General features: G+C 37.1%; 2 protein-coding genes across 2 annotated transcripts; one reads left to right on the top strand and one right to left on the bottom strand.

The window, feature by feature from the left end:
* The first annotated feature begins 59778 nt into the window (after window positions 1–59778).
* On the top strand, window positions 59779–76539 carry LOC149802797 (uncharacterized). The gene is made up of 4 exons (XM_089951314.1): window positions 59779–60009; window positions 62479–62700; window positions 70280–70438; window positions 75719–76539. Exons 2-4 carry the CDS (start codon window positions 62490–62492, stop codon window positions 75898–75900), a joined length of 552 nt encoding a protein of 183 aa, XP_089807440.1. The 5' UTR covers window positions 59779–60009; window positions 62479–62489; the 3' UTR covers window positions 75901–76539.
* Window positions 76540–137485: 60946 nt separating this feature from the next.
* Window positions 137486–252070, bottom strand: LOC149802796 (voltage-dependent calcium channel gamma-7 subunit-like). The gene is made up of 5 exons (XM_089951313.1): window positions 251938–252070; window positions 150901–151237; window positions 143997–144080; window positions 142973–143107; window positions 137486–142256 (listed from the first exon to the last, which is right to left on the bottom strand). Exons 2-5 carry the CDS (start codon window positions 151130–151132, stop codon window positions 141919–141921), a joined length of 789 nt encoding a protein of 262 aa, XP_089807439.1. The 5' UTR covers window positions 151133–151237; window positions 251938–252070; the 3' UTR covers window positions 137486–141918.
* Between the last annotated feature and the right edge of the window lie 36288 nt (window positions 252071–288358).

The following is a 288358-nucleotide window of genomic DNA, read 5'->3' as shown; positions in this document are numbered from 1 at the left end:
ACAATGGCTACCTCTGCTGTCTCTGCTTCCTCTTCCTCTACTGTCAAAGTCATCGACGAACACTTTGATCGTGCCAGTTGGGAGGTTTTGTATCTTCGCCATCCTTTTAACATGCTCATTGCTGGACCTAGCGGTTCAGGCAAAACCGAATTCGTCAAACGTTTGATCGAACATAAACATCATTTGATCGATCGATCCCCTCAACGGATCGTGTGGTGTTACAAAGAGTGGCAATCGGCGTACAGCCTCTTGTGAGAAAGTCAAGGCGATTCCATCGTGTTTGTGGAAGGCATTCCTAAAGAAGACGACGGCATCGTCTCTGACTCCCGTCAAACCCATTAGGTCATTTTTGACGACATGTTAGGAGAAGACGAAGAAGAAATTAAACTGTGGTTCACGCGCAAAGGGCATCACCGTAATGCCAGTGTCGTTTACATCACCCAAAATTTGTTTCAACAAAGTAAAGCCCATCGCACCATCAGTCTCAATGCGCATTACGTGGTCTTGTTTAAAAGCCCTCGAGATAAATCGCAAGTGCAAGTCTTAGCCAAACAGTTAGGAACGCCTTGACTGACTCAGGCGTACGACGATGCCACTCAAACTCCACACGCCTACTTACTCGTCGATTTGAAACCTAGCACCCCCGAGGATTTGCGATTTCGTACCCACTTGTTTCACCACTGGTGCCAAGACGGAGGGCCTGTCCTGTACACGTCTCCGTCCTCGACTTCATTTCACTCCACATCAAAAAATCTATAAAAACCTCAGACCCTTTTCGTCTGTCTCACACACAGTGTGAACATGACGTCCCTTCAGTCGCATCTTCCCGTGAAATTGATTCGTGCCTTGTATGGCATCAGTCGAGAAAAAAATCCACAAATACGAGCTCGTGTCTTAGAAGCTAGTCTCAAAGAAGTCTTACGATGGTTCACGGTGACGGCACGTCAAATACTCCAAGGAATCATTCAGATTCCTCATCAAACCAAACGCTTTTTCGATCGAAACAAAGTCGCTTTGGTCCAACTGGCCGATCTCCGCATCGACACTCAAACCAAAAAACAAATCATTTTGAAACCTGGAGGGAGTGGTACTCTAGGAGGGGTCATCATTCGCTCACTCTTAAGATGGGATCCTAATGCCCCCAAAGTTGTCCCCAAGAAAAAGTCCAACGATGCCCCAAGAAGAAAAAGAAAAAGACCAGGTCCCCAAGGAGAACTTCTCCAGTGGCAGGACCCTGCTCTGACCAGACACCGCCCCGGAAAAAGAAAAGAAGCCCCCAGAAAAAGAAACAGAGAAAAAGTCCCCAGAAAAAGAAAAGCCCACAGAAGAAAACTAGTCGCAAGAGAGGCACTTCGGCCAGGACGCAACTTTACACTCGCAAACCACGACCTGCCACGGCAGTGACACGGTCACCGGCAGCCTCACGTTCATCCACTTCTCCATTAATGACACCAAGAACTGAAGAGTACTTGGAGACGTTGATCACACCAAGAACATCTCCGTTGATGACCCCAAAAAGAACTTGCCCAGTGGCAGGACCCTCCAATTTAGCTGCAGTGGCTGCTGCACACAAAGTACCTGCTCCCAAAATCAAAGTCCATGAAAGATCGGGCATGTTACAAAGTTTACTGGATTTGTCCAAGCAAGAACTGGATCAATTTAGTCCGTTGCGTACCCCTGCACGACGTGTCATGCCTGTCCTCAAACTGATACGACGTAAAGACAATCAGTGGCGACGCGTTCTAGTATAAAAAAGACCTGTGACCAAGTCGTGGGTATCAGTATTTTTTGGTGCTCCTGAAGACTCAAAGATGTCACCCTCCAGAAAATCCCAAGGAAAGAAAAGAAAAGGACTACCACCATGTTTAGTCAAACATGGGGACATGTTATCTGTCCTGTCCAAAGCTTCTCCACCTCTACGAAAAAAACTCATTCAATCAGCCTCCAAAGAGGTCATCGATACCGTGTGCGAATGTTGTTTGAACGTCTTGAAAGGCACGATCCCTTTGTCCAAAGACCAGAAACAATGCTTAAGCAAACATCGTCACGTTCTTCGCCAAATGGTTCGAAAGAAAATTCCCCTTCGTCAAAAGAAGAAGATGTTAGTGCAACGTGGAGGCATTTTACCCCTCTTGTTAGGCCCCATACTGAAAGGAGTCTTGGGAACAAGGTTGGGAGGACTGGTGGGAGCAAGATGAAAAGGCCTTCGGAAGTCCCAAGATCTCAGAATCGACCCCTGACAACCCCATGGAAGGACGAAAACTAGCTTTAGTACCTTACAAACGATGGATGGAATACCATCGGTGGCAAGAACAACGCACCCCGCATTTACCTCCCAATCCCAATTTGAGCGAGATGTCCCAGTTACAACACGAATTGCAGTCCTTGATGGATCGCCAAGATTTGTCCGAAACAGAAAAATCGCAAAAGTACGGTCAACTTTTGCAACGACTGCAACTCTTTCACCAGAAAGCTTTAGACGAAACAGCTCTACCCACTCTGAAAGATTTTAAGACCTTGATGAAAAGTCCAGCACCATCACCAGTACCAGTACCAGTACCACCAGTACCAGTGACCAAGACAGAAAAAGGAAAAGAAGAAGAAGAAGAAGGGTTTCAAACTCCACCAGAAAAAGTACGCAAGTTAACAACACCACCTACCTCCAGAATTGGATGGATTGAAAAGATGATGTCCACCCCTTCTTCATCACAAGAGAAAAAGAAAGTGAAGACAGAAGTGAAACAAGAACCGATATCCCCCGCTTAGACATCCTCCTCCTCTTCAACACCTATTGCCGGTCGCACACGCAAAGCATTGCAATCCAAGAAAGTACCCCAAGAGAAAAAGAGTAGCCTCTTCCAAGAGTGGGTGCCTTATTAACACACGAACCAACCAACACAAAAAATAAAAGAAAAAAATGGAAACAGTCTTAGCCAGCATTTACTACGATCCCTCGCATCCTGCAGGTTACGCAGGAGTTCAAAAATTGTATCGTGCTGCCAAAACTCGACTGAAAAGTCTCCGTTTTCCTCAAGTGCAACGATGGTTACAAGAACAAGCTACCTACACTTTACACAAACCCATTCGACGCAAGTTTGCCAGAAGTCGCACCCGAGTGGAAGGCATCGATCAGCAATGGCAAGCCGATTTAGCCGATGTCTCTCATTTGGCCAGCTACAATCGTGGCTACAAATATTTGTTTTGTGTCATCGACGTCTTTTCCAAATTTGCCTGGGTTGTGCCTTTGACTTCCAAATCGAGCAGCGAGTTAGTGCGAGCCCTGCAACGAGTGCTGAAACAAAGCGGTCGTCACCCTCTTCGATGGCAAACGGACAAAGGCACCGAATTTCTGAACCAAGCTTTCCAAAAAGAATTAAAGAAACGTAACATTCATTTTTTTACCACCGAGAATCCCGAAACCAAAGTCAGCATCGTGGAACGTTTTCAACGCACTTTGAAAGAACGCATGTGGAAATATTTTACGCATCACCACACTCTGAAGTACATCGACATCTTACCGCACCTGGTGCAAGCGTACAACCAATCTTACCATCGAAGCATCGGACGTGCCCCGCAAGACGTGACTCCCGACAACGAAGTGCTGGTGTTTGAGCGCCTGTTTGGTACGTCCCCGACGACGGCTGTCCCCAAGAAAAGTGGAGACTTGGCCGTAGGAGATTGGGTGCGCATTGGCAAAACCAAACGCACTTTCGACAAAGGTTACTTACCTAACTGGACGACCGAATTGTTTCGCGTCACTGGACGAGTGCATGGCCGTCATCCTACCGTCTATAAATTGGAAGACATGAACGGAGAAGTGCTCAAAGGAACGTTTTATTTGCCCGAGTTACAACGTGTGACCAAAAAAGAAGACGACGTGTACGACATCGAAAGCATTCTCGAACGCAGAACCCGTAAAGTGGGCAAACGACGTGTCAAAGAAGTCAAAGTACGTTGGAAAGGATATCCACCCAGTTTTGATTCTTGGATCGACGCTTCGCAAGTCATCGACTATAAAAAGAAGTGACCATCATGCCCTTTCACACAGACGCAGCTACGTCGACCACTCCTCCTTCACCTAGTTCTTCTGTGCAAGATTTACAAAAACAACCCTTGTGGGTGTGGTGTGGAGAACGTGTGCCTAAAACGCAAATCGTCTTTTTCTGCCAAATCTTCGTGGTGTATTGTGTCATCGGGGCAGCCATCGCCAATTTGAGTTTGCAACAAGGAGACAAACAATTGTGGACCATTTTATTGAGCAGTTGCATCGGTTACCTGCTTCCCAATCCCTCCCTGAAATTCTCCTCGAACGATAACCACGGGAACCTTGTGTCCAGTGCCAGTGCCAGTCACCACTCCAATAACAACAACGACAACCAGAGCCCCATTTTGGGCGGAGACACGCCTCTGACGTCCAGTAACCCCTCGGACAGCCACAGAACTCTGGAATTATGAGTCACGAAAACCAATTTTACTTAACCTTACCCAGTGACAGTTCCATGGAGGTGTTTCCCCACAACACGTTGTGCTGTTACACGGCCAAATTACCTCAAGCCATCCCCTTAGATCACGAAGCCCATTGGGAAAAGGCTTTAGTGGAAATCATTCACCCGACCCAAGTCCTCAATGTTCTTCCCAATCAAAATGTTTTTGATGTGGAAGTTTATGACGAGCAAATGCAACAGTACTTGGATACCCATGTCAAATATGACAAGAAAACCCGAACACAAAATCAAAAGTACACCACCTATCACTTGTTCATTCCCCCAGGCTATTATTTTAGTGGTCAACATTTGGTCAGCACCATTACCTCCAGGTTTAATGTCGTGTTTCTGAAAGCTTTGGAAAGTGCCAAAAAAAGTGTCACCATGGAATACCACAAAACAGCTCGTCGCTTCTTGATGAAATTTGACGGGAGTAAAATCCTGTCCATTTTATTTTGTCCTGAATTGTTTGACATGTTGGGCGGAGACATGGACATGAGAATGGCCATGATGAAGAAAAACGAATTACCCATCGTTTACGATAACGAGTCTTTTAGCAAGTTATTTCGTGCCCCGGTAGAACTGAACCAAGGACTGAATTTGATGTTTGTGTACTCCGATGTGGTGGAGTACAACGTGGTGGGACACACCTCTGTACCGTTACTGCGTGTCGTTCCTTTTAAAGTGGATTCTGCCACGAACGCTGACGAGGAAGGTGGAAACACTTACCACGTTCACCGCGAATTTGTCCATCCTCACTATTTGCCTGTCAGCAAGTAGTATTTGGACACGGTCAACATTGCTATAAAAGGAGATTTGGGACAAAATATTCCATTCACCAAAGGAAAAGTCACGGTGAAACTCCATTTTCTAAAACGGTTCTCTCACGACTCGTAAGTCATGTATCCAGTGTACCGAGGGGTTGCTCGACAGCGAGGACACGGTTTAGGAGACATGTTAAAATCGGCCTTTCGTTCGGTGGCCCCGGTGTTGAAACCGATGGTGACACGCGGATTGCACGCCTTGAAAGATGCGGCACTGACGCAAGGCAAAGAATTTCTCCAAAATGTCATCATCGACAAACAAAACCCTAAAGAAGCCTTCATGAGGGCAGGCAAAAATGTCTTGCTGCAAACTGGCAAAGACATTTTGGGCCGACGAGACACACCTATAAATGCTCTGCACGCTACCGAGTCAGGCATTCAGCAAGGACAAGGCAGAAAGAGACGACGAAGAAAACACCCTTTCACCAGACTTCAAGCTAGAAAGGCCAAGAAAAGAAGAACCGTTCGAGACTTAGATGTTTTCGATTATTGAGAAAGAGAAAAAATGATGCACCGAGAGTCTTGTGCTTGTTCCAAGACGGAACTGGATCTGTTTGCCATGCCCCCCACCATGATGACGATGCAAGAATCCCAGTGGGTGGAATTTCACCCCGTCTCCTCTTTGACAGCCTCAGCTCCCATCGAGTTTGAAATCAAAGGACAGCCCGAAGATTACATCGATCTGAATAGCAGTTACTTGTACTTGAAAGTCAAAGTTGTCGATGAGGACAATTCGCCCCTAGATGGCGATGAGGCAATAGCTCCCGTCAACAATTTCATGCATTCCTTGTTCAGTGGAGTGGACTTGTACTTGAATAACAAACTAGTCAGTAGCAGCATGGATACTTACCCTTATCGTGCCTACCTGGAAAATCTCTTGACGTATGGAATAGATGCCAAGAACACTCATCTCAATGTCTGTGTGGTATGGGAAGCTGACGATGCAGGCCAGTTTGAAGAATTCGAAATTAATACAACCAAAGAATACAATGCGGGATTTGTAGAACGAAGAGACAGAATCAAAGACGGACACAGTTTAGATTTGATGGATCGTTTGCATTTGGACATGTGGTTACAAGAAAAGTATTTGCTGAACGGAGTGAATCTCCGCCTGAGACTGAATCGTAGCAGTGTCACTTTCCATTTGATAGGTACTAGTGCTTGCAAAACTGTCATCGAGGAAGCCAGGCTCTACGTACGACGCGTGGAAATATTACCTAAAGTGGGTAACGACATCAGTCAGACGTTGAGCAGAACGACTGCCAAGTATCCCATACGACGCGTGGAAGTGAAAACCTTCACCATTCCTACGGGGCTGCGATCCATGATCGAAGATCATCTGTTCCAAGGACAGTTACCCAAACGTTTGATCCTTGGTATCGTCGAGAATGCAGCCTTCAACGGAACTTTGGCTAAAAATCCTTTCCACTTTAAACACTTTGACGTGTCCAAGATCGAAGTCAGTCGCGAAGGCAAGACCTTGTGTACCCGACCTTTCGAACCTAACTTTGACAAGAAGAATTACTTGAGGTCGTACTTGTCCCTGTACGAAGCCACTGGTCAGTTAGGAACCAACACCAGTCACGGCATTACGTACGAGGATTACGCAGGAGGCTACGCTTTGTGGGCTTTCGATTTCCCTCCAGACCAAGGCAGCGACGAGGGACATTTCCACCCTATAAAATTTGGCTAGATTCGTGTGGAAATTCAGTTTACTACAAATCTAACAGAGACGGTGAACGTCATCCTGTATGCAGAATTCGATAATACGATAGAAATCAACAGTTTGAGAGAAGTCATTCTAGATTATTAGAAGCCATGGAAGACTGTTATCCCTCTTTACCTAGTGGAGAAACTTTGGAGATGGAATGTGAGGAGATCGTGGAAGGAGAATCTCAAGACAAAGACGAAGAAGTGATCATGATGAAGTCAAGATGGCCAGAACAAGAAGCCCATTTAGTCTCCTGTTTTGCCAAACACCTGGTCGAAAAAATGACGGAATTGATCAAGAAAGAGTGTTACGGATGTCAAAACGCTCATCCCAGTCAAATTCAGCACGACAAATGCCTGATGTTGAGTCAAGAAGAAAAATTGGACGAGTACCTGGACGAAGCTTGGAGTCTCATCTCGGACAAAGACGTGTTACATCAGTGGTATAAAGACTTGCGTGAACATTCCTGTCCACCATTAACCACTCAAGAGATCCATCGTATCGAAGCTCTCCTGAATCAGAGTGAGGAGACGAAACGAAGAAACGGTTATTTGTCAGACATTTTCAAGCAAAAAGTCAGGATCGAATTGACGACGTATTATTACCTGTAAACAAGAAAAAACAACACAAATGGATACCTGGGAACTTTATTACCTTTTGAACCACAGTTCGTATACGTCTTCTTGGAATCCTGTTGTCTGTGCTAAAGATGAACTCCCTCATCGCAAACCTAAAGACCATCTAGCTTACGTGATCAACACGGACGACAGTCATCTCCCAGGAACCCACTGGGTAGCCGTCTACTTTCCTCAAGAAGGATGTGTGGAATATTTCGATTCGTACGGATTGCCTCCTTTGGAAGACGATATCATTGACTTTATGAGAAGAAATGCTCAGACCACCCGATTCAATAATGTGAAATTACAAGGCACAGATTCCTTGGTGTGTGGACAGTACTGTGTGTATTTTCTGCATCATCGCAGCCTAGGTTATTCCTTAGAACATTTAGTGACTCATTTTGATCCTCGTTCTTCTTCTAGAAACGATGTGAAAGTAGATAGATGGTTCTGTGACCATTATGCTTATCTTTTGTCTCAAGCTAGGAAACGTAGTGTCCATCAATGGTCTAATGATTTCCACCAGTGGAAATCACAATTTCATTCACAACGTTGTCAGCCCTGTTTAAAGTAGACTGTATTTGAAGAAAAAATGTTTGATGTTATCATGTTGGATTATTGTTTAAAATATGTTAGAGTTGTTGTTGGTTAGTGTTAAGTGATTTTTGAATAAAAAATGTTGTGTTTTGAAAAAAATGCCTTTGTGGTTTGTTTAGCTATAAGAATGTTGGATTCATGCTCTTTCATTTCTTACTATCCCTCTCATGACACTCACTGAACGTTGCGACTCGAAATCCGTGTGGGGGATGTTTTCCTTCACGTCCGCGCTTTGACTTTAAGAACCTGGGGTTGTTTCCAGTCTAACTATCCATTGTCGACTCATCCTCCTACGAAGATGTGCTCCAAACTAGCTAAGCTCAACGAAGCCTACGTGATTTTGCATAGGGTCAGACACAGTCTGATACCGAAGCCAGAAGAGATAGAAAATGTGAGAATGCTAAAAGTTACTGAAGACCTGATAGAAGAGCTCTTCAGAGAAGAAGTGAACAGGGAGAAAGAAGAATGGACAGAGAAGTACAGACTTCAGAGACAGCAGCAACAGCGGCAACAGCAACAACAACAACAACAACAACAGCAGCAACCTGAAGCTGACAGAGGCTTTGTCGATTGTCGTATCGACACCAAAGAGTTCTTCTTCTCTTTCCGAAGAAGCAGACCTATCGCCAGAAAGTCTATCCTCAGAGGACATCGCATTCTTAGAAACTAAAAAAAGATTGCCATAGCAAACAAAAAAAAAACAGCCCTTTTCAGGGCTACCCCAATACTCTAGAAAACAAATAACAATCCATTTGCCAATGTGTGTAGGTAGAGTAGTGTGAATATAAACACTAACTCTTTTTTAAAAAATGTGAGTGTATGTGTTTGTGTATAGGATTGTGTGTTTGTAAGTGCTCACGTACGTTGGTATGGATAGTAGATTAAATGATATCTTTTTTTGGTGTTTGAGGTGTAGATTTGGGGTTAGATTGGATTGCTTTTGCGTATGTGGATAGTCTATTGAAGTGATTCATGAAAAAATTTTTTAGAATAGGAATGGGTAGTACAAAAAAGTGAGTGAGTGTTTCTTTTAGGTCCGCGCGTTGTTTGGTCATGATCTAGGTAAGATCGATTTTGTTTTTAGGGGGATGTTTTCCTTCACGTCCGCGCTTTCAGTATAAATTGAAACTCGTTCGGCAGTCCAACTACCCTTGTTGATTGATCAACACCAAAAATGAACACGAGACTGGCGAAACTGTTGGAACTTCATGTGCATCTGGAATATGCCAGGCGCCTGTTGAATGAACTGGCCGCGGAAGCCATTGTGGAAGAGGGAAGGATGAGAGAGGAGGAGGAAAGAAGACAGAAAGAAGAGGAGGAGAGAAAATACAAAGAAGAGGAGGAGAGAAAATACAAAGAAGAGGAGGAGGAGAGAAGAAACAAAGAAGAGGAGGAGGAAAAGGAGAGAAGAAGAAGAAGAAATTTCAGAATCCCAGAGAGCGAAAATTGGGATTCTGAAGCCACATATCCTGCCTCTGCTCTCTCCCCCCAAAAGGTAAAAAGTAACTGGGGGACAAGATGTGTATGTGGCGCCAGGCCTGGAAGGTGCCACCATTAACCAGGTGTCCATGAAGTTCCAAAAAAAAAAACAGCCCTTTTCAGGGCTACCCAATACTCTAGAAAAGAAATAACAATCCATTTGCCAATGTGTATAGGTAGAGTAGTGTGAATATAAACACTAACTCTTTATTCATAGTGTAAGGGTGTGTGTTTGTGTTTGTAAGCGCTCACGTCCGCGCGTTGTTCGGTCATGATCTAGGTAAGATCAATTTTACGTTTTTAGGGGATGTTTTCCATCATGTCCGCGCTTTCAGTATAAAACTAACAGTGTTGGCCATTGGAGCCCATTCTACGGAATAAGCAAACAAGAAGATGCCAGCAGCTTCAGCTTTATACAACGATCTTATGGGAAGTTGGTATTGGATGGTGGATGGATTGAGTGTAGCAGAAAGGGTTGAACAGGAATGGAGGTATGCAGTGACAAAAGACTTCGTCTCAAGACAAGTAACCAGCCTCCACTTATCCGTAAATATCGTAAAAGAAATGATAGAGGATGAGGAGAAGAGAATCAGAGGTTTAATTAACCCACCGTATGTGAAAGTGGGTAAGTTAAAAGAAGCGATAGATCATGTGACGAGTGCAAGGTGCTTTCTGGAAGACATTGTAGAATGGACAGATTGGTCCTTTGCGAAGTGGGGGTTAGACAAACTTAAGAAAGCGGAAGAAGTAATGAGGAATGTGCTGACCGAAGAGGTCAAGAAGATCAAAGAAAAGTGGTCAAAGGAAAGAAAAGAAGAAGAAAATAGAAAAAAAAAGGAAGAACTAGAAAAACTAAACGCAAACTGGATGAAAATCCAAGAAAAGTTCCGGGCCATGGGCCACCCGGACTGGATGCCGGAAACAGAAAAGAAGAAGAAGAAAGGAATGATGGACAAAATAAGAGGATGGTGGAAGAAGTTAAGAAGTTAGAAGAAGAAGAAGAAAAACCCAAAGGCCCTTTTCAGGGCCAGCCATATTTCTCGAAAAGAGAATGACTTTTCAATTGCCTACCCCTTTTTTTCAAAATTTAAAAACAAAAAAATCCCATGTTCAATTCCCCTTGTCCCTAAACAAGCCCAAACTCTATTCCCCATGTTAAATTCCCCTTGTACGTAAAGTGGCCCACGATTCATTCCCATGTTAATTCCCCTTGTACGTAGATTTGCCCACGATTTTTCGCTATGTTAAATTTCCATTGTACGTAGATTTGCCCAGAGGTCCCTGTAATGCTAATTTCCATTGTACGTAGGGTGCCCCACCTTACTACTTTTGCAATCAACACAAAATTAATATTGCAAATTTGGAAATACTGGCTGTAGTATTAATTGCGCAAAAGCAATTAAATTTGTGAATGAAGACACAGGCTAATTAATGGAATTTCAATCGATATATGCAGATGGGAAATATTTATGAATTTTTCAAGTTTCGTTGCAACATGTTGCAGATAAAGTAACCCGATCAACATTTTCAAACAATAAAAAAACAAAAAATAACGTTTTAGTATATCCTGACATATGTTGATACTACTTTGGATCAATAATGAATTTTGTTGCTAGATCAAGATAGATAACTCTGTTAGGTAAACGATAGAGCGATGAAAGAGTAACCTCTCTTGTATTTTCAATTGTATTTGCTTATAAATGAATTTTTTAAAATATTTTATTGTCTCATCTGTCGCAAATAACCAGATGGTCATTACAAACAAGGAATACTATTTCAGTATTTCACTCTTTTAGCAAGATAGTAAACACTCCTGTCGTAAGACATAGTAATTCAACGTACAGTGACTTCGTCATCGACAAAATCCCTGATTGCAATCTGAGGAAATAATTCAGGCAGCGACGGTAGAGCGATTATCGAGGTTGCGTCCGGGTATGTAGAAAAAGGGCGCATACAAATTTGAAAACGCAAGCGTCAAAGATAAAATAGCAAATGGGCTAACCCAATTAGAGACCTGGATCGGTTAGAAGTTTCGGTTTGGCGTTATTGATCTTGCATTTTCATTTTTGTAGGAAGCTTTTTTTCGCGAATGGTCATATCTAAAAAGTGCATGATTTAAATACCTAAGATAAAGATCTGTTCACCATCCGCTGCTGTAATATATAAAATGTACATAAAAACGCATCAATCGTACAAAACATAGTTTCGAAAGTGAGACAAATTTGGGCAAAAATAAGTTACCTCAAGAAGCCTTTATCGCGATCCAAACTTAGAATTTCACAAGAATTTCTTCTCACGTTTTAACGAGCGCACAACGTCTACTACTCGGAGTACAGCCTGATGTCACCCAGCTTCTCTATGGTCAAATTCTAGCGACGTTTAACCATGTAATAACTGACAAATGGACTTAGTCCGAACCAAATTGCTTATTGAGACTCCGCGCTAGATTTGAAGCTCTCGGTTTTGATTGGATATGGTCTGATCTTTTTAAAAACTGCACTGTCACTTACCAGTGACTCTCGGGTTTCCGTTTACCAAAACCAGAACTTGCTTCAAGCCGGTCGTGACATCAGTGACTGAGTACAAAACAAACAAAGGCATCTTTACCTTCTCGTAGAATTACCTTTGAATTTAACCTCGAACGTGTCGTTGAATGATGGTGAAACAAGAGACAGGCAGTTTCTTTGTGTGAGGAATCGGCCGCAAGTCGTAATCTTACAAAATACGTATTGACATTATTCCAGGTGCCCTTACTACGAATTAATTAATTATAAGAAAATATGTATATGCATGAAACATGAAGCATCAGCATATTTTCCCCACAACGTGACAATCAGTTTGTCGGACATCCATGCCTAATGTCAGTCACCTACCTGACGGCTACTCTATATCCTGTGCAAATTAAACTGGCATACACTTTAAAATTTCCCAACAAATTTTCATGCACGTTTGATAATGTACTGAAAAATTAAAACCTACTTTTTTCATAGCCATGTATCAAGATAAACTACCAGTATTAAAAATGATTTCCTACGTTAATGAGTAGCTTATAGTTATATGTACCCCTTGTGATAGGTCAGCTGTGAAGGCAAGAAATGTAACATTAACGCCATGTGGGCTACACTAACCCACCCACTTCATGTCATCTGAATTTCTATTGTGTGCTCATTTTTATTTCCGTTTACTTTACATTTTCAGAATCTTTCAATAGTGTATGATATTGCACACCGTAATATTGCACCCACGTGCACGACAGGTGTGTCTCATAGTGTACTAGGAACTACTTTGTAAACAAATCCTGTACACTCATGTAGTAGATGCTTTACGGTTGTGTTGGTTAAATTAGTTTCTGAATGCAAACAATCAGATGTTTCTTGAACTGCCACATACAAGCTGCTTTGTAATATTCCGCGTTAGCATTCTGATACAATTTTTCAGATTTAGGCTAGCAATAGGCGCTAGACAGGTCATACAATCGATCGGTCCCTACAAATAACATACAAGTGACAAGGAATAATCGTGTCTTCTTTAGCTGGTAATAAGAATGGCAACAATATACTTACAGTTTAAAATCCTGCATTTTCTCAAAATGTTCTTTCTTAGTTTTGCAAATCCGAATTACATGAGCTATGGTATGGGTTCTAAAGCTTGAATACACATTTCGAATTTGTACTGTAAATGCGACTATAATCCTAGTGCAGTTAATCATCCTTACTGCACTCAAAATAGCATACACATTATATTATATAGCGTTTTATTTATCACTACGATTGAAAGACTTCAAAGTTTTGGCACATTATGATTCCAAACGTCCAATGACAGAACAGAAACATACTTGCAGAAGTCAACACGCTGCTCTTTCGCTGCTAAAATGAGATCAATCCACTCATTATCACAATATTTAGCAGAATTTACCAAAACTTTATTCATCAAGACTAATTGGAGAAGTTGTTGAAATGCTCATTCGTTCACGATATAACTCTAAATTTGAATTTTAAGTAGACCAAACCGCCATTTTCTTTCGTAAATTATATCTAGCGCACGACTAAGTTCAAATTTGCCTGGGCTGAGTTATGTGTGCATTAATGATGTTGTTTTGTACTGATGAGTCTGTGCTTGTGCATTTAGTCTGGAGCACAGCACAAATTCATTTGCCTTGTTTCTTTAGTATATTTTTTTATATAGTTAAGTCTTAGGTAGAATAAGGAAATGAGAATATAGTAAAAAGGTTCCTGCATTTGTATGGGAAAATACAAACTCGTTAATAATTTCTCTTATGTATGCAGTAACCCATACGTATTATACGGCTGAAAAGCACAGGTGAGATAGATATTGGACAGGAAATGATTTTTCGTCACCAGTTGATTAATCAACATTTATGGCATCGCACAACATATTTCGTCAACATTATTGGTAACAAAGTTGAAAATAAATGTCAATACCTTTATAGCGGACAAAACTTCAAATTAACTAAGCCCCCTCTTGGAAGCTATTCATTGAAAGCAGGCTGGAAAAATAACATAATTGTTAAACACAATTATGAATTGAAAACAAGCTACCGTTATATGATAAGCGTTGAAAAACTAATGTTACAAATTAAAATCTAGGTGCAACCTAAAACGGAGAGACATACTGATAAACAAAGATTAAAAAAAAATAGTGTCAGTGCATGTTGCTTTATCTGTCCTGTTGAATAAGAAAAGACACTTTGTGCAAGCTGCTAGATTAATGCACGGATGAAAAGTACCGAGACATATTGACGCACCTAAGGTAAAATGGTATGTTACTCAATGTGATACATGGATGAAACATCTAAGTTAAATTGGTGTGTCGCTCTAGGTGATACATGGTTAAAACACCTAAGATAAAATGGTGTCTTACTCAATGAAATACATGGATGAAACACCTTACGTAAATTGGGTTTCACTCAATGTGATACATAGATGAAACAACTAATGTAAATTGGTGTGTAGCTCAATGCGATACGTGGATGAAACACCTAACAACTATTTAATAGGTGGTGCACAGCCAAGTAAGTTGATAAAGACTATGTTTACCTCAGACAATTCATATTAATTGAAGAGTTCAAATTAAAGGTTATGTTTCTAAATATTTTCGATCTTGTCAAACTTGTCAAATGGTATGAAAATCTAATCCGAATACAGTAGGGCTCATCTTGAACCTATTTCTTGTATTTGACAAGCCATTTAGTAGAATATTGGTAGATTGTGTCGGCCCATTACCTGAGACAAAATCAGACAACCAATACCTCATTGCAATGTTATAATTGTCTTAGTGGATAATAACATCCGGAAATGGTAAGCTGGTAATAGATTGCATGTGTACATAGAAAGTGAATAGAAAACAACTGAATAAATTCTTTAACCTTAAAATGCAAAGAATTTAGAAAATGTCACTTTTATCAAGATACTGCCAACAAATGGGATTTAAGGTAGTGTAAGTCCATAATTTCATACGGCATCATCTGATTCAAATCAATTATGTAATTATTTGTACAACTGCAGGGAATCCAATTAGCTAGATAAGATAGTGGTCATTTTAAACTATTTCAATTGACAAGTCCCCAGTTTATATCGCTTTATGGAGGTCACCATTTTTTACATCGAGATTAACATATAAATTCTATGAGATTTTGTCGCATACTGAGCAAGAGACAGCTAAACACTGAACCATTCCATCCACAAGTTGAGTCATCAAAAATGGAGAGAATTCAGTATACACATATGCATTCTCTGTGTGTGTGTGTGTGTGTGTGTGTGTGTGTGTGTGTGTGTCAAACATGACGAAAATGAAACCACATTATTGAATTAAGGAAACTTATGTTTCTCTTAATAAAAATTAAAACTAGCAGTAATTATTTGAGTAGAGAAATCAAATTGTAAATATTCCACAATTTTGTAACGAATTTCGTTTCTTTAATATATCTTTTGGAACAATCCCAATAAACGACTATTAAAGTTCTCTGTGAGATGGTCTGTATAACAGATTGTAGTCGCTGGTACATGGTGATTATTTAGATTCCGAAACAATTTCATACGCAGTTCATTATAGCAGTTGCAATTAAATATGTAATGATTGGCATTTGTTACATCATCGCCACAAACACATAAAAAATTGTTCATATGATCAGAGCATAATGCATTATGTAAATGGGCTCGATAATTTCTAATTCTAGCATGCAGAAAGGATACTTTCATGTTGCCTACGAAAAATGGGTAGACACCATTGTTTTCTTTGTCTCTATGTTACTTTTGAAGATATGTTAGGAGCTTTCATTTTTAACGGAATTTGAATGTGATTGAAACTATTTATATTCCTAGGATTCTCTCTGTTTGCATCAGCTACCAGAGTTGGTAGGTAAGTTAGATAACAAGGAGAGACTCCGATACTAGATCATAAAAATAACATATTTTGCGAAACTTTCGTCTATCTGCCGAGGTAGACCAACCAATTTCTTAAAACTTTTATCACTTGAGACACTGATAGAAAGCGAAACTACAATCCTCCCTGCCTCTAGTTGTCAGTTTTATAATTCGATACATTTTTCAGCCAAACAACCATAAGCGTTTCTACTATGGGGTGAATGTATGTAATATATATCATTTCTAAATACTTTCCGCTAATTAATATTTAAGTAAGTGTTTTCATTGCAGTATTCATTTTTGAGGTTGACATAAATATGTTATGAAGATGCTTGATCCAGTTGTCTAGACTACTGAATGTCACGCTTCGATCTTGCTGGAACTCAACCGAAGATGAAGATACGTTTTAAGTGTAACGAGGCACGTTGGGCGTGGGGTGGTGGGGTCGGAGGTACTCAAACACATGGGAGACAACTGTATACAAGCAGTAATTTAGTTTGAGAACGGTTTCTTCCCTTGTTGTTAATTTGATTCACATATATAGGTCATACGCAGAGCACAGATTCATCGTAGCTGTTTTTCTTTCTTATTACTTTGGACAATAGGAGTGTTTCTGACCAGTTAACAAAAGATCTGAACTCTTGGTGTCATTTATGTAGACTTCAAAATTGATTAAATTGATTAATAAACTGTAAAACATTTTTTATTATATCATCTGCCATCTAATTAGAATCGCTAAAGAAAACGAAGAACACACACACACACACACACACACACACACACACACATATATATATATATATATATATATATATATATATATATATATATATATATATATATATATATATATATTATTTATTTATTTATTTATTTATATTTATACCACATCCATTAAAAATAGCATGGCCTTTGAAGTGTTGGTATAAAGCAACTTGATATACCAATAGTACTGGTATATCAAATTGTGATTTGCCCATGGCGTATGAATAAGCATAATGAAGATATTTTTATAGCTATTATACTCTCTAAAATGGATATGAATTTCTTGTAATATTACATTTAAAAAGGAAAACATAACAAAATAATGATTTTCTTGTAAAATATTTTTTATAGAAACTAACATTTTTATACAAAAAAGAACAGCAATACTCAATCCAGGAAGTAAATATTATTGAGCTCCACCCTGTGTCGTCTGCTGTCATCTCTGTCAACACTGCTGTTTCCAGTCTCTCCCTCTTGCAAAAATCAAACACTACAGCTCTGTGGAAAAAAGAAAACAATGACATCAGATAAGGAGCAAGATGATGAAGCAACATTTAATCTACTAAACTGTGAGTTAATTGGAGAGTTTGATAGAGACATGGCTGAGACATTTGTAAATGAAAATGATCGTTGTGTTACGGAAGACAGATTTGTACACCACAAGCCTGATGATATACTGAAATTTATAGAAAGTAAGCAGAATGCGAACACTTTAAAAAAGACACTTTTTGATGTAAGGCTAGTGACAGAATTCTTGCAGTGAAAAAATGATTTCAGAAATTTAGACAAGATACAACCATCTGAGCTGGATCAGCACCTGGCTTGTTTTATACTCAGTGTTAGGAGAAAAGATGGGTCTGAGTTTGAACCGAACAGCTTAAGAAGCATCATCAGCTCCATTGATCGCTTCCTTAAAATCAAGAAATATGCAAGCACAAGATGAGTGGAACAGACACAAATTTTGCATTAACAAGGGAAGCTCTTCGGGCTAAGCAAAAAGATTTAAAATCTAAAGGAAAATAAAATAAACCCAATCGGAGTCAACCGATCACAGATGAAGAAATGAATGTCTTGTATAATAAAAAAAAATCTAATGGGGATGGAAATACCTGAAGCCATTGTTAACACATTGTGGTTTAACAACTCTGTGCATTTTGGTTTGAGGGGAGTGACTGAACATTACAATCTGAAATGGGGGGATGTTACACTAAAGAAAGATATGAATGGCCTAGCGTATCTTGAACTCAATGAAAGACAGACAAAAACAAGAACAGGAGACAATGTCAAGGACATCAGGGATATTAATCATAAGATGTATGAAAACAAAAACAACAAAGAGAGAGAGATCCACTTGCTATCTACAAACGGTATGCTGAGCTAAGACCAGCAGACTTTTGTCAACGTGAAGATCCTTTCTATATTACGTCCAACACTATGCCAGTCTCAGCGACAAACCCAAGATGGTTTAGGAAACAAGTCGTTGAATTAACAAACTTGAATGTATCATGAAAAAAAATGAAAGAGAAGGCAAATATTACAGAAAGAAAGAAATTAACAAACACAAGTAGCCGCAAGTACTTAATTCAAAAGTTAAGAGACAAAAACATTCCCCCAACTGATATAATGCAAATTTCTGGCCACAAAAACGTGCAGTCTATAAACAGCTACTCAAACATTAGTGAAAAACAACAACAGACGTACTCCAATTACCTGAGCAACACCGGCCACCCAAGTAATGATGATGTCAACCCCCACCCCCACAACAAAGAAATTTCCAACTGCACAGCAGCAGACTGCAGTATATCAAGTTCCCAATGTGTAATATTCAGCAGAACAAGATTATCAGCAACCCATTATACGGATCAAACATCACCGAACAAAATATGTTTGTTATGAACCTAACAGAAAACATGAACGAGATCCCTAACTGGGCCAACTTCTTTCAACAGGCGAATTCTCAAACAGGACCCACACAGCGGAAACGTAGGAGAATTATTGAAAGTGACACTGACAGTCAGTAGGAATAGCGAAATATGGACATAAACGATATCAATGAAATGTGGTTACGGTTAAATTGTTTAATTACCTATTGTTCCTTCATTATTTTGATGTTTCGTACGGTTGCTATAGATGCAAATGGCCGCTCTGTTACTGTTCATGACAACGAACGCTGCAAATTCAATGTTTGCATGCACATTATTAAAAATATTTTGAATGTTAACTATCAGCCTTGTGTTTTCATTTCTTTAATATTGCGAAAGGAAGCATATATAAATTAATGCGAATGAAGTGTACAGGAAATTATGAATAACTACAGAACTTCTTTTTTGGGCGTACATTCAAGCGAGAGGTTGTGAAGAGTTCACTCCCCTAAAGTGCGCTGTTTGTGGCCTCAGTTTTATCTCCCATATAAAATGAAAACTTTGATGTGGTCTAAATAAAATATATGTATAGTATTACGCTGTATCAATGATATACCACTCGTTGTATAAATTTTTCATTAAAAGGAAACTCGGGCAAACCTCGTTTCCTTTTAATGAAAACTTTAAACATCTCGTGGTATATCGTTGATACAGCCGTACATACTATACATATAATATATATATATATATATATATATATATATATATATATATATATATATATATATATATATATATATATATATATATATATATATATATATATATATATATATATATATGTAGATGTATATATAAGTGTATGTGTGTGTATATATATATATATATATATATATATATATATATATATATATATATATATATATATATATATATATATATAAAGTAATTGACTGATATGGTGGTGGGATAAAGTATAGTTTAATTTAGGACATATTTTCTGCTAAGAAAAGTAATAATAGTAAGTTCCAAAGCAAATTGTTTTATTTTTAATGATGTTAATTTTTTTTAGACACGAAAATAATTAATTCAATGTAACTAATCAATCCAGCTGTGCACAATATTTGTATAGAATTACATAAGAATACTTTGCACAACCACATCGAACATACATGCTTGGCTATGAATATAAACATTTTCTTTTGCGAACAGCAAAATAAGCTTGGATTAGTTGTACTGAATTTGTTAATTTTTCTTTCTATCTGATAGCTTGCTCAACTAAGCTACCTTCTGAATAATGGCATTGTTTTTAGCTTTAAAGGTAAATGCTTTATGGTTAAACTTAACTTTATTTTGATATACGTATAATAATTATTGGTAAAAATTTTGCCTGCAAACATTGTGGTTTTCAGAAGTTAATGCACTCAACTGAAGGTGTAACTTCGAATGTTGAATAATTAAGGCGTCGGACATGAAGGGTGTGTGTTCGATCCACACAGTGGAATCATCCGAGATTCTGACAGTTATGCACGCATCTATGCTACATCAACATTCATCCGGGAATCGTATGAAGTACAACACTATTTTATCTTAGGTGCGTCCATATGGCTTACTACTTTTCACCTATAGTGATTCATCGATGCGTAGTGTAGAATACAATACCAGTTTACCTTAAATGATTCATCCATGCATTGGATAGAGTACAACATCTTTATATTAGGTGTTTAAATCATGCACTTTATTAAGTACAACACCAATGTACCTTATTTGCGTCCATATAGCTCATTAAATTTCATCTCTGTATTAATCTTGAAACAATGTGTACTTTCTCAGTCAGTAGAAGAGATCATCTGAAACTATTTTTACCGTCTTTGTTTATCGAAAAGTCTCTCTTTTTTGGTTTGTACCATTACATTATGATAGCTTATCAGGAAATAATGTTAGTTTGTATACTGTGTATAATTGCGCTCAGCAATTCCGATATTTTTCTAACATGTTTTCAGTGACTTGGCATCCATGAGGTATCAGTTTTGTAGGGGACTATATGTCCTCTACTTGTGGTTAGTTACTTTGCAGACGCGTCCAGTGTATTATCCTGACATTTATAATCAACTTGTTCCCCATATAATGTTGAATGAATGTGTCGATTTATAAGCTGATGTTGAGAAAACATTTCTAGGGCAATATACATTCCATTTGTATTTTTGACCCGTATAAATACAAATTCAAAGGACACGGGATGGGTGGGTTGGTGAGTTCTACATGGTGTTCCTTTTACATTGCTAGCATATACAGGTGATCTATCTCCAAGGGAATAAAAAGTCATACCCATTCCATATAGTGTTCTTAAAAAATGAAACTGTAAACTTACAGTCAATATAGAGTTATGCACACCCATACTGCAGGCTGTCGTCCAATACGAAGCTCTGAAAACCCATACTGACGGCTGTCATTCAATACAAAGTTCTGAAACCTCGTACTGAAGGCTGTCATTCAACATTGAGTTTTGAAAACTCGTGCTGCAGGCTGTCATTCAAAATTGAGGTTCTTCAGTAGTATATAGGGATACTAGGGCGACAATGGGAATTAGCATTACAGACCACCACCACCCGGGAACATATAGCGACAATGGAAATTTAACATGGAGAAAAATCGTGGGAACATATAGCGACAAGGGAAATTAACATGGAGAAAAATCGTGGGACAATCTGGCGACAATGGGAAATTAATATGGAGAAAAATCGTGGGACTGTTGAGCGTCAAGGGGAATTGAACATGGGAATAGAGTGTGGGTCTGTCTAGGGACTAGGGGAATTTAACATATGGAAATTGAACATGGTGGGTCTGTATAGCGTCAAGGGGAATTGAACATGGTGGGATTGTCTAGGGAGAATGATGGTAGAGGGTCAAACACAACAGAGACAGAAACATACATACACTAGTACAAGCGTGAGATTTATATATAAAGCATTACCAAGACCTGAAATCTTGCTGGGGTGTTCAAAAATTTGCATAATTGTAATGATGCTGTAAATAGCTATAATCAAGGAAATGCTCAACGACAAAATGGATGTGACTAAAAGTAACGCTAAAATGACGAAATTGTCCCAGAATTTAAAGGAAAATAAACATATCCCCGAAAATTAAGTTACAATGGTTTAGACTAAAATGGATAAAATTAGTAACTACTTACAATATCAACTTGTGTGACGATCGTGGATAAATACCTATGTATCTATAATCAGCTGAAATTCCTATGAAATCCCACTATCTATTTATAGCTCCAACTTGTGGGTTATTCCTTTGGAAAATCCCACTATCTTTTTATAGCCTCAGCTTGAGTGACGTTCCTGTTTATGAACTCTAGTATATATGTATAGCTACAAAATGTGGAAATCCCCAAGTCCATATTTATAGTCTCAAAATTTCCAGCTTTAGTGACGTCACTGTACTGAACACTAGGGGATAAATGGCAACAGTGTTGCAAGTGGCTGACCTGAATACGCGCTACTGTAGGTAGGTAGGTAGAGTGTATCTGATAGTGATAAAGTGAGTTTTATAGGGACAAACAGAGACCAAAACACACACACACACAACATACGCGAGCAGACACACGCACACACACACACGCACACACACACACACAGAAGGAAGAGGAAAAAAACAAACCCCAAATATACTATCAACACAGAAGGAAGATAATACAAACCCCAAATATACTATCAACACAGAGGGGAGATAATACAAACCCCAAATAAACTATCCACACAAACGTACGCGAACGCATACAAACCCCAAATATACTATCCATACAAACGTACCCGAACGCATACAAACCCCAAATATACTATCCACACAAACGTACGCACACGCATAAAAACCCCAAATATACTATCCACACTCGGGAGAAGAAGAAAAAAACAACCAAATATACCATCTACACAACGTACGCGAACACACACACACACACACACACACACACACACACACACACACACACACACCACACACACACACACACAGACACACGCACACCACAGAGGGAAGAAGAAAACCATTATACACTATCCACACGGAGTGAAGAAATAACCCTTTATATATACTATCAACAGAGAGTGAAGAAAATAACCCATTACATTCCATCAACACAGAGTGAAGAAGAAAAAGTTTTTTGAAAGCACCTAAGTCCTCACCTGCAATGACCAACTCTGCCAAACACCTACACCCCACCCCCACTCCCAACACTACAAAACCCATTTAACCCGTTATTTTATGGCATCAGTGTGTGATTTAGGAAACATCAAGACACAAAATGATGGATGAATAGACTGACTATTGTTTACGGACTTGCGTGCCTAAAGAGCGTGAGTGAAGGAAAACATCCTTCCATTTCAATTCTAACTAAAACATGATCCAGAGGGATAGAGAGAGGTGAAAGAGCACAATTTCATAAAGTGTGAGTAAAAACAAAACACGCCATCCTTATTATACAATGTCAAGACCAAGAGACACTTACGTTTTTCTTTCTGGTCTATTCTCTTTTAGAAGGTAGTATAAAATTTCACATCAGGGCCAACGCATCGGCTCACATTGTCAATTTTTCCATTTCCATGTCTTTACTGGCACAAGTTCTTCATCATCTTCAATTTCTTCTTCTTCTTCTGAATCCCTCTTCTCTGTTTCGTCTTGTTTCTGTTTCTTCTCTTTTCTCGTAGGGCACTCTGAATTCCAGTGTCCTTTCTCCTGACAACGATATTAGGTATCTTGACTTTTGTCTCTCTTTCTTAGACGAAGCAGGTATTCTGGAGACAAATACCCATTTACCTTTGCAGATATAGCAAACTTCATTAGCACAAACTTTCGTATGACTCTCATCAAATCAACGACCAAAAGAGTAAGTTTTGTTGCCACTTTCGCCATTGAATTATGCTTTCATATGACTTTTAGCAAATATTTGACCAGCAGGTCGATCTGTGCTGACTCTTCCATCTTCTTGATCGTTTGAGAGTGGAATGAACACTCTGACGCTAAGACACTCTCCTTATATACAGGGACCTGCTGCGTATGAAACCTAGTCAAATGTAATTTTGCAATAAGTTGAAACGATTTCATTGAGGAAGTAAAAGGCAATGATGTACCGTATCGCCTCACACAAAACCTGAAGTGTTAGCTCAGATCCGTGTTAGCTATTTCGAAGACGACATAACTGAGCTTTCATCAATGCTCTCCATTTATGCCACAAAACCACGAGTCCTGATTCACACCAAAAGAAATTTCGTTCGGTCCATAAAAAATAGTATCACATCTGAGAAAGGCAAAAACGAACTTCCAGAAAACTGAGAACGACGGCTTACACCTACAAAAAAAACAAAAAAAAACAAAAAAAAAAAAAACGCACAAACCTAAAAGAAACACTCACTTTTTTACAGAACATTACTATTTTTAAAATTTTGATAAGCGACGGAAACGAAGGACTTAGAGTCGCACTTTCTAACCAAGATAAAGAAATCATGTGCTGATAGACTCACTTCTGTATTTTTTCTTCTAACTGACTAACATATCATAGGCAATGGAATGTTATTTCTTTTCGAGAGTATGGGGTAGCCCTGAATTTTTTTTTTTGGAACTTGAAGCTATGGCGATCGCTTAGGTTATAAGATGGCGGCCTCCTCTGAGGACAGGCTTTCTCACAGGATAAGGTCTGCTTCTTCGGAAAAGAGAAGAAGAACTCTTTGGTGTCGATACAACTGTTGACAAAGCCTCTGTCAGGTTCATGCTGCTGATGTTGCTGCTCTCTCTGCTGTTTATGAAGTCTGTACTTCTCCATCCATTCTTCTTTCTCCTTCTTGAATTCCTCCTTGAAGAGCTCTTCTTTCAGGTCGTCAGTGACTTTCAACATTATGATATTATCTATCTCTTCAGGACTCGGTATCAGACTTGTCATGACCCTATGCAAATTCACATAGGCTTCGTTCAACTTGGCTAATCTTGAGCACATCTTCGTAGGAAGATGAGTTAACAATGAATGGGCAGACTGGAGATTGCCCCGTTTTTATGGTCAAAGCGCGGACGTGAAAGAAAACATTACTACACGGTTTTCCAGCCGGAACGTTCAAATAGTGTTATGGGAGGGATAGAGAGAAGTCAAAGAGCATGAATCAAGATTCCTATAGCCAAACAAACCACAAAGGCATTTTTTTCTTTAAAACACAACATTTATTTATTATACTAACAAACAACTCTAACATTTTTTTAACAATAATCCAACACTATCACATCAAACATTTTTTCAAATACCAAACATTTTTTTCAATTCACACTCTACTTTAAACAGGGCTGACAACGTTGTGAATGAAATTGTGATTTCCACTATTGGAAGTCATTAGGCCATTGATAGACACTACGTTTCCTAGTTAGGTACAAAAGATAAGCATACTGGTCACAAAACCATCGATGTACTTTCACGTCGTTTCTAGAAGAATGACGAGGATCAAAAAATGAGTCACTAAATGTTCTAAAGAATAGCCCAGGCTGTAATGATGCAGAAAATACACATAGTACTGTCCACACACCAAGGAATATGTGCCTTGTTATTTCACATTATTGAATCGTGTGGTCTGAGCATTTCTTCTCATAAAGTCAATGAAATCGTCTTCCAAAGGCGGCAGTCCATAGGAATCAAAATATTCCACACATCCTTCTTGAAGAAAGTAGACGGCTACCCAGTGGGTTCCTGGGAGATGACTGTCGTCCGTGTTGATCACATAAGCTTGATGGTTTTGAGATGTGCAATGAGGGAGTTCATCTTTAGCACAGACGACAGGATTCCAAGAAGCAGTGTACAAACTGTGGTTCAAAAGGTAATGAAGTTCTCAGGTATCCATTTTTTGTTTTTTTCTTCTTCACAGGTAACGATAAGTGGTCAATTCGAACCTGACTTTTTGCTTGAAAATGTCTGACAAGTAACCGTTTCTTCGCCTTGTCTCCCAACTCTGATCCAACAGAGCTTCGATGCGATGGATCTCTTGAGTTGTTAATGGTGGACAATAATGTTCACGCAAACCTTTATACCACTGTTGTAACACGTCTTCTTCCGAGATGAGACTCCAAGCTTCGTCCAGATATTCGTCCAATTTTTCTTCTTGAATCAGCATCAGGCATTTATCGTGTTGAATATGACTGGGATGATCTTTACGACATCCATAGCAATCTTTCTTGATCAATTCCTTAATTTTTTTCTGTCAAGACTAAAGCATAACAGGAAACTAAATGTGATTCTTGTTCTGGCCATCTAGACTTCATCATGATGACTTCTTCGTCTTTGTCTTGGGGTTCTCCTTCCTCAGGATCTTCACATTTCATGTCCAAAGAATCCCTACTATACAAACATTGATAAAAGTCTTCCATGACTTCTAATAGTCTAGATTGACTTCTCTCAAACTGTTGGTTTATATCGTATTGTCCAATTCAGCATACAGGATGACGTTCACCGTATTATCTGCGCGTAGATTTTCTGCAAACTGAAATTCCACACGCATCTGGCCGGATTTTATAGGGTGAAAATGTTCCTCCTCGCTGTCTTGACTTACAATTCGTTAGAGAACCGTTTTCGAAAATGGAGTTTCACTGTAACTTTCCCTTTGGAGAATGGAATATTTTGTCCCAGATCTCCTTTTATAGCAATGTTGACAGTGTCTAAATACGACTTACTGACGGGCAAATAGTGAGGATGTACGTGATAGGTGTTTGCACCTTCCTGGTCATTGTTTGTGGTACTATCCACTTTGAAAGGAATGACACGCAGTAACGGAACAGAGGTGTGTCCCACCACGTTGTACTCCACCACATCGGAATAAACAAAGATCAAATTAAATCCTTTGTTCAATTCTACCGGGTTTCCAAAAGCTCTGTAAAAATCCATATTACTTTTGATCTTGGGGCTCATATTGTTTGCGACCATTTCGGCATGTCCACCCAAAATTTCAAACAATCTACCATTGAACCTGAGGGACAATGTGTCCGTATCTTGAAATTTGATCACGAGACGATGAGCCACTTTATGGTACTCAATCTTCAAACTTTCTTTGGCTCTGTTCAGTGCTTTGCCAAAGGCTAAGTTGAACCTGTCCGCAATAGTGTCCACCAAATGTTCACCACTAAAACAATAACCTGAAGGAATTTTCAAGGTGTAGATAATGAAGGCTGGATTGCTGGCTGGTCTTGTGTCCCCTAAAAACCCGATTTTGTTGATTTCTTCCTCCAATTGGGTATTCAGGATTTCCACCTCGAAAGTGTTTTGCTTTTCGGTGATGTTTTTGATTTGTGTTGGGTGAATGATTTCCACTAAAGCCACTTCCCAATGGGCTTCGTGATCTAACTGGATGGTCTGAGGTAATTTGACCGTGTAACAGCACAACGTGTTCTTGGGAAACACCTCCATGGAACTGTCACTGGGTAAGGTTAAGTAAAATTGGTTGTTATTGCTCATAATTCCAGAGTTTTGTGGCTCTCCGAGGCGATACTGGAAGTTAGAGGAGTGTCTCCGCCCAAAATGGGGTTGTTGTTGGAGTGGTGACTGGCACTGACACTGGACACAAGGTTCCCGTTGTTCCCGTTGGAGGAGAATTTCAGGGAGGGATTAGGAAGCAGGTAACCGATGTAACTGCTCAATGCAATGGTCCACAAGTGTTTGTCTCCTTGTTGCAAACTCAAATTGGCAATGGCTGCACCGATGACACAATACACCACGAAGGTTTGGCAGAAAAAGACGATTTGCGTTTTAGGCACACGTTTTCCATACCACACCAACAAGGGTTGTGTTTGTAAATCTTGCAGAGAAGAATTGGGTGAAGGAGTGATCGCAGTAGCTGAATCTGTGTGAAAGGGCATGATGGTCACTTCTTTTTATAGTGCGAAGCCTCGATGCAAGAACACTGTTGCCATTTATCCCCTAGTGTTCAGTACAGTGACGTCACTAAAGCTGGAAATTTTGAGACTATCAATATGGACTTGGGGATTTCCACATTTTGTAGCTATACATATATACTAGAGTTCATAAACAGGAACGTCACTCAAGCTGAGGCTATAAAAAGATAGTGGGATTTTCCAAAGGAATAACCCACAAGTTGGAGCTATAAATAGATAGTGGGATTTCATAGGAATTTCAGCTGATTATAGATACATAGGTATTTGTCCACGATCGTCACACAAGTTGATATTGTAAGTAGTTACTAATTTTATCCATTTTATAGTGTGTGTGTGTGTGTGTGTGTGTGTGTGTTCGCGTACGTTGTGTAGATCGTATATTTGGTTGTTTTTTTCTTCTTCCTCCCGAGTGTGGATAGTATATTTGGGGTTTGCATGCGTTAGCGACCTTGTGTGGATAGTATATTTGGGGTTTGTATGCGTTCGCGTACGTTTGTGTGGATAGTTTATTTGGGGTTTGTATTATCTCCCTTCTATGTTGATAGTATATTTGGGGTTTGTTTTTCCTCTTCCCTCTGTGTGTGTGTGTGTGTGTGTGTGTGTGTGTGTGTGCGTGTGTGTGTGTGAGTGTGTCTGCTCGCGTATGTTGTGTGTGTGTGTGTTTTGGTCTCTGTTTGTCCCTATAAAACTCACTTTATCACTATCAGATACACTCTACCTACCTACCTACAGTAGCGCGTATTCAGGTCAGCCACTTGCAACACTGTTGCCATTTATCCCCTAGTGTTCAGTACAGTGACGTCACTAAAGCTGGAAATTTTGAGACTATAAATATGGACTTGGGGATTTCCACATTTTGTAGCTATACATATATACTAGAGTTCATAAACAGGAACGTCACTCAAGCTGAGGCTATAAAAAGATAGTGGGATTTTCCAAAGGAATAACCCACAAGTTGGAGCTATAAATAGATAGTGGGATTTCATAGGAATTTCAGCTGATTATAGATACATAGGTATTTATCCACGATCGTCACACAAGTTGATATTGTAAGTAGTTACTAATTTTATCCATTTTAGTCTAAACCATTGTAACTTAATTTTCGGGGATATGTTTATTTTCCTTTAAATTCTGGGACAATTTCGTCATTTTAGCGTTACGTTTAGTCACATCCGTTTTGTCGCTGAGCATTTCCTTGATTATAGCTATTTATAGCATCATTACAATTATGCAAATGTTTGAACACCCCAGCAAGATTTCAGGTCTTGGTAATGCTTTATATATAAATCTCACACTTGTACTAGTGTATGCATGTTTCTGTCTCTGTTGTGTTTGATCCTCTACCATCATTGTCCCTAGACAATCCCACCATGTTCAATTCCCCTTGACGCTATACAGACCCACCATGTTCAATTTCCATATGTTAAATTCCCCTAGTCCCTAGACAGACCCACACTCTATTCCCATGTTCAATTCCCCTTGACGCTCAACAGTCCCACGATTTTTCTCCATATTAATTTCCCATTGTCGCCAGATTGTCCCACGATTTTTCTCCATGTTAATTTCCCTTGTCGCTATATGTTCCCACGATTTTTCTCCATGTTAAATTTCCATTGTCGCTATATGTTCCCAGGGGGGATCTGTAATGCTAATTCCCATTGTCGCCCTAGTATCCCTATATACTACTTTCTTCATGTCATTTCGTTTAAAAATTTTGAGTATTAATTAGTAGGTGCATTTTTAAAAAAAAAAACATTCCTGCATTTATTACTTATAAAAATGAATATAATTGAAATGGGATATATCTGTACACCTGTTCTGGGTCTTTCATGTTTGACTACCCCATAGTTCAATGGTCTTGAAACGGGTTTTTACAAAATTGTATCCGTGTTTTTGTGAATTCATATAATATAGTGCTGACATACTTATTGTCAGATTTATATGAATGAAATTTGCAACTTCAAAGTAATATAAAACACACAATTCAGTCTTATACTATTTTAGTTCCAATGGAACTACGGCATGACTATAACGCACATTCAACTACATTGATACCTATGGTAGTTAATATCTGAATAAAATGACTGTGACAAGATGTCAAAGAGCAAGATAAATGTGATGTGTAGCTGTCAATAACCAAATGTATGATGTGTTAAAAGCAAGTAAACATGTTTGGAAAGAATAATAAAAATTTCAGTGCGGTTACACCTCTTGATACCAACTGCATATACAAGGTGCCCTTTTGTTAATGTATTGAAGTTTTATTTATGTAGTCATATGCATATTGAAAAGATTTTAAACTATCGAAGTTAAATATTTCATTTACAACAATATCGTTTCAGTCCATTTTCTTAGAGGCATGGTAGTAAGATTACTCGTTCTCACTGAAAGTTAGAATCACTTTACTTTCTTTGATGCATGCTAATCTTATATAATCTTATTATAAGTGATAAAACAAATATATATATATATATATATATATATATATATATATATATATATATATATATATATATATATATATTAACTGCAATACTGCTATATAACGTAAAAGTACACTTTATTTCCGAAATTAATAGTTTGTGGTACTACAGTTCAAAAAGAAATCGTGCTTCTAAGATAATTTTTTTTACAAATAAAATCAAGGAAGATTCTTTGATGACAGAATATATGGGAACCTGTGTATAATATTTAAAAGTATTTATATATGTATTGTCGTCAGACCAAGTACATGTCTGCTATTAGTGTTAATTCTTAAACAGAAGCACAAATAGTTGCATAATCTTATCCTTAGCTTCAGGAAACCGAACCGATTAATACCGTAGATATTAGGAGACGAAATGGCATGCCTACACCAAGGAAAACTGGGCATGCCAGCCGTCTTTTCTGCCACATGTGACCCGTCTGCTAATGCTTTACTTGTCGGACGGGATCAGTCATCGGCTCTACAGTTGATAGCCGACACTGTCCAAATACCTGCCTCCTGGTTGTTTTCTTTATATGATATACACATATAGTTATACACTTGTCTTGTACGAGATAGTGTCGGCACCTCTGGTGACAAGATTATAATAATAATAATAATAATGAGGACATTGTATAGCGCCTAATCTTTAGAAGCTCTAAGCGCTTTACAACATGAGACAAGACCTATAAACTAAAAAAGTTCTATAATGATATTATTACAAAAAACAAACACCATGAAATTAGAAAGCATAAAACACATGTTGAAAATATTTAAGGTAGGAAACATTTATTTGGTGTTTAAATTTGTTCTTGCAGTCGAAATAAGTGAGTTGTAAGAGCAATCTTGAATGAGATCACTGTGTCCTTGTGTCTAAGTTCAGTGGATATTCATTCCACGCTGCTGGGCCTTGCTATGATAAAGAACGTTGTCCATATGACTTTGTTTTCGTAGTGGGAATAATGAGTATACGATTTTCAGAAGAGGAGCGTAAGTGTCTTGCTGGTGTGTACACATGAGTGAGGTCGGATCGGTATGTTGGACTAGAGTCCAACAGTGAAACGTAGCACAGAGAACAAATTTTGTGTCTGATTCTGGATCGAATGGATAGCCAGTTTAGGGTACAGAGCACCGGGGATGTATGCTCTGATCGTGGTACTCTAAGTATGATCCGAGCCGTTGTGTTTTGAACTTTATGAAGTTTCTGGAGTGGTTAGTGAGATGAACAAGAAAGAATTGAGTTACAATAGTCCAGTCTTGAAAGTATTAATGAACACACAAGTGTTTTAGTGGCATCAACTGAAATATATTTGTGAATGGAGCTGATGCGTCTCAGCTCAAGATATGCAGCCTTGCATATATTCATGACATGTTGGTGCAATGTGAGAATACTGTCCAGAGTGACACCTAGGTTTCCTACTGACTGTGTGAATTTAACTGCTATTTCTATACTAAGGTAATGGAGCATACCAGCATCCTGTTGGTGAAAGAGACGACCAGTACGCCTTGGCCCCAAGAGAGGGCTAACACTGGTCATGCAGCTTCATACCAAATGGCCATCCTAACCACCTACCTCTTCTGTAACTCTTTCCTGTGATTCACATTGGTAAGCACAATCCCCTCTGGAAGGAGAACTGGCGTGGGCCGATCTGGAAAATAGAGGATATCGCTTTTTCCGCGTATCCCGTTTCAACCTAATACACTCTAGGTAGAACTTTATGAATGTATGAGTTAGAAGAGTTCCGTGATCCACTGTCGTCTGCTGGATCAAAGTAATCCTGTGGGTTTACACACTTCACCAGTAGGTCTATAACCTACTCACCGCCACTAAGTCTTTGACTGGGTCGTATTTTATTTCTTAATTGTACACAATTAATGTTTTGAACAAATCCATTCTTTAGTTGACACCTGGAAACATGTTTGAGTACAATGATTATAACAGGCAACAATTGTAGATAGTAAACAAGCACTGAAGTTGTTCATCAGCTTTACATGAATTAAAATTTTAATTTCTTGACTAGTGAAAATTGCTTTACATAGCTAAATAATAAGAACGATTCCTCCTAAAAGTACACGTATCGTTTGAGTACCTTAGGATCAAACAATTAACATGGCTTTGAAGTTATGCTTAATATGAATAAGCAGGAAAATGTATTTTGTGATGGTTATGCACGTGAAGACCTATCAATAAGTATTTCAAGATGCATTGCTTACAGTGACAACGAATGTTATGATAAATGGGCAAATCAAATACTGAAGTAGCCGTCTATAATCACATTAGCAGAGATTTAACAACTAATAAAGTTTTTCTACAAGTGTAAATTTTCCCTTTCAAATTTTGTTAAATCTACTATATGTTTACAGATTTAACTGTTGACCCTTACACTTTCCCTCCACTCTATGGTTATTAAAAGATAATCATTATTTATTGTACACACAATGTATTTATAAAAAGTGAAAATAAAACTTAATGAATGAATTAAACTGTAAGGATTCTGCCGAATTGTGGATAAAATTCTGGTACTTTATTCCTTCTATGCTTGTGACACATATTAAGACTTTATATGATTAACTTAATTTGTAAAATCGCAACTATGTCAAAGAGTTTAAAATATAGTCCGCAGATGACTTCGTAATAAATCAATTATGAAATATCGTGTGTTGTAAAGTTCGTTTATTTAAGAAGTATTTAACTTGATGGCATTTCTGCGCTCGTGAATAATTAATTTTGTAACCGAATATTACTGCTCCATTGATTATGGAATTTTCGAAAATAATATCCCCTATTTTTTACATGCATGCATACATTAGTTGTTACTGTTGTATTGTTGTTTATATAAAACATACTTACTGATGCGTAGCACTACTTATTGTCATTATGGGTTGACTGGTCTCGTAACTTTTAAACATTAGTGAAAATACAAGTCTGATTGATCTTGTAGTTTTAGCGTAGCTGATAAATTAATACTACTTGAAATTATCGAAATCCTAGTTCTATTTATTTATGAATAGATCGTGTTTGTTAATGTCAATGATCCAGCAATTCTTCTAAATTTGTATTTATGCAGGATGATATGATACAAACATATGAGTACTCTAGTAATATTTTTTGTATTAAAACTGATCTCAAGACTTTCTGGCCTCAAACATTTGATCATATATTGTTTCTTCAGTTCAATAGTTTATTCTCATAAGCATGCACATGCTAATGGATTACATATTACACACATCGCACGGTTATACATATTACAGATATCGCACGGTTATACATATTACACATATCGCACGGTTATACATATTACAGATATCGCACGGTTATACATATTACAGATATCGCACGGTTATACATATTACACATATCGCACGGCTATACATATTATACATATCGCACGGTTATAAAATGTTGTACGTGCAACTTTAAACAGCACTCATTAAAGCAAATCGTCAAGAACTCTAAAGGAGAGGATGGACTACTACACACAATCTTCATCATAGATTATTCTTTAGAAATACTCTATCTCTGTATCTTATTTTAAGAGCCTAATAAACAATTTAACCGATTTTTTTTCTTATTACTTGAAGTTCATTATTGAGTGTGCTTATGAATAGACGTTTTATGCCAGAAGTACACTTGAAGTACGTTTGCACGTAAGTCAGTATGTACAAGACCGAGACAAATTAGAAGAAAATGTTATTCGACCTAAATATCATGACTGTCAGATAGCATACGACATTAGCTTTCATTACCGTCAATTATATTGACTCCATATCTCCCAGTTTTAATTCTCAGATTATGAGATGACACTCGGAGTTTTGTCACAGCAGATCGATGTGTATACTTTAACATAATTTTCGAGGTCAGTCTTCATATGTTTATATGGAAACAGTTTGCAAGGATTTTGTAAATTTGTTATTTAATTCTGATAAGAAAACGTATGTAACCCTTTGTTTAATAATTTTAATAAACTAGGACCAATTTATTTAAACGAGAAATATAAACATTTCATCATAATCAAATCAGTGAAGAATAATAATTTATTCATTTCCAATATATAATGGAATTTTTAAACCAATAGGTAAACTAAAATTAATACCCTTGAGTATTTAAATTGGGTTCTCCCACGTTCACCACACACACCTACGTATATATTTTTACAGGGTATATGGAAAAGCATTTAAACAAAATGTTTGAGCGTAAAATTAATAAAAATGCAGAATCCTTTTTAAATCAAAAATTTGAATTTTTTAATAATAGTACGAAGGATAACAAACTCAAATATGAATACAATCTGAAAAATTAAGATGGACTTATTTATGAAGTTGATAACGCTGTTCAGTCAATCTGACTTCCAGAAGATTAATGTAATGCCATTTTGCCATAGACGCTGTTATGTATATTTGATTTATTTATATCTGATTTAATATATACCTTTTTTAATTTAATTCTTTGTCAGTTTTTTTTCGTAACAGGATATTGTAATGTAAGCTCATTCACCAGAGATGACACTTTTTTAAGAAAATAGTTTGATCTTGACTGTTAGTTTATAAACACCAGGCTTTGATTTAAATCAAGATCTTGTTTCAAAATTTGCAGCAACAATTTTTGTCTTAGAGAAAAATGATTGGTTTTCGTCAGGGTCACACTGGGTGTACGTGACCTTTAACAAGTAAGTAATTTCTGTAACCTTCCAGAAGATGATCACGTGAGCCCTTGTTTACGTTTTAGGATAAGACATAACCTATGTTGTTCTCAGTTGCAGCTGATCTTTTTCTTACACTAGAAGTTGTATGTTGTTCTGTTTTGAGTTTTTTTTTCTCAAATTACTTGCATTCAAAGGGATTAATTCTTATATTTTACGGAAAATGCGTGTGCTCATGTAATATTGTGGAACAAAAACAGTTTTTAAAAAAAAATTATTCAGCTATCAGAAACCGGAGTGATAATTATTGTTTCTACAAGGAACTGTAGAGTTCAACACTACAGATTTCACCATACGTCATCGTCTTCCATCTTGGATTCTTCTTCGGGATTCGAACTTGAAATCAGTAGAAGAATTTGTTATTAGGAATACATAAAGAAATCGTGGATTATTCTTGGATTATTTTTGGATTTGATTCTATAAAACTGTACGTTCACATTTTGTTTACAGAATTTTTCTCGAGAAATAAGTTATTGTATTTTTTCACAAACTTGTTGTTTTCACTTTTTCTTGTGCAACTGTTTATTCGAGCCTAAGTACGTGACAAAGCACATTACGTTTCTGAGCTGACGAAAAGAGACAGCTACAAAGTTCACAAAGCCTTGATTTTATTTTATCATCGTTTCCAGATTAGTCACGATCAAAAACAAATCACAAAACGATAATCCGTGACTGAAGTGATCCAGAAAATATTCTCAATATTGTCCACACACACAATATTGATTGGAATCAGTAGATACAGCAATTAGCCGTATCAAGTCAGTTATTCCGTATCAAGAGGAGGTAATCCATCATAATCAAAATATTCCATACTGTGGTCGTTGGAATAATAAATGCTACCCAATGGGTTCCTTGGATGATGACTGTCATCTGTGCTGGTGACATAGGATTGAACATCTTTACATTTCCTACAAGGAAGTGCATCTGTAGCATCGACCAATGGATTCCAATAAGTTGCTTATAAACTGTGAATTAGATGGTAATTAGGTTCCAGGGAATCTATTCATACCTGACCTTGTCCTTGTAATTATATATCAAGTAAATTGATGAACGGGTAGTCTTCGTAGTCTGTCACACGAAACAAGTTTGGACGCGTTTTGTCTCCAGAGAAGTCAATGGAGTCAAGCATTGATCACTCAAGCTTTTTTGAACCATTTTCAAAATCTTCTATTCCGAGATGAAAGTCTAAGCCTCGTCCAGATACTATTAAAACTTTTCGGATGAACTCATCATCAAACGTTTGTCATGTTGTTTCTGGCTAGGATGATTGATTAAACATCAATAATTTTTTTTGATGACTAGGCTCGTAATATCTTTTGCCACTCAAAAGCAAACCAGGAGACAAATATTGCACTCGATCTTGCCATATTGACATGATGACTGTACTTTTGTCTTTTTCTTCTTCTGCTGCTACTGGTGTTGTTGTTTTGGGATAGAAAACATCGCCCTCGCTTATATGCATAGGTTCGTGTTCCATATTTTCCTTTTACTTCAAATATTTCAGGATAACCTATCTCAAACTTTTGATATGCAGAATGTTGTCGAATTCCGAATACCAGAAGATATTCACTATGGACGCCAGTGCTACTGTAAAATGAAGTCACACATAAAGTCGGCCATATTCTGGAGGTATAAATCTCTATCGCCGTTGCCTTTTTATATAGTGATATTAAAATCACATGAAGCATATAATTATAACAGCCACAAGGGCTACTGCGACTGTCTTCAAGGTGGCTATTAGAGATATACCAAGCCCCACAGTGGCCACTATAGGGACTATGTAAATTTAACATGGAGAAAACCCCTGGGCCACTATAGGGACAATGGAATTTAACATGGGAATAGAGTTTGGGCTTGTTTAGGGACAAGGGGAATTTAACATGGGAATAGAGTTTGGGCTTGTTTAGAGACAAGGGGAATTTAACATGGGAATAGAGTTTGGGCTTGTTTAGGGACAAGGGGAATTTAACATGGGAGAAAACAAAACTACGTTAGGGACAAGGGGAATTGAACATGGGATTTTTTTATTTTTTTTTAAAATAAAAATTAAAATAGGGGTAGGCAATGGAAAGTCATTTTCTTTTCGAGACCTATGAGTGGCCCTGGAAAGGGCCTTTGGGTTTCTTCTGCTTCTAATTTCTTCTATTTCTCCACCAACTTCTTACTTTCTGTCCTACACTCTTTCTCTTCTTTTCTTTCTTTTCTTCCTTTTTTTTCTCTTCTTTCTTCAATTTTTTCATTCCATGCTCTTATCCTTATCTTTTCCTCTTCATCCTCCTTCTCCTCCTTTATTTCTTTCATCACAGCACTTATCATTTCCTTTACTTTTCTTAAGTTGTTAATCTCCATCTTCACTCGATGGGGCTGTAAGAATAGTGATCCTCGTTTAACCTCACTAACATTTGCTCCATCATACCCAAATTGTCCAGGACGTCTTGCAATGTTTTCATTTTATCAAGCTGGTTCGAAGCCATCTTCTTTTTTATTCTTTGTAGAATGGTTTGAACGACGAATACTGTGGGTTCTTATAGTGAAAGCGCGGACGTGATGGAAAACATCCCCCTAAAACATAAAATTGATCTTACCTAGATCATAACCGAACAACGCACGGACGTGAAGGAAAACATCCCTACTTTTTTCTCATTTCATATGATCTACTATCCACATACGTGAGGCATCAATAAACTAACCCCTAATCTACTATTCACACACGCAAAGCATTAAAATGAAACCCAAATCTACTATCCACACAAACGTACGTGAGCGCTTACAAACACACACACACACACACACACACACACACACACACACACAAGGAAAAAAAGAGTCAGTGTTTATATTCACACTACTCTACCTACACACATTGGCAAATCGATTACCTTTTCTTTTCTACAGGTTTGGGTAGCCCTGAAAAGGGCTGTTTGTTTTTAACTCCAGATGCACCTATCTAATGCTGGCACCTTCCTGGCCTGGCACCACACACACGTCTTCTTCCCCAGCCTCCTTTTACCTTTTTTCTTGGGAGTGCAGAGGCGGCATAAGTGGCTTCAGAATCCAATTTTCTGTCTCTGGGATTCTGAAATTTCTTCTCTCCTTTTCCTCCTCTTCTTTTTTTCTTCTTTCCTCCTCCTCTTTCATCCTTCCCTCTTCGACAATGGCCTCCGCGGCCAGTTCATTTAGTATGCGCCTGGCATATTCCAGGTGCATCTGGAGTTCTAGAAGCTTTACAATTCTGGTATTCATTGTCTTGTTAACGAATGAACAGGGTAGCTAGACTGCCCAGCGAGTTTCAATTTATACTGAAAGCGCGGACGTGATGGAAAACATCCAACTAAAACAAAATTGATCATACCTAGATCATAACGAAACAACGCGCGGACCTAAAAGAAACACTCACTCACTTTTTTATACTACCCATTACTAATTTAAAAATTTTCATTAATCACTTCAATATACTATCCACATACGCAAAGCAATCAAACCCCAAATTTACTCTCCCCACACGTCAAACAGCAAATAAAACATGATCTTAATCTACTATCCACACAAACGTACTTGAGCACTTGCAAACACACAAACACTAACACATACACTCACATCACAAAAGAGTCAGTGTTTATATTCACACTACTCTACCTACACACATTGGCAAATCGATTGTTATTCCTTTTCTAGAGTTTGGGGTAGTCCTGAAAAGGGCTGTTTGTTTTTTTTTCTGATTTTTTTTTTGTTTGCTATGGCAATCTTTTAGTTTCTAAGAATGCGATGTCCTCTGAGGGTAGACTTTCTGACGATAGGTCTGCTTCTTCGGAAAGAGAAGAAGAACTCTTTGGTGTCGATACGACAATCGACAAAGCCTCTGTTCAGGTTCTGCTGCTGCTGCTGCTGCTGCTGCTGTTGTTGCTGCTGCTGCTATCTCTGAAGTCTGTACTTCTCTGTCCATTCTTCTTTCTCCCTGTTCACTTCTTCTCAGGTCTTCAGTGACTTTTAACATTCTCACATTCTCTATCTCTTCATCTTTCGGTATCAGACTGTGTCTGACCCTATGCAAATTCACGTAGGCTTCGTTTAGCTTAGTTAGTTTGGAGCACATCTTCGTAGGAGGATGAGTCGACAATGGATGGTTAGACTGGAAACTACCCCGGTTCTTAAAGTCAAAGTGCGGACGTGAAGGAAAACATCCCTCTACGGTTTTCGAGCCGCAACGTTCAGTGAGTGTCATGAGAGGGATAGAGAGAAGTCAAAGAGCATGAATCAAAATTCTTATAGCCAAACAAAAGACAAAGGCATTTTTTTCAAAACACAACATTTTTATTCAAAATCGCTTAACACTAACTAACAACTCTAACATTTTTAACAATAATTCAACAATATAACATCAAACATTTTTTTTTTCAAATCACAAACATTTTTTTCAATTCACACTCTACTTTAAACAGGGCTGACAACGTTGTGAATGAAATTGTGATTTCCACTGTTGGAAGTCATTAGGCCATTGATGGACGCTACGTTTCATAGCTTGAGACAAAAGATAAGCATAATGGTCACAAAACCATCGATCTACTTTCACATCGTTTCTTGAAGAAGAACGAGGATCAAAATGAGTCACTAAATTTTCTAAGGAATAGCCCAGGCTGCGATGATGCAGAAAATACACACAGTACTGTCCACGCACTAAGGAATCTGTGCCTTGTAATTTCACATTATTGAATCGGGTGGTCTGAGCATTTCTTCTCATAAAGTCAATGATATCGTCTTCCAAAGGGGGCAATCCGTACGAATCGAAATATTCCACACATCCTTCTTGAGGAAAGTAGACGGCTACCCAGTGGGTTCCTGGGAGATGACTGTCGTCCGTGTTGATCACGTAAGCTAGATGGTCTTGAGGTTTGCGATGAGGGAGTTCATCTTTAGCACAGACAACAGGATTCCAAGAAGCCGTATACGAACTGTGGTTCAAAAGGTACTAAAGTTCCCAAGTATCCATGTTTTGTGTGGGGTTTTTTTCTTCTTCACAGGTAATAATAAGTCATCAATTCGATCCTGACTTTTTGCTTGAAAATGTCTGACGAAGAACCGTTTCTTCGCTTCGTCTCCGCACTCTGATTTAGGAGAGCTTCGATACGATGGATCTCTTGAGTGGTTAATGGTGGACATGAATGTTCACGCAAGTCTTTATACCACTGGTGCAACACGACTTCGTCCGAGATGAAACTCCAAGCTTCATCCAGATACTCGTCCAATTTTTCTTCTTGACTCAGCATCAGGCATTTATCGTGTTGAATTTGACTGGGATGATCGTTTTGACATCCATAGCAATCTTTTTTTGATTAATTCCGTCATTTTTTCGACCAAGTGTTTGGCAAAACAGGAGACTAAATGCGCTTCTTGTTCTGGCCATGTCGACTTCATCATAACTTCGTCGTCTTTGTCTTGAGATTCTTCATCCACGGTCTCCTCACATTCCATCTCCAAAGTTTCTCCACTAGATAAAGAGGGATAACAGTCTTCCATAGCTTCTAATAATCTAGAATGACTTCTCTCAAACTGTTGATTTCTATGGTATTATCGAATTCTGCATACAGGATGACGTTCACTGTCTTCCCCAGTGGTTCTGCAAACTGAAGTTCCACACGAATCTGGCCGGATTTTATAGGGTGGAAATGTCCCCCGTCACTGCCTTGGTCTGGGGTGAAATCAAAAGCCCACAAAGCGTAGCCTCCAGCGTAATCGTCGTACGTAATACCGTGACTGGTGTTGGTTCCTAATTGTCCGGTGGCTTCGTACAAGGACAAGTACGATCTCAAGTAATTCATCTTAGTTAGTCCTTACTAAAGACAGGTTCGAAAGGTCGGGTACACAAGGTTTTGCCATCGCGACTGACTTCGATTTTCTTCACATAAATGTGACCAAAGTTGAAAGGATTTTCATTGAAGTCTCCGTTGAAGGCTGAATTCAGGACCATGCCAAGGATTAAACGTTTGGGTAACTGTCCTTGAAACAGATGATCTTCGATTATGGATTGTTGGTTAACGGGAATGGTGAACGTTTCCACTTCCACGCGTCGAATAGGATACTTGGCGGTCGTTCTGCTCAACGTCTGACTGATGTCGTTTCCCACTTTAGGTAACACTTCCACGCGTCGTACGTAGAGTTTGGTCTCCTCGATTTGGCTTTTGGGATTGCCACCAGTAGTATCAGCCAACAAATGGAAAGCGGCACTGCTGCGATTCAGTCTCAAGCGAACATTTACCCCGTTCAGCAAATATTTCTCTTGCAACCACATGTCCAAATGCAAACGATCCATCTGTTCTAAACTCTTTCCATCTTTGATTTTGCTTCGTCTTTCCTCAAAGCCGTCATTGTCTTTATCTATTGTGTCAAACTTGGTCGCTTCGTCAGGTTCCCATAGCACACAGTCATTGAGATGAGTATTCTTGGCATCTATTCCGTACGTCAAGAGATTTTCCAGGTAGGCACGGTAAGGGTAAGTATCCATGCTGCTGCTGATCAGTTTGTTATTCAAGTACAAGTCCACTGAGCTGAACAAGGAATGCATGAAATTGTTGACGGGGGCTACTTTCTCGTCACCGTCTATAGCACTTCCATTCTTATCTAGTACTTTGACTTTCAAGTACAAGTAACTGCTATTCAGATCTATGTAATCTTCGGGCTGTCCCTTGATTTCAAACTCGATGGGAGCGGAATCTGTTAAAGAGGAGACGGGGTGAAATTCCACCCATTGGGATTCTTGCATCGGCATCATGGTGGGGGGCATGGCAAACAGATCCAGTTCCGACTTGGAACAGGCGCATGACTCTCGGTGCATCATTTTTTTTTCTGTGTCTCAATAATCGAAAACGTCTAAGTCTCGAACAGTTCTTTTTTTCTTTGTCTTTCTAGCTTTAGACCTGTGAAGTCTGGTGAAAGGGTGTTTTCTTCGTCGTCTCTTTCTGCCTTGTTCTTGCTGTGGATTCAAGGAAGTAGGAATGCCTTACTCGATAGCGTGCAGGGCATTTATAGGTGTGTCTCGTCGGCCCAAAAGGTCTTTACCCGTTTGTAGCAAGACATTTTTGCCTGCCCTCATGAAGGCTTCTTTGGGGTTTTGTTTGTCGATGATGACATTTTGGAGAAATTCTTTGCCTTGTGTCAGTGCCGCATCTTTGAAGGCGTGCAATCCGCGTGTCACCATCGGTTTCAACACCGGGGCCACCGAATGAAAGACCGATTTTAACATATCTCCTAAACCGTGTCCTCGCTGTCGAGCAACCCCTCGGTACACTGGATACATGACTTACGAATCGTGAGAGAACCGTTTTCGAAAATGGAGTTTCACCGTGACTTTTCCTTTGGTGAATGGAATATTTTGTCCCAGATCTCCCTTTATAGCAATGTTGACCGTGTCCAAATACGACTTGCTGACAGGCAAATAGTGAGGATGTACAAATTCGCGGTGAATGTGGTAAGTGTTTCCACCTTCCTCGTCACTAGCCGAGGCAGAATTTACTTTGAAAGGAATGACACGCAGTAACGGCCCAGAGGTGTGTCCCACCACGTTGTACTCCACCACATCGGAGTACACGAAGATCAAATTCAGTCCCTGGTTCAGTTCTACCGGGAAACGAAAATACCTTGCAAAATGCCCGTTGTTGTCAATCTCTGCTTTCTCAATTTTTTTGGAGTGCTTATCCGTGACCAAATTCAGATCTCCACCCAAAATGTCATACAGTTCAGGGGAAAATTTAATACTTATACTTTTTTCCTCACTTTCAAATTTGATGAGTAGACGGTGAGACAGTTTGTGGTACTCAATGGTGACACGTTTTTTTACTCCGGTCAGAACTTTGTCAAATGCTGCATAGAATTTGTCAGCGATGGCCTCCACCAGATGTTGACCACTAAAATAATGGCCTGAGTTAATTTTAAAGTGATAAACGTAAAAAGGAGGAGAGGAGTCACTGCTGCTGCGGGGTATTGAGATCTTGGGAAGTGATTTATGTTGAGAAGTGGTCATCATGGTTTTCTTGCACTGTTCGGTCCAGAATTTCGACGTCAAAAGTGTTTTGAGTTTCAGTGATGTTTTTGATTTGTGTTGGGTGAATCATTTCTACCAAAGCCACTTCCCAATGGGCTTCGTGATCTAATGGGATTTCCTGAGGTAATTTGCCCGTGTAACAGCACAACGTGTTGTGGGGAAACACCTCCATGGAACTCTCACTGAGTAAGGTTAAGTAAAATTGGTTTTGGTGACTCATAATTCCAGAGTTCTGTGGCTGTCCGAGGGGTTACTGGACGTCAGAGGCGTGTCTCCGCTCAAAATGGGGTTCTGGTTATGGTTGTTGTTGTAGTGGTGACTGGCACTGGCACTGGACACAAGGTTTCCGTGGTTCCCGTTCGAGGAGAATTTCAGGGAGGGATTGGGAAGCAGGTAACCGATGCAACTGCTTAATAAAATGGTCCACAATTGTTTGTCTCCTTGTTGCAAACTCAAATTGGCAATGGCTGCCCCGATGACACAATACACCACGAAGATTTGGCAGAAAAAGACGATTTGCGTTTTAGGCACACGTTCTCCACACCACACCCACAAGGGTTGTTTTTGTAAATCTTGCAGAGAAGAACTGGGTGAAAGAGTGGTCCACGTAGCTGCGTCTGTGTGAAAGGGCATGATGGTCACTTCCTTTTATAGTCGATGACTTGCGAAGCGTCGATCCAAGAATCAAACTGGGTGGATATCCTTTCCAACGTACTTTGACTTCTTTGACACGTCGTTGGCCCACTTTACGGGTTCTGCGTTCGAAAATGCTTTCGATGTCGTATACGTCGTCTTCTTTTTTGGTGACACGTTGTAACTCGGGCAAATAAAACGTTCCTTTGAGCACTTCTCCGTTCATGTCTTCCAATTTATAGACGGTAGGATGACGGCCATGCACTCGTCCAGTGACACGAAACAATTCGGTCGTCCAGTTAGGTAAGTAACCTTTGTCGAAAGTGCGTTTGGTTTTGCCAATGCGCACCCAATCTCCTACGGTCAACTCTCCACTTTTCTTGGGGACAGCCCTCGTCGGGGACGTACCAAACAGGCTCTCAAACACCAGCACTTCGTTGTCGGGAGTCACTTCTTGCGGGGCACGTCCGATGCGACGATGGTAAGATTGGTTGTACGCTTGCACCAGGTGCGGTAAGATGTCGATGTACTTCAGAGTGTGGTGATGCGTAAAATATTTCCACATGCGTTCTTTCAAAGTGCGTTGAAAAGGTTCACGATGCTGGCTTTGGTTTCGGGATTCTCGGTGGTAAAAAAATGAATGTCACGTTTCTTTAATTCTTTTTGGAAAGCTTGGTTCAGAAATTCGGTACCTTTGTCCGTTTGCCATCGAAGAGGGTGACGACCGCTTTGTTTCAACACCCGTTGCAGGGCTCGCACTAACTCGCTGCTCGATTTGGAAGTCAAAGGCACGACCCAGGCAAATTTGGAAAAGACGTCGATGACACAAAACAAATATTTGTTGCCACGATTGTAGCTGGCCAAATGAGAGACATCGGCTAAATCGGCTTGCCATTGATGATCGATGCCTTCCACTCGGGTGCGACTTCTGGAAAACTTGCGTCGAATGGGTTTGTGTAAAGTGTAGGTAGCTTGTTCTTGTAACCATCGTTGCACTTGAGGTAAACGGAGACTTTTCAGTCGCATTTTGGCAGCACGATACAATTTTTGAACTCCTGCGTAACCTGCAGGATGCGAGGGATCGTAGTAAATGCTGGCTAAGACTTTTTCCATTTTTGTGTTTGTGTGTTAATAAGACACCCACTCTTGGAGGATGCTACTCTTTTTCTCTTGGGGTATTTTCTTGGATTGCAATGCTTTGCGTGTGCGACCGGCAATAGGTGTCGCAGAGGAGGATGTGTGAACAGGGGATATCGGTTCTTGTTTCACTTCTGTCTTCACTTCTGTCTTCACTTTCTTTTTCTCTTGTGATGAAGAAGGGGTGGCCATCATCTTTTTAATCCATCCAATTCTGGAGGTAGGTGGTGTTGTTAACTTGCGAACTTTTTCTGGTGGAGTTTGAAACCCTTCTTCTTCTTCTTCTCCTTTTTCTGTCTTGGTCACTGGCAGTGGTGGTACTGGTACTGGTGATGGTGCTGGACTTTTCATCAAGGTCTTAAAATCTTTCAGAGTGGGTAGAGCTGTTTCGTCTAAAGCTTTCTGGTGAAAGAGTTGCAGTCGTTGCAAGAGTTGACCGTACTTTTGCGATTTTTCTGTTTCGGACAAATCTTGGCGATCCATCAAGGACTGCAATTCGTGTTGTAACTGGGACATCTTGCTCAAATGGGGATTGGGAGGTAAATGCGGGGTGCGTTGTTCTTGCCACCGATGGTATTCCATCCATCGTTTGTAAAGCACTAAAGCTAGTTTTCGTCCTTCCATGAGGTTGTCAGGGGTCGATTCTGAGATCTTGGGACTTCCGAGGGCCTTTTTATTTTGCTCCCACCAGTCCTCCCAACATGGTTCCCAAGACTCCTTTCAGTATGGGGCCTAACAAGAGGGGTAAAATGCCTCCACGTTGGACCAACATCTTCTTCTTTTGACGAATGGGAATTTTCTTTTGAACCATTTAGCGATGAACGTGACGATGTTTGCCTAAGCATTGTTTCTGGTGTTTGGACAAAGGGATCGTGCCTTTCAAGACGTTCAAACAACATTCGCACACGGTATCGATGACCTCTTTGGAGGCTGATTGAATGAGTTTTTTTCGTAGAGGTGGAGAAACTTTGGACAGGACAGATAACATGTCCCCATGTTTGACTAAACGAGGAGGCAGTCCTTTTCTTTTCTTTCCTTGGGGCTGTTTAGAAGAGGGATGTTTTCTGGAGGGTGACATCTTTGAGTCTTCAGCACCAAAAACACTGATACCCCGACTTGGTTACAGACCTTTTTTATACTGGAACGAGTCGCCACTGATTGTCCTTACGTTGTATCAACTTCAGGACAGGCATGACACGTCGTGCAGGGGTACGTAACGGACTAAATCGAGCCAGTTCTTGCTTGGACAAATCCAGTAAACTTTGTAACATGCCCTATCTTTCTCGGACTTTGATCTTGGGAGAAGGTACTTTGTGAGCAGCAGCCACTGTCACAAAATTGGAGGGTCCTGCCACTGGAGAAGTTCCTAGTGTCATCAACGGAGAAGTTCTTGGTGTGATCAACGTCTCCAAGTACTCTTCAGTTCTTGGTGACATCAACGGGGAAGTGGATGAACGTGAGGCTTCCGCAGACGCAGTCACCGGCGTGGCAGGTCGTGGTTTGCGAGTGTAAGGTTGCGTCCTGGCCGAAGTGCCTCTCTTGCGACTAGTTTTTTGTGGACTTTTCTTTTTCTGGGGACTTTTTCTCTGTTTCCTTTTCTAGGGGCTTCTTTTCTTTTTCCGGGGTGGTGTCTGGTAAGAGGAGGGTCCCGCCACTAGAGAAGTTCTCCTTGGGGACCTGGTCTTTTTCTTCTTCTTGGAGCTTCGTTTGACTTTTTTCTTGGGGAGAAGTTTTTGGGCATTAGGATCCCATCTTAAGAGAGAGCGAATGATGACCCCTCCTAAAGTACCGCTCCCTCCAGGTTTCAAAATGATTTGTTATTTGGTTTGAGTGTCGATGCGGGGATCGGCCAGTTGGGTCAAAGCGACTTTGTTTCGATCGAAAAAGCGTATGGTTTGATGAGGAATCTGAATGATTCCTTGGAGTAATTGACGTGCCGTCACCGTGAACCATCGTAAGACTTCTTTGAGACTAGCTTCTAAGACACGAGCTCGTGTTTGTGGATTTTTTCTCGACTGATGCCATACAAGGCACGAATCAATTTGACAGGAAGATGCGACTGAAGGGACGTCATGTTCAAAATGTGTGTGAGACAGACGAAAAGGGTCTGAGGTTTTTATAGATTTTTTATGGGGAGTGAAGTTAAGTCGAGGACGGAAACGTGTACAGGACATGCCCTCCGTCCTGGCACCAGTGGTGAAACAAGTGGGTACAAAATCGGAAATCCTCGGGAGTCGTAGGTTTCAAATCGGCGAGTAAATAGGCGTGTGGAGTTTGAGTGGCATCGTCGTACGCCTGAGTCAGCCAAGGCGTTCCTAACTGTTTGGCTAAGACTTGTACTTGCGATTTATCTCGAGGGCTTTTAAACAAGACCACGTAATGCGCATTGAGACTGATGGTGCGATGGGCTTTACTTTGTTGAAACAAATTTTGGGTGATGTAAACGACACTGGCATTACGGTGATGCCCTTTGCGCGTGAACCACAGTTTAATTTCTTCTTCGTCTTCTCCTAACATGTCGTCAAAAATGACCAAATGGGTTTGACGGGGGTCAGAGACGATGCCGTCGTCTTCTTTAGGAATGCCTTCCACAAACACGATGGAATCGCCTTGACTTTCTCGCAAGAGGCTGTACGCCGATTGCCACTCTTTGTAACACCACACGATCCGCTGAGGTGGTCGATCGATCAAATGACGTTTATGTTCGATCAAACGTTTGACGAATTCGGTTTTGCCTGAACCTCTAGGTCCAGCAATGAGCATGTTAAAGGGATGGCGAAGATACAAAGCCTCCCAACTGGCACGATCTAAGTGTTCGTCGATGACTTTGACAATAGAGGAAGAGAGAGCAGAGACAGCAGAGGTAGCCATAGTGTTAGGAATGTCACTTGTGACACGAAAACAAACAAGACGAGAGTTTATATACTTTTTTCAGGACACGTTTATTGAATGTTTTAAACATGAATACGAAAGACAAAAATACATAAAAGCCAAAGGCTTAAGTACAACGATAAAAGGCACATGATAACCATCAACGTGGAATAAACACAAGTGTCTGTACAACATGTTTCGGGTAATGTTCTGACCAATTCTATAGAGGGTAAGCTCACACAAGTGTCCTCCCAAAAGGGTCTTTCAGGCCTGTCCAAGACAGTTCTGTCCTGGGTGAAGGGTTCTTCTGGCACCGTCACTAACACAGGTTGAAAAGTAACTTTTTTCTTTGGACGTTGAAAGGAAGGATCACAACTCTCGAGCATACTGGGCCACTTCTTGGATCCAAGCCTCAAAATCCCATTTTTTCCAGGCACGGACATCTGTCCAGTGGGGGTGTAAGTCACAAGCTACACACACATCGTCATACACGTCTTGGGTAGCTAAAAGTTGACGAATCTTTTTTCCCGTAGAGGTCGAGAAGTATCCAGATGAAAACGAAAGGCTTTGAGCAAAAGGAGTCTCTCGTGAACATTTAAAGGCACCACTTTCATGTTGAATGGGGTGGTAAATACTGTTCGTAAAGAGTCCACAAGGAATCGGCTGGTAAACGAAATCCCAGAAAGCAAGTCACTAAGACACAAACCACTTGTTGACCCAAATTGAATGGATACAGTTCTTGTAATAATCGATGGTAATGATCCACGGTTTGAATATGATCATTGAGTTCCTTCCACGGATTCTGTTCAATCACTTGTGACATAAGCCGTGTCATGGATTCCTGTTTTTATACTCTCTTTTTTTTGTAAGCAATACACGTACATTCTACCCAGACATCTTCGTTCTCCAGTAGGAAATCTAGATGACTGTAACCTACAGTTCAAACTTCGATTAGAAGTTTTCTCTTCCACTAAGCAGATTCTACGTAACATATGTTGGTAATCCTTTAACTCGTCTTCCTCAATGCGTTGCTCTAGGTGAATCTCGAGGTAAGCAAAATTACAAACATTTCGTTCATTCACTAACTCACTAACAAGGTCTGATCACTGAAACAATTTCTGACGAATCAGGTCTTTTATATCATTCAGGTACCAGTGGTTAAAGATCTGGTGACGTAACGGATGCAATTGTTCTTTACGTTTCACTTGTATTTTCACCAGCTCTCGGTAAATGCGTTCTCTCAACTCCACAGGCAAGCCCAAAATGTTCTCTTGTAAAGTATCCATAAGTATATACACTGTTTTTGGAATCCTTGGGTGGTGGCCAATAGCCTCGTTTACCTTTGTGGCTGATGTAATATCCACTCATAATAAGTCTTCTTATACTTTGGAACAGAGCATAATTTAAAAACGGATGAATAACTTTGCGGTTGCGTTTCACTTGTATTTTGATCAGATCTCGGTAAATGCGTTCTCTCAACTCCACAGGCAAAGCACGAATGTTCTCTAGCAAAGTATCCATGAATAGGTCAGTCCGTACAATTCACAATCTTCTCCTAGAGCAAAAGTAATCCACATAGTGAGTAATTTCTTGCCACTGTCATTCAGGGAAACGTCCAAGAATGTCACTGAACTCTTTTGATGTAAACGGTCTAGAGTAATACAATAGGACGAATGCACCCTTGACCCAAAGAAATCTAACACACTGGTTGACTTTTTTCACTTTCCTCTTGTGAATTTCTCGGCACAAAAGTTCTACAGTCACCCATTGAGATTTCACTCTAGCAAACCCCTGCCAAACTTCCTTGTAAATCTTCTCTTGCAGTTCTTTAGGTAATGATTCAATATCGTTTTTAAAATGAAGTTTAAATACTGGTCTCGGTGATGTTCAACATTTGACTCCTAGCCAAACTGGTTTCTTCTTCGTCAACGACATGGTAAGTTCCTTTAATGTCTCGGTCTCACTAAGGGTAAGTAATGACAATTCGGTGACCATCGAGCATGTTCTACGTAGGCCGAATCTTTTGGTTCCCAATGGTGAAGTGACACACCGCAACTGAAGCACTTGACTTTATCTCCTTCGCCCAAGTAGAACAATCAGGCTCTGGCTAATTCTTCGGGGTCGGGCCTCCCAGATACTTAGGCCATTTTCCTTTGAACGATTGAAGACGATTTTCAAAGTCGCAGTATTCCGACAAACGCACAGGAAACGAATATTCGTCTTTCACAGGTTCGTTTCGATGAGGGTTGGGTGACATCGACAGGAGTTTGCTCAGAGCTGGATGACATCCGTAGGGGCGTAGACGTGAAGGTGAACATCCACCTTTAAAACGAAACCCAGTAAAATGTCCAAGAGGACGAGCGGCATCGCTTTCGCATCCCTCAGGTTTGACACGCACAGCATCACTTTCCATAATAGGGGTAGTGACACTAAAGTTCCCATGATGCTTTACGGCATCGCTAAGGTCACAACGTACAGCATCGTACCCATCGCAAGGCTCACAATACGCATTCCACTTCCGAAGCCCCACACTTAAATTGTGCCTTTCTAAACTTGTTTTGTGTTTCTCTGAAAGTATTCATCTTGTTCGCTTGGTCTTGGTAGTCACAATGAACTATCGATCTTGCCTAGGGTTCCTTTTTATATACAGACCAATACCGACGTGTCCATACGGTAAGGTGAAATGATTGGGAAGTCGCACTCGCTTCTGGTACACGATTTGATAGACTTTTTCCAAGGGTCGACTGACGATATGGTGAGTGGGTAAACGTACAATCTTGTTCGGTTGATAGGTGGTCACTTTAAAGTGTTGATCTTTTCCAGACTGCAAGGCTTCTTTCAGTACCCCAAAGTTGACCACTCGACTGGTACGATAATTCAGAGTCAATCCTTTCACTTTACACTTCGTGTGCACTTCTCCTTGTGGGTCCCGGTATTCGTAGCCGTAATTTTTGGGACCGCCACTGACAAAACTTAGAATCTTGTCGTCGGGATGCTCGTCTGTCCAGGCTCCTAAACGGTCTCCTTCGATGTCAGGGTGCTGTTGACTCGGGTGATAGATGTAAATGCAACTGTCCATGTCAAAGTACAGGACGCGTTCCCCTAACAGTTCTAAAGCTTCGTACAATTTTAAGCGAGCATGGGCTGTCACGTAAGCCGCAATGATGACATTTCCAAAGGGGTCGTCTTGTACAAAGTCCAGATCTTTTTCGTAATTGACCAAGATCAAATCCTCGCGAACGACGTCCACCTGTTTCATGTATTTGGTTTTGTCGTGAATCATTTGGAAGTAGCGGGAAGGTTCTGTCAAATATTCCGTCTTGGGTAAACACGGTCGTTGTGCCATTTTACCCAACAAGCAATTTAACATCACTTTGGCAAACGATCGCCTGCCTTCGTTTTTCTCGATGTGATCTAAAGTGATGCCTTCTTGTTCATAGTATTTCTCTTTGAATGTCTTTTCGTCTTCGGGAGTGTGACACCAGGAAGGATAGCCGCTGGCTTCTTGCTTCAGTTTCAAAAAGACATCCACTTAGTCGGCGAAAATGCCTTTCTGAGTGGGGTCACCCTTGTGGTATTGTTGTGTCTTGGGAAAGTGGCAAATTTCGTACACTTCCAACAGTTGGTATCCCATGTCCAGAGCTTTGAACAATTCCACGCTGACCCAGATTCCCGTCAAGTCACGTTCTTCCTGGGTGTGCTGACAAGGCTGATCTTGGTTGCACGTTTCGGCACAAGTACGGCACAAAGGAAACATCAGTTTGCCTTGGCAATGGTGAGGTAAGACGGGATGGTATAGGTTCGTGGGAGGCAAAACTTTGCACTTGATCAGACCTTCGTATTGTCGAATGTTTTTCAGGTCGATGTGTTCCGTCAGCAATTGCGGGTGCCCTGCAGGAAAGTGACAATATTTGCACACGTAAGGACACAGCGAACACACGTCCAAGTATTTGATTTCTTCTCCTTTCTCTTCGTCGGCTTGGTACAGCAAACAGGTGGCATCGGTCCTTCCTCCGTACAAACTGTCCCTCGGGTTCAGCGGGTCCATGAACTGGTAACTTTCCACGAGGCGTTTAAACTCGGGATCGGTTTTCAAACGGTGATCGTACTCGTGTTCCCACATTTCCACCACTTGGTATCCTTCCTGTTCTAACTTTAGGCGTCGCTGACAAGTGGCCTGGTACAAGTCTTCCATGGTTCGTTGTAAAAACTGATTTTTAGTGCCACGGTCAGGGTAATAGACGGGACATCCGTGAAATAAGCAACCGTTAAACTCGTACACGATCTTGGGGTTTTCTAAGTCCCAGCCATCGACCGAATGCATTCCGATGGTCTTTTCGCCTCCTCCGTTGCGGGCATGCTGAATCCATTTGTCTTCCTTGTCGCACAAGTAATGTGCCCAGCGTAGGGCTTTGACCGAGTACTGACGTTTGACATAGTTGGTCGTTTGAGGACTGATGACAGCCACGGTATTTTCAGGCATGAATCGTTGCCGGTACACTAAGGAACACGCTTTGGCAATGGTGCAAGCTTCTTTCAAAGGATCGACCCCTCCGTGTTCCATGAACAGTTCTCGAAATTTTCCACAGCAACGTCGTAAAATGTCCACGTCGGAACAACAATACTTTAACATTTCTTCCTGAAAGTCGAAAGGGTCAGAGGCGTGAGCCTGGTACCAAGCGTAGAAAGCTTCTAGTTGTTCGGTACGCATGTTGTCAGGGTCGTAATAATGAGCCTCAGGCAAATGGGGTAGAACAACGTGTTGATTGGCTTCCGTATTGAAAAAGTGTGGAAAGTACCCTTTAGCCATTTCTGTCATTCCAAATGTTTTAAGCATTCGACTCAAAGGCATGGCCAAATAGCTCATCGAATCTTTAAACTGTACTTGTCCCACTTGCATGAAAATGATTTTGGCTCCGTTCAAAGTGACTTTAGGACGCTCAGTGCCTTGTTCCGTATAGTATCTCAAAATAAACTGTCCATCGTATCCGGAGAAATTGTGAGCCATCACCGTGGCATGACGATGACAATCTCCGTAACGTTCGATGTCCTCTTGGCTCCACGTCTTGTCGATGGGGTCTAAGACCCACTGGGCGAAATCGTCTAGCGTGTTCGGTCCCCGAAAGATTTTTTCACGTCCTCCAGGAATCTTGCTGCAGTGAGAACAATGACTGAAGATAGGTTCTTGAATGCACTTCTCGCACGCTCGATGAGCCACGCAGAAATTAGGAATGTGAATGCCGGTCTCTTGCATGCATTCGAAATCGAAAAAGATGAAATTGCCTTTCTTCTTGTGTCCATCCTCTTTCTCTGGTGGGGGTTGGTATTTTTGCACGTAGCATTCGTGTTCCAAGTCCACGATGTGGTGACAAATGTGAAATTTTTTCTTTCCTGAACATACGTGTGCCTTGGCATTATTGGTACGTAGGCCTTGTCCACACGTGTTGATGGTAACAGGTAGGACTGACAAACGTGCGCAGACAAGTTGAACAATGCACTGGTCCTTCGCTCAGACAGGGTGGAGGGGCCAAACATCCTGAGCATTTCAATCCGCAATGCTTGTGTTGCTCTCGATTATTATAACCATGGTCACATTTCTCACAGTAATATCTGTATCCCAGGAATCCGGTGATACTGGTAATGGTATCGAAATGGTCATCGTGATAATAGACATGAATGTATTTTCCATCCTTAAAATCTTGACCTCGAAACAACAGAGGTCCGCGCATTTCTTGAGGGTACACTTTCAAGGTGTATCGTGGAGCTAGGACATCTTGCAATTTTTGCATCTCAGGAATGCCACAGGGTGTGTCTTTGGACAGTCCGGCTTGTTGAAACAGGAGTTCTGCTTCATTTCGTTGTTTGGCTCTGTCCGATTTTCGAATATTCTCCCAGGCTCTTTTCCATTCTACCGTGTCGTTTTTGTTGACATAGGTTCGTCCCATCACGATAGCCCTGACTAAACACATCTGGTCTTCAGGGTTGTAAATTTGGACGAGGCTACGCTTAATGCTGCGAAGCTCGTTTACCAATAACATCTTTTTGCGTCCAGTCCCTTGAGGAGGAGAGACGTGGGTCATGTACAGTGTGGCTTTTCCATCGGTGATGTCAAACTGGTCATTAGATTGTTGCACGTGATGAATCTTGTCCATGACTTTGGAAGCAGTCAATTCTACAAGGGTGCTAAACTCGATCCAAACAGGGGATTTCAAACCGTCGTGTTGTATGGAAAGTCTCAAGCGATCGTCTTCTTTGGGTTGACATTGTCGCTTGAGTGTGGTGAGCAAAGAATCCCACACCCCAGTGATGAACCCTTCTGCTTTCTCTAACGGTACTTCAGCCTTGAAATCTTTAAACTTCACTGTGTATTTGTAAGCCGTGGTTCTAAATTTTCTAGAGGAGCGCTTTTCTGTCTCTCGAATGGAATAGTACTTTTCAGGGTTGACTAAGGGTGGTGAACTTTGTTTAGAGGGTTCGGATTCTGGTTCACTCATGTCCTCTTCAAAATCACTGGCATGAATTTGTGCCAAGACTTCAGCCCTGGTACGAGGCTATAGATCACGTTTCTGCCTCTTACTTTCTTCTTCTTTCTTCTCGAATGAATAGAATCGTTTCATCTTGAGTGAAAAACGTCAAATGACTCAAGTTTAAACACCATGGACTAATTTATAGTCATTGCAGACCACCGTATATAAAAGGGTGTGTGTCTTGTCCTTTCACTATTCATTTCACTCTCTAACCGAGCACAACGGTGGAAGAGACTAGCCAAATCGAACGTTTCATCAGAGCTTTGCGAGGGGTCATTAGAAAATTCTCTTCAGACCAGCCCACGGACTACTCTCCATCCTTTCGAGATGAAAGTCAAGATACTTGCTATATCTGTCAGAAGAAGGGGCATTGGTCTTCAGAGTGTCCAGGCCGTCAAAAAAGATAAACAGGGACTAGAAAAGACAAAAGTCAAGATACCTGTTATTATTGTCAAGAAAAAGGACATTGGTCTCCAGATTGCCCAAAAAAGAAACAAGAGGAGTCAGAAGAAGAGAGGGATTCTTCAGAAGAAGAGAGGGATTCTTTAGAGGAAGAAAGCAGACAGGTGAAGAAAAAGAAACAGGAGAAGAAAAGAAGAAGGGAAGAAAGTGAGGAGGAAGAAGAGGAAAAGACTGTGAGGGTGAAGAAATTGAAAAAACAGAGAGAGAGTAAACAATGAGATAGAAGAAGTCTATGAACTTTTTAAAGTGTTCTGTTGTGAATTGTGAATTGTATTGCAACTATTGAGAAAAGAATATATTAATTTTATAAGGTAAGTGTCTTTGAGTTTTGATTTTAAAATAAGAAGCTACACTCACGCACTCATATACACGTACTATAGGGGTAAAATGGGTTTTTTTGAGTTATTGGCAATTGAAAGTGTATCTCTTTTCGAGAGACGTGGGTGGCCCTGAAAAGGGCCTTTTTTTGGTTGTTGGGGTGAGTTTAAGCAATCAACTTTAACTGCCTTAAGCCTTTGCCACGGCCAAGGCCTACTTCTGGACTGCGTACTGTTGATGATGATGATTTGGTTGAAATCACTAAGGGTGGTACGGTAGGCTTAGTCACAGGGTTGACGTGTTTAGCTCGGGGAAGGTCGTATTCTCTTCGGTCGTAAAAAAGAGGTCTGATACATTTGTTTCAGACTTCTTAACTCCGCTAAAATGTCCAACAGTACCGTGACCGTTTGATTTTCACCCTCTTATTTCTTTGCTGCTACTTCTTCTTGTTGTTGTTTTTTTCTTACCTCTTCTTCTTGCTGCTATTGCTGTAGGAGAAAGGCTTGTTCCGCTTCCTTTTGTCGTTGCATAAATTTCTCCAATTCTTCTTTCTGTCTCTGTCTAAAATTCTCCAATTGCGGTAATGAAGGTGACGAAGGTTCCGGAACAAATTCTTGCGAGGTAAGAAAATCCACAAAATCCCAATTTACCTCTTCTGAAAGTAAGTCCGGGTTCCCTTGGGTGGTCTCCACTGCTGGTGCACCCCAATGGATCGTTTTCTGAGTTTCCGTCATGTTGAATCACTGTCACATAGATTGACTGCACACAGGCGCTAAGGAATCTGTATAGACCACGTGACGTCACAGACTGTTCTCTTCGGATTGGATGCGGGCTGACTGAATTTTGTAACGCGTGTTTGGATTGGTCAATGAACTCAATCCGTTTCAATCCTTCCTCTACCTATAAATAAACGCAGTTCACTGCATTGATTCACCTGTTCTCGGTGCCTCAACATGTGGACCGATGTGCAATCTTCTACGCTTGTGTCTTCAATGATGTTCCAGACGGACATATCCATGTATGTCCGATCCAAGTCGACCGTTGTCCACAGGACAGACACCAGTCTGTGGATACGTAGGATCTACGTAGAAAGACAAGGATGCCTCAAAAGAGTGCTGATTTACGGTCCTACAGTGAGGCGCAGCCTAAGGACAAGAAGAAGACCAATGCGGTGCCCCTTATGTTAATGGATACATTAACATAAACCCAAAAGCCCTTTTCAGGGCCACTCATAGGTCTCGAAAAGAGAATGACTTTCCATTGCCTACCCCTTTTTTATTTTTATTTTTAAAAAAAAATAAAATCCCATGTTGAATTCCTCTTGTCCCTAAAGTAGTTTTTTTTTCTCCCATGTTAAATTCCCCTTGTCCCTAAACAAGCCCAAACTCTATTCCCATGTTAAATTCCATTGTCCCTATAGTGGCCCAGGGTTTTTCTCCATGTTAAATTTACATAGTCCCTATAGTGGCCCCGGGGGGGGGGGGGTCTGTAATGCTAATTCCCATTGTCCCTATAGTGGCCCCCTTCACTACTCCTATTTTACAATGCTCCAAAAATATTTAAGGCATTCATTGTTGTCTTTTTTCACCATCTGATTTATTCGTTATAATGTCGCAAGTATCCCCGATGGACACCTTATCCTAGATGCTCCATTTGCTGCGCGAGTATCTGTGGCGATAGTTGCCGACAGCGATGTTGTAAAGAAACTGAGCGTGGAAGTACAAACAAAAATATCGTTCAACATGTGATTTGTCAATTCTTGTTATGGTTATCGCACAAACACTATTCTTGACAACTGCAATGTAACAAATTATAAGAAGGAAACACCTGACACCTATTGAGGCTGTGAACACAACGATGTTAAATCTGCTTCTAGTCTTGTTCCATGCCATCTTCAATGCACCTTAGATAATCACTATTTCATGAGATTTTCGTCTGAGACTATAAGTGGTTTCTTTTAGTGAGATCAAGGAATGGATTTGCTGAAAGAGATAACAAACTGGTTTGCCTATGGAAGGTTAGACGTAGCTCCAAAAGAATATATTCAACTTTACATAATTCAAATGTTACCAGGAAATTTCAACACCATTCCCCGTAATGATTGGCTTTCCGAAGAAAAGTCACATGAATCGTATGCATCGATCTTTCCGATTCTATGTGGTCGAAATGTTGATGGAGAGTTGAAACCAGTGTCTCTCTCTCAGTTGACTTCGATCTCGCAGCCATTTCAGCCTAACAAGAAACATTTTCAGATCCTAAAATTCATGGCTACGTTTCCCGTCTAGGTCAAAACATATTGGAATGTACTGAGGAATCAAATCGTCAGATTCGGTATGGCTCCGATCCAGAATGCGATCCGAAAGCACGTAGTTTGGCTGCCGTCAAATTACTATCACCAGAAGACTTTGTCAGAGGGTTTAAACAACCTACTCACGATGAGAATGTTCCACATTATCTCGTCAATGTCCTGAAATGTTTCTACATGTGATGTGGTCACAGTATCATCCTATCAAGAAAGCTATGCCAAGAACTACTAATTCAATCATTACATAACGCAATTAATATCAATTCAGGAAATATCGACGAAATGCCTCGACCAAATGACTGTCCACAAAAAAAATATCAGCTACATGAATCAGAAGAAATGAACAGGGACCGAAATAATTTTCGACAAAATGAATTCAACGATATGCTTGTCTACGAAATCATCGGTCACCTAATTCTTAAAGTTCACGTGAAACTGATTTCACTTGTGGAAGTACCCTCAGGCTCTGCTCACTCGTAATAAATTTCTGCTGATTTATATCTCGTCTTTGAATTTCATCCTCTGTAAAACATTTTAGTCTCATAGATTATACGCAGTGTTGATATTACTGAAATTTCTCATGTTTAAAAACTTCCTCTATAAGTCATTCTTTGATGCATTTATAACTTAGTACATGTGACAAAGTCTCGAGTATAGATTGCAACATTAATAAATGATGCTGAGTTTCAATTCCTAAGATTTCACAAATAAAAGTTCTGAAAAAATTATGTTCAAAATGTGTATGAGCACACAGTGTGAAAGGTTTTATAAATTTTACTTCATGAGGTTGATGTAAAAGGTATTCCAAAAAATTTATTTTGGTTGACTTTGTCGTAATTCCTTTGTTAGAAAGGGTTGTTTGATTCTTGCAAATGATACGTAATAAAACATTGAAATAAACAACAAAAAATAGAAACCAAACCAACATAAAAAGAGAAAGAAAGAAAGCTATTCATGGTTCCTGTAATATTTGAGACGGCTGTTATACATTTTTTACATAAAATTCAAAAGACGTGTTATTGTACTCACAATGGAATCCATAATTATGCGCATCTCATTACCTTTTAAAATCAAAATCCCATATACAAGCTTGTATCGTTTTATGATATTTTTTATTTCAGTTTTTCATATGTAGTTTGAATAGACTCCATGCTTTCCTTAAAAGACTACTTTTCATAGCTTCCGAGATTTCATTTTCAACCCGCAACGTCATTGTAAATATAGCGGTCACATTACTGTGTGTTACATGTGTGTAATTTCGTTATTAACTATCAATGTTGATCGATGAAGTTGCTTTTTCCCAATTTAATTGTCAGCAACATAAATTCAACTTGCATGTATATTTCGACTCCTCACCTGATATTACAAATCTCTCACGTTCTGACAACTCGTTATCTGTCACAAGATCAAGAGTTTCATTTTCCTTGACAATACTGAGCATGCATTGTACCTTCTCCGTTGCAGAAGTCTACAATAGTACATCACATAAGTACTGAAATTGTTAAGCTCTGTTCACCTTTTAAACGAATCATAATATAATTTTCATTTTGCTCGACAATACTTTCTACTGTTTAATATTTATTTAATTCGAATTATATTCAGGGTTGTATATTACATCTTGTTTATCAAGTAGTGCTGGTATGATTGATTGATTGATTGATAGATTGATTGATTGATTGATTGATTGACTGGTTGAGTGTCTCGTTTTGATTAAAATCATCACATGAACTTCTTTTGTCTCATAAATGTTTTTCTTCAACACAACTAGGTTCGAGAACATTTCCATTAACATCAAATTTGTATTTAAAAAATGCGATTGTATTATATGTTGATACCGACATATCGTTGCTTTCATAATGAACTCGTGAAATATTTATAAAACTTCTCTAAAACAACTATTTGCTTTAGAGAGTAGCATCGACCTTCCGCTCTGCACCAGAACAGTTAGAGGATAATAGTGTTGTCAGAAATTTTTGTGAATCAAGACACTCAGCACTAGGACCCTAGTTGCAAAAAATGATATATTCAAACAATTAAAACAATCACCGTTACGTAAGTCTACTAGTTCGTGTAGACGACTGAAGCGCATTCTACGCCGTTCCTTTTTCCAGTCACTTGCATTAACATTTGATTTTGTTTGTTCATTCACCCAACCATCCAACCATTTTTATATTTATTTTTCAGTCACCTTCCTTTTTTTATTCGCTTTTATATTCCTTTCAGATATATTTATTCGTTCTCGGTGATATTGGTTTCCGTGCGGGAGGTTTTAACGAACGTGACCTAAGTTTATGCAAATGTAATCATACTTTGGCCTTTTACATTCAGTATTCAACATCAATGTTTTTTCAGTGTAATGAATTTTACCATTTGAAACCTCCACACAGTGTACTCATAAATACGTATGAAATGCAAACGTTTATGGCGAGAACTTGTTTCGGACAATAACAGTTTTCTAAACACTTTCCATGTGCCACATCAATACGTTAAATCTGATGAAATTTAACAGGACAGGCGTCAAATGCATAAGTCATTTATTTACTTGCCTAGCTTTATCGATTTCTTGATAATATAAACATTTCCTTTGAATATTGTCCTTTATAACGCGGTCTAAAATTGAATGACAATATTCTTATGAGAAGGCATTCAAATGCACAGATGAAATACGAATAGCGACTATAAATTGCAGGTTAGATACGTTGAATACTACGTTATAGCTGCTCACAAATAAATACAAAGTTCTTAAACGCGTAATATAAATGTGTCTCTCGATGATGTATTTATTAGCAATGCGCAGGTAAAGGTGTATAAAAGAAATAGATCGAAAGAAATTTAACAACTGTAAGTAAACTCGAACAAAGTGTGGAAGAACTGAGAAGTAATTTTCAACGACAAAGGCAAGAGAAAAAGGTATGATAAGATATCAGAGAGAGAGAGAGAGAGAGAGAGAGAGAGAGAGAGAGATTGGGAGAGTTGTAGAGAGAGAGGGATTTGGCGAGTTGTAATTTACTTTGTGCTTTTTGCGTTTGGTTAAAATGACAAACGCGATAATGCAGACAGGATGTGTGATGTCTTGCGATTCTTGATTATTTGTGTTATCTACATCTATCTTGATATATATTTCATTTTCTAGCGTAAGATACCTGTTAATTGATAATTGATTAGTATATTAAATAAAAGCACTCTTTCTTTTATTTTCATTTGTTCACAATTTTAAATTACTCGAACAATCTTTGGTGCAAAATTATAAACCGGATGAACGGTTTGAACCTGTGTCATTAACTTCAAACCATCATAAATACTGCGGGACAACAAGTACGTTATTAAAACATATTTCCAGTCTATTAGCCTTGAATGTTGGTATTCAACTCTCGCAATGAAAGATGTTTAAAGTCATTACCTGTCCTGTACATATCATCAACTATGGAATGTTTGGGTTATCTCTACCATGAGTGATGTGAGCACAAGCCATAAATATTCATTTCATATATTCATTCTCTTCCACAGTTTTTTTTCTGATGTCGCATTCTAGTGCCATCCCAAACATTTTGCTAAGTTAGAATTTCATATATAATTCTCTCTCTCTCTCTCTCTCTCTCTCTCTCTCTCTCTCTCTCTCTCTTACAGTTTAGTATACACGATTTGCTTGAAACGTTTCATATAATGATACAAATAATTATATTTTGCTGATTAGAAACTTGGGTATTAGATATTCCAGATATATTGATACCATTCATGTTACTGCTTTTAACAATATCCATGTGTGCCAAAAAAGTGGCAATTAAGTTATATAAAGTGAATGTAGCATGTGTCCATTGTGTATAAGTTTTTAAAAAATCAGCAGAATATCATCTCTTCGATGCCCACACCAATGTTATTTATGTCGAGAATACCGTCTCCTCGAAGTCCACACTAATATCATTTGATGCCACGAAAACAATATACTATATAGACATAAATCTTGTTTAATGTCGAGAACATCATTTACGTGATACCCACACCAATACCATCTGATGTCGATAATTCCATCCATCATTTCCCATACAGATGTCATTTGATGTAGAGAAAACAATCTGCTCATTACCCACACCAATGTAATTTGATGTCGCGAACACCGACTTAATCAATACCCACACCTACGTAATTGTTATGTCAAGAATACCGTCAACAATGTTATTTGATGTTGAGAATACCAAAACCTATGTTAATCGATGATGAGAATACCCAGACCAATGTCATATGATGTTGAGAATACCAAAACCAATGTTATTTGATGTTGATAATATCCAGACCAATATTATTGGATCTTGAAAATACACAGACGAATGTTATTTGACGAGAATACGCAGACCAATGTCAAATGATGTTGAGAATACCCAGACCAATATCATTTGATCTTGAGAATACACATACCAATGCTATTAGATTTTGAGATTACCCAGAATAATGTTGTTTGATGTCGAGAATACCATATACCCCATACTCGCATCAATGTTATTTGATATTAAGAATATTAGATGCAACACACAGTACTACCTGACCAACAAAATGTAAATAGATGTACAATGAAAGAATTAGAGAACTAATATAGATAAAATATTTCAGATTCTCACAAATTAATTTACTCTAGTATGAACAAAACAAACACGTTTAGATTAAAGGTATCACTCCTGCTGACGACCATATATGTTTGAAAAAATTGTATTTCCTAGTTTAGGTATTCTATGAATACACATAAAATAAAAGCTGAAAACATGATAGAACTGAGATAGGATATTGGAATTAATTACAATTTGTATACATATAGTTTATTTCCTCTCTATTAATTCATATCGGTGTTATCTACTTGCTCACTTGTTACATAATATATGTGGTAATGTACACTCTAAAATATACTTGTACAGAGGAATTGGTATACCGATAACTATGACCCTGTAGGTAATAAAGTTGCTTCGTATTCTGCATTATGTGCCGGATGCCAAAATTACTGAACCAATATTCTTGTTCTTATTTTCTTATAATTAGGTAATCTTACACAGAATAGTTTATTTCATTGAAACAGAGCTCCCGAGACATGTTTTACAGTTTCTCGTTCAAAACAAAAAAATATAAGTTACGGTGATAGCTTTTAAAAAATATTAATTCCGTTCATTTTATAGCTTTCAGATCTCTTGTTCACTATACTGGGAAAGTAAAGACTCTCTCATAAGTAGATTGTCTTACATCAAATAGTTTATTGGGATTTTATTTTTAAAGCAATACGAAATATGCTTTGACTGAAAACACAGCCTCAATGTTGCTTTATTCGTCCGGGAAGTTAGAGTGATCTAACTAACAGTGATAATATTAAAATTTAATTTCGTGTCTTTTATATTTCAGCCTAATTCGCTATGTTTGGAGATAATAAACTACGTCGTGTAAGCAAGCTCTTTCTGGGTGTCGGAACTATTGCATTGTTGATAGGAGCCGTATTAATAGGTGTAGGTGTCGGTCTTCCTTTCTGGTATCAAGATTCCACCATAAACATCGGCCTATTTCAAAGATGTCAAAACGGGGGATGCACGAGCACGTTTCAGGAAAACCCGGGGATATTCAGAAACGGTAATAGTGGTCATGTACCGTTATCAAAGTGTTTTGACCTTAATACCATTTATTCATACTCCCTGTAAACCAATTAAGTCTACTCTGATTTAAGTCAATTTTTCCTATATAATCTACAGTTTCATTTATATTACAACGTGTTATATATCATTCTGATTGTTCCGAATAAGCCCATGAAATTATAGAGCTCTATGCTCTTTACTGATTGGCCACCGATCGTTGAAAACATTTGTAACCAGCCTGTTGGAGTAGTTTGTTTTCAATGAACATTCTGGCGGACATTTTTCGACTCGACTCGCGAAAGAGAAATTGGACAACAAATGGTCGAGTCTGTCTGAAAATGTCCAGTTTACTCCCACAGGGTTTGTTATGTTATGTATAACAATAGCGTCATATAAAAATGGCGTAAAACCCCAAGACATGAATCAAAACAAGAAGTAAAATAATGCGCATTGCTTATTTGAAAGCGGGTATTTGGGATGGGGCGGTATATCTATAACATAGAATCCATCTTTTATGCAAGTGTGGTTTAAATGTTAACTTACAGAAGCAAATAAATTCAGCACTGTTCACATATGAATGTGGTTATAAACTGGTTTCCCAATTCCAAGACCTTGATCCGACCACAGCATATTTACGCGGAAACTATGTGATGCAAATCTGAATCAAAAAGAAGTTTCTTTACGTTTTCTATAAGTCTTTAGTTCCAAATCAAATAGTACAAATATCCGGTCACAAATACATTTAAGTAAAGATGGGAATCTCTGCATCCAGTAATCCTGTGCTATTTGTATTATCGCAACAACGTAATATTTAGTTGTGAAAGTGACATTTACTTTTAAGTTTAACATGCATCGTGTGCTCTACGCCTACTCTAAGCGGTACACGTACGTGTAACGTATCAAACACTGTGACATCACACGCATTGGACAAGATGCGTTGAAAATTGATTTTGTCTTTATAAAATGTTTTGTTTATTGGGATGGACGTTTGTACATTATTGTATTATTTGTAAAATAGTATAATCTACTTCAACTAGTTAAACTTTACTTGTGATTTTTTAAAGCAATTGAATGGTTCAACGCCTGTCAGAATCAATGAAATTATGCACACTTCTTTCTATGTAAATAATTGTCACTGAATCTAAAACATGTTATAAAAGCTAGATATTATACAACTCGTTTAATAAATTCAATATTTAAATCATATTTAAATTTCTACAGATACTCGTAACGACACGCACTTCGTTATAATTATAAATATGTACGTGTGTTAAAAACCTGAATAGATATAATATAACTAGTTCACTCGGTCAAACAACGAGGACTGAATATATCACACCTGTATCCTATTCTTAGTAGGTATAAAACGTGACAGATCATTTTAAACATGGATTAAGGAGGTCAATGTTTCTTTATTTGTATAACCAAGTCATCTCATATTTAACTGATATAACGTTTCCATGATTTAAGTGAGTATGTGTGTTTGTGCGTGTGTGATTTGGATTTATAACATAGTTTTAATAATATTCCAAGTCATATATTTACGATGTTTCCAATGTGGCAGTTTATAGTGATGTATAGCACTGGGGCATCACTCCGCAGGCATTTAACATCATATGCCACCCAGTCACATTATCCTGGCAACAGGTCAACTAATTATTACACTAACCACTTAATGCTGAGCGCCAAACGAGGCAGCCACTAGTAAAATTTAATTAAATGGTTCGAAGCTTAATTTGTATACGCACATATTGATGACTGCATTCATTAGTATGAATGGATAGTTATTCTGACGGTGGAGGCTAAAGGCTTACGACCTGCCTTGTCTAGCATTATGAAACCACAATTCCAGACATGGACGTCATTTCCTGTGTATCTGACATTAACTATAAATCGATATCGGTGCATGACATTTCAAACCATTTTGTGCGTAAGTCATTGCATGCTCAAAGCAATAGGTGCATTTAAGTTTTCGATAGAGTCTCTCCTGGCGCACTAAAATATAACACGTTATAAAATGTTGTACAACAGCATATAATTGAGTTGGTTTGATAGTTTTCCTTCTTCTATTCCAATGGTATTTGCGTAAACGTTTTTAGTTTAGAAATGTTTGATTTCTTGAACCTGCTCGCACGGAACCTCTCTACTTTGTTCAACACGAGTACTCTTCATAAAAACACCTATTAGAAATAGGTATGTAATAATACTCTCGGTTACGAATGTTTCGACAATTTGGGCGAAACATCAAGAGCCGTCTGAACTATGGAAAGGAAATCTATTTTTCAACCAACATTCTGGATAGGGACACATTTTTTTTTTGTTGTGTTTCAGGCATGGATGATACAGTCAATTATTGGTAATAGTACAACTCAAAGCAAATCTAATATATAGAATACACAGAGATAAAGCAATTGGGGTGACCAAAATATGTATGTTTAATTAACAGTTTGTTTTTCATCGTTGCAAGCCGTATAACAATTGCTATTTCGCCTGCAATAAGATTACCCCGCTTAGCAATGATATAAACAGATAAACATTAAAGAGTCAATGAAATATGCTCTTATAGGTAAATAAAAGAGACGCCTTTTCGACAACCTCGCGTGAAAATTTTACTTAAGCTCGCTATGATTAGCTGAGCGTGCCGTACGCAGATTAATGATAAATGAGGAAATCTTATCGTAAAAAGAAACGAGTGAAAACAGCGTAACGGATTTTCACGCGTGGCTAGCCATGAGATTTTTTGCCGTAGCTTGGGACAATATTTAACTAGATTATCACCCGTAGCTTGGGGCGATGTGTGGTTTTAAGCAAAGGTCAGTGCTTGAAGTGTAACCAACTGACTTATCGCCTTTTGTCAATTATACTGATAAATTAACCAATCAACTAGTGTAAATTAGACACACCTCCAAGCATTGGTTACGTCCGCCATTTTCCTCCGACAAGCTCCTTGTGGCAATAATGAATTGCTTATGATAACTGTTTACAATTTTTGCAATGATTTGTTGACGTCTCGATCGATAAGGGTGAAAAGAAGGTAGTGGGACCCTTGTAATTCTGACTGTCGATATCAAGATCGTCTAAATGGTGTAATTATATTTATTCCTTTCCCGAAATATGAGCAAAACTTCGATGCATAAAGACCTTTATGTGATCGTGTATACGATCAGCTGAATATGAAAGCATTTGATGGCAATTACATGTATTATTTTGTTGAATAAAAGTATGTAGAAAAGCATGTCCCGTCGATGACTTGAATAAAAAGAAAAGAACTGAAACTGAAAAATGTGTAAAATTAAATGTTTCTAGAATGTGGATGGAAACCACCCCACCCCCAACTGTCAGGCTTTGATGTGCATTATTTTTCTTGTATATGAAGCACTAAACGTCAGACAACATTATTCAAAAGTTTGAAAATGTACACTTTACAGTTGGATGGTCCCCAAAGTAATGATTTATCGTCTCGATCTTTCAGTCACTTGATGGACTCTATACCGTCTCATTGGGCTGAAGGAGGGGAGGGCATACAAAAAGTAATAATAAAGAAATATAAAAACAATGCTTTCAGTTAATTATAGTCCGTAATGTTGAGCATACATTTATGTGTTTACATTAACATACATCATTGTTCAAAATTCCATCTGACGAACATATTAGAACTTCTAAATTATTATGAACAGCAGTGTACTTCTAAACAGTAATTATTTACGATTTTGTTATTCATTTACTTCGAATGCAGGATAAACATAAACCAGATAAAATTAATAAGGATACAATTATATACTAAATACATTAGCATCATTTGGATCTAAGTTCCTTGTATATGAATAACTTCTCGAGCAGCTGTAAAGTTGATATTTATTTTATTATTTACTGAAATACAACACTTTTATTAATACGATACGAACTTGAACTACAAACATAAATATTGACTATTGCAGCATAATTAATGCAACGTTGAAATTGTACATTTCTAAGAATAATACAAATAGTTTTAATAAACATATCATTAAAGCTGAAACATATCACTTTGCCAAATACTTCATGTTTGTCGGAGGTTAGCAGGGCGTCATGTCACGTGAATTGGTAGGAAGAGCGATCTATCATTTCGCGTAAGGTTAATTTAGGAATATCTGATTCATACCAAGTATGTGTTATGGTAAACTGTTTAAATTGAATTTTAATACTTTCAAACTACCCTTTGATTTAGTAAGAAGAACTTGCGTTTATATCTGTGTTTAATTTAAAATGAACTTTTATTCTTTCATTTTTCCTGCACCGACTTTAGATTTAGATATCTTCCGAGTTGCAATAGCTGTCTTCTAGATATATAAGAGATTGGTTATTAATAGAACTGAATATATATTTAAGTCTGCACTGCATGATATTGTAAGTATTAATGATAAATAGGTGTCAGGCCATACTGTACAGGGGTTTATAAATATTACGTTCTATATCTGCAATATTTCAGGTTTAACAAGACGACTATCTTGTTATCTGTTTAATTTGCAGTGCATTGTTTTTATCAATTGTATGCGTGGTTTTGATATTTTTGCACTAATCGATACTTGGACCCATGATACTAGTGGTTTCACAAGTTATTAAAGTGCCAGAGGTAAAGAACAGATACAAAACGTTATTCTGGTGATATTGCTATATGTATAAAAGAATATATACGACATATCTTCACTATCTAACAGCCTTGTTTAAATTCTCCTCTTGTTTAGAAAACATTCAAGAATACCTAATGTTTGATGCAGTATATATGTCGACTGAACACTAATCAATATATGTAGGGGACTTGTTTACTGTGATAGAAAAGAAAATCAGTATGTATCCAAGACACTAATTTAGTAGCGTTGGAGATTTCAGTGCCTATATCTCCACATAACTCAACCGCGCTATGCATGTTAATAATAATATGAATGATAATAATATTGTCTATTTCGAGGATATATATTTAGGGGGAAGAACAAACATGTTCAGAAAGGAATGAAATCAGTATAGTGGGAATTTACTGAAATTTTGTCCAGTATCTGGAATTAGGATTGCAAAGTATGCAGGCTATCAAGGTATCAGAGATATATAATACCTTGATAGCCTGCACACTTTTGCATCACCCATGTTTTCCTTCTGTATCTACCTTTAGGATTGATAATATACATATATTTGTTCATCAATCAATAATATTTCACCTGTATCTAGCGGATCCCATTACCATCACAACTGAAAATAACGAAAGTATTCGTCCATTAGAGAGCTATACATGCATTGAAACGCACAGAAATATAGTTGTTCATAACGTTAGCGCTGCACTATAGAAAATTCCAATATTATACTCTCACGTAAAGAACAAAATCAACACGATATATTTTTGAATTTTCTCAAAGATAATATTTGTCGATCAGCACAGACAACAAAAGGAGGTCAAAATGATATCAATAAAAGAAGCCATTGAGCTTCAGTCAACAAACAACGTTGGTATGATGCAGACTGCAAAGCAACAAAATATCGCAAACTGGATGCACCAGGAAACTTCAGAAATAATAATACGATAGATAACTTGGTTTGGTATAAGCAACATATAAATATGTACAAAACCGCGACTAGAGACAAGAGCAACCTATACAGAGGAAAGAGAAAAGGAAGGTCTTGAAACAGCACTTTCAGACAAAGACTTGAAACGTTCTGGAAACTTTCAAAGTGTCCAAACACCACGAATGGAAAAATTAACGTCACCGAATGGTACCAGTACTTTTCAGAATTTGTTAATGTACAATATGTGATGAGCCAAAGCGTCTGATCAAATGAAAATTCTAACATTTGCCGTGAAAATAGGGGTTGTAAAAAATTAGTAGAAGCGATACATGATACAAAATATATAAAGTCGCGAAATGAGTTGGAATTGACTACTTTTTCAGTGAACTTTCTGAGGCATATTACGGTACCTAACTTAGTCTCTATTGTTAGAAAATTATTTGATCGTGAATAATTCCAAAACGGTTGAACTATTGCTATTATTACATCCATTTACCAAAAAGTGGTAAAAATATGCCCGAAATTATTGAAGATTATCCTTTTACCAGTCCTCAGAAAAATATTTACCTCAAAGTTATATGAAAAACTTGGCAATTGGATCAAAGAAATTGATATTTGAGGTGACGAAAGAGCTGGCTTTATAAGTGGATATTCCACATTAAAAAATATATTTACCCTAAGCACATTGACATGTAAATGTCTGAGAAAAAAGCACGTTTATGCTCTTTTTGTTGATAATGACAAAGTATTTGAACATATTGACGGGAGTTTACTTTATCATAAATTAGGAAATGAAACTATTAGCAAGTACTAACATGATAACGATACAATACGCCATGTATGTCAGTGTCAAATCTTGTGTGAAAAAGTCAAATGGATTTCACAGAAATCTTTTGTCTAACTGAGGTAAGGAAAAAATGTGTTTTATCATGTATTTTGTTTCATTATTTCTAACTGATTTAAAGACACATTTCTGACCAGAATAATTGTGTACAATTAGAATTTGCCACGTTTGATGCAGAGGACTGGCTAACTTTTTCAAAACTGCTGATCAATTTAAAAAGATTCTAAATAAACTAAAATAATAATGCAACATCTGGAAACAAAATATAAACTGAAACAAGTAGTTTATCAAATAGACGAATCATTGAGAGGATATAACACGTGTTATATTGGTGATTGCGTGATAAAGACAGTGTCTTAATAAAGATATCTTGGTTGTATTTTGCTTCAAAAATATTTTTCAAGAAAAAAAAACTAGCAGCGCAAGCGGAAAAAGCAGTGTATATACTTTTACGACTATACTTAAACGGTTTTGTAAACTTTCTGCAAAAATGTATTCTAAACATTAGATACTAAAATAGCACCAGTTTTGGGTCCTAAGTTTGGAGTTTCTACAAAGAAGCATTGAAGCTGTACAGTGAACTCTTTCAACAGTGTTAGCTTGCTATAAATATTCAGAAATGGAACCTTTCTCATAATGGCAAATATAGGTAGATGTACAAATATCCCATGTGCTTAAAGACTGCGCCCTTTTGGTGCAGATACAGAAGATGAGTAGCACTTCCCTGTTAAATGTGCCACTCACGGTAACCTGAGAAAAGCTTATTTATCTCCATAAGTTAAATGGTAATGCATATCACATCAACTTTACAACTTTCTCCTGAGAATCAAACTTAATATTATTGTCCAACATATTTTCTTTAGAATCCTCGAATCGTTATGTTTCGTGGTTGTACCACATTGTTATACCTACCTGTAATGTTTGGCCTGTCGCTTGTGCTACAAATAAAGATTATTATTATTACTATTATTATTATTATTATTATTATTACTATTACTAGTAGTAGTAATATTAGTAGTAGTGGTAGTAGTAGTAGTAGTAGTAATAGTAGTAGTAGTAGTAAAGAGAGACATTAATTCTTGGATATGGTGTTCAATTATTGTTTCAATAGACTCAAGACAGATTATATAAAATAAATTCTTTATATTAATGGCAATGAAGGAACTTAATTTTTATGTAGTTTTTGTTATCATTTTAGCCGTCTTGGTAACACCACTTTTGGTGGGGCTTGTGATCGGAGGTTGTGCAATGTTATGTTTCGCCAACCTATTCCTGTGCTGCTATCCATGCAAGAGAGTTATTGACCACTGCAAAGTCTGCATCGGTATTAGTCTCTGTGTCTGCATCTTCATGGGAGGTAGGTGATGTAAATTTCACGCAATTATTTCTCTATCTATCAGATACACATAGGCACACACACACGAACACACAGAGAATAATATTTGAGAAAATCGAGAAAGATGTAGAAGAAAATGCATCCTCAGCCATATTTGATTTTAAAGTAAATAAAGTTGTAATCATTTGCATGTAAATAGACGTCTTATTTATCAATCTGAAACAAGGTTTATGAAACAGGAAAAGTTTTGTTCACAAAAGTAAAACATAGCAATCATTCGAATCATTAAAAGCTAACACATATTTATTGTCTTAAATGACAAAATATTCTGATGGGATTTGTACTATAAGGTTTTTGTTCAGTCGTTCGAATTGTGATGCAATCCGATGCCTCAATGAACTTGAAGCGTATACCTTGTTTGGCATCATGAAATTTGGCTTGTCGTTAAGATGTCTGATCCTCTGCTTTCTGTTGAGCATAAAAATATTAAAATACTTTTTTAAATGGTTTGAAGAGAGTGGATATGTTTAAAATAAAGATGATGCATGTTACACATGTGAAAGTGTTAAACATACCTGAATTACGTAGTACACCTATGTGCAATAATTATTTATTCGACACGACATTAATGTGCAAGATTTTGTTGCAAAAGAGTAATTTGAGCTGGATGTTGTATATTAAATCGAACAGTTTGCATATAACACAGTTCATGTAATAAAATTCACAGAATCTTCATAGACTCTTGTTCTTTAAGTAGCCCGTTTAAGACTTAATACAGGACACATAAATAATTGGTTCTTAATTATCAAATATAAACTATGTTTTTATTGTCTTACCAAAGCGACGACTTTCTATTTGTAAACGATATGACAAAATAACATTTTTAAAAATCTTTTTATACGGATTTTTATATAGTTTCCTTACTACATGGAAGATTTTCTGCATAATGTGCACATAATTGTTTTCAATATGTCATTAATTTGGTATCCTTAATGAATTTATAGAGCTACATAATAATTTTCTTTCTAACGGGAAATGTGTTGTGAACGCTTGTTTGGTATTGGGAATGGTTTATTTCCGTATGTAAGGGATGATACGGTCGGCTGCCTTGACAACCATATCCATCAAAGAATTTGGTAAACTAATGATAAAATTACACATTTGAAAATATTAATTTTTATTGAACTTTCTATGCTCTTGACCCACATTTCATGATCTGAATATTCTCAAGTTATTTTTTAGAAAACCTAGAGCTTAGATTGTTCTGGTTGCTCCTAATATGTGCATTAACGTGTTTTGTTTTCGGTGATCTAAAAAGTTTGAGATGTAAATTTTGTGCGTATTTGTTTTCTTGATATACTAAACTGATTTTAAACATATAGAATATAAAAAAATTTTTTTCTTACATAACATTTGTTGAAACGCATGGTTACTGTGGTAGCAGTTTAAAAATGTAGTGATAATAGTAAGGTATTGAAGACGAGTTTATAAAATATATTCAAAGCACAAACCTTTGTTGTATTCATATGAATGCCTAAATTTAAACTGATAGAACTTGAATGAAATCTAAGAATGATAAAATAAACTACCCGTAATAAAATACACAAACAAAGAGAAACTATAATGAATCGAGTGTTAATCTTTTCACATTTAAACATAATCATGAACTTCGTTAATTTTGATCCAGAACTGAGTGGCATATACCACGATGCCTCATGATGAATTATGTTGTTATAACCTAAGATTTGCATTTTATCAAAGACATTGCGGTAATCAGTTTTAACATTCCTTTTAATAATACATGTAAATCTACATGTACACAATATTCATGAAGCAGTGCAATAACACCGATTTTTAAAATCCGTGCAATTCTACTCTAAAAGTAACAAAGTGCTTAGGTGTTTCAGTTGACCATATTTAATGCCATATGAATAAAAAAAAACTCAACGTAAAAAAATATATTTCACATATACGTGCAAAAGTACACTGCTCTCTGGCGACAAGACTTAAAGGTCACCTGCCACCTATATTGTACAAACGTGTGATATTATTATAGTTATAAACAAAACGCATTGGTTATGTAAGCACACCATAAAAATGTTTAATTAGACTTAAAACTCCGCTTTATAAAATGAAAAAATAATTCGGCAATCTCCGTAAACAATCGGTAGTTTCCGCGTGCCAAAACCGGATATGACGTATATTTATCCCTTCTATTCAACCTAGCCGTTCAAGTGCTTAATTTCCCCACGTAAATGTCTATGTGATATAGCGTACGATCGTGCTTTTGTACTGCAAATATGGTGCACTGTGTTGCATACGGATGTAACCAAAATAGTGATGATGGGGAAAAGGCATTCTTTCTTTTTCCGAAAAACCATGTTTACCAGAAAAAAGTGTATTTAATCTGTGGGATCGAATAGGGGAGGGATGGGAAAGTTGTATCATTTATGCCGGATTATAGTGAATTTGGCCCGAGGACAATTCGACCCATCTCGAAATACAATTTGGCCAAACTTAACAATAGTTTATACGTTCATTTTCTGCAACAAAAGAGTGGATTCAATGTAAGATAGGTTTTAGGGGGGAAAAACTAAATTTAAACAAACTATTTTGATATGCTTTGAAAGAAAATAATCATACTTCGTAACGTACATATTTATGAGAGAAAACACAAACTGACATATCTTGCTTGTTCTAATTAAAATATTTATATACATTTTTTATGCTAACAAATATATGCATCTGCACAACGCCGTTCTCAGTTTAAGTCTTCCTGTCAAATTATCAATAATCATTTATAAAACAAAAATACGTAACAGATAATATTCTACATAATGCGTACAGATTTTGCAAAGGGTTGTACAAGAGATATTATAACAAATATACTTAAGTTTAGGCTTCACGTTGTAACACAGCTGCATACAATACATACTAGATTATACATGAGAGAGAGAGAGAGAGAGAGAGAGAGAGAGAGAAGGCGGGAAGAATAATGTTGAGCATTTTGTCAGTATTTAGTTGTTGCAATATGAAGCTCTTACCAGCTAATTTTATTGTTTTCATTTTTCAAGGTGTCTTAGTGTTTGCGCGAGTAAATTGAAAGCTTGTCATTACTTGTCAATATTGTCAATCATATTTCCTCCATTATTCCGTACAAATTAGAAAGGAAACAATTTTGTGTTTAATTTGTGCCCCCCCCCCCCCCACACACACACATACACACTCACGGTACAAAATAAATTGATAAACATAGACTTGTTTGGAAATAAAATGAAAGAAATTAATATTGCATTGTTATCATATATTCCTTCTGTTTTCATTATGCGAAAATTATTTTTTAAAAATATATGTCCACGAACTCCGTATTTGTAGCGGATGCCGGCTTGCGTATTGCATCCTTAGTGTAGTGTGTATCGCTTATGTCAAAAAACAAAATCGCAAATGAGACGAAAGTATCACCCGATTGCTTGAAGGCACCTGCCATTTACGCATGACAAGTTACTTATTGCAAACTGACCTAGATTGTATTCTATCCAGGTTAACTATAAGTCCGTATCTCGCAAACAAACCACCAAAAAAGAATCATTATTTTAAAACACATTCAATGTGAGTGCAAATGATAAAGTATTATTAAAGCAAGTTATTATTGTGTATAATATTTGCCCTGCAAAACATGAATTATGATTACATATGGCAAACAAATAGAAGCGCGGGTGATAAACACAGCTGGCATGGAGCAATAAACTCATTGTTTGAACTTACCGACAGGATATCAAATACATATGTTATTTTATTACAATGCAAACCAACCCCGGAAAATTCACTTTGGTATCTTTTAGTGTGCCAATTTTTTCTTCTGAAGTTGGCCGACAAAAGGAAGACAAATTTGGTTCCTTTGGATCCTTTAAGTGTGCCGATTTCTTTCATCTTTTTTTTTTATAAAGTCTGCCGACACAGGGAAGCCAGGATTGATTCTTTTTACCTGTATTAACAGGAATTTTTGAAATAAATTGAAACATGGAACAGTTTTGAAAGCGACACAATCTAGTGCGTCTTGCACGCATACCAATATAAGGCTGAACAGTAAATTAGTTTTCATTAGTTTCATCTAAAATATTCCCTATCCGTAGTTTATAGTGTTTTATTTTTCAACAACAAGAAGCATGTACTTCGTCTTGTAGGGATAAATGTACGTCATTTCCGGTTGCGTCCTCTATAGGTGGGAAATCGTAACTAAGGGGAAGTAACAGCGTTGTATACTTATATTTCGAGTAATTAAATTATTATTTCTTGTTTACCCTTGATAATGTTTTATTTATTTTTGTGCGAGTATAACTATTTTTAATCATGTAATGAAAATCTGATATAAATAGGAAAATGTTGGAGGATGGCCGGTGACCTTTAAGTATGAATCAGTAGTAGTATAAGTGTTATAGGTATGAATATTTTCAATTCTATACGGGTTGCAGTAGTTGTTCAGTAGCACATGATTTTAATATTTGTCTGCTCATTACATAATCAGACAATACTTAGTCATATACTCATTAGACGCATGAATAAGAAAAACCACTATCATATCACTTAAAGTATATTCCTTGTTGCTAAAAATAGATGAATATTCAAGGACTTTATTTGCCCGCTTTTAACATTAGCAAAATAAATGTCCGTCAAATAGATGGAACCAAACGTTTGAGAAATCCATGAGTCCTGTTCATATTTTCTTCTTGAAATGGCGAATATAAACTTAAGCAGTAAACAAGTTAATATGGGATTGTTTTGCTCATAGCCTCGTTTTAAAGTTCGAAATTGGTTCTAAAATAATTATATTTTGACGAAACCTTGATAATAAATAATTAAACTGGTTCCGATAATGGCATATAATATTACACATTATCAATTTTTTTTTAACTCTTTTATTTGTAATATTAACCTTCCAAATGATATCACGTGGTACCTGCGGGATTCTTTACCCATCTGTAGCAATGGTGGACACACCGTTAAATTAAACTGCCTAGTTGCTTTAATCTATCGATTTGACTAATTCGTTATTATTATAAACTTTTCAATTTCACTCTCACAGATATGCAAAGGATATTTATAAATGTTAAACCTTTACTTTGACCTTACTGAGTATTCGTAATTAAAGGCGTCAATATATTCAATTGTGTAGTAAAGGGGGTGCATCAAATTTCGTCATTGTGCAGGAAAGGGTTATAACGGTTTAAGCTATCTAAACACATCCAAGATATAATCAAAAACATTGGATAGGAATTACAATAAGTCTCTTTTCCATTTCAGTGGCAGCAGTTATCGCAGTGGTTGTGTTATATCCATTCATTCTTCTGGACTCCAATCTATTACCGTATCAGGTGTATCAGAAACTAGGGTACGCATATTATATTACAGGGGCAGGAACACTAGTGACTCTAGCCTCAGGGGTTCTGTTCTTATTTCACCTCTTTTTCACTGTATGTTTCTGATGAGGTGGGGGACCTCATTAATGAATCCTCGACGCAGTTTTCAAATGAATAATGTAAGGAAAATATAATTGCCATTGCGTAACAATGAATGGACTATTTGCTTTAGCGATTAGGACTTTTTGTTTTCTTTTCGGAGAGGGAGATCGATGACGGAGTTTAAATAAGGACAATATGTCAAATCGTAATCATCAACCGTCTAGGCATTGGAAATTCTCTCGTTCATACATGTAACAAAATTCAAAGCATAACATATATTAAACATAAAATGTAATGTCCGCCGTCGAAGGCACACTATATCAATGTAATTCCTATACTAAAAGTAATCATTCTGTGTAAAAACCGAAATATTGAACTTCAGTATCATGTAATATCTTGATAGGTAAATACCTATATCACACATTATATAGTCATCCTTGATGTCTGCTTATGTGTTGAGAAAACCATAGTGGGCGTGGTATCGTTTCAATCCACGTGTGCTTGAAAGTTGAAATAAGTATCATCCATTCCACGTGTTAGAAATAACCCGCAACTTTCATTATATGTTTTCCTAAATGGATAGTACAATTACAGGCAGTACATCAGTAGGGAAAATGTTTTCCATCTCATTTCAAAGAACGTGAGAATAAACAGTGAACAGATGATTTTACTAAGCTTGTTCTTGTCACTATCAACCAATCTTTTCCTCCCAATCCATTATGACTTCTATTATATTCTAACACATTTTCCGACAGACTGTTTCTATTACATAAGTATAAGCATTAGTCCCGATGACCTAGAGAAATGGAAGGTTTGTGTGTGTGTGTGTGTGTGTGTGTGTGTGTGTGTGTGTGTGTGTTTTGTAGCAAACGAACAAGAGAACCATTCAGTGGAATTCAACAAAAGTTGGACTCATTATTCAGAGTGATATAATGAAGCAAGAATCACATTCTGGGGCTTACGTGCTATCTTCTACAATTTTCCATAAACAGGTTTAAACTGGAGAGAGACAGCGACTGACATAGCGCCATGTCAATACCGCTAAACACGCAATTGACGTTTCATATACTCACCCGGAATGATTCACACTGAATGTCAGACACTTTAATTTAGAACTGTTGGTTTAGTTCCTTGCAGCACCGTGTTTCACCTGAGCATTACGCACCTAAATATTCATGTATAGTCTGACTTTGCTACAGGTTTTAATAAATGCTTCCACTGCTTATATAAATAGTATTTCTTGTTGTCCTTTTATTAAAATAATAATAATACAAAACAATAATAATATAAGATAATAATTAGCAAAACTACAAACGTAGCACAAATACAAAATTATCCTGATGTAACTAATTAATTAATCTCCCATAATTGGAGGTAAGTCTTTACCAACTTAACTAATCTAAAATCCCTAAAAACTCAAACATAAAATATTAAGCCACAACGTATTTAAAGTTTATTGTGAGGAAGCATCTAGCCAGCTGGGATGGACTGGGATGTTCCCACAAAAAAAAGGTGAGGTTCCAGTGATTTTTATAATTAAAATTAATAGGAAAGGTAGTTAAATAAAGCACCTCTGACATTGCTCAAAACCCAAGAGCTCTCCTCCTGCTGGATGTTAGGCCGCTGAATGTAACCTATTCATGATGATTCGACATATGTAACCTGTGCAAACATATGTTGAGCTTGAACGAAGATGCTGTTTATCTAATTATATCGACCTACAAATGGATGAGACCTATATCACCATCCTTTTAAGCAAATTGGTGCAACCGCAAGTTTTATCCCGTATATTTCATTGTTGTAATAGTTTCTTTGTGTTTTTTAATATATCTATAACGTAGCTTTAACAGCATGAGTCATATCTCTACGATGTCTTTATTGTAGGAGTTTATAGTGACATATAGTACTGGGGCATCATGCCACAGACATGTAGCATCATGTCCGAAACAGTCACATTATCCTGACACCATTCCGACCAGTCCTAACACTAACCTCTTAACGCTGAGCGCATTACGAGGGAGTTGTTAGTAAGTTATTTTTGCCTTTGGTATGACTCGGCCGGAGCTCGAACCAACGAATTCCTGCATTAGAGGCGGACAATCTGATCACTTAGGCAACGAGAGCAGTTTTGTCGGGATAATATTATTAAAATTACAAACTTTTAGATAAATATTTATATTGGAATCAAAGCTTGACAATAAGTTATGTTTCAGCTTTTCAGTACAGGTACATTTAAATATTGTTCATTGTGCTCATAGTCACTCTCTAACCGGTAATTGCTATCGTTGTTGTAGAAGAAACCTGTTAAATGCACGATCTGGTAATTTCGCATGATAAATATAGCAGGTATGGACGAGTATAGTTCTTTGATTGCATGTAACGTCAACGCGTTTATGTTATGTGTTTAACCGAGAATAAAACGAATATAAAAAAATTTAACACTTGCAGTCTCCGTGAATGAAATATTAATACTAATTTTATATTTCTGTTGAGCCATTAATCACCACCATTATGTAGCTATACACAAAATAGAGGTAAAATAAAACGGGGGGAGGCAATTACATCCACCAGCAACTACGACATCGACGACTACGATAATGACTGAAATACAAGCACGCTGTTCACAAGCAAACATCTTACCAATAAGTATTACACTTCTGAAATTAAAAATTTGCCTTATAAGTCCAACCTGAAACAATTGCTTAGAAAAAGAATCACTGTCAGTATGATGATTTCACATTGAGAGGAGATTGTTTGGTTGAGCAAAATATCAGATTGAGAGAAAAATAGGCAAACTCAATAAAGTTAAGAAAACCTCATTACACTGCTAGCCAGTGTCCATAGCTAAATACGTGCGTGTGTGTATTTTCAAATTGCTTGCTGAAAGGGTTCTAATGTATTTATATCACAATATTGTGCATAGCTGGCATATATTGTATGCACTCATGTCGCTTTATGTCTAAATAAGCAGAATAACATCAATAATAAAACAAATTAACTTGGAATCTGCTAGTGCTACTTTTCTTCGCAGAATTTTTGTCCTCAGTTATAGTTTACCTGTCCACATCACCATCTGAGCAATAGTGTACTATACCGATAAAATATTTATATACATATTGTTACATATATCAGATTTAATTCATATTTAGTTTCTGTTTAATTGTTTGTTTGTCAGCTTTAAAAAAATTATATTTATTATACATTCTATTGTAATATAATCTTGTTTACGTGATTTGGAAAAATTTTCAGAAAATAGTTTGACCATGCCTGATTCATTTGTAAACACCTATGGCGGACCTGGTTCCCGCCCTTAATTCCAAATTAGTAACAGTCACGTTCTTTTTTATTTATTTTTATTATGGGGATAATAAGGCTGAGATCAAGGCTGTGTTGGATACGTGACCCTCGATTTGTAAATAGTTTTTAGTGAAGTAAACAAGTTTTTATTTTGTTATATTTTATTCTCGGAGTAAAATGATTGGTTTTAGTCACGGCCATGCTTTGAGTACGTGATGTAAATTTGATCATGTGACCCTCATACGGGTACCCATTCTGCGCCTTAAAATTACTGTATAATCATTGTTTTAGAGAAAAAAAATCTCAGTCTCGGCTTATAACACCTGATGTCAAAATGACTTTTGTTGTGTCATTTTGGAGTTATTTTAATGTTTATTAGAATTATCTGGATTCAAAAGGATTAATTATTTTTCCCTGAAAATATATGTGTACTCATAGAGAATTCTTGAACAAAGACATTTCTTAAAATTTTATTCGGATTTCTAACACCGGGGTGTTACGTCTTTTGTTTCTACAAGGAACTGTAGATAACAACACTGTACCAGATACATCATACGTAATCGCCTTCCATCTTGGATTCTTCGTCGAGGCGCGAGTTTGAATTCATTAAAACATCTCATTATTAGGACTTCTAAACTTTATTCGTGGATTATTCTTGAATTATTTTTGGATTTGATTCTTAAAACCGTATGTTCTTATTTTTTTATTTTTACGGTATTTTTCCAGGGAAATAAATACTATGTTACATTTTTCAAAGCTTGTTGTTTTCATTCTTTCTTGTGAGACTGTATATTCGAGCCTAAACACGTAACATAAGAATATATATATATATATATATATATATATATATATATATATATATATATATATAAAGTTGGGGGCTTACACTTTGCAGCAAGACAACGTTATACCGGACAAGAATTACATTTTCTAAGATCAAAGTTTATTATGTTATATTAAATTAAATTATAACGTCAGACAAAGGGAAATAATTAAAAGTAACGTACAGTGTATGAATTCCTAGAGTATTATCCTAAATTGTACTATCAATTTCACATTAACCCGGAAATTATCCGAAGGTATTTCAAATAAAGGCTCTAATGTGCTTATGTGCTAACATGCAAATACTAATAGAAAATCAGTTCTCTATCCAAAAGTCTTTACTCCAAGTTAATCCCGTGAATGTAGAACATCTCTAAAGTCCTTGGAAGTTCTGCATAATCAAATTGAATTATTCAAATGGCCGAGTCATACCAAAGACTTATAAGAATAGTACAAACAGCTACCTCACTAGGCGCTCAGCATTAAGAGGTTAGTGTTAGGACTTGTCGGTCTGGTGTCAGGATAATGTGACTGGGTGGGACATCATGCTACATGTCTGCAGCATGATGCCCCAGTGCTAGACATCATTATAAACTGCCACACTTCAGACATTGTAGCGATATGACTGAAATGTTAAAGCTACGTTAAAAATCCAAATCACAGAGAGAGAGAGAGAGAGAGAGAGAGATCCGGCTTATATGATGTGTGATGTTTGCTTGCGTCCTTCTTGTGTAGCATACATGATGTGTGTCTATGTATTTATCTCTTTAATGATTATAATTAAATGGTATTATGAAACACATTAATGCAGTTTTTAATCAGTTTTTAAGTCAAGACGAAAATGACCAAAAGAGTTCCGATCTTTTATCAATTGTTCTGAGATACACCAACTGCCAAAAGTAATATCTCTAAGCAAACCGCTACTAACAATCTGTTCTTTATATTACCTATATATTTGCACAACAAGGGAAGCAACCATTCTCACACAAAATAACTGCATGAACATAATCGTATCCCTTGTGTTTTGGGCCATCAAACTGTGCCATTGTCACATTCGAGTACAATATATCAGATCAACAGTTTAACAAGTTTAATATCTCCCTTTTCTTTTAATGATACTAAACAAATAGAACACAGATTTACAAAAGGTTGACTGTTGGTCCAGCAAATGGCTTGTTGAATTTAATCCAAACAAAATTTAGGCTTTGTTATTCTCGTGTTATTCTCGTGTTCTCTAGATAAGGACTTCCCTGAGCTAAACATTCAGAAACGAAATCATATAATTTGCTGAGTTCCAGAAATAATCTTGGCGTAACATTTAGTAGTCCAGGAAACTGGACCAAACATATTTATAACATATTTGAGTCGACCTAAAAAATAACAGCAACCCTGAAAAACACTTATCTATAAAGTTAGCAGAATGTAGTTAGAAATGATGTTTATCATAGGCATCCACCATTACTACACGCTGATGATGTATATAATGGTAGTTCGGCCTAAAACACTCTCAAATTAGAGCAAGACGCAGGAAGAATTGTAACTTGGCTAACTGGACCTTTTTCGTTTTATACAAATTTAGAAAAAAAATAGTTTACCTACTTTTGCAGAAAGACGAACGTTTTTATAATCAATGTTAATTTCATAAAGTTGTATCCATGTGTATCTTGCCGAGATAAATAGGCATAATCTTAGGAATATAAATAATTACATTAAAGTAAGAATCATCCAGATTCAGCAAAAAGTGAAAGTAACTATTCCATCTTCAGAAGTATAATAAAGTGTTAAAGACAGCACAATTCTCTACCTATGTTTTCGTTTATCAACAGGAAAATATCTATTCTGCATACAAGAATTAGAAATAATTGTAGTGATGACAAAAATGATTATGTTCTAATTATCTAAGAGATATTACATTATGTGCTTGTGGTGATGAATTAAAAAAGCTTACCATTACAGATTGAAAATACTATACTGAACAGCGTAGGAATTGGTTTAAAATCTAAATCACCTGCAAGTACATCAACTACAATTAATGTGTCATCCGGATCATCTGACTGTACAGAGAACGTGAATACTCGTTTATATGACTTGCTCTCTCTCTCTCTCTCTCTCTCTCTCGTATCATAGTATTGCCGCGTTCTATGTAAATTTCATTTCGATTGTAGGGAAGGGCTTGTTAGTAGTGAATGGGGATACCCTAGCGTCAATGGGAATTAGCATGAAAAAACACCCTGGGAAACTCTAGCGTCAATGGAAAATTAACATGGAGAAAAATCCTGGGGCAATCTAGCGTCAAGGGGAATTTAACATGGGAATAAATCGTGGGGCTGTCTAGCGTCAAGGGGAATTGAATATGGAGAAAAAAATCGTGGGACTGTCTAGCGTCAAGGGAAATTGAATATGGGATTTTTTTTTTATTTAAAAAAAATAAATTTTTTTTTAAAAAAAGGGTAGGCAATTGAAAGTCATTCTCTTTTCGAGAAATGTGGGTGGCCCTGAAAAGGGCCTTTGGTTTTTCTTCTTCTTCTGCTTCTAATTTCTTCTTTTTCTCCACCAACTTCTTATTTTCTCTCCTACACTCTTTCTCTTCTTTTTTTCCCCTCCTCTTCTTTCTTCTCGTCCTCTTCTTTCTTCCTCTTCTCATTTTCTTCTTCTTTTTCAATTTTTTCATTCCATTCTCTTATCCTTATCCTTTCCTCTTCATCCTCCTTCTCCTCCTTTATCTCTTTCATGACACCACTTATTATGTCCTTTACTTTTCTTAAGTTATTAATTTCCATCTTTACTCGATGGGGACTATAAGAATAAAGGTCTTCATTGAGTCTTACTAACATCTGCTCCATTATTCCTAAATTGTCCAAAACGTCTTGCAATTTTTTCATTTTGTCAAGGTGGTTCGAAGCCATCTTCTTTTTTATTCTTTGTAGAATGGTGCGAACGACGAACCTTGTGGGTTCTTATATAAAAAGCGCGGACGTGATGGAAAACATCCCCCTAAAAACATAAAATTGATCTTACCTAGATCATGACCAAACAACGCGCGGACGTGAAGGAAAACATCCCCCTACTTTCTCATTTCGTATAATAAAACCCAAACTATACTCTCCACATACGCTAAGAAACAATAAACAAACCCATAATCTACTATTCACACAAACTTACGTGAGCAGTTACAAACACAAACACAAACACACATACACTCACACTATGAAAAAAGAGTCAGTGTTTATATTCACACTACTCTACCTACACACACTGGCAAATTGATGGTTATTTCTTTTCTAGAGTATTGGGTAGCCCTGAAAAGGGCTGTTTTTTTTTTTTTTGGAACTTCATGGACACCTGGTTAATGATGGCACCTTCCAGGCCTGGCGCCACATACACATCTTGTTCCCCAGTTGCTTTTTACTTTTTTGGGGGAGAGAGCAGAGGGAGGATAAATAGCTTCAGAATCCCAAATTTCTGTCTCTGGGATTCTGAAATTTCTTCTTCTCTCCTTTTCCTCCTCTTCTTTGTTTCTTCTCTCCTCCTCCTCTTCTTTGTATCTTCTCTCTGCCTCTTCTTTGTATCTTCTCTCCTCCTCTTCTTTGTTTCTTCTTTCCTCCTCCTCCTCCTCTCTCATCCTTCCCTCTTCGACAATGGCCTCCGCGGCCAGTTCGTTCAACAGGCACCTGGCATATTCCAGATGCACATGAAGTTCCAACAGTTTCGCTAGTCTGGTGTTCATTCTGGTGTTGATCAATCAACAAGGGTAGCTAGAGTGCCCAGCGAGTTTCAATTTATAGTGAAAGCGCGGACGTGAAGGAAAACATCCCCCTAAAAACATAAAACTGATCTTACCTAGATCATGACCAAACAACGTGCGGACCTAAAAGAAACACTCACTTACTTTTTTTTATGCTACCCATCACTATTCTAAACAAATTTTTCATTAATCACTTCAATATACTATCTACATACGCAAAGCAATCCAATCAAACCCCAAATCTACTCTCCCCACACCTCAAACACCAAAAAAAACCAAACATCATCTTAATCTACTATCCACACCAACGTACGTGAGCGGTTACAAACACAAACACACAAACACACACACTCGCACTATTAAAAAAAGAGTTAGTGTTTATATTCACACTACTCTACCTACACTCATTGGCAAATCGATGGTTATTTCTTTTCTAGAGTATTGGGGTAGCTCTGAAAAGGGCTGTTTTTTTTTGTTTTTTTGTTTGCTATGGCAATCTTTTAGTTCCTAAGAATGCGATGTCCTCTGATCATAGACTTTCTGGCGATAGGTCTGCTTCTTCGGAAAGAGAAGAAGAACTCTTTGGTATCAATACGACAATCGACAAAGCCTCTGTCGGGTTCAGGTTGCTGCTGCTGCTGCTGCTGTTGTTGTTGTTGTTGTTGTTGTTGTGTTGCTGTTGCTGCTGTCTCTGAAGTCTGTACTTCTCTGTCCATTCTTCTTTCTCCCTGTTCACTTCTTCTCTGAAGAGCTCTTCTGTCAGGTCTTCAGTGACTCTTAACATTCTCACATTCTCTATCTCTTCTGGCTTCGGTATCAGACTGTGTCTGACCCTATGCAAATTCACGTAGGCTTCGTTTAGCTTAGCTAGTTTGGAGCACATCTTCGTAGGAGGATGAGTCGACAATGGATGGTTAGACTGGAAACTACCCCGGTTCTTAAAGTCAAAGCGCGGACGTGAAGGAAAACATCCCTCCACGGTTTTCGAGCCGCAACGTTCAATGAGTGTCATGAGAGGGATAGTAAGAAGTCAAAGAGCATGAATCAAACATTCTTATAGCCAAACAAACGACAAAGGCATTTGTTTCAAAACACAACATTTTTATTCAAAAAATCACTTAACACTAACCATCAACTCTAACATTTTTAACAATAATCCAACACTATAACATCAAACATTTTTTTCTAATCACAAACATTTTTTCAATTCACACTCTACTTTAAACAGGGTTGACAACGTTGTGAATGAAATTGTGATTTCCACTGTTGGAAGTCATTAGGCCATTGATGCACACTACGTTTCCTAGCTTGAGACAAAAGATAAGCATAATGGTCACAAAACCATCGATCTACTTTGACATCGTTTCTAGAAGAAGAACGAGGATCACAATGAGTCACTAAATGTTCTAAGGAATAGCCCAGGCTGCGATGATGCAGAAAATAGACACAGTACTGTCCACACACCAAGGAATCTGTGCCTTGTAATTTCACATTATTGAATCGGATGGTTTGAGCATTTCTTCTCATAAAGTCAATGATATCGTCTTCCAAAGGGGGCAATCCGTACGAATCGAAATATTCCACACATCCTTCCTGAGGAAAGTGGACGGCTACCCAGTGGGTTCCTGGGAGATGACTGTCGTCCGTGTTGATCACGTAAGCTAGATGGTCTTGAGGTTTGCGATGAGGGAGTTCATCTTTAGCACAGACGACGGGATTCCAAGAAGCCGTATACGAACTGTGGTTCAAAAGGTAATAAAGTTCCCAGGTATCCATTGTTTTGTGTGTTTTCTTCTTCTTCTTCTTCACAGGTAATAATAAGTCGTCAATTCGATCCTGACTTTTTGCTTGAAAATGTCTGACAAATAACCGTTTCTTCGTTTCGTCTCCTCACTCTGATTCAGGAGAGCTTCGATACGATGGATCTCTTGAGTGGTTAATGGTGGACAAGAATGTTCACGCAAGTCTTTATACCACTGGTGCCACATGTCTTCGTCCGAGATGAGACTCCAAGCTTCGTCCAGATACTCGTCCAATTTTTCTTCTTGACCTAACATCAGGCATTTATCGTGTTGAATTTGACTGGGATGATCGTTTTGACATCCATAGCAATTTTTCTTGATCAATTCCGTCATTTTTTCCACCAAGTGTTTGGCAAAACAGGAGACTAAATGGGCTTCTTGTTCTGGCCGTCTTGACTTCATCATGATCACTTCTTCTTTTTCCATGGTCTCCTGACATTCCATCTCCAAAGTTTCTCCACTAGGTAAAGAGGGATAACAGTCTTCCATAGCTTGGTAGAGCATTCGCAAACTGAATTTCCACCCGAATCTGGCCGGATTTTATAGGGTGGAAATGTCCCTCGTCGCTGCCTTGGTCTGGAGTGAAATTGAAAGCCCACAAAGCATAGCCTCCTTCATAATCTTCGTACGTAATGCCGTGACTGGTGTTGGTTCCTAACTGACCAGTGGCTTCGTACAGGGACAAGTACGATCTCAAGTAATTCTTCTGGGCAAAGTTAGGTTCGAAAGGCCGGGTACACAAGGTCTTGCCATCGCGACTGACTTCGATCCTATACACATTGTAGTGTTGAAAGTGGAAAGGATTTTCGTTGTAGGCTCCGTTGAAGGCTACATTGCTTACGATGCCAAGGATTAAACGTTTGGGTAGCTGTCCTTGGAACAGATGATCTTCGATCATAGATCGCTGTCCAGTGGGAATCGTGAACGTTTTCACTTCCACGCGACGTATCGGATACTTGGCGGTCGTTCTGCTCAACGTCTGACTGATGTCGTTTCCCACTTTAGGTAACACTTCTACGCGACGCACGTAGAGCCTGGCTTCTTGAATGATGGTTTTGTAAGTGGCATCAGCAGCAGCCATCAAATGGAAAGTGGCACTGCTGCGATTCAGTCTCAAGCGGATATCCACCCCGTTCAGCAAATACTTTTCTTGTAACCACATGTCCAAATGCAAGCGATCCATCAGTTCTAAACTACGACTTAGATGAATTTTCTTTCGTCGTTCTACAAATCCCGTTATATTTTGAGCATCCCCAGCAAGTGTAATGCCGTTGAACTTATTCGTTTGGTCAGGTTTCCATGCCACGCAGGCATCCAGATGAGTGTTCTTGGCTTCTTTTCCGTACGTCAAGAGATTTTCCAGGTAGGCTCGGTAAGGGTAAGTATCCATGCTGCTGCTGACCAGTTTGTTATTCAAGTACAAGTCCACTTCGCTAAACAAGGAATGCATGAAATTGTTGACGGGAGCTACTGCATCATCATTGTCTAGGTTAGCGTTGGGTGGTTCGATCACTTTCACTTTCAAGTACAGGTAACTGCTATTCAGATCGGTGTAATCTTCGGGCTGTCCTTTGATTTCAAACTCGATGGGAGCGGAATCGGTCAATGAGGAGACGGGATGAAATTCCACCCATTGGGATTCTTGCATCGTCATCATGGTGGGGGGCATGGCAAACATATCCAGTTCCGACTTGGAACAAGCACATGACTCTCGGTGCATCATTTTTTTCTGTGTCTCAATAATCTAAAACGTCTAAGTCTCGAACGGTTCTTCTTTTCTTGGCCTTTCTAGCTTGAAGTCTGGTGAAAGGGTGTTTTCTTCGTCGTCTCTTTCTGCCTTGTCCTTGCTGAATGCCTGACTCGGTAGCGTGCAGGGCATTTATAGGTGTGTCTCGTCCGCCCAAAATGTCTTTGCCCGTTTGCAGCAAGACATTTTTGCCTGCCCTCATGAAGGCTTCTTTAGGGTTTTGTTTGTCGATGATGACATTTTGGAGAAATTCTTTGCCTTGTGTCAGTGCCACATCTTTCAAGGCGTGCAATCCGCGTGTCACCATCGGTTTCAAGACTGGGGCCACCGAACGAAAGGCCAATTTCAGCATATCTCCTAAACCGTGTCCTCGCTGTCGAGCAACCCCTCGGTACACTGGATACATGACTTACGAGTCGTCAGAGAACCGTTTTCGAAAATAGAGTTTCACCGTGACTTTTCCTTTGGTGAATGGAATATTTTGTCCCAGATCTCCTTTTATAGCAATGTTGACCGTGTCCAAATAAGACTTACTGACAGGCAAATAGTGAGGATGGACAAATTCGCGGTGAACGTGGTAAGTGTTTCCACCTTCCTCGTCAGCGTTCGTGGCAGAATCCACTTTGAAAGGAATGACACGCAGTAACGGTACGGAGGTGTGTCCCACCACGTTGTACTCCACCACATCGGAGTACACAAACATCAAATTCAGTCCTTGGTTCAGTTCTACCGGGGCACGAAATAACTTGCTAAAAGACTCGTTGTCGTAAACGATTGGTAATTCGTTTTTCTTCGTCATGACCATTCGCATGTCCATGTCTCCACCCAACATGTCAAACAATTCAGGACAAAATAAAATGGACAGGATTTTACTCCCGTCAAATTACATCGAGAAGCGACGAGCTCCTTTGTGGTATTCCAGGGTGACACTTTTTTGACACTTTCCAAAGCTTTCAGAAACACGACATTAAACCTGGAGGCTATGGTGCTGACGAAATGTTGACCACTAAAATAATAGCCTGGGGGAATGAACAAGTGATAGGTGGTGTACTTTTGATTTCTTGTGCTAGGGGTTTTCTTGTCATATTTGCCATGGGTATCCAAGAACTGTTGCATTTGCTCGTCATAAACTTGCACCTTAAAAAAGTTTTGATTGGGAAGGACATTGAGGACTTGGGTCGGGTGAATGATTTCCACTAAAGCCACTTCCCAATGGGCTTCGTGATCTAAGGGGATGGCCTGAGGTAATTTGGCCGTGTAACAGCACAACGTGTTCTTGGGAAACACCTCCATGGAACTGTCACTGGGTAAGGTTAAGTAAAATTGGTTTTGGTGACTCATAATTCCAGAGTTCTGTGGCTGTCCGAGGGGTTACTGGACGTCAGAGGCGTGTCTCCGCCTAAAATGGGGTTCTGGTTGTGGTTGGAGTGGTTACTGGCACTGGCACTGGACACAAGGTTCCCGTGGTTCCCGTTCGAGGAGAATTTCAGGGAGGGATTAGGAAGCAGGTAACCGATGCAACTGCTCAATAAAATGGTCCACACAATACACCACGAAGATTTGGCAGAAAAAGACGATTTGCGTTTTAGGCACACGTTCTCCACACCACACCCACAAAGGTTGTTTTTGTAAATCTTGCACAGAAGAACTAGGTGAAAGGGTGGTCGACGTAGCTGCGTCTGTGTGAAAGGGCATGATGGTCACTTCTTTTTATAGTCGATGACTTGCGAAGCGTCGATCCAAGAATCAAAACTGGGCGGATATCCTTTCCAACGTAATTTGACTTCTTTGACACGTCGTTTGCCTACTTTACGGGTTCTGCGTTCGAGAATGCTTTCGATGTCGTACACGTCGTCTTCTTTTTTGGTGACACGTTGTAACTCGGGCAAATAAAACGTTCCTTTGAGCACTTCTCCGTTCATGTCTTCCAATTTATAGACGGTAGGATGACGGCCCCATGCACTCGTTCAGTGACGCGAAACAATTCAGTCGTCCAGTTAGGTAAGTAACCTTTGTCGAAAGTGCGTTTGGTTTTACCAATGCGCACCCAATCTCCTACGGCCAAATCTCCACTTTTCTTGGGGACAGCCCTCGTTGGGGACGTACCAAACAGGCGCTCAAACACCAACACTTCGTTCTCGGGAGTCACGTCTTGCGGGGCACGTCCGATGCTTCGATGGTAAGATTGGTTGTACGCTTGCACCAGGTGCGGTAAGATGTCGATGTACTTCAGAGTGTGGTGATGCGTAAAATATTTCCACATGCGTTCTTTCAAAGTGCGTTGAAAACGTTCCACGATGCTGGCTTTGGTTTCGGGATTCTCGGTGGTAAAAAAATGAATGTCACGTTTCTTTAGTTCTTTTTGGAAAACTTGGTTCAGAAATTGGTGCCTTTGTCCGTTTGCCATCGAAGAGGGTGACGACCGCTTTGTTTCAACACCCGTTGCAGGGCTCGCACTAACTCGCTACTCGATTTGGAAGTCAAGGGCACGACCCAGGCAAATTTGGAAAAGACGTCGATGACACAAAACAAATATTTGTAGCCACGATTGTAGCTGGCCAAATGAGAGACATCGGCTAAATCGGCTTGCCATTGATGATCGATGCCTTCCACTCGGGTGCGACTTCTGGAAAACTTTCGTCGAATGGGTTTGTGTAAAGTGTAGGTAGCTTGTTCTTGTAACCTTCGTTGCACTTGAGGTAAACGGAGACTTTTCAGTCGCATTTTGGCAGCACGATACAATTTTTGAACTCCTGCGTAACCTGCAGGATGCGAGGGATCGTAGTAAATGCTGCCTAAGACTTTTTCCATCTTTTTGTGTTGGTTGGAGTGTTAATAAGACACCCACGCTTGGAGGATGCTACTCTTTTTCTCTTGGGGTATTTCCTTGCATTGCAATGCTTTGCGTGTGCGACCAGCAATAGGTGTTGAAGAGGAGGATGTCTGAGCGGGGATATCGGTTCTTGTTTCACTTCTGTCTTCACTTCTGTCTTCACTTTCTTTTTTTCTTGTGATGAAGAAGGGGTGGCCATCATCTTTTTAATCCATCCAATTCTGGAGGTAGGTGGTGTTGTTAACTTGCGTACTTTTTCTGGTGGAGTTTGAAACCCTTCTTCTTCTTCTCCTTTTTCTGTCTTGGTCACTGGTACTGGTACTGGTACTGGTACTGGTGATGGTGCTGGACTTTTCATCAAGGTCTTAAAATCTTTCAGAGTGGGTAGAGCTGTTTCGTCTAAAGCTTTTTGGTGAAAGAGTTGCAGTCGTTGCAAGAGTTGACCGTACTTTTGCGATTTTTCTGTTTCGGACAAATCTTGGCGATCCATCAAGGACTGCAATTCGTGTTGTAACTGGGACATCTCGCTTAAATTGGGATTGGGAGGTAAATGCGGGGTGCGTTGTTCTTGCCACCGATGGTATTCCATCCATCGTTTGTAAGGCACTAAAGCTAATTTTCGTCCTTCCATGGGGTTGTCAGGGGTCGATTCTGAGATTTTGGGACTTCCGAGGGCCTTTTTATCTTGCTCCCACCAGTCCTCCCAACATGGTTCCCAAGACTCCTTTCAGTATGGGGCCTAACAAGAAGGGTAAAATGCCTCCACGTTGGACCAACATCTTCTTCTTTTGACGAATGGGAATTTTCTTTTGAACCATTTCGCGATGAACGTGACGATGTTTGCTTAAGCATTGTTTCTGGTGTTTGGACAAAGGGATCGTGCCTTTCAAGACGTTCAAACAACATTCGCACACGGTATCGATGACCTCTTTGGAGGCCGATTGAATGAGTTTTTTTCGTACGGGTGGAGAAGCTTTGGACAGGACAGATAACATGTCTCCATGTTTGACTAAACGTGGTGGTAGTCCTTTCCTTTTCTTTCCTTGGGGTTTTTTGGAGGGTGACATCTTCAGGAGCACCAAAACACTGATACCCCCGACTTGGTCACAGGCCTTTTTTTTATACTGGAACGCGTCGCCACTGATTGTCTTTACGTCGTATCAGTTTGAGGACAGGCATGACACGTAGTGCAGGGGTACGTAACGGACTAAATCGAGCCAGTTCTTGCTTGGACAAATCCAGTAAACTTTGTAACATGTCCGATCTTTCTTGGACTTTGATTTTGGGAGAAGGTACTTTGTAAGCAGCAGCCACTGCCACTAAATTGGAGGGTCCTGCCACTGGGGAAGTTCTTTTTGGGGTCATCAACGGAGAAGTTCTTGGTGTGATCAACGTCTCCAAGTACTCTTCAGTTCTTGGTGTCATCAACGGAGAAGTGGATGAACGTGAGGCTGCCGGAGACGCAGTCACCGCCGTGGCAGGTCGTGGTTTGCGAGTGTAAAGTTGCGTCCTGGCCGAAGTGCCTCTCTTGCGACTAGTTTTCTTCTGTGGACTTTTCTTTTTCTGGGGACTTTTTCTCTGTTTCTTTTTCTGGGGGCTTCTTTTCTTTTTCCGTGGTGGTGTCTGGTAAGAGGAGGGTCCCGCCACTGGAGAAGTTCTTCTTCTTGGGGACCTGGTCTTTTTCTTCTTCTCGGGGCTTTGTTGGACTTTTTTCTTGGGGAGAAGTTTGGGGGCATTAGGATCCCATCTTAAGAGAGAGCGAATGATGACCCCTCCTAAAGTACCGCTTCCTCCAGGTTTCAAAATGATTTGTTTTTTAGTTTGAGTGTCGATGCGGGGATCGGCCAGTTGGACCAAAGCGACTTTGTTTCGATCGAAAAAGCGTTTGGTTTGATGAGGAATCTGAATGATTCCTTGGAGTGTTCGACGTGCCGTCACCGTGAACCATCGTAAGACTTCTTTGAGACTAGCTTCTAAGACACGAGCTCGTATTTGTGGATTTTTTTCTCGACTGATGCCATACAAGGCACGAATCAATTTGACGGGAAGATGCGACTGAAGGGACGTCATGTTCAAAATGTGTGAGACAGACGAAAAGGGTCTGAGGTTTTTATAGATTTTTTTTGTGGAGTGAAATTAAGTCGAGGACGGAGACGTGTACAGGACAGGCCCTCCGTCTTGGCACCAGTGGTGAAACAAGTGGGTACGAAATCGCAAATCCTCGGGGGTCGTAGGTTTCAAATCGACGAGTAAATAGGCGTGTGGCGTTTGAGTGGCATCGTCGTACGCCTGAGTCAGCCAAGGCGTTCCTAACTGTTTGACTAAGACTTGCACTTGCGTTTTATCTCGAGGGCTTTTAAACAAGACAACGTAATGCGCATTGAGACTGATGGTGCGATGGGCTTTACTTTGTTGAAACAAATTTTGGGTGATGTAAACGACACTGGCATTACGGTGATGCCCTTTGCGCGTGAACCACAGTTTAATTTCTTCTTCGTCTTTTCCTAACATGTCGTCGAAAATGACCAAATGGGTTTGACGGGAGTCAGAGACGATGCCGTCGTCTTCTTTAGGAATGCCTTCCACAAACACGATGGAATCGCCTTGACTTTCTCGCAAGAGGCTGTACGCCGATTGCCACTCTTTGTAACACCACACGATCCGCTGAGGTGGCCGATCGATCAAATGATGTTTATGTTCGATCAAACGTTTGACGAATTCGGTTTTGCCTGAACCGCTAGGTCCAGCAATGAGCATGTTAAAGGGATGGCGAAGATACAAAGCCTCCCAACTGGCACGATCTAAGTGTTCGTCGATGACTTTGACAGTAGAGGAAGAGGGAGCAGAGACAGCAGAGGTAGCCATAGTGTGAGAAATGTCACTTGTGACACGAAAAAAAACAAGACAAGAGTTTATATACTTTTTTCAGAACACGTTTATTGAATGTTTCAAACATGAATACGAAAGACAAAAATACATAAAAGCCAAAGGCTTAAGTACAAGGATGAAAGGCACATGATAACCATTAACGTGGAATAAAAACAAGTGTCTGTACAACATGTTTTGGGTAATGTTCTAACCAGTTCTATAGTAGGGGGTAAGGTCACACAAGTGTCCCCCCGAAAGGGTCTTTCAGGCCTGTCCACGACAGTCCTGTCCTGGGTGACGGGTTCTTCTGGCACCGTCACTAACACGGGTTGAAAAGTAACTTTTCTCCTTGAACAACTCTCGTGCAAACTGGGCCACTTCTTTGGTCCAAGCCTCAAAATCCCATTCTTTCCAGGCACGGACATCTGTCCAATGGGGATGTAAGTCACAAGCTACACACACATCGTCATACACGTCTTGTGTAGCTAAAAGTTGACGAATCTTTTTTTCCCGTTGAGGTCGAGAAGTATCCAGATGAAACCGCAAGGCTTTGAGCAAAAGGAGTTTTTCGTGACCATTTAAGGACATTGAGGTGGTAAGTACTGATCGTAAAGAGTCCACAAAGAATCGGCTGGTAAACGAAATCCCAGAAAACAAGTCGCTAAGACACACACCACTTGTCGACCCAAATTGAATGGATACAGTTCTTGTAATAATCGATGGTAATGATCCACGGTTTGAATATGGTCATTGAGTTCCTTCCACGGAATCTGTTCAATCACTTGTGACATAAGCCGTGGCATGGATTCCTGTTTTTGTACTCTCTTTTTTTCGGAAGCAATACACGTACATTCTACCCAGACATCTTCGTTCTCCAGAAGGAAATCTAGAATACTGTAACCTACAGTTCAAACTTCGATTAGAAGTTTTCTCTTCCACTAAGTAGATTCCATGTAAGATATGTTGGTAATCCTTTAACTCGTCTTCCTCAATGCGTTGCTCTAGGTGAATCTCGAAGTAACCAAAATGATGAACATTTCGTTCATTCACTAACTCACTAACAAGGTCTGACCACTGAAACAATTTCTGACGAATCAGTCCTCTTATACCATTCAGGTACCAGTGGTTAAAGATCTGGTGACGTAACGGATGCAATTGTTCTTTACGTTTGACTTGTATTTTGACCAGCTCTCTGTAAATCCTTTCTCTCAACTCCTCAGGCAAGCCCAAAATGTTCTCTTATAAAGTATCCATAAATATATACACTGTTTTTGGAATCCTTGGGTGGTGGCCAATAGCCTCGTTTACCTTTGTGCCTGATGTAATATCCACTCATAATCAGTCTTCTTATACTTTGGAACAGAGCATAATTTAAAAACGGTTCAATAACTTTGCGGTTGCGTTTCACTTGTATTTTGATCAGTTCTCGGTAAATGCGTTCTCTCAACTCCACAGGCAAAGCACGAATGTTCTCTAGCAAAGTATCCATGAATAGGTCATACTAAATCCTCTTTGGTCTGACACAAGAAATGTACTCTTTGCACAGACATGGTTTTACTTCAGTGTCGAATTTAAATCGTTGAGTCACTAATTTACACATTACAATTCCTAAAGAAGTTTCCTCTTTCACTAAGTTGACATTGTGTTCAAGATGTTGGTAATTCGTTAACTCTTCCTCTGGAATTCGATGCAGTAAGTTTATAATGATGTAGTAGATAGAATCGTCCATAACAAAAGAATCCTTTTTAAAACTAGTGGATCGTTGATCAATGTCTGTCCAATGGAACACTTTCAATTGAATCAGTCCGTGTATAGCCTTCAGGTACCAGTGGTTCAAACACCGGTGACGTAACGGATGCAATTGTTCTTTACGTTTGACTTGTATTTTGACCAGCTCTCGGTAAATGCGTTCTCTCAACTCCACAGCCAAAGCACGAATGTTCTCTTGTAAAGTATCCATGAACAGATTATGGTGAGTTACTTCAATGTCTCGGTCCCACTAAGGGTAAGTAATGACAATTCGGTGACCATCGAGCATGTTCTACGTAGGCCGAATCTTGCGGTTCCCAGTGGTGAAGTGACACACCACAACTGAAGCACTTGACTTTATCTCCTTCGCCCAAGTAGAAAAATCCGGCTCTGGCTAATTCTTCGGGGTCGGGCCTCCCAGATACTTAGGCCATTTTCCTTTGAACGATTGAAGACGATTTTCAAAGTCGCAGTATTCCGACAAACGCACAGGGAACGAATATTCGTCTTTCACAGGTTCGTTTCGATGACGGTTGAGTGACATGGGCAGGAGTTTGCTCAGGGCTGGATGACATCCGTAGGGGGGTAGACTTGAAGGTGAACATCCCCCTTTAAAATGAAACCCAGTAAAATGTCCAAGAGGACGAGTGTCATCGCTTTCGCATCCCTCAGGTTTGACACGCACAGCATCACTTTCCATGATGGGGTAGTGAGAACAAAGTTCCCATGATGCTTTACGGCATCGCTAAGGTCACAGTGTACAGCATCGTTCCCATCGCAAGGCTCACAATCGCACTCGTCTGCAAACTCCGTTACGCAATAACAATGGCAACCACATGGACAATCGCAGTTTCCCTCCGGACATTTTCCGTCGCAATGCATGGGTCTTATCCATCCAATATTAGTCACACTAGAGGAAGATACAACTTTTTTACAATCCCCAAACTGGAACGATGTCTCTTTCAAAGTATTCATCTTGTTCGCTTGGTCTTGGTAGTCACAATGAACTATCGATCTTGCCTAGGGTTCCTTTTTTATATACAGACCAATACCGACGTGTCCATACGGTAAGGTGAAATGACTGGTAAGTCTAACTCGCTTCTGGTACACGATTTGATAGACTTTTTCCAAGGGCCGACTAATGATGTGGTGAGTGGGTAAACGTACAATCTTGTTCGGTTGATAGGTGGTCACTTTAAAGTATTCATCCTCTCCCGATTGCAAGGCTTCTTTCAATACCCCAAAGTTCACCACACGACTGGTACGATAATTCAGAGTCAGTCCTTTCACTTTGCACGTCGTGTGCACTTCTCCTTGTGGGTCACGGTATTCGTAACCGTAATTTTTGGGACCGCCACTGACGAAACTTAGAATCTTGTCGTCGGGATGCTCGTCTGTCCAGGCTCCTAAACGGTCTCCTCCGATGTCAGGGTGCTGTTGACTCGGGTGATGGATGTAAATGCAACTGTCCGTGTCAAAGTACAGGACGCGTTCCCCTTACAGTTCTAAAGCTTCGTACAATTTTAAGCGAGCATGAGCTGTCACGTAAGCCGCAATGATGACATTTCCAAAAGGGTCATCTTGTACAAAGTCCAGATCTTCTTCGTAATTGACCAAGATCAAATTCTCGCGAACGACGTCCACGTGTTTCATGTATTTGGTTTTGTCGTGAATCATCTAGAAGTAGCGGGAAGGTTCTGTCAAATATTCCGTCTTGGGTAAACACGGTCGTTGTGCCATTTTACCCCACAAGCAATTTAACATCACTTTGGCAAACGATCGCCTGCCTTCGTTTTTCTCGATGTGGTCTAAAGAGATGCCTTCTTGTTCATAGTATTTCTCTTTGAATTGTATTTGGTCTTCGGGAGTGTGACACCAGGAAGGATAGCCGCTGGCTTCTTGTTTCAGTTTCAAAAAGGCATCACGTAGTCAGCGAAAATGCCTTTCTGACTGGGATCACCCTTATGGTATTGTTGTGTCTTGGGAAAGTGGCAAATTTCGTACACTTCTAACAGTTGGTATCCCATGTCCAGAGCTTTGAACAATTCTACGCTGACCCAGGTTCCCGTCAAGGCCCGTTCTTCCTGGGTGTGCTGACAAGGTTGGTCTTGGTTGCGCGTTTCGGCACAAGTACGGCACAATGGAAACATCAGTTTGCCTTGACAATGGTGAGGTAAGACGGGATGGTAGAGGTTCGTGGGAGGCAAAACTTTACACTTGATCAAGCCTTCGTATTGTCGAATGTTTTTCAGGTCGATGTGTTCCGTTAACAATTGCGGGTGCCCTACAGGAAAGCGACAATATTTGCACACGTAGGGATACAGCGAACACACGTCCAAGTATTTGATTTCTTCTCCTTTCTCTTCGTCGGCTTGGTACAGCAAACAGGTGGTATTGGTCCTTCCTCCGTACAAACTATCCCTCGGGTTCAGTGGGTCCATGAATTGGTAACTTTCCACGAGGCGTTTAAACTCGGGATCGGTTTTCATACGGTGATCGTACTCGTGTTCCCACATTTCCACCACTTGGTATCCTTCCCGTTCTAACTTTAGGCGTCGCTGACAAGTGTCCTGGTACAAGTCTTCCATGGTTCGTTGGCAAAAACTGATTTTTAGTGCCACGGTCAGGGTAACAGACGGGACATCCGTGAAATAAGCAACCGTTAAACTCGTACACGATCTTGGGGTTTTCTAAGTCCCAGCCATCGACCGAATACGTTCCGATGGTCTTTTCACCTCCTCCGTTGCGAGCATGCTGAATCCACTTGTCTTCCTTGTCGCACAAGTAATGTAACCAGCGTAGGGCTTTGACCGAGTATTGACGTTTGACATAGTGGGTCGTTTGAGGTCTGATGACAGCCACGGTGCTTTCAGGCATGAATCGTTGTCGATACACTAAGGAACACGCTTTGGCAATGGTGCAAGCTTCTTTCAAAGGATCGACTCCTCCGTGTTCCATGAACAGTTCTCGAAATTTTCCACAGCAACGTCGTAAAATGTCCACGTCGGAACGACAATACTTTAGCATTTCTTCCTGAAAGTCGAAAGGGTCCGAGGCGTGAGCCTGGTACCAAGCGTAGAAAGCTTCTCGTTGTTCGGTACGCATGTTGTCGGGGTCGTAATAGTGAGCCTCAGGTAAATGGGGTAGAACTGCGTGTTGATTGGCTTCCGTATTGAAAAAGTGTGGAAAGTACCCTTTAGCCATTTCTGTCATTCCAAACGTTTTAGGCATTCAACTCAAAGGCATGGCCAAATAGCTCATCGAATCTTTAAACTGTACTTGTCCCACTTGCATGAAAATGATTTTGGCTCCGTTCAAAGTCACTTTAGGACGTTCGGTGCCATGTTCCGTATAGTATCTCAAAAGAAACTGTCCATCGTATCCGGAGAAATTGTGAGCCATCACCGTGGCATGACGATGACAATCTCCGTAACGTTCGATGTCCTCTTGGCTCCACGTCTTGTCGATGGGGTCTAAAACCCATTGGGCAAAATCGGCTAACGTGTTCGGTCCTCGAAAGATTTTTTCACGTCCTCCAGGAATCTTGCTGCAGTGAGGGTAATGACTGAAGATAGGTTCTTGAATGCACTTCTCGCACGCTCGATGCGCCACGCAGAAATTAGGAATGTGAATACCGGTCTCTTGCATGCATTCGAAATCGAAAATGATGAAATTGCCTTTCTTCTTTTGACCGTCCTCTTTCTCTGGTGGGGGTTGGTATTTTTGCATGTAGCATTGGTGTTCCAAGTCCACGATGTGGTGACAAATGTGACATTTTTTCTTTCCTCGACATATGTGTGCCTTATTACTTTTGGTACGTAGGCCTTGTCCACACGTAGGGCACAATCTCAGCAGTTGACAAGCACATTTCTTCTGTGAACCTTGCGTCTTCAAATGTTGTTGGTAACAGGTAGGGCTGACAAACGTGCGCAGACAAGTTGAACAAGGCACTGGTTCTTCGCTCAGACAGGGTGGAGAGGCCAAACATCCTGAGCATTTCCATCCACAATGCTTGTGTTGCTCTCGATTATTATAACCATAATCACATTTCTCACAGTAATATCCCAGGAATGCAGTGATACTGGTAATAGTATCGAAATGGTCATCGTGATAATAAACATGAATGTATTTTCCGTCCTTAAAATCTTGGCCTCGAAACAACAGAGGCCCGCGCATTTATTGAGGGTGTACATTCAAGGTGTATCGTGGAGCTAGGGCATCTTGCAATTTTTGCATCTCAGGAATGCCACAGGGTATGTTTTTGGACAGTCCGCCTTGTTGTAACAGGAGTTCTGCTTCGTTTCGTTGTTTGGCTCGGTCGGATTGTTGAATAGTTCTCCAGGTTCTTTTCCATTCTACCGTGTCGTTCTTGTTGGCATAGGTTCGTCCCACCAAGATGGCACGGGCTAAACACATCTGGTCATGAGGGTTGTGAATTCGGACGAGACTTGTTTTGGTGTTGCGAAGGTCGTCCACCAATAACATCTTTTTGCGTCCAGTCCCTTGAGGAGGAGAGACATGGGTCATATCCAGTGTGGCTTTTCCATCGGTGATGTCAAACTGGTCATTAGATTGTTGTACGTGTTGAATCTTGTCCATGACTTTGGAAGAGGTCAATTCTGCAGGGGTGCTAAACTCGATCCAAACAGGGGATTTCAAACCGTCGTGTTGTATGGAAAGTCTCAAGCGATCGTCTTCTTTGGGTTGACATTGTCGCTTGAGTGTGGTCAGCAAAGAATCCCACACCCCAGTGATAAACACTTCTGCTTTCTCTAACGGCACTTCAGCCTTGAAATCTTTAAACTTCACTGTGTATTTGTAAGCCGTGGTTCTAAATTTTCTAGAGGAGCGCTTTTCCGTCTCTCGAATGGAATAGTACTTTTCAGGGTTGACTAAGGGTGGTGAACTTCGTTTAGAGGGTTCGGATTCTGGTTCACTCATGTCCTCTTCAAAATCACTGGCATGAATTTGTGCCATGATTTCAGCCCTGGTACGAGGCGATAGATCACGTTTCTGCCTCTTACTTTCTTCTTCTTTCTTCTCGAATGAATAGGATCGTTTCATCTTGAGTGAAAAACGTCAAATGACTCAAGTTTAAACACCATAGACTAATTTATAGTCATGGCAGACCAGCGTATATAAAAGGTGTGTGTCTTGTCCTGTCACTATTCATTTCACTCTCAAGCCGAGCACAACGGTGGAAGAGACTAGCCAAATCGAACGTTTCGTCAGAGCTTTGCGAGGGGTCATTAGAAAATTCTCTTCAGACCAGCCGACGGACTACTCTCCTTCCTTTCGAGATAAAAGTCAAGATACTTGCTATATCTGTCAGAAAAAAGGGCATTGGTCTTCAGAGTGTCCAGACCGTCAAAAAAGAATAAAAGGGCTAAGAAAGACAAAAGTCAAGATACCTGTTATTATTGTCAAGAAAAAGGACATTGGTCTCCAGATTGCCCAAAAAAGAAACAAGAGGAGTCAGAAGAAAAGAGGAATTCTTCAGAAAAAGAGAGGGATTCTTCAGAAGAAGAGAGGGATTCTTCAGAGGAAGAAGAGGAAGAAAGAAGACAATTCTATTTACAAGAGGCAAAGAAACAGGAGAAGAAAAGAAGAAGGGAAGAAAATGAGGAGAAAGAAGAGGAAAAGACGGTGAAGAAATTAAAAAAACAGAGAGACTAAACAAGGAGAAAGAAGAAGTCAATGAACTTTTAATTAAAGTGTTCTGTTGTGAATTGTGAATTGGATTGTAACAATGGATAAAAGAATAAATTAATTATATAAGGTAAGTGTCTTTGAGTTATGATTTTAAAATAAGAACGTACACTCACGCACTCATACAAAGACACGTACTATAGGGGTAAAATTGGTTGGTTTTTTTTTTTGAGTTATTGGCAAATTGAAAGGCTATCTCTTTTCGAGAAATGTGGGTGGCCCTGAAAAGGGCCTTTTTTGGTGTAGGGGTGGGTTTAAGCAATCAACTTTAACTGCCTTAAGCCTTTGCCACGGCCAAGGCCTACTTCTGGACTGTGTAATGTTGATGATGATTGGGTTGAAATCAGTAAGGGTGGTATGGTAGGCTTAGTCACAGGGTTAACGTGTTTAGCTCGGGAAGGTTGTATTCTCTTCGGTCGTAATAAAGAAGTCTGATACATTTGTGTCAGACTTCTTAACTCCGCTAAAATGTCCAACAGTACCGTGACCGTTTGATTTTCACCCTCTTGTTTCTTTGCTGCTACTTCTTCTTGCTGTTGTTGCTGTTGTTTTTTTCTTACCTCTTCTTCTTGCTGCTGCTGCTGCTGTAGGCGAAAAGCTTGTTCCGCTTCCTTTTGTCGTTGTATAAATTTCTCTAATTCTTCTTTCTGTCTCTGTCTAAAATTCTCCACTTGCGGTAATGAAGAAGGTAACGAAGGTTCCGGAACAAATTCTTGCGAGGTAAGAAAATCCACAAAATCCCAATTCACCTCTTCTGAAAGTAAGTCCGTGTTCCCTTGGGCGGTCTCCCCTGCTGGTGCACCCCAATGGATCGTTTTCTGAGTTTCCGTCATGTTGAATCACTGTCGCATAGATTGACTGCACACAAGCGCTAGCGAATCTATATAGACCACGTGACGTCACAGACTGCTCTCTTCGGATTGGATGCAGGCTGACTGAATTTTGTAACGCGTGTTCGGATTGGTGAATGAACTCAATCCGTTTCAATCCTTCCTCTACCTATAAATAAACGCAGTTCACTGCATTGATTCACCTGTTCTCGTCGCTTCAAGATCATCCACCCTTGTGTCTTCAATGATGTTTAGGACGGACATGCTCATGTATGTCCGGTCTAAGTGGACTGTTGTCCACAGGACAGACACCAGTCTGTGGATACGTAGGATCTACGTAGAAAGACAAGGATGCCTCAAAAGAGTGCTGATTTACGGGCCAACAGTGAAACGCAGCCTAAGGACAAGAAGAAGACCAATGCGGTGCCCTTTATGTTAATGAATACATTAACATAAACCCAAAGTCCCTTTTCAGGGCCATCCACATTTCTCGAAAAGAGAATGACTTTCAATTGCCTACCCTTTTTTAAAAAAAAATTTTATTTTTTTTTAAATAAAAAAAATCCCATATTCAATTTCCCTTGACGCTAGACAGTCCCACGATTTTTTTCTCCATATTCAATTCCCCTTGACGCTAGACAGTCCCACGATTTATTCCCATGTTAAATTCCCCTTGACGCTAGATTGTCCCACGATTTTTCTCCATGTTAATTTTCCATTGACGCTAGAGTGTCCCAGGGTGTTTTTTAATGCTAATTCCCATTGACGCTAGGGTATCCCCATTCACTACTCTTGTTCTAATTTGTGACAAACTGTAACCCAACTCCACGTGTTAAGATTTAGGGCAATACAATATGTTTAAACCAACCCTAACAGCTTCCAGGTGTACCTGAATTATGTCTTTTGTAAACATACACAATTAAGCAAAGTATGCTGCAAAATCAAATAATTTCCTTGGATTCTAAACAAAGGTAACGGATAAAAACCATGATGTTCATCTAAACTGACAACACAATTCAAAACTTTCTGTCTGTAATATAAACATATATTAACCGTGTGCCGGCTTTGTGCCGTTTTATTTCATACTATAATTGTCTTAGTGCATAATGAACTCCTGAAATGGCAAGGAGGTGATTGAAAGAACGTGTCATACGTAAGGTATATAAACTTTAATACATTTTCTAACTTAAAATGCAACGACTTATTAAATTATAGCTTTGTTAAGTGATGGTCATCAACACGGATTCACGGTATGGCTCAAGTCCATAAATGCATACGTATTGGTTCGAGCCACATCAATTCTGTAACTATTTTGTACATTTGCAAACCGTGCGATTAGCTAGATGAGATAGTGGTCACTTTTACCGATTTCAGTTGACAAGTCCCGAATTTATATCGCATAGCAGCAGAGAGGGTGGACAGACCAATTTTGGAAGCGTCCAAAAACCGAAATAAGCCTTCCTACGAACGATCGAAAAATAAAAAAGCGTCAACAGATTTTAAAAAAGCATCGACGTTACTGAGAAAATCTCTCGGGGGTTTGTCTAATTAATATTACTCCATTGTCGTTGGTGATTTTTTCTAGTTTATTATGTACACGTTTTACGCAATTACGTCCTCGCGAGGTCCCCCCCCCCCCCTCTGCTGCAATAATTAAATCATTATGTTATATTAAAATAATGGTACATCCGGAATCTCATACTGCAAGGATAGCTCGAGAACGATTAGAAGCAATCACAAAATTTCTTCCTGTCAGAGACTCATTTAGAAAAAAAAACTTGCAAGCGCAGCAACAATCACAAGTTGAGTACGAAGAAGACACTAAAAAACTGTTTAAACCCGTCACTGCAGCTACTAAGAAAGCTGCAGCGGCTGTTGAAAAACTATATGGGGAGATATTGAGGAGGAAGATGAGAAGAGAAAAAAGGGTATTTATCCAGTATTAGAACAAACTGCAGCTCAGACTGAAAATATGGCAAGAAGAACCAAACAAACAAAAAAGATTTTACGAGATCTTCCAACCGATATGGCTGCAGCTCAACCTCCACCCGTTGGTGAAGAAATACTTGAAGATATTGGAAAACTTCGTACTGAGATAGGTGATATGAAATATCGTGAATTAATAAAACCAGAAGAAGAGGAAGATGATGAAAGGGAAATGATTATGCTGAGCAATAAATTTACCAAGGGGGGCATCAGATTCATAAGAGAAATTAGGGATATTGATACGTTATCAAAACTTGCAGCAGAAAGTAAAGATAAAAGAGAAGAATTTTTAAAACCTGAATATAGTTCCGCTCGTATTAGTAATCCCGAAATCTGGTATAAATGGATATATCGTATATATTACAATAAAGATAGAGTTTATTCTAATGATGAGGTATATAATGATTATCTCAGAAAAATAAACATGCATCTTTAAAAAAAGAATCAAAATTATCACAATCTCTCAGAACAATAAGTGAGGAAGAAGAAGGAGCAACTGGAAGTGGTCTAAATATTCTGACACAGCCGGAAAATAATTTTGTTTGTCCTAATAATATTCTCAATGATGTGTCACGGTTAGAAATTCTCACAGAGGGAAAACGTGCCGGAAATAACTCACCAGAAATAACCAATTAAGCAGCTGATATTTGCCAAAGATTATTTCGCGGCGGCATCATGGATATCGGCGCTTACAGAAAACTTATCGATGAACTTGTTGATGATTATAGTGACTAGTTGTTAGATAAATGGTAAATAAAATAAGATGATCATACATAATAATCATCGTAAATTCGTACAGGTCAGAGCGGTGAACTCACGATTACCAATCTATGGAGCAATTTACTGAGATGGACTTGGTGATGTTGTACGGGGATTATTTACAATGATAGCTCCAAAAGTAGCACCTGTTGCAAAACAATTATCGATGAAAGCTATTGATATTGTTCGTGAAAAAACTCCTGGTGCAATTGTCAATGGTGCTGGTAAGGCGTTCTCATCGATCAAGGATAGACTAGCACGATTAATAAGACGAAGATCACAACAAGTAAAATTACCAAGTACTGAAATTATGCCCGCAGACGTAAGTAAAATAATAAATCAAGCTGCAAATAAAAAACTGGCAACGTTAGCAGAGCAAGGACTCGGTGAACCAAGGAATAATATTTCAGGTTTGATATCAGGAAGTGCCATATCATCACGTTAGTGTCAGTCTGACTCCTGGTCAGATTAAAAACCTTCAATCAAATTCAGCAAAAAACTGCGGAATGAAAATATCACTAAAGCGAGATCAGATCACGGGTGGTCAAAATAAATTATCATTATCAGAACGTCAACTTAAACATTTCAACGGCGAAAACAATCAAAGACAGGCATCAAACTTAACCTCTCTGCGGGTACGATTAAGTACAGAGTTAAAAAACAGGTGGTATTTTTCCACTTCTCGCGGCTATTCCAGCGTTAATAGCTGCTGCCGCTCCAGCCGTAGCAAAAGCAGCCGCATTAGGTGCTGTTAGAACCACTGCTGGAATGGCTCTAAAGAAAGCAACAGGAAAGGGGTACAAAAAAAAAGGGACGCGGCCTAAGATTACCGGGATCTCGTTGGGGAAGAGGTCTGATGCTCCAGCATCAAATTTTGATTTACTTGATGCTGATAAACAATTAAAAATAAAAGAACTTCAGAGGTGTTTTTATGCGAGATCAGTTACGAAACAACCGAACAAACTAGAAACAGGTATTATTAATCTTGCCTCGAATTTAGGACCCGGTACTCATTGGGTATCATACGCGGTTGGTCCATTATTGATTCATACGGGTTAGCTCCACCCATTGAATTTATCAAGTATGTCGCGCCACTTCACGCGCAAGTTTGGTATTCAACGCTACCCACACAAACAATGACAGATCCGCCAATATGTGGCCGTGAAGTAATTAATGTACTTAACGCTATATCAAAATCATCCAAACCACCACATAAAGTCGTGCATGACTATACAAGCAACCAATTCGTTTTAAACAGATCTTAAAATATAATGGTTGATATTTACGGAAGATGTTCTTCACGCGTTAAGAAAAAGTCTGGCGACGTTGATCTGTCGAATTACGCGACTAAGGATGACCTCGCTGATATTATGAATCTTGCTGAAGTTGACCCAGATGAGGTTGTTATTTTTCAGGATCGATATGGTAAACTAAAAACCAGCAATATTAAATGGAATGATATAGTTCGACGAGTACTCGGCGCGGTCACGGATAATATCCCTGTGTTTACTGACAGCGGCAGAATCAGGGATTCAAGTATATCGTTTACAACCATCAGAGATCAAATTACAGCAAATGTTGCTAATCGCGTGAAAAATACCGGTGACATAATGACAGGTGAACTCAGCATGAACGGGAATAAGTTTTTAGTTTTAAGACATCCAACATCCGACGAAGATGCCGCAAAAAAAAAATACGTCGAAGTCAACTACAACACCGTAGATGGTAAATTATCCACGTTGCGGGCCGAGTATGACGTTCACAAAAACGCGTTCACAAATCTTCACAGAAATTTTAGAAAAATTAATGAAACCGCAGAGGAATTTTTTGGTAATCCGTTGGTCTTTAACGTAAAACTCGTTGATATCAAGACGAACATCGATACGATCAAACAAACACAGCAAGACATCGTAGCGGTGATTCCTGAGATTAAAATTCTCGGCGGCGTTACTCCCGGACATATTATCAACATCGTATACAAGTGTCATCTGGATTCGCAACATGGCCACAGCAAAATAAAACTATTAAATATGCCGCAACAGTCACTGGCATGTACAGGCTGTCTTTGTTCAGTGCTGCAAAATTTGAAATATTTACAACGTATCCATGGCGTCATTCAACTGATAAGTTTTCCGGGGTTGTATCTGTTATATTAAATAACGAAAACGAAGAAATATTTATTCTGGAAGCAGCAGATAAGAAATTAACCGCAACATCTTACTGGTGGTGTTTGGAATTTGTAGCTGAAACACCTCAATTGGTTACTGTGTAAAATATAATGAGTACCTATATCGACATTGCATCGCAACATTATAGGTACAATCAAGTGCGTGAATGGCAAACGAACTTAAAAGATCAAGTCGAACAATACACGGTAAAAGTAAAGAAATATCGACGACGTCTAGTTATCGTTGATGTGATCGTTTATTCAGTATCCGCTGTTGTTGCTGGAACCGGTGTGATATTATCAGCGGTGACAATAATGGCACCAGTAGCTGTAACTATTTGTATTTCAGCTACCACAACGATTGCAGGTGTGCTCAATATCATTGCAAAAAAAATGTACATGCACGAATGAAAAGTTATCCGATTACATGATAAGATTACATACAGCGACGGTCGCATACTCGAAGTTATCTTCGTTGTTATCAGCGAGACTCAGTGATGGAATTATATCTGATTTCGAGTTTTCAAAAATGATTAAAATATATAACAGTGCTGTTAAAGGTACGAGTATTAATAATGACGAAATTACTCCAGCAGATCGTGACGAACACAACATAGCACAAGACCACGATGATCTCGGTAAGCTCGATTAATCCTGAATTTAGCATCAATTTTCCAACTGCGATTCGCGCAAATGAAATTGCACTAGCGCAATTACGACTATACTATAGTTGGCCAAATATCAGATCGAAATCATTTAATGGTACACCAGCAAATAATTCGTTTGTATTTGCTAATAAGAATAAACCCGATGGAACACCTGACTGGGTTGTTGTTGGAATATCAACTGGTAGTTATGAGATCGAACAAATCAATGAAGAATTTGCGCGCAGAATAAAATCAATAACAGGAAAAGAATCAAAAATATCGATTAACTTTCATGAGCCGACGCTATCTTCTGCGGTTGAGATACATTCTCCTGATTATGTCGTTGATATTTATCAGTCCACGATAAGATCCGTACTAGGATGGCCTGATATTGGCCCAGAATATCATGGACCACCAGAACCAACGAGCGGTGATTTTACGTCGAAGAATAGTTTTCGTCATGATATTAAAATGAATTCAGATTGTTTAGATTAAATAGAAGTAAAACCAGAGGTGATAGGGGGAGAACTTTATTATGATCCTATAGCTCCTTTTTATAACCTTAATAAACGTGTTATTGCTTTGAATATTGATTCTATATTTTCTTCAATAAACTCAGACCATAAAATACAGTTAAATAACTTACGTGATAGTTTTCAGGAATATTTATTTGATTTGACATATGCGCGCGATAATATCATTAGGTACATGTTTTTCAGAAATATTTTATTTTATCAGAAATATTTTATTTTATCAGAAATATTTTATTTATTTTTAAATATTATATATTTATTCTGAAATATTATATATTTATCAGAAATATTTTATTTATTCTGAAATATTTTATTTTTATCAAAAATATTTTATTTATTCTGAAATATTATATATTTTTTCTGAAATATTATATATTTATTCTGAAATATTGTATTTTATCAGAAATATTGTATTTATTCTGAAATATTGTATTTTATCAGAAATATTGTATTTATTCTGAAATATTATATTTTATCAGAAATATTTTTTTTTATCAGAAATATTGTCTTTATTCTGAAATATTGTATTTACTTCTTTGAAATTGATATAGTGGTTGATACTCAAAATCGTGTAAATCGATCAGTTTGTTAATTCTGATGGGTATTTAGGTACTCAAAATCGTGTAAATCGATCAGTTTGTTAATTCTGATGGGTATTTAGGTACTCAGAATCATGCAAATCGATCTATTCTAAAATATTTTATTATGAAATATTGTATATTTATTCTGAAATTGATATGGTGATTGGTACTTAAAATTAACAAAATCAATCAGATTTTATGAAAAATATAATATTTCAGAATAAATATATAATATTTCAAAATAAATAAAATATTTCAGAATAAATATATAGTATTTCAAAATAAATAAAATATTTCAGAATAAATATATAATATTTCAAAATAAGTATATAATATTTCAAAATAAATATAATATTTCAGAATAAATATATAACATTTCAGAATAAATATAATATTTCAGAATAAATATATAATATTTCAGAATAAATATATAATATTTCAAAATAAATAAAATATTTCAGAATAAATATATAATATTTCAGAATAAATATAATATTTCAGAATAAATATATAATATTTCAGAATAAATATATAATATTTTAGAATAAATAAAATATTTCAAATAAATATAATATATCAGAATAAATATATAATATTTCAGAATAAATAAAATATTTCAGAATAAATATATAATATTTCAAAATAAATAGAATATTTCAGAAAATATAATATTTCAAAATAAATATATAATATTTCAGAATAAATATATAATATCTCAGAATAAATAAAATATTTCAGAATAAATATATAATGTTTCAGAATAAATATATAATATTTCAGAATAAATATATAATGTTTCAAAATAAATTTAAAATATTTCAGAATAAATAAAATATTACACGTGTTCGGTCGTTTCACCAACGAAGTTACTTTGGATCGTTTCACTAGTAACGAAGTTACGCGCTGACATAATTTTTCTTAATTGTCTTATACTAGTACTAATCGTTTTCTTTGCCTCGTATTCGTGGGATAACTCCAATCAAATTTTTTCTACTGCGGCAGAGAGAGGAACGAATTCCTTGACCGGATCATCTTTTACTGCAGCTAGTGACCGGAACATAGCCGCCTGAATTCGTTTTATGAACTTGTATTCAGACGACAGTGTAAAACCACCATCATTTTTACGTTCTTGATTTCAAAATCAGAAATAATCTTTTCAGGATTCAGTTCATCAGATATATTAATACTGTCTTTTTCTAATTTTTTAATAGCAATAATTACATCGTTGATATTTTCATAGTTCATTATTTAGTATATATATATTTAAAAGAAAAAAAATATCCCCTATGATATTCGAGTCTTTTAGCAAGTTCAGGAAGGGGCACAGCACAACATCTATGATGAATATATACAATGAATGACAATCCCCTATGAACCTCTATTCGAGTCTTTTAGCAAGTTCAGGGATATATGGAATATATACAATGAATGAAATCTTAATTAAGGACAGCACAACATATACAATCTCCACATTCAACCTCTATTCGAGTCTTTTAGCAAGTTCAGGGGGTATATGGAATATATACAATGAATGACATGAAATATATACAATGAATGAAATCTTAATTAAGGACAGCACAACACGTAGTATTTATAATATATACAATGAATGAATGACATGAAGTATATACAATGAATGAATGACAGTACAAACATATATGAAATATATACAATGAATATATACAATGAATGAATGACATGGAATATATACAATGAATGAATGACATGGAATATATACAATGAATGAATGACAAGGACGGCACAACATATACGGGGGGGGGGGGGGCCTTCTCTACGCTCAACAGATTCTGACACCCACCCATATAATCAGCCCGTGGGTGATACAAAACATGTATCTACCACCAGTGATGTGGTGGGTGGGTGTCTTTTTTCTGTTGAGTTTTGAGGCTTCAGGCGGAGCCCCCAATCAATTATAAAAATCGCAAACATGCGTAAACCACCGACGGTTGTCAGTCATGGAATTCGATCCTGAGACCACGAGTATCACGGTCAGATACGTTATCAACTGAGCTATCGAATCATCTAACAATATATGTTTCAGAAATTATTATAACCACGGTTTTTGAATAGATTGTAAGGTATACATATTTCTGCATTAAAACAGCGGTTTCTGAATAGATTGTAAATATTTCTGTATTAAAACAGCGGTTACTGAATATATTGTAAATATATAAACAGCGTGTTCTGCCAAGATTTCTCGTAACAGATTGTAAATATATAAACAGCGTGTTCTGTCCTGATAAAATATATGCACATACTACCACTGCATTATCGAACGTTTTTACCTACAGATCGGTTTATATATTTATGCATTATAACAGCGGTTTCTAAACAGCTTGTAAATATATAAACTGCGTGTTCTGCCTCGATTTCTCGTAACAGATCTAAAAATAACTCCGCTATATTATACGATGTAAAATACGTTTATTCTTCTATTTTGTAAGCTAAAAACCATAAATATCCTTCTACGAGTATAATTATTGATATTAATTACGACGTGGATGGTTAATTGACTAATTACGATCATAAAAATCAGAAATCTACAGATAAATATATATTTAGAGAATAATCTTCCTTTCATATTAGTCAAAAAATAAGTAGTGTAAAACAGAGGCTTTTTGCCAAAAAGGATAAATAATTAAATAAATGGTTAATGAATATAATTTAAGGTAGTGATGATAGTTTATCTCATTAACAATATTGGAACATGATTCTTTGTTTATATTTCTTGGAAAGAGTGGATCTGGTTATATTTTCCGCGCCAAATTGTACTGAAGGCGGATTAATATTAAAATATTTCGCAGCTAAATTCATTGATTGAAATATAATCTCTTCGCCAGTTTCTATGTTTGTAGATTTTACCGCCCTCTTTCCGGTTGTTTTACATCTCTCAGTATTACCACGTGTATTATTCTCGCTCTGTATAACAGCTCGAAGGTTGGATAGATAATTATTTTGTGGATTCCCGTCAATATGATCGATTACAAGACATTCTTTGATCAACCCCTTGTGACACTCGTATGTGAAACGATGACAGAGATAAGGTTTCTTCCCAGCAGTAAACAATAGATAACCATGATTATTAATATAACCAACTGGTACTTTCTTCTAACAATTTCTGATCATACCATCAATATTTGATTCGTAGTTTGTTATTATAGGATGTGGGACAAATTCATTTTGCTGCATTATACAATAATATCATTTGTTTAAATCATAATTTGTCTGAAAACTTAGTTATATAATCCTCCACGGATTTTATAGCGTTGTCTTTGACTCTGTCAGTGTCATTATTTTTTTATCATAATATCTTTTAAGCTCTCTGTATCGTTTACCACCACACCACGCACACAACTGTGTTTTTCTTCGTACTCCAGAACCACATCGCAGACATGGTATTGGTCCTAAGCTTCCACGGTGAACGTTTTGCAAGTGTTGTCCGCAGAATTCCTTTTCACAGGATTTATTACAACGAGTTAATGATCCGATCATCAACCATTTGCATTGAGACATTGTATATATAATATTTTTTATTTTAATACTTGTCTGAAATATAATATGGATGAGTTTGAGAGATTATCCAGAATCAAGCCTTGGAAAACAAGTAAATTCAACCTCGACAGGATATCTCTTGACGTGCCGATACGAGATTTGGTTGATCGGAAAAATAAAGGTTTGATCAATAAAATTCACGACGCCAAGAAAGAATTTCACGCAGATGGTGCATCTCAAGTCTGGTCAACGTTCAAGATTATTCGCAATGACAAAGTCAAGGCCAAAGGTGTTGATAGTATCATCGACGCTACGATGAATGACAAAAGATCAGCAGCTATTATTGAGCAGCTCGATGATAGAAGTTATCTTTTCAGAATAAAATTTGTCATACTTTCAGAAACAGATAACTGGATTATCCGTGACAAATATGATCCCGTCCACGCTAATAAAAAAAACTGTCATACTAAGTAGAAATTCCAAACCAGGTCTTTTGACCGGTATTGACAAACCGTATTATGAGCGAACGTATCCTGCAACAGCAGTTGTTTATGGAATCTATGTGATAAATGAAAAACCTAGCGTTGATAAACTAGCGCCGATGAAATTTTCAAAAATAAACTGTGTAGCCAAGCAAGTAATAGAACATTTTACAAATGCGGCCCGTGGAAACGGTTTAACAGATAAAAGACGTAAAATAATAAATGAGTGGGGCGAAACAGTTAAAGATATAAAGATGTCACTGAGTTAGGAAAACAATTAAAATTCCCAATAACCGTAGCGACGATAACAGGAGAAATATTATATGAATCAAAATATAAATCAAAAGGAGCTTCGATCGAAATTATTGATCATAACGCACACGCGTGGACTAGCGCAGTAACAATATTTCCACGAAATCGAACTGTTAAATTTTATGATGATAACATGTTTGATTTTATTAACAAAATAAATAAAAACGATCCTGTGTCAGTGTGGTTATTTAAAAGCTCAGATGATGAAAAATATGATCAATTTGTGCGACCCAACAGTCAAATATATCGTAAAGAATCCCTTCATGAGGAAATGAAAAATCTTGCTAAATAATATTCAGAAAATATTGGTGAGTTGCTCAGCAACTGTTTTACTGTTCCATCTGTTGCAGCTCATGTTGCTAGAGAAAAAAATTTGTGGAAACCAACCAGAAATGAATTTCTTTCGGATATCCAATCAAGTTGTGTCGAGTATGGCCACGGCGAATTGTGGAATACCAAATATAATTACAACGATATGATATATGTTGATATGGTTGCGTGTTATCCAAGAAGTTTTCTCGGATACGGAGATTGTTCTAAGTATTTTGCAAGGTTCGGTCATCCAACGCATGAAATGACGCGAGTATCGATAAATGGACCATTGCCGGATTTTGATTTAACTGGATTTGCTTGTGTTGAATCATTCGAGTTTGCTATGGATCTTCATACGATATGTTATGTTTGGTTTGGTAGACATTTCTCAGAAAAACGCTGGGCACCAATAGTTTTATTACGATATATGCTTGATTGTGCGATATTGGTATCGTTGGTGGTTAGTGAGGCAATTATATCATATAAGAAACAAACCGAGGTTTGGTTACCACCGAGGGCAAATATCAGTCTCGATGAGGTCATTAAAGAATTTAGAGAAAAATGTCCTGATGCTTTCAAGGATGATATCATCAAAGATGCTCCTAGAATCCTCGAGATCAAACTCAATAATAGCGATAAAACAGCAAAGGATCTTGGAAGAAAAATAATAGAAAAAATTACTCAAGGTGGAGCATATGATCATAAACAACGTCATGCACGATTAATACTGGATGATACCGAATACGATTTTATAGTTGCTGATGCAGCAGCGAGAAATATATTTATAAACCGCGAGGATGTTTATTTATCAAATGAAACGCGATTAGGCACGATTGTAAGCTATAAGGATATAGAATCGCCTCAGTATACGCATTTTAGATCATCGATGTTGGCCTACGTGAGCATAAACTTGCTATCTATGATGAATAAATTCCCTGATACCGCAGTTAGGGTTGCAACGGATTCGTTCTACATCGATAAGAAATATGCAACGTTGTTGGATGATTTTACGGACGATGATGCACCGTGGGGTTCATGGAAAATAAAGAAAGAAAATATACTTGATTATTCAGAATCAGCAGATGTTACGATCAAAGATGATTATTATAAAAATCAACGATCAGATATATCATCGACAACATCGTTGTTACCATCGGTATATGATCCAATAGCTAGATATAAAACGATATACATAAACGGAAAGGGAGGGTCTGGTAAAACCATTTGAGCGATCGAGCTATTTCAGAAATCAGATATGATCGTGCTGACACCTACACACATACTCGCGCGAGAGATGAAACAACGAGGAGTACAATCATGTACTTATCACAGCTTCTTTCGATGGAAGGGTGATACATGGACATCTTTAAGGATGGGCGAGAAATACATTCCAAGGATCATCATTTGGGATGAAATATGCACTGTGTCGTTGGAAACATTAAAAACATTTCTAGATTGGTTGTTAACAAGAAATACTGCTGTGATAATGTGCGGTGATCATGGTCAACCACCACCGTTTGTTGGACCATCTCCACATGGATGACTAAAGAACTTTGTCGATTATTACGAAGAAGTGTCTGATGATCATAGAGCACTTGATGCAACGTTGAAACAGTTTAAAAAATTAATCAGACTACAGCCGAATGAAATTCAGTGTGAAGTAATGCGCGGAATAATTTCAGAAACACCCATGAACGACTTTCTACAAACATGGCGACCAACCGATTTAATAGTTGCAAGTAGAAAGATAATTCGTGATCAACTTCAGCGGGAAGTGTTTCAGTTGCATAAAGAAAAGTTCCCGACGCTGCCAGTTCCGTTATGTTATCGACCAGCTGATACACGGCGGCAGAATATTGACGTTGATATACCAGGACACACAGAGTCAAGGAAACAGAATCTTGTGCTGAATGATATTGTTGCAGTTGATGTTGATGTTGTTGAAGATACTCTACGTGCTGATAAATCCCCGTGGACGCTAGGATACGCAATGACGATTCATTCATCTCAAGGACTGACTATCTCTGATACAGTTGTTTGGATCGTCGATGATCACATCGAATGGTCAAACTTAATCTATCTCGCAGTGTCTCGAGTCAGAAGAATATCTCAATTGAGACGAATCGTCATGGACGAGTCAGTGATTAGTGATGATATCGACGAATGTCAAAGTGATGTAATAAGAAAAAATTAGCTGGTTATAAACAATCTGATAAAAAAAATAATCGAGAATTTGATCTAGACACTGACGTTGTCATTGCGCTGAAACAACAACAGAATAATCATTGTGCAAGTTGTAATTGTATAATTTTATGGCGGTATCTGAAAAATGATCCAAGACAATTTACCGTAGACAAAATAAATAACAATTTTGGTCATACACTAGAAAATACCATGTTGACCTGTCTTGAGAGTAATCGACGTAACGGAGCTAGTTAAGTGATCGCGGTGGTAATTGTGTATCCTCGGGAATTACTTGTAATTGTTCACGTACAAATCCACGTTGAGGAGCAGTTGAATTTAATCGGTAGATTGCGGGTCTACCTGAGGATCTTGTCACGGTGGATATCTTATGGGTGGTAACACTCCAAATAGGATCAGTCGCTCTTTTTTTACCACCTTCGAGTTCACCGGGCTCGTATAAATACCTGACAGTGATATTACCTAATACTGGCTGTGCTGAAAGATCACGTCGTTATGTAGGTATATTTTTTTGTAATTGCATTAATAGGTTTCATGTTGGTCGTTCGAGTGATCTCGTTATTTAACGCTGCTATCACACTTGGTAATCTTGTCACCCATTCACGAGATGTCGTATCCTGAATAAATTCCTTCGCGTATTGATATCCAAATAACCACTCAGCGAGTGTTCGACTAAATCGTTCAACAATTGCCTGATCACGATGAATTGCAGTATGTCCTCGTCGTATTTTGGTATTATGTTGTTTCATCAGCGATGATACTGGACCAAGAAATTCCTTGCCAGGATCAACCTGTAGCAGCTGTGGCCATCGTAATGGTCCTCGTTGATAAATTCGTTTAAAAGCATGGGCTACCTCAGATGCTGTTTTCGTTGATAGCGGTTCTGCATCTTTATATCTACTTGCAACATCAACAACGGTTAGCGCGTATTTGTACGTTTTTCTACGTACAGTATCATGTGGTAAAAACAGAATATCAGCTTGATGAACTTCATTAGGAACACTAACATCGAAATGTGCAAAGTGAATTTGCTTAGGTGGTGGTAGGTAAATTTGCCATATTGCCTGTTTGGATAACCACGCTTTAGCAGTAGAATGTTTAACCGCTGCTGCATCAGCAAGTTTACTAATTGCTGCTTTACCTTTCCAGTATCCTCTTGGAGAATAATAAATCGATTCCATTTTATATATTACCAGCCCCTAGCGCTAATTTACCTTTCATCGCGGATCTTGCTAACCAATTAGCTAATTTTTCTTTGATATTTTTATTTTTTATAGAATTTCACATCTGCAATATGCCTATGTTGTAGATCATTGCTTTTATACGCAACATCATGAGCATGACATGCTTTATCAATAGCGTTTATTGGTTCCTCGCCTGGTTTTGGTTGATCCTGATTATCAAGCCTAATATCGAGTCGAGTACCAGGACCGCAATAATTATATCCTGGTAGGTGTTTTTCTCCTGGGTATTTAGCCCACGGAGTTCCCGGTAACTTTGTTAATTTTGCTGCAATATCACCTCCGAGTTGCTTTTTTTTTTACTTGACTTTGGCTTTGACTTTGGTTTTGGTTTTTCACCCGACTGCACTAACTTGTCAGTAGAGATAAATTTGAATTTCTTTGTACCACACCGCGTACACTAACCCGTAACCGCTGATCTGTTATTTTTTGGTGGAAATAGTTGTTAGTGTATCCGTCGGGGTACGCGTCCTGCACTTCACACAATACAAATCCATAGATATTTTATACAGCATGGATATAATTGATTTTTCAGCGACAAGAAAACGAGAACCTGTCAAACACCATCCTGCGTTACCAAATTCCATCAGAATGATAATAATAGGACCATCTGGAAGTGGAAAGACACAGTTGTTACTTAATCTTATAATGAGGTGGTTAAAGTGGGATAAATTGTATTTGGTAGCACCGTCAGTTGATGTGATGCTGGATAAACAATCAAATCCAGCTAGAATATTTTCTCGAGGTAGACATAAAAACACTGAAGTCATTTATGTTACTCAACGATACACACAAATACCAAAAGTGATCAGAGATAACTGTAATATTTTAGTTGTGTTTAATGGAGTTGATACACACACGATGAGAAATATTCATCAAACTTGGTGCAGCGGTGACATGGATATAATTTAATTCAGAAACTTCTTTTCAGGAGCGCAAACTACTCCGCATGGATTTATAACAATAAATTTGCACGATCCTAGAACAAGATATCGTATTGGACTTGATAAAATATTTGGATAAATTAATAGCAGCAGAGAGGGTTTGGGGGACCTCGCGAAGACGTAATTGCGTAAAACGCGTACATAATAAACTAGAAAAAATCACCAACGACAATGGAGTAATATTAATTAGACAAACCCCGGAGAGATTTTCTCAGTAACGTCGATGCTTTTTTAAAATCTGTTGACGCTTTTTATTTTTCGATCGTTCGTAGGAAGGCTTATTTCGGTTTTTGGACGCTTCCAAAATTGGTCTGTCCACCCTCTCTGCTGCTCGCATTATGGAAGTTACCATTTTATGCGTCGATAGTAATATGTAAATTATATGTGATTTTGTCATGTATTCAGCGTAAAATAAAGAAAGCTTAACACCAAATCAGTCCCTTCCAAAGGTAGGTCTCTTCAAAAATTGACAGAATTCGATATATGAAATAAAATAATATTCTTTTCATTCTTAAAAAATTCATATTATTTGAAATTTTACTTCGTTACACTTAGTATGCATGCTTTGGATGAACATGTACCATCTCTATATTACTCGCAGTGATTAAAATGATATCAAAATGATATTAAATTTATATTAAAATGATATTAAATGATATTGTTGCATGCATAAAAGGAAACGTAATATATTATGGTTTTACTTTGCTCTGAAATCGTACCTATATCAGCACAATGAATTCTTTTTTGTATCATATCCCCATAATGTATTATTTTCTAGACACAAAGACGATGATAGAATTCCCATCACATCGTCACAAATAAATCATCACTTCTTTGGAACGGTTAAAGTCCATTGAGTTGGTTATGTCCAGAAATAGCTAAATTTTCGACGTCTAAGCATTTGTCTTAAAATTTGAAATGTCATGAATACTAATACAAATAATAAACTACCTCTTCGTCATTCACAAATAGCATTTCAACAACATTTTATTATAAAATGCATTTAGATTCGAAGGAGAAACAGAACTTAAACGCATTCACATGTATGCGTTATACACGTTTTAAATTTGCTTACTTAAAACTTGTACGAATTAAGATTCATGTACCCCTTTTGGTCATTACGGCTTGTAACTGGGCCATATAATTTCAAATCAAATAGGGTAATATATATATATATATATATATATATATATATATATATATATATATATATATATATTGCAATTAAGTCTAAGTGGTATGTGTACGTACACTACATTATGTTAATTTTAAATAAGTAAAGATATTTAATCAACTGCAACTAGCACGAGCAATTTTTACCTTAATTTCTAGAACTCCATCAAAACATGGACGAATTTAAACATTTCCATTTATTTTTTAATTGACACCTTAAAAGTGTAGTTGCAACGTTTATGTTACTGGTCCTTTCAATCAGTGACAATAACCTTGACTACTTGGGCACTATGGTGCGTATTCATATGTACACGGACTCTGCCATACATTCGTAGGGGGTCTTTCAAAATAGCTTTGAAATGTGTTAGACTTCGTCAATTTTACTAACACACATTTTTTAAAACGGTTTTTCTGTTTTATTTGTTAGTCTTGTATATGTTTTGTGTTTGCCTTTGAAAGAGACTCAAAAAGAGTCGAAAGCGCTCAGGCTAACTAGATAGTATTTTCCCACTGTTCATTGTCAGTCTATTTAATTGATCTTAATCAATCCCTGACACATGTGATCCCTTGCTGGATCCAGTGCACTTCAAAGGATTGGTATTCGCCATATGATTTGTATTCTTTATATATACTTGCTTGCATTATGATTCTGATTAAGGCACTTTTTGCCATCTTTGTACTTACAAAGGGTTTTTTGAGGTTTCAATACCAGATCATATCTAATCTATTCAAACTAAACCAAATTTTCAGCCTGCGATAGTTAGCATCCCAAGATAGGTACCTGCTTTATTTCTTAAATCACATTATATTTGACGTGGGCTGTCAGGTCATGTCTTATCTATCCATTATTTTCACATTTTCATCATGCTTTAACGGTTGTTCACGAAACACATCTGCTATAAATTTAGCTTACATTATATCTGGAAGTTTGATGTTAGACTACGCCTGGTCTACCCAATTTATTAGTATGCATAGATTCGTCTTATTTTCAAACAGTGTCTCTGAATTGTTTCTGCTATACACGTATTTCTTATGCTGCATTTTATCTGTAGGCGGATGCCAAATTAGGTTAGATCAACTCAGTATTGCTATAGTTTCAGAAAGTGTTTAATAGTATTCACTATAAACGCATTATTAAAGTGCGAATTTGATTATTTTTAAACTATCATGTTATATCGGACCTCTGATACTTTTACATTCACGGTGCGAGTGCATGCGTGATTCTATAGTCATATAGGATGATGAACATTAATGTTAAGCAGTTTTCTTTTTTTTTTTCCTCATCCCGACTATCTGTCGAGGTTATCTTTCTTTTTAATTTCTTTAATAACTGAATGGATGTTAAAATGATAATAAAATTATCAAACTGATTTGTCGGATTTTGAAACTGAGAAATTTCATTATTTGTATAACTTTCACGTAACTAAAATAAATCCCATCGAGGCTGATATACATTTGATTTTGTGAGCAAATAACGTTAATATATAGGTAAAAGGTCAGTACGTTGTTTTTAAAGGGACTTTTTATTTTAATAATTATATATAGCTATCGAGGTAACTATTAATGGTAGGGTAACAGGTGTTTAGGACCTTCTGCCTAGTCCTGGTTTAAGGGATCGTAACGTTCTCTAGTTGGCCATACATTTTGCTCACTGTGGAGTTCACGTATGTATCCGTGATTGTAATTCACATGTTGACGGTAAATCAGTCCACAGATTCATATACGGTGATAACAGATACGTGATTCTCTGTTAGATAATTGTAGTGCGCTAGTGTATAATGCCATTATAAATCACATAGTTTGATTCAAATAGGATTGTGAAAGACTTCACTTCTGCTGCTAATGCAGTAATCAAATTACCAGCCCTATGGCGTGTTTGTAACTTCAATAAATCACTATTTAGCTTCAATACGTCATATCAATCCAACAAAAGGCCCAACATATTCTTTAACGAATCCGGAGCACCTTGATAAATTACTTGGTTGCGGTGGAGCGTCGAAAAAATTGCGAGGAATATAATAAAATCTTAAGAAAATGCTTTGTACAGAAAAATGTCAAATCGCTGGCATAAATCGAGTCGCAGGTTTGTGAGAGTTTAATCGCTGACGACCTTGGTAATAGTGAAACACCCAGAGAAGAAATTGAAATATTTAACGAAGAGAGTTAAGATAGTGGAGATAGTAAAGACAAAGAAGATAGCAGAGATCTTTTTGATCATCGTCAGGGTTAAACAATTACAGATATGCCTTCGGTGCATAACACATATAAACAATAATTTACTTGCACGTATACACAACAATGAATTCTTTTGTAGTGGCAAAGACTGTTTGGAAATGATATGCAGCCCTGGGAAATGACGGTACTTCAGTGACAAGATGTTCCATCGCAAAGACGCAGAACTCATGCAGTCAATACTCAGGGACTGCACTGTTATCACATTGATATAAAGTTGAAAATTTGATACCAAGTTGCGGAGGCTGCCGAGTAGCAAAATATCTGGAATATGAGACGCTTCTCAAAGATGAAACATTATCATAGCGATGCAACCTCTTTTATGGCTGATGATTGGTATAATATTGTATGACATCCACTGCAGTGTAATTTGATAAAAAGCCACATCAGGTTAAGCACACTATGAATGGAGAGAATATCTGAATCGTAGTTCATGTTGAAGAATACAACTTTGACACATGGATGCAGTCGATGCAGAGGAGTATAACTAAAGTAAAGGAACGTTACAGCAGCACGTTACTTAGAATGTCGTAAGGTTAAATTGTAAATAAACAATTAGTCAATGATTTTCCTTATAATAGGACATGTGAATCAAACTAGATAATTTGCGCGAAAGTACGAGATAAGGATACGAAGCGGTACGAGAAAAGCGTGTAGTCGTTAATGAGGAAACCATGTTATTGCAGATGAGGCTTTTGTGCATGGTCCTCATATTGTGAAAGTTCCGGAGTTTAAGTTACACATGCGACCTCATAATCAAAATTACCGTGCAATCATCCCAAGCATGTACAAGCCAAGGATTATCCCAATCATGTGCAAGCCTTATATATTCTCTTTGCAGCTTCTCTCAGATATGCATGAATCATCGTTTCATTCGCGCAAACCACCCGCTTTAGAATGTGTATTACTCGTCCCTACTAAACAGCCACCTGATGTATCGCCAACTAAAAAAAATTATATGGCCTAGCGATTATGCAACATAAGTCCGCATGCATATTTACATGAGTCAATTATCCACACATTCACAAACACATACGCGATTATGACAGCAAATCTGACGATGGACCCTTTTTTGAAGCTTATTTAGGATACCCAAAAGAGCTTCAACATTCCTGCAATTGTTGTCCACTCGTCCTTTGAGCGTCGTCAGTTCCCTGCGTGTGGTTGTCACAGTACAATCGTGTGAAGGTGGTTCAGCAGCAAAAAATTCCCTTGTTACTTCATCGAATCCACCAATCTGGTTCCAAACATAAATCACAAGCTCAGCTATACACGTACGAAACTTACAGGTCTTCTACGGTTGGGAATGTCTATGTATGTTATATGTACTGGGTGCTGAAACTTCGCTAACGTGCGCGGATTTCTCCTTATATTCGGGTGATTTCGGATCTGCAACCTGCAGCCACGAATGAAATCGATGACTTCTTTACGCTGATTAGGATCGGAATGATTGGGAAAACCATGAAGAACTTGCGGAAAGGAACTCGCTCTGAACTTTTCCGGACAACGAAGAAAGAGTGCTTTATATGTTGATTTCCTTCTAGGCATTTGTGTCACGTAAGATATTCGATGTAGTAACTTTGCCCTACACTTGTTACTGCGAATTTTTGTGTACTTTTAAGTACCTGCTCATTCAGTATAAACAGATAATCAGCCTGATGAACTTCGTTGTGGGTCCTCACATCAAAATTATCAACGGTCAATATTTCTTTGTGGCTGTAGGTAACGAAACATTTGATTAGCAGCCATACTTTGGCAAGATTCCAAGTAATGTTTCAATAATTACTTCCCTCTTCTAATAACCGAGGGGAATGTAACATTTCGCTGAAAATTGCACCCCGTTTTTATTGTATCAATATGGTTTGTCTCCAAATACCTACTTTTCCCTGTCATGTATACCTACATTGTGTATCTGAATTTTGGTCCATTACTGTTGATTCTATTTTTAAATACAGATATACATAGGTGATTAAAAGTTTTAAATGTAGTCTTGATAATGAAACTGTCTGCAAATTTATGGTAATGTTCTAATGGAAAGGTTGAGTACTGCGACATAGGTCAGGTGAGTTGCATTTTGGCATAATTAGGGATTGTGTGGTTTAAAAGATTTGAGATGGAGTACGATGGTTAATGATTCGACAATCAGAACGTAGCACGTGTCCATCATGACAACAATCTCAGTCTGATCGGTAAAATATTGAATAAAGCTGCTCAACAACACTCTAACGGAGTTTGCAAACGCCTGCAATAATTCGAAAATTCCAAACTTGCTAATGGGAGCGGATTATGGGTGTAATCCCGTCTCATAAGAATGTATTAGACGAAACTGATAGCGAATAGTTAAAAAGAATGGAAGAATTTTAAAACAAATGTACCCGCAGCCGAGTATGACATGCGATAATAATTCGAAGCAAAAGAGATGTTCAGTATTATTGATATCAGGCTAAGGATTTTAATTAAAATGTGCGAATAGGATTACAAATACACAACACGTCTTGGTACTGTATTCAGAGTGAGGCCGTCTAGGAAACCGATGATAAACATGTGACTAATTACATCGATGCCAAGGACGACAACGCTTCCAAACCTGGACATTTAACAAGGGAATTATGGTGCTGTTCAGCGGCATACGTTAGCTCTTCGATGGGAAAAAATCGAAACATGTCTGAGCAACGTTGCTATTATCACGATGATTTTTTGACTAGCCAGATACACTGATGAATATGCAAGTGACCGTTGAGAACACTCTGATTTGCCACTTTCATATCGAGACCAGTTTGGAATCATCGCATTAGTGTGCCAAAATGACCAGTCGCGTCACGTACGTAGCGTCACTGTTTAAATCAGCCAGAGAATGTTTATGAAACTGCATTGTCAGGTTCACCAACGAATCTAAAGCGGATATATTAATACTAATAGGTATGCTGAATCAATATTGACTAGGTCAGGAAAAGATAAATCTAGTTGACTGATATTCACCGAAGACGCATGCCTCCGAGTAAAATTTCTTTTACGAACACGATTGAAAGAAGCACAAAGTAGAAGCGAAATCAGTGTACATTTAAATGAACATGGTTCTAAACCTTAGTAATGTGCAATCACAGCAGACTGGAATAATTTCCAAGAAGATATTTTCTACACTAGCATGGCGGTTGTACCAGTGAACAAACATACTTAGTTGAAAGTGCGTGTTCGCCTTGCACCTGGACAAGACCATCCGGTCGAGCAATACTTCACGGTGACAGTAGCCGATTTGTGATAGATTTTCAAAGCTGTCGACTTGAGAAAACAAATCGAAGCGGAGCATCAGCTGTGAAATGAAATCGTTAAGCTGTTTCTTGCGAATTACAAACACCTGAGTACTGTTGTGAATGCTGTTTGGGTATTCGTCGCGGAAGCAACCGTTTGAACTGGCATGGCTGGGATCGTGACCACACCGTCCACCATAGGTACATCGTTCGCAATTGTTGTTTGAGGCATATCGATAGTATCCGGTGTGGCTGTCGATAGATGAACAATAACAATTCATTGCGATTATATTCGCGAATACGCGACCATTTAGAAATTTTTGCTGTCGCCTAATTAAGGCTCATCACAATTGTCAAGCTGTACTTGCTGACCAATAAAGATAAAACGATTACAGTGGCGTTGGAAATAGAAAGCCACCGACGACTCCAACACAGATGAAACAAACGTGGTGAATGAACATTAACAGGCAACTGATAAGCAGGCAGTAAAACTCGAGTAAACGATTAACAACGTATACCGATATGCAGACGGCTTTGGCGACCACAGGCGAATTAGATTCATACATGCACTCGTGTGCCAATAATCCACAAAGAGAAAACTTCATGATAAACTACAACAGGCTAAATTTCTGTATAATGGAATTGGTCAGACAGTCCAAAACTCGTATTATTTATCTGCTCCGTTTTTGCGTGGTTGATTGCATTGAATGGCAGAATATGCAAATTTGTTTCGAGTATCGATGAACAAGAGAAATGGGCCTGAATTTCAATATACTCCAGCTATAGCATAACGAATTACACTTGGTAACCTAACGTGTCAGATCTTGTACTCACTTTGCTAAGTAATATTGGATTTGGCAAATCTTCGACCGGCATGCTGCCTTCAATCGGTTTCCAGAGCAACCGTACATCTAATATAATAAACCAGGTGTATCATTGCCATGGACAATGTAGCAACTTTAATTGGTAATGAAAATGGCATAATGGATCAAAATATTTTTTTTATAACCAACTACATCAGATCGTTTATAGTATGGGTAGGCCGCCCCTAGCGGTGCTGTCAAGAAGGACTGTTAAGTTACTGTCCTGTAATAACATCTACCAATTTCATTAGGTGTTATACTGGAATGCAATCACACACGCATACACACACACACACACACACACACACACACAAATATATATATATATATATATATATATATATATATATATATATATATATATATATATATATGCACACACACACACACACACACACACACACACACACACATCGAATCGCCAGCTTGTATAGAAGTCGTTTGGCATCATTTATAACAGTGTTAAGTCTATGTGGACATATTTTCCACACTCATATATATTTTTCATATCAGTTGCTTTATTCAGCTAAAGTTTTAGAGTAATATTGCTGTGTCTAGCGTTCTCTACTGATAAGATAGGAGTTCCCATTTCATCTACGCGGTCAGAAAGCTAATGACATCATTGTCGAAATATTAAGTTACTGTCTTAATGTTTCTCGTAATCCGGTGTGTTCTGCGTCAGTTGAATTATCCCGCTGAATATATATAACGATGTTGCCTAGATAACCTAGATGTAACCGGTGTAAATCTCACTTTGGTGGAAATAAAATGTCAGAAGTAAACAATAACAATAAGTTCATGTTTCTACTTCGTGAAACTATATCGATGTGATGAACGTACAGTAAACATTATTCGCAAAGGTATTGCAACATAGAGTGATGTGTGTGACATTACTATACTCACGTCAAACACCACTGATCATGAGCCCATCGAAGAAAGTAAAACATTTCACTGTCTTTGAACACAAAATAATACAGCAGCCATACTATATAGCTGAGAGCAATGTATCAATTTAATACAAGCTGCATCATTTAAAAACAAGGCAAGTATATGGTCTTAAGCAACAATGTAGCAACACCTACTTATATTATAATAATAATAATAATGATAATAATAATAATAATAATAATATAATCTCATGTTAGGGTTTGGACCGAGATAACGGAATCCCAGTCGAGGAGTTAAATTAGTTGTCGTCCCACGAGGCTGTGCGAGTGGAGAGACCAATAATGTAACTCCGCGACTGGGATTATCTTGTCTTGGTACAAACACCGACATAGAGAATATTTCTCACCCAGTTGTTTCCAAGTAAATTAAAACAACCCTGCACTCTTGAAATTTAGCAGATTCAGAACACGATATTCATCAGATACTATTAATTCTTCTCCTATGGTCATCAGGGTTGGTACTCTTTTATGAAAATCTGTTTAATAATCGATGTGCCGCGCATATAAAAGATAAAAGGAAAACAATCACAAAACTCGTTATAATTAGTGTGTGGTGGATGTATTGCACAATGAGCGTCTCAAGCCACATGCTTACGTTTATACTGCATATTAGACAAATATGTTAACGACAGAAAAAATGTGACCTCTTGACCCTAACTATTGCATATGAGAAAAATGAGAAAATATAAGGATGAAATCATTAGATATTATTATTGTATTATCTCATTTAACACTGGTCAACAGTGAAATCATTACTGACTTGAAAAGGCCCTAATCTGTAGTATTTTGGTGTGCCGAACACGAATATAACCGTGAAAAATTTGTATTGGCTCTCGTTTTGAAGATATTCATATACCTCATTTTCTATGTTTCACTGTGTAAATTTCTCCAGTAGGACTGCAGCAACATCCGGAATAATGATGTAACATTGCATAATACCATCATGCTCACATCATCCACAGTTGATTGCATCATTTTCTGATGCAATGCAATACTAATGCCATGCGGCTGCTGAAGTAAGTTGACGTCAGCAGTGTACTATACATGTGTAGGCCTATTATACTAATGCCAGGCGGCTGCTGAAGCTGACGTAAGCAGTGTACTATATAAAGCCCAATCAGATAGGTTCAGCATTTAAAATATTTTAGACGTTGTGCGAGACAGTTCAAGCTACTGTTACATAAAACTTATTATTTTATCCATTTACGTACAATAAAGAACAGTAATGCCTCGAAAGTGTGTTAATACCGCGGACAATTTTTGCTATATTTGTGGGGAAGTGACATTTGCCAACCAGAAGAAAAGTATCAATTCTCAAGTGAAGAAGGCATATCATCTTTACTTCGGATGCAAGGTTGGTGACCAAGACAAGCCTTGGGCTCCGCATATATGCTGTGCTACATGTACAACACAGCTTTCACAGTGGTTGAATTGCAAAAGGTCATCAATGCCGTTTGCAGTCCCAATGGTGTGGAGAGAGCCAAGCAACCACCTAAATGACTGTTACTTCTGCTTGGTTCCTCCTCTTTCCGGCGGAATAACGAAGCGAAAGAAGTCGAGAATAGTCTACCCAAACATTCCGTCTGCATTGAGACCAGTTCCACATGGTGAGGGACTTCCTATTCCAGAACCTCCAGCAGAATATTCTCTTGATTCATCTGACGAAGACAAAGGTGAGTCGACCTGTTCTTCTCCTGGTCCATCAGCATGCAGTGATCCAGATTTTCACTGTGGTGCATCATCAACCCCACACAGAATAACACAGGAAGAACTAAATGACCTGATTCGTGATTTGGACTTATCAAAGAACAAGGCAGAATTGCTAGGATCAAGACTCCAACAATGGAATCTTCTAGAAGAAGATGTCACAATTACTGCATATCGAAAGCGCCACCAGCAATTGGAGCCTTTCTTCAGAAAGGAAAGTAATCTGATATTCTGTTCCGATATTGAGGGCCTCATGAATGCTTTAAAAATCACTCATGACCCACAAGAATGGAGACTATTTGTGGACTCTTCGAAACTGAGTCTCAAGGCTGTGCTTTTGCACAATGGAAACATTCTTCTATCTATTCCAGTAGCGTATGCTGTCCACATGAAAGAGACATACGATAACTTAAGGCAGCTACTGAATTCCATTGAGTATAACAAGTACAGCTGGCACCTCTGTGGTGATTTGAAGGTAGTTGCCCTTTTAATGGGACTGCAGCAAGGATATACAAAATACATGTGTTTCTTATGCGAGTGGGATAGCCGAGCAAGGGAAATGCACTACATGAGGAAGGAATGGACTCACAGGCAGAATGTAGCCATTGGAGAGAAGAATATCCAACACCCAGCTCTGGTTGAGGCTCAGAAAATCTTGCTACCACCCCTTCACATCAAACTAGGTTTGATGAAGAACTTCGTGAAAGCCATTGACCGGACTTTGCCAGCATTCCGATACCTGCATGAAAAATTCCCTCGACTCAGCGAAGCAAAGATTAAAGAGGGAGTTTTTGTGGGTCCTCAGATTCGAGAGCTTTTCAAAGATGACCGGTTCAACAACTTGCTGGAAGGTGACGCGAAACAAGCATGGAATGCTTTTCGCCTAGTTTCTACAAACTTCCTCGGAAATGTTAGGGCAGAAAACTATAAGGAACTAGTAGAAGACATGTTGATGAAGTATAAGAAGCTTGGCTGCAATATGTCTCTAAAGATTCACTTCCTTCATTCCCATTTGGATTTCTTTCCTAGCAACTGTGGTATTGTTAGTGATGAACACGGCGAACGTTTTCATCAAGATATCGCAACAATGGAACAAAGATACCAGGGAAAATGGTCCACTACAATGCTGGCTGACTACTGCTGGACACTCCTCAGAGATGCTCCCGAACAGCTGTACAAGAGACAGGCGAAGAAATCTAAGATGTAGTCAATGACTTGATTTTTTATAGGTAGGCTATTACAGTTGACCTTTTACTATTGGAATGCATTTCGTTATGTAAACATTAATTTCTTGCAGATTACAAAAAAACTAGAGCCAATTTTGCAATTTGACTGTCATATTCGTGTTCAGCACATAAAAATTGATAAGAATTGACTAATTTTATTTCAGTAACATGACTTTTGTAAAAATTTGTTGTCCAGTGTAATTGATTGATGTCATATGAAACTGACAATAAATAATTGATATATTTTAAACAGCTAAGTTTTAATTTGTATCAGTTCTGATTTAGAAAATGTTCTATGGTAGGCAACGGTTGGATTCCGTGCAGTACAATATGCTTACTGGGTTCAGTCCTAACGAAGTTGGTAGTGACATCAGGAAATTTCTAATTCATGATTTTCTTGAAAATTTATATTTTCTTTTCTGGAATCATGGCAAGTGTTTATTTCTGTGGAATAGCATGTGGACTGATGAATGAACCACTATGGTTGGTAAGTGCAGGAGGTTTCATTTGCAACCGCCACAATCTATCTCCTTCAACAGGGGCGGATTGTGGTTGTTCAATAAAATTAGAAGAAACCAATCTGACTTAACATATGACTAGTTTTGCCGACTTGCAGTAGCTCTTGAGAGAATTTGGTTTTGTTTGGCCAGTGATGTGTATTACCTGTGTATCTGGAGTTCTCTCCAATAACTCGACTCTCTGTGTGTGTGTGTGTGTGTGTGTGTGTGTGTGTGTGTTTTGCATGGCGTTATCATAATTAGAGAGACCTAAGCTGCTTTATGCGTGAATTTCTTTTTGTTATATATTTGTTGCTGATGGTGGTTGTTATGGATTTTATAACTCCGTCAACTCCCACAGCAGAAGACATCGATGGTTTCTCTTTAAAAGTAGTTCCGACCGCGTGGACACAATGACTGAGAATACAAGTGTGACACAACCAGCCTGAGATAAGAAAAGTAAGGTTAGCAAAACACAAGAGAGAATAAGTGTATCATTAGTAGTTGTTCTTGTAGCCCCAGATAGTATAATTTTGCAATTATATAGAAATGGCGGTACTGATTGGCAGCATTAATATCATTAAGCTATGTTCATCGTATGTCGTAACGTTTAATGAAAGAGTTCTTGTGGAAAAGAAAAACACTGAATGCGATAAAAACGTTAACAACAACAACAACAACAGCCAGCTGGGTACAATATTTGTAATTTGTCTGTAACATGCCAGAAACCATATTGCGAAATAACACGTTATATGACAGAGACCTTAAACATCACCTCTGAGACCCAACAATGAATAATAATCATTTTCAAAGACCACCTACATTTTACCCTTGGCATTCATTGTATAATGTTTACTGAAGGTACACAACATAAACTAAGTGGATTTTAATTATTATATGCTGAATCTTGTAATTATTAAAGCGAAAGACCAATCACTCACCTGCACGCATGCCACAGACACTTGACAAGGTCGTATATTTGAAGTTTGACTTTTGAGTATAAAGTATACATGAATAAAGTGCAAATGGAAGGAACTGCAGAAAGGAAGAGGAAATATACAGTAAAATAGCCAATCCCTCGCTCAAACATTCATTCCCATGTAAAATCAAATGATAAAAAGAGGAAAGCGGTCAAAACTTTAAATGGTAAGTTTTATTTCAAAGAATAAATAATGAAACTCACCAAGCTTATATAAAGCATTAAAACATGCATCGGAATGGATAGCTTCCAGCACAGAATGAACGCACATGCATGCATGACCCTCAATCCATGTGAGTTTGCAGGTAAAACGTTTGCTATTGTGAGTTTAACACCACTTTCAGCACATGATAGGCTTCATTTGGAGACTAGTAGATAACGCCTCTTTTCCCCAAATGCTAAACATTATTATGTACTGAACAAAATAAGTACAGAAATTCAAGGATTATATTTTGGTGCATTATCTCTATATCCTTAAATCGTATGCAGACACGATAAAGCTGGGACAAATATTTTTTTTCTCCAAACACTAATCCCTAAATTCACAAACTGAGATCACGTATCGTGGAAAAGGGCTTAAATTATCAATCATTGAGAAGTATAACTATCCATCAGACACCTTTCCGATAATTAAATCTATCAAAAATCAAGTTTATTGTCTGCAGTATCTTGCAAATTGATTAAGAAACATCCAAGCTTCTAGGATAAATCATATTTCAGGGTAATTTTTCTTCATATTGTAGTATCATCCTAATAAAAATAAGAGATATGTGTACAACCTAGCATGAACACATATGCCAGGTCATACTCTATTTTGTTGGAATATGGCCAGGATACAAGAAACGATATCTTGAGATTGAAGTAATCTGGATTTTTTTGCACTTATGTTCCATAATATGATAAATATGAAGTATTTAAATTTGTGTTTGACTTCTAGAAGTTAACAGCTTTTGTTTCATCCTTTCAAAACGGCTATAACACTACAAATCGTACATTTATTAACAACATGATTTGATTTATGCAGATATAAATCAAGACGAAATCTAATGTCATTATTCTATTCTACGTTCTGCAAAGTTGTTTAAAAAAGGATTTTTCTATTTAAGCCACTTTTTAAACAAATGATGGTTAATTTAACAATGTTCACAAGCTTTGTAACATTTCTGGGTTCCAAGTAAATTTCCATGTGTGGCAGGTTTTCTGAATATGTCATACAAATACTTGATGTGTTAACCGTTTTGCAATTTTCATTTCACCCCTTCTCTTTCATATGCTTCCTTTCATATGCTGTATCACCCTGTTTTAAATATTGCACATATACATTAGCCCTTGTCAAACCTAACACGTCCTTAAATACGGCATATACAAGTAAGTACTTGTCAGGCCTGGCACGGTTTTAAATATTCCACTCAAATATAACCTATTGTCAGGCCTGACACATCCATAAGTGTTGCATAGAGACGTAATCCCTTGTCAGTCTTAATATGTCTATACGTATTGCATACAGACATAAGCCCTTGTCAGGCGTAATATGTGCATACGTATTGCATACAGACATAAGCCCTTGTCAGGCGTAATATGTCCATAACTATTGCATACAGACATAAGCCCTTGTCCGGCTTAATATGTCCATACGTATTGCATACAGACATAAGCCCTTGTCAGACTTAATATGTCCATACGTATTGCATACAGACATAAGCCCTTGTCAGGCGTAATATGTTCATAACTATTGCATACAGACATAAGCCCTTGTCCGGCTTAATATGTCCATACGTATTGCATACAGACATACGTCCTTGTCAGGCGTAATATGTCCATAATTACTGCATACAGACATAAACCTTTGTCCGGCTTAATATGTTCACACGTATTGCATACAGACATAAGCCCTTGTCAAGCATAATATGTGCATAAATATTGCATACAGACATAAGCCCTTGTCAGGCGTAATATGTCCATAACTACTGAATACAGACATAAGCCCTTGTCAGGTTTAATATGTCCATACGTATTACGTACAGACATAAGCCCTTGTCTGGCTTAATATGTCCATAAATATTGCACATAAAGGTAAGCCTTTGTCTAACCCGACACTGTTTTGTGAATTCTTTTATTGTATTGGTTTAATTTGGTAATTAATAAGGACCTACATTATTGAAAAGATTCTTTAGAAAGAGAAACGAGATGATGTGCCCGCAGCTATAGATTCAGTCGAATCGAGAAATTTGACCATCAAGGGTTGCAATTAAAGTAAAATAAATTAAATGAGATATACGTAACAATATTAATTATGTATGATATCAAGATTGATAATGTTTTCTTTTAGAAACTAAAACGAATGACGATACGTCCATTTCTTCTTGATGTTATACATAGGCACTTCTTTGTAGTTGTATTGTAGTGTTAGGCCACATACACTAACTTGCTAAGTAAACTTCTTGTTGTTGCTGCTGCTGTGGGGTTTAACGCCAAATTTTAGCACACGATAGGCTATACGTGGCGGCCAGTATTAATGGTGGAGAAAGAGCCAGGGAAAACCTTGGAAAGAACCAGTGACCCACGAAAAGCTACAGTCAATCTTTCTCACATACCCACATTTTTCGAATCCGAGACTCGAACCCACGCAGACAGAGATAAGATGGCAGTGATCCGTAACGGAGAGCTCTTTAGACCATTCGGCCAATTGGTGCCCTACACCTTGCAGTTGTAGTATAGTGTTATCCCACATACATTAAGTTGCTAAGAAGACTTACATTATATATATATATATATATATATATATATATATATATATATATATATATATATATATATATATATATATATATATATATATATATATATATATATAATTTGGTGTTTGGACCGCATGTTTTATATAATACTTTTTTGGCTGTTACTAAGTTTTCCGTAGTTGTTAAGAGAGTTGGGAGGCTATGAAGTGTATAGGTCTATAGTCTATGTGCATGGATCAGTGATTTCTGTTATAGTTCATTTCACACAGCATTGACAATTTTATCCTATCTGTAGCACAGTCATATTTCAGGTCAGCGTCATTAAATGTAGTTAACAGTATATAATTTGTTTCACACAAAGTATTTAAAACTAGTCAGGTAGCTTTAGCTACGTTTAATGACGCTGATCTGAAAAATGTACTGTACTAAGCCTGCATATAGATAAAACTGACCATGTTGTGTGGAACGAAATAGTACAATACCAAAAAGTTATGCGTTTGTATCTTTGTCTCTCTCGAAATGTTTTTGCATGGTGTGTTCTCAAAGATAGATTTAACTTAAGTTACTATGTTTTTGTTATGGATGTGTTGCTGTTGTTGTTGTTGTTGTTTGATTTTAGTACAACTACGTCAGGCAGAGCAGAAGACAACAAGGGTTTCTTTTATTAAAGTAATTCTGAGCGAGTGTACACCTTGACTGAGGCGACTGGTCTGAAATGACTAGACTGAGAAAAGAAAAGTAAGGTTAGCAAAACAGCTAGATTTTTCTGTCGCAAGAGTGATGAGTCAATTAAATTTCACCTAATCACTCACAAAGTAAATAAAGTCCGAAGGATTTTATGTAAACATTGTAAGCGATTAGGTAAAATTTACACATCAATAAAAACCCAACCATTATCATTTAATCCTTATTGTTCCAACTTAATTCTTTTCTAACATCAGATCAGCAGATTTAACCAACGAAACATTCACTTGTATTAGCCCTGTAACTGCGATAGAATGCATAGCCCTATCTTTGCTAGGCAAGATTCGTCGATTCCTTATACATTGATATGGGGTAGATAGTCATAGCGGGTCTGGCCATTGATACACTGTTATGATCATTAGTTTAATATATAAAAAGTGGTTGTTGCTGTTAAACTAGGAATATTCCTTTTTGTTTTAATTTGCGTTTGCGTATGGCACGTGTTGTAATAGCAACACCACTATTAATTAATACGCATTTCGATGTTTCAAAAGCGAAATCGTGTCCATTTTTAGTGAAATCCCTTGGTTGGCATATAACCCTAACGTTTATTAACCACTGCTGTAACATGTTGTCGAGATGAAATGCAATCATTTTCGAAGATTGGCTTCTAAAGCCTTCAATGTCTTCTTTGGCAAAAGGGGTGAGTGTTGAAGTGCAGGAAGGTCTGTTCAATTACATCGTTTTAACTTCTAATGGCCGATTTTAAGCTGTGGATTGTCTTTTTTTCTTTATCGGAAATCAGAGGAGCAGGTGGGTGAGAGCTTGTTGTTATTATTATTAGGGTGTAAGGCGTTGATATGGACAAAACTTCACATCAAATTGTCTGGTAACAGGGAAGAATGTATCGATGTGTAAAAACTTCCAGATCAGTACCAGTATAAATTGGAATATATATATATATCAGAGAAAAGGAGCTTAATTGATACGTTTACATGGTCACAACTTCAACCATTTTCTGCCATTCGTAATTACTTATTCATGATAGACATTCGTAAGGGTATATTCATTTATATGGAACTTAAATAAAGTAAAAATGTTTAGAACGCTATTTTATTCCGTTTTCTTCTTCATATTTTCCTACGACATTATTTGGGTTTTACTGCGATTTAGTTATTGAACGAAAGCAAAAGCAAATTATTGTCCTTTACGTTAGAATTCACCGGAACATTTTTCACACTAAGAAACATTAATTTAGTCTGAGCTCCGATCTTTTACTGAATTATTCCCACACTAATTTTTTGAAGACATTTATTGGATCGAACACAATTTTAGACTCTGTTGATTTGTTCTTGGCCGATGTTTCATTCTTAATTTCTTCTGCAAGCAGATGATGCCCAAACTCAATCGCTGTAAGTAGCATTATATATCTGCTGAGGGGTAATAAGGTTACACTAGCGATGAAATTCCAAAGAATAAAGGACAAGATATACTCTTCTTGATCTAATTTATTGTGCATAACGACATAACAAATTATATCATTTTCCTTGTATAATATGACTAGTCCCTTTTAATGAATTAGCATTCAAATAAAAGTAGACATTCCTTACTAAATCTACTGATCCCTTGCCAGATTTTAAAACATCCTTTGTACTCTTAAAAAAGACATATTTTGGGTAAAGTACAGCATGATCATTTATGGGAGTCATTAATCCATGACGGCAAGAATGGCAAAATATTAAACATTTTAATATTTTGCATTGAAACCTGAAAAGCTGTGACCAAAGTCCTAAATGCTTAATTACTTATTTCAAATGTACATTAGGTACCATGCAAGATTGTGTTATTAGCCTATCAAGAGTCCCTTTTTAGTATTGACTTGATTACACTGACTGAGTGCAACAGAGGAATATTTTTTTCAGAAAATACAGATGATACTTTGGCAATATATTACCCTGATGATGTTTCCACCTGTACAGTCGGGCTCCCACAAAAACAAATAAATGTCGCTGAATGAGTCTGTGATAAAACGGGTATGATAATCAATCTCTACAACAACTAAACCCGTTACTCTCAGAAATGAAGAATATCTTAACAAAACGAAATTCGACATTTCAAAGAAAGCTGTATTGACTAGTTGCCTTACTACATGTGTATGGGCTTACTTTTCACCCCAAACAGATTTGTCCAAAAGCAAAGCAGATGCTAGCGGTTCTGTCAAAGGAAGCAGCCTTATGGAATTTAAATTAACCAATACGATTTTACTGTTCAAATTAAGAGTATGTTTTTAAAATTATTTTTGATTCTATGATAAAACGAATTGCTTGCTAAGGGGCGGAAATGTGAGGATAGTAATTTAGTATATATATATATATATATATATATATATATATATATATATATATATATATATATATATATTGAAATTGTCAAAAAGCAGATTTCGCAAACATCTTTTAGGTGTTTTAAAACCTTTTAAAAATGCAAGTGCGGAAGATACCCATTGGCATATTGTATTTTTAAGACGCATTACATACTGACCGACGGTTGAAATAATGCTTTCGACGCGCTATCCACACCATTGTTATTTAACAATGAAGATATTAGATGATGCCTACCGCGTCAACTGGGTGACGAAATTTAAAGACATGAAATGTCGATTGGATGTTAGGTATATCTGGCTAAGACATTATGCTGGCGACAAACAACACTTGTTCTGACTCACTATTTTAGCAAAGAATGAGATTCTGCGTTCCAAAACATGCAACGATATATTCAAAGCTCGCATTAATATTTGCGTCGCAGGATATATCAAACTGAGTTAGAAACAAAGATATATCTATCTTGTGGAATATCAAATTTATTTCAGAAGTTGCTTGCTAAATTTAAGTGTTCAGGCCACATTCTGAAACAAGAGACAGGTAAACAATGTTTATTAGGTAGAATTTAAATTCTATCCGCCTATAGAAAAATAGTATTTCTCACCATTAACATCAAATTTTTAAACTTCCTAATGTGAATCTGCATGTGCCTAATTGTTTAACTGCTTAATTGTTATATATATATATATATATATATATATATATATATATATATATATATATATATATATATATATATATATATATATATATATCACGCACAGCCCATGCTTAATGGGAGAAGAAGAAAACCTAACAAAACCAATTATGATCCATTATTAGCATGACATTATGGTTACATATCACCAATCTTTGACTGCCATTCAGAATCAACGTCATTTACAAAACATTTTGCGCCAAATTATATTATTAACTTGTCTGTGTAATATGTCGATTGATTAGTGATTGAATTTTGTTACTATATTATATATTCGATTTAGCTTGTTTAGAATATTTCTTCTCTGACGATTGATATGTGTGAATGTGTCTGGATTATTCTGTCATGTTATAAGACCCGAAGTACATGACCTTATTAGTTGATCAATTCAAAACTTATCTCGTATTTTAAACGAGCTCCATTGCAAACAAATGACATTTGTAAAGAAAAGATTGATATTTATTTCACTTTTCTTGTATAGGATTGAAGTCTATATGTGACAGCTATGTGTATATGTTCTCAAGTATGGAGTCCGCAAACGTATTGTCCAATATTGCCCAATATTGTTGTTTTGTTTTCAAATAAAACGTTCTTCGTGTTTTGAAAATTGTAGGAATTGCAAAGTCATCGTGATACTGATATTAGTAGCCAATTGCAAGTTGGCAAACGTATCCCTTCAAAAATTACAATGTACGAAACAGATTAATTCCATATTCAACGCAAAGCACATTTTCAGTTGTCGTTATGTTAAAGCTGGACAATAACGTACTTTGTTTCAGATCTCGCCACAATCTGCCGAATAAACACAGGAATGCAATTTATAGTTAGAATTTAAATTGTCTCAGGACCTTTTATTTATTAACTGCTTTCGACATATATATGGTTAGAAGATCAATTTGGCATATACATTTTAAACTTTTTTCTTATATCTGTCTTAAAAGTTTCAAAAGGTACTCCAAGTCATTCATTATTAATGTTTAACGTTCGAAAGATTTTATTATTTCTGTTATTACCACCTGAAGATGATCCGTCATTTGTAAAATATTCAATACACATTTGAACACTATTTGATCTTCAGAGTTCAAATTAAATAAGTGAACACAAAGAGACGAAGACCAAAAACTAAAACTGTCACGAACAACAAACATATAATAGCAAGATTGGTTAAATTTTTATTTAAGATCTGCACAGGTGTATATAGTATCTTTTATAAAATTATTTGAGTTCAACACTAAACAGGTAGGTGATTACATTTCAGATAGGTATGGGAACATCAATTTAGCGTACATTTGTAAACCAGTCTCAGAAAATTACTTTCAAACTATGCATCACTTAACTGGTACGTGATCAATATGCTTACGATCTGCAGACAGGGATGCAATTATCCTCAAAAGAAAAGAAAATTATTTTCACAGGTCTCGGAAATAATCTTGTAGACACTTAACAGTGAGGTAAGTAATGCTCAACCTGTTGATGAAGAACCTCAGTATTGTTATTGTGTGGTTTGTATTACAATGCCAGTGAGTAAATGTACAGACACACAAACATATCAAGTCCCAATTGCACATTTCTTCAGTTACACTTTAAATGCATGGGCCGATTCCATCTAAAGAAGCTAGCCTCCTCCCCATGGTTTGTTTAATGAGGTTTACTATTTTCATCTGATACTAAAAGAACCCTTTTAAATATTATTGCATTCCTCAAAGCTTTAATATTGTATAATAACAGATTATACTATAAGCAAATTGATACTCCTAATAATGAAAATAGATACACAAAATTATTTAATTGCCAGATCCATGTATATATATATATATATATATATATATATATATATATATATATATATATATATATATATATATATATATATATATATTACGACTCTGGTCTTCCACCAAGTAACATACACAAGGGCGAAAACAAACTAGCATTGGAAATTCAATAATACATATTCCCCCTTAAGTTTAAAGTGAAAATTCAATAAGAAATTATGTTTTGCGAATCAAATCCCTTCCAGTTAAATATGTTATATCACTACAACTATTAAATGGGGTTCAAACTCCAGTTGACAAATAAAATGAAGGGCTGAAGGAGTTAATGTGCCTGCAGTCGTGAATGTAATAGTGTATCAATGGCCTGAAGTGTGATGGGGTTCTAACAGTCTTTCACTTAATCAATATAATACATTTAAACATGTCTTTGCCTGATTTCTCCATAATTCCAAACTGAATGTTCCTGTGCAAGAATATTTTTCAGTGCCTTGTAATTCCAGAGAATATTAATTTAAATAAACCCAAATCAAGAACTGAACACAACAATAAGAAAGATTCTGCTTCTGGTGTTATCACATAGACCAACACTTTTTCAGATAAACAATATAGCATAAAACTAAGTTGAAAAATAGTGCAAGGAATTATGTCCAAACTTCATTTTTAGAAACTTCTCTTATAAAGAGGTAAAATATGTTACTAAAATCATACAAAGGGTATGGCAAACATCAGGTGCAACAGGTTGCTCATTAGGGAATTCGAATACATTTCACACAGACCCAAATAGAAATGTTATCTTTCTTTATAATAATCATATCATTAAACCCATACCCCTAGAGAAATAATCACTATGTATCATTTGTTCACAAAATAAAAACAATATCAAAGTCGACAATCAGTTAAATAATGAAGTTGATTTTGAACAAGGTCAATTCCAAACACACACACACACACACACACTTATATATATATATATATATATATATATATATATATATATATATATATATATATATATATATATATATATATCCGGTTGATAGTTTCAGGTTGACAAGAAAGTAACCGTAAACATGGTAAGACGTGATAAAATATACCCAACACTGAAGCGTATACTGTTAATTATTATTCTCGAACGTATTTTCATGGACCATTTCAATTGATGGTGGTCTACTTACTAATATGTCCTACTTCTGAATGTGCCGTTAAATAATAATTGTAATGCGCACTGAATAAATGCGATATATGTAAAGAGGTTAACATCTAGCATTATTTTGTTCTAAAAGTACAAGCACACAATTTATGGTTTAATGTAGCCATTCTTTCCTTTCCAGTACTATTGATGAGACTCTTCATTTTCGCAATGTTCAGGTTCTCCTAATCCGCGGTCCGCTTGAAAGGAGATCGTGGACTACCGGTTGTTTGCGTACCACAGTTAAAAACACTCTTCGCGTTTAGTTGTGGCAAAGCACCTCAGATTAATAAGGCCTTAAATATATGATTAAATATATGGAAACCAAATAATCAGTTACAAAAATGTATTGGTGCAGTAACCTTTCCTTCTATACTTTCCAAATGTCACATTGTACAATGTATATGTATGTGTTAGATTAAATTTACAAAGCGGGAGTAGAGGCAATACAAGTTGAATGGCTAAATATATTACGATTCTGGTCTTACACCCAGTAATATACACAAGGGCGAAAACAAACAAGCTTTGGAAATTCAATAATACATTTTTGTTTTCGATCTCTGTCAACAGTCTTTCTGTACCTTACATTTAGGTGAATGATGGACTAACTTAAGGTAGTTAACATAAGATTCCAGAGAGACTGTACCATTTAGCTTACACAGCCATCAATGACATCACTGCCTGCGCAGCCGACAACTTCATCGGTAAGAGTCGTGATTTTCGTACACCTAGGTTTGTAGAATGTCTGTCTTGAAGTTTGGAACATTTACACTGTGCATTCACAGCACTTTGTTATGTTGTGACAAGTCAGCATTAGACCACATATGGTTGATTTTATTTACAATCTGTCCAATTTAGTCCATAGATAAATTATTTGCTTTAATGAAAAATAGATGCCATTAATAGCATGACACTGGATTTCTTTATGGTAAAAATTGTGGTGCGGCTTTGGTAAGGTGTAACATATAATAACATACGAGTTTCAGACTTCCATGAGGAAAACTACTGAATTATATATGAAGAACCGTTTTTTTTTATAATAATACATACTGCAAATGTGTTCTATTAAAATAATGTACATACTTCATAGAATATTCTGTCAAAACATCACGGTAAGATTCAATTAAACAAAATACGACAATAACACATTATCTCGCCACCATACCAACACATTGATCTAGGCAACAACACACATGTTGACAGCAACTAACACGAAGTAGACGTTGCAGCTGCATATCAGAATATGATTACACAAGTAGGTGCAATCGTAAAATTCAAGCGACCTGGTACAATAATATGTATGACTTTGGCCAAATTTAAACGGTTCACCGTGAACAGAACGGTTGTTTTGTATGGATGTCAGAACTGTTGATCAATTGTATTAATTTTACCAATCATATAATATTTTATATGCACATAAAATATGAAACGAAACGAGAAGATGATGCCACCGCTTTAGAAACAAAAATAAAACGTTGATAAAGCTCAATTAGTTCACTTAGATAAATTAGGATTATATAGAAGCCTTTGTCAAGGAATATCGATTATCTAGTAAGTCAATAACCTTTAATGAGTGGCTAATTATCATCATTTTCCTTGCAACCCTTGTCGCTATCCTCTCTTTATTGCAGACTTATACAGACACATAAATGCAGATATACATACAACATAGACATAAAAACAAGCCGATTGGTTGATACATAGCTAGCTACATTAATCAAACGAGCGGGATGGATATGACCAATGACATAATGTTTTAAGTTACACAGTTATGTGTCATGTTACAAGATAAAGCCTGCTAAATATTCTGCCTAACGAGGCTCATTATTTTGGTATTCTAATAACTTCTATGTCGGTATTTCAATTGTACAATGGTGCATGGTCAAGAGGAAAATATGGATATGAAAGCATCTCGAAATTCCCTAATTTTCCAGGGCACATTATATATGTAGATTGTTGCAAGATCCTGTGCTATTGTTGTCATAATATATCATGAGAAATATATCTTGAACAACAAAAGCATATAGTCCACAGACATCCGCCCCGGAAAGAATACATATAAATTACACTGTACTAATGTTGAAAAGAAATATATACCCTGTACGCAAAAAAAGCGTCCACGATTGCAGTGTTCAGGAAAAATTAAATGAGCCTGGTCATTATTTGCATTGCGAGCCCATTAATATACCAAGACTCTTACATTCAGTACAATATAATTTTAATCAACACCGAGTTAATAGTTCATCAGTGAATATGACATATAAAATAAAAGTAAGTACGCTTGTAAAATGCTAATGCATAAAATTCATTAATTTGCGATGACTGAGATTTTCCTTAAAGTGTGACTCTTATAAATACTTGAACATCACACGTTTCATATAAACCTCCAGTTACTCCTACATTCGCTTAGCATGACAAAATAACCAATACGGAGGAAAGCCACGTCGCAAAGCATCCGGTGGTTCATGAAGCATATGCCTCCAGAATATTCCAGAATTACGCAGCACGGGAAAAGCTATTAAATGCCATGAAAGTACACCTCGCTTACTCAAGCACTACGCCTATTTCAAAGGTCAAGAATTTAATAACAATGTCAGAAGTGACAGCAGTATAATTTAGTATGTGTCACCAAATAAGTGTTGTGTGAGAAGTTCCCTCGGGTCGTTCTTTCCCCGGGTTTAGCTTTTCGTCCAGTCCTGGAATGATCATCATCATGCTTTCCACGTTTTTTCCAGTAGGTGCAAGATAAACCTTTACAGATATCACAGCTGAAATCTCCTCCATTATAAAAGAAATTCCTATCAGAAAGAACGACCAGTCATAGGCGTATCTAAAACTTTGGCATTCTCTTGTTCCTTTTGCTGTTCCCATTTCAATTGGTACCTTGATATTCTTTGGCTGATGTGATAGTTCATCATTAATGCTAGAGATGTACACAATCACACCAATGGAAAGGCACATACCTGTTGCATGAAAAAGTCAGACAATAAATACTAAAGTGGGATAAGAAAAAAGGCGAATCAAAGAGGATATTCTAATCATCAAGAACTATGTCGCTTCCAATACGGGAAAAGAGTTGTTTCTTAAAGCACGATTCACGTGCCTGTTTTAAATATCAATACATATCGATCATTTTGTTTTACTTAGGTTCATTAGGTACATGTTTGATGTATTGACATCATACACGTCATGACACTGAAGAACGCTGACAACCCGTTTTTTACCCACTATGGAAAATATTTAAAAGAACACTAAGTTATGGGAGTTAGACAGTGCAAAAGATAGAGCAGAATTAAAGCCTCTTTTTGGCATCCCTTGATTTAAGTTGAAGTTTTGATCAAATAAAGAATACTCGTACATTATGTAAAGGGTCAAATGGATTAGAGATCTACTGAATAACTGTTTCTCATTAATGTTTACATTTCCTAAGTTTCAACTTGGTACATGATGTAAATAAAACCGAGTTATCAGCACACACACACACACACACACACACACACACATATATATATATATATATATATATATATATATATATATATATATATATATATATATATATATATATATTTCTATGACACAATATATACCTCTTGATAAATAGATTAACGTCATTTAGAAACGTCTATCATAATAAACATTTAGCTTAAACACAATAAGTAAAATTCCCAGAAATTACCAGAAAGAATGTAAAGTACTGCGGAGATAATCATCTTTTTGTCTTTGCGATAGTTTCCTAAGATGCTGAATATAAATCCAGATAACGTCAGTACAACTGCAGCCACTGGGAGAGGAAACTGAGCTCTCGTGGCCTCTGTAAAATAGGAAAGTACAATTACATGTTTTGATTACGTATAAACAGTTTCATGCAGCAGTTCTACTGTTGTGATATGCAGTAGGTACAAAGCAACTCATTAGTGATTATAGGATCCAAGAGTCAAATAAAAGTTCTTTATAACACACTACGGATGAACTATTTAATTACAATCGAATAATTTGGAAATGTTGTAAAACGTAGGACAAAATGTAGTAAAATGTGCATTATCTGTGTTTCAAATTGATGACATCCATATGTTACAAATCAAATTTATGGAAAACATGATTACGACTACAATTATTGCTATTTTTTATAAGCAGATATAATGAGATATAACTACCTACCTTCTTCCATCATACTTGTTGAATAATCATATTTACTTATCAGCATGTGAAGTGTAACATGAACAATGCCAGTAACTACATTTAACCATAATATCAGTTGAGGAATAGGACATGCATAATGTTTTTCAAGACGTTTTTTTGTCTTTCTGCGCTTTATATCAATTTTAAATATAGCAGTTTTGTAGCAATATGATATAGTAGTCGTAAAATAGTCCAGAATTTAGCATGATGAACCCGATAAATATAAGAGAAAGGAACGTATCCTTACGCCAAAATGCGCATAAGGAAAAGGTCTGAAACTCAGGCCATTTTTAAAACTGAAATGAATGAAAATCAAATTGCGTTGGTACCCTGACATAATTCCATTGTATCAAATGGCAGGTTCTTTATTGATGCATTTTCTTATTAACTTTATCAAATCTGATTCAGTAAGTTTTGTTGTTTGTCGAATTTGCAACATATATTTATCCCTACAATGTTTACACATATCTTTAGCTATCCTGGCATTGCATTAAAACATAAAAAAGTGTTGAATACTTAACCAGTCACAGCGCCCGTCATCCACTGTCCATCTACCCGCTCCCTCTTAAGTCCTTCTGACAATCCCACATCTACACAGTTCGCTCCTGAAAGACTCGAAATGTGAGAATCGTACTGGTAAATGCAACAGTCCTGGACGGAGTATAATAACACCTTGGCATATCCGTTTAATTTAATCTCTTGCGTGGAACTAAATTTATGTCGATAGGTCACATGCTTTACGTTTGCTGCTTTTAAAAGAAATTTACATTTTTGTGTGCCTTTCCCTGATATGGCAATAATTTCGGATTATTTCTGGGAAATGTGCTTTCTTATAAAGAAGACATACAGATGTAAATTAAATATTTTGTTTCCAGCTTTGCGAGATTTAATATTATGCAACATATTAAAACTATATTTATCTGTTCGTGTACAAAGGAAATCATATTCTACATAACAAAACCCACTGAAATATAGAAATGCAAACAATAAGAAATATGATAAAGTCAGACGTTTATACACATGTTACGGATGCACTGGATACATTTCTATTTTCTGTTTGCTATTTCTTCTATCGTATTATATACGTCGGATGTCATACCTATTATTGTTCAATTTTTACCAAAACCATACTTTGGGTTCTCGATATGGAGACGTTAATTTTTGAGGAAGTGTCTGTGTGAGTGTCTGTGTGTGTGATTCGGATTTTTAGTGTAACTTTACAAATGTTCAGTCATATCGCTAATGTGTCTAAAGTTTGACAGTTTAAAGTGATATCTAGCACTGGGGCGTCATGCCACATCCAGTAACATTATCCTGATACCAGGCCGACCACTCCTAACATTAATCGCTTAATACTGCGCGCCTAGAGACGCAGTTTTAAGTGCCATTTAATAAGTCTTTGGTATGACATGACCAGGGGTTCGCACTCGCGACCTCCTAGACCCTAGGAGGACTCTCTAACCACATAGGTTGTGGAAGTATATTAATAGGAAGTACCAGTTTTATACTTTAGATTAAGTTCTGAGTCTGAATTAGTAATTTGAGTATCCAGTGTACGAGGTCTGCAGTCGAAACACCGGTGTATGAAGTCTGCAGTGTGTCAAAGCAGTATTACGAATTTGATTTCAAAATGCCATCAATTTCAAAATGATCTGAGCGTTCTCTTATTTCCAGAAAGAATATTTCATTATATTTGTTAAGATCTTCAGATCGTATATAGAGTTATGTCCGCAATGATGCAGTGTAATCTCTACATTGCATTTGCTTTTCAGAGTTAACTATAAATATTATATGCAAATTTCAAGGCCACTGAGAAAGTTGGTCAGTTAATATGTACAAAGGGTTTCTTTATCGTCTGTACGTCGAATTCAACCTGATGTTTAAGGTTTATATATATATATATATATATATATATATATATATATATATATATATATATATATGTGTGTGTGTGTGTGTGTGTGTGTGTGTGTGTGTGTGTTTAGTTTTTTCTAGTCTGAACAAACCTGTAGTAGTCTACCGGAGGCCAAAAGTCCTCAAGGACATCCTATTCAGGGCGAAGCTAACATTAATCACTAATGAAGACCACCCTAAAAAATATGGCCCCTATATGGCCCCTATGGCGATAAAAGGTGTTAAACCTATCAACGTATGAAATAGACCAGGACATTGTCTAGCCCAGTGACTTGATAAAAGCTAAACATACATGGTCCAAACAAAACGTGCAAAACAGAGAATTAATTTATCTCATCACATGTAAGATCTGTACCTTCAGTATGTCGGAGCAACTGAAAAGCTACACAAAAGGATCAACCTTCATAGATCTGACTGGATGACAAACAAACTGTACAGACGCCCGGTCGCAGAACACTTCTCTCCTGGTCACACTTTCAGTGATATAACACTTAATGCTATTTCTCACAACCCGTATTGCTCTGGTGTTTAGGAAAAGGTATCGTGCCTTTCAAGAGTTCAAATATCATTCGCACACGGTATCGATAACGACTTTTGAGATTGCTTGAATGAGGTTTCTTCGCATGGGTCGAGAGGCTTTGGACAGGACGGACAACATATCCCCATCTTTGACAAAACGAGCAGGAAGCACTTTACTTTGGGGTTAGAAGAGGGATGGCTTCTGGGGGTGACATCTTTGAGTGTTTAGGAGCACAAAAACACTGATTCCCATTCTTTAACCTTTGGGTTTTTTTTTTTATACTGGAATGCTTCGCCACTGATTGTCTTCACGTCGTATCATCTTGATGACAGGCATCACACGTCGTGGAGGGGTTCGCAACGAACTAAATCAGGACAGTGTTTGATTGGCCAAATCCAGTAAACTATGTAACATGTCCTATTTATGATGGAATTTGATTTTGGAAGCATGCCGGTTGTGAGCAGCACCCACTGCAGCTCAAGAAGATGATAGTGTCACCGCTGTAGGATACGTTTTTGGATACGTGAGTTTCCATTGTTTCATCAAATGAGAAATAACGCGTGTTAAATTAGGTTTGCTGTCATCACAAATAATGGAGAAGTGGAAGAACCTGAGGCTACAGGAGACGCTGTCAAGCAGGTCGTGTTATGCGAATGTAAGGTTGTGGCCTGGCCGATATGTCTCTCCTGTGGGAAGAAACTGTGGTTTGTGAGCTGTTTTTCCTGGCAACTTTTCTTTTCCTTTCGTGTGGGATTTTCTTTTTCTGGGGCTGTAACCTGGTCTTGACACCGATGCTCTTTTTCTTCTTTAGGGTTCGTTTTGCATTTTTGGGAGTGGCGTTTTTGAGGAGAACGTTGGGGGCATTATGATCTCATTTAAAGATTGAGCGAATTGTCACACCTCCTAGAAAACCGCTGCCTCAAGGAATTAAAATTATTTTCTTTTTGGTTTGAGTGTCAACGCGGGGTCAGCCAGTTGCGGCAGGGCTACTTTGTTTCTGTGCAAAACGCGTTTGGTTTGATGAATGTGAATGATGCCTTTCAGTATTTTACTTGCTGTCACCGTAAACCATCGTAAGACTTCTTTGAGACTGTCTTCTATGTCACGAGCACGTACTTGTGAATTTTTTCGCGACTGATGCCGTAAAAGGTACGAATCAATTTGAGGGGAGGATGAAACTGCAGGGACGTTATGTTGACGCTGTGTAAGACATTCCCAAAGTGACCAATGTTTGTATAGATTGTTTTGTTAAGTCAAAGACTGGGACGTGTACACGATAGGCCCTCCGTCTTCGCACCAGTGGTGAAACAGATGGGTACGAAATCGCAAATAATCGGGGTGGATGGGTTTTAAATCCTCGAGTAAATTGGCGTGTGGGGTTTGAGTGGCATCGTCATACTCATGAGTTCACCAAGGCGTTCCTAACTGTTTGGCTACGACTTGCACTTGCAATTTATATCTAGGGATTTTAAATAAGACCACGTAATGAGCAATGAGACTGATGCTGGGATAGGCTTTACGTTGTTGACACAAATTTAGGGTAATGTAAATGACACTGGCATTACAATGATGATCTCTGCGCGTAACCCAATTAACTTTCTACTTCGTCTTCTCTTAATATGTCGTCGAAAATGACTAGATGAGTTTAATTGGGGTCAGACACGTCCCGTCGTCTTCGCTAGGAATGCCTTCCACAGACACGATGGAATCGCCTTGACTTTCGTGCTAAAGGCTGTACACCGATTGTGGTAACAAGTTTTTAAAACCCTCTTTACCCTCTTTTGATGTAAGGTGATAGATGTACTTTTTGAACAGCATCGGTTTTATTTTAGTTCCGTACTAAATATGTTTAGTCATTAACTCACACACCGTACGTGGTACTGAAGCTGCCTCTTGAACCAAGATTACTTGGCATAACAGATTCTGGTAATCCTCTAACTCGTCCGTTGGAAATCGGTTTATTAGGATCACCTTGTAAGTATCATGAGTGGCATCCATTACTTTATGAATCTCACGCTAAGCAAGCATCAATGTCTGGCATATGGAACACTTTGAAATGAATCAGTGATCTTCTACCCTTATGGTTCCAAAATCGGTGACGTGACGGATGCAGTTATTCTTTGCGTTGAACTTGTGATTTGACTAGCTCTCGGTAAATGTGTTATCTCAACTCCACAGACAGATCACGAATGTTCTCTTGTAAAGTATATACTCAGTGTCCTCCGAGAATCGCTAGGTTGTGGCTAATGGCCTCGTTTATATGTTTGACTGAAGCAGTCTCCTCCCATAGTGTTAGTGTCTTCGTTTACTTTGGAAAAGGGCATAGTTTATAAATGGAGAAATGATTCTGAGTTTGCGTTTCACTTATATTTTGACCAGCTCCTGGTAAATGGGTTCTCTCAACTCTACAGGCAAACCGCAAATGTTCTCTTGTAAAGTATCCATCCAGAGATTATTGAGATCGAGCATGTTCCAGGTAAGTCGAATCTTTCTTCTTTCACTGGTGTAATGACACACCGCCTCGGAAGCACTTGACGTTATCCCCTTCGCACAAGCAGCAAAATCCGGCTCTGGCTAATTCTTCGAGGGTAAATCCTCCCATATATTTAGCCCATTATCCTTTGAAAATTTGGAATCGACTTTCAAAGGTGCCGTATTCAGGCAAACGCACAGGGAAGGAATGTTCGTCTTTCACAGGCTCTCTTCGATGAGTCTACGGTGAAATCCGCAGAAGTTTGCTCATTTTTGGATGACATCCGTAGGATGGTAGCTGAATGGTGTCACGTGGAGAATGACATCCACCATGAAAACCAGTAAAGAGTCCACGATAACGAGTGGCATTGCATTCGCATCTGTCAGGTTTGGCTTGCACAGCATCACTTTCCATGTTATGTATTGTAGTAGTTATAGCAAACTTCCCATTATGTGGTACTAAATCACTGAGGTCACAGCGTACGGCATCGCTCTCATCGCAAGGCACAGCATCACATTCCACTTAAGAATCAACGAATTGGAATGATTTATATTTACAAGTAGCATGACGTCACCTCATCTGTTCAATTCCTATTGTCCTTATCCAACAATCCCAATTTCACGTGTTCGTATACAGACCCAATATTCCCCATGTGCAATACCTCTTGGCCGTAAACAGCCCACAACCATTTTGACTGGATTTTCCATTGTCTATACTAGTCTTGTCCGCAATCGTGTCCACGACCTTTTGGACTGGGATTTCCATTCTCCGTAGACAGCCCCCATTAACTGCTAAAGTCAACGTTCATTTCTTTGCAGAAAGGAACCCTATATACTTCGTTTGTCTTGCGACTGTATTCGCATATCATTTGGGACAAAAGACCAACACAATGCGGAGTAACATAATTCTTTATTTGTAACTAGGATATTCGTGTACAAGCTATTATTCCACCAGAGCTTTATTCGAGTTAAAGATTTTTGTAATTGCTCTAGTGAACAATGATATAGGAGAATAAGCTGGTTTCACTTCTCCTTTATCATCATAACGTATCATGAGAATCATTGGGCAGTGTTAATACTCTTTGTACAGCATAAATAGACATTTTCCGAATATCACAAAACAAGATAGATGTATTTACTGGAAGCACTAATCAGAAGAATGTTTGGGTCGTACGCTTAAAGAATGCACACAGCGGCATATTTTTACTGTGATATTGGACCTATTAAAAATGTATTATGTAAGAAATATTTTCACTAGGAAAAAAAAACGTTTCTTCAATGTTGAGAATTTATGGGGGGGGGGTCCGAGTGGCCAAGTGATCTAAAACGCTCTCCGTTACGGATCACTGCCATCTCACCTCTGTCTGCGTGGGTTCGAGTCTCGAATTCAGCCGATGTGGGTATGTGAGAAAGCTTCCAGTAGCTTATCGTGGGTCGGTGGTTCTATCCGGGGTTTTCCCCGGGTTCTTCCTCCACCATTAATACTGGACGCCATGTATAGCCTATCGTGTGCTCAGCAATGCCGTTAAACCCCACAACAGCAACAACAACAACATGGGGGGTGGCTAATGTTAACCAGCATGACGATTAACAATGTTTCTTAATTTTTTATTTTAATTTGGTTATATTAGCCAAATCCATTACTGTCTAGTTAATTAAATTATTTCTTGACTTTTCTTGTTTTAATATGTATTATATTATTGTGATTGTCGGTTCGAAAAATGTCTTCAAGTGTTTTACTAAACATTTCATAAATGAATCTTTCTTGCATAATTATTTTATGATCTGCTTAGGTATCTTGAAAATGTACTTGCGATACGATTATTATTTGGTAGCAATTCAAACTGAAATGTGGGTGTAGGTTTTGGATAGTTTATAGCGATGTCTAGCAGTGGTGCATCACGCTGCAAACATTTAGCATCATGTCCCACCTAGTAACATTATCCTGACTCCAGACCGACCAGTCCTAACATTAACCGCTTACTGTTGACAGTCATGCGGGGTAGCTGCTAGTACCATTTTTATAAGTTTTTGCTATGACTTGGAAAGGGTTCGAACCCGCAACATCCCGTATCCAAAGGTGACGCTCTAACACTGAGCCACCGTAGCGGTTAAACTAAAATGATCAAACATGAGAACTTTATGATGACATGAAGCGTCTCCATGCTTCAGTGATTTGTAGGGTTGCGGTTTTTATTTTCAGAAGGAATTATTATGTCAAAACTGTGGAGGAATTAACAAAATGCCAGAAGAAATTCGTTCATTCTTGATATAATGTAAATGTCATTTTTCAAACCCTTAAAATGAAACCATTTTATATAAAATAAATCACATTTTAAAACTTGGACATTAGACTTTAGTAAAACTTAGACATAATACTCTGGTGAAAGTTTCCCGTTAGACGTTAGTAAAACTTAGACATCATACTATAGTAAAACTCAGGTATTAGACTCTTCTAACATTTAGACATTACACTCTAGTAATTACTGAATCATACACATTTGACAATGTAATCTTACCGTCCATAGACTCTAAGCAAATCTTCCAAAGTCCCGCTCTAGAAATGGTAGTTAAATTATAGGCTGTGGTATGAGTTATGTTGGTTCCATTTTCATTTATGGGAATCTCGATTAGGCACTGCTCCATCAAGTACACCCAATGTTCAGTTGCCACCGCTAGCAACAGCGCCGCTAATGATGTAGTGCCGGTACCAAGGCTGGCAAGTGTCCAGAACTGGCCTCTGCATGGCATGTTTGAACGTAAATTTTCACCTGACAAGCCATCCGAGATTTAAGACCAGTTGCAGTATGTTGTTCCTAGGAAAGTGTATACCCAGAGGATTATTGATAATGGGGTCTGAAATAAATAAAAAAGTAATAATTGCATAGCTTTTGATCTTCAATAATTGACAATAGATTGAACCGTTAATTGTAAAAATAACACAACCCCAAAGTACGATAACAAATTTAGCATTGTCGTGTATTATGAGCACACAAAAAAAGAGCATGGAGGTAATCATCCAGTCTTAATCTAACCTCTTCATCAACGTCTCGAAATTGCCTAGCTGCAAACATTTTTCCTTCTAGCCCGGTCCAAGCAGGCCATAAACGGCTAATACTCATGACTGAATATCATGACAATCACTTTAACTCAACCTAAGAAGCCATTACCACCGATGTATATCAGAAATCCAGACTAAGGTAGAAGGCAGCCAGGTTGTTTGCACATTGCTTCTCCGTCTCAGATGCAAGAAAAGGGCAATATTATCATGTGGCGCATTACGTCTGATACATGTATGGAAGAAATGCTGTTCATCTCTCATCTGCTTTCGGTATTTAATGGGAAAGAAGAAAAGGAATTTTACTTTAATGTAGAAGCTCTCAAAAGAAATAAAGACCGTAATCCACTGAATCAGTTTTGTTGTACTGTTTTACAATCCTGAAGTAAAGCCATGCATTTTCTGTTAATTCTGATATATGTTTTTAGTTCAAAGGAAACGGTTCCTATTTGTACGGTTTCATCCGCTCAATTTCATTTCAATTCAATTATAAATAACAGGGAAAGGATAGACTTTGGGATCAAATGCTGATTTACGTTGTTGGATAATGTTTAAATTAGAGCATACGTAACATGTTTCGTCAATTTCGAACTGCAAATTATAAATTTAAAGATTCGTCGTCATTTTTGCAATGTCTTTATGAACGACTGGAGATATGGAACATATTTACGCCTTCTATGTTCATGTTTATAACCACATACACATCTTCCACTAAAAAGAAACCATCCTCCAAGTTTCAGGTGCACGATTGACGTTGACGCTTATACAAGATATATTAGCAATGTCACATAGTTGACACAGACGATTATATAAAAATCCTAGGTGTCTTCCACAACTGAACATGGCTTGCACACTTTAAAGGCACGTGTGTTTTAGAAACGCAGTGGTTAATAATACATTTTCTTATGAATTAATGTTTCACGTTTACATATCAACTATTGCATGCGATCAAGTACCACTCCAAACAAATGTAACAGTAAAGAAACAAAATAACAAAAAGATCATACAAATGATAACGCTGAATTGACATGTATAGCAAACACCATATGGGTGTGCCATGTAATCGGTGTTCGGGCATATTGTAGTACCGATCTTGCTGATCCGTGTTTAAGTGAACTTTGCCAATGAACCGGTGTTTGACGCATTCGCCGTTATTCGGTGATAAACCTGTTTTTCACGAATTCACTGTGCATCGGGAATGAACCGGTTTTTGCTGTATCTCTGCAACAACTTTGTAACTAAAATTTTTTTCGCCATTAATTTCTTTAGTTTCAAATCTTATGTCTATCTCAATGTCTGCTCTAAAACCAGAAGAGTATTTTCGACAGCTGTATCATTCTCAAACAGGTATATTTAATCTCTTCATGGAGGACATGAAATCTGAAATCTTGGACATTTGAGAGTTATATTAAACTTCGATTTAATAAACATCTATAAATATAATATTGCACTTTCTCCAGATTCCAGATTTCCCCATGCATTGCAATCTTTATCAGAACAGAATACATTTTCTTGTATTTTAATATATAACAATTACGATATTTCAGCTATACCTATCCCTACCAAGGAGGTGGGAAGCCATTATACCTGGCCCACACTTATTTATACAGATACACGATATATATATATATATATATATATATATATAGAGAGAGAGAGAGAGAGAGAGAGAGAGAGAGAGAGAGAGAGAGAGAGAGAACACTATATTATGAAGGATATCATTAATAATGTGTCGTTTCCGTGCAGTTTAGTGAGAATCAGATTCAGAATCTTTTTGCAGCATTGTATGTGTCCACTAAATACAGAGCAAAGAACTAACAATTCCGCTAACAAGAAAATCGAATTTCAGTTTCTTGTAAAGAAATTCACGATTGACTGAACTTTCTCGAAACGAAACTAGTCGATCAAAGGGCGTATTACTATGCACAGTCAGAAGATTAATTGAATATGTATTTGACATATTTTTCTTTACTGTTGCTTACTTTTTTCTTCTTAATCTGACCAAGCCGTGACACTAGGGTTTCAATACAGTTATCGACGACACCTTGCCTAAACCAACGCAGATACAGTAGACTCTACATATTAGTATGTACACGAACCAGCGCTAGCCCATGCCAATCTCTTTTCGTTATGGGGGAAAGTTATCAACACTCCTACTACATTCGATCAGTCATTTCCTTGCATGAAATCATTATCTACATTCAACTCTCAAATAAATCGTGTATGTTCTTTAGAATGACATGATTTATACCAGCATCTGAGGACACGTGATATTTATGAACATTAGACTTACACATCAATCTTAAAGGTAAAAATAGCATTCAGTTAAAATTGTCTTGTACAATGAAATACAAGATGAAAATACCACTATAGGTGTCACACAGTACTACTTTAGTTTCTAAATGCAGTGTAACAGGATCATGCCATGTGGGGCTGGATAGAGTACAAACACTTAACCCAGTCCCGTGCGCAAGATGTTTAATTATAAGACAAATTAATGATGAATTATTCTAACATCCTACACATGTAAATGTGCACAAAGCTCAACACCGGATATAACAAGTGATAACGTTTGTAATTGGATATGATCAAATCATGGATTTTCAACATAAAAATACAAAAGATATCTTATGTCGACGGATATGATCAATTTATGGAAATTAATATCAGTAACTGATATATGGGTTTATCAATAGATAGGATCGATGTATAGAAATTAACATATTACTGATATATGGATATAAATACATACACACATGCATGCATCCATCCATACATACATACATACATACATACATACATACATACATACATACATACATACATGCATGCATGCATGCATGCATGCAGGCATACAGACAGACAGACAAACATACATAATACATACATGCATACATACATACATACATACATACATACATACATACATACATACATACATACATACATGCATACATACATACATACATACAAACATGCAGACAGAAAGACAAACAGACAGACAGACGTCGACAGCTGTGACTTGAATATGAGCACTTTTTTTACAGATGTTCCTACTAGAACAAATAAAATCTTCTACCATGACGTTGATGTTGCAGATTCCACACCTGGAACAGCTACCGTACAGGATGAACCCTCTCAAGCAAGAATGTTTTAAAAACGAAATTCAGTTTTTCTTGGAGAATAATTTCATAGGACCGAGTAAAATTTACAAGAGACACTTGAATTTATAGTGCAATTTCAACTAAGGATATATTCTTGGATTGTATTTTTATTATCCAACAAAAAAGCGCATTATTACTACACGGGCCACTTCAGGCACATCAACATTGCCAGCGTTGTATATATTCTAGATTTCCACTAAAATTTGATCAACACTTTAATCTTGAGGAATGGAGTCTATAATTCTAGAAATTTTTAGATTTAATTCGCAATACCGTAAATTCCATATTATATCCTTTCAATTTGCATTATACGCAAATAAATTAGTTGTTAAATTGAACAATGCCTGTCGCTTCAAACTCTGTTATTGTATTTGGTTTAAGACCACATTGAAGTTATATACAGATACACTTAACACACACACACACACATACACTCACACACACACACACACACACACACACACACACACACACATACATACATACATACATACATACATACATACATACATACATACATATATATATATATATGACCTCATACTTGTATAAGAATCCATTACGAACAGCTAGTACTCAGACCGAATGGTCCAGAATCTTTCGCTCCTGCAGTCAGTAAACCATTATCGTTTCTCGAACCTATTTGGCCATAGGTCATCGTGTCTGGTTTAGACAAATCATCTGAGTTCGAGGACCAGAAGCTAAAATGAAATGATCTATCTGTGCAATACACAAAAACATTGAATGCGAATACACCGATGTACATTATGCATGTGTAAACTTCGTCACCCGTTAAAGTGCTTCATAAGAACGACTGTATGAAAATTTTAAAAAATCTTCGTGAATGATTATACGATCTCAATCATTTCTTATCATGCGTACAACATAATTTAACTCAACTTGTCGATTAAATTATAAACGGCTAAGCTTGGAAAGACTATATTCTATCTAATATCATTGTGATATGTGAGTAGTAAATGGGGTGAGATTAGCGACAAAGGGAATTAGCATTACAGAGACCCCTGGGTCAGATTAGCGACAATGGAAATTTAACATGGCGAAAAATCGTGGGTCAGATTAGCGACAAGGGAAATTAACATGGGAATAAATCGTGGGTCACTCTAGCGACAAGGGGAATTTAACATGGAAATATAGTGTGGGTCTGTCTAGCGACAAGGGGAAATTAACATGGGGAATAGAGTTCGGGCTTTTGGGATTTTTTTTTTTAAATTTAAATTTAAATTTAAATTTAAATTTAAATTTAAAAAAGGGGTAGGCAATGGAAAGGCTATCTCTTTTCGAGAAATATGGCTGGCCCTGAAAAGGGCCTTTGGGTTTTCTTCTTCTGCTTCTAATTTCTTCTTTTTCTCCACCAAGTTCTTATTTTATCTCCAACACTCTTTCTCTTCTTCTCTTTCTCTTTCTCCTGCTCTTCTTTCTTCTTCTTCTCTTCCTCCTCTTCTTTCTTCCTCTTCTCATTTTCTTCTTCTTTTTCAATCTTTTCGTTCCATTTGCTTATTCTTATTCTTTCCTCTTCATCCTCCTTCTCCTCCTTTATCTCTTTCATGACACCACTAATCTTGTCCTTTGCCTTTTTTAAGTTATTAATTTCCATCTTTACACGATGGGGACTATAGGAATAATGGTCTTCAACCAGTCTTATTAACATCTGCTCCATCATTCCTAAGTTGTCTAAAACGTCTTGTAATGTTTGTATTTTGTCCATTTGGTTAGAAGCCATCTTCTTTTTTTATTCTTTGCAGAATGGTTTGAACGACGAATACTATGGGTTCTTATACTTAAAGCGCGTACGTGAAGGAAAACATCCCCCTAAAACGTAAAATTGATCTTACCTAGATCATGACCAAACAACGCGCGAACGTGAAGGAAAACATCCCCCTACTTTTTCATTTCATATAATAAAACCCAAACTATACTTTTTCATTTCATATAATAAAAACCCAAACTATACTCTCCACATACGCTAAGAAACAATAAACAAAATCCATAATCTACTATCCACACAATCTTACGTGAGCGCTTACAAAACCCAAACTATACTCTTCACATACGCTAAGAACAATAAACAAATCCATAATCTACTATTCACACAATCGTACGTGAGCGGGTACAAACACAAACACAAACACACAAACACAAACACACAAACACATACGCTAAGAACAATAAACTAATCCATAATCTACTATCCACACAATCGTACGTGAGCGCTTACAGAACCCTAACTATACTCTTCACCTACGCTAAGAAACAATAAAGAAACCCATAATCTACTATTCCCACAAACATACCTGAGCTCTTACAAGCACCAACACACAAACACATACCCTCACACTATCTTAAAAAAGAGTTAGTGTTTATAATCACACTACTCTACCTACACACATTGGCAAATCGATCGTTATTTCTTTTCTAGAGTATTGGGTAGCCCTGAAAAGGGCTGTTTTTTTTTTGTTTGGAACTTCATGGACACCTGGTTAATGGTGGCACCTTCCAGGCCTGGCGCCGCATACACATCTTATCCCCCAATTACTTTTTACCTTTTGAGGGGAGAGAGCAGAGGCAGGATATGTCGCTTCAGAATCCCAATTTTCGCTCTCTGGGATTCTGAAATTTCTTCTTCTTCTCTCCTTTTCCTCCTCCTCCTCTTCTTTGCATCTTCTCTCCTCCTCTTTGTATCTTCTTTCCTCTTCTTTATATCTTCTCTCCTCCTCTTCTTTGTTTCTTCTTTCCTCCTCCTCTCTTATCCTTCCCTCCTCCACAATGGCTTCCGCGGCCAGTTCATTTAATATGCGCCTGGCATATTCCAGATGCACATGAAGTTCCAACAGTTTCTCCAGTCTTGTGTTCATTTTTGGTGTTGATCAATCAACAAGGGTAGCTGGACTGCCGAACGAGTTTCAAATTATAGTGAAAGCGCGGACGTGAACGAAAACATCCCCTAAAAACATAAAATTGATCTTACCTACATCATGACCATAAAACAACGCGCGGACCTAAAAGAAACACTCACTCACTTTTTATGCTACCCATCACTATTTTAAAATTTTTTATAAATCACTTCAATAGACTATCCACATACGCAAAGCAATCCAATCTAACCCCAAATTTACACCTCAAACACCAAAAAAAAAAGACATCATTTTAATCTACTATCCATACCAACTTACTTAACCACTTACAAACACAAACACACAAACACATACCCTCACATTTTTTTAAAAAAGAGTTAGTGTTTATTTTCACACTACTCTACCTACACACATTGGCAAATCGATTGTTATTTCTTTTCTAGAGCATTGGGTAGCCCTGAAAAGGGCTGGTTTTTTTTGTTTGCTATGGCATTCTTTTTAGTTTCTAAGAATGCGATGTCCTCTGAGGATAGACTTTCTGGCGATAGGTCTGCTTCTTCGGAAAGAGAAGAAGAACTCTTTGGTGTCGATACGACAATCGACAAAGCCTCTGTCAGCTTCAGGTTGCTGCTGCTGCTCTTGTTGTTGTTGTTGCTGCTGTCTCTGAAGTCTGTACTTCTCTGTCCATTCTTCTTTTTCCCTGTTCATTTCTTCTCTGAAGAGCTCTTCTATCAGGTCTTCAGTGATTTTTAACATTCTCACATTCTCTATTTCTTCTGGCTTCGGTATCAGACTGTGTCTGACCCTATGCAAATTCACGTAGGCTTCGTTGAGTTTAGCTAGTTTGGAGCACATCTTCTTAGGAGGATGAGTCGACAATGGATGGTTAGACTGGAAACTGCCCCGGTTCTTAAAGTCAAAGCGCGGACGTGAAGGAAAACATCCCCCACACGGTTTTTGAGTCGCAACGTTCAGTGAGTGTCATGAGAGGGATAGTAAGAAATGAAAGAGCATCAATCCAACATTCTTATAGCTAAACAAAAGACAAAGGCATTTTTTTCAAAACACAACATTTTTTATTCAAAAATCACTTAACACTAAACAACAACTCTAACATTTTTAACAATAATCCAACAATATAACATCAAACAATTTTTTCAAAACACAACATTTTTTATTCAAAAATCACTTAACACTAAACAACAACAACTCTAACATTTTTTAACAACAATGCAACACTAAAAGTTTCTCCACTAGGTAAAGAGGGATAACAGTCTTCCATGGTTTCTAGTAATCTAGGATGACTTCTCTCAAACTGTTGATTTCTATGGTATTATCGAATTCTGCATACAGGATGACGTTCACCGTTTCATCAGGGTCTCGGTCTTTAAACTAAATTTCCACACGAATCTGGCCGGATTTTATAGGGTGGAAATGTCCCTCGTCGCTGCCTTGGTCTGGAGTGAAATCGAAAGCCCACAAAGCGTAGCCTCCTGCATAATCCTCGTACGTAATACCGTGACTGGTATTGGTTCCTAACTGTCCGATGGCTTCGTACAAGGACAAGTACGATCTCAAGTAATTCTTCTTTTTAAAGTCAGGTTCGAAAGGTCGGGTACACAAGGTCTTGCCATCGCGACTGACTTCGATTTTGGACACGCCAAAGTGTTGAAAGTAGAAAGGATTTTTTTCGGCAGCTCCGTTGAAGGCTGTATTCTCGACGATACCAACGATCAAACGTTTGGGTAACTGTCCTTGGAACAGATGATCTTCGATCATGGATCGCTGTCCCTTGGGAATGGTGAAGGTTTTCACTTCCACGCGTCGTATGGGATACTTGGCGGTCGTTCTGCTCAACGTCTGACTGATGTCGTTTCCCAGTTTAGGTAACACTTCCACACGGCGTACGTAGAGTCTGGCTTCTAGGATTTTGGTTTTGTAACCGTCACTATCAGCCATCAGATGGAAAGCGGCACTGGTACGATTCAGTCTCAGGCGGACATCCACCCCGTTCAGCAAATACTTTTCTTGCAACCACATGTCCAAATGCAAACGATCCATCAGTTCTAAACTTGTGTCGGCTCCCGTGATTCTCTTTCTTCGTTCTACAAATCCATCATTGTTGTCTTTCTTTTCATCAGTTTCCAATATTTCAAACTTGGTAGGTTCGTCAGCTTCCCATACCACACAGGCATTGAGATGAGTGTTCTTGGCATCTATTCCGTACGTCAAGAGATTTTCCAGGTAGGCACGATAAGGGTAAGTATCCATGCTGCTACTGACCAGTTTGTTATTCAAATACAAGTCCACTCCACTGAACAAGGAATGCATGAAATTGTTGACGGGAGCTACTGCTTCATCGTCTATAGCACCTCCAGTCTTATCTAGAATTTTGACTTTCAGGTACAAGTAACTGCTATTCAGATCGATGTAATCTTCGGGCTGTCCTTTGATTTCAAACTCGATGGGAGCGGAATCGGTCAGTGAGGAGACGGGGTGAAATTCCACCCACTGGGATTCTTGCATCGTCATCATCGTGGGGGGCATGGCAAACAGGTCCAGTTCCGTCTTGGAACAAGCGCAAGATTCTCGGTGCATCATTTTTTTGTCTCTTTTCTCAATAATCGAAAACGTCTAAGTCTCGAACGGTTCTTCTTTTCTTGGCCTTTCTCGCTTGAAGTCTGGTGAAAGGGTGTTTTCTTCGTCGTCTCTTTCTGCCTTGTCCTTGCTCAATGCCTGACTCGGTAGCGTGCAGGGCATTTATAGGTGTTTCTCGTTGGCCTAAAATGTCTTTGCCCGTTTGCAGCAAGACATTTTTGCCCGCCCTCATGAAGGCTTCTTTAGGGTTTTGTTTGTCGATGATGACATTTTGGAGAAATTCTTTGCCTTGTGTCAGTGCCGCATCTTTCAAGGCGTGCAATCCGCGTGTCACCATCGGTTTCAACACCGGGGCCACCGAACGAAAGGCCGATTTTAACATATCTCCTAAGCCGTGTCCTCGCTGTCGAGCAACCCCTCGGTACACTGGATACATGACTTAAGAGTCGTGAGAGAACCGTTTTCGAAAATGGAGTTTCACCGTGACTTTTCCTTTGGTGAATGGAATATTTTGTCCCAGATCTCCTTTTATAGCAATGTTGACCGTGCCCAAATACGACTTACTGACAGGCAAATAGTGAGGATGGACAAATTCGCGGTGGACGTGGTAAGTGTTTCCACCTTCCTCGTCAGTGTTCGTGGCAGAATCCACTTTGAAAGGAATGACACGCAGTAACGGTACGGAGGTGTGTCCCACCACGTTGTACTCCACCACATCGGAATACACGAACATCAAATTCAGTCCTTGGTTCAGTTCTACCGGGGCACGAAATAACTTGCTAAAAGACTCGTTGTCGTAAACGATGGGTAATTCGTTTTTCTTGATCATGGTCTTTCTCATGTCCATGTCTCCGCCCAACATGTCAAACAATTCAGGACAAAATAAAATGGACAGGATTTTACTCCGTTCAAATTTCATCAAGAAGCGACGAGCTGCTTTGTGGTACTCCATGGTGACATTTTTGTTGACATGCTCCAAAGCTTTCAGAAACACGACATTAAACCTGGAGGTTATGGTGCTGACCAAATGTTGACCACTAAAATAATAGCCTGGGGGAATGAACAAGTGATAGGTGGTGTACTTTTGTGTACGGGTTTTCTTGTCATATTTGACATTGCTATCCATCCACTGTTGCATTTGCTCGTCATGAACTTCCACATCAAAAAAATTTTGATTGGGAAGGACATTGAGGACTTGGGTCAGGTGAATCATTTCTACTAAAGCCACTTCCCAATGGGCTTCGTGATCTAACTGGATGGCTTGAGGTAATTTGGCCGTGTAACAGCACAACGTGTTCTTGGGAAACACCTCCATGGAACTGTCACTGGGTAAGGTTAAGTAAAATTGGTTTTGGTGACTCATAATTCCAGAGTTCTGTGGCTGTCCGAGGGGTTACTGGACGTAAGAGGCGTGTCTCCGTCTAAAATGGGGTTCTGGTTGTGATTGAAGTGGTGACTGGCACTGGCACTGGACACAAGGTTCCCCGGGTTCCCGTTCGAGGTGAATTTCAGGGAGGGATTAGGAAGCAGGTAACCGATGCAACTGCTCAATAAAATGGTCCACAATTGTTTGTCTCCTTGTTGCAAACTCAAATTGGCGATGGCTGCCCCGATGACACAATACACCACGAAGATTTGGCAGAAAAAGACGATTTGCGTTTTAGGCACACGTTCTCCACACCACACCCACAAGGGTTGTTTTTGTAAATCTTGCACAGGCAAATTTGGAAAAGACGTCGATGACACAAAACAAATATTTGTAGCCACGATTGTAGCTGGCCAAATGCGAGACATCGGCTAAATCGGCTTGCCATTGATGATCGATGCCTTCCACTCGGGTGCGACTTCTGGCAAACTTGCGTCGAATGGGTTTGTGTAAAGTGTAGGTAGCTTGTTCTTGTAACCATCGTTGCACTTGAGGTAAACGGAGACTTTTCAGTCGCGTTTTGGCAGCACGATACAATTTTTGAACTCCTGCGTAACCTGCAGGATGGGAGGGATCGTAGTAAATGCTGGCTAAGACTTTTTCCATTTTTTTTGTGTTGGTTGGTGTGTTAATAAGACACCCACTCTTGGAGGATGCTACTCTTTTTCTCTTGGGGTATTTTCTTGGATTGCAATGCTTTGCGAGTGCGGACAGCAATAGGTGTCGAAGAGGAGAAGGATGTCTGAGCGGGGGATATCGGTTCTTGTTTCACTTCTGTCTTCACTTCTGTCTTCACTTTCTTTTTCTCTTGTGATGAAGAAGGGGTGGCCATCATCTTTTTAATCCATCCAATTCTGGAGGTAGGTGGTGTTGTTAACTTGCGTACTTTTTCTGGTGGAGTTTGAAACCCTTCCTCTTCTTCTCCTTTTTCTGTCTTGGTCACGGGTACTGATGGTACTGGTACTGGTACTGGTGATGGTGCTGGACTTTTCATCAAGGTCTTAAAATCTTTCAGAGTGAGTAGAGCTGTTTCGTCTAAAGCTTTTTGCAAGAGTTGACCGTACTTTTGTGATTTTTCTGTTTCGGACAAATCTTGGTGATCCATCAAGGACTGCAATTCGTGTTGTAACTGGGACATCTCGCTCAAATGGGGATTGGGAGGTAATTGCGGGGTGTGTTGTTCTTGCCACCGATGGTATTCCATCCATCGTTTGTAAGGCACTAAAGCTAGTTTTCGTCCTTCCATGGGCTTGTCAGGGGTCGATTCTGAGATCTTGGAACTTCCGAGGCCTTTTTATCTTGCTCCCACCAGTCCTCCCAACATGGTTCCCAAGACTCCTTTCAGTATGGGGCCTAACAAGAGAGGTAAAATACCTCCACGTTGCACTAACATCTTCTTTTTTTGACGAATGGGAATTTTCTTTTCAACCATTTGGCGAAGAACGTGACGATGTTTGCCTAAGCATTGTTTCTGGTGTTTGGACAAAGGGATCGTGCCTTTCAAAACGTTCAAACAACATTCGCACACGGTATCGATGACCTCTTTGGAGGCTGTTTGAATGAGTTTTTCTCGTAGGGGTGGAGAAGCTTTGGACAGGACAGATAACATGTCCCCATGTTTGGCTAAACGTGGTGGCAGTCCTTTCCTTTTCTTTCCTTGGGGTTTTCTGGAGGGTGACATCTTTGAGTCTTCAGGAGCACCAAAAAACACTGATACCCGACTTGGTCACAGGCCTTTTTTATACTGGAACGCGTCGCCACTGATCGTCTTTACGTCGTATTAGTTTGAGGACAGGCATGACACGTCGTGCAGGGGTACGTAACGGACTAAATCGAGCCAGTTCTTGCTTGGACAAATCCAGTAAACTTTGTAACATGCCCGATCTTTCTTGAACTTTGATTTTGGGAGAAGGTACTTTGTGAGCAGCAGCCACTGCCACTAAATTGGAAGGTCCTGCCACCTGGGAAGTTCTTTTGGGGGTCATCAACGGAGAAGTTCTTGGTGTGATCAACGTCTCCAAGTACTCTTCAGTTCTGGGTGTCATTAACGGAGAAGTGGACAAACGTGAAGCTGCCGGAGACGCAGTCACTGCCGTGGCAGATCGTGGTTTGCGAGTGTAAGGTTGCGTTCTGGCCGAAGTGCCTCTCTTGCGACTATTTTTCTGTGGACTTTTCTTTTTCTGGGGGCTTCTTTTCTTTTTCCGGTGTGGTGGTGGTGTCTGGTCAGAGGAGGGTCCTGCCACTGGAGAAGTTCTCCTTGGGGACCTGGTCTTTTTCTTCTTGGGGCTTCGTTGGACTTTTGTCTTGGGTATAACTTTGGGGGCATTAGGATCCCATCTTAAGAGTGAGCGAATGATGACCCCTCCTAGAGTACCGCTCCCTCCAGGTTTCAAAATGATTTGTTTTTTGGTTTGAGTGTCGATGCGGGGATCGGCCAGTTGGACCAAAGCGACTTTGTTTCGATCGAAAAAGCGTTTGGTTTGATGAGGAATCTGAATGATTCCTTGGAGTAATTGACGTGCCGTCACCGTGAACCATCGTAAGACTTCTTTGAGACTAGCTTCTAAGACACGAGCTCGTGTTTGTGGATTTTTTTATCGACTGATGCCATACAAGGCACGAATCAATTTGACGGGAAGATGCGACTGAAGGGACGTCATGTTCGCACTGTGTGAGACAGACGAAAAAGGGTCTGAGGTTTTTATAGATTTTTTTTATGGGGAGTGAAATGAAGCCGAGGACGGAGACGTGTACAGGACATGCCCTCCGTCTTGGCACCAGTGGTGAAACAAGTGGGTACGAAATCGCAAATCCTCGGGAGTCGTAGGTTTCAAATCGACGAGTAAATAGGCGTGTGGCGTTTGAGTGGCATCGTCGTACGCCTGAGTCAGCCAAGGCGTTCCTAACTGTTTGGCTAAGACATGCACTTGCGATTTATCTCGGGGGCTTTTAAACAAGACCACGTAATGCGCATTGAGACTGATGGTGCGATGGGCTTTACTTTGTTGAAACAAATTTTGGGTGATGTAAACGACACTGGCATTACGGTGATGCCCTTTGCGCGTGAACCACAGTTTAATTTCTTCTTCGTCTTCTCCTAACATGTCGTCGAAAATGACCAAATGGGTTAGACGGGAGTCAGAGACGATGCCGTCGTCTTCTTTAGGAATGCCTTCCACAAACACGATGGAATCGCCTTGACTTTCTCGCAAGAGGCTGTACGCCGATTGCCACTCTTTGTAACACCACACGATTCGTTGAGAGGGTCGATCGATCAAATGATGTTTATGTTCGATCAAACGTTTGACGAATTCGGTTTTGCCTGAACCGCTAGGTCCAGCAATGAGCATGTTAAAGGGATGGCGAAGATACAAAGCCTCCCAACTGGCACGATCTAAGTGTTCGTCGATGACTTTGACAGTAGAGAAAGAGGGAGCAGAGACAGCAGAGGTAGCCATGGTGTGAGAAATGTCACTTGTGACACGAAAAACAAACAAGACAAGAGTTTATATACTTTTTCAGAACACGTTTATTGAATGTTTCAAACATAAATACGAAAGACAAAAATGCATAAAAGCCAAAGGCTTAAGTACAAGAATAAAAGGCACATGATAACCATGAACGTGGAATAAACACAAGTGTCTGTACAACATGTTTTGGGTAAAGTTCTAACCAGTTCTATAGTAGGGGTAAGGTCACACAAGTGTCCTCCCGAAAGGGCCTTTCAGGCCTGTCCACGACAGTCCTGTCCTGGGTGACGGGTTCTTCTGGCACCGTCACTAACACAGGTTAAAAAGTAACTTTTTTCCTTGAATAACTCTCGTGCATACTGGGCCACCTCTTGTGTCCAAGCCTCAAAACCCTGGTCTCGGTGATGTCCAACATTTGACTCCTAACCAATCTGGTTTCTTCTTCGTCAACGACATGGTAAGTTACTTCAATGAACAATGAACTATCGATCTTGCCTAGGGTTCCTTTTCATATACAGACCAATACCGACGTGACCGTACGGTAAGGTGAAGTGATTGGGAAGTCGCACTCGCTTCTGGTATACAATTTGATAGACTTTTCCAAGGGTCGACTGACGATGTGGTGAGTGGGTAAACGTACAATCTTGTTCGGTTGAAAGGTGGTCACTTTAAAGTTTCCATCCTCTCCCGACTGCAAGGCTTCTTTCAATACCCCAAAGTTGACCACTCGACTGGTACGATGATTCAGAGTCAGTCCTTTCACTTTGCACGTCGTGTGCACTTCTCCTTGTTTGTCCCGGTATTCGTAGCCGTAATTTTTGGGACCACCACTGACGAAACTTAGAATCTTGTCGTCGGGATGCTCGTCTGTCCAGGCCCCTAAACGGTCTCCTTCGATGTCAGGGTGCTGTTGAATCGGGTGATGGATGTAAATGCAACTGTCCGTGTCAAAGTACAGGACGCGTTCTTCTAACAGTTCTAAAGCTTCGTACAATTTTAAGCGAGCATGAGCTGTCACGTAAGCCGCAATGATGACATTTCCAAAAGGGTCGTCTTGTACAAAGTCCAGATCTTCTTCGTAATTGACCAAGATCAAATCCTCTCGAACGACGTCCACGTGTTTCATGTATTTGGTTTTGTCGTGAATCATCTGGAAGTAGCGGGAAGGTTCTGTCAAATATTCCGTCTTGGGTAAACACGGTCGTTGTGCCATTTTACCCCACAAGCAATTTAACATCACTTTGGCAAACGATCGCCTGCCTTCGTTTTTTTCGATGTGGTCTAAAGAGATGCCTTCTTGTGCGTAGTATTTCTCTTTGAATTGTATTTGGTCTTCGGGAGTGTGACACCAGGAAGGATAGCCGCTGGCTTCTTGTTTCAGTTTCAAAAAGGCATCCACGTAGTCGGCGAAAATGCCTTTCTGAGTAGGGTCACCCTTGTGGTACTGTTGTGTCTTGGGACAGTGGCAAATTTCGTACACTTCTAACAGTTGGTATCCCATGTCCAGAGCTTTGAACAATTCCACGCTGACCCAGGTTCCCGTCAAGGCACGTTCTTCCTGGCTGTGATGGCAAGGTTGGTCCTGGTTGCACGTTTCGGAACAAGTACGGCACAAGGGAAACATCAGTTTGCCTTGACAATGGTGAGGTAAGACGGGATGGTATAGGTTCGTGGGAGGCAAAACTTTACACTTGATCAAGCCTTCGTATTGTCGAATGTTTTTCAGGTCAATGTGTTCCGTCAACAATTGCGGGTGCCCTACAGGAAAGCGACAATATTTGCACACGTTGGGATACAGCGAACACACGTCCAAGTATTTGATTTCTTCTCCTTTCTCTTCGTCGGCTTGGTACAGCAAACAGGTGGCATTGGTCCTTCCTCCGTACAAACTATCCCTCGGGTTCAGCGGGTCCATGAACTGGTAACTTTCCACGAGGCGTTTAAACTCGGGATCGGTTTTCAAACGGTGATCGTACTCGTGTTCCCACATTTCCACCACTTGGTATCCTTGCTGTTCTAACTTTAGGCGTCGCTGACAAGTGTCCTGGTACAAGTCTTCCATGGTTCGTTGCAAAAACTGATTTTTAGTGTCACGGTCAGGGTAACAGACGGGACATCCGTGAAATAAGCAACCGTTAAACTCGTACACGATCTTGGGGTTTTCTAAGTCCCAGCCATCTACCGAATACGTTCCGATGGTCTTTTCGCCTCCTCCGTTGCGGGCATGCTGAATCCATTTGTCTTCCTTGTCGCACAAGTAATGTAACCAACGTAGGGCTTTGACCGAGTATTGACGCTTGACATAGTGGGTCGTTTGAGGACTGATGACAGCCACGGTGTTTTCAGGCATGAATCGTTGGCGGTACACTAAGGAACACGCTTTGGCAATGGTGCAAGCTTCTTTCAAAGGATCGACCCCTCCGTGTTCCATGAACAGTTCTCGAAATTTTCCACAGCAACGTCGTAAAATGTCCACGTCGGAACGACAATACTTTAGCATTTCTTCCTGAAAGTCGAAAGGGTCGGAGGCATGAGCCTGGTACCAAGCGTAGAAAGCTTCTCGTTGTTCGGTACGCATGTTGTCGGGGTCGTAATAGTGAGCCTCAGGTAAATGGGGTAGAACGGCATGTTGATTGGCTTCCGTATTGAAAAAGTGTGGAAAGTACCCTTTAGCCATTTCTGTCATTCCAAACGTTTTAGGCATTCGACTCAAAGGCATGGCCAAGTAACTCATCGAATCTTTAAACTGCACTTGTCCCACTTGCATGAAAATGATTTTGGCTCCGTTCAAAGTCACTTTAGGACGCTCGGTGCCTTGTTCCGTATAGTATCTGAGAAGAAACTGTCCATCGTATCCGGAGAAATTGTGAGCCATCACCGTGGCATGACGATGACAATCTCCGTAACGTTCGATGTCCTCTTGGCTCCACGTCTTGTCGATGGGGTCTAAGACCCATTGGGCAAAATCGGCTAACGTGTTTGGTCCCCGAAAGATTTTTTCACGCCCTCCGGGAATCTTGCTGCAGTGAGGGCAATGACTGAAGATAGGTTCTTGAATGCACTTCTCGCACGCTCGATGAGCCACGCAGAAATTAGGAATGTGAATGCCGGTCTCTTGCATACATTCGAAATCGAAAAAGATGAAATTGCCTTTCTTCTTGTGACCGTCCTCTTTCTCTGGTGGGGGTTGGTATTTTTGCACGTAGCATTGGTGTTCCAAGTCCACGATGCGGTGACAAATGTGACATTTTTTTTTCCTGAACATACGTGTGCCTTGGTACTATTGGTACGTATGCCTTGTCTACACGTAGGGCACAATCTCAAGAGTTGACAAGCACATTTCTGCTGTGAACCTTGCGTCTTCAGATGTTGTTGGTAACAGGTAGGACTGACAAACGTGCGCAAACAAGTCGAACAAGGCACTGGTCCTTCGCTCAGACAGGGTGAAGAGGCCAAACATCCTGGGCATTTCATTCCACAATGCTTGTGTTGCTCTCGATTGTTATAACCATAGTCACATTTCTCACAATAATAACTGTATCCCAGGAATCCAGTGATACTGGTAATGGTATCGAAATGGTCATCGTGATGATAGACATGAATGTATTTTCCGTCCTTAAAATCTTGGCCTCGAAACAACAGAGTTCCACGCATTTCTTGAGGGTGCACTTTCAAGGTGTAGCGTGGAGCTAGGGCATCTTGCAATTTTTGCATCTCAGGAATGCCACAGGGTGTGTCTTTGGACAGTCCGGCTTGTTGTAACAGGAGTTCTGCTTCGTTTCGTTGTTTGGCTCGATCGCATCGTTGAATAGTTTTCCAGGTTCTTTTCCATTCTACCGTGTCGTTCTTGTTGGCATAGGTTCGTCCCACCACGATGGCACGGGCTAAACACATCTGGTCTTGAGGGTTGTTAATTCGGACGAGACTCTTTTTGGTGTTGCGAAGGTCGTCCACCAATAACATCTTTTTGCATCCAGTTCCTTGAGGAGGAGAGACGTGGGCCATTTTCAGTGTGGCTTTACCATCGGTGATGTCAAACTGGTCATTAGATTGTTGCACCTGTTGTATCTTGTCCATGACTTTGGAAGGGGTCAGTTCTGCGGGTCTGCTAAACTCGATCCAAACAGGGGATTTCAAACCGTCGTGATCTATGGATAGTGTCAAGCGATCGTCTTCTTTGGCTTGACATTGTCGCTTGAGTGCGGTGAGCAAAGAATCCCACATCTCGGTGATAAACCCTTCTGCTTTCTCCAAGGGTACGTCGGCCTTGAAATCTTTAAACTTCACCGTGTAGGTGTAAGCCGTGGTTCTAAATTTTCTAGAGGAGCGCTTTTCCGTCTCTCGAATGGAATAGTACTTTTCAGGGTTGACTAAGGGTGGTGAACTTGGTTTAGAGGGTTCGGATTCTGGTTCACTCATGTCCTCTTCAAAATCACTGGCATGAATTTGTGCCAAGATTTCAGCCCTGGTACGAGGCGATAGATCACGTTTCTGCCTCTTACTTTCTTCTTCTTCTTCTTTCTTCTCGAATGAATGGGATCGTTTCATCTTGAGTGCAAAACGTCAAATGACTCAAGTTTAAACACCATAGACTAATTTATAGTCTTGGCAAACCAGCGTATATAAAAAGGGTGTGTGTCTTGTCCTTTCACTATTCATTTCACTCTCAAGCCGAGCACAACGATGGAAGAGACTACACAAATCGAACGTTTCGTCAGAGCTTTGCGAGGGGTCATTAGAAAATTCTCTTCAGACCAGCCGACGGACTACTCTCCTTCCTTTCGAGATAAAAGTCAAGATACTTGCTATATCTGTCAGAAGAAAGGGCATTGGTCTTCAGAGTGTCCAGACCGTCAAAAAAAAAACAGGGGCTAAAAAAGACAAAAGTCAAGATACTTGTTATTATTGTAAAGAAAAAGGACATTGGTCTCCAGATTGCCCAAAAAAGAAACAAGAGGAGTCAGAAGAAAAGAAGGATTCTTCAGAAGAAGAGAGAGATTCTTCGAAAGAAGAGAGGGATTCTTCAGAGGAAGAAGAGGAAGAAAGAATACAATTCTATTTAAAAGAGGCAAAGAAACAGGAGAAGAAAAGAAGAAGGGAAGAAAATGAGGAAAAAACGGTGAAGAAATTGAAAAAACAGAGAGACTAAATAAGGAGAAAGAAGAAGTGTAAGAACTTTTTAAAGTGTTCTGTGGTGAATTGTGAATTGGATTGTAAAAAATGGATAAAAGAATACATGAATGATATAAGGTAAGTGTCTTTGAGTTTTAATTTTAAAATAAGAAGCTACACTCAAGCACTCATACACAGACACGTACTATAAAGGTAAAATGGGTGGGGTTTATTTTTGAGTTATTGGCAAATTGAAATTGTATTTCTTTTCGAGAAATGTGGGTGGCCCTGAAAAGTGCCTTTTTTCTTTATGGTGTAGGAGTGAGTTTAACCAATCAACTTTAACTGCCTTAAGCCTTTGCCAAGGCCAAGGCCTACTTCTGATGATTGGGTTGAAATCACTAAGGGTGGTACGACAGGCTTAGTCACAGGGTTGGCGTGTTTAGCTCCGGAAGGTCGTATTCTCTTCGGTCGTGATAAAGAAGTCTGATACATTTGTTTCAGACTTCTTAACTCCGCTAAAATGTCCAACAGTACCGTGGCCGTTTGATTTTCACCTTCTTGTTTCTTTGCTGCTACTTCTTCTTGCTGTTGTTGCTGTTGTTTTTTTTTCTTACCTCTTCTTGTTGCTGTTGCTGTTGCTGTAGGAGAAAAGCTTGTTCCGCTTCCTTTTGTCGTTGCATAAATTTCTCCAGTTCTTCTTTCTGTCTCTGTCTAAAATTCTCCACTTGCGGTAATGAAGAAGGTAACGAAGGTTCCGGAACAAATTCTTGCGAGGTAAGAAAATCCACAAAATCCCAATGTACCTCTTCTGAAAGTAAGTCCGGGTTCCCTTGGGCAGTCTCCCCTGCTGGTGCACCCCAATGGATCGTTTTCTGAGTTTCCGTCATGTTGAATCACTGTCGCATAGATCGACTGCACACAAGCGCTAACGAACCTATATAGACCACGTGACGTCACAGACTGCTCTCTTCGGATTGGATGCGAGCTGACTGAATTTTGTAACGCGTGTTCGGATTGGTGAATGAATTCAATCCGTTTCAATCCTTCCTGTACCTATAAATAAGCGCAGTTCACTGCATTGATTCACTTGTTCTCGTCGCTTCAAGATGTGGACCGATGTGCAATCTTCTACGCTTGTGTCTTCCATGATGTTTAGGACGGACATGCTCATGTATGTCCGATCCAAGTGGACCATTGTCCACAGGACAAACACCAGCCTGTGGATACGTAGGATCTACGTTGAAAGACAAGGATGCCTGAAAAGAGTGCTGATTTACGGACCAACAGTGAGACGTAGCCTAAGGACAAGAAGAAGACCAATGCGGTACCATTTATGTTAATGAATACATTAACATAAACCCAAAGGCCCTTTTCAGGGCCAACCATATTTCTCGAAAAGAGATAGCCTTTCCATTGCCTACCCCTTTTCTAAATTTAAATTTAAATTTAAATTTAAATTTAAATTTAAAAAAAAAATCCCAAAAGCCCGAACTCTATTCCCCATGTTAATTTCCCCTTGTCGCTAGACAGACCCACACTATAGTTCCATGTTAAATTCCCCTTGTCGCTAGAGTGACCCACGATTTATTCCCATGTTAATTTCCCTTGTCGCTAATCTGACCCACGATTTTTCGCCATGTTAAATTTCCATTGTCGCTAATCTGACCCAGGGGTCTCTGTAATGTTAATTCCCATTGTCGCTAATCTCACCCCATTTACTACTTATGTGATGTGGATGCGACTGTCTATAAACATTGGAATATTGTTACACGCACACGGGTATTTACTTGACCGAGCGGTTGTCAAACCCTGGCGCGATTCTCGCTAGAAGTCATAAGTTTACCCCGACTTTCCAAAGACTTCCATACAACCTCAGTTGTAAATCAGAAAGCCCGACGTGTCCATTCTATACCTAAATCTTCCTCTAATCAATGCAAGACCACAGATAAACCAAACTGCCAACTATCTATCAACCGTACATCTGCGTGTTTTGGCTTCATTATGTTTCCGTACCACCAACCGTTCACGCCTTAGAACATATATGAGTACTCCCTAACAATGGGAACTATTTTAACTCCGCCACCTTAGGCCAGTCAATGATGATTTCCAGGCACATTTCGCCGATATAACTGCACCATATTCGCCCACATGGCGACATAAACGGTGTCTGTCAAGTCCCTTTTTATTTATTCCCTTGTGTAATTTACCGGTTTAATACAGTCAATACTGTCACTGCAGTCACGCTACCAATGTATACCACTAGATTTTAATATGTACTATTTTACGACAGGGTCATTCATTCGGTTTTGGTCGGAATTCACTACTAGTGAACCAGGACATCATGGAAACACACTAACACTTCACTCCGTGACGTTTGCTCCTATTAATTAGCTCATTAGTTCGGGCCAGGAATATTTCCATGGCGCCGAATTCCAATAATCAAACAAGTAATCACACAAATCTAAGAATTGCTTAAAACGGGGCACTATAACCAAGTGCACATACTCTAAATTTACTACAATATATTCATAAAACGTAAGTCTGTTAAACAATTTCTTCACATAGAAAGGATAGCAAAAAGAAGGGAGGTTTCTGCTCTTAAAATTGCTTTTTGACAAGATTCATCTACATTGTGACGATACAGCCAGATAATTCGCCATGAGTACTATGATCGCGGTCTCATCCAGATACCGGTCAGATAACGCGAGGTAGAAAGGGTTCTCAACTGTCGACGCATTGTGCGTGCTCTAGTGAGTGAACAATAATCAGTAGTTCTAAATCAAAAAGGTTAAGACTAATACACATGCTGGACGAGTCAACGAAATCCATTCACAGTGTCGTTTGTATATAATGCACACACATATAGGTACAATCTCACAATTCCGTGACATCAAGATGATGCTAATATTCTCTAACAGGCTACCCATGTCGAATATTAGTACCCATTTCTTAATCATAAAAACTCATATGCATTGAAGACATTAGAAACCTCTATCGTTAAATACCCATATATGTAACAAAATATAGAATACCTTACAGCGGGTTGAAGGCGTAATAATCTATACTGTGCCTTACCATCTGGGTATTTTATTCTCATGGTTAACAAGTTACATATACCATCCTTTTCCTACTCATCCGCCAAGGAACTTTTAAGAGGAAAAGAAACGTTGTCATTGTAAGTTGTAAAATATTATATCAAGACTATACTTTCTTCGGTAATGGACGATGAACGAAATTTTGTGCTAGAGATTCCAAGCTGGTGTGGCTCATGTAAACTCGATGGTGTATATGAAGTAATTCCTGAAGACATAATAATGTGTCTATAAATGGAGTTACGAGAAACGTTAATAGGGCTTTGTTTAAATAAGGGGTCCTTCCAGTCGAGTATTACTTGACCTACGATGGGTCATTTTTAAGTTCTGAATGGTCTTATGGTCTATAACAAAATGTATTATTAGTGAATATATGGTTAATGCAGACCCTCAAAATATTATCCATGTAATTCTCTTTTTACATGCTGAATCAGTATGTTGGTGTGTTTAGTGTTGTGCTAAGACAATATTCACAGGCGACGTTTGTTAGGAACATTTGTTAGAGTTATAAGTGCTCGTTTGCCTATAATAATATTTCGGGGCTGTTGTGAATTATTCAAACGAAGTCTGGACTTTGTAATTTGGATACGTGCATTCGAGGATTTATCTGAAATACATTCGGAGTAAATCATTATTTTGGACTTGAATATAACAACTTAGGAATACTTTAAATTTGCAGGATAATATTGTATATTAATCTTACATTTTCAATTTTTTGTAAGTTTTAAAAATGCGTTGGTTTTGCATATTTGTTTTTACTTACTATATGACTACAGAGTCACTACAGCATACAATCATATAATCGCATTCATTTTTTAAGCGTGTAATATCAATTTTATGATGTGTTTCTTACGTGAATGATATAATTAAACCACATGTATGTTATATCTGATATCTTCTAACTACATTATGAAATATTATGATATCATTTAACTGCATTATAGGCAATATGCACAATATCAGTTAACCCCAAGTTCATGTTATATGCATGATTGATCCCGTTTAACCTCGTGCTTATGTTATAGGCATGACTGATCTCGTTTAACCTCGTGCTTATGTTATAGGCATGACTGATCTCGTTTAACCTCGTGCATATGTTATACGCATGACTGATCTCGTTTAACCTCGTGTTTATGTTATATGCATGATTGATCCCGTTTAACCTCGTTCTTTATGTTATAGGCATGACTGATCTCGTTTAACCTCGTGCTTATGTTATAGGCATGACTGATCTCGTTTAACCTCGTGCATATGTTATAGGCATGACTGATCTCGTTTAACCTCGTGTTTATGTTATAGGCATGACTGATCTCGTTTAACCTCGTGTTTATGTTATAGGCATGACTGATCTCGTTTAACCTCGTGCTTATGTTATAGGCATGATTGATCCCGTTTAACCTCGTGCTTATGTTATAGGCATGACTGATCTCGTTTAACCTCGTGCTTATGTTATAGGCATGACTGATCTCGTTTAACCTCGTGCTTATGTTATAGGCATGACTGATCCCGTTTAACCTCGTGCTTATGTTATAGGCATGACTGATCTCGTTTAACCTCGTGCTTATGTTATAGGCATGACTGATCTCGTTTAACCTCGTGCTTATGTTATAGGCATGACTGATCCCGTTTAACCTCGTGCTTATGTTATAGGCATGACTGATCTCGTTTAACCTCGTGCTTATGTTATAGGCATGACTGATCCCGTTTAACCTCGTGCTTATGTTATAGGCATGACTGATCTCGTTTAACCTCGTGCTTATGTTATAGGCATGACTGATCTCGTTTAACCTCGTGTTTATGTTATAGGCATGACTGATCTCGTTTAACCTCGTGCTTATGTTATAGGCATGACTGATCTCGTTTAACCTCGTGCTTATGTTATAGGCATGACTGATCCCGTTTAACCTCGTGCTTATGTTATAGGCATGACTGATCTCGTTTAACCTCGTGCTTATGTTATAGGCATGACTGATCTCGTTTAACCTCGTGCTTATGTTATAGGCATGACTGATCTCGTTTAACCTCGTGCTTATGTTATAGGCATGATACCATGTAACCTCATCATAATTATAGGTTACTGTATTTGAACGGGAAAATGTGAACGAGTTTTCGAATGGAATAATGCACGAACTTGGGAGTGAAGTATATCCATCCGCCAAAACGAGTTTATATTTTCCAATACAAATGCAGTAACCTTTTAATTTATACTTATTTTTCTTATTCTACTTATGGCTCAATTATGTAAATAAAATACACTACAATAAGCAAAGTAACTGAATGTGTGTCGTATTCCAAACTGAATACACAAGCGCAGATTCATTATTACACAACAACAACATTAATAATGCGCACATAACTCAGGCCAGATAATTTTGAACTTAGTCACGCGTTAGACATAAATTTCGAAAGAAAATGGCGTTTTGGTCTACTTAAAATTGAAATTTGGAATCATAATGTGAATAAATGCGCATTGCAACAACCTTTCCTTTCGATCTGGAATGAATAGCTTTTGGTACTTTTGTCAATTCTACGAAATTTCGTGATTATGGACTGTATTCATCTGTGCAAATTATACATTTAATACATCGAATTGAAGCAGCGAGGGACAAGTGTGTTCACATCTGCAAGTGTGTTTCTGTTCTGACATTGAATACTTGAAATCATAATGTGGAGAAAATATGAAGTCTTTCAATTGCAATTATAGAAAAGAAACTATAGAATTTAATCTTTATTTCATGTTGAGTGCAGTAAGGAGAATGTAATTGCACTTGGACTGTAGTCGAAATTACAGTACAAGTTCGAAACGTGTAAACAAGCTTGACAACACATGACATGACTCATGTAAATCGGATTTGCACAACTAAGAAAAAATATTTTGTGTAAATTCAGGATATAACAATGTAAGTATATTTTTGCCATTCTTGTTACCAGTTAAAGAAGAACGTTTATGCATTGTCACTTGCATGCTTTTTAAAGTATCCATCAATTTTATGAAATCTGGCTTCTATCGCCCAATTAAATCCCAAAACAGTGTATCAAAAGAGTTAACGCGGAATGTAGCAAACCAGCTGGTATGTGACAGTCAACGAAACATCTGCTTTAGTTCATTCAGAAATAAATTTAATCAACAAAACGTACAGGGACTACTACGTGAGTCTACATTATTTGTTTACAAATCAAAAGTGCTGGCGCATTCGTCCATTGTTTACTTGCTATAAAAAGTAGTTACTTTATGAGTGCAATATGAATTGTGCACGCGAGTTCAATATCGTAAAGTATAGCACGATTCTGACAATGCAGAGTTAACGGAGAAGAAATGAGAATATACTAATAATATATATTATTAACCATATATATATGTTATATCTTTATATAGTATAATTTCATGATTATCTTATATGTTCAGTTTTTTTTTAGCTTGCCCAACGTCCATTATTTCGTTTCTTTGAAGTGAAAAATCTCAATAAAAAGGTTATTTTTCATAGTGGTGTTTCTTCTAATTGTGCAATAATGTGTACTGTTTGTGTTCAAGTGTTTTGTTCATTTTTAATTTAAATTGATTTATGTGCCTCCGTCAGAGTTACGTTCATTAGTTATTATAAAGTTGTTACGGGTATTATTTCAAAAATTCAATACAGGTTTGCCGAAAGTGGTAGCAGGTCTGTGATAAAATCTAAATTAATGTGTTAGTTTATTTTTCATTAGATTCAATGTTAAACAGTGTACTTGCAATTAAAGCAGTTCATTTAGCAATTAGTAGTCTCCTTTTCACCGTCAGAATAATTTAAATTCTAATATGATAATGATGTAAGTGTAATAGTCCCATGTTAATTCACCTGTTTAATGATAGCCAATGGGCACGATTAAAATAACCGTAACTATTGTGCTAAAATACTAAATTACTACATGACTGATCGTAGGATGTGATTAAATAATACTGTGCAAATCACTTTTCCGAATCGTTAAATCTGTTTCCTCGCCGTATCAGTGTTTTGAATCGCATTATGCCTGGATATGCTAAACCAATTGTACAGCAAAGGATCCATCAACTTTGGGTCAGCATTTCTATTGGAACACTGAAACCTGTAAAATAGCTATTGACAACTATTTCGTGTTGCAGACATTTCTAAATGCTAAATGCAACCCATTCAATATCCCTATAAAACGAAGAATGAAATATGTTATCGTCCTGTTTCGTTTAAACATTGGAACAAATGCATTTAATTGCTATAATACCCGCTTATTATTAGCCAGTCATCGTGACGGATTTATACTTTGTCCTGTAGAGACTAAAGCTTTTGTACAATTTTGCATTCGTTTCGTTTTGGAACTCTACTTAAAGTAATTACCATGTAGGCAGAAGTACATAAAAGTGCCATGATGCGCAACTAAATGCATATATTTTTGTATGGAGAGGCAAACGTATCCTAGATATCGTTATTCTGCGCTATCTGCCTCAGTAGTCGTTTACATTAATGCAACCAGCTACGTATTTTTGTTTTGTTCCGCCTACTTAAAATAAAGCACATAGTACAAAATGATTACAATCTATATATTTAGAATATTTTGCCTTTTACACCACAAGAAATATTCTGCAGACGTTGTTTCAAAGTGATTCTTTTAATAAAATGATTTTGTTCGGAAAATATTAAATTGAAAATACTTTATACTATACACCTAAAATCATGGTAACTCTTAGTTTTCTACTTCCCTCTCGTCATATAAATGTTTCAGCATAACAGGTCTATTAAACGCATTACTACACAAGAATTTATATCGACGGATCAAAGGATGAGGAAAAGGCTGCTGCAGCCTTCGTGTTTGGAAATCAAACAACGCTAGTTCGCTTATCAAATGGCACATCAATTTTTTCATCCGAAATCAGAGCAATAGATCTTGCGCTGCAATATATCGAAAACAAATGTATTTTAAATAAGCATCATCTTCTCCGACTCCCTATCAGTACTTCAGTCACTACACAATCGAAAACTGGAGGACCCATTCTTGACCAATGTTCTCGTTAGAAATACTAAGCTGAGTACCTCATACAATATCGTATACTGCTGGTTACCTAGCCATGTTGGTATTAAAGGTAATGAAAAAAGCAGATCGCGCTGCTAAATTGGCCCTATCTCATGAACCATCTGATTTTAAAATACCGTATACTGACTTTAAACCTAGTATCAAAGAGACTTTACGTCAGAAGTGGCAAGCATCATGGACTGATGCAGTGAATAATAAACTTCACACCATCAATTCAACCCTAGGAGAATGGACTCCTTCCTACATAATCATCCGTAGAGAAGAGGTAGTCATTGCAAGAATTCGAATAGGACATACTTATATAACCCACTCCCACATACTAAAAGGTGAAGACCCACCAGAGTACGTTTTTTGCAATGAACCATTCGCTGTTAAACACTTTATGATAGAGTGTTTTGACCTGCAACCTAAGCGCGATCAGTAAGTATTACAATTTGCATGACATGAAGAAACTCTTTGATATAATAAACCTCACTTGTATTATAGAATTCTTGAATGCAGTGAACACTATAACTTGTACGCGATCAACTTGAGCATTTTTATGTCATGTACTCTCCGTCCAATATCTTCAATAACTTTTGATCGGCCTTTATTAACGAATACCATTTACATTCCCCGTAGATCGGGAAGACTTATTTATTACCGTTACCATTTTATCGTTTTATTTCGTTTTTATATCGCTGGTCGATATAAAACCTTTTATTATTTTTCACATAATCATGCATATGCCCTTTTATATGGCGCTAAAATGCCTAACAGTGCTGGTGTGCCGTTATAAACAAACAAACAAACAAACAAACGCATTACATAACAACTTTAAATATTAATACATTACTATTGGGATAGAAAAGACAAACTCAGTTAAATCTATCAGTTGTACAAAAGATGCAAGGAATAACATCTTACTACCAGTTGGTAAAACACGATGTCATCAAAAACGTTTCATGGATTAAATGCAATCATTTGAAAAAAAAAGAGTGCCCCCCCCCCCCCACGACCCGTACAACATTACAATACTATAATAAAATCAGAACACATATTGGATATGTTATGGCTGCTTTTTCATTTTGATTGTGAAAAATATATTCTTTTAGAGTCCATATACCTATACATCAAAAGAGGTAGCATATCGTCACATTCCATTTATACTCGCTTACAATACGATTCCAACTTCAAACGGCAGACACGCAGACCTGCTGTCACATACTGCGACGGCAGATCAAGATCTTTGCCATTTTGTTATAAGTAATCAGTAGAAGAAACAACGTAGACCTGATCTGCAGGTCAATTATGCCACGGCAAATCATGATCTTTGTTGCTTGCAGTTTGACTCGACTTACAAGCGAGCATAGACGGTGATGTGTCTCACGAGCCAAGCTGCTATTGAGGAATATCAAGAGAAAAGATGAGTTGTGTATTATGTAGTTGTATATGACTTAAATGCATTACAGGTTGTCATTTTGGTTCCAATATTTCTTGATCTCTGAAACAAATATTGACCCAGATAATTTGTTTTTGCGTTTCACTTCGCACATTTGAATACATCAAGCTTTCTACGTAAACAATACATCTATTAGACTACCAAATTACAAATACTTGACACTGACTTCAAGAGATAATATTATTATAGTATCATGTGTATTGCATATTTAGTGAATTATGAACTAAAATAAATATTGATTGACATTACTTAAACTTTTGTGTGGGGAGCAATAATCCAAAAAAATATAGGTTGCGTGGAAGAATTCCAATTCTAAAATTCTGTAAATGTACATTATGTTAAACTTGTACAACACGATTCTGACCAGTAACAAAATCTATACAACTGTCAGGGATTATATCATGATATTTGCATTCTAACACAGTTTTGTATTGCGATGATATTTTGGTGTGCATATAAGAGGTTTCTTACTGACATTTTGATGTCAGTGATGTGTGTTTATCCCTTATAATTATACATTTGACCATTATTTTATTCAAACATTAACAATGTTATATTCATTCAAAATCAAATTTGGATATCGTTGTCAAACATTCTTCAGTAGATCATGTTAATACATCTGATCTTTGACAACAAAACTGTTTACCCTATTTCATTTTTTGTTGTTTAAAATATAATACAATTAAACGAATTTTTCCTCCTTTTTCATTGGTGCAAGTAGTTTTGTAAGATTTATATTACATGTATTTAACATTTATAAAGGTGTTTGTCCACACAAATCAATCTGGACATGTTATAGTCCGTCTTCAGCATCCAAAACTCCTACCTTACTACGATTTATCCACAAATGACATGTCTATATTGTATACAATCGATTGAGTTTATTATGCACGATATCGTACTCGTATAATAATACAAAATGGTTTAAATGGGACCAATACAATAGTATCAATGTGAAATGACATGAAAACTACGAAGTTATCAACTGATCAATGTTATCTGCATTATCATCGGTAGGAAATCCTCAATCCAAAGGATATCGTCAGAAAAAATAGGATATGCATATTCAACAATAACGGACTCCTCCTACTGAATAAATGTGCTTGTTACTGATATCGTCTTTTGTTTGCCAAAGCTGAAGATGACGTATAGGATGCATCAGTGCTTAAAGTACTGGCATCTTTTTAACTACGTCATCGTCTGAAGAAGCGCATGAAGTTTGCCCAAGTTTCGCAGGTCGTACGACATGCAGACGGCTAGACTGATCACAAGCTAATAGTCTCGAAATTCATTATCCGATTTTAACTTGGTAGCTATCCACAATACAAAATCGCGCCTAAACGTTTACTATCTCCAAAGAGAAGAAGGGAACGTCAAACCTGATAATTAAATGTGCAGACAAATGCTGCAGACAAAACACCAAGAGTGGCTCGATTAGATGAAAGCTCTTATATGGAGACTCTTTAATGAACAAACATCATCTTTTAAAAGCATGGTTTGAAGACATCAACTTATCATCAAACAAAACAGATTGCAACATCTGGAGGATTGTCTAATGCAAACAACGAGTTGCAAGACTCAAGGCTGATCATCAAGCCAGGTGAAATTCAATATTGATTTGAATGATCTCCGACACTGAGTGTTGAGAGTAACGCGTATCTGTCGGACGCAGAATAGAAACAACAACAATGGCAAGAACATTTGAATTAATTCTTCAATCAACCATCATCTATCAGCAAAATGGAAATCAATATGTCACTAGCTGGTCCTCCAACTCGGACTGCAATTGAGAAAGAAAATGACCTTATGTTAAACGGCAAAGCACCTGGAGCGAATAATATTGTGCAGATATCTACAAAACCGGAGACTCGCATGCGATTCAGAAACTAACTGAACTGTTTCAGTCAATGTGAACCAAAGGAAATATACCTCCGAAATGCAATGATACATCCATGGTCCAGTTATATAGGCGCAAAGGCAACATAAAATCCTATCTCGTCCATCGGGACATCTCCATGCTGTAAACTGCCTATATAATCATTGCCAGAATTCTACTGAACCCACTACTGAAAAGCAATATTACTTCAAGAAATGGCAAGGACTAAATACATGATGTTTGTAGAGCATCATCTACTGGAAAAATGTTAAGACTAAATGATAATCTGGCATGTAACAGAATAAGTACCATTTCGAACCTTCTAGTGATAGTTTTGACCTTCTAATAGGTAGGAACAATAAGAAGGTGATAAATCAGCCTGCACCAGTAATGTTTTACTCATAGCCTGCCTCAGAGTGAAAGACCATGCCATCCAGGTATTGAACAACTTCATGTACCTCGAAAGTAGGAAGTCAAATGCTTTCATGGACGAAGACCCCAACACCAGGTTGTCAAAGCAAGTGTGACCTTCAGCAGTTATGCACAAGTGTCCTAAAGCGCCGAAGCATCAGTCTGCAAATCAAAATTGCAACATATACAATGTTCCACAAAGCCGTTATGTTGCCAGCTGTAATATATGCTTACTAAACCTGATTATTATACATACGACATTCAAAGAAGTTAAGAAGCTGAAGCATTCTTCACATTAGATGCCATATACAAATAACAAGGATAAGATTGCAGAAGAATTTCCCAGACACTATGGTTCTAAAAGAGGCAGGTATTCCAAACATCCACACTCTACTGACGAAATCATAGCTGCGATCCTTATAATTTTAGATGCGATGCTATCAAAAACGATATTCTACAGAGAGCTGTAAGGGGCAGAGTGAACACTGGGATGTCTTAAAAAATATTTCAGAGATATTTTAATTCATTCGTGAAACACTTCATCAATAACCAGGAATCATAGACAGATGTGCGCAGAAACAATCCATCTGGCTCAGTCTCATCCATACTGGAGATATAGAGGATGAGCTAAGAACGGCCGAAGAGGCAGCACCGGAGCGCCAACCGCCTAAATCTCGAGACTGCAGTACATTATCGATTCATCAAGCAACCCCAATGGATACACAGTCCAATGTGTCACAAATTGTTCAGAGCACAAACTATACTGATCAACTCACACACGTTTATTATAGAAACCTAACCAATTAATGATATATTCGTCAATCTATAGCGAACAACAAAAGAAACACACAAAAAGCTCAGAATTCTTATAACTATATAATAGGTTCATACAACTATACAATCCTAGCGATTTCTACACTATAATTATGAATTATAGATTTATCTCTGTCTAGAAGACACGACGTCTACAGTGTAAGCTTGAGAGCTAACGGCAAATGCAATGATAAATACAGTGATTTATTTGCAAAGAAAAAAAAAACAAGATGTATATACAAACATTTAGTTACAAAATGTAATGGTATTTGCACTGATGCAGTTCTGATTCGCGCAACGGTTTCAATGGCTAAAATAAAATGTAAGTCTTTCTTGCAATGGCCGCCAGGTTTTAATATTATTGACGCATAAATATATTTATTTCACATTTTGTGATATATGTATTTTTCCATCCACTTTATATTCCCTTATTTTTTATGCAAGAGGCTAGAATGTCTTTCTTATGATATATCTAGTCACTGTACTTATTAACTTATAGTTTGAACTGTGTAGATATTTTAAAACCATATTACAGATTCTCAGATTTGTTGGACTTCGATTTGCAGCTGAAAAGTTTGAGCGAAGGATCAAAATTAAAAATATACAAAAAAAAAATATATGGATTTGTACTGGAAAGGTCCGAGGTGAAGGAAATACTGCGTAATAGAAATTAAATAAATCTTCATTTACCTTCATAAATAATGCAACATTTCCATTCATAATAAATGGAAACTAACGTCTACCATGTGCTTCCACGATCTTTCTTATTCATCGTACTAGTACATTTAGCGTTCACCAGCATCATCTCATGTGCCGGATGAAAGGTAAATATATGTTGTAAAGGAAGATTTTGTAACATTATATTGTATCATCTTTTATAAATACCAGTGGAGATTATCAACATAAATAGTGTTAATTTAGAACCTTAATACCGCAGACTAAACGTATCAGTTGAATGTCACAGAACCGGTGTTAATATAGGAATAACATGCGTTTTCGTAAGTTCTGAAAAAGTATTTGCGTAGCTAAATTAACACGTTATGTAGATAATCTCCACTAGTATTTATAAAAGATGGTACAATATAACAGCCATAGCGTTTGACTTGAGTAAGTCGGCCACTCCTTAAAAGCAATATATTTAAAACACATGCAACAGAGGAATAAAACAAGGAACTTTTTAATGAGGAAATGAAGATCGTTGAATTTTGTTCAACTATGTCAGATGCTTTACAGCGTAGCGCGTTGTGTTCAGTATTAGGTATACGGTGTAGCTAGAACAGTATATTTCTTAAGACAACATAATGTATTCTCCTGAAGATGGCAGTTACAAAGATTTTCTAAATATTGTGAAACCTGTATTAGAGACACTTTGGTATATGGACACAGATTCGTATATGTCTTATCAATATATGTTTGCACATAAATGCTGTCCACCATAAAAGAGACATTTTGCAGTCTCTTGAGTGTCATCTAAAGAGAGTGACTGAGTGAGTGATTTGGATTTTTAACGTAGCTTAAAAAAAATTCAGTCGTATCGCTACGATGTCTGCAATGTGGCAGTTTATAGTGATATCTAGCACTGGAGCATCATGCCGCAGACATGTAACATGATTTCCCACCCAGTCACATCATCCTGACACAAGGCCGACCAGTCTTAACACCAACCTCTAAATGCTGAGCGTCAAACCGGGCAGCTGTTAATACAATTTTTAGAAGTCTTTGGAATGATTCAGACGGGGTACGAGCCCGCGACCTCCCGCATCCACATCCAAAGACAGATATCATTGTACACCTTGAATATCCTCATTAAAACTCTAATAGCAGGTGTCTGTTTCTGAATCTTTACCAACTTGCAGTATAATTAGAATTCCAATCACCAATATGGGCATAATTTGAAATGTAAACAAATGCACTTCGCAAACTAGATTTGGTTTTCTCGTCGTGCTTCATTACAATGAATGTACTGCTAGTTCAATGCCTTCAGTACTACATATTTAACGTAATGTGCATACTCATTTTAATTATCATGTTTTATATTTTCTTCGTTACCTACTATAGCGTACTATCATCTCGAAAACAACATAACCCCTTTTCTGACTACTTTAGTAAAATTCGGTTTTTATAAACAGAATTAATAACATGCAACGTAATTAATTAAACCTTAACAATGAAGAATTATTTTTGTGTAAAACGAACAAACAATAAAAATTTTATTGAACAGGACGCGTCTTCTTGCTATCGAAAACTAGTTTGATGAGCATTTATGTTTTACTCCTTTAAGTTATTATCACAAGCAAAACATTTAGATAATAAATTTAGTCATACATACATAAATATATCTCTTCATACAGAGAGACATACTATATACTTGGATGGGTAGTTGAAAATACGCACTTATATGAGTTGTACTCTGCATGCAGAGATTATTGATATATTTGCCACGATTGTGTTGAACATATTTCCAATCCATTTGTAAGCAGGCATCTGTTTCTACACGTGTTAATCATATTGAACATGTTATAATTTGTTTTGCCACAGTAGCCTCCGCAAGCTAATTCCTCCGTTTGTATAATATTTGATGTCTGTTCGTGCTAACTGATATTCATAACAATCGATCATATCCTAAAGTTGCCGTGTCTTTTAAGATCGAACTTCTGTGAAGAATTTTTCGTTTGCCATACGCTTTCGACTGATATGTTTCTGGAATGACAATAATCCCACACTGTTGCATGCTATCGAATTAAGAAACAAACGCTTACTCAAATATTTTTTCCGATTTATATGAGAGAGATTCCTTTTGGCTGTGAATGATAATACGACACGGCGTTGTACATGCCCATAAATTTACAGGTGACTCAGTATTAAACAAACATAGTTCAGTCATCTGATTCTGTCCTTGGTTGATAATAAAAAATAAGGACGTTCAGTGAAGAAAGCAATGCCACCTACGGGTGCAAGATAGCATTCACATCTTCAAGAAAGATAACTAACACAATTACTAGTTGCAATGAGACAGAGGATTTATTTGCTTCCATTCATAATATCATGAGACAATCATTAAGCACAAACCAATTACAACTTACCAGCTTCTTCTTTTTGCATTGTGTAAAAGACACAAATCGCTCTAGTATTTAAGCAAAACTGGAGAATACATATTCTGACTCAATTGTAAGACTTTATAATCATTAGTTTCTAAGAAATGTTTTTGTTATCGTCAAATATTCCCCTTATAATTTAACAACAATAACTTTATCATTAACCCATTCTTATTTACCACTTCAGGATGATCACGATTATATGCGAAATAAAGATAAAATCAGCATTCAATTCAACTCTGTTAACAAACTTCGGATTAGTTTCTCTGCGATAAAGTAGAGATTCAAACGTATTATACAAACCGCTGTTTAGGACGTATTCAAAAACAAATAATGTATATTTTTCTTGAAAACGATTTTTGAAAATAAGGTACACCTTTTGCCGTTTGCTCTCCAGGATTAACAAATATTGAGGTGAAAACAACACTATTAATCTGGAGCAAAATAAGTGCAATTGTATCAGTCGTTAGTAACAGGAATCTGCAAGCTATACTAATAAAGGGCAACATGCATGGTAAAAACGCTACGTCTTCATAACTATATAATTTCATTTTTCAATACGTTTATCAAATGAAAGGTCTGCATATGCATTCATTAAATATTGCATGTTAACGAATAGTTTGAAGCTTTCAATTAACAAGGAAGCTAACGCAATTTGCGTGTCCCTAAATATGTACAAACAAACAATTTTCCACGTAGATATTTATGTACAGACAAAGGAAAGGCATTGTCATTTAATTGAAGTGCAACTGTCACCTATTCCCATGATGATAATCTTCAACTCTGGGGCAGTCTCCTATGTGGTATTTATCAAGAAAGTAATATCTTCTAGCCGAAATTGAAATACCTTATTTTTTATCATGGGTTGGTTCCTTGTAGTGGATCTGCTGAGAACCATTTGTTATTTTCAATACCAGGAATAAAAACGAGAAATAAATTAACAAATCATAAAGTAAAGTAATACCAAACGTCTAAGGCGATATTCGGCGTCAATTAAAATTATGTAATTCTTTCCGAACCGGGTAATACACAATTGATTATAATATAGGAATCTGAGGTGGACTTCTAGTCAATAACTAGCGATGGAAGCACGCAACGATGAGTCTTCCTGTCTGAAATATACAACTTAATGACACACAGAGTAGCCGTCCATCAACGTGATTCTCAAATTATTATTGGCAGCAAAAGTTTTAAGTTTTATTAAATTCCAGCTTTGACATTTACATTCTTAATGATATCTGGTGCATTAGTGTTATATTTTCTTCAAAAACGAACTTAATTTTCCCACATTTATAGGACTTGAGACATGCCAATTGAATGGAGCATCTCCGTGTACATTGGAATGAAACTCGCTCAATGAAAGAATGAAAATTAAATACTTTAGGCATTTCCATGTATTGTCAAGCATACAACAACTAATGCCGTATCAAACAGCTGATGATATGATTAGTTTGTAGCAGTAATTCGAATCAGCGGTAAATCTGAAAGGAATTTTGCATCGTTCATTTTAAAGATTAAATGCAACCTTCCAAGTAACATTCAATTCCTGATTGTTTTCAAACCTTGCTAAGTACGGACTCGCACAAGGCTAATTATGGACTCACACAAGGCTAATTACGGACTCACACAATGTTTGGAAAACATATATGATGAAACTAATGCTTCATAAAGTAATTGTTTATTTACACCTATATGTGACGTTTCTTTTGCAGACAAGGAGTGCTGTCAGCTATTTAATTCAATGATTGGAAAAGTCCTGAAGCTTTCTCTCAATTTGGAAGCAGCAATTTAATTATGTTAAGCTGAACAATTCAGTACCCATTAGTTGTTTTTTTTTTTTTTTCGCATTCATTTGATTTTGTATTATATCTCCATAATTACCAAGTCTGGAAAAGGACTTTAAAGGAAACGCATTTACATAATTTCAGTGAAACATTCGACCTAAATGAAAACTTGCAGCATTGAGGTTTACGTTACGCCAAAAAATTACATGTCAAATTTCAATCCAAGGTTAGGAAATATAAGGGAGATTTATTGAATTCGTTGTTCATTTGTAATACTGCAAAATGCAGGTAGTTCATATTCGCAATTAAATACAATATCTTTCATTTGGATATCGTTACATCCCAAAGTGTAGCTGGTTTCATTTTAAACCTCGAATAGGTTAAATTGTGAAATAAACATGTGACAATTGATCACATACATACATACATATATACATACATGCACACACACACACACACACACACACGCAAACACACACACACACATACATACATACATACATACATACATACATACGTACATACATACATCTAGAAAAGCACGTAACTAGTGTTAATATATTCCATAAAATTGATGAGACAGCAATATAAACTATTTCTGATCATATGTTGTGATATTTGACAAAGCTTGCAAGAACAAAACAAAAAAAAAAGTTATGATTTGCATGAGTACACGAATCATGTTAAACACGATCTTTAACCTACACTTATTTGAATGTTTTTAAATATTTAGTGATCATTGAATTAGTTGTCCATTATTTCAAGACAGATAAAGGTATAATCATTATTTGTTCACAAGAATGACTTTGGCGACTTGTCGAAGTGTACCGTGCGATGTGTACAATGATTCGATTGGAAGCGCAAGTGCATTATCTTCCTGAATACAAGATAGTCATTGCAAGTGTTAAGGATAGGTTTTAATGATGTAATAACACAACACATTTTAGTTAGCTCTCTCCGAAAGTTATAAGGATAAGAGCCCCAATTTTGCAAGCTTCAGTAATCTTTACCTTTACCTACTAAACGGAGATTAATTAATTATAACGTCATTGTACGATTTTATATATAAATATACACTATTGTTTGGCTGGAACAAAAGAGTAACTACTCTTTATATTATTATAAAAAAAGAATCACACAAATAGCGGCACCTGCCTATCGTATGTTAATTGATTTTTATTCTCATATAAAACTATTATCAGAGCAAAGAATCTCAGTATTCTAGTTGTGCATCGTAGGATAGCCTTTCTAGACAATCGACTCGTAAAATCCAACGAGATTCGATTGCAAAATCATAGGCCACCAACTCGTTATTACTTAGCATATTTTCAAGAATAATACCTCTATATATGACAAGAGGAAATCAAACTGATGCATATGCATATCGTGCAATGTGCCATCCTATCACTCAACATTTTTCTAAAAATCCATAGGATATAAATCTTCCGAGATGAGACAAAAATTAGGCCACCAGCTCCTGAAAGTAAAGAAAGATGTTACCAATGCTAAGACATAAAATTAAGATACACTATGCCACCTACCCTCAAAAATAATAACTAGGTAACCAACTCTCAACCTTTTTATTAAAATTATTCCAAGCTGAAAATACATAACGAAACATAAAACTAAACAAAACCAACAACCATAAATCTACAAATACAAAATGTCAACAATCTTCAGACTGGTTTTGTTTAAATATATGAGTTTAAATAAGCCATTAAACTTCAAATTGATTCACAAACGCCATCACCTCATCTTTGACTGCAGAAAATCACGTGTATCTAGTTTAACTGACGAACACATTCATAGAGCATACCAGATAACAGTAATTATTATATTAATTCCCACCAGGCAAACAACATATTCTAGGCCTAGATAATAGACATTATATTTAAATGACCTTTCCTTGATGATTAGATATAAATGACCATGTTTAGATAAGTAGACAAGTAACTTAATAACCGTTTGTGACTGCCCGTTTCAACACAAACCCGCTCGCCTATGTTTTATTGGATGTCACTATATCTGGCGCTAATGCAAATTATACAGACAAAGGCATGACTTTTAGACACAACCTCCACATATAGATAGGTTATAACATTATAATGATAATCTCATGTCTGTGTATAGGTCAACATAACACCATTTGTATTCTGAACTAATAGCCGTAAACACACTATTTGTTTGGAGGAATAAATCGAGTAATTTCTGTTTAGAAAACGATGAACAAACGAACGCGAAAACTGTGTAACATTCGCATGTCCAGCTATAATTATCTGTTTGACACAATCACCGTAAAAAAAAAAATTGCAAAGTAATTACGCACGATATAATGAGATAAAAATATACTACAAAATCAAAATATATTTTTCATGCAGACTTTGAATCAATATATATATATATATATATATATATATATATATATATATATATATATATATATATATATAACATATATTACAAATAACAGGGCTTTAAAAGTCTTGATATAAAGAAGCTTGTATTACCAATATTATTGCTATGTCAAATTGTGATTTGCCCATGGCGTATGAATACACATATTGATCATTTAAACATGAATATGATTTTCGTGGAATAATACATTTAAATAGGAGAAAATAAAAAGAAAATTATTTTCATGTAAAATATTGTTATAAAAACCAACATTTTTATACAAAAAAGCAAACATACACAGTCCAGGAAATAAATATTATTGATCTCCAACCTGTATCGTCTGCTGTCATCTATATCAACGCTGCTGCTTTAAGTCTCTCCCTCAGTCAAAAATCAAACACTGAACTCCGTGAAAAATAAAACAATGGCATCAGATAAGGACCAAGATGATGAAGCACCACTAAATCTACTAAACCGAGTTAATAGGAGAGTTTGATAGAGACATGGCTGAGACATTTGAAAATGAAAATGACCATTCTGTGTCCAAATATGAGCATCTTGGGGAAGACAGATTTATACACCATGAGCTTTCGATGTACTGAAATTGATAGTAATCAAGTAGAATGCCAATATTACAAAGGACACTTTTTGATGTAAGGCTAGTGACATAAATCTTGCTTTTGAAAAAAGAATTCAGTAATTTACACGAGATACACCATCTAAAAAGGATCTGCACTAGGTTGGTTTTATGCTCAGTGTTAGGATAAAATATGGATCTGAGTTTGAACCGAACAGCTTAAGAAGCATCATCAGCTCCATTGATCGCCACCATAAAATAAAGAAATATGCAAGTATAATCATGAAAGAAACAGAGACAAATTTTGCATTAACAAATGAAGTTTTTCGGGCTAAACAAAACGATTTAAAATATAAAGGAAAAGGTAAAAAACAATAAGGGTCAACCGATCACAGACGAAAAAGTAAATGCCTTGTATAGCAAACATCTAAAGGGATGGAAACACCTGAAGCCATTGTTAACACACTGTGCTTTAAACATTCTGTGTATTTTGGTATGAGGGGAGTGACTGAATATTACAAACTGAAATAATGGGATGTTACACTAAAAAAAGAAATGAATGACTTCGGGTATCTTGAACTAAATGAAAGGCAGACAAAAACAAGAACAAAAGACAATGTCAAGGACATCAGGGATATTATTCCGAAGAGGTATGACAACAAAAACAACAAATAGTGAGATCCATTTGCTATCTGCAAACGGTATGCTGGGCTAAGACCATCAGACTGTTGGCAACGTGAAGATCCTTTCTACATTGAACCCATCACTATGCCTATCCCAGTAACAAACCCAAAATGGTTTAGGAAACAAGTCCTTGGAATTAACAAACTCGGATGCATCATGAAAAATTGAAATAGAAAGCAACTATTACAGAAAGAAAGAACTTACCAAAACTCTAGTAGCCGAAGGAGTTAAGAGACTAAAACATTCCACCAGCTGATATTATGGACATTTCAGGACACAAAATTGTACAGTCTATAAACAGAAACTCAAACATTAGTGACAAACAACAACATACGTACTCTAATTACCTGAGCGAAATCGGCCACCCAAGTAATGATGCTGTCAACTCACAGCCCCACAACAGAGAAATTTCAAAATTGCACAGAAACATACTGCAATATATCAAGATGCTAAATGTGTGATATTCAACAGAATCAAATTATCAGCAACCCATTTTACGGATCAAACATCACAGTACAAAATATGTTTGTTATGATCCTCCCGTAAAAAGCGAACGAAATCCCTAAATGGGTCAAATTCATTCAAGAGAACACTCAGACAGGGCCCACACATCAGAAACGTAGGAGAATTATTGAAACTGACACTGACAGTCAGTAAGAATAGCTAAATATGGACAGAAACGATATCAAAATGTAGTATGGGTTAAATTGTTTAACTACTTCTTGCTTTTTCATTATTTCGATAGTTCTGGCTCGAATAGTAGTGTTGCTATATATGTAAGTGGCCGCCAAATTACTGTTCATGTCAACGACTGCTGCAAATTTAACGTTTGCATGCACATTATTAACACAAATTTGAATGTTAACTATCAATCTTGTGCTTTAATTTCATTTCATATTGCTCAAGGAAGCTTACAGCAATTAATATGAATGAAGTATACAGGAAATTAGGAATCACTACAGAACGTATAGTTACTTTATCATAAACATTTACTATTTTGCAGCCTACGTTTGTGCATATTGTTTTTGTTATAATGCACAAAATCCCCAAAACACATTTAAAAATAGCTCAGCTAGAAAGTCCTAATTTTCAAGTAATTTAGAGTTTGTACATTTTAAAATATCATTTCATGATTTTTTTGTTTAACAATGTCTATTGACGATATAAGCAACTGCAAAGAGGGACCTTCAACATCTTAAATACCAACATTGAAACTGACGTATGAGAAATATTAGATTTTCACGGTATGGTCATCGCTAACGTATATTTCGCGAATGCGTATCTGAAATGAGTCAACAAATAGTTAAATTATGTTAATTAATTACTACAAGTAGCCTTAAAACCCCACATTATTTTAGAGTTATAACCTTGGAGATTGAATATATTGCAAAACCTTAGATCATCCAACAATTAATCATCTAACAATAATGTAAAGTTGACAAACACCATTATTCCAAATTTAATCCCGTAAAATGATCTTTTCCAGCTTAAAATAGTTGTAAAATGTTCTTGAATAATAATTATAATTACATTAGAGCATGGAGAGATGGGAACCGCAGTTGCTCAATGGTTACAGTGCCGGACTCACCCGAGTACCTTTGCATGTCCTTGGCAAGGTACTTTCTTCAAAATGCATTGGCAATAAATGACCTGCATGTTTCTTGTGTCGTAAAACAATAAGCAGAAAAAATGGTCAAAATAATATCGATGATTTTATTACAGGAGGTACATTGCTATTTAACTGTTGTAATAAGGGCTTCTTTGATATACTTAAAAATATAACTACCCCCATACACTCTGGGCTTGGATATGCTCCATTACTTTCTGAACAAAGGTTGCATACAATGGACAACATTTAGAAGTATGTTGCTCAAATAAATGAATCATGCTTATATTCAATTTTGTCAAACTTAAAGTTGAAACTTATCTTCAGGTTTATATAGGATTTGTGGTCAGTAATGAAAGTCTTGCTTAGAAGTAAATATGAATAAATATCTGCAAAGTAACTCAGTAAACCTATTACAATACAGAAATCGATACAACAATATTGAGAAGAAAACAATATTTTGTTTTCTGAATAAGAAGAACAGATAGTCATTGTGTAATAACATTCATAATGTAGATTAGAGACAGCAGAAAAATGACTGATTACATTATATTTACTTCTTAATAGAATGGCAAAAGCAGCATTAGTAATTGGAGAACTTTCTAGCAATTTAGCAATTACAAAGTAACTTCCTGCTCACGTTCTATTATACAGATACGTTTGAAATGTGACAAAGACAAATAGTAAAATGCTGGCAAAATACCTACTGAGTTCAAGAAAAACAAAGCAAATCTTCTATATTACTTAAATGCAGTATTAAGAGAACATTATAGTTGATGGATACATTTTACCTTTTGTTTATTTACTCGGGCTTACAGAAGCTAATTCAAGCTTAACTGTATGGTTTTACCGGCCTTCTGATAGGGAGATAACTAGTGATTATGCATTCAGCACAATTGTAATATACTTTAACGCTTATGTGGGATTCCAGCACATGTGAAGAAAGTAGGGGAAACGATTAAGGTCTTTAGATGAAATTTGATTATGCAATATAGTAAACATTAAACCTCTTATACGGAAACTCTTTATTACCACCACAGGGTGTGAAACATTGTAGCCAAAGACATAATTATATATATATATATATATATATATATATATATATATATATATATATATATATATATATATATATATATATATATATATATATATATATATATATATATATATATATATATATATATATATATATATATATATATATATATATATATATATATATATATATATATATATATATATATATATATATATATTCCTAACAGTACAAATAATGCCCACATCTTACATGTGGTAATATTTACGATACAATTTAATGTCTTGACTGTATCGCGGTGATGATATTTTTAATCTGTATGATTGTAACATTTTTATTACGTTCAAAAATGGCTTCTTAGTTATGATACTGTAAGAGTCTGCTGATGCATTGCATCAATGATTGCAATTACGTATTAGTAAATATACCCAACAAAATACGGATTTGACTAATTTACAACATGCAAAAGCTAAAGTAGAAACATGAAAACTGAGTAATATGGAATGGTTATTGACATATTCTTTTACATTTTTTGACGTTTGGTAACCTGTATAGTTTTGAAATGTTTTTGTTTGTTTGGTGGCCTAGCTGTTTATTATTTGCTTTTAAATTTAAGAACTGGTTGTCTATAAAATAAAAATTAAATTTTTCGTTCTTCTTGATTTTGGTTGTTTAATATTTTTGGAAATATTCGGTGATGAGGAACGTGGGGGACTTAGTCGATAGCATTTATTTTTCACAAAACACTATGTCCTCCACGTTCATCATCTTTGAGATGTTTGGTGTTTGAAAAAATTAAAACATATATTCTGCCTAGGATTTAAATTTACATTTGATGAATTTGAGTAGGTTTAAGTAAATACGATAAGGAATAAAGGTTGAGTGCCTCGGAATCAATATAAGTTGATGAGCTGCTATTCGCCTTTCCTGTATTAGTTTATTTTGACTATGCGAACATGTTCATATTGACATTCTGAAATCACCTATGGACTTCATGGCCTTGAATTCCTATTGTATTGTTTGACATCAAATGAAGCACAAGTGTTTGTACGATGAAAATTACTTATGTGAGGCAGAATACTTATTCAATATCAAGAGAATTCAAAATATTAATCTTAAATAGCTTCTTTCCTCATGGGGGTGAACTATTTAATTAAATCAATAAATATAATGATATATATATAACACCAAGTATAAAAGTTTTAGCATTATTACCATTTGACAAGAGACGTTTTACAAATTCATAAGCTTCAATAAAGAAATTAATATTGGTCTTAACACCTCTTTCAATATTCGTTGAGTACTTTTATATTCTCTGGCTCCGTGTTACCGAGTGGTCTCAAGTACTCGCTGTTCCGATCACTGCCATCTCATCTCCATATATGTGTTTTTCAATCTCAAGCTTAAACAACATGGTTGGGAGAAAAAAACGTTCCATTAGTTTCACGTTGGTCAATTGTTAGTGCCAGGATTTTTCCCGGGTTCTTCCTCCACTTGACACACTGGCCACCATGTATAACCAATTGTGCGCTGTCAAATTGAATTAATCCCAACACAATCAACAAACTTATTGATTCTCAATAGACAACCACGAATTGTATTCTGGCCGATTTGTCGACGGTGGTCGCCCTTACGGATCACTCACATATCACCTCTGTCTGCTTGGGTTTGAGTCTTCGCATGACGAAAATCGATATGTCCGCATGCTTGTCAGTAACGTCCTGTAGGACACTGATTTATTCCTTGGATCTTTCCGGGCTCTTTATCTGCAAATTATACTGGCCACCTTGTATGGCATGTCCTACAATGTGCATTTCAACCCCAAAATCACAATCATATCAATGGTTTGCTAGTGACGAACGCGACAATTATGAAATTATTGAATGAAGGGAAATGAGCATGATGTGAGGTTATATACATTCAGTATATTCACAACGTGACGTCCATGGTGCATGCTGAAAACAAACCCATCTATTTTCCGGATACATACACGACTAAATATCATATCTTTAATGCCCGACCTCAAACTTTGCCTTTTTAATAATCTGAGTTATTTCAATATCCATTAATAGTGGATAGCGTAACTACAGAGAGAATACTGTCATATACTTAGTAAAATGTAATACAAAGCTTGAGAGGACTCTTCAGTGTTAAATATATATCATTAAACATCGAGGGAAATAAAGAAGACTTGTACCTACATAATTTAAAACCTGACAATTATAGTTAAATAAATTTCATCTTAGGGACACATTTCTCTTTTCAGATATGCAGACTTAGTTTCGTTTCAGTTTTCTGAAGTAAGACACTCTCAAGAGACTCTCATTATGTTAAGATGGTTAAGTTTTGAGTATAATGAAGGAAACCTTTCTCATACATATAAGTATAATATATTGTATACACTGAAGTGAAAATTTCTCATAGATTTAAGTGTATTTTATTGGATACATTAAAGTGTACATCTTAATACATTTTAATGTACTTTGCTATATTTATAAGGAGTATTGTATGAGATTCGTTTCAGTGTACTTTACTGGATGTAATGAAGTGTACTTTTTCATACATTGAAGTGTACTTTAATGGATACATTGAAGTGTACTTTAATGGATACATTGAAGTGCACTTTATTGGATACATTAAGGTGTACTTTATTGGATACATTGAAGTGCACTTTTTTCTGCATTTTAGTGTATGATATTGTGAGGACAGAATCCAAACAGATAATCAAAACATTTTCGATCGTTTTTATAAAGATTTTTTGAAGACAAAGTTTCAATTTTCTCTATTGTAGGTTAAAGCTTGATAACAACAAAGCAATGCATAAAGTAGATAATACTAGATATAATTACAACTGAAATTCAAAATAAGCATCGTTTAAAATCTGAAGGTCATATAGACGTTTATAAAGGTCATTCTATGTCTTAAGTGTCATTGAATGTGCTGTGAAGGTGAGAGAAGGTTCCTAATCCATAGCTTAGTGCCAAATTTAGTTATTCCCTATGGCAGTTTCCCTGGCTTGCTTATTCAATTGTCAGTTGAATTGTAGATGATCCATATCGGTGTTGTCATTACAACTTAATGCGTCTCTAGCCCGAAATTACATTATATTGTTGCCGCTAAGCAGCTGAGTATCAAGAGAGGACTTTTATCAGACCCCGTATCTATCCCTATCCCTCGCATTAACATTGGCATAAATGCATGAATTACAAATTGAATTAACCCCGATCGATTCTGCTTTCAATATCATCGAATAACTTCTTTCTATTCTCGGGAAAGTGATTTGATTCGGTCCAGAATGATACATAACAATTGGATAGAAATCACGCAGAGTATAGAGAGTAATAACATCTCAGTCAGGAATCTTCAAGTTTTTGACACCAACACATTACTGGCCAAAGCATTACTGACACGTAGATGTAAAACATAATGCATTTAAAGCAGTAGCCCACTATTATTTCAAGGTTAATATCAGTGATCCATGAAGAATGGTCCATACAGTGCTACAACGTAACTTGTTACAAACTCATATATGTGCTATATACATGGCTAATTAAATTGATATGCTACTTTTTAGCCATCAGATATACATTGTCTGAATGCTTACACAGCAAGTAATGCATAACAACGTCACTCGAATTAACACATTCATATATATCTGATCATATTATGTTCGGTTTGAAAATTGGGATCACAAAGTAGCAAACAAAATTGCACTTGTTAATACTAACACTTTCATGCCGACATAGAGATTAATGTATCAGTATGTGTTTCAAATTGATTGCAGAGAGAACAGTATTTAGGACCGTAGTCAGTCACAGAGACGTACTAAGGGGCACACAGTCACTATTGCAGCCTTTCGAATAAACGTATGTCTGGTTCTTAAATACAATGAGACCCATTTTATTCCAACTGAACCTATGGCTGTTTCAAATTACAAAAAGACAATATGAGGTATGGTACATATGTTGTACAGATGGTACATTATGGTTCTAGGTTCAAAATTCTTGAAACGCGAACATTATCACAGAATTGAAAATATGACAGACACAACCAACTAATGGCAACATATCGTGAATTTTTCTGTCACAACATTCGTCAATCGTATGATTTTTCGATTTTTTTGTTGAAGATTTTGATAATTTAGGTTTATATCAAGTTCTTTGTTGACGTACGCAAATCTATTGTAATTGAGCAAATAGCGGGATATGAATGGACAAAGTCACGACACATAAATAATAGCATACATCTTTAGGTACACAAGCGTATTGTACTCAACATAAATAACTATTGTATAGCAAAGACAGATTAATTAGAAAGCGTCTCGAGAGAACAAGACATCATAATGATTCCCTACGTTTTGACATAAATAAGATCTTGACAGTGTGATAATAACTAATATACAGAAGAACGTACACACGAAGGGGACATATGAAAAAGTATAAATATTAACATTTTGGCATAGAGAATGATTTCTTTCAAAAATAATGAGAAGTTCAATACAAAGGGAAAATGAGAAAATATAATTAAAAACATGTTAAAAAGAAACATGGATCAGATGAAAGCATGAACCACAATAGTGCAAAGTGGCATAGCGTGGTCGATTGACCGACGCCATGAAAACAAATTAGAGTTTTTGTGTTGCAGTTAAAGCACGTTTACACTTAGATGACCACGCTGGCCATGCTAACAACATCATCACGGTCTGGAATATCTGCCTATAGAGCTAACGGGGGCGTTGACCCGATGTGACCACATTGTGGGTACTAAAGAAGCCAGAATCACGTAGATTCATGTAGTGTTCGTTTACATGTAAACACTAATATTTCTTTGAAGGAATGCAATGAACTCCGATATATTACCTGTTTGCCACCTGGAATAAATAGTCGTTGATGCCGCTTTCACATAATCGGTGAAAATGTGTTTTTCCACATGAATCGGTACGCATATTTTTCTAGGACTCTCCACCTTTTTTTATCGCAAATAAAATTTCCAGTTGTTTTCATCTGATGAACACAAAGCCGTATAATGTTGATACACTCTCTTCTGAGTATGGGTCTTCACTGATGATCTTTCTTATGGCACACCGAACGATGGTACCATGCGGTCCGCGAATGTTCAGCGTCAGATATGGTACATTTATAGTGAAGTTATCCCACCTGGTCACAACACTGCAGTCCACAATTATTCCAAGATAGGAACCCTGTATTAATCGTTTTAGTGCATCTATGTCCAAATAACCATCAGGAAAGAGATAGTCTCTATTGTAAGGAAGGAATGACCATTGAACTGTATTCTTACCAAGCTCAGCCAAAATGTCCAATCATCCATGCACATAGGTGAACTAGTGCTTATTATCTCTCACGAGTACTTCGCTTTAATAAGGACATCAAATATATCGTAGGGCGGCATCTTTAACTATTAAGACCGAGAGAGAGAGAGAGAGAGAGAGAGAGAGCAGATACCGCTAATGTTGCTTAACCTTGACTTGTACGTGCGGAATGACGTATCATTCAGGAGCGACACATTTTTCGATGAGTTGTGAAAAGTACTTGCTCCTCCACGTCACGACCGAACATATTTTTAATCACGGTAGCTCAAAAAATGCAGTTTGAAATAAACATTTAGCAAAATCCAGGACAATTTTGCGACTGCCGGTGCTGCGTTAGCGTTTCCACCTACCTCTTTCCAGTCGTTTCGACGGGAACATCAGGGCTACCAGCGTAGACGCGAAGCTACTCCTGCATTCATGTTTACTGCCAGTAGAGACACATTGTCAATAAGATCAATTCCATCTTTTAGAGAGTGTTTCTGTACTTCATGCTGTACGATTCGAGGTTCCGCTTTTTTGGTATAGACCGTCTACCCCTGCTGCTACCGGTTAAGCGTTTGGCTGAGCGTTCCATATCCATCTCGCTGTTCAGGATCAGGTGTTCGCCTAGTACTTACAATCGACGAAGGAGTTTAGGTCTCACCACAAATGAGCCATCTGTCTCTGAGCAAAGGAGGCTGAATAAGTGCACCGCCCTGTTGGCAGTCTGCCCTGTCGTCTCAAACCCATGGCACGCTGAACATGCCTTCCACGTGCGGTCAAGCCGTTCACCGAACTAATACATTTCTTTTCACCTCTATGTCATGGGTGTAGATCCCGTCAGTGTCTCTTGCTTTTTCAGCGCTGCACGTGTCTGTTGTGCAGGTGACCTCGTCCTGTCAATGTTTAATGGTTTCTCCATAGGTGCAAGTATATACCGCGCAATATATTTTCTTCGCGAAACAGCTTTTGTTTCTTAACAGATCATTGGGTACTGTGCCCTATCCTCCGTTTCTCTGCGCTGCTGTTTGCCACTTGCCCGGTCCGATCATACTTCTGTACAGGCATCCTTTCCACATAGTCGTAACGATACTAGTAGAAGATAGCTTTTTCCCAGCCTTTAACGGTGCACCTTGCAGTAATCTTGCGATCAGGAGGACTGTTCTGTCTGATCCAGCATTAACCACATATACACATTGCAGTACATGCCAACTCAACACCTTTGCCTAATAAAAGCAAATATTACCCTATCTCCTGGGCCGGTTTTGGACACGAGAAATAAGAACATTGGGCTGTTAGACTCGCCTAGACGATTGTCGCATACATGCGTCGGGGGGAGTTGGTGGGGACGTAAGTTGCTAAATATATTGCCCTTGCCACAACAGTATTAACTGTACAACTGTCCCATTATAATTGACATAGAAATAGATCGTTTAGAGAAATATATGATTTAGATCATTTACTAAATATGCAAAAGGTTACAATAAACTTTTAAGTTATATGATCAAAGACCACCACCACCATCATCATCATCATCATCATTATTATTATTTATTATTATGTTCGGAGGATAATAAATTGGTTCAGATTCATTCAAACAGTGTGACATGTAGTCTTCAAAAATGAAAGATTAAAAACAAAGTCATGCTATATATTGCATTCAAAAACACTTGACTATGTACATTATATTTCTCCATCGATATGCATATATTCCTCCCTAGATTTGTATATATTCTTCTATAGATATGCATATGTTCCTGAAGAAATAATACATAATTGAGAACGATAGAATATTAGAATGTACACGATGTTTCGTTGGCTACCTAGAAATATTACCATGGCTTCGAGTATTTAGATTGATCTTTACAATGTATGGACTGTCAAGAACTAGCAATATCAGCGTAGCACAAATCCACTTTGCATTTCCCATGAAAGTGTCAATAAATATGACAAAGTAAAATTGCGACTTCTTTATAGCAAACGGAATAAACCTTCACGTTACTACAGAAGTGAAAAGTCCTGCTGTAGAATCAATGAGTATATTCTGTGGAGCAATTACAATACAATGCTTTCCTTAAATGTTATAAAACGGGGACAAAACGTATTAAAAAAATCTATATAGTCACATGGAAAGTAATGTTACTTCAATCAAATTTAAAACAGAACTCTCTTTCTCTCTCTCTCTCTCTCTCTCTCTTTGACTGTACACAAATATATATTATCCACGTAAATAAATAAATAAATATATATATATATATATATATATATATATATATATATATATATATATATATATATATATATATATATACATATATATAATCAATTTGCATTGTTTGTTACTTTTTTAATGATATTTAATGATATTCCATTTGTTATCGAAAATTCTATTGTTTATGTAAGATTGTATTTTGTAGCTAGCCGTGTCCAAAAGTTTATTGTCGACCAGACCAGAATCATTGTTATTTTTTTTTCATTAAAAAACTGTTACAAAGCTTACAGATTTCTCCATGAGTGAGTAGCATCATTATCAATAGTCCGATTTCTATGACTTAAAAAAAAAAAAAAAAATGCCATCAAAATAAATAAAAACAAAAACAGGATATTTTCACAGTTCAATAAGCGGACGACAAAAATATAACATATCAGCTACGATAAAAATAGAAGTCCCGAATCATTATACATTTGCACACGTCAAAGCAATCTGTCTCGATCTTAATGTACTGGAATAAATCTCATTATCTCATCAAGATACAGCGCTGCCTTGATTATATACGCGTGTGTTTCATTGACCCTTCGGGACAAATTTATCCATGTGATGAATTTTTGCTTATCAAAATTGTTTGGTATCCAAAAATATTTTCCTCATCAGGATATGAATGAAAACATTTTAAAATCTGTATAATGTAGAGGATTTGAGCGTGTATCAATAAAGCTACACAATTATCTAAAATGGTTTGAAAGAGTTAAATTGTCTGATTAGATCATTCAGCATGGGTCATAAAACTGCTTTTAGAACACACTTTAAGGGAGTGTTTCATTAAAATGGAGTTTGACTAGACAATTTGTTTTGTGCAGATGTAATCGTCTGTTCTGAAACCATTAAAGGCAACCAGACTGAAAGTTGACAGGTAGCTCGACACATTCAAAACAAATATCGTTGTTACGCCTCCTATCTATCTATCTATCTATCTATCTATCTATCTATCTATAGATGTATCTATCTCCTTATCCATATATATATATATATATATATATATATATATATATATATATATATATATATATATATATATACATATATATACATATATATATATATATATATATATATATATATATATTTATCTATATCAAACTCTCTCTCTCTCTCTCTCTCTCTCTCTCTCTCTCTATATATATATATATATATATATATATATATATATATATATAGATATTGCATGCTGTACAGTACGTAACACTACGTCATTGGGCAGATATATTAACAAAAGTGTTTGTTAAAAGTTAAAAAAGTCTTGTTCAGCTGAGTAGTTTACTAAACTATCTATTCTGGTCATTCAGTATCACTTAAGATAGGAGGTCATAGCTCAAGGTTTGTTTATGATCAGATCTCATAACTCATATTCTGTTACATTATTATCAATTGAAGGGAATGTTGTGCTTATCAATGAAAGAAAGAACCTTTGCTTGTTTCTAAGAACAAACAAAAGCGAAGATTCAGGAATGACAATGTAGAATAAACTCTAATAAATTTAGCTCTCCGGAGGCTGGCTTCTAACAAAATCTATCTGTAAAAGAGAATTAGTATGACCGAAGAAGATTCATGCAAATTATAGTGTAAATCTAGTATGTAATTGGCAATAATGTCGGACAAATGAAGCACTTAGAGACAGAAAGAGCTACTAATAGACACTAAAACAAGCACGCATAGGTTACCAAACAAGACAACTACGGAGGAAGATTAAGGACTACTTTGAATAATGGCTTTTTGGTGCTTATATTTATCCTGTACAACGACAAATACTAGTTTATTAGTGAGTAATTTGCATTGGTTTTAAATTACTGATCCGGGTCCGGGCCTTCTCCCACCCTCACCCAACCACGTGAATTTATTCCACGTGTTGCTCGCACATTCCCACATACGTGTTCGGTGCCACGCCAGTTGTAACAATGTTCTAAATCCGTACTGGACGACGTTTGCGCATGCGCGCAGCCAGTCATGACATGCACGTGCATTATACGCCCTTACACGTGTGATATTTCTAACCCGTGATTTTACTCACTTTTACCGCAGTTAGAACTGGACCATATATAAATAACAATCATGTTTTATGTAAATGTGCTGAAGTATAAAGATAGAAAAGCCTGCTTAAAACAAGAACAACGAAACTGAAAATTGCCAATAAGCTTGGAGAATAATTAAGATAAGTGTTCAGACAAATCGTTGACACTTGTTAAAAAAACAGTTGATTGAAATATCGGAATTTAGACAAATAGGATGCTCTTATGTTTAGTCATATTATTTTTAAAAAAATTTTCCCTCTACTAGTTATGCACACTTACATTTACGAGAGGTCTCCAATGAAATCAAGAATGTAACCCTCTAAAGCAATGCAAAACAATAGTATCTACATCTAATGAATGAGCAAAGAAAACTTCCAAAATTGGACGAGAAACAGAAGGAAATAAAGCAAGATGTGCATTTGTTTGCGAATCTATATCTGGGTGGTTCCGAAGGGAGAGCAGAGAATACAAGCGCTCTTTTATTTTCTAAATCGATATTCACAAATGGATTTGCTAGACCAGTTTCAAAATCATATTTCCGCAATGGCATAGTTGTTGTTGATTATCCGTTTTCCGTTTAAATACGTCCTCAAACCACATTACGTTAGAAATATTAGCCTGCTACCTCGCGAATCCAGCCTTGCTAAATGACACAAGGATTGTCTTTTTCTGTCTATCTCATAAAGACAAAGGACTATAACTCTTGCCCATTTTCTCTCATTACCATCGACGGGGGTTGCTGGAGTTTAGCTTTATTTCTGGACTGATAACATCTACATTTTACCTCCGACAATTTTGTGTTCAAATTGGACAATCCAGCTTACATGTTAGATTTATTGCGCGAGACAATCATACTCCTACAGGTTGTATGCATTCCCTTTAAAATCTTTGTCAGATCTGTGTGGATTTGGTAATTTATGGACTTCATCTATTTAGAAATGCGTTACACCACACTATCGTTAACATCATATTGTCTTTTACGAGTTAGCAAGACACAGAATGTCCTTAGTGGCACCGTTAGCAACAGTGATGATTTATGCGAGTAAATAGCATGCTCAACCGCTAATTTGCGCTTTGATTTCCATTTTTCTGTCGTTTCAATAGAATTGTCAACTAAACGATTTAAAGGCTTAAGTTGCAATCGTAGTCTTGAAGGCATCAGATGCGACACTATTTCGAGTACACCGTTCTTAATGAGGGTGATATTAGCGTGTATTAATATGCTGAATTACTAATTTATGTTTTCCTTTCTCTTCTTGTGTCGTTCAGCAGAAATTTGAAGCAAATGCATTTATCGTGTATATCGCTTATAACATGAAGTGTGTTTAATACGTGGTCAGAGGAAGTCTGGGATACAGTAATGGGGAGTTAGAAACTCACGGAATTGCTCATGTATTCTTATTTGTCTCTTCTTATATCGTTTCAGAAGAAATGTCAACTCATTGTACGAAATGCAAAGTATAAAGCATTATAACAGGCGCAAAAAGAAGAGAAAAGACTTAAGAAGTCTATGAATACAACGTTGACTTCCTCAGTGTACATCCAGTGCCTCCTAAGTTTGTCACTAGCAATTGCGACTCCTTAGGCAGTCCAGTTTGTGGAAGTCCGCCCGTACTTCCGCCCAAGGCTTTCGGGCCTGTAAGCGTCCGGACGCATTGGGTTTTTACCGGATCCGTTTAATCCATTTCATAATACAACCTTACTGTCACGTGCCTTTCAGCTTCCGTCCAGTATGAGGGAACATTTGAAAAAATGGTACAGAAAACTAGGATCGTTCTGATAGATCCGTTCGTTTAGTTGTAGCGTCGGCAGCGTAACAATAAGATGACATAGATTCAGTCCGCCTAGCTAGGCCCATGGACCGGCCAGTACCGGTGATAGAGTTTAACTCTCCCAGCATGCTCAGAAGGTCTGACCAACTAGTATTTACGGGGATCTTACAGACAGATCCGTCCATGTAGCCTTACATTCAGTGATATACTCACACTATGATGGAGATTTTGGTGTGAAATCTTTGTCCAGCCAGGTGATGGCCGAATAATCTTCTGTCCCGCCAGACTCCAGGCCGACAGTACTCTCGGCAACAAATCCGGTTATCTAGGCACTGTCATTCTTCCATGTGTTCACTATTGATCCAGATGAAGGACTTAGTGATATTTTCAAAGAGGACGGCATTGGACCATTAATGCCACCTGGTATGGTTTGTCCAGAGCTGAAATCGGAACCATATCAGAACTCTACACAAATTCAGAGTGACGAACGTGCAACAACCAGCCGTACTCATATCCAAACGTGGGAAGTAAAATATTTATAAAGTGTTGGAAGCTTCTGAATGTCCGCCACCTCATAATGCTGCTCAAGACGATTAAGAAGAGTCATCGGACGACTTTGACCAGGAGAAAAACAAGCCGTCATTTCAGCTCCTTTGAAATATTCCAACCTGGCTATTATAAATCTTCCCTGTCAGCAAGCCAAGTGCCAACAACATTCAGAACTCACCGATATAGCACTCACTTAATCCTATTGAGTACTGGTCGCAAAGCCTTCATAAAAAGCGACAAAAATCAAGACGCAGGTCCACATCCAAGCTGGTGCGGATAGTATTAACTATGTCTTCAATGTTAGATTTAAACACCGATGAGTTGACTACCTCGACCAACTTTAACCCGATACGATGGGACACTTGGCTGCGGTCTATGTAGCACAACCCTGATCCTAACCTAGCTTTACGGATAACATCGTTTAAGACACCGTTACTCTTTAGAGAGAGATTAAAGAAGTTTGGAGGTAGGCTGCCTAGGAAGTACCCCTCCAACTCACCGCTCATCCAACACAGGCGTTTTGAAACAATTAGACTAGACACTGAGGAGGAACGACATGGGGAAAATGATCTTTTCAGTCAAATATGAATTATTGAACTCAGCCCAATGCCAGGTGATAACAGTCTAACCAAGCTAGAAAACAACCATACAAAGGCAGCAAAAAAAAAAGCCAAATTACTCCGCCTTTATGCCCCCTAATTCTAGATATTGACTAACCCTCCACACCACTCATTTCAGGGGGGCTTCGGATTTCGATAATCCTACCAACTCCCCTGTCCTCCTCTCTCCTCTTGACGGATTTGCTATCAGATCGCGAGAAGCATGCCTTTCTACAACTCGAGATACGGTTATTCATTGAAAACAAGAGATGCTACAAAGAACACAATCGCCGGGCTTTTATTCAAGGGTGTTTATTATTCGGAACGCAAACGGCAATTAAAGGCCATCGTCGATCTGAGTCGCCTCGATATAAATCAGTCTCTCCATCGACGGGACGAGTATGCCGCCAGTTTCGATCTAACCAACGCATATTTTCACGTCATTTTATATCACACGGTCACGGGAATTTCTCCATCAAATTATCTTACTGCGAAACAGTATAACAAAGTCTTATTCTTCGGCATTAACATAATCCATTGGGTTTTTAACAATGTTATGGATTGCATCGTTCCTAGACGACATCATACAAACCATATGGTAAGTTCTGTTCTATTTCAAAATAGAAACGATATTCTCTCACTTTTAGATCATCTAGGCTTTATTGTGAACTGAGAAATGTCTGATTTCGTCCATCACATATTTTTGTTTATCATGGTATGAAATTTATCAACAGCCTGAATCATTTACGGCTTTCTCGGGTACGCGCTATCAGGACCTTCAAACTCCTCAAGACCGTTTCAAACGGAATTTGATTTCAGCGATGGAATTATTTCAACTCCTCGAATTATTCATTGCGGCTGCAGCCTGGAACCCACTCTGCTATCATTGTGTCTGACTTTTATAAATGATGATGCTAGCACAATAGCAAACCTTTTCATGTCCCCTCAAACAAGCAATGATGACCACGCCCAAGATACGACAATTTTGACGTCAGTAGTGTAAACCAAGTTGGCTGACCATGGAGATCTCAATGGAGGAGAGTCAATCGGATATACGGGTATGCACCAACCCCAGTATATAGAGTTGGAGTGTCTGCCTGTTGCCGGATTTCACTACAGTAAAAGGCACATGGGAGCCAGAGAAGCTACCGGTACACAGCAGCTATTTAAAAACTAAGGTTGTCATCAACGCTTTTCACTTCTGGGAGAATCGAGTCTCAGGCAAATTTGTCCTTGTTTTCTCGACAACTCTGAGATGGTGACCTACCTCCTCAAATAGGGTGACAACGAATTCTACGTTGGTCAGGCAATCCCCATATCAAAGGCACAAATCAAAAACATTCCCGGCAGTATCAATGTCTTGGGCGATACTCTATCTAGGGAAGATTAGGTCTTTTGCACAGAGTGGTGTATCTATCAAACGGCTTTACTCTGATCTGCTGTTTCAAGGGAAGTCTGATGATTGATTTTTGCGACAAGGAAGAATAAAAAAATTTCCTACTTTTGTTACTCCAGATCCAGACCCAGAAGCTTGAGCAATAGACGCTCTGTCAGTCAGTTTGGAGGGATTGTGGACATTTGCCTACCTTCCCATGGTCATGGTACCAAATATAATTCTGAAGTTAGGCGTCGGAAATGCAAGATGATTCTGATAGTACACCCCCGATAAGACATGTACTAGGCTACTGGTCTATTCGATCAAGCAATACATCCGCCTATGAAGATTCTGGCCAACCTGAATCTTCTCTAGCAACCACTGTCATTGGTGTTCCGTCCTAATCCTGGACCGCATTTTGTTCACGCTTGAATCTTGTCTCGATATCCTTGCGAGACAAAGAATGTAAGCCTTCTATTGTGAGAATTGATAGAATCTCGAAAGCATTAAGGCCATCCACTCTTACGTTATACGAATGATTGCCTTTCAGTGTCTATATATATATATATATATATATATATATATATATATATATATATATATATATATATATATCGCCCCTCTGAGTGACTCAATCCTTCAGCTAGAAGACATTTCCTCTGGCTCATCGAAGAGAAACAGTTGGCCCCAATTGCCATAAAAGGCTATTTCACTATCATATCACGTCGTGGCATCATGGCATAAGTTCTATCGGATATGATATAAATCTATCGGATCTTTTAACCACTTTTTATCACAGTCAATTAAAAGCCTTCACTCTGTTTCCAAAATGGAATCTTTACTGGGGTTTAACATTTATCAATTCGAGCCTCTAGCCCACACTTCGCTAAAATTATTATACAAAGCATGCCTCTTGCTAGCTTTAGCCTCAGCACGTAGGGTGAACGAGTGCATGCCCTTGGCGTTGACGCGAAGAATATTCAGTTCAGATAGGATGGTACTGTGGTCCTGTTGACACATTCGTAGCATGCCACAAATAGTTCACCGTTTGTTGCTGATCATAGAGCCTTCATTGGCTGGCTCAGTTCCTTAGATCGGTCAAGAACAGCGACATGAAACTGTGTAGGTGAGAAGATTTCCTAACAGTGTGTACTGGTGAGATACCTAATGAACCCAGGCTGTGTTGCTTATGTAATTAGGACAAAGAATTATCGTTCGCATGATGATTTAGCCATCATCACCTTGCAGGTACCCGATATAAGGGTGGACTGCTCAGTTACCCCTCCTCTTATAACCTATTCTTCTAAAATAATGTGAATGGGAATATATTTGAAAGAGAAAGTAATTTTTTCAGTAAATTAAGTTTCTCCAATAATTTTTACCAAATCGCATTACTAAAAAACCCTCCTAACCATTCCGCAATGCCAGCATCCTCGTTAGTATATCTCTCATCTACAAACTAGTGACATATGGTGTTTTCAAATGGAGGTAATGGACAAGACTTTATGCCCCCTTTCTATATAAGATAGACTGAAAAGATGATTTCTTCTTTCCGTAAGGATGCCTTTCCACAACAACAACTTTAAATCTGCCAGAGAGATAATTGGTGAAACAATGAATCAGATACGATTCTATTCATTAGCGTTGAACTTAACGAATATGACCTTTATGCTAGACACAATCAAATGGCTTAGGTCCGATGCAAAATATTACACATATGTTTGCTCCACTGTCGAATGCTTCATAGGGACTATCATAGTTATTGAAGAAATTCCAGAAAGAATACTAAGAAGAGTGATACCATACAGCTGGGAGACATCATTTATTCTTTACATTGATTTTAATCCAAAGTATTTCAATATTTTATACAAAGATCTATGTTACATGTTTGAACACTACATTTTGTGATTTATAGGCCATAACTCCCAAACTATAATTAAATCTCTCACATCAGATAAGGAATGATGTCAAGAGAATGATAAGGAATGTATGTTTACCTCTCCCTTGTATATAAACATAGGACAAAATAACAGAACCAGGATTAGCGTCATAAACAAGATCCTTTCTGAAAATTATATGGGCACAAGACTATGTAACTATAATTGCTTACACATAACACTTATCTAAATATATAATATACAATCATATAAAATATTAACGATTTAATATGTTATTACCGAAACTAAAACATTAGTCCTTTACACCTACCCTCAGTTATGGGACACAAATGAAAAGCTTCAAGTTTGGAAAGGATTGAAGTTTAGACCGCATCGAAATCCCTCCATAACTGCCTGAGTCTTAGGTATATTGGATAGAGGGGCAAAACGATACTTTAACTTTAAACCTATCACCTGAATTATTCTCTTTCTTATAATTCTAATATCACAAGACTAAAGCGATTCAACATTGCTGGAACCCTAAGTTTTAGTAATTTCATGATCATAGAATGTCTTGTCTTTTTTTTGTAAGGTTATGTTTAATAGTAATTTGTTTCAGCGCTACAGTTCAACTCATCTTTTGGTTATCGCTTCTGATGTAATTGTATACGTTTTGAATTTGACATTGAATGAAGCTTTGCCATCTCTGATTCTTCATGCGAGATCAGAAAGCAGGATACTATCCAATCTGATTAAAATCGTATATCCACTGTTATACATTAAGATCTGAAGGCGACCGCTGCGGGGTCATGTTCAGTTAACCTATCTTATTACCATACTCGCTAATTGCATCAACCAATCAGATGAAGTCTTAGAGACTGAGAAATGTGGATGAAGAGCATTAAATGTTTACCGTACACATCTATTCACTTTTAGATTTGTTAAAGCTTCATTTTCATCGGTTAATTGAAAGGTCACCAGAACATGAACCTTGAGATGTAGCGTCAGCGAAGACCTGATTACATTTGTTTGATAAGTATCAGGATAATGGACACATTGTGACTCATAATACGTTTGCTCTCCAAAACGTTCTTCAAGTTTTCACAATGGTACACCCATGAGTCATTTGTACACTTCAGAGACTTGATTTCCTCACCTTTAGCAAACATTTTGACTTGACATAGCTTAAATAAATCGTCTGCGTACCTAGACAACACACCACGGAAAAACTATCACACGGACTCATCTATGACCCTCTGAATAAATGGCCTGAGTATGTCTTTAAACGTATGTAACGCAAACTCAGACTTACTAAGATAATCTGACACGATTGGTACCTAATCAACCTACACCAGCGTAACAGAGATTTTGCCCTGATTCCAACGTTGCTTTCCACGAAACATTTGTACTCGTGGATGATAGGTCCGAGCAAGCTTCATTAAGCATACGTTTTCGATCACTGGCAGAAATGTATGTATGTATGTATGTATGTATGCATGCATGCATGCATGTATGTATGTATGTATGTATGTATGTATGTATGTATGTATGTATGTATGTATGTGTGTGTGTGTGTGTGTGTGTGTGTGTGTGTGTCTATGTATGTATGTATGTATGTATGTATGTATGTATGTATGTAGGTATCTAAGAACTTTATGTCAATTCTTTCAGTCATTTATAATGTGCATGTAAACAAAACTTCATACATTTATTTAAATTTTCATCTTTGACTTATTTTACTTAGACATTTAAAAGTGATTCAAGTCAAATATATAACATGTAAATTTCCGACGTGCACTAATTGTAATTGTGTGCAAAGAGAAAATTAAGATTGTTTTGGAATTTATTTTTTTTTTGGTGGTAAATTGTGGCCATTAGTCTTATAGATAAATCTATCAAGCAGCAAAATAAGTACAAATTATAAAAGACCTCCTTAAAATAAATTATCCGCATTAAAAAGGTTTTATTGACAAAATTCGCATATTTTACTTCAAATTGCTATCGTGGGTGAATTTGCACGTGTATCTTTATACTAGAAGGACAATAATATCTTGTTTTTGAATTTCCCTCAAGCTGTAATCAGTTACCTTTAAACCGTGTAGTAGCACTGCCTCAGTAACGTCAGACGAAGAATCAGTGCAAATTACAAAAACAATCGCTATATATATATATATATATATATATATATATATATATATATATATATATATATATATATATATATATATATATATTTGTGTTTATGTGTGTGTGTTTGTGTGGTGGTGTGGTGGCGAGGGTAGAAATACATATTATATTTGCTGAACAATTGTGATACATGTACTTCGTATATGTAACTAGAATGCTGAGACGCTTTATGTTGCCCAAGTAAACACGAATGTGTGAAACTTCAATGCCCAGCACCTGACCAATAAATATGGCATAGAAAGTAGACTAGTTCACATGTTTCATCAAATTTATAGAATTTTTTTTCGATGTTTTGTTTCTTCTGTGTATGTGGCATATTTTAAAGATAAAACCAGTGTTTGTGGCAAATGTGATGGTTACATTGTCCGGAGTACCCCTGCACTAGCTCTCTCAAACTATATCAAACGTGAATGAAAATCGCATTGATTGAAAATTTATATTGTTTATTCTGATTGATTCATTTCCGCCGATGACTTTGCTATTGGACTGACATGAAAATGTTCTGTCTTTTATTTCTTGGAACCTCGGATATTAAAGCTGCAATGTGCTGATGTGTAATTTTCATAGATATAATAGCCGTTGAGATACAGGGAGAAGGTTCCGAACACAAACACAATTTAATTTGCTATAACTTGCATTCATATTTAATCTAGTTTTCCACTTTTTATACAATACGTTTGAGTTGTTGGGTGACTAATAAATGTACAAACATATATATTTATTGAACATAATTAGAGTGTTAAATTCTGTTTGTACAGTTGTGCTTGTTACTATATTGTTTACCTCTCCACTGTAATTATTGTTGATCATTAGGCCAATACAATATAATGCTTAATATGTCGCCATTTTAAAATGTGATCTTAATATATATATATATATATATATATATATAGAGAGAGAGAGAGAGAGAGAGAGAGAGAGAGAGAGAGAGATTCTTATATATATATATATATATATATATATATATATATATATATATATAATGTTGGACTTAAGACTTTACTGCAGTCAACGTACTTCAAGATTCCTCATATAGCAAAATTTACTATAGTACAAATTTACAAATCTTGCCCCCTGCCCCCGAGTAAGTACAAAATGTGTCCACTCTAGCTGGTATTGTTCTTTTAGGACTGGCTTCATTTGTATTTGTTTCTTGTACTTCGACAGCATTAGTGATAACTCTTGTCTGGAACAACTATCAAATATATGTCTGACAATGTTATTGACTGAGTGAAGTGTCGATAAAATAGAAATGTAGAGTTAAACCAAATTCCAGACATATTATTACTGTAAAAAGCGAAGACATATTTTTGCCGCTTCAGTAAAGATGTCAGAAGGTATTATTTGTAATGGCGGTAGTAGTATTTGATGCTAGAATCAAGAATTTCTAAATGCAACTACAATGCGTAAAACCCATGTCACCAGACGACACAATTACAACGTTGTCTACCAATTCATTACACTTATGGTGATATCAAAGTTAGATGTGAAACAAAAGTTTGAAATTAAAGCTTCGTTGTAAACCAAACACACTAGACACATTAGATATAGAGGAAACGTTGTTCGACGAAGCCCGAACAATTTCACTCAGTTATCTATAATAACATGTGGAAGATATATAGCTGCAATTCGTGGCAAAATCAATTCTTGGAGAATGGATGACGTTGCTGCTGAATTGAAGTTTTATCACACAAGTACCAACAAATCATTAAGTAACATATTTTAAAGAATTTAGTTCTTTAACGCGATTTTTCCATAACCTTGTGTTATTGCAATTTGCAAAAAAATAGCGTATAACGGGTTACTTCAACTGTTTTAAATGTTCATGGTTTTTCCTGAACAATAGCTGATTTTAAGATCTTTGTTTTAGGTTCGAATGTAGCAACAAAAAGTACATACAACTAGAATTTAAACGTCAAACCTGTATTTTGTTTTATAGGATTCACTATGAAACCGTGTGAATTAGACATCAAGAGTAATTATAATTAATAGTGTATTCTTTGAGTTCTCTTAGTTCACAATGCAAACAGTTGAGGAATGCACAGAAAACACTATATCGGTTTTCAACGCAGAAGTCTCGAAATAAAATATTGTCTTAAATCATGTGTAATCACATTAATAGATGGTTTTGAATGTACATTAACTTTAAAACGGAAGAGTAATATGAATAAACAGGAGTAGTCAACACTTATTAGCAAGTCTAATATCCCTAGCTCCATGTAACCACCGGAAACTGAATACGATAACGAAACAATGCATTTCAAATGAAGAGGTTTAACAACAGATACAAGTGAAGTCACCCGATTATGTGTACCACATGGTTATTGCTCTCACTATTATCGCAACTGAGCTTCATTGCAGACAATTGTACTTGTGCAATTGTCCCTGAATTTCCTCAGGTGACACCATTTAACATGGAACAGCTGACATAGCGTTTGTCATTGAGTTGTAGAGTTCCATGTGTCGCAGCGTATTTTCCAATCATTGATCGGTCACTAAGGTCGTGTTCGAACTAATCGCCGTGTTAGGGCATTATTCTTTGATTTTCACTTCACAGAAGTAATTTCTTTAAGAGATTCCTTTGGTTATTTTTAAGGTCAATTAGTTCTGTCGGAGCTTTGAAACGAAGAAACAACCTTTAAATAATGCGCTAGTTTTTTTTTTCTCAGGTACAATGTACAAGAAAATTTAGATTTTTGGGTGATTTGAGCAAAAGATTTAATCGATTAATTGCAGGTAAATCGGAACTGCGACATATAACTGAAGTACACCTATAAAGGTTAAAACTTGGCACATGTAAATGTTACTGTTTGTTCTTACGAGTAGGCTAGATGGCTAAAAAAGCAAACATTAGCAGCGTGAGAAAGGAGCTGGTTAAACGGTATTAGAGCCAGTCAATCGGTGTATGTTTCTGTCTCTGTTTCAAAGATGATCGTTTCGGACCAGGAACAAGCTACAGAACAAAATTACGTTTTCACAATTCTCATCGAATACCATCGATCTTTCTAGAATATAAATATGTCTTTCCAATTTTGTAAGTTCTCTTCTCATTATTTCATGCTAATGAGTAAAACAATTGAACATGATAACGCGTTTTATTGTGCATTTACAAATCACCGAATAACATACAATGTGGCATATAATGGGTGATTTGATATCATGAGAATACTCACAGTAATTCGTTTCCTTTTGTAATAACAAGAACGATAAACAGAAGCATCGACAAACTCTTAGTGACCCATCAAAACGAACTAATTTTAAGAGTAGAGACATTGTGAGAAAGGCAGGTAGAAAACCATTGTGAAGAAATATGGGATCGGAGAACAAATTCCAAAGGAAGTAATATAAGGAAGAAAAATATTTGTACCAGGAAAGCGAAGCTAGAATCATTCACGTCTTCTTAGTGTAGAAACCACCAAACAAAAACTTGTTTGAACGCAAGAGGGCAAAGTTGTTGTGGAACATCCGCTACGCTGGACCTCAACTGAACCACAACTAGATTACTGTGTACCACCAATACCCCAAGTCAGAACTGAAACAGGGGCAACAATAGCTGTTTGTCCCCAAAGAAACTAGCACATTTAGCTGATTCAAGCATTCATAATTATGAAATGCAAGTCAGTGAGTGTGTCACGAGATTCTTGTAACATGCAGACCATAGGAACTAAACACTACATTATGTACTCGCTTATAAGTCGCGTCCAACTGCACAATGCCGAGACGCAGATCTGCTGTCGCATAATGGGATGGTATATAGATGTATGTACACTTTGTTAGGAATTATCAGTGCAAAATAGAGCATAGACCCTAATTGACAGGTGCATTGTGATATGGCAGATCGGGATCCTTCTTGTAGATGTTTGACTCAACCTATAATTGTGTACATACGGTACCTACATAACCACAACTTTTATCCGACGACACAAATATGATACATTATCACACGTAACTGAACTAAGATCCGTGCATGTGAATGACAACGAGAGATTAAGAGTAACCATACCGAGTGTACTATGAAAACAAACTATCAAAATGAGATGAAATTGGTTTTGAAATTAAGTAGTGTATGCGTGTGCGAGCGTATGTGTGTGTGTGTGTGTGTGTGTGTGTGTGTGATTTTTTATGTTTAACGTAGCTTTAACAATTGTCAACTATATTGCTACAATGTCTGCAGTGTGACAGTTTAAAGTGATGTCTATCACTGTGACATCATGACACAGACATGTAACATCCTGTTCCATCCAGTCATATTATCCTGACAAAAGGCTGGTCAGTCCTAACAATAACCTGTTAATGTTGAGCGCCAAGCGAAGCAGAGACTAGTTCCACTTTTACAAGTCTTTGGTATGACTCGATTGGGGTTCAATCCCGCGACCTCCCGCATCGGAGCCAGACGGTCTAATCAATTAGGCTGTTGGAATGGTGGGATTGAGTAAAGGTATAGAGAATTGGGAACAATGCCAAACTTACTTCGGGTGGTAGAGCTCTGCTTGAGAGAAATTAAGCTAGTAAATGTATTAAGTTGTTATTTATTAATTAATTGTTATTTAATAGCTCTGAATATATATTTTACTCTAAGGTTTTCAACAGAATTGCTCTCAGCTAAGACGAGTTCGTGCTTAGGATTCTTTAGATACATTCTAATATTTCAGAACATTCTTCAGTAGATACTTTTAATGAAATTGATGATGAATTACTGATTTACTTCTAAAACTAAGCATGTGTACTTCTTATATGACTGACACAGCTTGACTTCTATCAACCTACAGTGACGACACGTACGTTTGATCAAAATGCGGTTGATTGTTTGAACGAAATACGTAGTCTCATTAATTGTTGTTTGTTATTGTGGTAGTGTTTAACGTTTTTTTCACAAGATAGACTATACATAACGGCCAGTATAACTAACGGAGAAAGAACGCTGGAAAACCCCGGGAAGAACCACAGACCTACGAGAAGCTACTGGTGAGGCTTTCTCACGTGCCCACGTTAGTCAAGTCTGAGACTCGAATCAACGCAGATAGAGGTGAAATGGCAACGATCCGTAACGGTGAGCGCTTTAGAGACAACGTCGCCTATCGAAGCCCCAAGTCTAATTAATAATGATATTTAAACAAAAGGATTTACCCGTTTATAAATGTCCCTATATCAGACATACGTTAGAGCTTGGTAGTGTGTGTGTGTGTGTGTGTGTGTGTGTGTGTGTGATTAGGATTTTTAACGTAGCTTTAACATCTTTTTCAGTCATATCGCTACGATGTCTGCAGTGTGGTAATTTATGTGACATGATGTCCCACCCAGTCACATTATCCTGACACCAGGCCGACCAGTCCTAACACTAATCTCTTAATACTGAACGCCTAGCGAGGCAGCTGTTAGTACAATTTTTGTAAGTCTTCGGTATGACTCAGCTGGGGATCAAACCCACGACCTTCCGCATCCGAGGCGGACGCTCTAACTACAAGGCCACCGGTGTTGTAGAGCTTGGTCGAAATAGCAATGGCTATATTGCCACAACATGAAGCAAAATGTACAATTCCAGTGTGAGACACTCGCCTATAAGTAGAGTCCAACTCCAAACTTCACAGACCTAAATTTGCCGTCGCATGACAGTCCGAGAGATCCGGATCTATAGAGTTTATTAGAAGTGATTAGTAAAAAAAAGAAGACAAAAACATAAAAGAATCTCACAGCAGATTATGTATCGGCAGATCAAGGTCTGTGCTGTTCACATTATGACTATATTTATGAGCGTGTACATACGGTAAAGTGTTGAATATCGTAGGCTGTTTAGTGACCTCTGTACGATATTTGAATTACACGAAACAATTTATCGTTGGTTGTACTATATTCTTTTAGCAGCACAGGGGCCGAACAGATGAATATGGCAGCAGACCAAGTGATACAAATGTGGAAAAATACATGGAGCTGTTGGAATGACCATCGAACAGTAAAATAAACTACATATATTATTTATGACACATCATAATTTTTTTTTTTTTTTTTTTTTTTGTGCTATAAATTGTGAATATATGTATTCACGATGTAAACAACATGGGTGGTGGTGGCTGAACAGAGGAAAATGGCGTCCAGACCAACTGAAAAGCAAATCAGTAAAAGAAAAGTAGCAAAAGGAGGTGTCCGCAACCAGGCTGAATGACGTTGTATATTATTTCAATCTTTGGTATTTGTTGTATGTTTCCATTTCCATTGCAATTGTTGGATCGATGAGTGGGAATTTGTAGAGATTCAGAGAATTTTTCTCTTTTTAATTTTTTCCCATTTTCCACAATTTATTGCATTTACTGATTCAGATAATTTATATTTTTCTATTATTTTCCATTATGCGTGAACACGAACCAGTGAATCGCTAAGTGCGAAACGAAATTTTAGAGATTCAAAGGGCTGTCGAAGCTGAATTTTACTTTGTTAATTTGTAAATAATGAGGCGCCCACCCCAGTGAATCTGGGCGCTTTAAAATGAACGCTATTTGGGGCTCAGGGAGGGCCAGGTAATTCGCACCTGGTTAGTGTTTTACAAGTTCACAATTACCCGTTTAAGTATATCGCGTCTTTTATCGGTTCCCCAAATTATAACAGCATCTGTCGCTAACGCCGACAATATGTCTGCCGAGTTTTTTGACACGAACCAACGTAGTCGTTTGTCACCTGTCGATCGAAAGTTTATCTGTATGCTCTGGCCTATTCGGCCACTGTCCTAGCTAAGAATATACGATAAGATAATTAATATGAACATAAACTTACTGAAAAGACAGAGAGACATTAAACATACACATTTATTTAAATCGTAAAATTTATTTCTCAAGTAGTTTTTGTTAATGTAACATATATTTCTCAAGCGAATTTACTATACTCTATTCTGCCTGTAAATTTAAGCCAGGTAGCTTATTGAACCATGTGACCTGGTCATTATAACGGTATCGGCGTCAAAGACGCTAACAGAAATAGCTTCGACGAAGCATCATTTGGTCAGTTTCTTTTGATATTTGGCGTTTCTCATCGTAAGGAATCACCCCAACATGATATGAAACAGCGACGGTGACAACAATTACTTATTCGTTATTTTTTTTACTGTTTCGTATGTAGCATCTCACGGCACACGGCAAAAAAATAAATGGTGTCTAACACCAAAAAGACTTTTTCGATTATGCATCACAGTCTTGTGCCGAGTTTGGTCATTGCTGTCTTTTGAAGACAAAATATGATTCCTCTGATATATGATTTCAGTTGATAAGTTAGCACCTTATCCTGTGGCTTTTGTTGGATTTGGTGAGTATCGTCGTTATTGTGAGTGATTCGGTCATCCAACACACGAAATGACTCGAATTGCAATAAACGGGCCACTACCAAATATCGATCTTACTAGATTTACCTATATTGAATCATTCGACTTTTTATTATTGATCGGTTTTACAAATTTGGTTTGGTAGACACTTTAATAAAGTAGATACCAGAGTCAGTCTCAACTACTGCTGTGTAAACGTCAGCGTCATTTTGCTCCAATAGTGTTATTACGATACATGATCGATGATAAGATTCTCACATGGCTGAGATTAGCGGCTGCAATAACTTCGTACAAACAACAAAAACAAGATGACAAGGAAATGTGCAGAAAAATTGTTGGTAAATTCACATCAGCGACATCACGTCATTGTAAACGATTAATTATGGATCCAGCGTAATTAGATTTTATCATCAAAGCGGCAGAAATTCAACAACACAAGATGGAATAATTATTTGGACAATCATTAGCTACAGCGACGGCAATTCTCTTCAATTTACACACTTTAGATCATCTATCTAGTAAATTCGTCAATAAATGTGTTGTCAATGATCAACACATTTCCTAATGACGATGTTCGAGTCTCCACGGCTTCTGTTTATATTAATTACTGTAAAATGAATCTTCTTGAGCCATTTATCGAAGAAGACACAAGTGGTATAAACTAGGAGTCGTGGTTAATAAAACACGAACAACAACGTCAATACTCAAAACTGGCTGTCCTTGAAACACCAGATATTTATTATCGCAACGACAATTTATCAGGGATTTGATTGTCACCGTCAGTTAACGATCCAATCACGACACATAGCACGGTTCATCTGAATGGTCCAGGTGATTCTGGTGAAACAACACTTGCGATACATTTTTAAAAACTCTGACATGATTGTGTCACCGGTTTGCCAGAGAAATGAAACAACGTTTTGTCAATGCATGCACTTATCATAGTTTCTTTAGATGGCGAGGTGATGCATGAACGCCCGAAAGAATGGGTGAGACATATATCCCGAGAATTATTATATGGGATGAGATTTATACAGTATCCAAAGATATTCTAGAATTGTTTCCTGATTGATTATCAACAAAATCTAGTGCAATTATCATGTGTGCCGATTATGGACAGTCTCTGCCGTTAACAGGTGAATCACCACACGAAAGGTTGATAAACTATGTTGGCCATTATGAAGAAGCCTTGCACGACCATTGATCGCAGGATCAACAATTACGACAACTGAACTCGTAATTAGATTGCAACCCGACAAAATTCAGTGTTAAATACTGCGTACTGTAATTGCGCGGACTCCAAAGTCAGATTTCTGAAATTATGGCGCCACAACGATAAATAGTTGTTTCCAGGAAAATTGTTTGTGATCCACTTCAGCATAAATCATTTGAAATACACAGGGAAAATTTCATGATCAACTACTTCCATTATGTTATCGACTGACATATACACGCCGACATAATATACTCCTTGACATTCCTGGAACCGCATGAGACAAAAACTCGTTCTTAATGATATCGTCGACATTCCAGTAGAGGCTGTGCATCAGGCGTTGTCGTTAATTCCATAGTCTTGGACTCTGGGATATTAAATAAAAATTAATTCCTCTTAGGGATTAATAATATTATATACCAATATATGGATTTTTGATGATCGCATTGAATTGTCAAATTTAGTTTATCTGACTGCATCTAGAGTAACAAGAAAACAAGTTACTCAGTGTTGTGTACGTGTTGGATGCCAACAACGCCATAAAAACCACATCACTAGGAATTATCAACTCAGCGAAGAAACAATTAGCTGGTTATGCGCGATATGACAAACATTACGCCTGTTTGATCTGGATGTAGAATTGGTCATGATGCTGAAACAAAGACGAAATAATTATGAAGCATGCTTTAATAAAATAATGTTGTGTCAATATTTTCCTAATGATGTGCGACAATTTACAGTGAACATAATCAATAGTAGTCTTGTCCACAAACGCCAAAATGTCACAGTGACATATTTTGAATGTAGCAGACGTAGAGGAACTTCGTTCTTGTTAGTGTTTGGTGTTGGCGCGTGTGGGAGAGACCCAACCTAGCGTCTGCGACGCCGTATCCAATATGGTGGTAACTGGGTGTTTTCAGGCATTAACTTTAATTGTTCACGCAGAATTCACGTCGAGGGGCTGTTGAATAAAATTTTTAGAGTGATGACTGCGTAGTAGATCTTAGCACGCAGGAAATTTTATTTGTTACGCTCCACACGGGATCAGTTGCCCTTGCTGCACCACCCTCAAATTCACCAGGTTAATATATTAATCTCACTGTTACTTTACTACCCAACACTGCTTGTTGTAATTACTCTGGTGGTAATCATCGTGGTATGTGTTTTGTCGCAATAGCATCGACAGGTTACATGTTAATTCCACTCGTGACCTCGTTGTTTAACGCGGCCACCACAGGACGTTGTCTCGCAACCTACTCACATGATATGTCCTGAACATGCTGCAGTTTGATTAAATCTCGCGATGATTGTCTGATAGCGCTGTATATCGGTGTGTCCAGGTTTGATCTTTACGTGTTCTCTAGCATCAGCGTTGTTACTGCACCGATATTTTTTTCCAGGTTAACATGAAGCAATTGTGTCTCTCGCAGGCCACCATGTGGCAGTGGTCCATGTTAATAAATTCGTTTAAAAGCTTTTGAGACCTCCGTTGATCTTTTAGACGATAACGGTTCTGCCTCTTTGTATCTTCTCATCACATCTACGACAGCCAACGTGTAATTGTATGTACATTCTTTATGTACGTTATGTGGTAAGACAATATATCTTCCTGATGAACTTCGTTGGGTGTGCAGACATCACACCGGCTGTGCTGAATTGTTTTGGGAAGTGGGAAATATATTTACCATATGGGATGTCGTGGCAACCAATATGCGCTACAGCTCGTGTGACACCTGTTGAATCTGCGAGTTGTTTAATTGCTGTTGTCCCCGAGTGGCCGAGTGGTCTAAAGCGCTCTCTGTTCCGGATCACTGCCATCTCACCTCTGGCTGCGTGGGTTCGAGTCCAAGGCTCGGCTAACGTGGGTACGTGGGAAAGCCTGCCAGTAGCTTCTCGTGGGTCGGTGGTTCTTCCCTGGATTTGCCAGGATTCTTCCTCCACCGGTTATACTGGCCGCCATGTATAGCCTATCTTGTGCTGAAAAATGGCGTTAAACCCTGGAACAACAACAACAACAACAACAACAATTGCTGTTGTACCTCTCCAATATCATCTTGGACAAAAGTGAATCGACTCCATTATGCAATTGTTAGCTTTTAATTGACAGATCCCGATACTATTTAACTTTTCATCGCCGATCTTATCAACCAATTCGAGATTGATTCACATATGTGTTTTTTTTCTGTATCGAATTCAGCATGTGAATCAGTTTGACATCCGCGATATGTCGGTCTTGTAGATCTGGATTTTTATACGCGACATCATGAACATGGCACGCTTGATCAAATTGCATTTACCCGAAATTGGTAAGGTTTAGGTTGAATTAGTTTTCAAGTATAATATCAAGGCGTGTTCCAGAACCAAAATAATTATATCCTGGAAGATGTTTTTCACCAGGATACTTAGCCCATGCCGTTCCAGGTATTTTTCGAGTGTCTTAGCAATATCGCAACCTTTATGTGCACCAGGACTACTCACGAACATATATTTTGTGTGCCACATTTTTTACATTTCCCTGTAAGTGTCGGCGTGTTATTTTTCAAAGTGGATGCTCTCAGATATGTCTTACCATTGACTGTCTTGCATTCAACACAATATAAATTCATGATTATAAATGATATTATATATATATATATATATATATATATATATATATATATATATATATATATATATATATATATATATATATATATATAACATGAACGTGAGCAACACGTTAGCAAACACCGGTCAAGCATCATCCAGGGTTACCAGATTTTGTTCGAGCTATTATAATTGGTCCATGTGGGTCGGGTAATACCCAGTTGTTGCTCAACCTGATAATGGAGTGGCTCATACGGGACAAATTTATTTTAGTAGCACGATCATTGGATTACCAACGGCTCTATTTTGTTTACAAGCAATTTAAATGAATCTGCATCAGACGAGGACGATGTTATTAAATTTATCACAGACACCGATTAAGCGCCGTCAGTCGAAGATCTTGATGGGGTTATCAACAATCTAGTGGTTTACGATTAAGTCACGCTTGACAAACAACCAAATCCAGCAAGAATATTTTCACGGGGTAGACATAAAAACACAGATGTTATTTACGTTACTCAGCGGTATACTCAGATTCGCGAGTTAATTAGACATAACTGTAAATTGTTTGTTCTTTTTAACGGGGATGACACACATACTCTGCGAAATATTCTTCAGACATGGTGTCCAGGCAACATGGACATAGTTAATTTTAAAAACTTCTTTGCACATGCTCAGGATATGTTTATACGATCCAGCAACACGTTATCGAATTGGTCTAGATCAAATCTTTTATTAAGGAAATACATTTGTTGCATAATAAATCAGAAAAATATTAACGAGATTATCTCTACGATTCAACGATTTCAGCAAGATGGTCCCCCCTCCTCCGTTCAGCTCGATTTAAAAAAAATCAAAGATGACTTTGAGATGATACAACAGCGACTTGAAAAGGTCATATATACACTAGCGGCAGATTATAGATTTATCACATTAATTCAACGCGAAATGGAATTGTCGTTGGCGGATTGACCAGAAGAACATGATAAAACTAAATGTGTTCCACTTGCAAGCGCCATTTAGAAAATATGATCATTTTGTCTCGACTTAATGAAACTTTAGCGGCTGTTTGTGCACTTGCCAGACAGCTAACAATATCGTGTATCGGAGTATATTAATATTCTCACAGAACGAGAAGAATACCCCCCAACCCCCCAAAAAACAACAACAAATAACATTAACGACAAAATAAATGTTTTCTTCGGGGCGGGGGGGGGGGGGAGATGACTGGCCGAGAGAAGACTTCGGGTCTTTCACGCACAAACTAACGGTTAAGCTTCAACACATGTGTCTAATAAATTGACTATCTTGGTCGGTTAAACGAAAACGTACTCGTTACATCGATGGATTATGACATCGTTAATAAACAGGATTAACGGGTACAGACAAAATCAAAGAACCCGGCGGGACATTAGGAGAAAATATGTCAAGAACATGTCCCTGTTGGCCTGCCCTTTTAATAATGCCCAGATGCGGTATAGCTAACTTCGCCTGTAACACGTATTAGATTTACAAAAATCGTGGTATTGACAATGCCCGGTTGTACATGACGAACACCTCCTGCTGCGTTGCTTTTATGTCTTAGAATATCTGTAGGGCCTCCTATTTTCTCCCATGTTGCAGTAATCTTCGGAAAATATTCGTCAATTATGCTATCGAGATCCTGTTTCATTTTATTGATATCCAAACCGGATTTGTTACGCGGTATTCTTAAACAAATCCAAAAATTTTTTTTTTTTATTCGCACCTCGGTAAGAAAGAAATATCTGTGATTCGTGCCAATTGATGTTTCTAGCGCAGAAATTTGAAAGTATTCTGCATCAAAATTTACCATTCTCATACGTGATACTTCATTAAATATTTCCTGTTTAAGATTATCATTCTGCTATTCATTTATATACCGCTCAATAACACTCTCAGTTTGCTAGGTGCATTTTTTCTTCCTGCGTTATTTCATCAATAAATGATTTACTAGCAACCACCTATTTGATATTTCCTCTCAATCTGATTGCGTTGTCTTTACACCATCGTAATGCCATTATAGGTGTATTTGACTTCTTCTAACAGAGTCTGCCTAATCTTCCTCTATGTTACTTTCTTCCCGAAAGTTATCAATATATTACCGTATTGATTTATTTTTATTTATGTTGTTCTACCCAAGCATACCCCAGAAAGTGTCGTCTAAGCTTTGGAATTTTACTCTAGTATGTTTGCACAAAAACAATCAGATCGTTTTGGTCGTGGTGGTCCCATATAAATCGGCGCCGACATCACAGTTCTCATCGACTACTTGTATATATCAGCGGCGTAATCATGCGTTGATATGACAGTGGCAGCATCCAGCGTTGGTTAGCGAACCTTGATAGCGATCTTTCACTTGTTTCCTGTTATTCGTTTGATTAAGCGCAATTAATCATTGATTTGTTCGATTTTATATGACCTCGTTGGGATGGTAACGACCTCCCAGATTGGGACTTGCCCACCAGCTGCATCAGTTCCGGTTTTATGCGAGATTACCAATCAATTTTTAGCCTCTAATAAACCAAATGATTTTCCTCTGATAGTTGGTGAACCTGTACACTCCGGTAATCTAAGCAGTATATCTGATAGATATGTTTTGCGGTGTCCATATTGTTTCTCGACCAGACACTATTGATGAGCGGAGTTACACCATCAGCAATCTATTTGATTTTATCGAGTCCAGTGTTTATCGAATTGATTCTTGAGTTGATTTTTTGTGAGTTCATTGTTAATACTTTTGACTGTTGCTTTAATATTGACTAGATCAAGACGTCGTGTGTGAATTCAAGAGAGCTTGATGTTGAAAACAGTTGGATTTCCATAAAAATTATCTAGAGTTCTACCTATGGTTCTAGGAAAATTTACAGACGCGGCTACATGATTAGTATATTTGGATCTACAAGTGGTTATTTCATCAATGACGAGGTAAACATCGGCACGTTGATGTAGCCCACGTATTTCTTCATTCACTCGCCATCGTTTGATTTTGTTTCTCTCAAGTTAGCAATGCCTTTTCCACCCATGTTGAGATCGCAATTGTTGTATCAACGGCTTTAGCAATGCATTTACTCATCTCAGTTCTAATCGTGGTGTTCTTGTTGTCAACGTATTGATTTTGTTTCCACATTATTGTCTGATTTTGGTTCTCTCGCAATGATAATTGTACTTGTGCTCATGTTGTGACCTCCATACTTTATATTTCCAATCCTTCTAATACTTCAAACAATCTGTCTCATGACTGGTAGAACTGAATCCCTCCATTATTCGATCTTATGGGGTTTAGTAAACACCACTAAGTTATCTTCGGTTGCGCCTGGAACACGCTGAAAATATCTGTCAACGAGATATTGCTCACCTTTAACCTTCCCTACTGATCCCGAAAAGCAACAATCACATTTGTGTCAACATTGGCGAGACACTAAAGATGGGTGAGTTCATCTCGTGTTGCATATTTGGATAAAACAATGTCACCGTTGGGCTTGCCTTTAGCAGATGTTATGAAAGTATCCGCCATTATAAACCATTAACTTGCTTAAAACGACGAGCGGTATACTCGTTCAGTCTTTATGAGGAGGCGCTGATGATCTTAACACATCATTTAGTACCTCAGTCACTTCTGCACCGCTTTGTTGTCTGTGTTGGTAATGTTGAATTCTAGATTGGTGTGATACCGGCTAGGCCACTATATCGTAAAAGTTCTCTCTATGGTGTCAATTCATACGAATCAAAATAAACAACCCCACGTGGATCAACCGAGTATGAAACCTAATGAGTACCAATGCAGGAACTTCCACTGAGATTAATGACACCAGTTTCAATACGATTTAGGTTCTCCGGTAATTCATAACGCATTGAAACACCTCTGATTTTGTTATGTTTGATTGCAAAGTAGCGTCAAGTAAATCAAAATTGGCTCTAGGGAGTTTTAGCGAAACGTCCTGTGCGGTCTCCGACCTTGACAATACCGCGTTCCTGGTAAACTTAGACCGTGTCTCCTTTTAGGTCTTCAGTCCATGTCCTGTTGTTTTTTCAGTGCCATACCGACAACTATTCCGACAGCACAAAGTTCAGCTGATTTTGCAATAGCTGGAGCCGCTGCTGCAATTAGCGCTGGTAAATCCGCTAGTCTCTCAATGTCTCTTATTTGTCCGCCAGCGCCTTCAAGCAACATTGTTTTATTTGACAATATAACAGCCATTTCTCTGTAACCACCAGATGGAGCAGGACCGGAGTCGACATTCTGATGATGTCCAGTAAATCTCATCAAGCTATGATACTTCTGTGCAGCTTAGTTTTGCTCAAAATGTAGTACTATGTAATCGGATGGTACCCCTAATATGTCAAACACCATTTGGTTTTATGTCTGATCATTATAGTTAGTGGCACGCTGAAATGTCACGAATATGTGTCGTGGTGTTAAATTCCCTGATGTGATGCAATCTTCCATGCAAATGTTCCTGCTGTGCCTGGAGATGTGTCTGTATTCATTTAATTACAACCGTTAGTCATGAAATATAACAAAAATCGTTTTTCTTCAGTCAACGACGGCTTCGTCGTTGGCAAACATATTCCTTAGTTTGTTATTTACTTTACCAGCACCATCCACATCAATCCCATATTGCCAGATATAATCGTGGTATGTTGCTCTTCGAGCCAGTGCTACTGTATGTTTTGCTCCAAAGATAACTTTTCTAACATGTCTACAGAATCCAAAGGCATATGACAGTGGTATCGCACATAAACATCCACTATCTGCGTTAACCTGGGATCGCCTTGCAGAAAATCCCAAGTCGAATTCTGGATTAAGACTGTAGTGTCGCAAAATCAGCGGCTGGTCGATGTATCATTCCAGATGGTTGAGGATCGACGGTGTTAGCCTGTGTTATTTGTAATATGAGATGCTGCCTATCGTCAGGATGGTCAGTAATATCCTTCGCAAACATCGTGGATGGACCTGCAGACCGTGAATAGTCATCGCTGTATCTTGCAAGACCGATAAGTAGCATAGCAACATTAGCGTGTTCGATGCATGCTTCGATTTCTCTACCATCAGTTATATACTTGGAACTGTTAAAGAGCGCCATACTTCCATTGTTGAAAAATCCGCATCGTTCATTTGCTGCATATAAGGTATCATTAATTTTCACACATTTACTAGTAACTTCGATAAATGCCTCTGCGGGCCAGAAATACCTTGATGTATCTTGGACTCGTAATTCGAATCGTTCTCGTCGGTCTTGTTCTCTTGTTTCTTAAGAGTAATACAGATAATCACGTACACATTCATCTTTGAGTATTGATGCATCCATGTGATATACTGGATCATAAACACGCTTGAACAGTTGTATTGTATTGGCTGCTATCTAAAACGACGTTCTAACATTGATCAGTAAGTGGTTGATCAGCGGCAACGAGCCAGACCATTATCAACTATTATGTTAGCGGGTATGTTTTCTCTATCTCCTCGATATCTTGTTGTCTCAGACATGGCCCACCAGCTAATTCTTTCAACCACTAATTCGCAGCTTGATTTATTATTGTGTTGCCAATTGATGGTATCACTTCGGTGCTGGGCCATTTTACTGGAGTGCCTATTTCGGTGTTGGGGCAGTTTTAATATCTGTCTTTGACCGCAGATAATGCTTTACCAGCAAAATTACCAACAGTGTCAATAGCCTTATCACGAACTTTGATAATTTTCAAACCTATTTTTAATCAGAATAGCTATTGGGGCTATCCTTTTGAATAAAGCTTGAACGACATCCCCGAGTCCATCACCCGAGATCATCTTTTAAACCGATAACCGCACATGTAGCACCCTGACGCTTTTAGGTCTACGTTGGGCATTGTGAATACTCATGTTATTTTGTATCACCGATCTAATTGTTCACTCACTACAGTAATCGCCGATATACTCATCTATCAGTGTTTGATAGACGTCAAGGTTCATGACTCAACCGGCAGAAAACGCTGAAAAATATCAGCTGCTTCATTGATGATTTCGTTGGAATTGTTGCTGCCTCGTCTTCTACCGATCAGACTTTTATGTCAGTGAGCATAGGCGAGGATGTTATTGGGACAAAGTTTATCTTGAATTACTTGCGAATCGGCAATCATATTACCATCTTATTTCCTACGACATCTATTGCGAGTGGCAATGCCACTTCCGGTCGCTCCTTCATTTGGTTCTTCTTCCTCAATACAAAGCGGTCGTAATTGGGATATTTTGGAAAATACTATATCTCAGGGTAATATATTTGTAGCAGCTTCCCTCACTCGTCTCTGAAAGTCTTCTTATAAAGTCTTATATTTCACTATGGTGGTGGTGGTGGTGGGGGGGGCTAACCAGCGACACATCGATAAAAAATATAACTAAATGCAAAATTGCAAACTTGTAAAAATCTATCCATGTGCAACTTACCCAGCCGTACCTGAGCCGTTCATTTGAGGGGGGTGGACGTGATTGATTGCAAATTATGAAACTAAAATTTAGCATGGACAGCCACCTGAATCTTTAAACGTTTGTTTCGCACGTAGCGATTTGCCAAGGGAGGGGGGCGGGGTTCATGCACAGTGGAAAAGAAAATAAATAATCTCTGAATCTCTAACACTTCTCACTCAGCAAATCGACCCACTTGCAATTGCAATGCAACATTTTCCCAAGATTTAAGAGATATCCAACATCATTCGGCTGATCACGGGCTGACATGCCTCATACTGTAAGCTTTTAATTTAAATCGTGTTCTCCCTGGGTATTAGTTCATGTTAATCAGTTCTATGGTTCATTTCTAGGACACGACAGAACATTTGCAGCAAACTGGTCGTCTAAGATACCTTTTCCACAGTTTTGTTGACCAGCCGTCTGTTTTATGAGGTAAATGACCTATGTGGTGAATTTTGTTAATTTTAGGGGATTTCCAGATTATACCAAATTGAACTATGAGATCTTCATTTATACGGATGGGTATCATTTCTTTTGATGACCAATCGAAATAGTTTTGTATGGTTTTTAATAGCTTCGTTTTTGTTGCACGATATTTGGATATGTCGTCATGGGTTTGAAACGTTTCCGTTACAAGCAACACAGAGCTGGTCCAGCTACGAAATAACAGCTGGGAAAGAGCAACAATCAAGGGGATATATATATATATATATATATATATATATATATATATATATATATATATATATATATATATATATATATATATATATATAAGTATAGAACGATGAGGGTTGTTGTTGTCCTTTTCTTTTTTAAACAGCCTTTAAATTGGTTTTCTGCTAATCGATTTGATATATAATATGATAGGCTTGAGGCCGTGTGCTTTAATCCACTTATTTTGCAAAAAAAGGAGAATTTTGGGACGAGCACTGTATACAAATAAAACGGATTCAAACAGCACATATACCATTACGAGACATGTACACTTTCAATTTCCGTATAACTGTCGAACTAAGAGTGTGTGGCAAAAAGTCAACTGTAAAAAGAGACTATATTGGTAAACATTCAAAAGATAACTTTTACCATCAAAGTGACACTGTCAGTGTTCTGATATGTTTAACCGTCAAAAGTGAAAATGTCAGTACCAGTGTTCTGCTAGGATCTTTGACGAAACTCGTGTGTAATTAAATACAACTTAGCGTTAAAGTCACTATGAAACAAACATAACGATCTGTGTGCATCGCGTATTCAGTTAAAAAAAATTCTTTCCTGGCAAAACGATGATATCTTTCGCACGTTCTGATGCCTTATTGACGCTGAGGTGTCATAGGTGAACTGTCTACGAGAAGCATAGTGTGTGTGTGTGTGTGTGATGTGTGTGTGTGTAGTTTCGATGTTTCATGTAGCTTTAACATTTGTTCAGTCATATCGCTACAATGTCTACAGTGTGGTTGTCTATAGTAATGTCTAGCGATGGGGCATCACGCCGCAGACATGCAGCATAATGTCCCACCCATTCACAATATCCTGATCACAGACCGGTCAGTCCAAACTATAATCTCTTAATGATAAGCGAATACCGAGGCTGCTGTTAATATCATTTTCGATCTTGGTGTAACTCATTTATATTATTGGCAGACTCTTAGGTGCCAATGCTATAATGCTACCCTCTTTTATGTGCGTGGATCGAAGTACACAGCCACTTGAGCTTACGTAATGATGTGTTTAACCTTTTGGAATGCCTTCATAGAAATTGGTCGTCGTCTTTTCCAAGAGCTATCGTCCAGGGCTTGTGACCTGAACTAAATTTAACGCGATTACAGCCAGATAGTTAATCATCCCTAATAGGTTCTCTAACTTAGCCTTATTGTCTGGAGCCTCTTATTTTTCAATGACATCGACCTTGCTTTAGTCGGATTTCAGACCTGAAGCGCTGATGATATCACCGAAAATGTTGCTTCGGTTACACCTAATATGTATTTGTCATGTTTGAAAAGCATTCTTTTAAAACGTGCAAATTCAAGCTTTTTTGGTCAACGTTTTGCCATTGTCCTGCCGAGAGTGTCCCCATACCAATTCATAGTCGACAGTGCATGTAAGATTTAGTAACCCATAACAATATCATTGATTTTCATTTTAAATTATATCCTGTGATTTGTTAAGGGCAAACGGTAAAGATACCTTCCGAATGGAGTACTGAATGTCGTGAAGAATGAAAACGCATCATCACATTTGACGCCCCACTGTGCGTGTGTACAGTCTAATATACTGAACTATTGAGCATCCGTCAGATTAGCTGTGTCGACCTCAATTGTCAAAACAGGATAATGTGGTCTAAAATTGCATCCCTGAGTGCCTTGTGATCCAGGCTAACTCGGTGTATACCTGTTTGGGGTTTTGCGTGACCACAAGGTAGCTTATCCGTTATATTGGTTCAGTTACCATTTTCCTAATATTAGAATCTTCCATCCGCAAGAACTCATCTCTAAGCTTTGATTCTAACGTTTCGGGAATCCGTCGTCGAGGGTTTACAGCTGGTGTTCCGTTTTGTTTTATGTGTAACATGCATTCACCTGGAATTAAGCATGTCCCTTGAAATAAATCGTTTTGTTTATGTAAAACGTATGATTCATCCTGTTGAAATTCCTTATCAATTGATAAGGTCAGCTAATCTGAGAATAAAACATGTCGGAAGGCTAATTAATGTTGCTGCCTGACTATCTACTATGTCACAATGGGTGTTATCCATGTGGTCCTTGCATGAACAACACTGCCTTAACTTGCCTATGACATGCATATATTACCAGTGTATAAAGTGAGTTTACTTCTCTGGGATACCAAGGAGACGCTTATTTTTAAGTTCTGTAATATGTTCAAGGGAAGAATTATCACGTGTTAGCCAGTATCTATTTTGATATTAATTGGGGTTAGGGTAGGGCCTAGACATAGCTTGACAAATGCATAATCAGAAAGTGAATCAGGTGACTCGCTTGATGTATCAATGGATAATTCATTATCATTAGTGTCGCTGTACAATCACCAAAGTCAAATCCATTATAGGGCCCCGAGTGACCGAGTGGACTAAAGCGCTCTCCGTTACGGTTCACTGCCATCTCACCTCTGTCTGCGTGGGTTCGAGTCTAGGATTCGGCTAATGTGGGTATGTGAGAAAGCTTGCCAGTAGCTTCTCGTGGGTTGGTGGTTCTTCCTGGTGTTTTCCTGGGTTCTTCCTCCACCATTAATACTGGCCGCCATGCATAGCCTATCGTGTGCTGAAAAATGGCGTTAAACCCCCACAACAACAAATCCATTATGTGATAGTTCCTGTTCGTTATTTGTACTGTTATTACCATTCTTTCATGCCTTGCACGAGTAGTGTAACTTTCTGCAGCACTCTACCAATAAGACTTTGTGTACCCTATTTCACAAATGTCCATATGGTTTAGATGACGGATCCATTGCTTTGGCCTAGCGTTCTCACATTATTAGGTAATCGTGGTTTGCCTTTAATTTGCCAGCCTGGCCACCTTTCATTGTGTATGTTCTAATATTGCGTCTGTGTTGTGCATCTGACGGCTTCAACTTCCATCTTAATATCAGGACAACGATATTGATTACTTTCTTGCCGGCAATACTCGAAATATTGGATTATTTTAATCGCCTTGTCCAAAGTCAACTTTTCTTCTTCATTTATGAGCTTTTTTTATCTGATTGTCTGACTGTTTGTTCCAAAATCAATACGATTACGAATCATATCATCCGCGGCGTTGAAATTGAATCGCATTTTCTTGCTTTCAAATGAAGGCGCGTGACCCATAAGTCAAAAGATACCTTGCGAACACTGGAGTATGTGTAGGCTGCATATTGGCCTTAAATTTATTAAAATATATCACCAATGTTTGTGAATCGTCCTTGAAATTTCCACTCCATCTCTTGTAGACTTCGCTTCCATTTTCCCTTATCAGCATCAAAATCTACGACACTTTCTCCGGCTCTCGCTTAGCTTTCAGAGCTACATTGATTATCAAATCCACGTGTTGCTGAATTTTTTCCCGTTGCTCAGGGATTTTTGAAGCTTGTGATTATGATAGATCATATGATTGGTTGTGGAATACCTGATAAATCCATGTTCGCAATTATTTTGAAGTAAGAAATTATTAAAATGGTAAATTCCACTTCTGACACCATGTAATGTTTGGTGGTGCTCTTGCTGTCGAGTCTTAAATACGAATACCTAACACAAGCGTGTGGCTTCCATCACTTTATTCATATAACGAGCAAAAACTGCGTTTGGAGCAGGAAACTTTGAGAATTAATATACGGTACATGAATACATAATCTACTTCAAATACATTAAAACATAATATTACTACACATGGCAAACCGACGTTTGGAAAATAAAATATTAGTCATCTACAAGTAAATACTATATTACTGAAACTTACGTCACACCAAAGTAAGAATGACACGACAAGAAAAACTTGGAAATAAAACATTCATGAAATTTAGAAGTGAACTCGAGGAAATATAAGAAACACGGAAATCCAAAACAACACTGATCAATAATAAATACTCTGGTTAGAGTAACGTATGGCGAAACTATGGACATGGGACCATGTGCTCTAAGGAGCTCGCCTTTACAGATCACTGACACTTCACCTCTGTTGGCGTTGGTTATAGACTAAACTGGTATGTGAGAGAGCTTCCCAGTATCTTCCTATGGGTTGGTGTGTTGTGTCTGTTTCCAGATTCTGCCTCCACCTTCTATTATGACAGCCGTATATGTCATATCATGTGCTGAAATATTGTGTTAAATCCACAAAGACGAGTCCTACCGCCATTCTTACCTTTTAAGATCATTTTAGGAATATAATCACAGCAGATGAAAATGAGGAGCTGATAAATATAGAACACATTACAGTGTTAAATTAACCAATGGAACACATTACAGTATTAAATGAACCAACCTTTTCAGAAGAAACACTCAAACAGGTTTCCGATATATTTGGGATTGTCAACGCAATCCATAATCCTAAATAGGCTGAATCTCTGAAGGAAATACTTTGCAGCCGTTTATGCAGATATGAGGATCGTCCACTACTGACTCGAAAATACAAATTTGTAATTTGATATTTTGTTTCGTATGAGTTCGATAGTGCTGTCAGTCGGCGCCTTTACTGTGAAACATCACATTGTTATTGGCGTGCGTGCACACACTCGGAGTAAGACGGTAGTACTTTTACCTTGTATATTGCCTACTGAAACATGCGCGAAAAAGAATAGATTGTGCCATTGTTAATGTCTAAATGCCTCGTAATCATATCGCAATAAAAAGAGAATCAGTATTACTAGGAATCTATGAACAGAGCTGGTGGATTATACTGGTAGTCAATTATTTAAGTATCTAGTGGCAAATTTCGCAGATGAAGGAGAAGCCAGTGAATACATTTAATATCTTACATGAAATTGACACCCTAACAATAGTACGTAGCGTTCACATAGTGCCTGGATGAGAAGTTGACATTCAGTCAAAAAGAAAGAGTGTATCAAACCTCAGCAAAAATTCCCCCAATTGATATAAACATTATTATAAATATATATTGGATGAGGCGAAGTGTGACAGTTAGATGTTGCACAAGTGACATAAGCTACCATAATAACGTTAAATGTCAAAATATTTCAGTAATTTTATTTTGTTAGTTTTGTTTGCTTGTCATGAACATTACATGGCAAATGTTCTTGAGCAATCTTCGACAAAAATAAAGTTTTTGTACCCAGAACTGCATGGTGAACTGTATTTTCTAATCCTCGATGAAAATAGAGATTTTTAGCCTAAACTTAGTTGGGGTTTCAATTTTACAATATACACACGACTTTTCTTATGTGTACTGAAAGCTTGTCAAACCCAAAAATATGAACCTTAAAACAAGTATGAACTGTCTATATGACAATAGTGTAATTAATAGAAAATCTTTGTTTTTGGTATGTTAAACAAGGTTCCGATATGTTAACTCCGCCTTCATCTTGGCGGATCGATCAGATATTTCTGTGTTTTTAGTCTTTGAATTTCATAGAACTTGGCCACCGCATACAGTCAACATGAAATTGTTCAAATTTGAGCACAGTTCCTACAAGATAGAGACAAACATATCAATCAACTAGAATTGACTCATAAATAATCGATTTTCCACCTCTAGTTCATATTTGTACAAAGACATCTTTCTCCTCAAATACACCTGTACTGGTTTATCTCTCGCAAGTTGTGTTACTTTCTATGTTAGACTTACAAAGTATATTTCTGAAGTCAATGGCATCTACCATTTCGCCCCTTGTAGAATGGATCTCAATTACAAGAGATTAGTTAGTTGGTGTTACTTACTAAAGAAAGCAATTCATGAGATCCAATAGATGTCGCAAGCACAAATCACTGAAACGCCTGGTCGATCCGCCACAGTGTAGATCGGTTTAAAATATCAGAACATTGGCTAGAGAAAGTGACTGTAGAGTACATTTCATTAAACCAATAGTTTGAAATACTAGTGCCCTCTGAATTTCTGATGGTATTAATTTCAACCATACAATAAATAAGGCTACTATTGCATGACTAATATGTATAAACATAAAATTATTTTACTGTGGTTATTGTTTAAATTGAGATAAATTTCACTATAATTTTACATCATTACGTGCTTTCTTTGTTATCCTTTCGCTGTCGTCGTTCATATTTAATTATTTAATTATATCTTCGCAATGTATATCTATAGAAGGATCGTTAGGATATCTCTACGCACCATCCCACAGTTCTTGGCTAGAAATAAGCTAACGAATTCTCACAAATCGAGTTTAAACGAACAATACTAGAGTTTAAACATTCTATTTTTCTTACTACTATGGGTCGCTAAGTCAGTACATGAAAATGCTTATTAGGCATGTCTGCATCTTTAAAAATGTGTGCTTGATCCAATGTCGCACTACACTCGTCTTCTTATATATATATATATATATATATATATATATATATATATATATATATATATATATATATATATATATATATATATATGCAGAGAGGGAGACAGAAAGAGAGAGAGATAATATATCGTATTTATTACCTTAGGTGAATGCGTTCATGTGTACTGTGGAGATATTCACCGCATATGCTGTTGAAGTTTAACTTTACAATTACGCTTCTCTGATCTGCAATATATACTTGGTAACAACACCTTAATTTGATTTGTATGCTTTTCGGTATCCACATAGCAGCAAAAAAAAAATTAGGTCCATCTTGTATGGTATTTATGACAAGTTCGCATAGTCAGGTTCTCATTGTGCTTGGTCTCGTAACCAATTACTTTTCGGACTATTCCTTGAAATGTATCGACAAATGCCGTTGAGCAGTGGTCGTTTAGGATGATAAGTACCAAGACAAGTATAACTGGTCTAGATTTCACAGATTTTAAATCAAACAGTAGGTTTTACATTATTGTGCAGGACTCTTGCGTATTTCAGCAACGAACACAAACGGTACTTCTGACATTAGTTTGATAAAATAGGGACTAAATCAAAACATGCTTTCCACATGCGGTTTGAGTATGTAGCATCCGCAATTTAATTCATTAGGCTTAGATTGTGCACTAATCTGAGGATCTGAAGCAGAATAATGGGCACGTTTTAGCTTCAATACCTTCTGGTATAATCAAATTAGCTAATCAATACGGCTCAGAGTTATTAGTGTCTGACTAATAAGATCATCGGAACTTTGCATTTACAATCCACATGTCAATTTTCTCTATATGTTCTGCATGCAACTAGTACCAATCGGGATTTGAAATTAATTTACTTATTCTTTGATTGACATCAAGGCGAGCATAATTAACGAATCTGAAGGGTAGTATACGTGTTGCTTTTGCGCTTAGTTGCTTCATCTGCGTTGCAGTCATTAAATGTTTTGAAGGTGATACCTTCCTATGACTATAGCCGCGATACATTAAATTTCATTCGTAATGCATATATTTGTAATCTAGACAACGTGTTTGTCATTCTACATTGTGCACAAAGGAAAATAGAATGTGCACTATATAAATGTGTACGGGTACTCTTTTGTGTGTGTGTGTGTGTGTGTGTGTGTGTGTGTGTGTGTTACAGTATGTTGTATGTCCCTATATAGTGTAAGATTTCAAAATAATATCGGGATAGTTCCCCAACCAAATGGTCAACATATTATGGGAACGAAAAAATATATATTTTTTTGTGACCATCAATTCCACCCCGCGCCTAAATAATACATTCTTAAAACTTCTCTTATCTGAATCAACGAATTTCAAATCATTATATAATCTTGATTTTCGTAAGGGCCCTTACACTTCAAATCACATGCGTTCTTATCGTAAGAAATAATTGCTTATACTGTTTTTTTAATTTATTAAGAAAAATATGTTAAGAAAAAAATGGATTTCCGCGTGCAACACTGTCAAGGAATTTAATGATGCCAACGAAGCAACCTACTAAACATGTGTTTTTGTTAAATCCGCAGAAATAAAAGAAACACAGTACATTCAGGGTGTTACGTATATTTGATTTAATTTAATTGTTCGTCAGTTTTAAAGTTTTTTTACTTTACATGTCAAAGTAATGTAATTTTGTTTACTAGAAATTTGATATTTTTCACAAAGTTCATTTTGACCTTTTTATTTTCATAAACACCTATTAATATAAACACTATTTCTATTCTTGACTTAGTTTGCAACCTTGATTCAGAAATCACTAAGACAATTAAATAACTTTCTATTTTAATTTTATTCCCGGAGTAAAATGATTGGTTTTTATCAAGATCATGCTGGGAGTACGTAATTTTAGATGCAAACAGACTCTATTTTGCAATTATGGGTTTTCCAAATTTGCGCAGTATTTAGATTTAATAATGTTGCTTAGAGAGATATTTCTCAGTTTGGGCAAATACCTTGACTGCTGGAAAAGTGTTTGTTTGTGATCAGTTTAGAGTTATATTTTAATTGTTATTCAAATTATTTGGATTATTAAAGACTAATTCTTATCCCTGGAACTATTGGAGAGCTCATACAGAATTCTTGGACAAAGACATTTCTTTAAATTTTATTCGGAATTCAAACACCGGAATTGTTTATCTTTCTGTGTCTCACAAAGAACCGTAATCACATCAGCGCTATACTGCCTACACTGTATGTCATCGCCTTTCATTATAAATTTGTCGTCGGGACTCGAACTTGAATTCATTAGAACATTTCATTATTAGGACTTCTAACATTTAATTCGTGGATTAGTTTTGGATTAGATTCTAAAAACCGCAAGTTCTTATTTTCTCATTTTCGCAATTTATTTCCAGGGAAAAAATTATTTGTTTAGTTTTTCAAAGCTTGTTCTTTTAACTATTGCGTTTGTTACTGCTTATTAGAGCCTAAACACATAACATATGAAAGGACATACTGAGAGCGTGTTAGGAAATTGGGACCTGAGTCTGGCTGATGTACAACGGGCATAGGTTGATTTCCAAACTAAATATAAAATATAATTACTTGCACTCTTTACGACTTAAGGCCTCACCCATTCAATTAAACAAACCTGAGGGGCCTTTAGACCTACCTACCATCGCATGTGTTTATGTTATTATGCAAGTATATATATATATATATATATATATATATATATATATATATATATATATATATATATATATATATATATATATATACAGAGAGAGAGAGAGAATTATAAATATACACCAGAATGAACGGAAAGGGATATCCCTGGATTCTATAGAAGAATGATTGTTAACAGTAGGCAGAATTAATATTTTAATACAAATAATACTATTATACAGGTAAGAGAATTGTTAATTCGTACTCTACGGAGATTCGAACTAAGGTCCACTGGTAAATGGCACCGATCGCCTTGCCAGCACATACGATCCCACATTCCCTCACTACTAAACACACGTCACCAAAAATGATTACTCAGTCGGTGTTATATGCACTCGTGTGTAGCATACACGCACATGACGACCTACTAATTAATTATTTTGAGTGTGTGTCTGCTACACACGAGTGCATATAACACCGACTGAGTAATATCATTTTTTTGGGGGGGGGGGGATGTGTGCTTAGTCGTGTCCTATATATCAGGTGCTATATCGTTCTTCCGGACTGAAAAAGTAGGTCAGTGTTGTGACGAGTGAATATACGAATTGGCAAAAAAAGCTCTGAATATAAGGATATTTCCATATTAGATTCGAGAGCAATAAACGAATCCAGCTGATATGTTTCCTCAGAGTGGAAATAGTAATACCTAATTAAGACTCCGGAGTATTCCTAAAGTCATCACTGTTTGATACACTCAATATTTCTGCAATATCACTTATGCTTGCATAGTCTTTATACGACTGTTAACATTTTGGATGGCTGGCATACGTACATAAGGGCGTACGCTTCTGCAGAAAACATGTATCGCGTAACTAGAATCCTTAGGATTTACTATTAGGGCATTGTTTTTATAACAAAAACAGAAATGTGCTGCAAAGACGAAACTTGCAAACTCATGGCAACGATAAGTGAGGAGATAAATATTCTAAGATGATCGACAACCGTTTTGATTGGTATATTTGATATAGCCTTTGATTTACTTTGAAGTTGATTGTAACGGAACTAATGCTATATCTCAGGTCCCGCGTGTACATTTTCTTACATTTTTCGATACTTTAGAAATAAAGCAGACCACATTTCTAAGAATTTCAGAAATTGTTTCCTCATTACAATATAATTACATCAAGTGATACGTATTTTATTAAAACACTAAGGGTCTGATAATCACGTTTAATTAACAAAAACAAGCCGTAAAACTGGTATCTGTTTTCTAATTTTATTCATGTTTATTTCATGCCCGTCACTGATTTAAATGATAGCAAGTATTTAGTATCCCTAATAATGTTTTAAATGAAGTCAATTAGACGGCAAGAAGAAATAAATCCTTGAAAGATATAAAAGCAGAGTTTCTAGAATTGCAAGCATGATCTAGAAAGGCAATTCTGCTTCAGCCAAGATGTGTCTTCTACGAAAAAGTTAATATCATAAAATAAGATTATCGTTGCGAAGCATCTATAGCTTGATTTTAAAAATAACACAAATGCTTTACAACCATTGCTAAATTATTTGAATACAAAATTAGTATTTCAATAAATCTTGAATTCAGGTTGACAGGCTACACAAAAATTCACATTAAATATGGTTAGTATTCGTTGCCCGAATATCATGAAACAATTTCTCTCAACTCAGTATTTTAATCGAATCCGCAAACATATTCTTCAAAAGGGAGGTCCAAAACTATCCATCGTTACCCCAGTTATAATATATTTTCATTGTAACATGTATTCTCTTGAGACTTGATTGGTACAGATGTCATTTTATTGTGACCATTTGGCTTGGGATAAAAAATAAATTAAATTCAATTTCATATTAACCTGTATTGCAATATGAAATACCTAAACTCCCCAACTCCTCATGGAAAATACATAACAAAACTAAAAGGTGTGGAGGTAGTGTACTTCGTTCAATCTACCAGCACAAGTTTATATTCCTACGTAACGCACAGCTTCAGAAAGGTAGAGATGGTAATAAATTCCAATAACCTAACACCCTATAACACAGACGTGAAGTTTAACGATTCAATCATTGAAGAATGTTTAAGATATAAGCCACTTAGCAATCCATTAAATCTATATAACGCCGATGTACGTGGCGCTAACACTGAACGACCCAAAAAAGTGGTTAAAGATTGGTATTGCGCGCTCTGAATTTCATACTTAATATAAGATATATTGTGCTGTTTATCTGTGGATACATCATCGCATAAAAGTACCTCAACAATAAGGCCCATAAAAGATTCATTTTATGCCAAAGTGGAACAAACTAAATGTATACCCGTATGTCCAATCTGATAATTCCTTATTTCAGTTTCTTGAAGGACATTTGTTAAGATCATCTTGACGACGTTTAATTTGTTATGAGAGAAGTCGTGGTTTTTAAAGGATAGGTAATCATCATGTTTGCCACAAATTTTCTGGCTATACAATATAATAGCAAATATGTATCGGGGTAGATACCAACATTTTAAATTCATTTGTATTAAAACATTATTATTCATTCTGGTGTGTGTATTTTACAATATTACACTTTTCAGTGAAATAATTGTATTATTTGTTGTCATCATTTACATAGGTATATGTCACAAATGGTTGTCCATATGCAATGAACAACACACAGCATGTTTTGTTCAGTCTATTAGAGTGATATATTCCATGTGCTCATATCTAGCGAGAGGCAGCAATATACAGACCAGCACCAAAGTACCATGCACGCACAATAGGTTAACCATGGATAACATCAAATTACATATGTTGCCAATATTGCTCAATCTATTAAGAAGCAATAGTGTGCTAATTTTTTAATAGCTTCTTTGTTTTATTTGTTGGGGTTCGTTTTTCTTTTACAACTTTTGCAGTATCAAAAATATGCAAACGTAAACCCAATAAATCTTGAACATATAAAGAGTATACGAAAGTTTAATACAATGAGTTGGCAAACAGTTGTTTGAAATTCATCATTTGAACAAAGAAAGACTTATATGGTCAGTCAAGGGATTGTAAACAGATATATCGAGAAGAAAAGGTCATATAATTTATCATTTACCCATCTCATGCCAGATTCGTGCACAAAAAAGCCATCAAACGTTATGGACCTCGTATTAATAAAGCCTTAAAGGAGTATTTTTAGTAGCTGCTACTTTCCGGTTTATTTATATTTATCTAGGACTGGTCTGATGGCCTTGTGGTAAGAGCGTCCACCTCAGATGCAAGAGGTCGTGCATTCAATCACCGATCGAGTCATACCAAATATTTATAAAAATGGTACTAACAGCTGCCTCGCTTGACGCTCAGCATTAAGAGTTAGTGTTAGGACTGGTCGGCCTGCTGTCAGGACAATGTGACTGGGTGGGACATGCTACATGTCTGCGGCATGATGCCCCAGTGCTAGACATCACTATACATTGCCACACTGCAGAGATCGTAGCGATATTTCTGAAAAATTGATAACGATACGTTAAGACTCTTAATAACACCCACCCACATTTATTTGTGCTTCAGTTGGTTTAATCTCTGCATGTCCTTTTTAAATCTAAAAAATGGAAGACACTGAAGTAATTCTTTGCCGCCACATGATTGCAACAGATTATCATGTTACATGTATTAGTTACAGAGAAATCTCCTGAGCCGTTAATGTATTAAATTGATATCACTATCAGATTAATACTGAGAGCTGCTTGCAAAAGTAATGATATAACGCTTCATTAACCTTTCGCACCCATATATCAGAAAGCCAATTACAAATACGGAAAGAGTAATGAACGTCCAAGGCGTACATTCACAAGGGTAAAATAAAATACAATTATCATAGGAAGAAACGGTAATGTTTTGCTAATCAAACTCAGAGAATACACCATTACAAAATCATTATAATCAAAAGATTTAAGGCAACGTAAAGGAATTTTTTTTAAAAATAAAATCTTTTCTTTTAGTAAAGGTATTTAGGGTATATTATACATTAAGCTATATATGACACAAATATGCTACGTATACTGTATATAAATTCAACATTTAGGATAACACCAAAGACTTATAAAAATGGTACTAACCGCTGCGTCGCTTGGCGCTCATCATTAAGAAGTTAGGTGTTACGACTGGTCGGCCTGTTGTCAGGATAATGTGCCTGGTTGGGACATTATGCTACATGTCTTCGACATGATGCCCCAGTGCTAGACATCACTGTCACACTGCAGACATCGTAGTGATATGACTGAAAAATTGTTAAATCTACGTTAAAAATCCAAATCACACACACACACACACACACACACACTTGACCCTCAGTTCATACTTTGTTCCATTAAAATGGATTGGCGTCCATCTAGCTAAAGTTGAACTTAATGTTTGTACTCCTCTTGAAACCGTGCAATATTCTGTTATATTTTCATCAGTTATACAAAATCTCGAAATGATCTGGCTTTTTCTCTCTTTGACTAACGTGTCGCTTTTGTTTTATAACATGATTTAAATATATCCTGTAGGCTACATTTAAATTATAGTGAGCATCTGTTCTTTGAAGCGTGACTAGAAGAATCGGCTTTGTCCATGCGAGACTTAAACAAGCCTAGCATCCTCATCAAAAATAGCGGCCACGGGAAATAAAATGGAGAACATTAACGCCAAAGACACGACTATGAACGTGATGTTTCCTTTAAGATTTACTTTTCTTGCTGGTATTGAATAATACGTCGCTGTTTTACTCTTCGTTAAGTCATATTACTTTCCGCTTTTCAAAAGCATACTCTCTGTTAGACATAAATTCGCAACATCATAAATTGTCTACCGAAACCAATTCATATAAATATTCAGGATTTAGACAAAATATAAGTGATACAAATTACCTTTCAAATCTCTTGATGGATTTAAAAGAAAGAAATATCTGCTTTAAACCTGGGTTTCGTTCTAAAGCATTGGTGTTCTTCCTATCAACAATGTAACCATAATAACAACTGTGTCTACACTATAAATTAAAACTAGCAAGGAACAATGATATCTATCCATCAAGAACAGAGAAAAATACGAATATGAAGCATTAGCATAAGGAATATTTGCACTGATATATGATAAGAAAACGTTGTCACATGACATAAGGTTATGACGCCATAATGCATTGTTTTTTTCTTGAAAGGCATATAAAGCTACAGATCTCATATTTAAATTGAAAGCGCTTGCATATTCCACTCTGCACGTAAGATCCATCAGCTTTCAACAAGTCGGACATTAAAATTAAAGTTTACCTACAGACCAATACTATACATCTGTACCCCTTAATGCCTGCTTAATACAGATTATAAATTTTTGTTTTCTTAAACGGCAGAGAACTTAATTTGTTTTGTACCTATTGGTATGGTTTGCTTTGCTTTGCCCAATATTCCATGACTTTATTATAATCGCGTAGTTAGGTAAAAAAAAGAAATATGCATAAAAACATACATAATTCAGCTCGGTTGTATAAAGGTTTTGATAGTTCTATGTTAAGCAAGATATATTCTCATCTAAACGACGAAGAAAAGTTATTTATAGGGAAGATAATGTCTTTAATTCTAATTAGAGAAGGAAATATTTGCTAAAGATTTATCATGATGTAAAACAGGCTGCATATCGAAGGAAATGAACGTTGTACTTAAATATTTTTACAGTATAATTCAGTTAAATGGTAAAACATAAAGATTACGAGTTATCGTCAATTTCATCTTAACATAACTTTTAGCAAGAATGCTCTGTGTGTTCCAAAAAATTACGTTATCCTAAAACACATAGACTTCCACATTAGGAATTCTCAAACTAAACACTTCCATAAAAGGAAGTAATCATTACGCTGTTGATTAATGTATAACTACTTTAATAAAGAAGCGAAAATTATGAAATTGGTGAAGACATGCATTGTTGATATTATGTTTTCAAAGCTTGTTTCCTCGCATTTCTTCATTACTTTGTCAAAATCAAAAGTGTACCATACATATATTTGTGTAGAATGGGTTACATTCCTGCCAGCTTGATGAATTTGCAATATAATCGTCGCTTGTAATCTCCAGATTTGTACAAAAATATTATGCATTAAAAACTATGCGACACTGTTCAATGAAATCTTTAAAAGAAATTTCATTATAAAATGTCTCTACATTTTTTCCACGAAACAAATGATTTCTTGAGTTTCATGTATTACTAAATACATTTATATTCATCAAGAATACTAGCAAAATTCTATTTGCATTCACCAACAGAAGAACTGAAAAATGTATTATGTATTTCTATTTATCCAACGGAAATGGTGACCAAATGGTACTTCAATAGAAAATAATTTTCTTAGCACTATTGCTTGATATATCGATCTATTAGCCGAGAATAAGTTTGCAATTAATTAGTCAATTAGCTTCTGACTTTTTTCCAAACGTAAATGCCGCGATTGTTAACATGAGACCTTTCTCGCCTTCAGATGTCATATACTTCATAATGACATAACTCGCTTAACTGCCTAATATAATGTAGAATACTATGTTATAAAAAAATGATTATGAAATGGTGTGTGTGTGTGTGTGTGGTTGATTTGGATTGTTAACGCAGTTTTAACGTTTTAACAATTTTTCAGTCCTATCGCTACTATGTCTGCAGGGTAGCAGTTTATAGTGATATCTAGCACTGAGGCATCATGCAACATACATGTAGCATGATGTCCCACCCAGTCGCATTATCCTGACACCAGGCTGATCAGTCCTAACACTAACCTGTTAATGATGAGCGCCAAGCGATGCAGCTATTAGTATAATTTATAGTCTTTGTTATGACTCGGCCGGAGATCAAACCGACGACCTCCTGCATCTGAGGCGGACGCTCTAACCACTAGGCCTCCGGAGTAGTAACAAATGAAATGGTAATTCTCACAGCATTGCATTTAATATTTACATAAATTTCCTTCTTGTTTTTATCAAGTAACGTATTTTTCTAATAATAACAAAACCAACTGACACATTCATTCTACCCTAAAGAATGCATAATTGATATAACTAACATCGGCATTCAAAAACAATATATTCATGAAGGGTTTAATTTAGGTAACCGTAAGACGGATTTATCAACGTAATATTCACCGTTAAAGAATCGTAAGAATGTTTGCACCTGAGGAATTAGGTCTAGCATTGTTTGAAAAGATACATTTTACCGCTGACTAAATTGCAGTCGGTGTAGCTACACTACACGAAGATGAGACAGATCTGAAGCGACTATGATAGCCGTTGGACTCAGAATTCATAAATACTGCATATATGATAGCCGTTGGACTCGGAATTCATAAATACTGAGATTATGACAGCCGTTGGACTCAGAATTCATAAATACTGCGTATGTGATAGTCGTTAGACTCGTAATTCATACAGGCTGCGTCTATGATAGCCGTTAGACTCAAAATTCATAAATAATTTCGAACACATTGTATTGCACAAAGGTGTGTGGCTATTCTCAACTATAGTTTCGTTCCAGGGTACGTGGTTTGAGACTGCCTAATTATACAATCGGTTTTCAATTTGGTTTTCTTTGCGGTTTTAACAAGCAGGAAAACAAGTATGATTTTTATCAAGTGCCGAAGTTAAACAAATGAGATATATATATATATATATAATTGTATATTTACGTAACAGTCTATTTTTGAGAATAATCTTCTTGCATAGAATCGAATAAATAAAAACGCTTAATAATTTAATCGCATATCCAATATTTGAGACTGTTAAATCATTTTCATGAATAATCTAAGTTACCTATGTGCATTTATGCCTGCGACTGTAACATCCTTACATGCTTTAGTTCGGATGGTAGGTGTGGGGTTTGGTGGCGGATGATCTGCAAATAATGAAATTTTCCAAATCCATTCCCATCTGGTGGGAAAATGGAAGTGTGTGTGTGTGTGTGTGTGTGTGTGTGTGTGTGTGTTAAAGAAACAGAATTTCACAAATGTTCATACGCTGCAAATGACGGTTGTTTTATATAATGAAAATTGCTTTGCATTAAATTGTCAGTTATTGTTCAAATATTGTAATGGTATAAAATTACCCTCCTTTTTCGGAGTTTCACGTGTAGCCAGTTATATCAGTTGAATTACAAAAGGAATATATGTTACTGTTTAAGTTGTGGGTGGATGAAATAAACGACTTTTCTTCAGTTTTAGTCATCTTACATATTTATTGATAAATTACGTTTCATGTGGAACATAGTTTAATAGATGTACATAAAAATTAAATAATACATGAAACAAAACAACGGCACCTGATTAACAAATAAACAGTAGGTATGCTATCTAAATCAAAAAGGTGGCGCAGTATCTATAATAGAATACGGTGTGCAAAAACTTACCAGTTAGAAATTAGGAATCCTTTTTGAGCAATGGTGTATTCAGCGTTTATGTTGTCTGTAAGAAAGCTGTTGTTAGAGTATCAAGGAAAAGCAACACACGTTACTCTTGTTGTACGCACAATAATCACATTACCGGAGTAAAACATGTTGGATATCATTGTCTCTGGAAGGAATATAGCAATGGTGACATTATTCTTGATGACCTTTGTTGTTACACTTTGCAGTGAAATGTACATTTATCTTGTCACTGAATCCTGTGATCGATTTCGAAGTAATTTGATCATCCTTTTGGCCGCATTTTAAAACACTACTTTTCAAAGAGAAACAGCAATGCCTGTTCTGGAGACAGATAAGCACTGAATTCCTCGGAATTGATTTTGTTTTGTGAACGTCAACCGTTCGGCTCACAAATCGGACTAATATTTGGAAGCGCTACGCGTTATTAATGCTTGTGATATTCTAATTTGACATACCATTAAATAGCTTTGAAACTACGTTTTAGAATGAACAATTGTCTTGTTATTAAAGATGCTAAACATTTAAAACTTCACTGGGCGGTAGAGCAATATGTTAAAATCTGACTATAATTATAATTTAAGTAATTGTTTCCAAAGCAGAGCAAGACCATAGTTGTCATTCATTGGTACTAAAACAGGGATTAAAATACATTTTACGATCTAATTTCATAAATGATCTTCCAGTTTACGCAAAGAAAACAATAATAAATTTACTCAGCTGTAACTGGGGCACTTCGGTTCATATATGTTGAGATGAGTTTGTTAGGTGTCATTGAGGACAAACTAAATACGTACTTTATCAGCATAGTCTTGGCCATGCTGTACCTTTTTCTGGTTTTTCATTCAAGAACTCTGATGAATTAATGATAAATATGATCAACGTTTCACAACTGAACAGCGATTCTACCAAAACTACGAAGTTATGACCTCCGTATAAAAAGTACTTTTTGCGGTAGTATAATGTCGACTAGGTTTTATTTAGGTTTTTAAAAGAATGCATAAATTAAAAGTCATTGGAATACCAGTCATTCAATATTTAAAAAGTTCTAAAAGTAGTCGTGTGCCAATAATTGGTTGACAGCACCGCCATATGGAATATCTTGAAATGTTGCGTTTATCACTGTGCTTCTCTCTCTCTCTCTCTCTCTCTCTCTCTCTCTCTGCCCATGGAGTGTTGGAACGTTTTTTTTTTTATTTTATAAAGCACCAAAAAAATCGTAGGACTGCCTTATTGAAGAAACCTATATTTAGCTTAGGTAACTCATTTTAAAGCATCAACAATGACAAACATTTATATGAATGTGATATAAGTAATGAATGAGTTCAAGATATGTATAGCTATGATGTTCACTGGTGAATAATATATTTAACATATATTTATAAATTGAATCGCTGTTCTCGAATAGCTTGCAAAATCTACAAATTAGTCTATAGCAGAATAACATTACTTCTTTCCAGTTAACCATACATAGACGAGATTTTAAATACAGCTACTATATCTGTGTAAACTGTAGATCAATAATGTCATTATGTCTTAGTCTCCAGCATCTGATTTGTTTAAGTCAGACCTACCTAAATGGCAAATATTACCCAGCATAGGCTTGCTTCCACAACTTGCATAAATGTAGAATCTTACAATTATTGCCAAACACAGACTTGATCCTATAACTCGCATAAATGTAGACTCTTAAAGGTATTGCCTAACACAGACTTGCTTCCACAACTTTCTTTAATTTAAAATCATAAGGCTGTGTATTGCCTTCATGTCAATTAAACCTGTATCTCTAGTATATACAGTGGATCTTGCGAATCATATGAACTAATTAGAAATAATTGACTTCCCTTGACTTTAAAAAATGTTATCGTCATCACCAAAATCTCGATTCCTGACAGTATAAAAGCATTACACTCTTCTTTAATAATAAACCTTGTAAATTTAGGTCTAGGACAAATGCCGATTTAGTGTATTTTTCTTTGTAAAGAACACCCAGCAATAACACCCCACAAAAACCACACAAACTAATGAAATGATAAAATTACAGGATCAATTTTATTGCATTAGTTTCAACATTCTTTAAAAAGAATTTATGCCAATTAAATATTCATATGTCTTTATTTGCGTGGAAGAGACAAACGATGCTATTCTAACACAGAAACTACTTCAAGGAATAATTCAGCCTTTTCACGGACATACCACTTAGCAATATTCAAATGTGAAAGTCAGGAAGGCATTAGATCAGATTTAAGCATCAGTTCCACTGATCACGGTGACATTCTGGATTACATATTTAAGAGAAGGGACATTAACAGACAGTATAACCCTAGCTTTACAGATTCTCTGAAGAAATTGAGATTTTTGCCTCCTTTGTAAAATGTTTCCATGAGGATTCAGTGCAAAGCCATCAAACCAATTTTATTACACTATCATAAATTAGGACGGTTATAACGCTTAAGGTACTAGTGCCAACAAATGGAAAAAGGATGATGAACTCTTTCATTTAGTATTTGTAATAGAGAATCCAAAGTTTAATGACAATACTGTTTTCAAAATAGTTTTAAAGATTGAGTTTGCAATGCTAGATATAATCTAGGACCATACCTAAGACCTTTAGAGAATATTGAAGAAAATACATTCAATACAGTCCGTATAACAACAATGTGTCCATATAAGCAGATTCATTTGGATGCCATTCGCTCATTCAAGAGAGCAAGGTTTAAAGCATGTTACAGTAAAGCTGCTTTATAGGTAAAATTTCAAAAGGGTATTCATCTTTTAGTGTAATGTATATCTGTTCATCCCATCTATATCGCTACTGACACCATAGCTAAGGAATAATTAGAAGTATTTCTTCGATGAATGTAGTGTTGTGTTGTCTAGTCGCCAAAGAAATACTCTTGAGGACGGGGGGAAAGCTAACAATCAAAAAAGGATTATATTCTTTTGTAAAATAATACAACAAATTTATGTCATAACAAAGCAACAAATTAAGTTAAATCAAATATTTAAACGTTCCATCAGTATCATAAATTTTCTTCACGGTTTGATTTAAAAAAATTAAACGTTTCATTGTATCACCTCTTTGAGCCACTTGATCAGCATTGCATTATTCAAGGGGACGATCCACATATTAGCGTTTTACCAAAAGCATTTGTTATGTTGCTTGTATAATTAGAAAAAAGAAGCAAAAAATACATGATGTGGATCAGACACACTCACCCATTTGTGCCCAGGACTTCATAATCTAATGTAAAAATAATGACAGTAAAGAAAGCTATTTCGTCGTGCACCTAGAAGCATTTACTGAGCATGTTTTGAAAAAACAGGCTTTGTTATAGACAGATAAGAATGATACGACGACCGCCTAAATAGGACAGTACGAACAAAAAGGGTGATAGCTTTCCAACCAACGATTACAAATACGACTAGATTACCGATAAATGTCCTCTAAGTTATTTATTGTTCTGTTTTATCCTTTACAAACACTTTAGTTTGTAAAATAGCTACGCCTGATTGTTAAAATAACGTTCAAATTCACATTAAAAACTATAATAATGAAACAACTGCAGTGCAAACACATAACGAGAAGTCATGTCAATGAGTTTTCATTTTATATTATATAACGAAAAGACAAATAATCAAACCCATCTTTAATTGTCTTCAAAGCCGCACGTCAGGAATCTCAGATTGTTATTACATTCATCGAGTGTTTCGTCAAAGAAATAAACAGGAAACAATGAATATAGACACGCGTAAAAAAAGTCGCAATTAATATCTTCTCGTCCGTTGTTTCAGAAGATTCAGTGTATATACTGGAACAAGTACAGTACAAATCATAGTAGAGTTTAGTTTGCAAACACGTATACCCTAATCTGACATTCACAGGGTCCAAGTTCATGATGACTAAAAGAAAACAAAAAGCACACACTTACACAATTCGTTATGATTTGTATCACACTAAAATCAGATCAATGCATGCATATAAACTGAAAAACATGCCTACGAATTAGCATTAACTTGAACCTTACGGTATCTGAGTACTTGGTATATATTTAAATATGTTTTTAAATCTAATTTGTTTAGTTCAGTTTCGGACCCACTGTGTTGAAAAATCTTTCATTTTTAATTTGTATAAATAAAAAGGAAGTGAAGCAATCGAAAACATAAGCGACCTTCTATATGAATTTCAAATCTAATTAGATTATTACATTATGCGAATAAAACATATACAATTTGATTTTATCTCAAATCACCAAACTGACTGGGGATACGTTAGGAATGACAAAACATCATTTTATCACTGTTATAACTTATATTTTCTTGGGCAATTTTTGAGTATAAAAATCATGTAAGTTGCAAATGAGCCAAATCGTTACTTTCACGTTTTTGGATCCAAATAATTGGCGTTTCCTAAACGAGTTTACATCTATCAACCTAAACTTACCTTGAATGCCAATATTATCGGATAGTTAGTTCCGGTCCATCGTCTCTGTCTAAGGGTCAATAACACTCTTTGCTCTACACGGATCCATGGCAGATTTTGTTCATTGAGACACTATCACCACACTGTATGATCGGATGCAGCTGAAACGGATCTAATCAGATTGCCCGTTCTGTTTAAACATTGGAAATAATCTTGCCCGTCTCAACTAACAAAGATCAATACTTCATGTTATTTTCTCTTCAGGTTTTCACGTAAGTATGTCTTTCTAGTGAAGACTTGTGGAGGGGATCCACTTCGTTCCACATCAACATTTGCTGTATCGAGCTAGCTGAATGTTATTTACTACTCTGTGATTTGACTTAACGCAGCGGAAATACACTGATCTAGTCAGATTCCGTGTTATATTTAGTGGTGAGATTGTCAGTATGAATCCCTTCCATCTCCGTACACAAAGACACGAAGACAAATGTCACAGATTACTTTAATTTAATCACTGTAGGCAAGTGAACGAACATGTAACATCGTTATAATAGCCTTATTGTCCAACAGGTCACGCAACAGGCTTTCTCGTTCGTTAAATGAGTTAGGTTGGTGTTCGCGGGGACATTTTATCCGCAAGGGGACACGTTTTCAAAATACAATTTGAGCCAGCTACATATGCCTACGATTCGTGTGGAATGATGTGGATCTACGACCCATGGTTAGCAAAGATGTATCGTACAAGGAGGCTGGTCTTCCTTGTAACCCAGTGTATGACAGCAATGTTAAATGGTGTCTCAAGTATTTCATTTATTAGTGCTCTGACACCAGGAATTCAACATTCTTCTTCTTCCAGGAAGCGTTTCATCTCTTAGTATAGACTTGTTTGTCCCTGCCAGCTACCTAAGATTTATTTAAACGTTTGTACAATTTGCAACATTTAAAAGTTACGTCCCTGAACGTTTCACTAATCAATATTCACAATTTGGGAGATAAGCTACGTCGATTTAGAGATGATGTATTTAACTGTAGACGTTCCTAACATGTAAATAAATTATGGAATCTGTGCTGAGGATTATTCACGATCGTTTTCCTGTGTGGTCTCTTTTTCTATACGTACTTTTTCGTTCAGCCTAACCCGATAAGCCATGATTGACAGTTGCACAGGAATAGTGGCGGTAAACTATTATCAGATCTTTTAGATCGCATATCCCTCGGGATTTGGTAGGACAATTAATCTTCTAATCTTATCCTTCCAATGTCATTTAGACTTTCCTAAATATATATATTAAGCAAAAGAAGCAAATTATTTTCTGACCAACAATGTTATATATATATATATATATATATATATATATATATATATATATATATATATATATATATATATATATATATATATAACAATCAAAAGCTGAATTTTGATAGGGTTTTACCAAATTGTTCAATGTTTTTTACAAGAAGGGTCTGAGAGAAAGGATTGTGTTATTGTCACGAACTTGTATCATCGCCTACTCATTTTATAAAGAATTCATACTAATGGAAAGAAATAAAATAGTGATTGTTGGGACCGAAGATATGTGTATTTTTATTAACAATACCGTTTTATAACTTTCCATAGTATTGTTTATGTTCTGAAGCAAATGATTAATCCACTTGTAATTAGGTTTTAATTGTAATTGAGTTTGTATTGCTACTTTCAATACATGTCGTGTTATAAACAAGTTGTGTTTGGATCACATTAATACAACTAAAGAGTCTCCACCTGCCAGAAAATTATTTTCAATGATATATCTTGGTTTAAATATTGATGATTGGAATTTATATATGAACATGTACAAAAGCAATACATATTTGAATATGAACCGGTACCAAAACAACACATATAAGTCCGATTATACTATTAGCTACAGCGTATCTGTGTGCCACGACAAAGTGTAGGTATTTCATAATTATCATTACATTTCCCAATAGGTTTATATTAAAGTGTTCAATATAACATGTAAAGAGGACCGTCACAATAGAAACATCTAGATCAACGGGGAGATATTTTAGAATAAGAACCACCTGGATATTCTTAATTTAACTCTTATTGCTGCATACTATTCAAGTATAATTTTGTTTGCCGTACCCATTTTAGTTTTTAATTTCATCTGTGATACATATTTTGGATAATCATCAGTGAATTAAATTAACGGATGTAAACTGGAGACAAAATTGTGAAACATTAACTGCCATTACATGAGATAATTCTTTGATATACATATTTAGTAACCACATTGTTCATGCGTGCAAATTTCTAACCATAGTGGCAAGTAGGAAGCAAATTTTGCTAATAACAAGTCTTTACGAACAAAAACAATGGAGTCTTCTGGGATATGTCCTGTTTCCACGATATTCTGATAATCATACTTAGTTACTGCGTCTTTTTGCCAAACGCAGGTATGTATGGAAAAGTGATTTTCACCTATTTTTATCAAAGTACATAAACATGAATCTTCAAGTCTGAAAATATCATTCTCCGTTAGCGCTAGTCAATTTAGCTATTATATATATATATATATTTCGTCACGCCTACGCAGATGGACTAGTAGGCAGTATAACATTTTCCAAGAATTATGGGAAAATGCAGACTGCCAGATGTTGTGTGTGTGTGTGTGTGTGTGTGTTACTTCAACATTTCTTCAAATCTGGTTCAATGTATAACAATTGCATAGGACATATGTAACATTTATCAGTGTGCAAAAAAGCTTACCTTACTGAATGCACGAGTCCTAAGCGTACTGAGATAAATCCAGTTCTGGTGAAGAAAATGTGTATCGGTGTTATAAGAAGTTCCAGTCGTCATTTCCAAAAATTACCAATATATATAAATATACATATTAATTTTACCTCCATTAAGATTCATATTTCCAGTTTTATCTTTATAGGAATTTGCTTAATGTGTCTTTCTACATGATTTGAAATTATTTTTGTACAAAATAACCACACCAGCTATCAGTAATTTATTGTAGCAGTGCAACCGATAGAAATTACTTAAAATTGATTTTACTTCTGAAATAACGCTAAAGCTCATATATTTTGTAAGTAAGCAGCTTGCAGACATGGACTGAACAGCTGTTTTATAAAAGACATGATCCGTGTGTAACAACGTTAATAGTTGGCACATCTGTCCATCAATATTCACTAGAAGTGCCAGTTCATCAAGAACACATTATAAATATTACTAACGCGCATGGATATTAAGACAATTTATTCATAATATATTATAAGACATATATGCACAAACGGCGATATATAAATGTCAATCAGATTGGAGCTCTGTTATATATTAAATCGGATATTTCCTTTTATCTCTAGTCCAATACCATTTATCTGATGAGTCTAACTAAATTTTGACCTTTCAGAAAATGCATTGAACAGGTTCTTGCAAAACTGAATTTTATGTTATGTGTGTGTACCTGTGTGTGTATAAACATAGAAAATGATGTATGTATAAGTTCAATTTCTTTTCTCGGATAAAGAGTTTTAGGTACCTGTTTTTTGGGTTAATAATATATATATCTATATATATAAAGAATACAAATCGTATGGCAAATAACAATCTTTTCAAGTACACAGGAACCAGCGTTGGATCACGTGTGTCATTGAATGATTAAGATAAATGCAATAAACTGAAAACTTTTTCTGTTATATTTGTTTGTCTTGTCTCTGTTTCGTATTTCCCTTTAAAAAAGTCTCATTAAAGAGTCGAAACAGCTCACGTTAGTTAGGTACTAGTTGCGCCCTGTTCGTTGTGAGTTTATTGTATATATATATATATGTATGTATATATATATATATATATATATATATATATATATATATATATATATATATATATATATATATATATATATTACCCAATGAAATGAGATCATATGTACTGCGTTACGATGTCATGTAACTTATGTACAATTTATAAGGATAAATTCACGTCTTTAAAAAAATTTTACTATGAGGGCACGGATAAAAGTTTCCATCTTTAATTTAGCAAACGTAAAGAATCATTAGTTTAGAATGGAACAGAAAGTAGCGGAATATTTGCTGCTTTATAGATTGATTAGTAAAGTAATAGCGTTAATTAAATCATAACAAGAGCTTCACCTTATTTTGTCATCCATAGGTGTTAACTTAAAAAAATCAAACCAGCAATATAGCTGCTACTAAAATATTTCGAGACTGGTATGACTTAAGCATATCAAAATCTTTAATAAAAATAAATACTAAAAAAATCTGTCTAAAGTAAAATAAATATATTGTACTTTCACCATGTTATTAGGAGTTATGTATCTTGTTTCAATATATGATAACAATAGTGCAATGTATGCAGATTTAACCCAGGTATTAAGATAATCACCTACACCGGCATTGATTGATTTAAAAATCATGACTATATCTATAAAATAGTGTGAGATTGACCATAGGTCTCATGATTTTGTCACAGATCGGATCTCACGAAGCAGGATGGCGCACTGTCTAACGTGTTAGACAAACATAGCCTCAGGGACTTCAATGGTCACAGGTAAATGAAATTGACGAGGGTGATTTCGTCATCGAACCTGCTAAAGAGGTGACTTTTGATATGTATATAATTCTAGTTCCTACGAAACTAAATATTGTGGAGGGTTATTTATTACCAAGCTGCAATATTGTTAGCATGTATTCTTTGCTTTTACTTTAATACAATAATTTAAAATTGTTCATATATTCATTTACAAAGTGGAAGACTTAAGTGGTGATAAGACGGATATAGTTAACAAAATGAGATATCTGTCCACACCAACAAGGATGGCATATATACAGATAGTTGATAAGACTGAACACTAAAGAGAATGGACACTTAAAACATACATTTGAAATAGAAAGCATAGGATTATGTTTTTTTACACTTGTAAATTAGCGCAGTGCATGCTATTATGAACATACATCACGTGCTCAAAATAAACAAAGAAGACAACATTGTATCAGCGGTATTAAGGGACATAAAGACGTTATGGGTATAAACCCAACGAGTTTCTGGAGAAAAAAATAGGGGATAACACAAAGGGGTACTCGAAAATGAAAGTGTTATATATATATATATATATATATATATATATATATATATATATATATATATATATATATAGTGTTCTTGACCTTTATTACCAGTTGTGGTAAATGTTTGGCCTACTTAACTTTGTCATGTGTTTGAAGGAAGTTGCTAAAACTTTCGTTCATGGCCTATTTAATTTGACGAGTTTGGTGTGGCCTGAAAACGAACTTGCTCACAATGTTTTAAATTTAAAATTCATTTTATTTCTTCAGAAAATGCTATTGTAACAGAGGTGAAGTAAGGATATACATTAAGAGTTTTTCTGTAACCAAAGACTTCATTTCTATTTTAACATCAGTCTGTGGAATCATTTTATATTGTGTTCAGATGTAATATGAGAGGAAATAAGGTACTCATAGATCATTTGGACAAAACGCTACTTTGGAATTATTGACAATCATTTAAAGACGCTCTGGATTATATCATTGTTTTACATAAAAATATTCGAGACTCTTGGTACATCGTGACGTTCAAGATAATTGGAATTTATTCGGAACATCCGATACTTTCGGATTTGTGAGTGTAAGTGTATTTCGAATCGTCAATTTATATTATATAGAAAAAATTAGCTGATTATTGTATTAACTTCTTAGCTTTGCTTTGTTCTGTTACATTCATTAAAACGATATTCATAAGGCTTTGAACACGCATGAAGTATGAATTTGTTTTAGTGACAAAAAGAAAGTATATTCAATACTGTCACTGGACTTGAATCACTGATACACTTACGAAGCCAAAAAGGACAAATAATATGCACTCAATGTCCTTTTAACGTATTAAATTCTATCAAGAATAAATAAAAGTAAAAAATATATAATTTATAAGAATGAAATAGATTCGAATTACATCAAAATTAAGCTGAAAACTGACAACTTAAACGACTTATAGCTGGTGCACAAAATACAATTCGATAAAAAGTTCAAACTCTTACATACATAATGTTCTGCAAGTACATGCAAACTAGGTATTGTTTCATAGATGAAAATGTAACCATGAACATGTCAGTGCATCCGTGTATTATTCTGTTATAAAGAGTTATCACATAATAACCAAAATATTTGTTTCTGGAAAATTCACACTGTGTAGGAATATATAATTTAAAGTCAGACAATTATCCTTGCGAAGCTTTTTTGAATCATACCTATCTGCTTTAGGTGCCCTATGTTGAAGATTGTTTTAGACATGTTACAAACCTTTAAAATAAAGACAAATAAATGGTGCAGTCGTCATTCGGTTCTTTCGATGAAGTCCGCTCTTACTAGAGGCAACCTTTATTCGCGGTAGAGTTATGTCAAATATATAGATAATCTGACAAGGGAAATAAACACGCGATATAGGAAATACCAGAGAAGTAAATGACGTATCAAATGACGATATTTGTTTTTACTATGAATGAAACGAAACTATTCAAGTGAGAGATACTAGCAGATCTGTATGTAAATATGGAGAAACAGTAAATAAATACTCAGTTTATGAGCAAATAAAGCAATGTCATATGCGTAGGTTAAATCTAAAATATTCACACTATATATCTATATACTCAGCTGTAATCTTGTGTTTGGTAAGCATAAGGAAATTTTGGATAATGTTAGTGCAAAAGTAAATGGACCTACTCCTAATCTATATACTGCGTTAGTACAGTAATAGATGCTACTTCCAATACTTTTGTGTCCCTTGACTACAGCCTGACTCCGAGAATGGAAGAAATGTTTTAAAAAGCACAAATAAAAACAGCAACCAAAAACAAAATCACATCCATAAACTATAATATTGACGTATACACCAACTTCAATTTAATGGAATCAGTTGGTTTACCCACCTTTAACTGATTAACATTGCAAAGTGTTTCGAGAACATAAAACTATACTACAGTTTAGACTACTTTTTGCAACTACAAATCAATATTAATTTTTCACACACATTGCTCACAGGGGAAAATCACAGGTCAACAAAGGACGAATTTGTGAAATAGCAAGGTGTACTATTTTTAAGTGCTGACTAAATCTTTTAAAGGAGCTTTACTAAGCATTATCAAAAAATAAAATTATAGTGAATTGTAATCCTAGCAAAATGACTATTTTCTGACAACTAAACTACTGTCAAATATTTGGGTGTACCTAAGGAATCGAAGTCAATCTTTCAGATTTTGAAAAGTGTATAACGTTGGGCATCGATTTTACGTTGATACTTAGAGCACAAGAATAAGGTATACATTTTCGAACAACTTCAGCAGTTACCGTAGAAACTGTTGATTACGTAAAAGGAAATGTTTTTGTGGAACGACTGTCTTTACAGAGGAGATTAGCTTTACGAAGCAGAGACAGCAAGAATAAATTGTTGAACGTGCAACAGATACAGCGGTACTGCATGCCTCCAACCTATGGAAATGATGTAAGTTGATACGAGAAAGAGAACTACAAATGTTCTGTTGTTAATGATGTAGCTGACAGCATCATTTTAATGGATATGTGTTCTACATAATTAACAAACACCCTTATAACGAGTGTTTAACTGACTACTACAAATAACAATAACAATAGTAATAATAATAATAGTAATAATACTACCACTACTACTACTAATAATAATAATAATAATAATAATAATAATAACAATAGTAATAACAATACTCAACCGCTACGTGCATATGTTTTTACGTGCTGTTTTCCTTTTTCCATTCAACCATTGTTTGTACCTAACAACAATTCCTTCTACTGTCATGACGCTTAAATAAAATTCTATCATAATCAATCATATATGATCATAAATAATCATGGTAAATGTTTCACCTTGTTTGAATGAACCTAATATTTCCATGGTGCGGATGACTTTTATCCAATAAAGAAAGCATACGTTCGAAACAGCCTTATTTGATCTGAAATTTAACATTACACCAAACCATGGCTGGCGATTCGTTAGAGTCAATAGTTGAACCAGTATATATTAAAGCATGTATTGAAAGGTATTATAATAAAACATTTAGAATTACACGTAATAGTTTTTATTACTTTTACAAAGAAATGGACATATATCATTATTAAAAAACCGTTTAAAGAGTGACACAAATAACAGTTGAATTCGAATACAAAGGGCCATTGCTGCTCTATTCCTATGAAGGCGATGCAATAGGCAGGTATAACTTTTTGCGCAATGAAACGCAAGTAGTCTAACAGAACAACGGAAAACATGAATGAACCCATAATGTTTTATGTGAAAAAGAGCCCATATAACGCAGTCTATTACGACTGTAGCCGATATTATTGCGCGGCAATTGGAGAAGCTATGACTAGAAAAACATGTTTGAGACTCAGCTCGAGAAATTATGGTACAGTTTAGAAAAGAAAAGAGGTTCACCAGTGGGGCTATGCCATGTTGGTACCTTTATCCATCTGTTAAACAACTGATATCGTTAAGAAAATGGATACTATTGTCGAATAGAACCACATGTTACGAATCTGTGGTTATCCACTTATTAACAGAAAGAAGAACATCCAAACAATTTTGTAAAACGTAGCGAAGAATGTAATTATCAAAGTGAGACAAACTTAAAGTTTGTGAAGTGAATCCAATTCAATCCTGAAAGAGTTATATTTTAGTCAATAGAATGAAAAGTTCCGTATAAACTTCAGAACAAGGAATCTACCGGTCCGCCAAGAACGTTGTCAAAATGACGTGATTCAGAACTCCCTTCAATAATTCATAACAGTTCAAAAAATGGTATAGTCTGCTGAGCACTCTCTATTGCTACTGAACAGTCCAAACAAATGTTTTCCCTCTCAAATAATATGTACAAAATAAAGGAGACCGGATGATAACACGGGAACAAAATAAATAAAAATGACAAAAAAATAGGAATGACTCTGCTCAGTTCTCTCCTTATATACACCCTCAAGAGTATTATGAATATATATCGCAATACACTCCACGTGACAACTCTTACTACTCAATATAATATTTCCAAATATATATTCATGTGACCAAACCCATCCGATGAAAATTCACTTAAGTCTGCTAAGATACCATTGCAAAAAAGCCGTGTCACGTAAACATATTTACTACTATTTATATAATTAGTAGCTGTCAAGACGTACATAAGCATCTATTGATAGATCCTATATAATTGTACATTCTTTCATATCCTAAAATAAACCCTATGTACGTACGAAATCCAGCTAAAGATAATCACGACCATTTACATCCATAAATACACATTACACAATTCGAAGAAATAATGCACCAGAATTTATAAAAGGCATATATATACTTAACAGATAATTTACAGAAATACATTGAAGCAATTAATTGTCTTAGCTACCGCCAATTACATAGACGGAGTAAAGTATAATATTCTCAAAGGATACTGCTCTAAGAATTTGCACAGGACAACAAATGACAACGTGATTAAAGAATATGCAGTGAATACTGTTTATGATGATAGTCATACTGTTTCCTCTGCTAATGTGATCCGATTCGAACGTTTGTTGCTCAAGTGACAGATAATACGGTAGAAACATCGAAAACAATATTGACCATAACATAAAACAGAGTCATTTATATTTCTAAGAATAGCTGAATAAGCGGTTATCGTTTATTCTTTAATAGATTCTGCATGTGTTTCTTGTGCTTTGCAAATGCGGTTTTCTCGATCTTCATTGATGCTTGGTCTATACCTTTTTCACACTTGTGAATATCAAACACGCTGAAGCCAAAACAATTAAAATATATCTTCAGAAACAAAAACAATAAAAATCAGTTTATTACACTGATGAAAAATGGTTAACGCTAATACCATTTTGTGTAACACTCTAGCAAATGGTTATATTTATTCGTTACGCTCTTTTTACAGTTATCAGTAAATGAATCATCTTATTCTCCTAGGAAATAAACACGTCTTATAAAATCACCTTATACTAGACCTTGTACACACTTTATAAGTTTACTTCTAAACTTTCTCGATCATTGATCTGTGTCAACTCATTTTTATCATTTTTTTCCCTTGGAATCGACATCAAATTCCAGTGAATCATTTCTGATAACCTGATGTGGTTGCAGCTAAACGTGGTGCACTTTTGACTACATACATAGGATAGATTCACAATATTATCCTCTGTTAGAACGTGTGGATCTATCATATAATGATCATTGCCACCATGATTTTTTTACACCATGTTGAAAATGTTCAGTTTCGTCTATAATTCATCAAGTGATAACTCCGATGTAGTGCACTAAAGATTCAATAATTGTATTTATCCTTCATGACATCTTCGACTAAGATATACTTCATCATTTACTATTTTATCGGTCAATCAAACAGCAAATATTTATTTTTAGATAAAGGCAAGGATCCCACCAGTTAAATCTTCTGGATTCATGTCCAGAATCTGAAGAGTAGCAAACGGAAGTTTATGTTGTTTTTGCAAACATAACGAACAAAGATATATCGGATATCTCAGTAAGGTTCGGGTGGAAATGGATGTGTCATGACACAAATTAAGTAGTCATATAAAGTCTCTTTCAATTGCTGCTGTTACCTTTTTCAAATGTTATGTTCTTTACACTATGATATCGATAATTCGCAGATTTATCTTAACAATGAACCTAGACGATTTCTTTTTAAAACTCGTTTTAATGAAACCTTCTACGTCAAATTGAAGTTTATACCTCACTGGAATTTTTCAATTAAACAATGAATTTTAAATAAAAGGAAACCTGCCACTTTGCTGCTGTTGCACTTGTGTCTTTAAAGTTTATTGTTGCAGTTACTGTCATTAGAGTGATTTCACTATTATGCATTAGAATCGGTAAAATAGATTACAACTAATATTCTAAATATAGTCAATGGTAAATGTATACGACCCTGAAGATTTATAAAAACAGATTTATAAAAACATTTTATTTCTGTTCAAGACCAGAATGGCCAAAAGAGGCATATTATGCGACATGATTCCGGTCTCTATAATCTTCTTGCATACCTTCACATTTTGTAAAATTTGGGCACTTTCTTCGAAATTCAAAGACGAAACGCTCACGTTTGCAAACCTGTGTCTCATTTTCAGATTTATTGCAGCACTGGCAATATTATATTTGTTATACTTTAAATGAACCTTATTATACAGTATTTTTGATCAAGATATTTGTTGTAATGCTCTGTTCAGCCAACCAAACATTTTATAGCGTGCACTAATTTGCTTTCTTCCATTTCCTTATGGAAATAAATTGTGTTGCTTTCTTCCATTTCCTTATGGAAATGAATTGTGTTGCTTTTGCGTGCATCGGTAGATTATGTTTGGTTTTTCAAAGAATGGCAATTGCTTTCAAGCAAAATTATTTCACTTGCAATGTTTGTGTTTGTTATTAGTAACTCAAAAAAATAGATTTTTAGACAATGTTGATGATCTGTGATTATCAGGTAAAAGTAATTAGTGTATAAACATTATTGGGAGCGTTAGAGATTTACACTGTTTGCTAAAACAACAGTATAGATGAAGCAGTGTTAAAGAGGTAAAACAGAGTACTGAGACAATAACACAGTAGATAGATGAAGCTTTGGGTCAAACACTTATTGCTGAGTACTGACGCTACAGCATAGTATAGCTATATAGCGCTCGGTGAAATAATTTTCACTGAATACATATACAACAGCAGGGTAGAGACTTGTATCACTGGGTCAAACAATTAAAACGGATTGCTGAGATAACATAATATTTGAAAGACGTGGCACTGGATCTGTTAATACATAGTGTTGCGACAACAACATATTAGACAGGTGAAGCACTGGATCAAACAAATACCACTGAGTAACGAGACAGCAAAATAGTAGAGACGTAACACTAGGTTCTGTAATAAACGCAAGAGATTGCTTAGTAGAGAGATATTTCACTGGGTCAAAATATTAACACTGAGTACTGAGGCACAGCATAATAGAGCGATATCGCACTGAATCTAACAATTAACACTAAATGCTCAGATAACAGGATTGTAGAGGGATGTATCGCTGGATCAAACACATATCACTGAGTACTGAGACGACAGTATAGTTGAAAAATGTTTCACTTGGTCACTTAACAAGAGTTGCTGAGACAACACCATAGTAGAGGAATGTAGCATTGGGTCAATGGACACCGAATGCTGAGACAATAATATACTAAAAGTATGTAGCATTGGATCAAACAAAATATACCGAGTACTAAGACAACAGTATAGTAGAGAGATGTAGCACTGTGTCAAACAATTATCACTGAGTAATGAGAAAACAACATAGTAGAGATATAGTACTGGATTGAATAATTGAGGCAACAGCTTAGTAGAGAGATATCGCACTGGGTCAAACAATTAACAATGAGTACTGATACAACAGCATAGTAGAGAAATGTGGCACTGAGTCAACGAAATGTCATAGAGGTGCAGAACACAAATAACACTGAGAACAGGAACAACAACATAGTAGATTGTTGTATAGCTGTGTCAAACAACTGACACTGAGTAATGAGACAGCATTGTAGATATCTGTATGACTGGATCAAATAATTAACATTAGCATAGTAGAGAGATGTAGCTTTTGGGCAGACCTTAATAATAACCATGTCAAAATTTGATTGGTCCAGTAAAATTAAATAATGCGGCTGTTATGGTTGCCAATGAGTTTTTCGCTACCATGATAACGATAAACTCTTCAAACATTGTTGTAATTTATTTAATGCTGAAATTAAAAGTGGTCACTTTCCAGTAATGTGTTTTGAAAGTCTAGTTATACTTTTACACAAAAGGGGAAGTTTAGGTGATATTAATAGATACAGACGAATAACGCTTCTGTGTTACATTTGTAAATAATTCAAACATTTATTTATTATCTGACGTACCGACTGGGCAGAAAACAACCATGTATTTGTTAAAATACTGGAAGGATTAGAAAACAACTACATGAACTTATCTCACATATTAAAAATAAAGGTAAACATTTTCTTGTGGTTTACTTTTTACTTCACTAAAACTGTTGTTTATTTAGTAATGGATATGTAATAGTATAAATCAACAAAGCTTGGTTGCCGGGGAATTATTTTTGACATAGTCAACTCGGTGTACAGTGATGTAAAGTCACGAGCTGCATATGATAATATTTTAAGTGAGAAAATCTCTTGTATTATTGGTGTCATGGAAGGTGAATATTACCTCCATTTATTTTATCAATATCTGTAAATGGTTTAAGCCTAGAGGTTGCCACGGATAGATTGCAAGGTATACATTTTTCTTCTTTTATACGCAAATGACAAAATCATTTTGTCAGACCCGTCTTAAGGTTATCAGGCCATGACAAATTATTTGCGAAGGTTATTGCGCTTTGTGTAAACTTGTGTTTCGCAGCATTATGTACATTTATATTTGTCTGTGCTTGACATTTGTCCATGATTGAGGATAAAGTTTATTTGCAAACTTCCTTTCTATCTTGTATGTATGTTATAAATCTACGTTTATTTGGGATTTAGGTCATCACATAGCCTCGATTGTCATCTTAGAATGCTCTAAATATGAAACTTTACAGTTTGGGATAATTGGTCATTAAGATAAACGAATTATTCAGAAAGGTTTATTGTGATATAGGTCAAGTGGTTATGAATATTAGATAGAACTCAACGAGACTAGTCTTTCCTATTTAAATATCAGTATTATTGCAATCAATTTTAGTTTTGTGTAGATATAGTTTGGGGGGTGTTATTTATTTAAGTTATCGATTGGAATTTCAAACTGCTTACTGACATTATGGACTAAAACATTTGTATTTTTCATTCAAGAACAGTCCGAATCATATTATTGTGATAGATCAAGACTATTGGCATATCAGAATATACAAGGCTATTGGTACATCAGCAAAAGCAAGACTTGATTAGGGGTACTCTAAACCCTAGGACTTGTAATAGTTCGTTTATGAGTATTTGTAATGGTCTTCGAGTTTCTCTAAAAGTTTTATTTTAGAACTGAGAGAATTTAAGTATTTGTTGATAATTACTAACCATGGTGGTTTTGCTTTTTAAGTTTTGTTTAGTTTAAGACAGTACAGTCGCTACAGAAATCTTGGGTTTCTCCGGGATTGGAATGCTGCTAAAATATGTCAAAGCAGTTAAAAATACTTTGGAAATTTAAATTCAGTTTGCTTCAGATTGGTTTTCTGATAAAGATTTTAATTTTACATATTTAAGAAATCTTTAGAGCAACTAACAAGCAGTCACGATGTCATCTAATGTAGTGAATTTGTTTATAATCCTCCTCTGGAAGCGTTAGAGTCATTTTACATCTCTAAAATGTGAGGGTTCCTTGAGTCGATTGTTTTCGTCTTTAGCTTCTATTTTGATTCACCTTGACTAAAACAATATAATACACACTTATGATTTAAACATGAAAGATGGTTTAATGATGAAAGTAGAGTATTACAAACATTAGGTTAGCTATGCCATTCCCATGAACGCTTAACCATTGACCTACCGACGCAGGGAAATTAATGTGGAATAGAAGCTAAGCAAACTGACGAAACAACATGACATAATTAGCATATGTTATCATATTTACAATGGATATAAGTCATTATTCTGCATTATTAACAGTACCACTGACTTTAAGCCTCAATCTCTCTCTCTCTCTCTCTCTCTCTCTCTCTCTCTCTCTCTCATTGGTCGATTTGTCTTTAAAACTCTCCCCACCCTCTATCTCACGTTCTCTCTCTCTCTCTCTCTCTCTCTCTCTCTGATCAGTTGGTTGGTTGGACTTAAATTTTACCATCATTCATAAGTCCATATACATCGTTGGAGGACACACTCTCATAATTGCATAGATTTTAGCCCGTATACTGCTACGGTGGTCCAAAGAGACAGAAAGAGAGAGAGAGAGAGAGAGAGAGAGAGAGAGAGAGAGAGAGAGAGAATGAGAGAGTGAGAGCGAGAGTACTGTCTTTGGATATATATATATATATATATATATATATATATATATATATATATATATATATATATATATATATATGAAAGTGCAGTATACTCACTATAGTTTAAAAAGGTTATCATCATTTTTGGCTGCAAAATTAAAGATCAAGATAAGTGCATTGCAACAATCTTCTCCATCAGGGCAAATAGAGCCTATCAATACTTGCAGACTGTTGATGGATAGTGCCAAGGGATACTATAATTAATGAATACAAGTGACAAACCAAGAAGCACCAAGTAGACACTGAATAAGGACTGACCTATGTACTGATATAGACAAAATAGTTGTTTGCCTTTTGTTTCATAATAAAAAAATTTTGTATACAACTTTTGTTTTTTATCTAAAGTATTGCATAAACAGAACAGGTGAAATATTATTATTTAAAGTAACCATAAACACATGAAAAGACCTAGGTTTTCAATTTTTGATTAAACCTCTAATATCTACACAATATACAAAAACGTAAAATGTACAAAGTACATACTTTGGAAACAGTAATCAGACACTTGTTTTAATTGTCATTTTTAATTCAGTACATCAAAATCCATAATAAAAATTACATTTTATATCTGAAACAGGCAACTTCTAAAACATTATTATAGACGATTGTAATCAATTAATCAATTTAATTGCATATGTCAAACACACAGTGAGGATTTAAATTATAGCATACAGTCTGACTTTATTGACTTGTTATTAATCAATCTTCATGATTCAGAAATATTAAAACAATCAGGACCAGAAACTTTAACATGTACATCCACAAGAAACGAGTGAACTAAAACATCTATTGTGTGAATCTGCACATTTGTTCCCTGTTGTTCCAACGCAAACAAATTTAATCTGCTATGAAACTGTAGATTCTGTACCCGTACAATAACATTCTTACAGGATGATTCATCTCAAGAATGAATATGTAGAAAGATTTATTCCAAATTTTATCGGGAATAATTGTATTACCCCAAGAAAAGAAACAGTTCACCATCTATTCTTGTGTCGAAACCAGAAAATACATTCCGCGTGTGTACTGAATATAGAAAAGTGAAGAGTGTCACCAAAACAGATTGATTTCCAATGCTAATAATCGGTTACTGCATGGAACAATCTAGAAATGCAAATTATGTCAACGAGTTTGATTTTTTGAAAGGATTCTGGTAAATTTCATTCGAGGAAAGAGCAAAGGAAATTCCGGAACTTCGCAACACCAACTGAAATATATCAACATATGGTGATGCCATTTGGGATGGAAATATATCCGTCATCATTCCAGTGTTTAATGAACATGATATCATCAGGTATAGATAACTCTAATGTCACATGTTTAGACTTGAATAAACAATAACACAAGAAAGAGTGAAAACAGCGAGTTTGAAAAATATAATAATTTTATTTCCCTGGAAAAATTATGTAAAATGAAAAATATGAACTTACGGTTTTATAGAATCAAATCCTAAAATAATCCAAGAATAATCCACGAATACAATTTTTGAAGTCCTAATAACAAAATATTCTACTGACTTCAAGTTCGAATCACGACGAAGAACCCAAGATGGAAGACGATGACGTATGCTGAAATATGTTGTGTTTAATTCTACAGTTCCTTCTAGAAACAAGAAGTATCACTCCGGTTTTGGTAATCAAAATAAAGTTCTTATAAAAACTGTCTTTGATTAAGAATCTCACATGAACACATGTATTTTCCAGAAGAAAAAAAAAACAGAATTAATCTTTTTGAATCAAAGTTATTTGAAATAACTCCAAACAGCACAATATGCAACTAACAGTTTAACAGACCAGCTTCTGCGTGAGAATAACTCTCCAAAACAGAGGTGAAATAATATCCATAAATGTAAATAAGGGGTCACGTGGTCATCGTCTGGAAGTTTATAAAAGCTAAGTACTTGTTAAAGACCACGTCTACCCAGTGTTACCCTGACGAAAACTAATCATGTTACTCCAAGAAATAAAAACTACAATAATTGTTTATATCTTAGACTCGAAGTCCCATCATGACCACGACAACAATCAATCATCTTAAAATAAATAGAACTTGTTTACGTGGACGCTGAAAAGTTTGAAACAACGTCAGGATTTAATTCAACACACGATGTTTATATACTAACAGTCAAAGAAAACTATTTTCGGATAAAAGTAACCTCTCTAGTTAATAAATTTACATAACAATATCATGTAATAAAAAATAAAAAATAATAAAACTCGCAAACAATTAAATTGAAATAAATAAACCTTAAAGTAGATATAATTAAATTAAATATACATAACACAAATGCCTACGCCAATAACATCATAATCTAGAACGAGTCTTGAAACGAATACAGTATAACAATTTGGAAATTTTTTAATCGATTACTGGCGTAAATCTTACGCATTTTAATGTGCAATATAGTTTTGCAGAACTAGTGTTATGATTTAGGAAATGTTGTGAGACACGCTCGAGTTAAACCAAGATCTTTTCAAGGCTAACTCAGAATTCCTAGTTCTTGTTAGCACATTACAGCCGATTCGATATTTGGATATTGCTGGATATTATCTGACATTTTGCTAAATTATTTTCGTAATTGCTGAACTCATTACCATTTTGTTTCATTCGCCTAACAAATGCTAAGAGGCTTTTTATAATAAAAGAATATTTTGGGGATTGCACCAATTCATGTTTTATTTATATATTATTTTAGAGGAAAGATATTTGTTTGGATCATTCATTGGTAACAGTAAGCGCTCATTGGACCATAATATTATTTGGTAACCATTGCGAATTATTAAAAGGAGTTCTGGATCACACCATATTGACAACGTCACGATTCTTGGCTGCCAAATACATTTCCTGATCTGAAATTTATACTGAATATTTCATTCTTTTGGACTTTAACGTAACATTTTTAGAATTGTTTTGGATTTAATTCATAATGCTGTAAGTTCCTCTTGAAATTTCATTTCATAACATTGATAATGAAACTGTTTGTTAACGTTTAAAAAATGTTTTGCTTTTCTTCTTTGTTACTTAGTTTATGACCATAGTGTGGTAACAACTACTCACAACGCTACTTATCTACTTAAATTTTTTTCAAACTAATATTTTGCTTCTTATTTAGTCTAGAGTAAGACTTTAATACTGTTTGTCAGATCAGCACACTACTGCCTACCTTATCTGTAAGCATAACCATATTTACAATGTACTTTAATGTACTGAAAGATATATTTAGTTTTGGTTTCTCTGTACCTGTGTTGAGTTATGTTTGACTGAAAATAATTTCCATGGAAGTAATATATGGTCCTTTAAATGATCGTTTACGTTAAATTAATCTCTACATACCGATAAAATTGAATCGATAACATAAACAACTGTATTTAGAAAGTCATTATATCCATCTAATTTGCTAGTAATTTTCTGTTATTTGTGTTAATATATTTAAAACACCTTTGCACATATTACATTGATCGTTTTGTATATTATCATGAATTTCTGTATTGTCAATTTTATATTATTATGTATTTCTAAGGGCAGTGGCAGATGCTTTATCTGCTCCGGAAATGGACGCACCCGCCTATCCACGAGTCTAATGGGGCATTGCAGGTCGGCTTTGGTTAGCCAAAGGTTAAGGGAGTAAACCCTATAAGAAAATCCAGAGTGGAGACCCTAAGGCAGCTGGATGATGCACTATATCCCCTTCTGGCAACTCCTTGGTCTGGAGAGGGATGGGCTGCGCCAGACGACTCTTGCCCAAGACACAATGATAATGCTGAACAAATCTGAACTTACCATACCGGATTGGTCGTCGCCCGGGTCAACAAGGATCGCGCCTGCCGTTTTCCACCAGGACGGAGGTGACAAGTGTGCTACTGGTACTCTGCATAAAATCAGAGCTAGAGACAGCATTGCCATCGCCACCTGGAACATTAGAACTCTGGCGCAAATTGGAAGACTCCAAGAGTTGACACATGAGCTGGAACACTATACATGGCACATTCTGGGACTCTGTGAAGTTAGATGGAAAGCAATAGGAGAACACCAAACCGAAGATGGGCATTTATTATACTATAGTGGAGAGTGTACAAGTCCATAAATGAAGTAGGCTTCCTTGTAAATAAAGCCATCAAGGGATACGTGCTTGAATGCTGCCCCATATCTAGCAGAATCATTTCCATTCGTCTGAAAGCATCTCCATTTAACATCACAATTATCCAAGTCTATGCTCCAACTACCGATCATAATGATGATGAAATAGAGGAGTTTTACAACAAACTACAGGGTATTCTAAACATGGTCAGTAAAAACGACATCCTTGTCATCCAAGGAGACTGGAATGCCAAAGTTGGCACAGATGCTCTAAAAGACTGGGAAGAACATTGTGGACCTTCTTGCAATGAGCTTACCAATGAAAGATGGAGACGGCTGCTCGAGTTCGCAAGCTACAACAACTTGGTACTAGCCAACACCCTGGGACAACATAAAGGTTCACGATGCTGGACGTGGCACGCACCAAATGGAACCCATCACAACCAGATCGACACCATACTGGTTCAAAACTGTTACCGATCTGGCATCAATAGAGCAAAAACAAGGACATTCCCAGGTGCTGATGTTGGGAGTGATCACGACCTCGTGATTATGAACTTCCGAGTGAGGCTGAAGAAAATTAACAAGCCAAAGAACATCAGGCTCAAATTGAACCTTGAACAACTGAAGGACCCTAACATCTGCAAGTCAATCCAAGCCACAAATGGAGGAATATTTGCTCTACTCCTTGTGATGGATGGTGATGTGAAAGGGATGACAGACACCTTCAACACAGTCATGGCAGCAGCTGCCAAGGACATCATTGGCCTCCATCGCCCGAAGAAAAAACCCTGGTTACAGAAGAGATTCTGAAGCTGTGTGATGCCTGAAGAGAACTCAAAAACACCAGACACACAACAGGGGCAATGCAGTACCGAGAAATAAACAAGAATATCAGAAAAAAAAAACTTGAAGAAAGCAAAAGAAGATTGGATTGGACAAAAATACACAGAAAGAGAGAGCAGTCTGATAAAGAATAACAGCAAAAAGGCATTCCAAATTGTGAAATACCTCACCAGGCAGAAACAACAAAGAGTCAGTACCATTCGAGACAAAAATGGATAATGCCTCACAGAAGCGAGTGATATTGCAGAAAGATGGACTGAGTATTGCAAAGAACTCTACAACCATCAGTCCACAGGAGACCCAGAGGTGCTTGAAGTTCCAAACTCCTCAAATGATGATGACTTCCCCATTACAAAGACGAGGTGGAGTCAGCAATAAGAGCACTAAAGAATGGAAAGGCAGCTCGAGTAGATAACATCCCAGCTGAACTTATCAAGAATGGCGGGGGATGATCAGTGAAAGAGCTACTAACAAAAATCTTCAACAAGATCTGGCAGACAGGTGAATGGTCAACACAATGGACCCAGTCACTGATTATAACACTCCCCCCAAAAGGCAATCTCCAGCTGTGCCAAAATTATAGAACTATCAGTTTGATCAGCCATGCTAGTAAGGTAATGCTGAAGATCATCTTGAACAGACTGAAACCACAAGCAGAATAAATAATCGCTGAAGAACAGGCCGGGTTCCGGAGTGGAATAAGCACAACAGAACAAATATTCAATCTCAGGGTTCTGTGTGAAAAGTACTCGTAACACTAATAAGACATCTATAATGTGTTCATAGATTTCAAAAAGACCTTTGACAGAGTGTGGCATGAGGCATTGTGGGCCACAATGAAGAAGTATAACATGGGTCAAACGTTAACCAATACCATCAAGCAGCTGTACGCCAAGGCTACCAGTGTAGTAATTGCCCAAGGTTCTGTGGGGGACGGTTCCAAACAACAGAGGGAGTGCGTCAAGGCTGTCTCCTTTCACCCACGCTTTTCAACATCTACTTAGAGCACATCATGAGCGAAGCCCTGGAAAACCACTGTGGGACAGTCAGCATTGGATGGCGTAACATCACCAACCTCCGCTTTGCAAACGACATTGATTGGCTGGCAAGCAGTGAAGACGAGCTTGCCACCTTAGTGAAGAACCTGGATGAAACATCTTCCCGATTTGACATGCGCTGAGAAAACAAAGCTGATGACAAATAGTGGCAAAGAAATCTCAGCCAAGAATAAAGTCAGAGAACATGAACTAGAAACAGTGAGCCAATTCAAATATCTTGGTTCCATAATCACCGAAGAGGGATCAAGAGCAGAAATATTGTCAAGAGCAGCACAAACAATGGCAGCTATGTCAAAGCTAAGACCCATCTGGAGAGACAAGAATATCTGTCTGAAAACAAAAATCAGACTATTGCGAGCTCTAGCCATCTCAGTCTTTTTGTACTCATGTGAGGCCTGGACCCTGACAACAGAATTACAACGAAGAATCCAGTCACTTGAAATGAGATGATACAGAACCATCCTTGGCATCTCTTACATGGACCACATCACAAATAAAGAAGTGCGTAACACCATCAGGCGCGAAATAGGCCAATATGAGGACCTCCTCACTACCGTCAAAAAGAGAAAGCTGAAATCGTATGGCCATGTCACTATAGCCAACAGTCTATCCACGAAAGTCCTGCAGGGCAGCGTCCAGGGTGGCAGAAGGAGAGGTAGACAGAGAAAAAGGTGGACTGACAACAGAATGGACCAGGAAAAGTTTTGCGGAGACACAGGCATTGGCACATGATCGAGGCAAGTGGAGGGAACTGGTCAAATGTTCAGCAGCACAGTGCCTCGACGACCACACTAGGTGATGAGCCTGATGATGAGGAGGAGGAGGATGAGGATGATGATGAGGATGATGATGACGTATTTCTATGTAGTTTGCTGTCGTACATCTAATTGGTATGGTGATAATTCATAAATGTATACTACTCGAAGTAGCCATGTACATATCACAATATGTCGATAATTCTAATTTAGCACATGACATATTTAAACCTGCATCATTGTTAATCCATGATAACTAAATTAATGAAAGTTATCATATCTTCAAATGATTTCATAGATTAACAAAACAGTTCAAGGGCACGTTACTGTGTAATTAAAACGTAGTACGTAAAGAAAGTCAGTTGTGTTTCTTTTTTTAATCGTATTATATTGTCTTTTTTAGTAAGCAACACGTGACTGGAATCGAGATAAATAGCTCGCCCTGGTCCGTTGCAGAACATTAATGCATGCTCCAAAGCCGACACTGGTTGAACAGGAAAGACCCACAAATAAACTAGTTCACAATTACAGGTATTACGATACATTAGTATTTCAAAGCACCATGAAAGAAACGTATTAGCTTGTACTTAAGTAATTTATAAATGCATAGGGGAGAAACAAGGACAGACGAAGGGATGATAATGAAATAGAAGGAGAATTATGAAGGCCATTTTGCTGTTTAGAGTCGATCTTTTCCATTCAATAATTTTAAAAAGTTTGGACTAAAAATGTAAAGTGCTACAAACATATAGTTCGTGGATAGATAACGGAAAATTTAGAACTATTAAAGAGTAATAAATGCACTACTTAGTTCCATGCCGCTTTTCAATAATAACTATAGCTTTTCCCAAGGAATTAGAAGATGTCGACCCTACTGCTGTCAGAAATTTAAAATAAAATCAAAGACAAATCTACCATTCTATGGGCTTTATATGGTTAAATACACATTGGTTATATAAATGTTTTCAAACATGCCAATTGATAAAGGATACAATGAACAAAACAAAAATCTACCGTTAGTATTTATGGGTTTACCTGGTTAGTAATGACAACTTGGTTCATTCATAACCTGTATTATGTCACTCGGTAATTAACAACATAAATCAGTATTTCCTCGTTTCCTATGTAATAATAGATATATAGAAAAATGTTTATAAACTTAGGAAAAAGTAAAGGTAAATATTTTTAATATATAATTAGCATATACGAAATGAGGGATGTATGTTAGAAGCGAGCCTTCCCTTTGAGGATTCTAATAAGAGAGCACTATATTTATTGTAAGGTGAGGCGTGCTCCTTCGAAGCCTCTAATAATTAATTATTGTGCACATCGTAATTAATTGTGTACAATAAGTAAAATGGTATGCTATGTCATAAATAGCGTAAATGAAGATACGACTTTATGCTTTCTACAACAACATGTCTCCAAAGTCTTGAATATTTGAAAACTGATCGTACTGCATAAAGAAATTTCGTACAGAGAACGGCGAGGCAGACATTATTCAATGTATTAGTATTTCAGGCTCGCTTAAGCCGATACCTTTGGGAAATTACTTACCCAGGAGATGCTGCATAAATTCCTCATCTGATATATTATGAAGGAACACACCAAAACGAATGTCAAATTTATTTGTGTCCAAAATATTCCACAGTTCGCACAGTGTTTTGACAGCAGGTAACTATTACATCCGAGTAAGAGTAGCTGCAGTGCTTATAAATGTGTATGGTATTAATTGGAACAGTGATCAGAACGGATTTAATTAACTGTAATTATGTTTGAGTTTGCCATAAATATATAGGGTTTATATAAGTATGAACATTGCTTAGTCTTATGTAGGGCATGTTGTTATGGCACAAGTTTGTAAAGCGCTCGTTTCATGTTCTGAGTAACATATTTTATAATGTGTTAACATTTGGGTGGCAATATATTAATGCTAATGCAATTTTCAATAAATTCGTAAATAGTATATCTATGCAAAATGTTACATTTATCGGAAATAAAACCTTTCTGTGCCGATCCCTAATTAATTCAAATGTATATACTTGTGTACATCATTTCATATTGGAGCTACCAGAGATTCCCAAATGATCGGACTCTAGATATTGTTGCATTTGTAAAAATTATGGTGGACACATAACGGAGGTAAATAAGGGTTCCATGCATCATTTTCTGGCTGAGAATTGCGTACCGGAAGTTCGAAAATACGCGCCGCCTCCAAAATAACTTTCAGTAAAGGTCTATATTATTAACATATTCTGCCGTTGCTGCTCCTTCTACCATTACCACTGCACGTATGTCATATATACATATGTTGTTTTTGTTACTTTCTTCTCGATGATAACATGTTAGGTATAATTTATTTTGGAATTGACTTCGTCCAATATCAGGTTCACTGTGTAGCTGACGAGTGACATTTATTTTGTAAACAATTCATATTTAGTTAACGTTTTATCTTTGAGTGTGGTTTAAACATTAGGATCACTATCAATGGATGAAGCCTTGTTTATTTGGGTCTGGGTCTGGGACATTGGTATTACCCCACGGAATAGCCTGGTCAACCCGATGATTGCCATATGTTTTAGCATGCTTTTTATAGACTTGTCTTAGAATAATCTAGAATTGGAAATGACATTAAGTGACATAATATTTTCATTAAATGGAATTAGCAATCTAAGTCAAATAGATTGACCTCTGATCTTGTTACTCAAGCAATTATCTTTTCTTGCTTTAACGTCTTGAGCACAATCATTCTTATTGTTGTATTCCGTATTTTATTTGGATGTAATTATTTGTTCAAACTACTATTCACTGGAACTACAAAACACTATTTGATAGTATCCTTAGGCAACAACAATAACTTGGATTTATGTGAATTCAGACAAAGACATCTTGGATTATATTATTGTGATTCAATAAAAGACTCCTACCATAGACTACTAATTTACTAAAGGCATATGAACACTCTCAATGTTGGATCTTATTTTGAACACCACTGTAATTTAATTAAAACTTTATTCATTAGGACTGGTAATAGAACAAATTGGACTATTTGTGACTTAATTCGTAATACTGTAAGTTATTTTCTAAATATTCACTTTGTCTTCATGGAAAATTAGTTTTTGTTTAATTTGTAAATTTTTATTTCACTTTCGCTCTTTTCTGTTACTTTTATAAAACCTCTAGATTCATATCACAATACATCCACAGCTAGTATTGCTGCTTTACAAACGTCCTGTACGTAAAAAATATAAACAAGAGTAACATCAACAGCTACTACTCAACTAGCACTTTAGTGGCTACTTATTTTGCCTTTGCTATGTTTGTTCCTACTGCTTATAATGTTATTCTGTTTTACCATATTACCAGCGCTACTACTACAACCGCAACTACAACACCAGTATTGCTTCTCTTTCTACCAATACTTCTACTGCTCTTGTTAATATTTTTTTTTTTTTATATTTTGCAATGAAGGGGGAGGGCGACATTTTCAAAGCATCTACTGCTACAATTGCCGATACAATTACTACTGCTAATATTGCTACTACTACTACGTCAACCATATATACTTCTAAATCTATATAATTTAACATGGGTACTACTACAACTACTGCTACTACTTCTCTTACTATTACTACTACTTACACATACTAGTGTTGTCCTAATGAATATTACTTTAGCTGGTGTCCGTTCTTCATCTGTTGTTATTATTTTGCATACATCACTGCAGCTACTACTAAGTCTTCTATTGTTTCCATTTCTACTAATGTGACTAATTAATATTCATCAACGTCTTCAACAGAAACAACTTCTATGACTACCACTAACCAAATTTGTATTTCTTTACAGCCAAATGAGATATTCCCTATGAATATTGAACTGTAAATTAATATGCAATCTCGCGACATGATGCTAATAAGGATTTTCCTGACACTCATTCAAAGAGATGTGCATTTCGTTTCGTAGTCTAAAGAGGAATAGAAATGAAGATAAGGATATAGTACAAACCATAATTTAATCGCATGTGTGGCACAGTTCTTTTTATCGAAGCAGCTCGTTCAGTAAGCTTATTTTTTATTCCTGGACTATACAAACGAAGTTAAAGTTTACATATATACATACACACATTAATACAGATATACCTTCATAGATGTATACATACATACATACATACATACATACATACATACATACATAAATACATACGTACATACGTACGTACATACTTACATAAGTACATACACACATACATAGATACATACATACATGCATACATACATACATGCATACATCGTTACATACATGCATACATACATACGTACGTGCATACATAGTTACATAGTTACATACATACATACATACATACATACATACATACATACATACATACATACATACATACATACATACGTACGTACGTACGTACGTACGTACGTACGTACATACATACATACATACATACATACATACATACATACATACATACATACATACATACATGGAGCCCCGAGTGGCCGAGTGGTCTAAAGCGCCCTCCATTACTGATCACTGCCATCTTACCTCTGTCTGCGTTGGTTCGAGTCTCGGATTCAGCCAATGTGGGTATGTGGAAAAGCTTGCCAGTAGCTTCTCGTGGGTCGGTGGTTCTTTCCGGGATTTGCCCGGGTTCTTCCTCCACCATTAATACTGGCCACCATGTATAGCGTTAAAGCCTACAACAACAACAACAGCAACAACATATATACATACCATACAGGCAGACATGCATACATACATACATACATACATACATACATACATACATACATACATACATACATACATACGTACGTACGTACGTACGTACATACATACATAGATACAGACAGACATACAGGCCGACAGACAGACATATACGTGCTTTGTGAAGAATATGATTTTAATCCCTTGCAGTAAGAGAGAGAGAATTCTCATTTTTAAGTATATTTGTTTAAGATGACAGTAGAAACATGAACGATTTGAATTCACGCAGAAAAAATAGAAGAATCAACCAGTTATAGATAGCTACGTTTTCTCTCAATGGTTCGTCGCTAAAATGTCTTCTTGTTATGTTACAATATGTCCTCAACATATCCAGCTACTTTAAACAAGAACATTATGTGATCTGGATTTACTAAATTCCAATATACTTCGCTGACGAAATCCTTTATTGTATGTGTATTCATACTATGGGGGTTAGACTAATGAAATTAAAGACAAACGGCACACCTTTCAGATTCAAAAATCAGACGATAATGCTTTCATTTAGTCACCGAGCTCAACAGCTAAAGTAAGAGATCGTTTCCATTAGTAATCAGATTTAGAAAAGCCAATAACAAATAGTGGTACTTTGCGCAATATCTTGGTGAAGACATTTAATTGTTCGTATTCTATAATTCTTTGTAATAGACGTCCCAGTTAGGAATCAAACACGTGATCAGTTGACTGGTTTCATTACACGACAATAGTCGTATTCACCGTTATCCATGAAACAAAAGTGCATACCATGCAAGTGCAATATTGTTTCAATACGCAAGGGATTTCTGTATCCGAATAGTGAATCCTTAAGTATGTTAGGTCATTATATTATTTTGCATAACTTTTCAAGAGAAAGCATAAAGACTCGGCTTCATCGTCCATTTCAAGTTTTTTATATTTTTCCTATTGAACCAGGCTACGCCGGGGTAATATTCGTTTCCTCATTTGAATGACTCAGCACAAATGCTTCAACGTTACTCATCTCCGTTCGTATATGTTTTTGCTTATCATGTTTAAGAGCTACGTCTAGGTTGCTTTCCAAAGATTATTGATTCTTTGAACATATTCAAAAGGCATCATGCATGAAATCACGGTCCTAATGCCTTCTCTTTTCACCGGCGGAATACGAAAACATTTTGTTTGTCCTTCTTGTGGGTAAAGTTTATTTTGGGTACTGCCCATAAGTCTAGGTAGTATACACTTTCTCAGTCGTATGTGTTAATAAAACAAAGTAGTTTTGGTTTTATTAAAGCTAAACTTGAACTTAAAGGCTTGATTATAGACATTGCTAGCAGTATGCTAAATTATACACTGGAGTTTGTAACTGCATTTGTACAAGTAGTCAACAACGCATGTAAGCAATGCGTTATCTGAGGCAATGCAAAGTCTCTATTTGGATTCACTTTTGCAATATTACATATTGTGTCTCTAGCGAAACCAACGCGTTGATATTGAAAAATTAAATCTGGAAAATATCATTACATGATCAAAAGCATTGGTTCGAACGTTTCAAACCGGGTTTTTTTAATTATTTTAGCTTGTCAAATACTTTGCAGTCTGATAAACAAAGGATATAATCAATCAAAATTATCATCGCAAACTGCATGCAGTGCAGTGCAAGGCTGACTCACATAATTACCGTATAGTCTTCGCCTTAGTGAATATTATTTGGAATTAAAATAGGTTGATATGGTAAACATGTAACAAACCATCTCCTCCCGAACCCAAATGATTGTGAACATATCTCCTATAGGCATGCCCTGTAAAAACAAACACATGAGACATATATTGTATGAAACGCCTCTTCCAAACGGTTATAATATCCAGTCAGATAATGATTAAAATAACGGTCTTATATAGCGACTAAATTTTGTATATGAATCGTTAGAAAAAAGCAGAGCCACACGCGCCTCTATCTAGGTAGTTTCACTATATGTACGAGATAAAGGAGTGCTGTGATTACATGGCAACAAGTACACTTGTTTAGGTGGTCATTCGTTACTGGAGACCTCTATCTTTTCCAAGATGTATTCACAAATCAAACCTTAAATGCATTTAGTAAACATTTGCATAAGTATCATAAAAGTTCAACACAACAAAGTATACAAAATCTTTATAATCTGATCCGTTTTTATATGTATAAAATATGGAAAATTTAGACCAATTAGACTCAACCAGATCAAATAGAACAACAAACAAATGAAACAAGGTCTATTGAACTTTTGAAACAAAACAACCATCGTTATGATAAAACCTGTGGTATATAACATATCAAATAGCACACCTCGCAAAAAATAAATCAGAAAGGACTATATGATAAAATGGTCCCAATGGACATCGACTGTCGTAGTTAATATGGCTACTTGCCTATGCCTAATGATTTGAGCTGGTATGATCTTGCATCACTTACCTGTGAGGATTTAATCAATTAATAATTTGCATTCTGTAAAATAAATTTTTGTCAGCAAATACATCAGACGTCTTTGAGATATGCGACTAATGCAGTTTCGTGATACATTCTGTGTTCAAAGGTTCAGAATGTATCCCACGTCATGCGTGAATAAAATAAAAACAAAAGCATTCTATTAGCTTATGCAACCTATACAACTATTTTCAGAAAATAGAAAGGTGGGATGTGTTTCAGTAGATAAATAGAAGTGGAATGTGAATCAATCATTGATTTGTACCAAATCTGATGAAAACAATCTGTGTTTCTATAGAGAAAATGAGGAACAAGTAACTGTACGTATATGTACCCTAGTACGATCTGTGCTAACCCTATACTATAGAAGTCTTCACCACAAAGTGGTTTAGAGGAATATGGTACTTTTTTGTGTTTCAGATGATATTCCAGATTTCCTTTGAGGTGTCTTCTTCTTTATTAGACAGGAGATGAAGTCCATATTGCCTTTTAACTTATGTAGGAACAGATTTGTGACTTTTGAGGTGACTCTTTTTGGCCCCGAGAAGTGCTATCAGAACTGAGAACTGTTTCAAAGTTCTGAATAGAGGAAATTGTCAGAGCCATTTAACAATTGAGAGCCGAATAAAAAAGATCCCCATCCGTCAGACATACTATTTATCTCACTACAACCTATAAATCTGCAGCAACTAACATTAGATTTTCAATCCATTTTCTCTAAAGGAGCATTAAAGTATGTATAGGAAAGAAACTGATGGGTATTGAAAAAATCGATATCCGTCAAATGTGCTTTCTATACCCTCGTTGCAATCTGATTTTGTTTAATTTCTAGGACCAACACGATATGAACTAAGATCAGATTTGTAGGAAGATAATAAGTATCGATTTTAGGCATGACAGACAGAGAAATACATCCAGTACCTAAGTTCTTTAAATCTTAAATCAGACAGGAAATAAAAGAGAATGATTCTAGTAAGCTCTAGAAATCGTCTTAGCAGTTTACTGGTAAAGGTTATGCCTTTAATGTATTTTTACATGACGTTCATTATATGCCATGGCTGTCACCTGCTCAAAGATCGTAAAGTATAGTGAAAGACTCTCTAATTTATTTTGTAAACCTCGAGGGACGTTGTTTGCCGACAACCAGACAGAATTTTATATTCTGCCTCGTTTGATGACTATAAACTTTGCTTTTGTTTCTTCGGGTTCCACATGAACCGTTTTTATCGATATAAAGTGACCATATGGGTAACACAAAAGACGTTGAAGTCAGTGCGATGCCTCTCTTGATCGCATTTTATTGAAAGTTGCTTTTCCGTGTTATGTAACTAAATATTTTCTGTTTTTATGCCGAATCAGATTACAATCATACAGTTTTGAAGTTATTTTCATGTTGAAGACAGACGTGTAAAGAACCCAGGAAACAAGACCTGGACAAGAAAACTCCAACTCATTTTCGCTTAAACTTATATCTGTACGCACGTATGTATGTATCCATGTATGTATGTATGTATGTATGTATGTACATACGTACGTACGTACTTATGTATGTATGTATGTATGTATGTATGTACGTACGTATATATGTATGTTGTATGTATGTATGTATTTATGTATGTATGTATGTATGTATGTACGTATGTATGCATGTATGTGTGTGTGCGTGTGAGTGTGTGTGTGTGTGTGTGCGTGTGTGTGTGTGTGAGTACGTGCGTAATGTGCGTGCATGCATGCATGTATGTATGCATGAATGTATGAATGCATGTACGTATGCATGTATGTATTACTGACAGACTTTATTTCCTCTTCAACAAAGATTACATCAAAATAATAAAATTCAGGATAATACAAGATCGTGAAATACAACAGAAAAGTGACAAAAATACAACAGTAGTACTGTGTCAGCTACTGTACATGTACTCAATGCAGCTGATAAATACCAGCAAATGTTCCCTTCAGCTGACATTCAATAAATTCCATTAGGAACATACCTACATCTAGGCACTGACGATAAGCAGAGTTTACTCTGACAACGAAGCATTGAGTACGAAAGTTCTAAAGATTCGCCTAAATATTTCATGAACCCAGGTTACATTAAAGACCTGAATATGCATGTAACAACACTAGTCAAAACAACAAGCCGCACTGACCTCTTAAAATAAACTATTTATTCTTACCTACCCTCCAGACAACCAAAACGTTGGTCACATCGTAAATAAATATTGGTTCGTTGTAGATTTGTGTGACGCACTCAAGATAATCCTTCTTAAGAACCTATTCTAACACAGACAGAATAACTTGACAGACATCCTTGTTAGAGCACAGTTAACGTCATTTACACAGGAGGACTATATTAGATTATATGGGCCCCTTGGTTGATGAGAGGTGCTCAGACGAATAATTACTAGTTCAATGTTTCGTGGGTGTGTTCGATAAAGGGCTAAGTTTGTTATACTAGCAATATTGGTTTCTGATGCACACTTTAGCTGACCGTGAAATTAAGGGTGGTTTGTTTCTTTTCGTAAATTTGTTAAACGGTTCATATCTCGTTTATATAGTACATTTTGGTTTTCAAAGGAATGAAAGCTTTGGCAATTACGCTTACAAATTATTACATGTCTTACTACGTATCTTTTTTCCGTTTTTGATTGAATTGTAAACATTTATATCAGAAAGACATGGGCACATACTTTTATGAATTCGCCAAATATTTGTATCAGCTACAAAATTCGATAACCTTGAAGCTATTAGCCTATTACAACTCAATGGTCTTAAAGTACATAAGAAGAAAGAGCAAAGAAAATAGTTTCGTATAACTTAATATGTTAATCTATTTCCCTAACATACACGGTGAAAGAAATAAAAGTAATTTACAGAATGGTGAATGAATTCTTAACATCGTAACGTTCTATCAATTCCAATGGATGCAGAATTGTATTTGAAAATGAAAATATCCGCTCAGTGGCATAAAGATTTGCATCTATAAGATGACATACATTTCGGCCAGCAAGCTAATAATTTAATACAACATTTTCCTACAGTCTGTAGTTTAAACTGCATATCACGAAAGGCAGTTGTCATCGACTAAATCAGCGTGTATTTATGTAGCATGATGGTGGATTAACGTCATGACAAAATTCAATACGGAGCTCAAGTGTGACTGATTTATGATCATAACTCACTTGGAAATCGACTTGGGCAACAAAAATAAATTCAGTAGTTGCACCAACAAGAGCCCCTTACTATGAATTTGAAAAAGACCCTGCAAAATCGAATTATTCGCATAAGGAAAACACGTTTTGTAGTTTCGTGGGGTTTTTAATTTCTGCTCTTATGTTAAATGTGATCTAATCCATAGTTAGACCAAATAAAATCTTTTTTGCATTTGAAATTATTTCTTGGCAGAAACTGTATTAGTTTTGAAAATTTGTTTGGAGCTAGACTAGAAACGGCAACTCTTAAATTGGCTGTCATGTTTTGCTGGGCTCATCCAAAATCAATACGCAACGAATCGCAAACAGGAAAAGAGTGAACAGTAATCATGCGGTCGCAACACGTTACCGATTTGTCGTTTTAAATAGATGCAAGTGTAATTGATTATTCTCATGTCAATAGAACAGATAAGTCTTAGCGTTTTGTTTTTTTTGTGATGCAGCCCAAATCGGAAAGCTAACGAGAGAAGAGTTCCTCGAGTATGTGTCTTTCTTCCATCTTTAAGAAATTCGATTTCGATGTCTTTTTATAAGTATAGGCTGTTTTTGACAAGATGTCATTGGTTCCCCAAATTGTCATGTGACATGTGTGTGTGTGTGTGTGTGTGTGTGTGTGTGTGTAATTAGGATTTTTAACGTAGCTTTTTTCAGTCATATCGCTACGATGTTTTCAGTGTGGCAGTTTATAGTGATGCCTAGCACTGGGGCATCATGCCGCAGACACGTAGCATGATGTCCCACCCAGTCACATTATCTTGACACCAGGCCGACCAGTCATAACACAAACTTCTTAAAGTTGAGCGTCAAGCGAGGCAGCTGTTAGTACTATTCTTGTAGTCTTTTTTATGACTCTGCCGGGGTTCGAACCCACGACCTCCCGCTTCCGAGGCTCACGTGACATTTGATGATAGGTATGATATTATTTGTTACTTAGTAAGAAATTACAAAACCCACGTTCGAACCCACGACCTCCCGCTTCCGAGGCTCACGTGACATTTGATGATAGGTATGACATTATTTGTTACTTAGTAAGAAATTACAAAATGAAAACTAACCAAACTATTTTCATAGCTAGGGTATTGTTACTTGTCTTAAAAGGTACGAAAACCCTTTGTCCGACAGCATTACCCACAATGCTCTTTTGAACATTATGAAAAGCATTTAATCTACGTCTTTGTCCCGTGATGATAAGTTCATCATGGTTTTAGCTTCAGGCCTTCGGGAGTATTCCCACGAAATAGTATGAATTCGATAAGACTATTTAAAGATATAGAGTTCTCTGGTAGTGTTGGAATGATAATGTTGGAATGGTAAATGTTCATGTATATCCTGTAATTAGCACATCTATTTTAATCGGTTGATGATAAATCAGGCATTCCCACCTAGACTATGTTTAAAGTGAAATGACACAGCTCTTCAACTTAACAATAGCATCTGTACTACGAATACAAATTCATTGTCTGCTTTTCGGATATCCGGAAATCAATAATGCAACTGTCAGATTCGTCTGTCGGTAGACGGCAAGAAATCTGCGATTTAAATTAGTTTAGTGAACGAATATTACGGTGATACCTATATTAGTATTATATAAACCAAATTTTGGGATTCTTAGCTATAATAATACATAGAAAATAGGGTTCTTTGTGGAATTTAGCACATGTGAAGGGGGAATAATGCATCCTCTTTGACTGTATGATTTAGAGAACATAGATTGGAAACTAATCATTTTGGCATTATATTGAAAAGAATGCAAATGTTTTCTTAAATATAAAGGGAGAGACCCACACATAAATAATTCGATGACGAAAGGGTTAAAGTAGGCAGTATTTTGTTACTGGAGAAAAATTTAGTCTAGAAACATGTTTTTCTATTATAAATGTATATTATTTTACACGACTTTTTCTTCAACAAAGTAAGGATGTTTATTAGAAGTGGTGATTGGTTGATAATGTTTGAATGTACGAATGGTCCAGGTAAAATAATATAAGTAGACAAGGTAAACAAATTATAAGGTTTTCTATGCAATATGTTATCAACTATGGAGGTATCTAAAAAGTTAAATATTTTATAAGAACTGCCATTTGATAAGACTCCTTACAATAAAATACTAATGATTTACATCCGGAATTTTCACTATTTAGTAATACAGTCTCCAACTGTCGGCTTGTTTGCATTTGGTTGCATGTAGCGGAAATATCCCTATTGCATTTTATTCTTAAACATAACATCTTACTTTCACTCGTGTCTACTACGATGTGTATCCTTGCACATGCATATATTAAACTGGGTCGAAACTTATGTTTTTTATATAGGTTCCAGACTCTCTGTTGGCGACATATATTTTATTCCTCTTCCCGATAAACAAGATCTCATTTTATGACATTTTCTTTCATCAAAGGAAACAGAGAATTACTATACGCGTTCATGTATAGTATACAGCTTCTCAACTGGATGTGATGAGTTTATTTACGAGTCTCCACACTTTATACTTCCAGGACGAAACATCGGCTATCATCTGAATTTTTAGATGCAATCTGTAACATATTAACTCATGTGGAAAACTTCTCTATAAAATAAATCTAAAAAAAAAATGCAAATTGTTGGCTGTATCTTTGACATACGGCAATATGAATATAGTTTTTCATTTAAGGAAAACTACGCTTGTCGAGTAGCCGTCTAACGACAATATTATACAATAGTTGACAGAGCGTCAAACTAGTAATTAAATGATTGCGGGTTCGATACCCTCCATAGTCAAGCTGGGTCGGCATTCTCAATTTGTCAATGGGAATGGAACTTAGCTAGCATCACCAAGACACAATATAGCTAGTTTTTTTGTGAAAGTGACGCTAAAAGCAAATATTGGAACGAAGCAGTGAACTCTTCACATTACTGTTCAGTTTTTCGGCAACAAAATTGTATCCTTTATCTGTGCAAGTTCTTGTTGGAAATTATTAATTAGCTTTTATATGTGAATTTTGTGATTTTTAATGTATATTAATTAAATAATTAAAAAGACTGTCAGGGATTAATTCGGGAAATTTCCTTTAAATAAAGAATGGAAGAAAGTTTAATGACTAGCGTTCAAGTAGTGTAAGAGCTGCCATTTATTTTTGTATCGAACGAACCCTGGCAAGTATGTTGGACAGAATGGAGAATAACCAGAATGAAATGACGAACAAAAAAGAAGGAACAAACGCATTTAGAATCTTTTTAAAGTGAACAGACTCTTTATTGTGCTTGAGACTCCTTTCATTTTTCTTATTTATTCTTTTAAAAACCTCTCTCTCTCTCTCTCTCTCTCTCTCTCTCTCTGATTAGGTCGTTTGCTTTGTTTTGTGATTTACCACCACAGATCCATTTATATATAAAGGGGAAAATGAGGATGTGTCATTAGACAGGCGCGCAGACAGACACACAGATCGACAGATAGAGACAGAGAGAGGTACATTCTGGTGTTGGTTTTTTTTTTTTAAAGAACCTTGTTTTAAGTTTGAAATGTAATAAAGAAAACATAGCATTGGTCACATTATGAATTTACAGTATAGCCATTGTCTTGCTAGACTATTGCAACTTTGCGACATTGGTTTACAGAAACACTAGAAAAATGCAATAAAAGTGTATACATTCATCCCATTGTAAGGATTCAGGATAATAAATGGTTTCATCTTGCTCAGGTTATTTATAGTTTCTTGCACCACATATTGTTACATTGGGGATCGGGTGGCAGGCCCAGTGTGGGTTCCGAATGCCGAAATTGCAAGGTGTTCTCATAATTAAGTTGCAAGGGGCCCTTAATTATATACCACGCTATTGAACAGATGTTAACGTTGCATACTGTATGAATGAGAGAGAGAGAGAGAGCGAAAGAGAGAGAGGGGGATGGGATGGAGAGTTGGTAAGTGAATGGAAAACGTTCCATGAAATTGTGGAGGGTATTATGCCAATGGGGGACATTTTCGTAATGTTAATTTCCAGTTTTATTAATGACTAATAACTGCAGTTTCGTCACATAATCTAGAGAAAATATAAGTAATTGTCTAGATAAGAGAACAAATTTTATTGGCGTCTGTATACGCCATGTACGAATCACAATTTGACATAATGACAATTTTATTCATATCGATTTATTTTATGCAAATATTTCCGTTATAACGATTTGATTTCAAGCAAACTGATTCTCCAGGCC

Source organism: Sinohyriopsis cumingii, chromosome 3, assembly GCF_028554795.1.
Source record: "Sinohyriopsis cumingii isolate HCF-2022 chromosome 3, ASM2855479v2, whole genome shotgun sequence".
NCBI classification, from domain to species: Eukaryota; Metazoa; Mollusca; class Bivalvia; order Unionida; family Unionidae; genus Sinohyriopsis; species Sinohyriopsis cumingii.
Note: the sequence above shows the minus strand (reverse complement) of the source record. Positions and strands in the feature narration are given on the sequence as shown.

What these genes read in the sequence shown, in the direction of transcription:
- LOC149802797 (XM_089951314.1), top strand. Translation starts at nt 62,490, where the DNA reads ATGTTTGGAGATAATAAACTACGTCGTGTAAGCAAGCTCTTTCTGGGT. An exon ending in CCCGGGGATATTCAGAAACG is followed by an intron (nt 62,701 to 70,279) that starts GTAATAGTGGTC and finishes TTATCATTTTAG; the next exon opens with CCGTCTTGGTAACACCACTT. An exon ending in TGTCTGCATCTTCATGGGAG is followed by an intron (nt 70,439 to 75,718) that starts GTAGGTGATGTA and finishes TTTCCATTTCAG; the next exon opens with TGGCAGCAGTTATCGCAGTG.
- LOC149802796 (XM_089951313.1), bottom strand. Translation starts at nt 151,132, where the DNA reads ATGCCATGCAGAGGCCAGTTCTGGACACTTGCCAGCCTTGGTACCGGC. An exon ending in GATGACGGGCGCTGTGACTG is followed by an intron (nt 143,108 to 143,996) that starts GTTAAGTATTCA and finishes CCTATTTTACAG; the next exon opens with AGGCCACGAGAGCTCAGTTT. An exon ending in AGTACTTTACATTCTTTCTG is followed by an intron (nt 142,257 to 142,972) that starts GTAATTTCTGGG and finishes TTCATGCAACAG; the next exon opens with GTATGTGCCTTTCCATTGGT.